The 288,358-nt window shown below is 43.9% G+C and overlaps 1 protein-coding gene across 4 annotated transcripts; it reads right to left on the reverse strand.

The window, feature by feature from the left end:
• Positions 1-8,719: 8,719 nt before the first annotated feature.
• myo6a (myosin VIa) lies at positions 8,720-234,961 on the reverse strand. 4 transcript variants are annotated; one of them, XM_067989190.1, is made up of 35 exons: positions 234,869-234,961; positions 158,485-158,630; positions 140,208-140,277; positions 137,104-137,177; positions 116,574-116,703; positions 115,155-115,260; positions 114,132-114,187; positions 111,959-112,056; positions 111,691-111,855; positions 103,342-103,422; positions 98,278-98,458; positions 96,000-96,144; positions 77,375-77,532; positions 73,071-73,162; positions 69,939-70,011; positions 65,919-66,046; positions 64,710-64,805; positions 62,788-62,958; positions 58,628-58,666; positions 55,877-55,970; positions 53,813-53,943; positions 49,192-49,269; positions 45,724-45,853; positions 41,564-41,654; positions 40,821-40,971; positions 39,242-39,450; positions 31,597-31,675; positions 28,613-28,773; positions 28,465-28,506; positions 28,126-28,155; positions 19,860-19,898; positions 15,911-16,014; positions 12,552-12,683; positions 11,580-11,795; positions 8,720-10,606 (listed from the first exon to the last, which is right to left on the reverse strand). In XM_067989190.1, exons 2-35 carry the CDS (start codon positions 158,599-158,601, stop codon positions 10,407-10,409), a joined length of 3,867 nt encoding a protein of 1,288 aa, XP_067845291.1. In that variant the 5' UTR covers positions 158,602-158,630; positions 234,869-234,961; the 3' UTR covers positions 8,720-10,406. The 4 variants fall into 4 exon arrangements, with proteins under 4 accessions (XP_067845291.1, XP_067845292.1, XP_067845293.1 ...); XM_067989191.1 differs by lacking the exon at positions 234,869-234,961 and adding an exon at positions 234,681-234,695; XM_067989192.1 differs by lacking the exons at positions 28,126-28,155; positions 28,465-28,506.
• Positions 234,962-288,358: the final 53,397 nt, after the last annotated feature.

Raw genomic sequence — 288,358 nt, forward strand, 5'->3', positions numbered from 1 at the left:
TAACTGCTCCATTTAAGCTCGCTGTTTGTTTTTTCTCTCTGTGAAGCGTCTTGGGATGTTTTTCTTCATTAAAGGTGTCATATAAATGCAAGTCTGTTGTGCTAGTCATCCATGATTTTTTGTGGTCCTAATGTAATGTTTTGTATGATTATAGCGAGAAAACTATCTACTTGTGTTGAGAATCATACTTGAAAGAAATAAACATACATACAAAGTCCTGAACCCAATTCATAGTGTGTGGGAAATGCAGACAGACTTGCACATGGCAGTTTGATAGGACCAAGTGAAAAGTGAGCTTTTCCTGAGGTTGAATTGCTGAGAATATCATTCAACCAGTTCAAATTCTGTCGGTAGCTTTGACAGTGGCTCCTGTACATTCTGACTTGGACACTAGTGCCCATGATGGAAAAGTGGACAAGAATTTCATCGTGCAAGGATTGCCTCCATTTGAAGAAGCATTGGGCTCAAACAATGGGCCGGATTTTGCTGCAAAGACTTGAAATGACTTGACTTAACATTTTTTGGTGAGTTTAGTTTGTATCTATCAGGTAAGTACAGGAACTTCAGGGGCGGGAAGCCAGACAGCAAGATGCCATTTTTGGGCAACTTTTGGAGGAGGATTGCATCTGGTACAGCAACTTCTGGATTTCCCTGTTTAACTGCACACATGTGGTCGCCCGTAGTTACTGTCCGATTTGCACATGAATAATGGGTGAGCACTGTTAGCTTCACCGTTACTTTTACAGCAAAATCCAGCCCGTTATTGCCCTTTTGCTCCAGAGGGAGTTTTAACAGCGGCAAAGCACAGCCCAACCCTTAGCCAAAGTTCCCAGTCCTGATGCCTGCTGGAACTCTGTGTGTGGGCAGTGGGTGTGACTAGGATTGGGGATCAGTTGTGGTACCCCACCCCACCTTACCTGGTCAAGTAGCCTGCCAACATTGCACTGTCAAGACTCACACACAAATGCTGGTCACTTGGACTAGGCACTGGCGGACAGGTGTGGGACCATACCTCAACTACGCGTCAATGTATTGAAGACAGGGAGGGAGGAAGAAAATTGGCACAAATAAAGCTTAAAGGAAAATGTTAAAAATATTATTTTCAAAGTGCAACAATGGGAATTGATGCTGTTAATCTGTACTTACATCTGGCACATCTCTCATATGCCCAGCTGAAAACTAACTAATCTCATCAGAAAAAAGGTACGCTGAGTTATATCACGTCTAAACTAACTTTTAATAGTAAGTATTAATGACTGCCAAACAACTTCCCTGGCACTTAAGATTAACTTTTAAAAATGTGGAGTCTCTACTCCCGATTTTAATAGTGTTTGGACTAATTTTTTTAATTAAAAAATTTAAAACTTTTTTTTTACTTTTTCTTTGTCTGCTTTATCTCAGTCTTTTAATCTTACCTTCTCTTTATTTCGCTTTCTCTATCTGATTTTATAGTACATTTACTAATAGTACATTTACTAATCTTATCTGACACTTCCTGGTTCTTACTCTGCCCAGTTTGTGAATGAGATTCACTTCCTGGTTTTCACAGCATGGCTTGAGTGGTGAGAGGAGGAAAGGATCGGTATGTCCCCTCCACCAGAGAAGCCCGGGAACAATCGCTGCACATCTCTGAGCTCTCAATTAAAGCATTGGCAAATGGTTGAAAATTGTATCTGCCCAATGTCCTTGTCATTTTTAAGTGAGGATGCACACTCGATAATCACAATGAGCTGCTTTCAACAAACTTTATGAAGGCTCAGAGAGGTGCAAGTGTATGTTTCATTGTGATGTCTGAGTCAGTTTCAAAGTGTCAGTCATGGCTCAGTGGTAGCATTCTTGCCTCTGAGTTCAGGCCCCAGGACAAGGATGTGTGCTGGGCCTCAACTATTCACTATATTTATTAATAATTTAGATAACACAGGAGAGAGCCGTATATCCAAGATCGCTGATGACACTAAGATTGGTGGCACAGTAAGTAATGTAAACGGAAGCATAAAATTACAAGATTAAGTGAGTGGGCAAAACTGTGCAGATGGATTTCAACGCAGGTAAGTGTGAGGTCATCCATTTTGGACCAAAAAAGAATAGATCTGAGTTTTTTAAATGGCGAAGAGTTAGGAACAGTGGAGGTCCAAAGAGATTTAGGGGTCCATGTACACAGATCACTAAAATGTAGTGATCAGGTACAAAAAATAATCAAAAAGTCTAATGGAAAGTTAGCCTTTATAACTAGAGGGCTAGAATATAAAGGGAAGTTTTGCTACAGCTATACAAAGCCCTGGTTAGACCCCATCTGGAGAAGTGTGTACAGTTCTGAACACCGCACCTTAGAAAGGATATATTGGTCTTGGAAGGACTGCAGCGCAGATTCACCAGAATGTAACCAGGGCTCTAAGGGCTAAATTATGAGGAGATTACATAAACTAGGATTGTAATGCCTGGGTTATAGAAGGTTAAGGGGTGATTTGATTGAGGTTTTTAGGATTTTGAAAGGAAATGATAGGTTAGATGGAGAGAAACTTTTACTGCCAGTGGGGAAGTCTAGAACAGGGAGTCATAACCTTAAATCAGAGCCAGGTCATTCAGGAGAGAAGTTAGGAAACATTTCTTCACACAAAGTGTGGTAGAAGTGTGAAACACTCTCCCACAAAAAGCAGTAGATGTTAGCTCAATTAATAATTTTAAATCTGAGATCGATAGATTTTTGCTAGCCAATGGTATTAAGGGATATGGAGCCAAGGTGGGTAAATGGAGTTTGGTTATAGATCAGCCATGATCTCATTGAACGGCGGAACAGGCTCGAGGGGCTGAATAGTCTACTCCTGTTCCTATTTTCCTATGAGTCAGAATGTTGTGGGTTCAAGTCCCATTCCAGAGACCAAGCACAAAATCCAGACCGACTTTCCTAGTGCAGTACTGAGGGAGTGCTTCACAGTCGGAGATCCCATCTTTCGGATGGAGGCTCCATCTACCCTCTCAGGTGGATGTGAAAGATCCCACAGCACTATTTTAAAGAGTAGGGGAGTTCTCCCTGGTGTCCTGGCCAATCTTTATCCCTTAACCAACATCACTAAACACAGACTATCTGGTCATTATCATATTTCTGTTTGTGAGAGCTTGCAGTATAAATGCAAGTCTTTCTTTCTTTAATACATACGTACTTTATAGGGCCATTGACAGGATAATCTAGATATCCCAGTCACTGCTGTTTCTGTATTAGTCTCTATGGGCTGTATCATTATAATTGCATAAAAAGTGCCCTGATAGCTTGGTGGCTAAATGCGCAACCCAGCATGTTACTGAGCCACACACCAAGATGATTCCGGGTTTGATTCCCAGTCAGAGGTCATTCGGGTCTCATCCAGAGGAGTCGTAGAGGGTATCGCAATTGATCTCAGTGCCCCATGTTAGAAAGGAGAAGACTCAGCCAGGATTACCATTCCTGACTGTTACCAAGTGAGTCCTGCAGGAAGTGCGTATTTGTGGACAACGAAGGAGGACAGGATCGAGTTTGGTGCCAGTGCCATAGAACTGCTTCCTGGCAAGGAGTCACCAGTTTTACATGACAAAAAAATTAGCATAGATTTACCTTGCAATGTAAATTTGTTTAATTTTTACATTACAATAAAACAAATCTATGAACTGCATGCACATCGAAACTACTAAAATACCATCAACATGTGGACATTTTTCGATTTAAGTGAAAATAAAGTATTGTAAAGTTAGTCTGCATTGATCGTACCTTTGGTGTGATGTAGTTTCTTACCTTGCTCTGTCCAATTTTGTTTCAAAATCATTAACCATTCGAAGGGGAGCTCAAATTATTCAGATTATGAATGTGTTATAAAGGCTTAGGTCAAATCAATTTCTTACAGGAAGTGTAAAAAAAAGTTTATTTGCCTGAATCATTTGAGGAGGTTGCTTTGATGAATCATGTTCTGACTCAGGCAGATGTCCAAACTGACGAACCTGCAGCAAATACCTTTTGACACGTTGAGAGTCAGTCTCTCCTAGCCCCCCCCCCCGTGGAATTGCCACACAATCAGCAGTGACATCTGTTGGATGGGATGTTAAAACGAAATCCCGTCTGCCCTCACAAGTGGGCATATAAGATCCCATAGCACTATTTCAAAGAAGAGCAGAGGAGTCCTCCCCGGTGTCCTTGCCAATATTTATCCCTCAACCAACAACTTAAATACAGGTTATCGGATCATTATCACATTGCTGTTTGTGGGACCTTGCTGTGCACAAATTGGCTGCCATGTTTCCTACATTCCAGTGACAAAACATCAAAAGTACTTCCTTGGCTGTAAAGTGCTTTGGGATGTGCTGAGGTCATGAAAGGCACTATATAAGTGCAAGTATTCATTGTTTTAAACTCAAGTCTAAAATGGAAAGCTCAAGAAGAAAAATTCCCTCCAATTTTCTTCCTTTCACTCCTTGCTGCATACAATTTCATGGGTAGGAGCCACCTTCTAGTACATCATCCAAGTGATTATTCTTCATGTGAGCCTAGATAGGGAGTGTTGGTAGACTATTTAACTCTAGAAGGCATCACAGCAGAATCCGATCCTTTCCTCACACTTATTGCAGACATTTCCCAGCAGAATGGTGATCGGGAGTGGGTGATTTTGCTGCTCCCTAACCCTCAGGAATATTAAGGCAAACTGTAATACCCCCCACTACTGCCATTCCACCTGAGATCAGGTACCACAGCAGAGTCAGGGATTGAATCTGGGACTTTTACGGCCTGCATAGATCAGTTTCATATTAGATGGTACATTAGCCCAGTGTGCCATTGGAGTGATCAGAAAGCCTGGCCAACAGAATGGTTAAACAGCATCCTCCCTTCAACTTCATCAAGGTATCTAGAGTCAAATGTCAAGGCAAAGAACATTGTTAAAATTGCAAAGGGTATCTTGGAGCAATCACGAGCCCAGTACTGACCCTTTAACTCGTTCTTCTTTACTGGTACAATACACCAAGTGAGATACTGGTCAGCTCATCAGCTCAAAAGTGTATTTGATGAACCAAGACACTGATCCTTACAGCAAGCCAACTTTTGAAACAAAGGTTATAAGTGATGTAAAAGGAAAAATCTCAGAAAAGTCAAACATACCTGGTTGGTGTTTTTTATTCATCCATGGGATGTGGGCGTTGCTGGCAAGGCCAGCATTTATTGCCCATTCCTAATTGCCTTTGAGAAGGCGGTGTGTGACTTGGAGGGGAACGTGCAGGTGGTGGTGGTTCCAGTTGCCTGCTGCCCTCGTCCTTCTAGGTGGTAGAGGTCACGGGTTTGGGAGGTGCTGTCGAAGAAGCCTTGGCGAGTTGCTGCAGTGCATCCTGGGGCTGGTACACACTGCAGCCAATGTTTAGGGTGGTGGATGGGGGTACCAATCAAGCGGGCTGCTTTGTCCCGGATGGTGTTGAGCTTCTTGAGTGTTGTTGGAGCTGCACTCATCCAGGCAAGTGGAGAGTATTCCACTGCATTCCTGACTTGTGCCTTGTAGATAGTGGAAAGGCTTTGGGGAGTCAGGAAGTGAATCACTCGCTGCAGAATACCCAACCTCTGACCTGCTCTTGTAGCCACAGTGTTTATGTGGCTGGTCCAATAAAGTTTCTGGTCAATGGTGACCCCAGAATGTTGTTGGTGGGGGATTCGGCGATGGTAATACCATTGAATGTCAAGGGGTGGTGGTTAAACTCTCTCTTGTTGGAGATGGTCATTGCCTGGCACGAATGTTACTTGCCACTTATCAGCCCAAGCCTGGATGTTGTCCAGGTCTTGCTGCATGCAGGCACTGACTGCTTCATTATCTGAGGGGTTGCGAATGGAACTGAACACTGTGCAATCATCAGCGAACATCCCCATTTCTGACCTTATGATGGAGGGAAGGTCATTGATGAAGCAGCTAAAGATGGTTGGGCCTTGGACACTGCCCTGAGGAACTCCTGCAGCAATGTCCTGGGGCTGAGATGATTGGCCTCCAACAATCACTACCATCTTCCTTTGTGCTAGGTATGACTCCAGCCACTGGAGAGTTTTCCCCGATTCCCATTGACTTCAATTTTACTAGGGCTCCTTGGTGCCACTCAATCAAATGATACCTTGCTACAATAAAGGTGTCAAAGAGGGAAGTATTTGGGTCTTGCTAGTTGGTGATGCAATAAGCCAGGTATGCAGATGGTGCATTGCGTAGAGGCAAGTCATTCACCAGGTAACTTATGTGCTTTCCAGGAGCTAAATTTAAGGATATTGACAGCAGGACAATTGACTTGATGAAGGGGAGTACAAGAAGACTGCCATGTCTATACATGTGGGTACAAATGATATCAGGGATAGGAAGTCTCTTCTCAAAAGAAGAATTACCACAAAACGATCAGTGAATTTACAGATAATGATCCCAAAGTTGTAACCGGTGGTCTGTGACTGGTCATTAGGAATAGCAGCAACACTGGCTTCACTGACTGGTTGAAGGTTTTGAGTAAAAAGGAAAAACTCATGTTTGTGGCCAACTAGAGGACATTTGCTGGAAAAGATGAGCTGTTCAAGAGGGATAGGGTTTATTTAAACAGGTTGGGGGCTGGGAGGTTGACCCTGAATATAGAAAACACAATTGGGGGTATTTAAACTAAGTGAGACTGGGTCTAATTTATCTAATTGTGAAAATTTCCTATTGGACTGGGGTCCAGGATACAGCTGCTAGCAACACTAAAGTCTTACTTAGTTCTAATCACAGGGAGCAAGTCAATTTTTGAAAGGGACTCCACCCGAGTCATGCAAAAATGTCCTCAAAATGCTTCTATATAAATGAGATATATTAGAGATATAATATGGAGTGGCAGGATCTGCTCCCATGGAGGAGATAAACATGTTTGGTTCTTAATGATGATTCTAAATTTCAGTTGAAATAGTATAGGGGATTCTTAAGGGTTAAGACAAGGCACTTCTACTTATAAAAGAGGGTATAGTTGCAATTGACAGGGAGGATATTGGTCAACAAAAAGTTGTTGAAGCAACTTAGATACGACTGGGTCAACGAATCACAGTCGATCTTTGGCATTTGTTATAGGTCTCCAGGACATGTCCAGCAAGACAGGAAACTCTGAGCAAATTGGAAGGACAGCAGAACATGGTGATGTTGTTGTTAACAGGGATTTGCAAGTATCCATCCATAAAGTGGACTGATGAAGAGCAGCCAAATCTAAAGGGAGATAAGGCAGAAATATTTGTTGTTACCATCAATTATTGCTTCTTCGCTCAACACGTTGGGAAGAAAACTGGAGAGAATAGTCTATTGGATTTAGTCCCTCGCCGTGACACTGGGATGACCGATCTCCATGTGGGGGAATATCTGGGCAATACTGATCACTATCATCAGATTACAGCAGATGTTCAGGAGAGTTAATTTTTCCAAGTATGAGGGAAGATCTGGAGAAGGTAGATGAGGGGATGGGGCTAGATGGAAACAACTGTGCCACATAAGAAAAATGGAGTTAAAAATCTATATTCATGTACGATTAGGAAAGGTCTCATCATGTGGGATTGGCAGTTGGATATTACGCTGGATAGGTAACCAGTTGTCAGCTCAAAGCCAGAGGGTCATTATCAATGAGAATAGACCCGCATCGGGTCAAGTCATGAAGAGTTTCCCGCAGGGCTCCGTATTGTGACCTTTGCTGTTCATCTTCATTAATGATTTGGATGAGGGTGTCAATGGAGCCATTTACAAATAATACAAAAATCTGCAGAGTCGTCAGGAATTTGGATCAACTAAATAATTTCCAGCCCAACTGAAATAAGTTTGGGGAATGGACCAGTGTGTGGCAGATGTCCTTCAATGTGGATAAGTGCAGGGTTGTGCATTTGGGCCTGGGAAATTCCTGGCACCTGTGTGTAATGCAGGGTTATCTTGACAGCCAACAGCAATATCATTTTCACAGCAGACTCCTGATAATTCAACGCCATTTTTGTACTACAGATGTGATTATCCAATAACTGGAATTAAGCAACTTAAATAACACAGCAAAGTGGGACTTCAGTGCTTAAACACTGAATTATCAGATGATGCGAATTAAGCAACTTTGAATGAAGAGGAGATTGTGCATCCAGGTGCAGCAGGTCTCTGTCACCTTCACCCTCAAATTGTTTTACTTGATAGATGGCCCTACGAGAAATGGTTACTGAAAGGGTTTAAAGACAATTTACAAACTTACACTTGAATCCTTTAACAAGCACATGGAGGAGAACGTGCCATTCCCTACCCTCCCCCCCCCCCCCACCCCCACACACCCAGCTTACTGTGTCTCAAGAGCATGATAGCCCTTACCTTGGTGCATATTTGTGACTCAATGTGTACATTAACCCAACTGGTTCACCAATGTCCTTTACAGAAGGAAACCTGCCATTCTTACCTGGTCTGGCCTATATGTGACTCCATTCCCACACCTACGTGATTGACTCTTAACTACCCTCTGAAGTGGCCCAGTTGTTCAGGGCAACTAGGGGTGGACAACAAATGCAGGCCTTGCCAGTGATGCCCACATCCCGAGAATGAATTAGAAAAAACATTTTGTCCAGGTAATTCAACTGAAAAATGTAAAATCTGTGCTGGATATTCAAACCTCTTGATTTCACAAAATTATACAAACAAATCTTTCACCAGGAGGGTTGACACCATCAGTGAAAGACACAAAAATATAAACATGCTCCAAGACATTAGATAAGGAATGTGTTTATTTTCTGCATCTCATCAGTTGAAAAAAAATCAGAGACAATTCAAAATCAAATGGTAAAACTGTGCAGATCGTACATGAGACTTGGTCCAATTGGTTCAAGAAATATCAGGAAAACATCAACAGTTTTAAGGTATGACTTACAGTTCAGGTTGTCAGAGAATACCAATCACTCGCACGTTTGAAATCATAAATAAATAACCAGTCTACTTACAGCAACATCCACACCACAGTCAGTTATTGTGTTAGACTTTGTCAAATCACAACTGTCATACAGTGCAGGATTACACGGGCCAGCTTTATCTGAGGCTGACTCTTCTCACCACTCTGTTCTATTCCATTCTATACAAATCCCATCTGCACAGATACTGTGTTTTTTTAAAAATTCAGCAGTAATGAAAGGATAAAAATTGTACACAAAAAGCCAACAGACAATCTATCTTCCAGACCTGGAAGTTGGTTTTACCCAAATCCCCTCAAAAATGCAATTCGTCACCATTAACCTCGCAAGAAGGAATTTCTGAATATGGCTTTATGGGATGGTAAGGGGAGTGAGATCAGTACGTACTGGCAGATATTAGGAAAAAGTCGTTCCACTGCTAACATGGTGAGAGCACCTGATCAATCCCTAAAGACCATGTCTCCCTCAGGAGAAGCTGGAGAGGATACACGACAACTTGTTAACTAACTACTCTTAACGCAAGGTCTACCAATTGTGTTGAGGAACTGGTTGTTTGAATTAGGACACCTGGTGCAAAGAACCCGCAGTGCCAGTTTTAAGACATTATTTTACTGCAGAAACAGTGTTTATAGGTGGTCCAAATATTCAGTAACACAGGGTGCACAAAAAAAAGACTTCACTACACAAATATATCACAAAAATTAGGAATTAACAAAACAAAGCTCTACAGTTAATGAAATCCATTCTTGTCAAATAGTTCCAAAATGATTATGTTTATTTGAAACTGCAGGGCTTGAAATAAAGAGGTAACTTTCTGCAAGAACCAGATATAGGGACCCACAAGTGCTAAAGTATCTATAAGGATCGCAGGTTATTTAATAGTTCCTGAAAGCTGCAACCTTCAAGTATAAAGTTATAATCCAGCTGTGAAATGCTATTATTGTTTTGTCTTACTGGACTGGGATTTATAAAATGTGTGTTATGGGGGAATAGTAACTACTCACATCGAGGACTTGCCCCGAATGATAATTAAATAACTTCTAACTATTCAATCAAAGGTGACAACTTGTGGATTTTTAAATGACTACAGGATGTGACTACACATTTTCCAACCAACACATTATTTTGAAAGAACTAATAGTATATAAATCAGCTACCATCATTTGCCTAGTCTTGCAAATGTCACTGCAGCATCTGCGATTAAACTACGATCCATCCTAATTGTCTTTTATTTTTGATTGTTTAACCACACAGTTCTAAGGAAAGAGGATTACCATCACTAAATATTATTCCTAATTTTACTCAATTGGTTTTATTCATTACCATTGCATAGCATAGTGCTTATGAGTTCTGGAAGTTAAGAAACATTTATTTCAAGCTCTGGGAGATTTATTTTTCGACAGGGAGGGAAGTATTCTTCCCTTCGTTCCATTTACAAGTATTTTTTCTACACTACTCTCTCTTTAATTAGGACAGAAACTATTACATTCTACTGCAGAAGGTGCTGCAGCATCGCTGTGGCGTAGGTGGGCCTGGCCTGCTTGCTCTCAATTGCATTGCGCAGATACGTGACTCCTCCACAGCGCTCCCAGACCTCTTCAAACTGCCGTGGTAGGATCTCAGCTCCGCGCTTCCGAGTGAGCCCCGTCTCCTCCAGGCTCAGCTCGCACATCTCCATGTCATCCTTACCTAAAATATAAATCAGGAGAAATCAAAAAAATCCACAGGAAGAGGAGGAAGTCTTTCCTTCTACTGCAGAAATATCAGATGCAGGCAGTGAATTCAAAAGGCTCTCGGGGCCTGGTTTGTACATTTATATGACATTAAATCACGACACACAAAAGCCTTTTTACTGGCTAAAAGCACCACCTATTGTGGTACTGGCCACATGGGTCAGGAACCTCCTAGGTTCGATCCCTGGTTATCTGCTCTCAGGTGGGGGTAGGAGAGGGGAGAGGAGAGGTGTTGCAATTGTCCTCAGTGCCCCTGAGCTAGGAGGGGGACATTTTAAAATTCCCATCCCTGGCTGCTTTCCTGTTTGGAAAATTGAACACATGAATTGTGGATGAGATCATCAAGTTAGGATCAGGCTTAGTAACAATGCCCCACAAAAAGTCAAATAGCTCGATGGCCACTCTGCCGAGGCTCACACATGAAGAATGCTCACTTGGGTGTGGTACCGGAAGGCCTGTGGAACTGTATCCCAACATGAGACAGCACCTATAGTGCCTTTAACCTAGTAAAACGTGCCAAGGTGCTTGACAGGAGCGTAATCAGACAAAAATTTACACCGAGCCGCATGAGAGATTAGGTCAGGTCACCAAAAACTTGGTCAAAGAGGTAGGTTTTAAGTAGCATCTTAAAGGAGGAGAGGGGGGTTTAGAGAGAAAGGAAGAAAGGAAGACATGGGGGGTGGGGGGAGGGGGGGGAGGGGGTGAAGGGGAAAATCTACTAACGGAGGGAAAAACAGTCCATGTTAGGCTGCTATATACCTTCAGGTCCTATTTAAATATCCCCTTTATAAATGCGTAAAGTGGATTAGTGTTGAGGTTTTATTGCAAAACCATTAAATACAAGAGCTGGAATACACTACGTTCGTGCATACAGTTCACAGCAAAACACGAGAGAGTTGTTTCATCAGTTCAATCCGCAGTGCACCTACCAGCTACCAATAGTATAGGTGCTTTGTCCGGGTGCAGTTCCATCTGACGTGCAATCCAAGGCCCATCAAAATGGGCATACCACCAGCCTTTCTTCTTGTTCTGGGGCTCCTTGTACTGGTCAGCCGGGCGGATGAATGGGATGCGGAAATAGCGCTGCGTCCGATTCTGAGCAATCTCCTGCTGCCGGGCTTGTAGCTGGGGGGGATTCTGCTGAGCTATTGCAAATCAATAAGAACATTTCATGAACATATGAATCAGATACAGACTTCAGAATCAAACGTGAAGCTGTAACTAAACAATGACTGGAACCGTAAATAATGTTGAATCTTAAGACTTCACAGTCCTCTCAATCCCACAATATTGATCTCATGTTTTTCAAAAAGGCACATTTAACAACCCCCTACTTTTTTTTTAAAATAGTGCACTTAACATAGAAAAAACACCCAAGGGCTTCACAGAGATGTAATCAGAAAAGAAGGGATGCCGATAACTCAAGAGCTTTTGTTTTCTACATGAAAAGTTAAGAAAAAAAGTACTTGCATTTATAAAGCGCCATTTATGACCGTAGGACGTCCCAAAGCGTTTTAGAGCCAATGAAGTTCTTTCAAAGTGTAATCACTGTTCCAAAGTAGGAAACGCAGTAGCCAATTTGCTCAGAGCAAGTTCCCACAAACAGCAATGTGATAATAACCAGATAAACTATTTTTCTTCAATGATGTTGGTTAAGAAATAAATATTGGCCACGACACCGGGGAGAATGCCCCATGATATAGGCCCACAATGGCAGCATTGAGGGGGGATAGGGAAGCAAGCTGAGTGGGGTGCCCAGTATCAATGGAGAGCAGCGAGTCCAGAGGTAAGATGTACAAATCAGCGGTCAATAAGCCACTTGTGTAAATGCAACCCATGTACAGATCAATTCAGGTCTCTTACCACCATCATTTTGGTTTTTCTGGTACTTCTGTTCTTACCATAATCGGTGATGGATTTTGGAACCCGTTGTTCTGCTTCAGCGTTGCGCTTTTTGTTCTTGGACTTCCAGGCATGGTAAACCTTCAGCCGCCGATGGAACTCCTCCCTGCAGGCTGCCAACAGCTCAATATCTGCAGTAACACAACACAATTGAGTACAATCAGGTTCTTCAAGGAAGGACTGGGGACCATTTTTTTCCCCCCGTGAATCCCTCATTCTTCACTGAAACTCCATCAGGAAGATTTTTCTTGTTAAGTTTCCAGAAAGTGAGACAAAGAGAGAGAAAGTTCTTTCACGCATCTCACCTGGCCTGTTTACACAGTAATGTCAACAAAGGCCAGTTTACCGCCCATTCTCTCAGCCAGGAACACCTTGTGGCTAGGATGGATGAGGAAAAAAATACAAAAAGTGCATTAATTAGCAGCAGCTGAGGCATTGCCATGGTTGTGTATACCAACACAGAGTCCCTTCTCCTACCCCCCCACCCCGAAACCTTTGTTCCTTTCCCCTTCTGAAGGCATCAATACATGCTTGAACAATGTTGGCTGCCCTCTGTCACTTTGCCTAAGTGCCCATTTTTTTATCCATGAGCCCAGGCTGTATATGTTGGAAAGCTATTTAACCATGGGGGAATATCTCAGCAGAGCTTCACCATGTCCTCACCTGATAACCATATACATGCACTTTCCAGAAGAGGTCGCTGGAGCGCAGTCAGGAGCGGGACCCTTGGCTGATATTTCTGTTCTATATCCCAAGGCACTGAGATCAATTATAGCACCCCTCTCAGTGCACTTAACTGAGATCAGCTAAGTGCACAGGCCAGATATCAAACCTGGGATCTTCCTGGTCTGTATGAGTCAGCACCACCCTGGGGGTGCAACTACCAACTGAGCCATCAGGGCACTGTATCATAGAATCAACGAATGGTTACAGCACAGGAGGCCATTCAGCCCATCGAGCCCATGCCAGTTCTTTGTAAGAGCAATCCAGTTAGTCCTATTCCCCTGCTCTTTAGACGGCTTAAAATTTTTTATAAATATTGTTTTAATTTATATAGAGACACGAAAAATGTTTAATTACAACAACAATTTGCATTAATATTGGAGCGTCTACTGACAGTGTCAGCCAATGAGTTGGAGGAGAGACGGGATTTACGGCCGGCAGGACTTACAGCCAAACAAGTGCATTTTTCAGCCAACAAAGCAAACAGCAATATTTAGCACCTTTAACGTAGAAAAATCTCCCAAGGCACTTCACAGAGGCGTAATCAGACAAATATGTACGCCAAGACAAAGAAGGAAATATTAGAAGGGCTGACTAAAAGCTTGGTCAAAGAGGTGGGCCTTAAAGGGGGAAAGGGAGATGGAGAAGTGGAAGGGGTTAGGGAAGAAATTCCAGGGGGTAGGGCCTAGACGGCTGAAGGCACGACCACCAATGGTGCAGCAAAGCAAATTGTGGGGGATTCACAAGAGGCCAGGAACCTGACCTCGTGTCTGCGGGTGATGAGGAAGAGGAGGGAGGGCCAAAGACAGATCATTGGGGGACCCGGGAGGTAATGGTGCAGGAGTGGGACAAGAAGCCACTGCAGGAGATGACTGGATAGTTGAGTGTGGAACCAAGTGAGGGCAATCCCACAAAGCTGGAAAATGGAGGAAAAGAGGATGAGGAGAAATAGGATGGATAATACACCTCAGTCACGGTCACAGATGTCATTTGTGACTTTCGTTAGGTCCCATTCAATGCTGTTGCAGGGACAGAAACCTGATTAGAGAGACTGAACTATGGAGTTACGGGGAAGATGGGCACGGATTTGGAAGGCAACATATAGAAGAACTTGAGAGGAAGGGGAGGTTGGAGGAGGCGGCAGGTTGCAAGGACATGGGGTAGAGGGTAGGGTTTTTGAAAAGGTGGGTGATGATGCCAGTTTTGAAAGTGAGGAATAGTACCAGGTTGGGTGGTCAGCATTTTAGGTGGAATAAGCTAAAAAGGAGCAGGAGGTGGGTCTCATGGACAAGATGAGCTTGGAAAGGACATGAGGGGAAATAGGGGAGAAACTGGAGAACAGCATGTTTAGGGCGAGGGGAGCCTGGGTAAAAGTTTGGCTTGTTGGCAAGGGGAAGGAAGGAAGTAGTTTAGACAGTTGAATGGATAGTCTCAACCTTAGTAATAAAGACGTCCCTGAGCTCCTCACACTTGTTATTGGAGGTGAAGGTGGGGGTAACAAGGTAATGGGGTTTAAGGAAATGATTGGCTGCAGAGAAAATAAGCCAGGGTTACCTTTGCTCACCAGGACAATCCAGGAGCAGTGTGTGGTTTTGGCAGAGGAGATTGCGGCCCGATAGCGCCCGATGTGATCCAGCCAGATCTGGTGATAAATGGCTAAACCATGTGTGTGCCGGATGCCCTCAAGTCTGCAAACCTTGCACTTGATGAAGCAAAGATGGGGGCCATACCAGGGGGGATCGACCAGGATGGGAGAGAGACAATGGGAATAGAGGAGCCATGGGGGATAACAAGATTTTAAGAGTCACTGTACCTATAGGTAGGAGAATTTTTATGGAGGGAAAAGTTTATGGAAATCAGTGAATTTGGATGAGAGGGGGCAAGGGGAACTGAGAAGAAGATTGAAATCACTCAGGGTTACTGCCTAGCTGTGCGAAAAATAGGCCTGCTTTTTACTTACGAATCGGAGAACATTCCATTGTGGACAGTAATGGAATCTGGAGTTATGAACAGGGTCATTCTGTCCACAGCTTAGACAGAGGTGTTTCACATGCTGCACTAACCCTTAATGTTTGGCTTTACACAAACTCACTCTAAGTGCCTTCTCTGCTTTGGAGGTTAGTGATCAGCGCACATCAAACTTTCTGGCTTCTGCACATGACTATATCATCAGCCCTCTATCAGACATGCCCATTCCATCACATCAATCAACCACACTCTTCTTTGCCTGCCTTTTGATCCATTACCATCAACTGTTTCAGACTGAAACCACCCCAACCGTGACTCCTGAATAATGTGCCCACAGTATGTAATTTTTCAACGTGGATGACTGAATCAGCATTGAGAATCAGCGCAAGCCCAAGCCTTGCTCCCAGTTACTATATACTGTTGACTAAATGACATTCCATTGCACACTCATACCGCATATGATCTTCTTTATAACACAACTCTATCCATCCATTTATTGCAATCGTGTTTATTAAATAAATAGAAAGACACAATTTTACGGCTTGGTGGAAAATTATTTTCTTATCTAATATACTCTCCAAAGTGAAAACCCATGCGGAGTTTGAATAGGCTCGTGCCATGATTTGAAGCCTATAGGACAATGTTGCCAGACCAAGTGTCTGCTTACCACAGGAGGTGTTGATGACGTCGCGCAGTTCAGCATATTTCCATTTGCCAAGATCATATTTCTTCGTACCAGCAGCAGCCTTGGTAGCCTGGACTTGAGGACTCCTGTTGAAAAGAGATGGGGCAGTAAGACAGCTTGGCAGAGGAGCCAACCTAGCGCCACCAATTGGCATACAATCCACAAACAGTGGGGGAAGAGTTGGATTCAGTTCAAGTGCTGCCTGTGTACACCAAGCAATAATAAAACAAGGAAATGTCTGGAAGAAGAAGTTTGATTCAAACCTGGTAAATGAAAGGGCCAAACACAAAGAAAAGTATTAGAAAAGGGCAGGCAAATTGGATTCGATAAATCCGGCATGGACTTAGCATTGGCACAGGAACGAGAGCCAGCTTTTGTGCCAACTTTTCTACGATTCTAAGATATCGTGTACCAAAAAAAATCCTTCCTTAATTATATTCTTTGGACCCGTGCACTTTTATGAAGTTTAACAAAAAAATGTACACATCGAAGCTGCACATATTTCAGTTTAATCAGCTTCAGGTCATCAGGAAAACCCAACCTCAAGTGGAATTCGGAATCCCTTTAAATTCAAGCTGTCACTCAGATCTCGTGGTGCAGAAATGACGTTATCCACAGAAAAGGTCATGCAATGCGTCAGACTGTTCCATTCTCTTTCAGCTGAAGGGTGAGTGGTGGAATGTGAAACTACAATAGAGAGAAAGGCACTGAACAAAAGATACTTGCTCTCCTTGCCTTTGTGGTAATGATCTAGCAAACATAGGAAATAAGAGAATTTTGCAAGCAAATTTGTTCATGATGATTTAACGATGATATAGATGGTATAAAATGTGGTTATGCAGGTGTCCATTATCTGGAGTATTCTCAATGTTTACAGAAGGAGGTCTAAAAGGAGCTAACCAATTAGGGAAGCCATTGTGTTGCACAGAACAGCATTTGATAGATTTGAAGTTCAAGTTTAGAAAATCCAAAAACTGAAGTTCTGGTGTGTGAATACAGACATGTCCAGTGATCAGATTGTCCTCTCTGCCAGATATTGGACAAATTCTGTCCCTCCCACCCCTCCCCACCCTGTCAACCATCAGCCATCTTGTCCTTCCCAAACAATTCACCAAAGGCCAGACACAATCTCTCCATTTTGGCCCCTTCCCCACATCTAAAAATTTGCAATTGGACACCAAACCCTCCATACAAGACTGCCAGAGATGTAATAGGGAAATTAACATGTAAACCATGAAATCACCATAAAGGAATGAACACAAAATGAAAGACACCAAAGATGATCTGAATTCACCAACTGAAAAGAGGACTGTTTTAAAAAAAAAAATCTGTGCTGCATAGTCTCACATACATAATGGAAGTAAACTTCTGCCTCTTCACGAGAGAAAGACCTGCATTAATGTAGGTTCTCACATTTTTCAGAAATAACTCAAAAGTGTTTCCAAAACTGTGAGTTTCTATGAAGTACAGTAAGATTCCATGAACGGCAGTGAAATCAATGGTCAGTTATTCTGTCTTTGGTGATGTTGTTTGAGGGATGAATGTTGACTAGGACAACTCTTCCACCCACCCACCCACCCACCCCCCCTCCCACCCAACCGCTGCCCTGTTCTTCTTCAAATAGTACCAAGGGATTTGTAACAGACACCTGAACTGGTGGACGGGCTGTGAGTTTACCATCTCATCCATTTAGCAGCACTAATGCTTCCGGTAAACGGGATTTCTCTCTTTTAATGCTAAGCTGTGCTCTGTTTTTCAGGACACTAAACACAAATAAATAGTAAATGGATAGGCTAAAGCTTTATTAAATGTGAAAATGAGTTTAACAAGTAGCACTGACAGTAGAGAGATTCGTTACATCAAAGGTCATCCCATTCTAACCCTATTTTATTGAAGAAAAATCCTAGGGATTTACTTAAATTAGCTGCTCTATCCTCAACCTTTGGAGTTGTAAGGCTCAGACTATCTCAACAATCTGTGCCAATTGAGTCTCTTTCCCCTACCAAGTCAACAGCATTGTAGTAATCCAATTGACAGGTTTACATCATCCATTGCATTACTTCTCAACAATGAGACAGCTGGTGCATTTTTACACCCCGTTTATCTAATGGAACTACTTCTGGGTCCGGTTATGCTAAATTCGCTCCGGTCACACTGTGGGCAGATTTGGCAACAGTGGAATAATTGCACACGTGCAATATTTTCCTATTCTTGTTGTGGACCCTGGATGCCAGGAGAACGGTGAAAGCCGCATTGCCTTTCCTTGATCTAACCTTGAAGCAACAGACAGGAGGCCTTTCATCACAGATAACCACGCTCCATACACCAGGTAAAGTGAAAAGGAAAAAGCACTCCATGCACTTACCGATCAGTAAATATACCTCAGTCCCTCTAAGCACTTATTCTTCCAAACACGATGGCAGCTTTTACATATAATTTTTGTAGTCACTAATGAACAATCAAGACTACGTCACAGATATTGCAACATTTGACACATCCTTAACCCCACGAGCAAAGCTATAAGGGTCACTGTGGAAACCTGAACTGTATAAGGGAAAGGCTTTCTTGTCCCCAATCTTCAATGGCAAGTTTAATCCTTTGAGTAACACAAAACACAAATCCACATTTTCTTCTGTAAATTTCTAGTCATTATGAAGTAAATTAGAAAAGTAGTTAAAATTAAAAACATTGTATCTAAATTTGGTTGAGAAATTATACCCTAGCCCTCCATTAAATCAAGTGAGCAAAGAGTCAACCCAATATCCCTTGAATCCAGACCTACATCTAAACCTTTTTCCAAATACACTTCCTGGTAGTTAACGCTCTAACATCCCATAAACACACAAACACCAAAGTGAGCTGAGTGCCTGGTGAGACAGCGCCTACAGTCATTTTGCTCTTTATGGAGTTCTCATTCCTTTAAGAAAATAAATCTTCGATTGAAGTTTTCTGTTGAACAAGACTAAATGCTCCACCTGAAAGGGAGGTGGAAGCAGATTCAGTGGTAACTTTCAAAAGGGTATTGGATATATACTTGAAAAGGAAAAGGTTTGCAGGGCTATGGGGAAAGAGCTGAGGAGTGAGCCTAATTAAATAGCTCTTTCAAAGAGCCAGCGCAGGCGCGATGCTGCTGAATGGTCGCTTTTTGTACTATAAGATTTTATGAAGTCACTGAATCAAACAGCAGAGACTCATGACTGAAATTCCAGCTCAATGTCAGTACCTGGAGATGGGGCAACCTCAAAAGAAGGGGTCAGCAGCTACAGTGAGAAAGACTAGATCCAGCAACATCTGGATTTTTTAGGAAACTAGGACAGTAACTGGTTGCAGGGTTTTAAAATTACACTGAGAAACATGAATTCTTTAATGGACAAGAACTCAAGCTGCTTTACACAATCTTTGGGAATTAAACTTAAATATTCAGATTCTGTTGTCATAAGCTACAAACGGATTGTTCTATCCCTGTGTCGAGATTATTCGACAGTCTCTCCTAATCCCCACCCCAGGCAAGATCCAAGGCTCAAGATCTTGTCCAAGAGGACAATGGCGATTTACAGTGTTCTGCACAGGATGCTGAATTGGCTGGAAACTTATCTTTAATTTTTTTTTTAAAAAAGCAAGTGCCTCGTAAAACGCTTTTCAGGAAGGAGGACTTTAAAAAGCTAGCCTTCTGTCTATTAATGTCCTTTAAACACAACGTTTAAGTGGTCCGAGAGCACACTGCAGTGTTAGTTACAAGTGACTGTAAGACAGCAGTATAAAGCTGTACAACTAATCAACTGTTCAGTAAAGTTACATCTGCATTTTCCACAAAAGGCCCCAGCCCAAGAAATATATTTACCCCAATAATGTGAACAAACCTACAGTATGTGATTCTTAGACGGGCTGTTGATATTTCAATGCACATTTTAAGCAGCAATTTGTTACCTACCTAGCCAGATAATCTGACATTTCTTTGGCCATTTCTTCCCTGTAACATAAACAAGACTATGCATCAGTAATCAGTAAATGATTCAGAGTGTATTAATATATTTCTGGAAAAGTACTCAAAGGTTTGACATTACCAGAAGGCAGGAAGCCAAAAATGCATCTAGCTCTTCGATAAAGTTTAGTAATACACAAAGGCAAAAGACGATAATTCACTCATACAGATGGCTCACTGAAAACTCCTGTGCACGCATGCTGGGAATCGAGAAAGTGGCAACCCCAACATATCGGCAGAAAAGTCGATACTTGAAAGCAGAAGGGAAGCTGCGAGCAGAAGACCCAATATTTTCGCAGCATCTAAACGAGGTGTAGCAGTGGTATAACAAATGGTATCCCTTCTGTGGAGCAGCTGTCTCATGTACAAATGGCACACAACTACTCTTCGACGCTCAGGCCAGTGTCAGCTTTTGTCTTGTGTACTGCCCTTACCTTAAATTCTAAAAACCTAGCTGTAAATCTGGAAGGAATGCAAAAAAGTAATGTCACGGGGAACAAAGGTTAGTCTGCACGAGAGCTGGAGTGAGTTTCACATTGACATGTCTGTTTTTTTTTAAAAAATGTTTCAATTAACCAAATCAGTGCCATTTCTGTCTGTCCCCATTACAGCCCTTTTATATAAAGGGGAAATCCCAGTCTAAAAAACTGCAAACTTTTTAAACTAAAGGGACTGTATGTCTTTAGAACTGCATTTTCATAATGAATGCTGAAAATTTGAAACTCTGTTAAAATACCACTTAACCCTCTGAGTGACACAGCAAGTATACTAATCAGTAGCAACCCTTCCTGATTCCAATGTGTATATGACTTGGATGCAACCAATTCAGTCTCCACAGTCTGTGTTTGCAGGTGGTTGGAAACACCCTTTAGAGCAAGTTTTCAGCCAATGAGAACACCTTTTTTTAAAAAAAACAGCAGCTTGCATTTATATAGCATCTTTAACATAGTAAAATATCCCAAGGCACTTCACAGGAGCATCAAACAAAATTTGACACCAAGCCACATTGGACAGGTAACCAAAAGCTTGGTCAAAGAGGTAGGTTTTGAGGAATGTCTTAAAAGGAGGAGAGATAGAGGTAGAGAGACGGAGAGGTTTAGGGAGGGAATTCCAGAGCTTAGGGCCTAGGCAGCTGAAGGCATGGCCGCCAATGGTAGAACGATTAAAATTAGGGATGCACAAGAGGCAAGAATTGGAGGAGCGCAGAGATCTCGGAGGGTTGTAGGCCTGGAGGAGGTCAAAGAGATAGGAAGGGGCGAGGCCATTGAGGGATTTGAAAATAAGGATGAGAATTTTAAAATCGAGGCGTTGCTGGACCAGGAGCCAGGATAGGTCAGCGAGCACAGGGGTGGTGGGTGAACGGGACTTGGTGCTAGTTAGGATACAGGCAGCAGAGTTTTGGATGAGCTCAAGTTTAAGGAGGGTGGAAGATGGGAGGCCGGCCAGGAGAACAATGAAACAGTCAAGTCCAGAGGTAACAAAGGCATGGATGAGGGTTTCAGCAGATTTTTTTTTAATTCATTCATGGGATGTGGGCATCGCTGGCAAGGCCAGCATTTATTGCCCATCCCTAATTGCCCTTGAGAAGGTGGTGGTGAGCCGCCTTCTTGAACCGTTGCAGTCCGTGTGGTGAAGGTTCTCCCACAGTGCTGTTAGGGAGTTCCAGGATTTTGACCCAGCGACGATGAAGGAACGGCAATATATTTTCAAGTCGGGATGGTGTGTGACTTGGAGGGGGACGTGCAGGTGGTGTTGTTCCCATGTACCTGCTGCTCTTGTCTTTCTAGGTGGTATAGGTCGCGGGTTTGGGAGGTGCTGTCGAAGAAGCCTTGGCGAGTTGCTGCAGTGCATCCTGTGGATGGTACACACTGCAGCCACTGTGCACCGGTGGTGAAGGGAGTGAATGTTTAGGGTGGTGGATGGGGTGCCAATCAAGCGGGCTGCTTTGTCCTGGATGGTGTCGAGCTTCTTGAGTGTTGTTGGAGCTGCACTCATCCAGGCAAGTGGAGAGTATTCCATCACACACCTGACTTGTGCCTTGTAGATGATGGAAAGGCTTTGGGGAGTCAGGTGGTGAGTCACTCGCTGCAGAATACCCAACCTCTGACCTGCTCTCGTAGCCACAGTATTTATATGGCTGGTCCAGTTAAGTTTCTGGTCAATGGTGACCCCCAGGATGTTGATGGTGGGGGATTCGGCGATGGTAATGCCATTGAATGTCAAGGGGAGGTGGTTAGACTCTCTCTTGTTGGAGATGGTCATTGCCTGGCACTTATCTGTCACGAATGTTACTTGCCACTTATCAGCCCAAGCCTGGATGTTGTCCAGATCTTGCTGCATGCGGGCTCGGACTGCTTCATTATCTGAGGGGTTGCGAATGGAACTGAACACTGTGCAATCATCAGCGAACATCCCCATTTCTGACCTTATGATGGAGGGAAGGTCATTGATGAAGCAGCTGAAGATGGTTGGGCCTTGGATACTGCATTGAGGAACTCCTGCAGCAATGTCCTGGGGCTGAGATGATTGGCCTCCAACAACCACTACCATCTTCCTTTGTGCTAGGTATGACTCCAGCCACTGGAGAGTTTTCCCCGATTCCCATTGACTTCAATTTTACTAGGGCTCCTTGGTGCCACACTCGGTCAAATGCTGTCTTGATGTCCAGGGCAGTCACTCTCACCTCAGGAATTCAGCTCTTTTGTCCATGTTTGGACCAAGGCTGTAATGAGGTCTGGAGCAGAGTGGTCCTGGCGGAACCCAAACTGAACATCGGTGAGCAGGTTATTGGTGAATAAGTGCCGCTTGATAGCACTGTCGACGACACCTTCCATCACTTTGCTGATGATTGAGAGTAGACTGATGGGACGGTAATTGGCCGGATTGGATTTGTCCTGCTTTTTGTGGACAGGACATACCTGGGCAATTTTCCACATTGGCGGGTAGATGCCAGTGTTGTAGCTGTACTGGAACAGCTTGGCTAGAGGCGCAGCTAGTTCTGGAGCACAAGTCTTCAGCACTACAGCCGAGATGTTGTCGGGGCGTTGATGAGCTGAGGCAGGGGCGGAGACGGGCGATGTTACAGAGGTGGAAGTAGACGGTCTTGGTGATGGAGCAGATATGTGGCCGGAAGCTTATCTCAGGGTCAAATAGGACACCAAGGTTGTGAACGGTCTGGTTCAGCCTCAGACAGTGGCCAGGCAGAGGGATGGAGTCGGTGACTAGGGAACGGAGTTTGTGGCAGAGACCGAAGATAATGGATTTGATTTTCCCAATATTTAGTTGGAGGAAATTTCTGCTCATCCGGTACTAGATGTCGGACAAGCAGTGTGACAGTGGAGGCGTCGAGAGAGGTGGTGATGAGATAGAGTTGGGTGTCGTCAGGAGACATGTGGAACATGACTTTGCGTTTTCAGATGATGTCGTCGAGGGGCTACATGTAGATGAGAAATAGGAGGGGGCCAAGGGTAGATCCTTGGAGGACTCGAGGTAATTGTGCTGGAGCTGGCAGATTCTCTGGCTACGACTGAACAGATAAAAATGGAACCAGGCGAGCGCAGTCCCATCCAGCTGGACGACGGAGGAGAGGTGTTGGAGGAAGATGATGTGGTCAACCGCATCAAAGGATGCAGACAACAGCAGCACCAACTTACATTTATATAGCACCTTTAACGTAGTAAGACATCCCAAGGTGCTTCACAAGAGCGTTATCAAACAAAATTTGACACCGAGCCACATAAGGAGGTATTAGGACAGGCGACCAAAAGCTTGATCAAAGAGCTAGGTTTTAAGGAGTGTCTTAAAAGGAGGAGAGAGACGTAAAGATGTTTAGGGAGGAAATTCCTGAGTTTAGGGCCTAGGCAGCTGAATGCACAACCACCAATGGTGGAGAGATTAAAATCGGGAAAGCGCAAGAAGCAAGAATTGGAGGAACGCAGAGATCTCGGAGGGTTGTAGGGCTGGAGGAGGTTACAGAGATAGGATGGGACAAGGCCATGGAGGGATTTGAAAATAAGGATGAGAATTTTAAAATCAAGGCGTTCCTGGACCGGGAGCCAATGTACAAGCCAATGTACCGGGTGCAAGCACAGGGGTTGGGAGAATGGGACTTGGTGAGAGTTAGGGCAGCAGAGTTTTGAATGAGCTCAAGTTTATGAAGGGTGGAAAATGGGAGGCCAGCCAGGACAGCATTGGAATAGTCCAGTCTAGAGGTAACAAAAGGCACAGATGAGGGTTTCAGCAGATGAGCTGAGGCAAGGGCAGAGATGGGCGATGTTACGGAGGTAGAAGTAGGTGGTCTTGATGATGGAGCAGATATATCAGGGCCAAACAGGACGCCAAGGATGCAAATGGTCTGGTTCAGACTGGTCGAGAAAGATGAGGAGGGGTAATTTACCACGGTCACAGCCACATAGGATGTCATTTGTGACTTTGATAAGGGCCGTTTCTGGACTGCGGAAATCTGATTGGAGTTTGGGAGACAGAGGAAAGAAGGTAACAAGTTAAAACAGAATTTCTGTTAGGCAAAAAAGAGTTCACGAAATATAGAATACATTAAATAGAAATAAATACAATTCAAGGTTTAAAAAAGACATTAGGAAAGAAAAAAGAACTGGAAGCAGAAAAAGGACAGCAGGGAAGGTGAGGTGAAGGGTTTAAATTGTTTTATTTTTTAGTATTTATTTTGCAAGTTTACAAATGGTATTAGAGTAAAAAAGGTACTCTTGACATGTGGAAAGTTTTATTGTAATATTAGTGCTTCAGTGTCTGAGTGAAAACTTACAGAACAGTTGGCCAAAGGGGATCGGTGTCCAGCAGTATAATACCAGAGATTGCACTTAGAATCCAAACCCCTCATGCAGTTCCATAAATTGGCAAAAGAATGCCACGCGAGGATCCCTGTGTGTTGAATATTTCCACTGCAAAATTCTTTTGCCCAGATTATGTTTTATTACCTTTCACAGTCTGCAGGTAATAATATTTAAATTTGGAGTGCTATTCATTGATTTGAGTAGCGAATGGTTCATGTTACTCATCGCTCCTTTCAGCAAGCCAGGAATGTATTGACACTTATATAGGTCCTTACTGTTGATCAATATCATGTCTTACAGGTGTTGAGCCCACACTTCATTTAATGAGGCAATGTTCCTTTAGTTATCCTATGTACTGATATTTTATAATTATGACTAGTCAATCTCCTGTGCTGTTGCACGTGGGGAAGATAAGACCAAGTGTAATCTTTAGGTGAAATTGGTTAGTGAGCAGGGGGATAATTTGACCAGGGTGCACAGACGTAATTCAATGCCCATTTTTAAAGTTATACATTCTATCCTTATTTTGATATTTCTATTATAAATTCTTATGCCCACATTTATAATCAAAAATTGCCTCTGTAAACAAGTCACCTGGTCTGTAATTACACCCTCCTGCCAGTGGTGGTGCTGTAGCACCCTAATGTGTGGTTGCAATTATGTATGGGCAGTTTCCATTATAAATGTGGACATAGGAATTTACAATGGAAAAAGTTGACAGACAATATTTTTAATATAAGACAAACAACTAGTATTTTTTAAGCAGATGACACAACAGCTTCACATGTGGTTTCAAGTTCAATTTTAACTCTGGGTTGGTCAAAGGGTGCAAATTGGGCTCTTTCTTCACAAAATCACATGTTCATGAATAACTATCCACAAGGTACTGCAGAGGTGTATCTAAGAGTCAAGACCTGGCGGGGGGGGTGGGGGGGAAAAAAGAGATCTGGGACAATTCCAGGATTTGGGGAGGGGGGGGTGGGGGGAAGAGGAGCAATGTAACCCATGCCAAAGATATTTCAGGCAACACATTCCCTCCACTGGCTGCACCTATGCAACACAGCATGAAGGAGGTGATATCAGGATAGAAATAAACTGTGATCTAAAATAACGTGATCCAGTTTCCAGGGTGGCTGGAGATAAAATAAGGCTTCTACATTGAGAAGGTAATGTGGAATCTGTAGTGTTCAATGTTATCATCCTACCTCACTTAGACCAAATTTAATTGATAACAGTTCAAAGTATATTTTAATTCATGACCTTTTCAATGGTCTTCCTGATCATCAAGTGAAGGGTATCAGTGTTTGGGAAAGGAAAACTTTCCATTTCAGATACTCAGTGTCAACATCAAGCAGACCTAAGGTCAGATATCACTAGGTTTCTGAGGGAAGGGTGTAAATTGCAGAGGTGCTGGCCATAATCTTCCAATCCTCCTTAGATAAGGGGGTGGTGCCAGAGGACTGGAGAATATTACACCCTTGTTCAAGGGTGTAAGGATAAATCCGTCTACTACAGGCTAGTCAGTTTAACCTCGGTGATGGGGAAGCTTTTAGAAACGATAATCCGGGACAAAATTAAGTCACTTGGACAAGTGTGGATTAATGAAGGAAAGACAGCACAGATTTGTTAAAGGCAAATCGTGTTTAACTAACTTGATTGAGTTTTTTGATGAGAGCAATGCCGTTGATGTGGTGTATATGGACTTTCAAAAGGCGTTTGATAAAGTGCCACATAATAAGCTTGTCAGCAAAATTGAAGTCCATGGAATAAAAGGGGCAGTGGCAGCATGGATAGAAATTGGCTAAGTGACAGGAAACAGTGAGGAGTGGTGAATAGTTGTTTTTCGGACCAGAGAAAGGTATACAGTGGTGTTCCCCGGGGATCGGTGCTGGGACCACTGCTTTTCTTGATATATATTAATGACTTGAACTTGAGTGTACAGGGCACAATTTCAAAATTTGCAGATGACACAAAACTTGGAAGTGTAGTGAACAGTGGGAATGATAGTAATAGACTTCAAGAGGACATAGACAGGCTGGGGGAACAGGTGGACACATGGCAGATGAAATTTAACGCAGAGAAGTGCGAAGTGATACATTTTAGCAGGAAGAATGAGGAGGGGCAATATAAACTAAATGGTACAATTCTAAATGGGGTGCAGGAACAGAGAGATCTGGGGGTATATATTCACAAATCTTTGACGGTGGCAGGACAGGTTGAGAAAGTGGTTAAAAAAGCTTACGGGATTCTGGGCTTTATAACTAGAGGCATAGAGCACAAAAGCAAGGAAGTTATGTTGAACCTCTTATAAAACACTGGTGCAGCCACAACTGGAGTATTGTGCCCAATTCTGGGCATTGCACTTTAGGGAGGATGTGAAGGCCTTAGAGAGGGTGCAGGAAAGATTTACTAGAATTGTTCCAGAGATGAGGGACTTCAGTTACATGGATAGACTGGAGAAGCTGGGGTTGTTCTCCTTAAAGCAGAGAAGGTTAAGAGGAGATTTGATAGAGGTATTCAAAAAGATGACTGGTTTAGATAAAGTAAATAAAGAGAAATTGTTCCCATTGGTGGAAGGGTCGAGAACCAGAGGACACAGATTTAAGGTGATTGACAAAAGAACCAAAGGCGACATGAGGAAAAACTTTTTTACGCAGTGAGTAGTTATGATCTGGAACGCACTGCCTGAAAGGGTGGTGGAAGCAGATTAAAAAAGGAATTAGATAAATACTTGAAGGGAAAAAATTTGCAGGGCTACGGGGAAGGATCGGGGGGAATGAGGCTAACTGGGCTGCTGTTACAAAGAGCCAGCATGGGCTCAATGGGCCGAATGGCTTCTTTCTCTGCTGTAACCTTTCTACGACTCTGTTACAGGTTGATGCAGAGTAAAGTTTCCTTCATTCTGCCCCAATAATATACCTCAGCCCAACCCTTATCAGAGCACCGCCTACTGCAGCCAGTGAGATATGTCTCCACTTCTCACACCAGCCACCTCTCAGACTGACAATTTAGTATCAGATAGCACAATGTGACCAAGAAGTACGTACACTCACTGGGATCTGGATTGAAACCACCCAAACTCACAAGCCAGTGGGCAGGCAAACCACCAGTTTGAGCTGGGGACCCGATAATTATAAACCACTGCCATTCCCACTGATACAGCAAGCAAATAGGAACAACTCTCACAGACAAGCAAGGATCAATGAAAAAGTGTTGAACCAGAACAGTCAGATTAAGAATGTTGAAGTGTAGTCTTAACTTTGTGTGCTTTTTTTTTTAAAAAAAGGAAAAGAGGAGAAACAAATGTACCATCACTATTAACATAGTCATTAACAACAACAACATCCCCGTCACCAATACCCAATAGTGCAAATAAAACAAATGAAATAACAGAAAACTCATACATTGTCATTTTGGATTCTGGTCCACCAGATCTGGAAATAGAACACACTTTAGTTAGATTCTGCTAGGAACATAAACCTCACACTTTCCCACAGACAGCTCGGGGTAACGTATTTTATTGGACTTCTATTGATTTTATTTTCTTGGATTAAAAATAATCTCTGAACTCATGCAAAAATCATGATGATTAGAAAGTCTCATCATAAAATCATCTTAATTTGTCTAATTTTTTGTATGGGAACCCGTGTGCGGGAATTCTGCAATTAATGTAGTATAATTAATATGCAGAGAGGGTGATTTAATAAGTATGCAAGATAGAAATGCAGGTTACATATCCATACTTAGCAGCCACTGCAACTGGGCGGATGTGTTTAACTTCAACACTGTGAAAGAGAAGAAATTTATTATTAAGCTTCCAGCATGAACAGCAAGAGGAATTGGGGGACAAAACAATAGGAGAGGGGATTTTAAAGCATTTTAAGACCCCACCTCTTAATTCCTGTGTCCATTGGAGATTCGTCACTGATGAGCTCGGACTCACTTCGTGCAATCCTCATGGCAAGCTCCCGATCACGTCGCTCTTGTTCAAGCAGTACCTGCTTACGGGCATCCTCCTCACGCGCTGTGGCGAGCTCAGCCTCCATTTCAGCCTGGCAACCACAAAGGTGTTCATTGGACCATTTAAACTGAGGTGACTATTTGGTTAGCTCTTGATAATGGGGAAGTTATTCATCTCCATTACAGATGAGCAAATGACAAAGAAAATAAGCACTATCTCCTGAACATGTAAAAAGATAATTAATTTGAAGCTTTTATTATTGATCATTTCCACAAAGGTAGATTGCCAGACCAGCATCCTTAAACGTCTCACTCCTCATTTCTAACTGACAAAGGATTAACTTCAGATGTCAGAGTTGTTCCTTAAACATTAGAACCAAGGTTACAAGAAAGTCTCATTGAAGTTGGAGCTTTAAGGTGGGGGGGTGGAAGAAAGTGAAGAAAACCATTCGAGCATAAGCATGCATTGTGAGGAGCTGCTACAATCAGCCCCAATTATTTAGTCACGTCTGAATGTCATTATCAGTCAGATTTTTGAAACTTCTGAAGTTCAATTAGTTCAACAAACTATTGGTAGTGTAACGAAAATAAAAGTCTGAATATGGCTGGTCCGATGGCTCGGTGGGTAAATGTACTGTGTGGTGTGGTTCTGAGCCATATAGACCAGGAAGAGACCAAGTTCAAACCCTGGTCTGCGTTGACCTCAGATGAAGTGGTGGTAAGATGCTGCAACATCCCTGAGCCAACATAGGATAGACTTAAAACTCTTTTGTTTGATACTAGCCAATTGTTTTTACAGGAGTTATTGTGATTTGAAAAGTGCAAGCCAGAGGGACCAGGACAATAAAAGGAGGTGAACAGATTTGCTTTTTGTGTTATCACCTTCAAGGTCTCTTCAAAAAGACGAACAGTGATCGAGGTCATTCCCTTTCCCCAAGTCATTCCTTGTGAGGAACCACTTGCTGTAATAACGCCTTAAGGATGGTCTGCAGAGGGCAGCCTTTAATAAGCATTAGGCCAAAGGCCCTTAAACTGACAAGCTTTGCAATATGCAATTATTCGACTATGGTTGGTTTGGTTATTCAGACTCAGTGGTACCCCAAACCCCACCGATAAACATATCAAAGGCCTAAATGGTGTTTCTACGAGTTAAAAGTAGGAATGAAGCCAAAATCCTGAAATGGGAATATAAGATAAGCAACATAGTTATATAAAAAAATACATGGTTTTACACCATTGGGTTAGTTGGAGACAAACGACGAGAAATAGCAGCTTGCACTTTTAACTCATAGAATAACATCCCAAAGCACCTCACAGAGGCAGAATCAAAAAAATGGATGTCAAGCTAAAGAAGGTATTAGGAAGGATGATCAAAAGCTTCATGCGGATAGGTTTTTAAGGAGGGACTTAAAAGGATGAAAGGGACGTGGGGAGGTGGGGGGGTTTGGGGATAAAATTCCTGGGTGTGGGGCCTAGGCAGTTGGAGGCATGGCTGCCAACGGTAGGGCAAAAGGAGGGGGATGCACAAGAAGCCAGAAAAAGAGGAAAGGTGTGTTCGGGTGGGAGGGCTTGTCGGACTGGAGGAGGTTACAGAGATAGGGATGGGCAAGGCCATGGAAGGATTAAAATGCAAGGATGAGAATTTTAAACTTGAGGCACAGGGAGCCAATGTAGGTCAGTGAGGACAGAGGTGAAAGGCAAGCAAGACTTGGCACGGCATCGGATATGGACAGCAGAGTTTTGGATGAGTTGAAGATTACAGAGGGTGAAGGATGGGAGACCGGCAAGGAGAGCACTGAAATAGTCGAGTCTGGATGTGACAAAAGCATGGATGAAAGTTTCAGCAGCAGATAGGCTGAGGCAGGGGTGGAGGTGGGTGATGTTACGAAGGGGAAATATGCAGAGGAGGCTAAAGTCTGGGTCGAGCTTGATATGGTCCAGCCAGATCTGGTGATGGATGTCTAAGCCAGTTGAGCACCAGATATGCTTAAGTCTGTGGCCCTTGGACTTGAGGGAGCGAAAATTGATGCCATACTAGAGGAAATTACTGAGATGGGAGTGTGTGAAAGTTTTGCTGGGGACAAGGACAACAAAAGCAGAGGTGAGGAAGTGGTTGAGAAAATCGACGACTGCAGAAGTATTGCGGGGAAAGCGTGCCAAAGGCTAGGCAGGTGTGCATTTAAAAGTGCTGCTAATAAGCAATGTGAAAGATGGCTTTTATCTTAGTTTATTCAGGCTAATGCTGCTGTCTTCCTACTCCTCCACCAGCCATTCCTTTTGATCCCTTGCCAAAGCTGCTCTCAATTTCTGTGAATCCTCCTTACTTGCCCCTCTCCTAAAGAGAAAACTGACCTTTGAGGCTCACTTTTCTCCTCCAATTCTGATCTGCATCTTAACACAATTTACCTGCCTTAGCTCCATATCCATTGATACCCTTATCCAAGAAAAATCTATCGATCTTTGGCTTGAAAATTCAATTGTCCCAGGATCCACAGACTTTTGGGGGAAAGAGAGTTTCAGATTTCCATTACCCTTTGTGTGAAAAAGTGCTCCCTGATTTCACTCCTAAATAGCCTAGCTCTAATTTGAAGATTATGTCCCCTTGTTCTCAATACCCCCACCAAAGGAAATAGTTTCTCTGTATCCAGCTTATCAAATCCTTTTAACATTTTAAACACCTCGATCAGATCATCCCTCAAATCTTCTGCCCTCAATAGATTCTGTCTAGTTGTGTGCAAGGTGAACTTTGCTAACCGTCTGACGATGTCTACAAGGAAATGTTTAAACCAGTGTTTGTTTCTGTTGAGTCTCCAGATTACCTAAGTCAAGTCTTTCTGATGCCCTTCCTGACAATATTACAGGCTAAAAAACAGCGATCTGACGAGAATCACTTTTCACATCTTGAAAAATCAAACCTGCAGACGACGCTCCTCTTCCTCCCGTTTCTTCCTCTCCTCCTCCTCCAGTTTCCTCTTTATCTCCATATCAGCTTTCCTAGTAAAAACAGAACAGAAAGACGTTTCTGTAAGTTATAGTCAAAGGTCTCAGTGCAACAGGAGGAGAGAATGTGAAATCAGCAAGAGAAACATCATGCAGGTACTACCAGGAAAGTGCTGCTGGAATCAGTTGTAACTGGCAAACTTTCTGCAAGCGCCTCACAAGTCACAATCAGTTGCAAATCTTTTTCTTGCATATTCATAATTTAAAAAGGAATGTACATCAAATATCCATTAGACGTGTCAAATATCCACTGAATATATTAATATTCAACATGTGATCAAATGGTCACACCCCCTTCTGATGATGTAATCAGGTCACTTGGGGCACACTGTGCTCTGTATGTGAAGATGAATTTTTTAAAATCAAAACCATCATTGCTTTATAACGACAAGAAAGTTTTCCTTCAACTTTACACACAGAGCAAAATATTCTCCTTAATTACTTATGGCGTTCAGTGGTAACTCAACATATAATGTTTACTGAATGTGTCTCAGGCGTCCAGATGAAAGGGAGGGAACGCACCCAATGCTTCACCTCTTCTGTAAGTCTCAGACTTTGACAGTGTTCAGGCTAATGATGGGTCAGATTACAGTGCTGAAAGATGGAACACAATTCTACCATGATGACCCAATATAGGCCACAGGCACTCCTAGATCAGGTCAAATGCAGAACAGAGCTCCAAAAAAAGCTTTACAGCCTACTGCACTAGGATGAATTTTCCATTTCCCACAAGAACCATCCAAATTGCCCTAGTGAGAATAACAACTTTTTTTTTTGACAAAATATCCTCAGTTTTGTGCTGTGGGTTCACACCACTAGAATTGGTTTGAAACTACACCAAATTCATTTAAAACAATCACTTTCATTCCACGAGCATAGGCTGGATTCATACCCAAGTTCCAAATATGAAGAGCACTCACAGCAGCACCAAGTCATGAATATTGCTCTACCTAATAGTTGTAATAATTAGCCACTAATAGTTTTAATTTTGCAGTCTGTGAGGATAGCCATTTCAGAAACAGAAGATTCAACACTGCAACTAGTTGATGTAATAGAACTTGTGCACAATCAATACGATATTGAGTGTGAACACATTTCATAATGGAGATCTGAGAGATACATTAAAAAAATAGGGTTTTTCAAGAAAGATGTATCTAGATAAATATACAATATGAACACATTGGAATATGTTAGCCAGAAAGTTACTGAGGCTGATGCAACTGAAAGGCAAAAGGCTTTAAGGCAAGTCCTTTCAACTATACTGATTCTTGATGGATCTCCCGAGAGAAAATCACAAGTTAGAAAAGTGTTATATCTGAGATACAGGAATCTCAGACACACACACCTCTATCACACAGATACAAATACACATACATATCGCTCCCACCTATCCAGATACAAACACACACTCAGAGCAACTGGAGAGGAACTTGGAAAGGGAGGGGGAAGATCCAGCTGTCGTGGTCCATTTCAGCACCAATGACATAAGGACGAACAAGGAGGAGGTCCTGCTAAAGGAATATCAGAAGCTAGGGACTAAATTAAAAAGCAGGACCCCATGGTGGTAATCTCAGGATTACTACCCGAGCCATGTGCTAATTGGCTTAGGGATAGACAGATCAGAAAGGTGAATGTGTGGCTGAAAGACTGGTGTGGGAAGGAGGGGTTCCATTTCATGGGACACTGGCACCAGTACTGGGACAGGAAGGAGCTGTACCATTGGAACGGGCTCCACCTGAACCGGAATGGGACCAGAGTCCTTGCGGAAAGGATAAATAGGGCGGTGGATAAGGCTTTAAACTAGCAAGATGGGGGGAGGGATCTGTAACAAAAGCTTAAAGATAAAATAACAGGAGATGAGAGTAGAGGTCAGACCAGGGTAAGGAATAAAGATAACAGAAATGGTCAAGGAACAAATACAGTTATAAAACACAAGTATAAAAAGATGGTTAAAAATAAAGTAAAAGGTACAACTATTAAAGATGAATTAAACTGCCTGTACAGCAATGTAGGCAGTGTTCAAAATAAAACAGGGGAACTAGAGGCAATAATTCGTCGTGAGGAACCAGATATAGTAGGAATAACTGAAACATGGCTACATAAAGAACAGGACTGAAAACTAAATATTGCAGGTTATAACAATCAGAAAGGACAAGGAAGGAAGAAGGGGAGTGGAGTAGCTGTACTAATTAGAGATAACATAATGGCAGTAGAAAAAAGGGACGGAACTAACAGAAGGATAGAAACAGAATCTATAAGGGATTGATCATGCTAATATGGGTATACTACAGACCACCCAATAGTGGAAAGGAAGTGGAGGAAGAAATATGAAGGCAAATACGTAAAATGAGTAATGGACATAGAATAATAATCATGGGAGATTTTAACTATCCCCAAATAAACTGCAAGGAATCTTACAACACCAGGTTATAGTCCAACAGTTTTATTTGAAAATCACAAGCTTTCGGAGCTTTCCTCCTTCGTCACTCACCTGACGAAGGAGGTAAGCTCCGAAAGCTTGTGATTTTCAAATAAAACTGTTGGACTATAGCCTGGTGTTGTAAGATTCCTTACATTTGTCCACCCCAGTCCATCACCGGCATCTCCACATCATGCCAAATAAACTGGCAAGAGGAGGTAGGTAAAAGGGTATAGAAATTGAGTTTTTAGAATGTGTGCAGGATTCTTTTCTTACCCAGTATATAAGAAACCAGAGAGAGGAAGCACTGCTGGATCTAGTAATGGGAAATGAACCAGAACAGATAAGAGAAGCGTAAGGGAACATCTAGGCACTAGCGATCACAACATAATAAGGTTTAAAATAAAGATTAAGATTGAGTAGGACATAAGTAAAACAAAGACCAAAGTAATAAATTGGAAAAAGGCTGATTTTCAGAGGATGACAATGGAACTAGGGAAAATAAACTGGTTTACTGATAAACAAAGAGATAAAACAGCAGTGAGAAACATTTAAAATGGTGATCAAGAGAATCCAGGAGAAATGTACTCCACTAAAAAGCAAGAGCAAACTAGCCAGTAATGATACAACATGGATGAAGAAAGAAATAAGGGCAAAATTGAAACTAAAGAAAAAGGCATATACTAAGTATATAGACAACAAAGGAATACGAAGAGGTTAGGAAAGAAGTTTTAAAAAAATTAGGAAAGCAAAGAGAAATTACAAAATTATCAAGGAATATAAAAAGAAATAGTAAAATATTCTATTGACGCAAATAACAAAAGAAAAATCAGGATGGGGTAAGGCCACTAAGGGATACATATGATAAACTCACTGGTAGTAACAACAGAAATATTAAATAATCACTTGGCTTCAGTTTTAACCAGGGAGATTAACATGGTAGGCACGACATTAGAAGAGGAGATCAAAAAACATAGACATTTAAGATAGAAAGGGGGGAGATAATTGATAAACCAATCAATCTTAGAGAGCATAAAACCCCTGGTCTGGTTGCATATTAAAAGAAGTTAGGGAAGAGATAGCAGAGGTACTATTACATGTATATAAAAATTCATTAGAAAAGGGAATAGTGGCAGACAGCTAACATGATTCCTATACTTAAAAAGGGAGGTAGAACCAGTCCAGGGAACTATAGCTTAATGTTGCTGGTAGGAAAGATAATGGAATCCTTACTTAAAGATGTAATAGATAAACATCTAGAAACCGAAAATATAATCAAGAATAGTCAGCACGGATTTCAAAAGGGAAGGCCATGCTTGACCAACCTTATTGAATTCATTGAAGAAGTAGCAGAAAGCGTAGACAAGGATAATGCAATAGACATAATATATTTGGATTTTCAAACGGTCTTCAATAAGATACCACATAGCAGACTCATGACTACGGTTAGAGCACGTGGAGTCAGGGGACAAGTAGCAGAATGGATAGCTGGCTACAAAACTGAAAGCAGAGAGTGGGGGTTAAAGGTAGTTACTCAGACTGGCAAAAGGTGAGAAGTGGTGTTCCACAAGGATCGGTGCTGGGAACACTGTTGCTCACAATTTATATAAATGATTTGAACTCGGGACTCAAGCACAATTTCAAAATATGCAGACGACACCAAATTGGGGGTATAGTTAATACAGAGTAGGACTGTGACAAAATACAGGAAGACATTAATAAACTTGCAAAATGGGTGTATAATTGGCAAATGAATTTCAATATAGATAAGTGTGAGGTATTACATTTTGATAGGAAGAATAAGGGGGCCATGTACTGCTTCAATAATAAGAGTCTAAATGGGGTAGAGTAGAGGTCTCTCGGGGTACAGATACACAAATCACTAAAAGTAGCGACGCACGTTAATAAGGCCATGTAAAAGCACGCCAAGCACTGGGGTTAATTTCTAGAGGAATAGAATTGAAAAGCAGAGAAGTTATATAGAGGCACTGGAGAAAGTGTAAACATGATTTACTAGGATGATACCAGAACTGAGAGGTTGTACCTATCAGGAAAGATTGAGCAGACTGGGGCCCTTTTCTTTAGAAAAAACTGAGGAATGACATGATTATTAAAGCATCTTATAGGGTAGACGTGGAGAAGATGTTTCCACCTGCAGGGGACACCAGAACTAGGGACCATAAATAGAAGATCATCACTAATGAATCCAGTAGGGAGTTCAGGAGAAACTTCTTTACCCAGAGAGTGATCAGAATGTGGAACTTGCTACCACAAAAGAGTAGTTGAGGTGACTAGCATAGATGCAATTAAGGGGAAGCTAGATAAACACATAAGGGAGAAAGGAATATAAAAATATTCTATGGAGATCTTCAGGGAGGAGTTTGTTCGGGTACAGAGTAGACACATCCCTACAAAGCTAGAGCTCCCTGGATGACTAAAGATATAGAGACTAAAATGAAATTAAAAAAAGAGGCTTATAACAAATGTAAGGTTCATAATACAGTAGAGAACCTGGCTGAATACAGGGGGAAAAAAAGTGGGGTAAACAGAGTATGAGAACAAATTAGCAGCTAACATAAAGGGGAACTCAAAGTATTTTATAAACATATAAATAGTAAAAGGGTAGTCAATGAAAGAGTGGGACTGATTAGGGATAAAAAGGAGATCTTGTGGGGGCAGAGGTACAAAATGAATACTTCGCATCCACCTTCACTAGAGAAGAGGATGCTGCCACTGTAGCAGTAAAGGAAGAGGTAGTAGTGATATTGGATAGGATAAGAATAGATGAAGAGGTACTTAAAAGATTGGCAGTACTCAAAGTAGAAAAGTCACCTGGTCCAGATGGGATACATCCTAGGTTACTGAAGGATGAAAGGGTGAACATTGCAGAGGCTCTGGCCACAATCTTACAAACCTCCTTAGATATGGGGATGGTGCCAGAGGACTGGAGGATTGCAAATGTTACACCTCTGTTCAAAAAAGGGGGAGAAGGATAAACCCAGCAAATACAGGCCAGTCAGCCTAACATCGGTGGTGAGGAAACTTTTAGAATCAATAATCCAGGACAGAATTAGCAGTCACTTGGACAAGTGTGGATTGATTAGGGAAAGCCAGCACAGATTTGTTAAAGGCAAATCGTGCTTAACTAACTTGAGTTTTTTGATGAGGTAACAGAGAGGGGCGATGAGGGCAATGCAGTTGATGTAGTGTATATGGACTTTCAAAAGGCGTTTGATAAAGTGCCACATAATAGGCTTGTCATCAAGATTGAAGCCCATGGAATAAAAGGGGCAGTAGCAGCATGGATACAGAATTGGCTAAGGGACAGGAAACAGAGTAGTGGTGAACGGTTGTTTTTCGGACTGAAGGGAGGTGTACAGTGGTGTTTAATGGCAATTGATGCTAGCTCAATTGCTAATTTTAAATCCGAGATAGATAGCTTTTTGCCAACCAAAGGTATTAAGGGATATGGGCCAAAGGCAGGTATATGGAGTTAGATCACAGATCAGCCATGATCTTATCAAATGGTGGAGTGGGCTTGAGGGGCTGAATGGCCTACTCCTGTTCCTATGTGTTCTCCAGGGGTCGGTACTAGGACCGCTGCTTTTCTTGATATATATTAATGACTTGGACTTGGGTTTTTACAGGCACAATTTCCAAATTTGCAGATGACACAAAACTTGGAAGTGTAGTGAACAGTGAGGAGGATAGTGATAGACTTCAAGAAGGTATAGACAGGCTGGCGGCATGGGCGGACACACGGCAGATGAAATTTAATGCAGAAAAATGCAAAATTATACATTTCGGTCGGAAGGAGGAGAGGCAATATAAATTAGAGGGCACAATTCTAAAAGGGGTACAGGAACAGAGAGATCTGGGGGTTTCTGTACACAAATCGTTGAAGGTGGTAGGGTAGGTTGAGAAAGCAGTTAAAAAAGCATATGGGATCGTGGGCTTTATAAATAGAGGCATAGAGTAATAAAAGACTGGTTCGGCCACAACTGGAGTATTGTGTCCTGTTCTGGGCAATGTACTTTAGGAAAGACGTGAAAGCCTTAGAGAGGGTGCAGAAGAGATTTACTAGAATGATTCCAGGGATGAGGGACTTCAGTTACGTGGATAGACTGAAGAAGCTGGGGTTGTTCTCCTTGGAACAGAGAATGTTGAGAGGAGATTGGATAGAGGTATTCAAAATCATGGGAGGTCTAGGTAGAGTAGATAAAGAGAAAGGGTCAAGAACCAGAGGACATAAATTTAAGGTGATTGGCAAAAGAACCAATGGTGACATGAGGAAAATCTTTTTTACACAGTGAGCGGTTAGGATCTGGAATGCACTGCCCAAGGGGATGGTGGAGGCAGATTGAATCGTGGCTTTCAAAAGGGAACTGGATAAGTACTTGAAAGGAAAAAATTTGCAGCGCTACGGGGATAGGGCAGGGTAGTGCGACAAGCTGGATTGCTCTTGCATAGAGCCGGCACAGACTCGATGGGCCAAGTGGCCTCCTTCCATGCTGTAACCTTTCTATGATTCTATGAAAAGATACAGACAGATACAAATACATAAACATACACACAACTGTACAGATAGATAGAAATACACATACATAAACACCTGTACAGATACAAATACAGATACATATACATCCCCCAATACAGATGTAAATACATATACACACTCATAGATAAACATACGCACACACACACAGATAGAAATACACACACTATACCGATACAAATACACTCCTAAGCACACCTGTACTTATACAAATACACACACCTGTATTAATATAAATACTTACACACCTGTGATACAATACACTCTCTGACACACACCTGTACTGATACAAATACATACCCCTCTTACACACACCTTCATTGATACTAACACACCTGTACTGATACAAATACATAACATCTTACACACACCTGTACTGATACAAATACACTCCTAAGCACACCTGTACGTATACAAATACACACAGCTGTATTAATATAAATACTTACACACACCTGTGATACAATACACACCCTCTGACACACACCTGTACTGATACAAATACATACCCACTTACACACCTCTACTGATACAAATCCACACCCGTTACTGATACAAATACACACCCCCTTTCACACACACTTACAGCCGTCGTTCTTCCTCCTCTTGCTTCCGCCGCTGTTTCTCTTCCTCCCGCCGCTTCTGTTCTCGTTCCATTTCCTGTTGGATGGACCGCAGTCGCTCAGCTTCCTCTTCCTCTTGTTTCTTCTTCTGGAGTGCGCTGAGAAGCTGTTCTGAGCGTTTCACCAGAGCAACATATTCCTTATCAATCTGATCTCTGGTCATTAAGATGCTCTAAGGAAAGCAAAGAGAAAGGGAAGATTGTCACAGGTTAATTGCTTTTACGACTCAGTTAACATTTAGTATAGGTAATCTTGCAGTGCAAGTTGCTGACTCTGAATTCGGTGGTCACAAGGCCTGATTGTAGGACTTTGTAAGGAAAGGGTTAATTCTTTATATTAACTTTAGTTTTTCAAATGTGTGTTTCAGTAATGTTCAGTTCGTCTGTGGGAATTAGAAGCTACCAGATAGACAGCTGATAAAAAAATTCAGTTACAAGCTCCCTTTGTCCTGGCCCCATAGGTCTCTCTGCTGTCCCGCTAGGACATCATCACATTTTCCAGTTCGGACGAAAGGTCATTGACCTGAAACGTTAACTCTGTTTCTTTCTCCACAGATGCTGCCCGACTGGCCGAGTATTTCCAGCATTTTCTGTTTTTATATCACATCTTTGTAAGGCAAGTGATAACATCCCCTGTCGGGGAGCCTTTGATCATTAATCTTTCTGTAACTGTCTCCAGTTGAATAGGAGTTATTCTTGTTAAAACTGATGGAGAACAGGTAATTGAATGTGGATTAGGTAATGTAGAAACACGTGGATCCAGTTGTAAAAAAATATATAAAAAGGGGGTGTTAGGAAAGAAATCCCAGAATTCGTTAAGGTTTGGACAACCGACAACCTCGAGCTTGACTTGATTTGATTTTCTGCTATTTTCAGGAAATCTATTTGCTGGAGCTCCACAGATCCAGAAGCATTCCATCCTGGAAGTGTCTGGGGAAAGTTTTCCAGCTGGCTCTACTGGAAATATGGTGCCAGCCAAAGCATAGTGGTTGTGGAGTGGACTGTGGGCCAAACAATCCATCCTCCTACATGGAAATTGTTTGGTGGCAAGTGGCTGGAATAGAAAATAAAGCAAGGGTGGGATTGTGATGCACTCCCATTATCCAATAGCCTTCTAATGGTCACTGTCCAGGCTCATGGAGAGATCACTTAGGCAAGGTAATAATGATGATATGAAGGAGTTCCTAAGTGAGACATCAAGGGAGTCTCAAATATGTTTGTTGCCCCACAGTAGCCGGATGGGTGGGTGGGTGAAGAGGAGTGGCAAAATCACCCAGCAACACTGCCCTTTTGATAGATTCACACTATGCACAGCCATCTTGATCAGATGACATTCCTCCCAAGGCCTCATCCCGAGTATTGTACATTCTCCATCCAATGGCATGGTACAAAATGGCATTGTTCCTTTTACCAAGCAATGCCATTCTCCCCCTTCAGTATAATTATAAGGAAAAATGATCACACTGTCACAAACACCAGAGCACCAGAAGAAAATCAGAACTTTTACAAAAGTTTGCTCAAGCCCATTTATTCAATGGCATACCTTGATTTTGGTCACAAGTGCATCAATTGATGAATCCAGATCCTGGACCTGTTTACTCATCTCAGCCTTTCCCTCTTTCAGGGCCTTCACAACCTCAGTCATTCTATTCACTCGCTGCTTCAGTGATTTCACCTTCACCAGACCATCAATACTGTAGGGGGGTGGGGGGAGAAACACAATTACAATCAGCAAAAAAATTCCCAATGTTAAGGGAACATGTACACAAGCTAAAAAATCAATGGAGTTAAAAAAAACTTCAGAATGAACACTACAACACAACTAAACAGGACTCAGCAGCAACAGTAATGAGCGTGACAAGCCATTTATGTAGTTAGTTTCATCTTTGCTGGGAAAAATAAATCTTTTGTACAATGATTATGTCTCCAACAGGACCACTATCTAGTCTGAAATAACAATATCTACTGGATATGCCCCACTATCTTCCAATAGTTGTGTTGCCAATTGGAGGCCTGGGATGCAACAGCAAGGCAGCAGCGTGCTATTTTATGTCTGCCACTTTAAGACAGCTGTGCTTAACTGCATAGCTGGCAGGCTTCTTTCTTTTGATTCTTCCCAAAGATACACCATTAAAAACTGCTGAAGCGCTACTGATGGACTTGAAGTTACTGGAAAAGTTTTACAAACAATTCCAGCACAGTCTACAGCTATCTGCAAACCAGTTCAACTAACCACTGCATTACCAAGGCTACTTAAAAAAATGAAGGAATTTCTGCACCACTTACCGTGGTTTATGTTTTCTTTTGCACAACCACATGCGGACAGTCTTCTGTATCTTAATACAAGCAACAGCTCGGTACTTCATCTTGTTCTTCACTGCAGGAAATAAATTTGTAAACAATTTTTACGGTATTGTATGTATACAGACTGCTTTCAGACCCATCTTTGTTCTTTTATTTAATAGGGATGAGCAGGGAATCCCAACAGAGTCAATTAAAATCTACTATAACTTGAATTTGACCCAATTCTAATCAGTTTAGGCCTGCAAATTGATAATTCCTCAAAAACAATCACGACACTGAGGGCTGGATAGTACAGTGAATTAGACACCATCCTTTAATGTCTGAATTGGGAAATATAGTAAACAACAGTAACAAGATGATAGTAACAGACATCAGAAGGACAGACAGGCTGGTGAAATGGGCAGACGAAATTTAGCACAGAAGTGTGAAATGACATATTTTGGTAGGAAGAATGAGAGGCAATATAAACTAAATAGTACAATTTTAAAGGGGGTGCAGGAACAGAGAGACCTGGGGGTGTATGTACACAATCTTTGAAGGTGGCAGGACAAGTTGAGAAGGCTGTTTAAAAAGTATATGGGTTCCTGGGCTTTATTAATAGAAGTGTAGAGTACAAAAGCAAGCAAGTTATGCTAAACTTACAAACACTGGTTAGGCCTCAGCTGGAATAGTGTGTTCAATTCTGGGCATTACACTTTAGGAAGGATGTCATGGCCTTGGAGAGGGTGCAGAAGAGATTTACTAGAATGGTACCACAAATGGGGGACTTCAGTTATGTGGAGAGATTGGTTGTTCTCCTTAGAGCAGACAAGGTTAAGAGGAGATTTGATAGAGGTGTTCAAAATCATAGAAAATTTACAGCACAGGAGGAGGTCATTTGGCCCATTGTGTCCGCGCCAGCTGAGAAACGAGCCACCCAGCCTAATCCCACTTTCCCGCATTTGGTCCATAGCCCTGCAGGTCACGGCTCTTCAGGTGCACATCCAAATATTTTTTTAAATGAGTGAGGATTTCTGCCTCTACCACCCTCTGAGGCAGCGAGTTCCAGACCCCCGCTGCCCTCTGGATGAAAAAGTTTTTCCTCATTTCTGCTTGAATCCTTCTACCAATCACTTTAAATCTATGCCCCCTGGTTATTGACCCCTCTGCTGAGGGAAATAGGTCCTTCCTATCCACTCTATTTAGGCCCCTCATAATTTAGTACACCTCAATCAAATCACCCCTCAGCCTCCTCTGTTCCAAGGAAAACAACCCCAGCCTATCCAATCTTTCCTCATAGCTAAAATTCTCGAGTCCTGGCTACATCCTCCTAAATCTTCTCTGCACCCTCTCTAGTGCAATTACATCCTTCCTGTAATGTGGTAACCAGAACTATGCGCAGTACTCAAGCTGTGGCCTAACTAGTTTTATACAGTTCCAGCATAACGTCCCTGCTTTTATATTCTATGCCTTGGCTAATAAAGGAAAACATTCCATATGCCTTCTTAACCACCTTATCTACCTGTCCTGTTACCTTCAGGGATCTGTGGACATGCACTCCAAGGTTCCTCACTTCCTCTACACCTCTCAGTATCCTCTCATATATTCCATTGCCTTGTTTGCTCTCCCCAAATGCATTACCTCACACTTCTCCGGACTGAACTCAGTTTGCCACTTTTCTGCCCATCTGACCAGTCCATTGATATCTCCCTGCAGTCTACAGCTTTCCTCCTCACTATCAACCACACGGCCTATCTTTGTGTCATCTGCAAATTTCTTAACCATGCCCCCTACGTTTAAGTCCAAATTGTTAATGTATACCACAAAAAGCAAAGGACCTAGTATCGAGCCCTGCGGCACCCCACTGGAAACAGCCTTCCAGTCGCAAAAATGCCCGACCATTACCCTTTGCTTCCTGCCACTGAGCTAATTTTGGATCCAATTTGCCACATTCCCTTGGGCCTTTACTTTTTTGATCAGTCTGCCACGTGACCTTGTCAAAAGCCCGAAGGATTTTGATAGAGTAAATAAGGAGAAACTGTTTTCAGTGGCAGAAGGGTCTGTAACCAGAGGACACAGATTTAATGTAACTGGCAAAAGAACCAGAGGCGACACGAGGAATTTTTTTTTTTTGTAATGATCAGAAATGCACTGCCTGAAAGGGTGGTGGAAGCAGATTTAATAATAACTTTCAAAAGAGAATTGGATAAATTCTTGAAAGGAAAAATTTAACAGGGCTAAAGGGAAAGAGCAGGGGAATGGGACAAATTGGACAGCTCTTTCAAAGAGCTGCACAAGCACGATGGGCCAAATGGCCTCCTTCTTTCTGTAACAAAGTTTGATGCTAATTAGAATCCAGCGCAGACTGCAATGATTCCACGTGAAATGAGTTTGGGAAGTCTCAAACCAGTTCCCTAGATTCTCCCAGCACAGAATTTCCCCTAGTTGGGCATTAATTGGCTGTCTCACTCAGACAGTTCACACGATGGCCAGTGTAGCAAATTGGAAATAGCACATTGATGCAGTAGGGAAGCTGCTAGTCCAAGGTTAGAAACAAGGGAGCTTTACTTGGCACCTAAACATGCTATGCCCCAAGTTAGGGATGCTTGACAGTATATGCTTAAAATGGGAATGTTCCATTACCAAACAGTAATATTCCTTCACCTCAATCAGCCAAAAATCGCTGGGAGCTTAAAAACAAACCTGCAATACACTGGGCCGGATTTTACTGTAAAAATAATGGTGAGGCTTACAGCATTTAACGTTATTCATGTGTAAATTGGACAGCAACTTCCAGCAACCGCACATGTTCTGTTAAACACGGAAATCTGGAAGTTGCTGTACCAGATGTGAGCCTCCTCTGTAAGCTCTATGAAAATGGCATCTCGCTGGCTGGCTCTACATTCAAATGAATGGAACAGCGCGAAGTTCCTGCACTGACGTCATAGATACGGACGAATCTCGCCAGAAAAATTTAGGGCTTGTTCATTCTGATGTACGTACCCTTTTAAAGGCATGGTAAGTCTTAAATGACTGCCAAACAACCTCTCTGCCACTGAAAATTAACTTTAACAAGTGTGGAGTCTTGTTCCTTCAGATTTTAATTGTTGTTGGACATCTAAAAAAAATTTAAATACTTTTTAAAAAACTTTTTCTTTGTCTCTTTTATCTCTGTCTCTTAATTCAACCTTTCTTACTCTCTCTTTATTTTGCTTTCTGTACCTGATTTGACATTGAATTCACTATTCTAACTTACACTTCCTGGTGGTCTCTGCACAGCATATTAACGATGCTTCAATCTACTTGGTTATGGGGATACACAGTTACTTGCCCTGTAGCTTTTTGGCTGTCTAATTTACAGGAAGTTGCCATGCAAAAGCTCATAGAAAGTCTATGGGAAAGTACAAGTCTAACGAACGGCAGGCGCCATTTGTTGGCTGCTCACAGCAAAATCCAGCCCTATGTTATGCAGGAAGAGAGCGCAAAGTTGCAGAGGTTGAGAAATTAGTAAGAATTTCTAAAAAGGCACAAGTCAGGAGTGTGATGGTATACTCTTTATTTGCCTGGATGGGTGCAGCTGGAACAACACTATCCAGGACTAAAGAGTCCGCTTGATCGGCAGCCCATCCACTACCTTAAAACATCCACTCCCTACACCACCGGCTCACCATTGCTGCAGTGTGTACTATCCACGGAACGCACTGCAGGAATTCACCAGGGCCTCTCCACCACCTTGAAGGATAAGGGCAGCAGGTGCATGGGAACATCACTACCTCCAAGTCACACACCATCCCGACTTGGAAATATATCACCATTCCCTCGTCACTGGGTCAAAATCCTGGAACCCCCCTACCTAACAGGACTATGGGAGAACCTTAACACAGACTGCAGCGGTTCAAGAAGGCGGCTCACCACCATCTTCTCAGGGGCAACTAGGGATGGGCAATAAATGCCAGCCTTGTCAGCGCCACCTATACCCCCAGAATGAATAATAAAGAAAAGTGCAAGTGATGACGTTATACCCATTCAGATCAATTCCATGGATTATCGCCCATGATGCAGCATATAAATAAACACATTTTAAACATATTGCAAACACGGTGTGGAGCAATATTAGTATAAAGAATAGGATTCACAAAGACCACGACCGCCAGTGTACTTACGTTTAATGACAGACAGTGCACACCACTGAACCTTCTTCCATCGGCTGCAAATGAGCCAATGATTCACGCGTTTGATCAACACCGCCAGATGCTCCGGGTCGGACTTCATAATCTGATCGAACTCTGCAAACTGAGCAGCAAACAATTCAGCTAAACCGGTCACAATGGCTGCAGGGTAGTACTGGGGTTTTGATGATGGGTCACACCCAATACATCAAGCTATCTTTCAGATGCTGATTGACCTGCTATGCAGTGCAGTGCCACTATGTACTCTTTTTGCTACAGCCTCCATTGCACCAAACTAAACATAATGCAGATCACTGCAATGAAACAAACTTTTAAGCAAAATAGTAAAAACAAATGAAGATTCAGAGATAATGTACTCTTCCTGATCGCAACCTTTCTACAAAGAAAAAATAAATGGCAAAATATCCAAAAAATGCTTCTTGATATTAAACCATGAGCAAAATGAAAAGCAAAATAATTGATGGAACACCAATTATCTAATGCACAACAATTAACTCAAAACCCAAACACTAAAAACAGTCTCAATTAATCACTAACATTGTTAACCAGCTTTCATCTAATTTAACAATGTAAAATTGATAGCCAGCACCCACACAATCCCACACAAGCACAATATGGACTCCCACAGCAAAATAAAAACCAGATACCACACCAATTTGTATTCAGTCATAGAAAAAAAAAAGTTCATACCTAACTGGCCTGTCAGATAGAAGCACTGTGTAAAGTTTAAATCCCTACTCACAAGTAAGTGTAGCCAGGCCAGCATGGGGCTCATGACTGTCTGGGTGCACAAAGCACTGGTTGCAAAAGAACAAGTTCAGTTTCTATGGATGTCAGCAAACTTGGCAAATAAGTGCTACTAATAACATGTCTGCATCTAATTCAGCAGCTACAATATCATGCAGTTCCCAGGGCTTGACAGTTAACATTTTAAGGCCTTGAAATTACAACATGGAATACTGACTTGCAAACACTTCACATAGTTATATGAAATAGTTTCCTGCACTATATCAACGGGGACATTAACCCAAATAACAGTCAGTTAACCTATTTAAAATTGATACGTTATTGGCTTTGTTAAAATAACACACGGCAGAATTTCATACACTTGCTAGTATCTCGTGGTGTAATTTCATGGTGTTTTTCCCAGGGAAAATGACAAGCCAATGAATTATGAGCTTCCATTGGCTCATTAGCTCTTATAAATCATATTTTCTCATAGTAGCTTTAACAATCAAACAACAAACAATCTGGACTTGTTAAAGGACATTCAGCAGTCATGGACATTCATCCACCGACCTTCGGGTAAGCGTACTCCAAGGCGGCCTTCGAGACACACGACAACGCAAAATCGTCGAGCAGAAATTGATAGCCAAGTTCCGCACCCATGAGGACGGCCTCAACCGGGATCTTGGGTTCATGTCACGCTACACGTTACCCCACCAGCGAACAAATGTTATCTGTTTTTAATATAATGGGTCATTTGCTGGCTCTCTCTGCCTTCCGGATGTTTCTGCCTCTCTCTGTTTTTTTTTTCTCTGTTTTTTTTCCCTGTTTGTTTTTTTGTTGAATGTGTATTCGGAGGTTCTGCAGGTAACACCTCTCTGTCTGAACACGGTGATTGCCTTGGCAACGGGCAGTTGCAGGGGCAGTCTGTAAACACCATGTATTATTGTTCAATATGTATAAATGCGTAGGCTTCAAGGAGATCTTGAAACATTTGCCTGAGGAAGGAGAAAATCTCCGAAAGCTTGTGAATTTAAAATAAAATTGCTGGACTATAACTTGGTGTTGTAAAATTGTTTACAATTGTTAAAGGACAGATGGGGGAGAATCTATTCCCATATCTACTATTAAAGCACAGATATAGGGTGGGGGGGTGAAGCAATCTATTCCCTCATCTGCTGTTAAAGCACATATAGGGGGAATCTATTCCCATATCTACCGTTAAAGCACAGATGGCAGGAATCTATTCCCTTATCTGCTGCTAAACTAAAGATTGGGGGGGGGGGGGGGGGGGGGGGGAGTCGAAATCTATTCCCTTGTCTACTGTTTAAATCACAAATGGGGGAGAGTCCATTATCTTATCTACTGTTAACTTACAGAAGGGGGGAATCTATTCCCTTATCTGCTGCTAAAGCACAGATGGGGGGAAATCTATTCCCTTATCTACTGTTAAATTACAGAAGGGGGAGAATCTATTCCTGTTTCTACTGTTCAGTTACAAATGGGGGGGTGGGGAATCTATTCCTTTATCTACTGTTAAATTATAGATGGGGAGAATGTTTTACCTTATCTGCTGTTAAAGCATAGATGGGGGGGAATCTATTCCCTTATCTGTTGTTGAAGTACAGATGGGGGAGGGGAATTTATTCCCTTATCTATTGTTCAATTACAGTTGGAGGAGATCTATTTCTGTTATCTACTGTTAAAGTACAGACAGAGTGGAGGAATCTATTCCCTTATCTACTGTTAAATTACAGATGGGGGAGGGGAATCTATTCCCTTATCGACTGTTAAATTACAGATTGTGAGAATGTTTTCCTTTATCTGCTGTTAAAGCACAAATGGGTGGGAATCTATTCCCTTATCTACTGTTAAATTAGAGATGGGTGGGATCTATTCCCTTATCCACTGTTAAATTATAGATGGGGGGAAATCTATTCCCTTATGTACTGTTAAATTACAGACAGGGGGAGGGGAATCTATTCCCTTATCTACTGATAAATTAAAGATTGAGGGGATCTATTCCTTTATCTACTGTTAATTTACAGATGGGGGATCCATTCCCTTACCTACTGTTATATTAGAGATGGGAGGGATCTATTCCCTTATCTACTGTTAAGGCACAAATGGGGGGTAATCTATTCTCTTATCTACTGTTAAATTACAGATTGGGGGGGAATCTATTCTCTTAAGTACTGTTGAAGTACACATGAGTATATATTCCCTTATCCACTGTTAAATTATAGATGGGGGGTAATCTATTCTCTTACCTGCTGATAAGTGCAGTTGGGCGGAATCTATCCTCTGATAAAGAATAGATGGGAGGATTCTATTCCCTCATCTACTGTTAAAGTAGAGATAGGGGAGAATCTATTCCCTTTTCTGCTGTTAAAGGACCGATTTGGGGGTGGGGGGTGGGGGGTGGGGGGGGTAAAAAAAAAGTGTATCGATAATGGAAGGCAGGATAATTGGCCCCTATAATTCCTCTCTGCTATGCTGTAGTTTTGCGAGGAGAACGGCACTTCCAGGGTTTCAGCTCCCCTGGTCAACTAACCCTGATCCAAGTTAACCGGTTGGATCAAACAGCAACTAATGCTGGATTATATCCCACGGCCTTTAATTACAAAGTAAGCCTTCTAATTCTATGTTATGAAGCAGGAAATAGATTCTGAAAGCTAACAGTTCAGAAAGTTTTTGTTAAGATGGTTTAATTACCTTGCCAGGCCTGAAAAAGACTTTGGTAAGACCAAACTTGTAATCATTCTCATTGAGACCCAAGGCTTTGAACAATGCCTGGAAAAAATAAGAAAAATGAATTAAAGGGCATGTAACTTGTTAAACAATGTTTAAGTTGCTAAACAACAATAGCTCCTTGGTGTCACCTGTTATTTCCCAATTTAGGCCCTCTACTCTTTCAACTTTGGTGATGTCCTTCACCTCTCACCTTGGTTTCTCAAACAAAAAATGTAGCTATTATATAAAAGCCCAGTTTGTGTGAAATATATTTACATTAATATCTAATTTTAATTATCACTGACTTTTGAAAAAAACAAATTTGTATTTATCTACAGCATTTCACATCCTCAAGAAATCCCAAAGCACCTCATAGATAACGAGTCACTTTTGAAGTGTAGTCATCATTGTTATGTAGGCAATTGCGACAGCCAATTTGCGCACAGCAAAGTCCAACAAACAATGAAACAAAAAATTAATCGTTTTTCTAAAAAAAAAATTGATGTTAGTCGAGGGATAAATGTTGGCCAAGACACTGGGAGAACTCCCCTGCTCTTCAAATAGTGCCACAGGATCTTTTACATCCACCTAAACTGGCAGACAGGGCCTCAGTTTAACATCTCTTCCAAAAGAAGGCACCATTGACAGTGCAACACTCCCTCAGCATTGAAGTGTCAGCCTGGATTTTATACTCAAGCCTCTGGAGTGGGGCTTGAAGCCACTGCCTTCTGTCTCAGAGGCAAGAGTGCTACCACTGAGCCAAGCTGGCAGGTGCTAATCACCTTACCAGCAACATCCTGAACAAACATAAAATTCAATGTATATCAGCATGTAAGCCCCATGAGCTGATTGGTAACATCATTTCAGTTTGACTTTTTTGTGCAAAAAGTAGAGAATTTCTCTACAAAGTCCTGCCAGTAAAGAAAGTAAAACCATCCAAACAGAATACTGGTAACCCCAAGTAAATCTGTCAAATTCATCTGGCAATCATTAATCCCTGCTGGGACTGATCATCCACATAGCAGTTTTCACATCAGCAAGCTGCCTAAGACCTAAACAATTGGGCTAATTATATGTACACTGGAGAGGATAATGGGCCAGATCTGGCTGGAAGAATATCAGCGTGTTAACGACGCACACCGTTATTAACGTGCAAATCAGCCAGCCAGTTCAGAGGATTAAAAGATACACCATGAGTTGTGAATCTCCAGAACTTGGTCAATTTACACTGCTCTGTCATTTGCTTTGCACAAACGGCATCTCTCCCTTAGTCTCCCCGTTTTTTTTTTAAGAACTTGCTGGATTTGCACATTGATTGCCCATTAAACTCACCGCTGAAAGTTAGGGATGGACCCTAACAGCAAAAGTACCTTTTAACGACATGATAATTGTTAATGCAATGCCAATCAACCTCTCTGGATCAGAAAGGGAACAATTTAAACTGTTCAATCTCATTCCTGCATGTAGTAAATTCTTAGAGATTTTAAAAATGGCAAATTCTTCATTTTAAAATGTTTTCTTACTTTTCCTTTCTGCCTCTATTTTCTCGCTCTTCATCCAACTTTTCTTTCCCTCTCTGTTTCTCTTTCTGTACTTGATTTGACTAATTCACCATCCTTCTCCATTGATCCTGTTTCTTTCTCAATCTTTAAATCTCACTGGTTATGGAGATACACTGTTGGTCCCGCCATTCTCTGAGGTCCCAAATGCCCCGTTGCCCTGGTTATCAACTTGCACTTCCAGCAAGTTACAGCTCAGATCAGGATCAAACTTCTAGCCTTCCTAATCTGTTAAATCGGCTATTTAAAATTTCGGAAGGATAGGAAAAAAGGTAAAGGTGGTGGGGCAGCTCTGTTAATAAAGAATGAAATTGGTATAATAGTGAGAAATGATCTTGGCTCTGAAGATCAAGATGTCGAATCAATTTGGGTGGAGGTAAGAAATAGCAAGGGAAAGAAATCACTGGTGGGAGTAGTATATAGGCCCCCTAGCAGTAGCTGCACTATAGGGCAAAATATAAATCAGGAAATAAGGGGGGCTTGTAAAAAAGGTAATGCAATAATCATGGGCGATTTTAACTTTCATATAGATTGGACAAATCAAATTGGCAAAAATAGCCCTGAGGAGGAGTTCATAGAGTGTATTAGGGACTGTTTCTTAGACCAATATGTCAGGGAACCAACCAAGGATCAGGCCATTTTGGATCTGGTAATGGGTAACAAAACTTCGTAAAGGATCCCCTGGGAAGCAGTGATCATAACATGATGGAATTTCACATCCAATTTGAGAACGAGGATCTTTGGTCTGAAATTACTGTATTAAACTTAAATAAGGGCAAAATTGGCTAAAGTGGACTGGATAAACAGATTAGATGGTATGATGGTGGATAAGCAGTGGCAAACATTTAAAAAGATATTTTATGACTCGTAACAAAAATATATCCCTGTGAGGAGGAAAGACGCCACAAAAAGGGTGAACCAACCATGGCTAACCAAGGAAGTCAAGAATGGTATCAGGTTAAAAGAAAAAGCATACAACATGGCAAAGATTACTGGTAAGACCGAAGATTGGGAAAACTTTAAAAACCAGCAAAGGGTGACTAAAAGAATAATAAAGAGGGAGAAAATAAATCAGTAAACTAGCAGGAAATATAAAAACTGACCGTAGAAGCTTCTACAAGTACATAAAAAGGAAGAGGGTAGCGAAAGTAAACATTGGTCCCTTAGAGGATGAGACTGGGGAAATAATAATGGAAAACAAGGAAATGGCAGAGGAATTAAACAGATATTTTATATCTGTCTTCACAGTAGAAGACACTAATAACATACCAATAATAGTAGAAAATCAAGGGACAAAGGGGAGGGAGGAACTAAAAACAATCACTATCACTAGAGAAAAAGTACTAGGTAAACTAATGGGTCGAAAGGCTGACAAGTCCCCTGGACCTGATGGCTTGCATCCGAGGATCTTAAAGGAAGTGGCTACAGAGATAGTGAATGCATTGGCTGTAATCTTCCAGAATTCACTAGATTCTGGAAAGGTCCCAGCGGATTAGAAAACCACAAATGTAACACCCCTATTCAAGAAGGGAGTGAGACAGAAAGCAGGTAACTATAGACCAGTTAGCCTAACATCTGTCATTGGGAAAATGCTAGAATCCATTATTAAAGAAGTAATAGCAGGACATTTGGAGACTCATAATACAATCAAGGAGAGTCAACATGGTTTTATAAAAGGGAAATCATGTCTGACAAATTTAGTAGAGTTCTTTGAGGAAGTAACGGGCAGGGTGGATAAAGGGGAACCAATGGATGCAGTATATTTGGATTTCCAAAAGGCATTCGATAAGGTGCCACATAAAACATTACTGCACAAGATAAGAGCTCATGGTGTTGGGGGTAATATACTGACATGGATAGAAGATTGGCTAACTAACAGAAAACAGAGTCGGGATAAAAGGGTCTTTTTCAAAATGGTAATCTGTAACTAGTGGGGTGCCGCAGGGATCAGTGCTGGGGCCTCAACTATTTACAATATATATCAATGACTTGGATGAAGGAACAGAGTGTCTTGTGGCCAAATTTGCTGATGATACAAAGATAGGTGGAAAAGCAAGTTGCGATGAGGACACAAAGTGTCTGCAAAGGGATATTGACAGGTTAAGCGAATGGGCAAAAATTTGGCAGATGCAATATAATGTGGGAAAATGTGAAGTTAACCACTTTGGGAGGAAAAATAAAAAAGCAAAATATTATTTGAATGGAGAAAGACTACAAAATGCTGCGGTACAGAGGGATCTGGGTGTCCTCGTACATGAAACGCAAAAAGTCAACATACAGGTGCAGCAGGTAATCCGGAAGGCAAACGGAATATTGGCCTTTATTTCTAGGGGGATGGAGTATAAAAGCAGGGAAGTCATGCTACAACTGTACAGGGTGCTGGTGAGACCACACCTGGAGTACTGCGTACAGTTCTGGTGTCCTTATTTAAGGAAGGACATACTTGCATTGGGGGCAGTTCAGAGAAGGTTCACTAGGTTGATTCCGGGTATGGAAGGGTTGTCTTATGAGGAAAGATTGAACAGGTTGGAGTTTAGAAGAATGAGAGGAGATCTTATTGAAACATACAAGATTCTGAGGGGACTCGATAGGGTAGATGCTGAGAGGATGTTACCCCTCATGGGGGAATCTAAAACTAGGAGGCATAATTTCAGAATAAGGGATCACCCATTTAAGACGGAAATGAGGAGGAATTTCTTCTCCCAGAGGGTCATGAATCTTTGGAATTCTTTACCCCAAAAAGCTGTGGAGGCTGGGTCATTGAATACATTCAAGGCCAAGTTAGAAAAATTTTTGATCAGCAAGGGAGTCAAAGGATATGGGGAAAGGGCAGGAAAGTGGAGTTGAGGTAAAAATCAGATCAGCCACAATCTCATCAAATGGCGGAGCAGGCTCGAGGGGCCGAATGGCCCACTCCTGCTCCTATCTCTTATGGTCTTATGGTAAGGCTCACGCCATTGAATGCGATTCCCCCGCTGAGCCATCCAGCAGGATACACTGTATGGAACTTCGAGAGAATTTAAGATCTTTAGTCTAGTCGGTACCTTGCAGAAGAGTCTCGGGTCCAACCGGCAGAGCTTTGCGGGCATGTAGTTCTTGTACATGTTGTAAAGTTCGTGGAAGGGAGCTCGTGATGGAAATCCGCCCTGCATGAGGTCCAGCACAGACACCATACCTGCACGACAATAAAGAGACCATTGAAAGCAGCACAGTCCACATAAATAACCTTTCAATCAGTATGGGAAACAAAATAAATCCACCTTAACGCAAGAACTAAACCGTGCTTATTTTATCTTGCAATTCTGAATGTCATGTGAATTGAAATCTTTTTGACTAGGAATGAATTCAACAGCTACAGTAAATTCCATAAGTGACAAAACTGCATTATGAAACAAAGCCATAAAGAAACAGATTATTTTGGACAGTTTGATTTTTTTTTTGCCTCTCCCAGGAGATTATATGACTGCCGGGGAAAGGAAGTGTTTAGTCACGATGCTCTGGCCATCATGATTGTGGGCAGCTGGCTTGGTGGACCAGCTGGTCTTTTCCTGCCCATCAACTTTGTATGTGCATAAGTGCAGAAACTGCAATTCACGGCTGTAAACTACACCTTCTAAAAACAAATACTATGCTGGTAGGGTAAGAGAGTAGTGGAAACAAAATCAAAGCTGTCCTGAGACTTGCTGTACCTGTTGGTTTCCCAATACTAGCAGATTGTGTGTAACGCTGAGAACCACCAGCAACAAACCACAACAGTTTTCAATCTCAAATTCTGATCTGGCACCCATCATTTATTGTGAGATAAGTTTAAATTAAAAGAATGGTAATTTCTTCTTGAATAGTAGCCACAGGTGCAGGCGATCAGAAAACATTTGACAGCACATCTTAATTCCTACAGCACTCTTCACATGGATGATGACATCTCAAAGCACTTTGCATTAGATAAGGAAAAGGAACAGTAGATGTTTAGGAGGAAGGAAAAAATGGAGAAGGTTGGGGGGTGGGGGGGGGGGGGGACCAGGAGAGAACCAAATGCACGGGTGAAGAGAAGAGTTCTGCTAAGGTTTTGAAAGCAGGGGAAAGGGGGCAAGATGGAGGAAATTAGACAGGGAGCTCCAGAGAACAGGAGTGTAGTAGTGGAACAAACAACCAATGGTGGAGCTGGGGAATAAGAGTACCCTTGTGTTAGAGGAGCAGAGGGTGCGTGTAGGGATGTAAAGCCAAAGAAGATCACTAAGGTAGGGCAGGATGAGGGCATGAATTTTGTAATCAATTCGCTGGGGCAAAATCGGAGCTTGTAGAGGATGGGGTGATGGGAGGGCGGGACAAGGGCACGGACGGAGGCATTTTGGATGAGCTGGAGGCAGGGAGGCCAGCTGGGAGAGTGATAGAAAATTCGAGCCTCAAGGTGATAAAGGAGCAGACTAGGGTTTTGGTGGCGAAAGCAAGCAATGCTGTAGAAGAAAGCAGTCTTCGTAATGGAGCGGACGTGCAGGGAGGAAGTTGATCTCTGGGTCAAGCTCCATGTCAAGTTTCTGCACCTCCTGGCTTTGGTGGTGAGATTGGTGGAGTCAAAGGCAGAGGCAAGTAGGTGCCGGTGGAAGCCAAAAATGTTGGATTCAGTTTTGTCAACATTAGGTTGAAGAAAATTATGGCTCATAGAGGTCTTAATGTTCGACAGACAGCTGGAGAGTGTAGTTTCACGCTTTGGATTGACGGAGGAGGAAAAGCGGTAAATCCGAGTGTCGTTAGGATACATCAGGAAGCTGATCTGATGCTCCTGGATTATGTAACTGAGGAATTGCCTGTAAATTATGAAGAGCAGGAGCAAGGATGGAACCTGGAGTATACCGGAGGTAACTATGCAGGCAAGAAAGAGGTTCCAGTGATTAGGAGGTGGGATGAGAGAGGATGGAGGGAGCATATGGTAGACTTCGTGGATAAGAGGAACATACTAAGAGCTGAGGAAGAGATAGGGCAGAGCTGGCAGAGAACATAATGTGCAAGGGCTTGGTTGGGTAGAGGGCAGGAGGAAAAGTTAAGTGAAATATATTGATGACACAAAACAGACATGTTGAGTATACTTAAAATTAAAAACAATACCTCACCTGAACACTGAAGCTGCGACAGAATTTGTGCCCCTTCAAACTGATGACTTGTCATTTTGAGATTGGGTTTGATGCATCGAATAAAGCTGGATCCCTGATGAAAAATATGCAGTGGGTGATGCACATCATTTGTGCTAATTCGCATCAAGTTTCGCTCTAGTGAAAGTAATTCTTCACCAAAATTCTTCCCTTTATAATTTCAGTCAACAGTTCAATGATAAATTTATATTTTAATTTGTGGCCAAAATTGAAGCACAGTTCCCATACCAAGGAGCAGCATCACTCCCACTGAGCTGATGCCATAGCATGTTTGTCCTTAACCAGCGTGTCACCGAGTGTTAGGTGCACACAATGAGCTTTTAATATCAACTGGACCATGCGAGGGAGATGTTTAATCAAAGATGAGTGCTTCCCAACAGGGAGACAGAGAAAAACAAAGTGAGAGTCACCCTGTGCTGCTGTCACGGACCTTCTCTTTGTCACTTACAGAACAGAGCAGATGGTCATCATGGTCATCCTCTTGACCGGGGAGGAGTGCATAGGTGCCCACAATTAAATAATTCAATGCACTTTTCATGTATTTTTAATTCTCTGTCTGTAGATGACATATTCTGGATGGGTTGCATTCTAGGTGGCTGAGGGGAAGGTGAAAATTGCAGAGGCTCTGGCCAAAATCTTCCAATCCTCACTCGATATGGGAATGGTGCCAGAGGACTGGAGGATTACCAATGTTACACCCTTATTCAAAAAAGGGTAGAGGGATAAACCCAGCAACTACAGGCCAGTCAGTACAGCGTCGGAGGTGGGGAAACTTTTAGAGATATTAATCCGGGACAAAAGTATGGGTTAATAAATGAAAGCCAGCAGAGATTTGCTAAAGGCAAACCGTGTTTGACCAACTTGATTGAGTTCTTTGATGAAGTAAAGGAAAGGGTTGATGAGGGTATTGCGGTTGATGTGTATATGGACTTTCAAAAGGTGTTTGATAAGGTATCACATAATAGACTGGTTAGCAACATTGAAGCCTATGGAATTAAAGGGACAGTGGCAGCGGGGATATGAAATTGGCTAAGGGATAGAAAGCAGAGTGGTGGTGAATGGTTGCTTTTCAGACTGGAGGGAAGTATACAGTGGTGTACCCCAGGGATTGGTACTAGGACCACTGCTCTTTTTGATATGTTACTGTATATTAATAACTTGAACTTGGGTATAATTTCAAAGTTTGCAGATGACACGAAACTCAGAAGTGTGGTAAACAATGAGGAGAATAGTATTAGACTTCAGAAGGTCATAGTCAGATTGGTGAAATGGACTGACATACAGCAGATGAAATTTAATGCAGAGAAGTGTGAAGTGATATATTTTGGTAGGAAAAATGAGGAGAGGCAATATAAACAAAACGGTACAATTTTAAAGGGGGTGCAAGAACAGAGACACCTGGGGGTCTAAGTACATAAATCTTTGAAGGTGGCAGGACAAGTTGAGAAGGCTGTTAAAAAAAGCATACGGAATCCTTGGCTTTATAAATAGAGGCGGAGTACAAAACCAAGGAAGTTTTTTTGTTGAAAAACTGGTTATAAAACACTGGTTAGGCCTCAGCTGGAGTATTGTGTCCAATTCTGGACATCACACATTAGGAAGGATGTCAAGGCTTTAGAGAGGGTGCAGAAGAGATTTAGTAGAATGGTACCATGGATGAGGGACTTCATTTATGTGGAGAAACTGGGGCTGTTCTCCTCAGAGCAGAGTAGGATAAGAGGAGATTTGATAGAGGTCTTCAAAAATCATGAAGGGTTTTGATAGAGTAAATAAGGAGAAACTGTTTCCAGTGGTAGAAGGGTCGGTAACCACAGGACACAGATTTAAGATCTTCAGCAAAAGAATCAGACGACATGAGGAAAAAAAAATTACGCAGCGAGTTGTTACGATCTGGAATGCACTGCCTGAAAAGGTGGTGGAAGCAGATTCAATAACAACTTTCAAAAGGGATTTGGATAAATACTTGAAGGGAAAAAAACTGCAGGGCTATGGGAAAGAGCAGAGGTGGGGGACTAAATGGATAGCTCTTCCAAAGAGTGGGCACAGGCATGATGGGCTGAATGGCCTCCTTCTGTGCTGTATTACTCTATGATTCTATGATTAATTTTCTTAGTCTTGGGTATTTTCCACAGGTGTAAGCCATGGGTCAGTAGTGGCACTCTCTCCTCTGAGTCAGAAGGTTGTGGATTTAAGACCCACACTGGAGACCTGAATGCATAACTAGGTTGACACTGTGGTGCAGTGCTGAGGGAATGCTGCACTCTCAGAGGTGCCATCTTTTGGATCAGATGTTAACCCAAGGCCACGTCTGCCCTCACAGGTGGACATAAAAGATCCCAGGGCACTATTCATAGAAGAGCAGAGGAGTTCTCCCCGGTGTCCCTCAACCAACATCACTAAAACAGACTGTCTGGTCATTGTCACGTTGCTGTTTGTTGGACCTTGCTGTGCACAAATTGGCTGTTCTGTTTCCTACATTACAATAGTGACTACACTTCTAAAAAGTACTCAATTAGCTGCAAAAGCGCTTTGGGATGTCCTGGGATCATGAAAGGCACTATATAAATGTAAATTCTTTCTTTCTTTACCTCTAGAAATTTACAATAAAGTACTGCTCTCTCCCCTCAATCCAGAGACAAAATGCCCTGTACACAAATTGTGAAATATAATCCCGACTTTATGTAACAGCCTAACATGGCGATTAGTACTCACTGTGCTGCGTAATTTTTCAAGCAACAGATTCAGCTGAGTCTGCAGGGAAAAACAAGGAAAACAACAAACTTAATGATCTGCATTCAGCGGCTAAACACCGACAAGTGCATCTGTGAGACCTCTATTTCAAATGATAACTGGGCTTAGCACGCTATTTGTTGTGCAAAACATTGAATTCAGAGCACCGCGTAATGCAATAAATTGTGTTTTCACATCATACAACGAGCTGTGAACGTCAGTGAGAAAAACCTCTTACGCAAAATTATAAGAGCAGCTTAAAAGCGCATTGGGATGCAGAATTTTTTTTAAAATTAGGATGTGCGTTGACATGGTGGAGGTGGAGCATGCAGCCGAACAATTTCCGTATCATGAAGCAGCACTGATGAACGAAATGACTCCAAACAGAAACCATGCATGGCACAGCCCGACCTTAACCCTTTCCACACCCAGCACACAAAGTTGGTTGGTGTTGATAAGTTTGCCAAAACAATGGGTCCAGATATTTACCCCCTCCTCCCACACCACGGAAAAAAAAAAACAGGAAATGGTAAGGACCAAACCTAACTGGAGATGGTCCCTCTGGTGGTCCAGTGGCTAACTACACGGCACCGTGTTGTAATGAGCCATGCAGAGCAATAAACCCCCACACTCAATCCTATTGGCCATGCTGAGCAATGGGAGCACAACAATCACCTCAATTTCCCTGGACTTGTGGGAGGAGGCAGAACATCATTCAGATTTTCCCGCTCAGTGCCCGGTGACTCCTGTTGGAAGGGTGCACGTATGGAGAATGAGTGAAGACAGCATTGGTCTCAAGTATGATGATCCCAACAGATCATCAACAGTCACTATCCACGATAACACATGAAAAATGGCCACCTGAACAAGGTGCCAAATAACTGCCGGGGCTTGAGGAACCCTACCCCGATTCTGGTCACTGACATGGGGACAGGAGGGGGTAAGGATTGAAAATTTGAAGGGAACATTTAAAGTTCATGGAGATATCTGAACCATTCCCAGTTCAGTATCATTGGTTACTCCATTTTAATACAATAGTTATTTGTAATAGTGTTTACTGTCCCAGGTGATGGTGCTTCACTGCAGTGAATTTAAATGTAACAGCATATACCTGGAAAATGAAAACTTCAGCATTTGCTCGAGAAGGTTAATAAATCAATATATCAATCATTGAGTGTCAATGGCATGCTTTCATTTGTGAGAATGCTCGCCACCCTTCTTCAATACAAGTTGAAAGTTCCCAGTTGGGACAAGACTGGGGGACCAGGCTAGTTAATGAAATGAAATGGAATTATAAAAAAAATGCCAATACACCCTGCTGTATTCAATAGGTTATAGAGGACATAAAGGTGTACTGAACTGGATTTGCATTCAACAGGACGATTCCATTACAGATGGTGCAACAAGCAAGACTGTGATTAGCTGACTATTTTGCAAACATCAGGGTATTTTAGAAGTGTGCCATCGCGATTGAATGTGTGTATATTTAGCAGTGATTGATGACAGCGTCATATATGTATTAAAAAATAGTATCCATAAGGGATGCTTGAGCTATTCATGATGTTAGAATGGATACACAAGGTTTATAATGGCTACAGTCAGATGTATGGTAACTGAACCAATGGTTATTACAAATAGCTGCCTATGTAGACTGGTGAAGCTTTGTTCTAGAATCAGTCTTGTGCTGCAAAGAGTTAAAATGCCATTTTAAGTGACCAGCCAAGAGGAGTGAAGTCAGTGTTCTAACAGGTGCATTATTGGTGTGCGGTTGCTTGAGTAAAGATTTACCTGCCATCCCTGGCTGTTGTTTACTTTTTCTTTCCCAACCTCCCTACAGTTTTCTCTACTCATCCTGAACTGGAACATCTCAGATCCAGCCAGCTGCCTGAGGAAAAGGAGCAGGAAACAGATGGAAAAGACAAGGTCTGAAAGTCAGCTTTACTATAACTAGAAGAGTGATTAGGAGAATGCATCAGAAACCGTAGTGATGGGCAACAGGAAGCACTACATGAGGATTATAAATGTCACCTTCGCGCTTTTAACATCAATTCATGTATTTTCTCTTCCCTTGAACCTGAAATGTTCAAGTTAAGGATAATTAACTTGAGAATTTAAGAAAAAAAATGCAGAAAACCATCTTTACATTAAAGTTATTGTAAATCGAGATTTTAAATTGTTCAAAACCCAACTAGTTAGGCTTTTTTCTGGTCCGACATTTGCTGCTGTTATATTGTGATGTATAATCCGATGCATATCTGGAACAGATTTACATACAATTGGTTTGTAATGACCAAGTCACTGGCAAAAAAACATACAATTCTGATATTTTCAACACTGAAATTCAGACTATGGAAGGACCAGAAGTATGCTTTTGAAAGATGTTTTATAAACTTCTATTGAAAAAGGTAAGGAGAGTAGAAATATTGGCAAGAAACATGTTTTAAGAGCAGAAAGTTACTTAGACCTAGAAATATGATAGACAGACAAGGCCTGGCAAGACACGACTTAGGACTCTCAAGACTCAGCGTGGTTTGGAATGCTAAGTACAAGGAAAAAAACTCAACTGACCTCATGGCTGTGTAAAATGAAGAGTAGCCATCTTCAGCTCAAGTGATAACATATTTCATATTAACTAGCACAGCACCAGATAGATAATTTACAGCGCGTCTTAATAAAGAAAAGTACGTAGTCCTGAGACCCTAAACAAAAGCGAGACATACTGAAAAGTGGCTACTGCACACCAGTTAAACTTCAGCTGAATGAAATTCTTTCATCTAACAGAAGTGCGGAATTTGCCTTGACCTCCCACCAAACACAGCCAATTTCATTGGTCAGATTCCAGGAGACCGATGCCTGAAGAAGGACCAGCATAAAAGTGGCTTACACCAATGATCGTCAGAGATCACATTAATAAGCTAAATATTGGGTTTTTGCCTGAAATAGAAAGAGCTGCAACAGGTGATGAGTTCTAACTTTCCATGTTTTTTTCCTTACAGGTGTCAGTCTGGGCTGAGTGTAGCACTTTCACCTGTGAGTCAGAAGATTGTGGGTTCAAGTCCCATTCCAGAGACTTGAGCACATAATCTAGACTGGCATTTCTGTGCAGTGCTGACGGGGTGCTGCACTGTCGGAGTTGTCATCTTTCGGATGAGACCTTAAACAGAGGCTCTATCTGCCCTCTCAGGTAAGTGTAAAAGACCCCACAGCACTATTCAAAAAAGAATATGGGGGTTCTCCCAATGTCCTGGCCAACATTTAACCTTCAATCAATACCTAAAACAGATGATCTGATCATTTATTTAATTGATTATGGGAGCTTGCTGTGCACAATATGGGCTGCGTGTTTCCTACATTACAATGGTGACTACACTTCAAAAGTACTTCATAAATCGCTTTGGGACGTTCTGAGGTTGTGAAAGGCACTATATAAATGTAAGTCTTTCTTTCTTCACACCAAAATCCATTTAAAAGCAATGTGCAAACACTGCCCAATAACCTATTAGCACTTCTACCTTGCTAAATAAAAACACTTTAAACCGTTTGCCCCACAAATGCTGTGACCATGGCTTTCAGTGCAATTTGTAGGCACCCCACTAGTCCCAAAGGTGGGAATTTAGAAGTCCTCTCCATTACAGATCAAGAAGGGTTTGTCATGGTTACAGCCTACATCTTTCTCTAGCTAATTTTAAAACACATTTCACAGTTTTCCTTTAATATATGCTCTTCACATCAATGCATAATAATGTTAATATTTCATCATTATTAAGCACAGTGCACATTACCAGTCCCTACAGTCATGTGGGGAGCTCTCACTCAGGGAATTTTCAAATGGGTGTAAACAGTGTGTTGCAGCAGCAGCGATGTGATGTTAAGATATATCCATAAAAAGTAAAAGTTACTGCAGCATGTTACAGGTTGAAGGAAAATGATCCAGGATATTAACTGTAATACAACCTTTTTAGCAAAATCAGGATGCATTATATAAAATGTCACATTTCCGCTCAACCGACCTTTTCAATAACTATGGGAAAAAACTAGCTCTCAATGCTTTTTAAATCTCGTGAGAAGAGTGAAGATTTCTGGTTCATGATTTACTAATAGAATAAGATCTTACAACACAGGAGTTTTCCAAATAAATCTACCTTGAACTTATTCCCGACACTGATGAAGCTCAGTTTTCCCGCTTTCTGCTTCATATCCTTAGTGTTGTTGGTTCCTTCAAAAAGTTTCCGCACGAATGGATCCTTCGATTCCGACACCAGCGATTCCAAGGACATGTGTAAGGCATCATTATTCTTTTCCACAAACTTAGTCTGCCAGGGAGAAAGTCACACTGAGCACTTCCAGGTACTTAAGTGAAACCTAGTGAAGCCCATCACAACCACAAGAACAAGGAGTAGGGAATTCAATCTACAGCCATTAAACTAGAAACTTTTATTTCCTTAAATATCTAAAGATAAATGATGTGCTTCACACTTTAAGGTGATTCATGAAGACATTAAAATTTCTATTAAATGAGAAAAAGATCATTGCACTGCAGTATAAAAAGAGATTCTACACAGTAACCAACAGTAAGGAAAATCTGTTGAAATACTGTTGAACAGTAGCTGGCCAAGAACTGAAAGTCCAGGGTCTTGAGAGTATCAGCTGCAGCTTAAGCAAGAGTTGGTAGCACTCTTGAACCTACAACCTTCTGACTCGGAGGCAAGTCCCACTCCAGAAACTTGCCAAGGCTTCTTCGCCAGCACCTCCCAAACCCACGATCTCTACCACCTAGGACAAGATGTGGAGATGCCGGTGATGGACTGGGGTTGACAATTGTAAACAATTTTACAACACCAAGTTATAGTCCAGCAATTTTATTTTAAATTCACAAGCTTTCGGAGATTTTCTCCTTCCTCAGGCAAATGTTTCAAGATCTCCTTGAAGCCTACGCATTTATACATATTGAACAATACATGGTGTTTACAGACTGCCCCTGCAACTGCCCGTTGCCAAGGCAATCACCGTGTTCAGACAGAGAGGTGTTACCTGCAGAACCCCCGAATACACATTCAACAAAAAAACAAACAGGGAAAAAAAAGAGAAAAAAAAAACAGAGAGAGGCAGAAACATCCGGAAGGCAGAGAGAGCCAGCAAATGACCCATTATATTAAAAACAGATAACATTTGTTCGCTGGTCCCATGTGCCTGCTGCCCTTGTCCTAGGTAGCGAACATTTGTTCGCTACCTAGGACAAGGGCAGCAGGCACATGGGAACAATACCACCTGCACGTTCCCCTCCAAGTCACACACCATCCTGACTGGAAATATATCGTCGTTCCTTCATCGTTGCTGGATCAAAATCCTGGAACTCCCTACCTAACAGCACTGTGGAAGAACCTTCACCACATGGACTGCAGCGGTTCAAGGCAGCGGCTCACCACCACCTTCTCAAGAGCAATTAGGGATTGGCAATAAATGCAGGTCTTGCCAGCGACGCCCACATCCCATGAACGAATAAAAACAAAACTTGAGCACATAATATAGGCTGACACTTCTGCGCAGTACTCAGCGCTGCACTGTCGGAGGTGATGTCTTTCAGATGATTCGTTAAACCGAGGCCCCGTCTGCCCTCTCAGGTGGGCATGAAAGGTCCCAAGGCACTATTTCGAAGAGCAGAGGAGTTCTCATAAGAACATAAGAAATAGGAGCAGGAGTAGGCCTGCTCCGCCATTTAATAAGATTATGGCTGATCTTAGACCTCCACTCCACTTTCCCGTCCGATCCCCATATCCCTTGATTCTCCGGATTCCTGGCTGATATATATCCCTCAACGAACACCTAAAAACAGGTCATCTGGTCATTATCTCAGTGGTTTGCGAGACCTTGCTGTGCGCCATTTGGCTGCCATGTTTCCTATATTACAACAGTGACTACACTTCCAAAGTATTTAATTGGCTGTAAAACGCTTTGGGATGTCCCAAAAGGCACAATATAAATGCAGGACTTCCTTTTTTTCTTTTTCTTGTTTGGTTCTAAAGGATTATATAAAATCCATTTAATGCTAAAATATGAAGCTTACTGTTTCATAGCAGACTGCTCCAGCAAAGTGCCTGATGATAAACCCTTCGTCATCACGGATGTTCCTGTGGACAGTCAGTTTGGACTTTCTAGGAATCTGGACAATGGAAAGATGGCGTTCTGGTTTACAAGCATTACAACAGCAGTGTTTTAATATTTTCCATTCCTGAAATGGTTTTAAAAGCCAGGTCTGGCATAACAAGCACCAAAGGACCTCATTCATGACTCTAGTTTTTTACAAATCTTGTTTACCATCCTCATTCCTCCACTGCAAAATACTATGAAACCAATTATTTTTATCCACACCACATGATCAACACATACTAATCTAAAAATGACAAATTATTTCCCAAAATGAAGGTCAGTGTAAAATTCCTAATCAGAGTTACATCATCTAAACAATTGGTTCCCATTAAAGATGCTCACCTTCACTGTTACTGAACAGCATGTGCGATCTTTCCATTCCCACTACAGTTATCTGTTATAGTTTGTTATATGTTATAGTCTGTAAAAATTATGTTATATTTTCTGGTTGGTTGTGCCGATTGAGCAATTGTGAAACTCAACCAATATCTGCGTGAAACATCAACTTTTTCCCTGCAGTTCATATATTAACAGAAAACAAGCTGTAATTCAAATTTTTATGCAAGTTCCTACATGGCTGAAGTAGATAACTAGTCAGGGCTCATATCCAATATTTGGATAGATTTAATGAGAATATGCTTTCCCTAAATGAATACTGTAATAATTACATTAGATTCAATTTAACCACGTATATATTTATTTTTCCCCGTTTGATTTCCTCCCACTGTCTCTTGAACACCTGGGAACGAGCTGCCCTCTAGTGCCTTGACTAAATGGATAATCTTTTGTGGGGGTTGGTACAATGTGGGCTACACACTGCATGGGGGCCATTGTAGCCAAGCCCACTCCTGTCCTCACCCAACATCCACACATGCTCTTTGCAGTAGACGTGACTGAACAGTGATCAGGAGCAGGGGTACTGGATGATTTTTCCTCTAAATAATCTGAGCTAAACTCTTCTGCCCCCAGCTGAGACCAGTTAACTCATCACAGACCAAAAAAAAACAATCTGTGTCCTCCATAGTCTGTGCGACTCAGTACTATACAATGTGATGCACTCAACCAATGGGGAAGGCCCTACTTTGTAAATGGCTCTAGTCCTACTGCTGAGCAGACAGTAACTCACAGTTAGTCGGAAGTGATCCTTATGCTTCTGGTGTATCACAGCAGTAAAATGTTGGTCACTGGTTTGAGGTAGACGGTTTTCTTCATCCAGAATATCCAGGATACCCACTAATTTAACTTCAATTAAATCTGTTTATTGGCAGAATAAAAATAAATTTGCATGCACATTAAACACCAGTTTACAGTCATATTCATGGTATTGATAGCAGTGGTTCATGAATTTTGTATTTCTGATGTTGCAAGCCTCAGCCTTCTGCGTGCTTGGCAACAGTACTCGCGCACTTTCATATCTTTGGTTATTAGAATGAGCAGCAGGCAGCACAAGACAAGTGCTCCAAGTTCTGGCCCGGCCCTCAGGTAAGTGGTTAAACTAGGGATCGCAGGGGTCGGGGAGGGATTGGGAGAACTGGAGGTCAGGGCCGGGAAAGAGTTCGATTGGGGGGCCTGGAAGTCGGAGATCGGGGATCTCGGGACCGGGAGCAACAGCAATCAGGATGGTGATTGTGATAAGTACTTATCATGTTTTTAAAAATTTATGCGATGCTTCTGGTTGGTTTTCCCTGATCAGGGCAAACTGATGCTGCAGCGGGACCTGAAGCAGGCATTAGGCCCCTTATTTACATATGTAAAGGACCCATGTTTTCCTGACCCAATATGGCGGACGGTGCACTTCCAGTTAGAAGTGAGCGCGCGCGCTTCCTGTCCGCCAATATGGGGCCTTAGGAGAACGCGTAGCACCTGAAAAACGGGCATTAGGCAGCCCAATTTAAACCCCCACGCCCCCGCCATGTGTGGTATAAACAAAATACACATCAAGATAACATAAAATTACGGAAAACCAGCCACTTCAGAGAAATATATACTGGTTGTGTCTCAACTGTAGTGCTCATGAATTATCATATCCTAGGAATTACTCCTGGGAAATAAACAGCTGCTCCTCTATGTCAAGTATTCAAACATGCTATTTTCAGAAACCAAAATTGCCACCTCCTGATTAATTCCTAGTTGATTGGTCAGCAACTGATATCAAGGGTTGCTGCCATATAAAACTAGTATTTTACTCACAATGCACATTATGTGTATTTAGACAGCAGATTAATGACCTCATTCTAGTGTTCATCTAAAATGGTCACCTGAGCACCTTTTTTAAAATTAATTCTCAGGATGTGGGTGTCGCTGGCAAGGCTGACATTTATTGCACATCCTTAAATGCTCTAAGGTGGTGGACCTACTTTATGAACCGCTGACAGCAATTTGATACAACTCTGTGGCTCGGTAGGCCACTTTGGAGGACAGTTAACTGGAGTCAAATAGGCCAGACCAGGTAAAAATGGCAGGTTTCATTTCCTATAGGACATCAACCAGTTGGGTTTTTACAACAATCCGACAGCTTCTTGGTCACTTTTATTGATAGATTTTTTTTTATATATATATATATATAAAAACTGATGGTAAATGCTCAAACTTCCATGATAGGATTTCAACTCACTGTCTCTGGATTATTAGTCCAGGTCTCTGGATTACTAATCCAGTAACATAACCACTGCACTACCATATCCATTATTTGTTCAAAGTACTAAAAATGATCACGCAGGGTAAAGCTTCAGTGCCTACAATTCTCCTATTACTGAATATTAAACTTCCTAAACAAAGTGTGTATGCAATGACCCACTCTGCACATGCACCATCCTTAAGTTACTCCCATTGACCTTTGGGATCAAAGGTCTGCATTACACATGGTACAGTCACCCGAACGATTTCCCTTGAGTGCATTTATCCACATATCCACTGATACTCAACTTACATAGAGGCAGAAACCACACCTGAACTAACCTGCATAAACACCCAACAAGGACCCCAACACAGTGACACTGATAAATATCTTGGCAATACAACAGAGCAGAAAATGATGCTGTTATTAGGTTTTCAACCTTTTTTTTTAAAACTTTGGAATCGCTATGGATTAAAAACATTAAGTCAAGGACCCCATTCTTTCAATTACCTTGCATCAGCACCACTAGAAAAGCTTTTTTACCCAAAATAAAAAGTTCTCAAGGAACATTTTTTGACACTGAGAACTTGAATTGGAACTTGACTTTTTTGTTATACTGCATTCAATAAATATGTACCAATGGTTCCTATGGTTTAAACTCCAAATACTTTTACACCTTACAAAGAAAGGAAAAGTTGCAATGCAAAAATATGATCTACGCCCTATATAAGGAATGACAGCATTGTTGGGAAGTGAAAACAACCAGAAGCCATTGTCATTTCAATGACATTTTCACAATGAATTTCAATATAGGTAAGTGTGGTAGGAAGAATAAGGAAGTCACATACTGCTTGGAAAATAAGAGTCCAAATGGGGTACAGATGCATGGATCACTAAAAGTAGCGACACAGATTACTACAGCCATAAAAAAAGCAAACAAAATTATGGGGCTCATTGCTAAAGGGATAGAATTGAAAAGCAGGGAAGTTACGTTAAACTTGTACAGAACCTTGTTTAGACCACACTTGGAGTACTATGCACAGTTCTAGTCTCCATATTATGAAAAGGATATAGAAGTACTGGAGAAGGTGAAAAAAAAAAGATTTACGAGGATGATATCAGAGCTGAGAGGTTATACCTATCAGGAAAGATTGAACAGGCTGGAGCTCTTTTCTCTAGAAAAGAGATGACTGAGAGGTGACCTGATAGAGGTCTTTAAGATTATGAAAGGGTTTGATAGGGTAGATGTAGAGAAGATGTTTCCACTTGCGGGGGAGACTAGGGGCCATAAATATAAGATAGTCACTAATAAATCCAAAAGGGAAACAGGAGAAACTTCTTTAAGAACGTAAGAAATATGAGCACGAGTAGGCCATACGGTCCCTCGAGCCTGCTCCACCATTCAATCAGATCATGGCTGATCTTCGACCTCAACTCCACTTTCCCGCCCGATCCCCATATACCTTGATTCCCCTACAGTCCAAAAATCTATCCATCTCAGCCTTGAATATATTCAATGACAGTACCCAGAGTGTGATTAGAATGTGGAACTCATTACCACAAGGAGTAGTTAAGGAAAATAGCATAGATGCACTTAAGGGGAAGCTAGATAAACACATGAGGGAGAAAGGAATAAAGGATATGTTGATGGGGTTAGAGGGCAGGTGGGAGGAGCCTCATATGGAGCATAAACACCGAATGGCCTGTTTCTGTGCTGTACATTCTATGTAATCGCAGTGGTAAATTTTTATGCTATTTTGTGTATTTTGCAAATGAGGAATGCTTTCCCAAACACTTTCACATGAAGATGTCCCAACTGCAAACACCTACTGCACATCAAATCTTAAACTTGCGTTTCAGTTTTCCTTCCCACCTCCCTTCTTTAAAAATTAATCACAAGAGTCAAGAACAGTTGTGTATTTTTTCCTCCCCACAAAGCATCAAACTTTCTTGCATGAATTTTAGATCTTACAAGTTCCTACTGAAAAATGCACAGAATAAGTTTGGGAATCGAGAGATACTGAGCAATAATGGTGGCTTTACCTGTTGTTAACAAGTTTTATTTTCTTCAAGCAAAAGCAGTCAAGAGGGAATTGTTTGAATACATGAGAAACTTCATGAATTTTGAAAAACACTTGACCCCCTGTGCCACCTATAACAGTGACTAAAAAAACAGGCTGTCCTACATAATTACCAAGTCTATATCAAAGTGAATGATTTGGGGACATAGTCAAACCTCATAGTAACGAAGATATCTTGCTGTGCGCAATTTAGTTGCTGCATTTCCTACATTACAACAGTGACTACACTTCACATGTACCTCATTGACTGTAAAGCACATTGGGACATCCTGAGGTCATGAAAGGCGCTTTATAAATGCAAGTCTTTCTTTTCATAATGAAAATCAGGTTCTTATTTTCTTCTAGATCTCTTTGTAATTACAACAATGTCACCATTACATCCAAAATGTACATCAGAAAAAAATCTTAACAAAATTAGTATCTTTGTGCAGGTTCCTTAGGTACATACCTATGCAGTCCTGATTGTCAACATAGTGCACTTCATTCACACCAAGCCCTTCTTTCTGATATAGCTCTTGTTCCTAAAGGTGCAGAGGACAAGGCAGTATTAGTATATTAATCATTTGAAAATACCATTGATTGGAACTTTCAAAACACTTTCAATGAATCTGCATAAATGGTGTCCTTTATAATACAAACACTAAATGTTGTTAATAGTACAGAATGCAATGCACCATTTTTTGTTGATATTTTCTAATTTAGCTACCTCAAATTTCTCAGGAAACATTATCGTTTCACTGCTACCTTCATTAATCAGGGACACACTTTTACTTAGTTTTAGAAAAAAAGTCATAAAATCCAAGGAATCTGTGAACTTTGGCTACTTAGATCAGAATTTATAAAACTATATCTTCCAGCAATTCCACAAGAATTCCATAAGGCACAGACACAAGCGAAACTACAACTGACAAGCAAGGATCCCCCACTATGCATCCACATGGTATTTCCACTCACACCTAATAACAGTCAACTGTACTACAGAGTCAATCTTTGGGAGAGGGTCATTCTTTAAAGACAGGGAGCAGTTTGAAACTAATTCTACATGCACATGGAGCAATTCATTTTGAAAAATTGTGAACGACATCCCCCAACTTCACTTACTGAATTCTTTTTTTTTTAAAAACTTCCCACACCAGACATCCTTAATGCCTAAATGAGTGTGTTGATTTAACATCAATTTGTGATAGATTACTAGTAGATATGCTGACAGTCACTGGGTTGAGACTGGCCAAATTCATTTCACATAGAACCTTAACAACAAAGTTGAAAAGTTTTTCATCCACAGCATTGCTACACGGGCGCCAGAGATGAAAGGACAGGGTGGTAATCCATTGCATCTTCCAGCCCCAAAAATAAGATACTTCTAAATAAATTACAAGAACCTTTACTAATATGTTTGAAAACCAAAACTGTGTTCCCGTGAAAGGGAAGGTCACATTCTCAGATCGTTATGTGCCTTGGGCTTTTGGTGAGCTGGAATAAATCTGAATTAAGTTTTTAAAATAATGAAAGGCGTAATTTTCATTCCTCCATCGCTGTTAATCACCAACAGATTAGAATAACCCATTGATCAAAAAAGTAACAGTAATGGTCAATTCTCAAGTTCACACTGAAAAGGCTCGCTGCTACACGATCCGAAAACTATAAACCATACATCTGCCAGTACTGTGCAGAGTGTCAAAGGACTGCTGGTGCGAACAGAACTGACAGCAGCTCACATCAATTTAATGCCATGACCTGTCTGAGTAGATTTACTTTGTATGTCTACAAACAGGTCATTAGGACTGTTGCCAACTGTTTATTTCTTTGTCTAAATCACACGACAGTCTACATGACATGAGCAACTGGCACATACAAGGCAAGATAAACACTGGACATTTGTCTCTCGAGAAACATTTTCCACAGAACTTGCTCAAACTGGTCAAACAGATATAAAAAATGAAGTTATACCCTGCCTTCATGAACTTTGATAAATTACAACAGTAAACGTGCTGAACTGAATTTTCAAAAAAATCTAATTTATTGCTAAAAAGAGATTTATATACTTGTATTAAAATTCTTATATTTGTGTGCACTTTTTACCATTATAAATTCCTATGTCCACATTTATAATGGGATTTGCCTATGTAAACATCATCCTGTAATTGTACAATTTGACCACTGAGTGGCATTTCCCCATGAATCACTCAAAATGTTTTCTGAAGAGTTTTGACATGACATTTCTAATGTCCAAAATAAGGATTTAAACAAAATAAATAAAATCAAAAAATTGAGGGAGGAAATGGGAATGGAGCCACAGAGCCATATTTTCCCTACAGCCCCCACCCCAAATGCAACCTGCAGTATTAATGGTATTTTTCTCTGCCACACCATGCCATGCTACCCTACACTTCCCCTCCCCCCAGAAGGATAAAATAAAAAGGCAAAGAAGCACAAGGAAAAAGAGCGGTGAAGAGTTAGGAAGAGAAGAGCAAAAGAGAAAGAGGGACAGCGGCAGGAGAAAGGGAAAAACAAATAACATGAAGGCAGCAAAGACAGGTAACCATATTCTGATTTGCCACCTACAATGCCATGGGAGATCAACTAGCAATACATTAAAAGACTTGCATATAGCACACACAGCCCGTAACACTTACCCCATCGTACTTCGCTTCTAAAGCAGCATAGCCTCTGACTCACTGAGCAATGTCATGGGAGATCTGCTGGTATCATCTTTTACCAATAAAATATTTTAGCAGTAATACCACAGATATCTAGCCCACAGATACTGCTATGCTAGCAGTTAGCTAAACATGTGTTCCTATATGAGTGAATTTGCTTCAGTTACTGCAAAATAGCTCCATAAGCAGATTTTATACTGGGATCGCACCTTATGAGGAGTGTCAAACCATACACAGCCACGAGTCCTAGCAATCCAGCTCATCCAGTTTATGCTTATATTTCTTACTTGTTCTTATTTCTTGGAATTTTAAGAGCCTAGAGTTTTGGCACAACCTAGGCTGACACTTCAGTGCAGTACTGAGAGTCAAACAGCCTGTTTCCTGTTGTAATTTATATGCAATTCTACGCATCAGATATGTAAAATTAATGGGAATATGGATTTCAACTTGAAACTTGATGCTGCATGATAAACATCTGCACAGCCCCACAACAGCAGAAGCTTGGACATCCTTGCCTTATGTGACTTAATGGGTAGTGATGAACTGCGATAGTTACTACTTGCAGAAGCAAGAGCAACAAGCAGCAATTTTCCAATTTCTGTGCTTCTAGTAATGATAAAATGAGAGCTGCCATGTTTCAGATTTTCTTCCCTCTTCCACCATTACCAGGGTAGGGAGCTACCTCAGGGAACAGGAGGGCTAGCTTCAATGGGAGTGGATAATCAGAATCACAGATTCACCATTCTCCTTCGGGTGGCAATGCTGTTACCACCATCTCGACCACAGTATTCTGCTTAGATTCATGGACTCCACGATTCATGCCATTGAATTTTCTTGCAATTGATCTCCTGTGCAACAGGACTTCAAGCTATTCACACTGACGGTAACCGGTAGCCACTCCCTAAAAGTACATGTCTTACCTCTTTTAGGATTCTTTCATTGAAAAACTGCTGAAGCTTCTCATTGCAGTAGTTAATGCAGAACTGTTCAAAGCTATTGTGCTCAAAATATTCTGTGAAATACAAACTAGAAAAGGTCAGCAACACCAGCACAGCCTGTAGACTCATTTGTAATTACTAAAGCTCTTGTTGACAATCTTATGAGGCTGGAGCTATACTGCAATTTTTGTGAACTAAAACTGGTGCAAGATAGCCTCTTAAGTGGGAGTCTTCAGTTGCATAGCTTTAGTTTACTGGGTAGTCTTTTGAGAGATACTGCCCCGTTTACACAGAAGCTTGCATCGATGTGAATGTGTCAGTATAAGTGACTTTAGGCTACTCCAGCCTGAAAATAGTAATAAGTCCACCGTGTCAACGACAAAAGACTTGGCAAACTAAGCAGAAACTCTACTTTAATCAATTGCATAAGGACGGTAAATCCACCAGTTCCTACCATAACTGATGGATTTAACTTCCTCAGTTGGTTAAAGTACATTTCCATGAAAAAAATGTTCACAAAGCTAACTTTCTGAATTTTATGTAAATAGAATCTCTGCCTGTCATTCTCTCCAACTCCTCAACAGAAATTACTTCTCTGTTCAACTGCAACTCTCTGTCTTTCCCTCCACACATGGTCTCTATTCCCTCTGCTCAACTTTGTGTCTGCTCTCTTCCTCTCCAACATGGTGTCTCTCCCTTTGCCCCCAGAAATTTTCTCTTCCTTTCCAACATAAGCTCAATCTTCCACCTCAGTGCAATCCCGCCCCTCTCCGGACACAAACGGAATGTTTGTCACTCTCCCTCTGTCCTGCCAAAGGGTTTCTATCCCTCTCCCCAAATTCAGATGTTAAATGTACTCTATATCATCTGGATTAACGAAAGGATGTCTCGTTAAATTATGAGTTCCCTATAATTATTATTTACCATCACCGTGCTTTTATTTTTATCACTACTATTAGGCTGTAATTCCTATTATTATTATAATTTATTGGTGGAGGGGGGGGGCGCACGGGGAGGGGGGGGCGCACGGGGAGGGGGAGGGGGGGGCGCACGGGGAGGGGGGAGGGGGGGGCGCACGGGGAGGGGGAGGGGGGGGCGCACGGGGAGGGGGAGGGGGGGGCGCACGGGGAGGGGGAGGGGGGGGCGCACGGGGAGGGGGAGCGCACGGGGAGGGGGAGGGGGAGCGCACGGGGAGGGGGAGGGGGAGCGCACGGGGAGGGGGAGGGGGGGCGCACGGGGAGGGGGAGGGGGGGCGCACGGGGAGGGGGAGGGGGGGGGCGCACGGGGAGGGGGGAGGGGGGGCGCACGGGGAGGGGGGAGGGGGGGCGCACGGGGAGGGGGAGGGGGGGGCGCACGGGGAGGGGGAGGGGGGGGCGCACGGGGAGGGGGAGGGGGGGGCGCACGGGGAGGGGGAGGGGGGGGCGCACGGGGAGGGGGAGGGGGGGGCGCACGGGGAGGGGGAGGGGGGGGCGCACGGGGAGGGGGAGGGGGGGGCGCACGGGGAGGGGGAGGGGGAGGGGGGGGCGCACGGGGAGGGGGAGGGGGGGGCGCACGGGGAGGGGGAGGGGGGGCGCACGGGGAGAGGGAGGGGGGGGCGCACGGGGAGGGGGAGCGCACGGGGAGGGGGAGCGCACGGGGAGGGGGAGCGCACGGGGAGGGGGAGCGCACGGGGAGGGGGAGCGCACGGGGAGGGGGAGCGCACGGGGAGGGGGAGCGCACGGGGAGGGGGAGCGCACGGGGAGGGGGAGCGCACGGGGAGGGGGAGCGCACGGGGAGGGGGAGCGCACGGGGAGGGGGAGCGCGGGCGCACGGGGAGGGGGAGCGCGGGCGCACGGGGAGGGGGAGGGGGGGCGCACGGGGAGGGGGAGGGGGGGCGCACGGGGAGGGGGAGGGGGGGCGCACGGGGAGGGGGAGGGGGGGCGCACGGGGAGGGGGAGGGGGGGCGCACGGGGAGGGGGGGGGCCGCACGGGGAGGGGGGGGGCCGCACGGGGAGGGGGGGGGCCGCACGGGGAGGGGGGGGGGCCGCACGGGGAGGGGGGGGGGCCGCACGGGGAGGGGGGGGGGCCGCACGGGGAGGGGGGGGGCCGCACGGGGAGGGGGGGGGCCGCACGGGGAGGGGGGGGGCGCACGGGGAGGGGGGGGGCGCACGGGGAGGGGGGGGCGCACGGGGAGGGGGGGGCGCACGGGGAGGGGGGGGCGCACGGGGAGGGGGGGCGCACGGGGAGGGGGGGGCGCACGGGGAGGGGGGGCGCGCACGGGGAGGGGGGGGCGCACGGGGAGGGGGGGGCGCACGGGGAGGAGGGGGAGGGGGGGGCGCACGAGGAGGAGGGGGAGAGGGGGGCGCACGAGGAGGAGGGGGAGAGGGGGGCGCACGAGGAGGAGGGGGAGAGGGGGGCGCACGAGGAGGAGGGGGAGAGGGGGGCGCACGAGGAGGAGGGGGAGAGGGGGGCGCACGAGGAGGAGGGGGAGAGGGGGGCGCACGAGGAGGAGGGGGGAGAAGGGGGCGCACGAGGAGGAGGGGGAGAAGGGGGCGCACGAGGAGGAGGGGGGAGAGGGGGGCGCACGAGGAGGAGGGGGGAGAGGGGGGCGCACGAGGAGGAGGGGGGAGAGAGGGGCGCACGAGGAGGAGGGGGGAGAGGGGGGCGCACGAGGAGGAGGGGGGAGAGGGGGGCGCACGAGGAGGAGGGGGGAGAGGGGGGCGCACGAGGAGGAGGGGGGAGAGGGGGGCGCACGAGGAGGAGGGGGGAGAGGGGGGCGCACGAGGAGGAGGGGGGAGAGGGGGGCGCACGAGGAGGAGGGGGGAGAGGGGGGCGCACGAGGAGGAGGGGGGAGAGGGGGGCGCACGAGGAGGAGGGGGGAGAGGGGGGCGCACGAGGAGGAGGGGGGAGAGGGGGGCGCACGAGGAGGAGGGGGGAGAGGGGGGCGCACGAGGAGGAGGGGGGAGAAGGGGGCGCACGAGGAGGAGGGGGGAGAAGGGGGCGCACGAGGAGGAGGGGGAGAAGGGGGCGCACGAGGAGGAGGGGGGAGAAGGGGGCGCACGAGGAGGAGGGGGGAGAAGGGGGCGCACGAGGAGGAGGGGGGAGAAGGGGGCGCACGAGGAGGAGGGGGGAGAAGGGGGCGCACGAGGAGGAGGGGGGAGAAGGGGGCGCACGAGGAGGAGGGGGGAGAAGGGGGCGCACGAGGAGGAGGGGGGAGAAGGGGGCGCACGAGGAGGAGGGGGGAGAAGGGGAGAGCGTGTGCGCGGGGGAGGAGCGAAGGCGGGGGGAGAGCGCGCAGGGAGAAGGGGCGCGCGACAGAGAGAGGAGCAAGCGAGCGATAGAATGAGAGAGAGAGAAAGAGAGAGAGAATTCCAAATGGACAAAGAGCGAGAGCAAGAGTCTCACACATAGAAAGCGAAACCGACTGAGCATAGGACAGAAAGATACACAGATCTCGTTGAGGAGAGGGAAGTAATAGTTGAATCGGAAAAGAATCGGAGATACCATTTTAAATAGGTGATTGGGGAAAGATAGAGACCCTATTAGGGGTGATGGAAAGTCTGTGTCGATGCTTCAGCAAGCAGGTGAGAGAAACATGGGTGAACTCAGAGCTGTGCATCAAGACGCAGACTGATCCAGGAGGGGAGGTGTCACAAAGCGATACTAAAATGTCGTGACTTTTTAATCTGTGAGCAATGCTATGGATCATTAGCCTTTGCTGAATCCCACTATCTGAGGCAGTGGTAATTCAGAACTTTTCAAACTGCATGGATCCGATTTTTCTGTCTAATGATTAAGTCCTTTGAAATCCCTGTTTTGATCACACTGCTCAATGACAGACAATGTTTTCACTTTTGCACATTTTGTCATGAATTTTTTGAAAGCAGCTTTATTACTTTACATGGTTATTTTTTGCTGCTCAATACATTCAAAAAGCTCACAATCAGGACAGAAACTCTAAGGGCTTTATCTTGACAAATCCCTGAGGACTGAAAACAAATTCCTCAAACACTGGCGTTTTTCAGATATTCATCTGATTTGTGATAGAGTCTACTCTTCATTCAAAATCATTTAATTCAAACTATCTGATGATTCAATTTTTTTAAGCACTAAATTCCCATTTTGCTGTGTTATTTATGCTGCTTTAGTCAAATTAATGGTTAATTTAAAATTCACTGTGTGTAAAAAAATTACTATTAGTAGACTATACTACCATCAGATCTACTGTATTTCAGTAAAAGTACAGAATGAAAGCTAATAAAAATAACATTTCAAATGTTAAAAGGCATCAAAGAACAGAAACTCACCAAACCCAGCAATGTCCAGAACCCCAATGAAGAAATTGGAGGTCTCAAAGGGGAAGCATTGATTGACCCGCTTCACAACGTGGTCAAACAGACGGCTATAAACAGCCTTGGCCAAAGCTTCCCGAGCGTTGTTTGCCTGCTCCACCTTTAAGGGTACCCTGAAAAATACCACAGCGGGTTTTAATTGAGGGCAATCAGCTTTTATTCAGGAATTACAGTCAGAGAGTGATGAAAGCTTCATCTTGCCAATACGTTTTGTGTCTTTATAAATGTAAGAATGTTGAGTTGCTCCTGCCTTTTTCATTGGTCCAAATGATGTTAAGTGCTTAAGAGGCACCAATTGCATCTCAGAACCCCTAAGAAAGTAAATCACCATGTCATACCAGCTCTGCCGATTTCGTTTTGCTGTTGCTGAGCATACTGATGGTCAAATCCAGAGCTTGCAGTTCAATTCTAAAACCATCTATCCCCCCTCCAGCCCCAAATCTTCAACATCACCCCTCCCTCCCCAGCCTGAACCTGCTCTACAGCCTTACAAACCAACGGCCTCTTACACCCAATACAATTCTGAAGCCAAACTCACCGCCCATGAGCAACGTCACAGGAGATCGACTAATCAGGGGAAAAATGACACAGAATGGAATATATTATTTTACACTTATAAACAATTGCTCAAGTCCATAAATCTGTAAAAAATGAGCATACATGCAGTTCATCCAGGATTTGTGGCAATGGTTGTACTTGGCATAGGATTTAAAGTGGTATTTCAAACTGACATTGTTCTCTCACGAATTGCAATGGTAAGCCAAAGTAACTCCACCTAAAATTAGAATTCTTTTCTTTACAGTAGCATTTTAATTGGTAACAGAACAAGATACTGAATCCTCTCATCAACGCACCTGTTCAGTTTATCACAGCGTGAGTAATGGTAAGTACTGTCACTGTCCACGACCAATAAAATAAATTGGTCTTCTTTTGACCAGAAACTGACTGTGTCCAATATTGAAAGCACGAGTCTCCAAGTCAGTTACAAAGGATGATGACTAACATAAACATGGTTTTGTTTTCCACTGTTCAACCCTGTGGAAGTTTTAATATTTCATTTAAACAATGAGCACTAATGACACTGCACAATTTGAAGCCGTCATGGAGCCAAATTATCACCAACAGAAATAAGCCCAGGGGTCATTCACCATCCACTGGGGTTCTTCAATAGAGCCTCTTGCACTCTCAAGCTCAGTAACGCCTCCAAGTCAGTGCACATCATCAGCACTAACTGATTACAAAAACAAAAATAGACCATTCATGTTAATTATGATTTTTTCTAACTGTGATTTTTAAAAGGAAGTTTTGCCGTTGAGTAACCTTCTTCAAAACTCTCAAGGACAATTTAATATAATCACTGATCTGCTATCCTGCATTTAGAATGTTGCTTTATCTTATTGCACTAATTCAACAAAAGGAAAAAATGAAATGCAGTTAACAACATTGCTGTCATGTATTTATACGGTTTTATATCACTCATGAGGGGACAGAATTGGGGGGGGGAAAAAAAGAGAATAATCTTTAAAGTAAGATGATTGCATGTTTGAGCAGTCTCAGGAAACATGCCATCATTGATCTAAAATTTTCAATTATTTTTATTTTTATCTGCTTTGAATTTTGTGAAAATCAGTGCAGTTCATTTGATTGATACAAATGGAAGCATGAAACTAAACATGAAACACAATTCCCAGGCACTTTTTAAATCTAATCATCGTAATTAAGATAAAACAGCATTTGATCCTCTGATATTCTGATCTGCTTTATTGGAAGAAGGGTTCAGTAAGTATGCTATAATATTTATGTGGGAGTTGCTGGTCATTTAAGTAAGAACTTAAGATCAAGAGATATGCATTTTCTTCAATCTAGAGGCATAGAATACAAAAGCAAGGAGCTGATTTTGAACTTGCATGAGTTAGGCCATGGTTGGATTATTGAACACACTCCAACCATGGCCTAACTAAGGTTTTGGGCACCCCCTTATAGAAAGATAAAGAGCAATGGAAAAGTTGCAGCACAGATTCAGTGGGAAAGCTGATAAGTTAGGGCTCATTTCGCGAGAGCTGGGAAGGTTAGTGGGCGACCTGATAGAAGTCTTCAAGATTCTCATGGGATTTACTAGGATGGATAGTTTCCACTGGTCAACCAGATAGTAATGGGTGGGCACAAATTTAAGATTAATCACCAAAATAATGAAAGGGGATGCTTGAATCTTTTTTCTTTTTACACAGAGGGAGGTAAGAATGTGTAGCCCAAACATTCTTTTAGAAGAGAATTAGATAGTAGTTTGAAATAGATATGAGGAGAGAGCAGGAAAGTGGGATTAGAGTGGGTGAGGCATTAAAGGGTATAGGAAGTGAGGAGAATGCTGTTAGAATGCTGTTAGAATGGGTGAGATATTAAAGGGTATGGGGAATGCGCAGGAGAGTGGGATTAGATGGGCTGAAATACTGATGGGTATGGGGAATGAGGACAAGAGTGGGAGTAGACTTGCCCAAGTGGAGAAAAGCACTGACGCACTTGGTGGGACAAATTGCTCGTTTCTGCACCGTAACACTCTGAATTCTATTTAAGTGAACTTTCCAAGGTCAGTTTAAACGGATGCATTGCACATTATTCATCATTCTATCCAACTGAAGAAAGGCCATTCATCCAGTTCACCACAGGACCTGGAAGCTGTGGAGTGGGTCACTTGTGAATGGATGGCCAGAACAATTCATTCTCAGCACATGCAATGCCAAGCAACTAGTGTCTTATAAACACACCAAAACACCGGAAGGGAAAACACTCACTGCACAAGCCGGCAACTTGTATTATAGGTCTACTATTTTCCAGGAAAAGAACCACCCAGCATCTAACCTATTATTAACCTTTTAGGTGTCAGCCTTGGCTCAGTGGTAGCACTCTCACAAGAACATAACAAATAGGAGCAGGAGCAGGCCATAAGGCCCCTCGAGCCTGCTCTTCCATTCAATCAGATCATGGCTGATCTTCGACCTCAACTCCACTTTCCTGCCCGATCCCCATATCCCTTGATTCCCCTAGAGTCCAAAAATCTATCTATCTCAGCCTGGAATATACTCAACGATTGAGCATCTACAGCACACTGGGGTGGAGAATTCCAAAGATTCACAACCCTGAGTGAAGGAATTCCTCATCTCAGTCTTAAACCACCAACCCCGTTTCCTGCAACTATGCTCCCTCGTTCTAGACTCTCCAGCCAGGGGAAACAACCTCTCAGCATCTACCCCGTCAAGCCCCCTCAGCAACTTATATGTTTCAATGAGATCACCTCTCATTCTTCTAAACTCCAGAGAGTATAGACCTATTCCACTCAGTCTCTCTTCATAGGACAATCCTCTTATCCCAGGAATTAATCAAGTGAATCTTCGTTGCACCGCCTCTAAGTCAAGTATATCGGGGGGAAAATTGGATAGGACCCGTTTTTGGGTGGGGGTAGCACGATCCGCTATTACCCCGCGTCCAATGCCCCCTGCACAGGCAGGACGAGACTTTCGTCACGCCTGAGGATTCACCTGCAATCTGCGTTGGAAATCAGCACCGAAAAGGCAGTGGGAGGCAGCAGGGGATGAAGTCAATGTCAGGTGCACAGCATCATGAACATGGATACAATGCAGGAAGAAGTTCAATGCTTTGACATGAGTGGGCAAGGTGAGTGAGGTCAACTGTCAAGTGGCGTCTCCTACCAACTGCACCACGCACTACACCCCCCATCCCCTACTTACCAACAAACTCTTTCCCATCAGTACTCAACTCTTCCAACCAGATGCTTCCTCTCACCCTTACACATTACCACTGTTTCAAGCCGCCCACCCACAACACACAGGACACGCACACTGGCAACTATTCAACCATGACAGGCACGTCACCCATACTCACGTCCTGCTTTCTTGCAGGAGAAGGTGGCTCATATCAAGAGGCAGCAAGTGGCAGTGGCATTTAGCCCCTCGAGCCTGTTCCACCATTCAATGAGATCATGGTGGACATGCGACCTAACTCCATATACCCGACTTAGCCCCATATCCCTTAATACCCTTGGTTCACAGAAATCTATCAATCTCAGATTTAACTTTCACAAGTGAGCTAGCATCAACTGCCATCCGCAGAAGAGTGTTCCAAACGTCTCTCACCCTTTGCGTGTAGAAGCATTTTCTAACTTCACTCCTGCACGTCCTGGCTCTAAATGTTAGCCTATGTCCCCGCGTCCTTGTATTCAAGTCCAAGAGCGCTCCAAAAACAGTTACAAATGTCTCAGCAGCCAGAAGCAATAATCCAGCCACTAACTTGTAAATCCTGCATGGTCCCTTTAAATAGCATTGGTGGGAGTCCTCCAGGTACTTTACGACACGTTCAGATTAAGACTGTATGTTGAGTTGAGCGTTAAGTCCCAAAATGTGGTCTATTACTTTAAATCAGCGTTGCACACTGATTGAAGCCATTTTCTCCCTACTTTTCATGATCTCAGCGGTTGTTATCTGTGCCTGCGCTAACTCCTATACCAAGATGGCGTCTGGCACACGTCACACAGGAAACATGTGTGCGCATCCAAGACGCCATCTTGGATGTCGGAGGCGCGTGCAGCGCCGAAACAACGGGCGCTACACGGCCCAATTTAGCGCCCATCCTTCCTTACTAAGACGACTAAAACTGTATGCAGTACTCCAGGTGAGGTCTCACCAAAGCCCTGTACAATTGTAGTAAGACTTCCTTACACTTGTACTCCAACCCCCTTGCAATAAAGGCCAACATGCCACTTGCTTTCCTAATTGCCTGCTGTACCTGCATACTAACATTGTGTTCCTTGTACGAGGACACCCAGATCTCTCTGGACACCAACATTTAATAGTTTCTCACCATTTAAAAAATATTCTGTTTTTCTATTCTTTCTTCCAAAGTGAATAACCTCAAATTTACCCACATTATACTCCATCTGCCACCCTCTTGCCCACTCATTTAACCTGTCCTTTGCAGACTCTGTGTCCTCCTCAAGCTTACTTTCCCACCTACTTTTGTATCGTCAGCAAACTCGGATATGTTACACTTAGTCCCTTCATCTAATTTATTGATGTAGATTGTAAATAGCTGAGGCCCAAGCACCAATCCTTGCAGCACCACACTAGTTACAGCCTGCCAACCTGAGAATAACCCGTTTATCCCTACTCTCTGTTTTCTGTCCGTTAACCAATCCTCTATCCATACTAATACATTACCCCACCCCATGAGCCTTTACCTTGTGTAACAACCTTTTATGTGGCACCTTATCGAATGCCTTTTGAAAATCCAAATATACTACCATCCCCTTTACCAACCCTGCTAGAAATCCCCAAAGATCTGTAATAATTTTGTCAAACACGATTTCCCTTTCATAAAACTATGTTGACTCTGCCTAATCATATTATGATGGTCTAGGTGCCCTGTTGCCACTTCCTTAATAATGGATTCCAGCATTTTCCCGACGACTGATGTCAGGCTAACTGGCCTATAGTTCCCTCTTTTTTCTCTTCCTCCTTTCTTGAATAGCTGGGTCACATTTGCAACCTTCCAATCCACTGGAACCGTTCTACAATCTAGGGAATTTTGGAAGATCATAACCACTGCATCCACCATCTCTGCAGGCACCTCTTTTAGAACCCCAAGATGTAGGCCATCAGGTCATGGGGATCAACTTTTAGTCCCATTAGTTTCTCAAGTGCTTTTACTCTGCTAATATTAATTACTTTAAGTTCCTCACTCTCATTAGCCCCTTGGTTCCCCACTATCTCTGGTATGCTTTTTGTGTCTTCTACTGTGAAGACAGATACAAAATATTTGTTTAACACATCTGCCATTTCCTGATTCCCCATTATAATTTCTCCTGTCTCAGCCTCTAAGGGACCAATGTTTACTTTTGCTACTCGTTTCCTTTTTACATACTTGTAGAAGCTCTTACAATCCGTTTTTATATTTCTTGCTAGTTTACTTTCATATTCTATTTTCACCCTTTAACATTTTTTTGGTCATCCTTTGCTGGTTTCTAAAACTCTCCCAATCCTCAGGCTTACTACTCTCCTTGACAACATTATAGGCCTCTTCGTTTAATCTAATACTATCCTTAACTTCTTTAGTTAGCCACAGATGGATCACTTTTCCCATAGAGTTTTTATTTCTCAATGGAATGTGCATTTGTTGAGAATATTGAAATATTTCTTTAAATGTTTGCCATTGGTTATCAACTATCATACCCTTTAATCTAATTTCCCAATTTACCTTAGCAAACTCACCCCTCATACATATGTAATTTATGATTAAGACTCTAATTTCTGACTTAAGCACGTCACTCTCAAACTCAATGTGAAATTCTATCATATTATAATCACTCTTCCCCAGAGGATCCTTTACTGTGAGATTACTAATTAACCCTGTCTCATTACACAATATAAGATCTAAAATAGCCTGTTCCCTGGATGGTTCCATGACGTATTGTTCTCGGAAACCGTCTCAAATGCATTCCATGAACTCGTCCTCCAGACTATCTTTGCCAATTTGATTTACCCAGTCTATATGAAGATTGAAGTTCCCCACGAATACTGCATTACCTTTGCTGATGCACTATTATTGGTAAACTCTGTCCCTTCCTGACACACTCTGCTTATCTTTACCCAAATCACTACGCTGCTCTGTTGTCTTGACTTTTCTCTTTAGATTTATAAATTTCCCCTCACCTGACCCCTCCCCCCACCTTTTTGTTGAAGTTTAAAGCCCTATCGACAACCCTAGTTATTCAATTCGCCAGCATGTTGGTCCCAGCCCGGTTTAAGTGGAGCCCGTCCCAACGGAACAGCTCCCTCTTTCCCCAGTACTGGTGCCAGTGCCCCATGAATCGATACTCCTGTCTCCCACACCACTCTTTGAGCCAAACATTTAACACTCTGATCTGTTTATCCCTATGCCAATTTGCACGTGGCTCAGGTAGTAATACAGAGATTACCACCCTAGTGGTTCTGCTTATTAATTTAGACCCTAGCTCCTCAAACTGCCTCAACAGAACCTCATTTCTAGTTCTACCTATGTCTTGGTGCCTGCATGGACCACAACAACTGGATCCTCCCCCTCGTGCTCCAAGTTCTTTTCCAGCCATGAGGAGATATCCTCAACCCTGGCACCAGGTAGGCAACACAGCCTTCGGGACACACGGTCACAGCTGCAGAGAAAAGTATCCATCCCCCTGACTATACTACCCCTAACACTACCACGTTCCTTTTCACTCCCCCCACTTGAATGCCACCTGTACCAAGGTGCTATGGTCAGTTTGCCCATCCTCCCTGCAGTCTTTGTTCTCATCCATACAGATAGCAAGTACCTCGCACTGGTTGGACAAGGTCAAAGGCTGAGGTTCCTCCATCACTAAATCCTAGGTCCCCATACCTGTCTGACTCGCAGTCACATCCTCCTGTCCCTGATCACTGAATGTATCTAAACTCCTACCTAACCTAAGGGGTGTGATTGCCTCCTGGATCAAAGTGTCCAGATAACTCTCCCCCTCCCAGATACATCGCAATGTTTGCAGCTCGGACTCCAGCTCAACAACTCTGAGCTGAAATTCCTTGAGCTGCAGACACTTACCGCAGACGTGGTTGCTCGGGATCTCACTGGTCTCCACAAACTCCCGCATGCTGCAGTTACGACACACCACCTGCACTGCCATCTCTACCTAACCTTTTTTTTTTAAAATTAATTAGTTGACTCACCCGAGTCAGAAGATTGTAGGTTCAAGCCCCACTCTGGAGACTTCAGTGCGGTACTGAGCGACCACTGCACTGGAATGCACTGCTTGAAAGGGTGGTGGAAGCAGATTCAATAGTAACTTCCAAAAGGGAATTGGATACATACTTGAAAAGGAAAAATTTGCAGTGCTATGGGAAAAGAGCAGGGGAGTAGGACTAATTGGATAGCTCTAATTGGACAGCCAGCACAGCTGGGCTGAATGGCATCCTTCTGTGCTATACAATTCTATGACAGCTCTACTCAAAGAAAATCAAGCGGACCGTAAAAAAAGAGAAGCAATAAAAGATTAGATAAACTAAACGGGGTATGGAAATAGATTGGAAAGTAACGAAGGGAAATGGTAAAATATTTTATAAACAAAAAGCAAAAGAAAAGCCGATTAGAGATGACAGGAAATTTCATGGAGGGTGAATTAATAGCAGAGATAATAAATGAGCACTTGGCCTCAGTTATCACAGAAGAGTGGGATAGTGGCTAGAGAAGGAAGCAATGGAGCAATTAGATAGTTTCTTATCTGTAGTTAGCCTAACATGAAAAAAGTTGGTAGAACTCAATGTGGAAAAGGCACCAAGTCCTGATGACATGCATCCTGGAATGATGAAGGAAGTCAAAGAGAAATAGCAGAGACTATTCCCTCAGTCTTTCAAATATTCTTAGATGTGAAGTTGTGTCAGAGGACTGGAGGGTTGCCAATATAATACCTGTTCAAAAAGGGAGAAAGGAAAACCTTGGGCCAGTGAGCTTAACATCAGTTTCTAGAGGCCATGAGATCAAATTAATAGTCATTTACAAAGATATAGGCCAATTAAGAACATCCAGCACAGATTTCTATCAGGAAAGGCACATCTCGCAAGTTTAATAGAGCTCTTTGAGGAAATAATGGAGTGTATTGATAAAAGAAATGCAGTGGATTTTGTGTACATAAATTCAAAAGGAGTTTGAGAAAATTAAGTTGCACAGGATTAAAGTGAATGCAGCAGCACAGATAGGAAGTTGGCTCAAAAACAGAAAATAGTGAAGTGGTTAATGTGTGTTGTTTTCAGATTGGAGAGGTATAAATGGCATTGTCCCCCATGGATCAGTGTTAAGGCCATTGCTTCTCTCTGGATTCAGGTGTAAGGAGCACAATATCAAAATTTGCAGACAACACAAGAATAAGGAGCATGATTGACTGTGAAGAGGAGTGTAAATGACTTCAGGAGGATAGACAGGTTAGCAGATTGGGCAGTTGGATGTACAGATTAAATATAATGTGGAGAAAGGTGAGATGCCACATTTTGGGAGGAAGAATAAGGAGAGAAAATATACACTAAATGGTAACACTTTAAAAGGGAGTACAGGAGCAGATACAAATGGGTATTCATATACACAAATCTTGATGAAGTTGTGGGGGGACAAAAGGCTTAGGGGATCTTAAATTTTAATAAATAAAGGCATTGAGTATAAAAGTGAAGAGATAGTGTTAAACCTCTACAAATCATTGGTCAGGCCGACAGTTAGAATATTGTATCCAGTTTGGGTACTCTACTTGGAAGAATGTCAAGGGCATGAAGAGAGTACAGAAAAGATCACTAAGGTGAGAGGCTTTAGTTATGAGGAGAGATTGAAAAAATTCGAACTCTCCTTCAGAAAAGAGGTTAAGAAAAGATCTAATAGAGGTGTTTGAAATTATCAGAAGTTTTGGTCAAGTAAAATTGGGGAAAATTATTTCCACTATTCAGTGAGTCAATAATCAGAGGGCATAAATTTAAGATCAACACCAAAAACAAGGAAAGGTTATGACATGAAATGCCCTACCAGAAACACAATCCGTAACAGCTTTTAAAAGGGAAGTGGATAAATATTTGAAAAAGAAAAATTAAAAAGGGTATGGGGAAAGGACAGGGGAATGGGAACTTATGGTTAGCTCTTCCAGATAGCTGGCAGAGGCATGATGGGCCAAGTGGCCTCCTTCTGAATCGCAAAGTTCTAAAAGTTCAATGATCAACTTGCTATGCATTTCCAGAATTTTTTATTTGATTTTCAACATGCAGTTCTTTTTAACTCTGCTGATTTGACACCAATTTTGAAAGTCTGATTGACTTAAAAGACTTAATAGACTTAATTGATGGAACTGCATTTTTGTAGCACATTTAAACAGAACTGGATAATTAGGCCTCATTGTGGTAATGGAAACGGAATAAAAGCCACGATAAGCAAGCAAATTAGATTATGATGCAAAGAGCTACTAAAGAATAAGGCATTTTTACACTGGTACTTGTTTAGCTTGGATTGTGGAAACCAGCGCCTGTATGGCAGCTTCCTGTGTTTCCACTGCTCCAGCCAGCTTTCTTATCCCAGTGGCAGATGTATAGACTTGCTTTCCACGCTAAGCCGCTGGCCCCTGTGCAAGCCGCTATAAAGGATGGAAAAGAAGAACATGTTAAATGGAAAAAAATACCTGTGTGTTACGCCTGGGAGTAAACATCGTGTGACATGTCTAAAATTTCAAATTTACTTTGTATATTGGAGGTGGTCTCTCACGACCAGTGGCATTGACAAAACCAATCGGCTAACGGTGTCCTTACGGGGAGAGTGTGCACCCACATCGGGCTGCATAGTAATTTGTTTTTTTGTAAACTTGAGCATGGCGATAGGTTCGCTGCGTGACACCCAGCTGACCAAAAACAACGGCAACTGAGACCGTACTGGTTTCAGCAATGGGTTACTAATAATTTAATGCCCTTTTATACATTGTGGATTGAATTGTTTCCTCTCAAGCTTAAATTATGCTGCAGGGTCCATCTAGCATCAACTCTACAACTATACATCCGCAGTAATTTCACACATGCCAGTTCCTCCAAAAGGCATTGGGCCAGATTTTGCCGTGAGCGACAAACAGCCCATAGACCTTCTAAGAGCTTTTGCACGGCAAGTTACTCTAACTTAGAGATCCATTCAGCGTGGCACCCTCTACAGGGCATCTGGGACCTGTGTAAACAGGGCAAGCAACTGTGTGTCTCCTTAACCAATCAGGTTGAAGAATCATTAATGAGCAGCAGAGGCTGAACCAGGAAGTGTAAGTTAGAATAGTGAATTCAATGTCAAATCAGGTACAGAAAGAGAAATAAAGAGAGGGTAAGAAAGACTGGATTAAGAGACAGAAATAAGACACAAAGAAAAAGCAAGAAAAACATTTTTTTTTAAATCTAACAATTAAAAGCTGAGGAATGAGACTCTACACTTGTAAAAGTTAATTTTCAGTGCCAGATAGGTTGTTTGGCAGCAATCAAAGCTTACCACGCCGTTAAAAGGGTACTTACAATGGAATGGACAAGCCCTAATTTTTCTGGTGAGTTTAGTCGGTATCTATGTCAGTGCAGGAACTTCACGCTGTTCAATTCATTTGAATGGGGAGCCAGACGGCAAGATGCCATTTTCATGCAGCTTACAGTGGGGCGACGCATCTTGAACAGGAACTTCCTGATTTCCACATTTAACAGCGCATATGCGCTTGCTGGAAGCTGCTGTGCGATTTGCACATAAATAATAGTGAGCGCTGTTAGCCTCACCATTATTTTGACAGCAAAATCCAATCCATTAAGTTGCAGGCAACCCTGTGAGGAGAGGAGCACGAGCCTACACAATTACTAGATTAGTTGGATTATATTGGGACACCAGAACTACTCCAAACTACCAAATCTGCAGCAGCTCACTGGACTGTATCACTTGATTTTTGAGATAAGGAGTAATTCCAACACAGTCTTAATGGGCCAGGGCCAGTGGTTAAATATACTCTGCAGTGCGACACTGAACCACACAAGCTAGGCAGGTCCCGAGTTTCATTTCTGATAGGTACAAAGTTAACTAGTGTCAACCAGAATAACTGAGCTCACCCATCATCCCCGCCACCCCACCTCCGGTCTAGACACGAAAGAAGAAAAAACAGCATCGGTTTCCCTCCTGATTGCTATAGAGTACACATGGACATTGGGTGGATATGATCAGGTTCAACTGTGAAGTCTCCCACAATAACAATCTTTCAACACTCATCATCTAATCTCATATGGAGCATGGCCAGGCGTACCAATGGGTTGCTGGCATCTTTGGAACAATACCCTAGCATGTATAACTTCTTTCGGGGAAGGAGAGGACAGAAAGAGAAAAACTGGTCCCAACATAGACAACGTGCATCCCATTAATCTGGGAAGATTTTAACTCAGGTTCTAGAGGCAAAAAGCCAACTGCTCGACTATTAGAGCTAGGCCGTTCAGGGGTGATGTCAAGAAGCACTTCTTCTCACGAAGAGTAGTGGATACCTGGAACGCTCCCCGCAGAAAGCTGTAAGGCTCGGTCAATAGAAAATTTCAAAATTTGATAGATTGATAGATTTTTGTTAGGTAAGGGTATTAAGGGTTTAAGAACCAAGGTGGGTAAATGGAGTTGAGACAGATCAGCCATGATCTAATTGAATGGCGGAACAGGTTCAGGGGGCTGAATGGCCTACTCCTGTTCCTATGACCCAATCAACTAGTCTCTCTGGCACACAGAAGAATACTGCAAGATTTTTTGAACTATGTTATTCATAGGATAGAAGCTGCAAAAGTGATGGGGGTGGGTAGTAGTTGGGGTGAGAACGAATGAGGTTGGGAGGTGATCAGCGGGGACAGTACCCAACAGCTGCACAGATGGTCTCAATCTTTGAGGTGTTAGAGGTGAAAGGCGGCGGATCCTCAGAGGAAAGTTATGGATTGTTATTAACCTCTAGGATAATCCTGCAGTAATTGGAGGATTGGTCAGTGGAGAAGAAAGTGCAGTAATGCTTGACATGATCCAGCCAAATCTGGCAGTAGACAAGACCAGTCATGCGCCAGCAAGACTGCAACACTCAGACTTAAGACTTGGTGAGAACAACAGCATCAAAGACAGAGGTGAAAGAACTGTTGAGCAGGTCAAGAGCAGCAGCAGGGTCAGGATTCATGATGGGTTGAAGGGTCGGAGGAGGGAGAGTTGGGAGTTAGGAGTTATTATTAGGTGAATTGTTGAGGGAACTAGGGGCCAGTTGTTTCCATCAGCATAGGGTAAAGCTGCTGAGCAGGAAGCTATGGATGGCAATGGAGATGAGGAAGTGGTAGGAGATGGCCAGGAGTACAAATTACCAATCATGATGTTCAAAAAACTACAAATTAGAAATGGGCAGTCAGCAGCAGTTTCCACTAACAAAAAGAAATGGCAAAGTAATTAAATTGCTCCAAATAATTTTTGAAAATCATTTTGGCCACCATTTTGGGTTCTCCACAAAACTCAGCACTTACTACTGCAAATATAGCTTGTAACATATTTGCATATTTTCTGTGTTTGAAATGCCTGCAATAAATGTTTTCCCATCAGAGGCCTGTGCCTACAAGAGAAGCCAGAGTCTTGAGTCCACAGAGGTTCTCAGACCCACTGTTGGCTGAAGAGACTCAAGTTAGTAGGATACAGCTCCCAGGCTGCCTACAACGTCTGGAAATGTTTATGTTGGACAACAAGTTAGAGTGCGTGCCAGAACTTACTGTTTAGAATCACTGCCCTTTCTCCATTCTGGTGCATCAACCATTTTTAGGACAGTGAAAGTAGCTGAATGTATAAAACATCAAAGAAAAGTGAAGCATGAACTAATTTTTTTCCTAGAGATAACATTCCAGGAAAAAAAACATGTAGGAAACTACTCAAAAGTTTCTTTACAGCAGTTTCCACTTGCGACAAGTGAAACTTTAAATAATGCCAAATTTCTAAGTGGAATCTTTATGTTTTGTAAGATATTTTAAATGGATTGCCTTTTATCTGTTCATACAGAGAATTGAAAACAACTGTTGTTCACATAAACAGATAGAAACTTATGGAAGGACTTCTTCATTATTCAAATTTCGAGAGAGATTCTGAATAGAAGGCCTGAACGTTTGGTTTACCAAAAGCTTCCACAATAAATATGTAAGTGCTGCATCATAATATTTGCTAAAAGGCCTGGCTTTATATAAAGCAAAGCTGAAATAAAAATGGGCATTTTCTATATTGCTTGACCTTTATTATAAAAGACAGAACCTAAACTGATGGGCAGTGAAGAATTGCTCCCTCATAATACAGGCAGCGGTTTATTTATCTACCTCCGGTGAGTAAAGAAAATTATTTATTTTCCAGCAACTAATCAGAAAGCACCTACTTCAGTGTCTCTGGGGAGATCTCTTAAAAACTTTTTCAAATTCTGTCACCAGGATGTGCATTATTCCCCCACTCTCACATTCATCACCATCTTGGAACATAATACCCTCTGACTCATTCTGAGAAACACAGAGACATGCGCTAGCATTGTATAAGTCTACAGAAATTCTTTTGCTCATGAAAATTATAAACCTTCAAACTAACTTTGAAATTGGAGGGCTCTGATGATTAAGGAAAAGTTATGTTCATAAATTCTCATCCGTGTGTTCAAATCTCTCCACGGCCTCGCCCCTCTCTATCTCCGTGATCTCCTCCAGCCCTACAACCCTCCAAGAACTCTGTGCTCCTCCAATTCTGGCCTCTTGCACATCCCCGATTTCCATCATCCCGCTATTGGCAACAGTGCCTTCAGCTGTTTACCCCCTGAAGCTTTCCGCCTCTCTCTCCTCCTTTAAGTCGCTCCTTAAAACCCTACCTCTTTGACCAAGCTTTTGGTCACCTGTCCTAATCTCATTATATGGCTTGTTGTCAAATTTTGTCCGATAACGTTTCTGTGAAGCACCATAGAACATTTAACAATGTTAAAGGCACTATATAAATGCAAGCTGTTGTTATTATTTCCAAAATAGAACCAATAAAACGTTTATAGGTATATTCTAAATGTCTGAATTCATGTGACTATATAATCCGTTAAACCATTTTTTTTAAATCAGGACTGTAGGCCATGATTTTATAGACTGTGATGATGCGGTCTTAAGCACAGAGGTTTGGTGTAGCTCTATTTATAAACAGGACATAAAGACTCTTCCTTTAACACTAACAAGCTACACAAATGACTAAAAATAATCCTCAAAATCTACCAGTAATAAGAGATGAGGATAATGGGGAGACCAATTACACTCGGCAAATAAACAGAAAGTCCATATAAAGTATGAAAGATACAACTTTGCACTATTCACAAAAAACTTTCAAAAACTACAATTTACAATGTAAAAATATTCCTAAAATCCTGTCCTCTCATAGAATCATAGAAAGGTTACAGCACGGAAGGATGTCATTCGGCCCATCGAGTACATGCTGGCTCTAGGCAAGAGCAATCCAGCTAGTCCCACTCCCCCGCCCTATCCCCGTAGCCCTGCAATTTTTTTCCTTCCAGGTGCTTATCCCGTTCCCTTTTGAAGGCCATGATTGAAACTGCCTCCACCACCCCCTCGGGCAGTGCATTCCAGATCCTAACCACTCGCTGCGTAAAAAAGTTTTTCCTCATGTCACCTTTGGTTCTTTTGCCAATTACCTTAAATCTATGTCCTCTGGTCCTTGACCCTTCCGCCAAAGGGAACAGTTTCTCTCTATCAACTCTGTCGAGACCCTTCATGATTTTGTACACCTCTATCAAATCTCTTCGCAGCCGTCTCTGTTCCAAGGAGAACAACCCGAGCTTCTCCAGTCTATCCATGTAACCAAAGTCCCTCATCCCTGGAATCAGTTTGGTAAACCTCTTCTGCACCCTTTCTAAGGCCTTCACATCTTTCCTAAAGTGCGGTGCCCAGAACTGGACACAATACTCCAGTTGTGGCCAAACTAGTGTTTTATATAGGTTTATCACGACTTCCATACTTTTGTACTCTATGCCTCTATTTATAAAGCCCAGGATCCCGGATGCTTTTTTAACCACTTTCTCAACATGCCCAGCCACCTTCAACGATTTGTGCACATATACCCCCAGATCTCTGTTCCTGTACCCCTTTTAGAGTTATGCCCTCTAGTTGATACTGCCTCTCCTCATTCTTCCGACTGAAATATATCACTTTGCATATTTCTGCGTTAAATTTCATTTGCCAAGTTCCGCCCATGCCACCAGCCTATCTATATCCTCTTGAAGTCTATCGCTATCCTCCTCACTGTTTACTACCCTTCCAAGTTTTGTGTCATCTGCAAATTTTGAAATTGTGCCCTGTACACCCAAGTTCAAGTCATTGATATATATCAAGAAAAGCAGTGGTCCCAGCACTGACCCCTGGGGAACATCACTACACACCTCCCTCCAGTCTGAAAAACAACCGTTCACCACTACTCTCAGTTTCTTGTCCCTTAGCCAATTCTGTATCCATGTTGCTACTGCCCCCTTTATTCCATGGGCCACAATCTTGATGATAAGCCTGCCGTGTTGCACTTTATCAAACACCTTTTGAAAGTCCATATACACATCAATTGCATTTCCCTCAGCTACTCTCTCTGTTACCTCATCAAAAAACTCTCAGGTTAATTAAACACAATTTGCCTTTAACAAATCCGTGCTGGCTTTCCCTAATCAATCCACACTCGTCCAAGTGACTGCTAATTCTGTACCGGATTATCATTTCTAAAAGTTTCCCCACCACTGAGGTTAAACTGACTGGCCTATAGTTGCTGGGTTTATCCTTACACCCTTTTTTGCACAAGGGTATAACATTTGCAATTCTCCAGTCCTCTGGCACCACCCCCGTATCTACGGATGTTTGGAAGATCCGCAATTTCCAGCCTTACTTCCCTCAGCAACCTAGGATGCATCCCATCCAGACCGGGTGACTTATCTACTTGAAGTACAGCTAGCCTTTCTCGTACCTCTTCATCATCAATTTTTAGCCCATCCAGTATCTCAACAATATCTTCCTTTACTCTGGCAGCATCTGCTTCCTTGGTAAAGACATATGCAAAGTACTCATTTAGTACCTCAGTCATCCCCTCTGCCTCTATGAGTAGATCTCCTTTATGGTCCCTAATCGGCCCCACCCCTCCTCTAACTACCCGTTTACTGTTTACATGCCTGTAGAAGACTTTTGGATTCCCTTTTATGTTGGCTGCCATTCTATTCTCAATCTCTCTCTTTGCCACTCTTATTTCCTTTTTCACTTCCCCTTTGAACTTTCTATATTCCGCCTGGTTCTCACTTGTGTTATTAACCTGACATCTGTCATATGCCCCTTTTTTCCATTTCATCTTACTCACTATCTCTTTTGTTATCTAGGGAGCTCTGGCTTTAGTTGCCCTACCTTTCTGCCTCGTGGGAATGTGCCTAAACTGTACCCAAACCATCTCCTCCTTAACTGTTCAATTACAGTTTTGCCTGCCAATCAAAACTGTAATACCTCCCTTTGACATTTTTCTCATACGTAAGAACTGCCAGACGAGAAAAGACCAAGGTCCATCTAGTTCGCCTTCTACCATCCTGGTAGTAGCATGATACAATGATAATGGAGTTGTTGATTAATCATAGCAATCAATCTCCATCAATTAGTCTATAACAGGCCCAGAAATGACATGAGGAAAACCCCAGTGGTAGAAAGCTTTGGGAACCATTAGGTCCAAAGTCATCTTTTTCCTTCCAAACATGCTACACTTACCACACGTCATGTATCAAATTACATGCTGATTTGTTAGAAATTGACTGATGCATTAAATGCACACAATCCAGTTCTTCACTTGGTATAGAGCTGTTTCATTAAAATGACTAACCGGTGCTGTAAACAGTCGGTGCATCCAGCAACAAATGGCAAGACCCAACCTCTCCAAATTTCATACCACACTCACTCATTTTAACTGAATTTTCCAGAAGTCCCAGAGTATTGGAAGAATAATAGAGCCTTTTCCAATTACCAGTACATTTCTAATTACTACAATGAGAATTCATGGAATATTTAATCTCTTTCATAAAGGCCTTAATATAGTTTACATATGCAACAAGAAGTTAGATATTCATTTCAAAGCCATTTTATTTTGGATTATGACTTCTGAAAAGTTAGATAACTTCAGTACGTTAGCGCTTTACGTGCCATACTTAAACACAGTGCAACAAACGGATTGCTTTGAAAGAGATGGACTTGTATCTAGAATGGTAATTAGGTCTGGGTTTTATAATAAAGCCTGTCCACATATAATCATAACTTAAAACCACAGTGAATTTCAGCTTTTTTCAGGTTTCTATTTTCTACATTGTTATGCCTTTAGAAAGCGCAACACAGATATCTAGTGGCAGTAAAAGAGTACTGTTTTACATTTTCTCACATTGCATTCATGGATGTCTAACGCCTCAATGCCCAGCCAATAGAGAAGATAACTGATGGCACACAAACATGTTCTACTATTTTCCTAATATTTCAGTAACTAACAACTCAACACTAAAGACGTTTAAAAAGCCCATCTGCTCAGAGGCAGAATTGTAACCCAGTGAAAACAGAAAGAGCTCCAGTCATTGTTAATGACTTTTGCAAAGTAGTAAAGATTTTTTTTTGTTATTTTCAAATATGTTAAACAATTTTAAATGCTTAATTTTTTTTTTAAATCAGGAAAGTCAACTGTAAAATAACTTCTGTTAAAATTATTGTTAAATAACTTGCAATTCAGATGTGAGAGGTTTATAATAATGCTGTCTGTGACATCAAGCAGCACTTGGGACTTCTGGTTACTTTAGATGAGAAGTCCAAGGTGTTGGGCTGAAATCTGAGAAGTACTCAGGATGCTCACAGATGCACAATGTCACAGCCATCATTATAACAATCCCAAGACATGGTTAAACATTTGTCACATCCTTAAAGTCACCACAGATGCCAGATTGTGTAGTACAGAGGAGTTTGCCTACTTGATAACTGTGCCTTTGGCACCTCCAGCAGTCGTCAGCATTACTCTAGTGGTCAAACTAACACACAAGTCATCGCCATCCAGCCCTAGCAGTTCAGCACAGTGGTCCAGCGACTGACTCGATTTGTTCTTCAGGACACATCCACCTAAACAGTTGATAATATAATTACTGAGACTGCTCTGAGGTTGAAAAATACAGATTACTAACTACACACAAATGTGAACTTTTCTAATTATCCTTTGATATTCATGATAAATTCACATAACTTCACATGAAGTTATTTTACCTAAAAACTAGTCTGTACAAGCATACAAGTCAAGTAGTTAAAAATCATAAAGGAGTTATACAGCTGTAGAGAGAATGGAACAACACCCAAGAAACATTTCTTGAATTTGCACTATATTACACATTAGAATTATGTGAAGTGTGTTGCAGGCTGAGTATGATAAATTACTCATACTAGATTGTAGATTGCTTGAGGAAAGAAAGAACAGATTTGCATTTATATAGCGTCTTGCGTGTCCTCAGGACATCCTATATCACTTCACAGCCAATCAAGTACCTTTGAAGTGTACTCACTATTGTAATGTGATCAAATAATCAGTTTTTCATGGTGTTGGTTGAGGGATACATATTGGCCAGAACACAGAGAGCACCGCAGAACTTCATCGAATAGTATCATGGTATATTTTATGCCCAGCTGAGCAGGTGGATGGGGCCTCTGTTTATAGAGTCATAGAGTTATACAGCACGGATAGAAGCCCTTCGGCCCATCGTGTCCGCGCCGGCCATCAGCCCTGTCTACTCTAATCCCATATTCCAGCATTTGGTCCGTAGCCTTGTATGCTATGGCATTTCAAGTGCTCATCCAAATGCTTCTTGAATGTTGTGAGGGTTCCTGCCTCCACAACCCTTTCAGGCAGTGAGTTCCAGACTCCAACCACCCTCTGGGTGAAAAAGTTCTTTCTCAAATCCCCTCTAAACCTCCCGCCTTTTACCTTGAATCTATGTCCCCTTGTTATAGTACCCTCAACGAAGGGAAAAAGCTCCTTAGTATCCATCCTATCTGTGCCCCTCATAATTTTGTACACCTCAATCATGTCCCCCCTCAGCCTCCTCTGCTCCAAGGAAAACAAACCCAATCTTCCCAGTCTCTCTTCATAGCTGAAGCGCTCCAGCCCTGGTAACATCCTGGTGAATCTCCTCTGCACCCTCTCCAAAGCGATCACATCCTTCCTGTAGTGTGGCGACCAGAACTGCACACAGTACTCCAGCTGTGGCCTAACGTCTCATCCAAAACTCTCTCAGTACTGCAATGAAGTATCACCCTAGATTATATGCTCAAGTCTCTGGAGTGGGGTTTGAATCCACAATCTACTGACAGAGGCGAGAGTGCTGCCATTGAGTCACAGCATTAGTCCAAACTATAAAATAAATTAATGAGTAAATTATTGTTGCTATAGCTATGCGTGGGACACCAGACGCATGAGAACAGTATCAGTTGTTCATTCCCAACAGGTGCCATGTATTCATTTTGAATTGCCAGGTATCAATCACTATCAATTCTCTAATACTATTTGTCCTTCACCAATTTTCATCGTAGCCTCCCATTTGCCCCAATCCTCTCTATAAATAGAAGTTCTAATTTGTTTTCTTCTCTACACCAGTGATTTTCAAACAGAAATCTGAGGGGTTTCTCAAAAGGCCCATGACCTCCCAACGTGAAATCAGTACTTCTGGCTAGTCCACCCTAAATTCCAATAGATCGCCATTCCAAACTCAGTGTTTCTGCTGTCAGCACGAAACAGATGTTTTCCGCACTGAAAAGAACCATCTACTTTTGGGTGACCGACGCTGTCTTTTGGAGATTTTAAAATGAAGAGCGGCGGGGTGGGCGGGAAATCAACTGTCTGAATCTGTTCGGTTATTGAAATGTCAGCCCTCAACCCCTTCCCCATGAAAATCGAGCAATAATAATTTAAAATTAAAACCTGAAACAAAAAAAATTTGTGCAAATAAGGGCAGGTGTGGTTTATACAAACTGCCTCTTCAAATCAGGCTAACAGGACCATGGGTTGCAAAGCTTGCCATTCAGTAGCTTGTTTTTCAATAAACTACTGGGCCCAGACATGCATCCCCATATCTGAACAATTTATTCCCTGACTGTGGCAACTTGTAACTAGTTAAATAACATACCCAACAGACTGCACAGCACTGGATTTCAGAATACCAGGAGCACGCATTGCATCCATACTGTAGAGATAACGAGTTTCTATACCTGAGGTGCTCCCAGCTTCTTCGAAGTCAACATTTCCAAGGTGTAGAACACCCGCAACTACACGGAACAAATCAAACTTCTCCGTGTCACCCAGTCCTATTTTCTTCATAGCTATACACATGCGGTTAAAATCGCCATGGTCATCCAGCAAAGGGTCCTTCAGACAGCCTTCTTTAAGGCACTGGAAGGAGACAATGAAAAGAACCCAACAGATCAACTGATATCAAACCGTACCAAGGTCATGCTAGAGAAAAGAAACATGCACGGTCAGTAGAAAACATAAAAGCTAAAATTATAATATACATGCAAAACTAGCACATCAACATCTCGTGCACACCACGAATTAAAAAGAAATCTGTCTGAACTGGCTTTATTTTTTAAAAGCTAGATTCGCTGACCATTAGTTGTAGTATTCCTCATTCTTCAATGTTATCTTCCATGTACAATTGGCAATCCTACTTTGGATTCCTGTCCCTTCAAAATATTAATCCCACACACTACCAGTTCCCCTTCCTGTGCTTTAGCATATTAACCGAGTACAGTCCAGGTTCAGCTCTTTTTGACAAAGCAGGTTTGATTGTACAATCGAGTGAGGCAATCCAGAATGAATCTTTGACCTTTCTGCAAGGCATGAAAGAATTTCTTACTAAACTGCCCTTGTCCACCTATCATCAGATCTGTAAAGGCCACAAGTAACCTGGACATTAAGTATACAATTGGTTTAAGAGCTCATCTCTATGAGAACAGAGGGAGCGGCAGCTGGGTTGATATCACGTTTTCAGTGGCAACAGATTATAGATCTGTTTTGGTGAGATGACCCAAAACCAATGACAGGTAGTAAAAACAGAACAAGATGGCAAGAAACCACAAAAATAAATGGAAGTGCAAGAAATCAAAATACGTTTCCTTGTAATAAAACATGGCTCAGCATCGTTCTTCACACTTGTAGATGTTTCATATGCACTGATCAAAGTCAACAAATGATCATTTATCTTCCTTGATCCCTCCCCTGTCTTTTACACTCCATCCTCTCCCAACGTCTCTCTGCTGCTGCCCACCTTAATGGCACTGCTCCCCCGTGATTTGACTCCATAATGACACTACATCTGCCCCAATGATTTCTCCACCTGTGCTTGCACAAACACCTGCAGAGAATCCAGAGTTCCATCCTTTGTCCCCTTCAAAACATCAAAATGTGTGAAATCAGGCCTCATGTCCACGGCCAACAGCCACTGCCGCACCCCCCCCCCCAATCTCTTTCCCCCATCCCCCCCCGATCTGCTTCTCACATCGATTCCGAAGTAGTAGTTACACTCTCAAACTGCCTGTCCAACATCGAGACCCGGATAAGCCCAAAGTTTCTTCAGCTTAACATCACCAATTCCCTACAGCTCCCATCAGCCCTAATTGTATAATTCCCCAGCTGCCTTCTCAAGCGAAGTTCCAAACCTTAACTCCCTGTTCAATCCCGAGTTGAGCTTCCTTTCCCTACAACCAATCTGTTATTAAGACTGCTTTCTTTCACTCCAGAGCAACAGCCACCTTCACCCTTACCTCCCCTTCTTGAGACATACTTATGTACAAGGAGTGCTACACAAATGTAAGTTTATTTCTCGGTTATGAAATACCAAAAGTATTCCAAATGAAATATCACAACTGCACCTCTCTCCATCGGGCAGCTGTTTTGAGACAAAGAGAAGCAATATGGGTATCATTGAATTTGAGAAGTGTGTGCAAGAAAATAGTTGCAGCTGTGGTGCGATTTGACACAGGACATGTGCTTCGTGTAAATTCTCTAACATTTACTGTGACGTACAATCTAAATCCACATGCTTCACTTCCATATTCTAATTACAAAAAAATATGTACTACACAATTACGATAATGTGGATTTCAGGGCACATCCCATCGGGAACAAGTCTTTTCATGACAAAAAAAACCTCTCTGAGCTGTGCAGCTGGAAAAGCAAACAGTGGCACAATACTATTAACAGTCCTACAAATCAACGTCTTAACAGCAGTGGGACTACAAGCAACTACATTTTTAAAATAGAATTTACTGCAGCCATTGTTTAGTGCACCACAAGCAGGTTATCTTACCCCTGCTTCCATCTCCAACACAATACAACACCAAAGTAAGAACTAACTCCACCACTAAACAAGGAAATAAAAGGGAAGCACTGCAATAAATTTGTGCCATGGCAAGTACAGAATTCTACCCTTCACCGTGTTGGCATAAACCATACACAAACAAACATAACAACTTTAATGCAAATACTAGTGCATGCAACTACAACTGATCACACCACACAGGAGTGATGTAAACATCTGTAAGCATAATTACTGACAGACAGTTACATCGTACAAACTTCATATACACGAGAAAAAAAACTGATCACCTCTTCCTCCTGATATTAAATAAAAGGGGAAAGAAAAAAGATAATTTTTTTTTAATAAATGTCCGTTTAAAATTGATTCATAATATTTGCACATGAATTTACTGCTGTGGATTAAATCACGCAGGCTGCTGTCAACTCCAAGAAACTGTTTATTTCATGGAAATGGTGTCAGACGGGATAACAGATGGGATGGAGGAAAAAACAATGATGTCAAATAAACCAGCCTGTAAATCACACATGGATTCAGCTCCCATCTAAAATTAAAACCAACATTCAGCATTTTTGTGAGGTATAAACACCACACATTATGAAGTCAGAAAAGTTTGGAATATGGATTGTAAACTAATGCTAAGATCTCAAAATCAATAGTAATCACAAAGAAATATGGCCTCCCAAAAATTGGTCTTAAAGTGAGCAAAATTGATACAGGGCAACATTGTAAAGTTATTTACTTGAACTGATGACTGAAGTAATGAAGTTAACAGGCAATAGAAATTACAAACGGCATTTTAACACGAAAATGATTCTGTGCAACCAAAATCAAGCTGGTGGAAAAGAAGCGGAATTTTTCCGTGTTATAATTGGTCAACTGCATTTTACACTTTGATTGGTGAGGTGGAGGTATTGAGTAACGGAGCTACAGGAGTCCATTCAACATCAACTGGATATGAAAAATAACTATTGAGGATCCTTAAACCATCACAAGAAGTAGTGCTGAGGCCCAACATGAGAACATCAACATCAGTGAGTAAATTATTCAAGAGTTGCAAGGAAAGTTGTTGGGGTTGTTGCTGTCTGGAATAGCTGCAGGTAATAGATCAAGAGGCACATACCATCACCCAACAGTCTATACATGCCTACACTCTTGTACAATGCTACATTCATCAAAATGTCAGAAAATACATCAGATGTTCCGTAGTACTAATGGGTTTCTCAAAAACATAAGATACAACTGACAGTTGCTACAAAAACTGGAGACAAAAGTTGTACTCAAATTAAAAACTGCAGTCTTTTTGTTTTACAGGAAGGTTTATAAATATCACAACACTACAGACATTCTTACATTGTAGGTTAATTGCAAATACAGACCACTGGGTGTAACCTTTCCCCATTCCTCCCCAGATAAAACCACCTTCAATTCTTTTTGGAGGTAGACACATAATAAAGCAACAACTGCCTTTCATTTAGCCAAACACTGCTGAATCCCATCAGCAGATCTGAAGTGTTGTCAACTGCTCACATATTTCCAATGTTCTACTTCCACATATGGGCCCCAATATTAGCAGGGAGGCGGGATGGCAAGGTGGGCGCGATTGAGCACATGGCAAACCCGCATGAACCAAACTTACAGTTTCCGACGCGATCGCACGTTGATTGTGGTTAACGTCCTCTCTCAGTTTCGTGCCCAGCAGCTAGCCTGATTGACAGGCTGGCAGCCATCAGGAGCTGCAATGCGACGGGGTGGGGCAAGAAAGAGAGAGAGAGCGCGAGACGTCATCCGGCACTGGAAGATCGGGGCGAGGGAGATCAGGGCGGGGAGAGGGGAAGATCAGGAGGGTGAAGAGGGGGACATTGGAGCGGGAGACATCGGACATTGGAGCACATTTCAAAGGTCGGTGCATTTAGTGTTTTCACTTCATTGCACTTTTTGAATTTAATTTATTTAGTTTCTTTTTCCCTGATCTGGCCCTTCACATCTGGTTCCCAGGCATGAATCAGAAACGGTGGGCAAGCCGGCCAGATAAGTTAAAAATCTTTCTAATCCCTTCATCTGTCACAGGTAAAGTGCCTTAAGTACCCCAACGAGGTACATTGGGCTCTTTAACCGTCATCCCACTGGCTTTAATTGTCAGCGGGACTTCCGTTTTTGGGTCACCAGTGCGCACACAGGTGGGTCCCTGGGAAACTCGGAAGCCGGCGCTTTGGAGCCAGCTTCTGAACCCGAACAGGATTTGCGCGATTTTTGGAGCCCCCCCGCACCCGCATTTGCCTCCTAAAATCACCCCCATGGTGTCCCTTTGGTCATACAGCTAAGACACTGCAATCTCCCAAAGACTAGTTCAATGTTCCTCATCCGGCAGTCTTGCTTCAGTGGTGTGGGAAGGTAACCCTTTCCTCTCTCCCAGACACCCATGTCAAGCCTGATGAAATGCAACTAGAGGGAAATCCCTTTAGTGAGAACTTCAGTAAGGCTGGGATTTGATCTCTCGTCTCCTATTTCAAAAGCCAACAGTCCTATTATCACGGTAACCAACCTCCTCCACCTGTAGTGCATCCCTTTTTAAAGGGCCAATTAGAAACATTTTTGGAGTAGGCCATTCAGCCTCTCGAGCCTGTTCCACCACTCAATTAGATCATGGCTGATCTATATCTCAACTCCATTTATCTGCCTTGGTTCCATTTCCCTTAACACCCTTACCTAACAAAAATCTATCAATCTCAGTTTTGAAATTTGTAGACCAATTGAGCTCAATACTTTGCATTTTTGCTTTATTCCAAAAAATGCAACAAAATTTTACTTGTAATTTGGTATCCTGACACTTATCAATTGCTTAACAATTTAATAAAACTTTCAGATAATTCACCATGCTTAACCAGCATGCAGCATACACTGTGGAAGCTCTTGTTGGAGCAGGCACAGGTTCGGCAACATGTAGGTACTTTACCTCTGGGCTCTTGCGATTCTGTAGAATCCGTTTGTCCGATTCCTTGTTGGCAAAGTACCTGGTGCACCCTCGATTCAGATACTACAACGAAGAGATGAATTTAGCACAAGAGAGGAGTTTTATCACAGCAAATGAGCAGCAAAACAAAACATATTCATCAACTGTAATACTCACGAGGAGGAGAGGGAGAGGAAGGCCAAATTTATAACAGTTGAACTGTCGAACCACCATTAGCCTAACCTTTCGTAGTACCCTGTCTCATTTAGAAAAATATATAATAATTTATTCACTAATAAAGCCCTCTGCCATCCTGCATTCACCTCATATAGCTTCATTTTTGATCAGTTTAGATTTCATTGCAAAGATGTTAACATCTTCCTGCAGTGCCTGCCGATTCAACAATCCACAGAGGCCCTGGTTAAAGGAGTCTGAGCTGAGATTCCTGGGCTGTAAAATAGTGAATTATCTACTGGATCACATTCACAGATATTCCAAATGTGTCTCTAGGCTGGCACTATTTTTTTTCCTTTCTAATTCAAAAACCCTTCAAACTCGAGTCCGATTTTTCCTATAGGTGCTGCAGAAGGGAGCACGAATGTACCTACTGGATCTGTAAAAAATATGATAAGAGTAAGGATTAATTCTTTCAAATGTTGCTTGTAAATCCAAGTCACTTTGCGACCACTGATCAAAAACTTAGATGAGCTTTCACAGAATCATAGAATGTTACAACAGAGAAACAATCTTTCCAGCCATGAAATCCACGTCAGTGTTTTTCTCCACATGTGCCACAGAGCCCAATCCCATACTCCCGCTCACTCGCCATACTCTAATATTCTTTTTAAAGCATATATCTAACTCCTATTTAAAATAATGCTGCTCCAACAATGGTCTGTGGCAGAGAATTCCGCCCTCTATGTGAAGATTTTTTTTTTTCCTCTAACCTCCTCTTCAATTCTTTTTTGCGATCCTCTTAAATTTGTGTCCCTTCCCTCCACCCCTTTCAGATGTGGAAGTTCCTCACAAGTAGTTTCGGTTGAAAGGCCATCCTTACTTACATTCCAACCTCATCAATTCAAGTCAATTTTCAAGTACAGAAGGCAGAGCATCCTATCAGTGCAAGTGTTACAAGTTAAACAAATGGAGACAATATTTCAACATCTGGAGAATTGTACCGAGGCGAGCTCCTCTTAAACCTGATGTGTGCCAAAAACACCAAGAAAAACCTTTCCTATCCTGACCAAAAAATGAAACCACAACTTTTGCAGAAAGGTTTCTATAGTGACTTTCATCAGGTGAAGCCTGAAAAGCTGCTCTAGCCGTAGATTTAATGTGTTTTTTCAAATCTGTTCTTCTTATGATGGATTATAAGAATCTGAATTTAGTCAGGTTCAGTGCAGGCTGCAATAAGCAAATATACACCCTATAAAAACGCTTTCATAAAACGTGTATGTCAATGGATACCTTAATGTAGAAAGACCTCAAAAAATATACTTCAATACACATTTAAATATACAATGGCCTCAAACTATTTACTTGAATACATCTAATTATACAATCGCTTTAAAATATATATTTGAATGTAACACTTAAATATACAGTGGCCTCAAAGTATATGTTTGTGAATGTAGTTTCTTGAAACCCCAATAAAAAGGGCTGTTGAAGAAAAATGCTTATAACCAGGTGTCATCTCAAAGCAAAGCTATCCGCCCTTAGGGGGAGTGTCAGCATCAGTTTCCCTGTTAAATCTAAAGAAATATTAGATTATATACATCTTATATACACATAACACCCATTATAAATAATGGACTGTCCAATCACATATACAGATTAGAGTTTCTTTGCACACTGAAGATTCTCTGCAACTCCCAATTATCTTCTGACGACTTGCATTTCAGTCTGTTATCTCAGCTTTATCTGCAGGTGAACAAGATCCAAAATAAAAGACCCAAAGATCCAGAAGTAATCGTGCTTTAGCATCAAAGAAATATTGCAGAATTATACACATAGGTAGCACCCTTCCTCTTAACTGCACAAGATGAAGAGTGGCTATATGGAAAAGAATTAAGCAGCTTATTCAATTAAGAGGAAGATTATGCACATGTAAATACGTAACCCAATGAATACTGAAAAGGCACATCTGCAATACAGATAACAAAATAAATCCATATTTAGAAAATGAAAGTTGCCTTGTCACTTCAGGTCTTAGAGGGTGTCTCAAAGTACAATTGGAAACTTAGCAATTGACTATGTGGCCGGACAGAGCCAGGGCCCCAGTGGCCGGACTGAGCCAGGGCCCCAGTGGCCGGACTGAGCCAGGGCCCCAGTGGCCGGACTGAGCCAGGGCCCCAGTGGCCGGACTGAGCCAGGGCCCCAGTGGCCGGACTGAGCCAGGGCCCCAGTGGCCGGACTGAGCCAGGGCCCCAGTGGCCGGACTGAGCCAGGGCCCCAGTGGCCGGACTGAGCCAGGGCCCCAGTGGCCGGACTGAGCCAGGGCCCCAGTGGCCGGACTGAGCCAGGGCCCCAGTGGCCGGACTGAGCCAGGGCCCCAGTGGCCGGACTGAGCCAGGGCCCCAGTGGCCGGACTGAGCCAGGGCCCCAGTGGCCGGACTGAGCCAGGGCCCCAGTGGCCGGACTGAGCCAGGGCCCCAGTGGCCGGACTGAGCCAGGGCCCCAGTGGCCGGACTGAGCCAGGGCCCCAGTGGCCGGACTGAGCCAGGGCCCCAGTGGCCGGACTGAGCCAGGGCCCCAGTGGCCGGACTGAGCCAGGGCCCCAGTGGCCGGACTGAGCCAGGGCCCCAGTGGCCGGACTGAGCCAGGGCCCCAGTGGCCGGACTGAGCCAGGGCCCCAGTGGCCGGACTGAGCCAGGGCCCCAGTGGCCGGACTGAGCCAGGGCCCCAGTGGCCGGACTGAGCCAGGGCCCCAGTGGCCGGACTGAGCCAGGGCCCCAGTGGCCGGACTGAGCCAGGGCCCCAGTGGCCGGACTGAGCCAGGGCCCCAGTGGCCGGACTGAGCCAGGGCCCCAGTGGCCGGACTGAGCCAGGGCCCCAGTGGCCGGACTGAGCCAGGGCCCCAGTGGCCGGACTGAGCCAGGGCCCCAGTGGCCGGACTGAGCCAGGGCCCCAGTGGCCGGACTGAGCCAGGGCCCCAGTGGCCGGACTGAGCCAGGGCCCCAGTGGCCGGACTGAGCCAGGGCCCCAGTGGCCGGACTGAGCCAGGGCCCCAGTGGCCGGACTGAGCCAGGGCCCCAGTGGCCGGACTGAGCCAGGGCCCCAGTGGCCGGACTGAGCCAGGGCCCCAGTGGCCGGACTGAGCCAGGGCCCCAGTGGCCGGACTGAGCCAGGGCCCCAGTGGCCGGACTGAGCCAGGGCCCCAGTGGCCGGACTGAGCCAGGGCCCCAGTGGCCGGACTGAGCCAGGGCCCCAGTGGCCGGACTGAGCCAGGGCCCCAGTGGCCGGACTGAGCCAGGGCCCCAGTGGCCGGACTGAGCCAGGGCCCCAGTGGCCGGACTGAGCCAGGGCCCCAGTGGCCGGACTGAGCCAGGGCCCCAGTGGCCGGACTGAGCCAGGGCCCCAGTGGCCGGACTGAGCCAGGGCCCCAGTGGCCGGACTGAGCCAGGGCCCCAGTGGCCGGACTGAGCCAGGGCCCCAGTGGCCGGACTGAGCCAGGGCCCCAGTGGCCGGACTGAGCCAGGGCCCCAGTGGCCGGACTGAGCCAGGGCCCCAGTGGCCGGACTGAGCCAGGGCCCCAGTGGCCGGACTGAGCCAGGGCCCCAGTGGCCGGACTGAGCCAGGGCCCCAGTGGCCGGACTGAGCCAGGGCCCCAGTGGCCGGACTGAGCCAGGGCCCCAGTGGCCGGACTGAGCCAGGGCCCCAGTGGCCGGACTGAGCCAGGGCCCCAGTGGCCGGACTGAGCCAGGGCCCCAGTGGCCGGACTGAGCCAGGGCCCCAGTGGCCGGACTGAGCCAGGGCCCCAGTGGCCGGACTGAGCCAGGGCCCCAGTGGCCGGACTGAGCCAGGGCCCCAGTGGCCGGACTGAGCCAGGGCCCCAGTGGCCGGACTGAGCCAGGGCCCCAGTGGCCGGACTGAGCCAGGGCCCCAGTGGCCGGACTGAGCCAGGGCCCCAGTGGCCGGACTGAGCCAGGGCCCCAGTGGCCGGACTGAGCCAGGGCCCCAGTGGCCGGACTGAGCCAGGGCCCCAGTGGCCGGACTGAGCCAGGGCCCCAGTGGCCGGACTGAGCCAGGGCCCCAGTGGCCGGACTGAGCCAGGGCCCCAGTGGCCGGACTGAGCCAGGGCCCCAGTGGCCGGACTGAGCCAGGGCCCCAGTGGCCGGACTGAGCCAGGGCCCCAGTGGCCGGACTGAGCCAGGGCCCCAGTGGCCGGACTGAGCCAGGGCCCCAGTGGCCGGACTGAGCCAGGGCCCCAGTGGCCGGACTGAGCCAGGGCCCCAGTGGCCGGACTGAGCCAGGGCCCCAGTGGCCGGACTGAGCCAGGGCCCCAGTGGCCGGACTGAGCCAGGGCCCCAGTGGCCGGACTGAGCCAGGGCCCCAGTGGCCGGACTGAGCCAGGGCCCCAGTGGCCGGACTGAGCCAGGGCCCCAGTGGCCGGACTGAGCCAGGGCCCCAGTGGCCGGACTGAGCCAGGGCCCCAGTGGCCGGACTGAGCCAGGGCCCCAGTGGCCGGACTGAGCCAGGGCCCCAGTGGCCGGACTGAGCCAGGGCCCCAGTGGCCGGACTGAGCCAGGGCCCCAGTGGCCGGACTGAGCCAGGGCCCCAGTGGCCGGACTGAGCCAGGGCCCCAGTGGCCGGACTGAGCCAGGGCCCCAGTGGCCGGACTGAGCCAGGGCCCCAGTGGCCGGACTGAGCCAGGGCCCCAGTGGCCGGACTGAGCCAGGGCCCCAGTGGCCGGACTGAGCCAGGGCCCCAGTGGCCGGACTGAGCCAGGGCCCCAGTGGCCGGACTGAGCCAGGGCCCCAGTGGCCGGACTGAGCCAGGGCCCCAGTGGCCGGACTGAGCCAGGGCCCCAGTGGCCGGACTGAGCCAGGGCCCCAGTGGCCGGACTGAGCCAGGGCCCCAGTGGCCGGACTGAGCCAGGGCCCCAGTGGCCGGACTGAGCCAGGGCCCCAGTGGCCGGACTGAGCCAGGGCCCCAGTGGCCGGACTGAGCCAGGGCCCCAGTGGCCGGACTGAGCCAGGGCCCCAATTGTGAACCCAACATAAAAACACACTTCCAACTTGGTCAGCAATCAACTACATCAAAATTTTCCAGAGTTCCATCTGGTTTGCTAGCATCTCCACTGTACATTATTGCCAACAGGATCATCTAGTTCTCTTATTTTACTACAGAATATCCTTCATTAACATTCTGCAAATAGTAATTGCTATAAATAACAAACATTTCGAAAGAGACATGATTTTCAGTGCTCAAAGGGTTACAAACATCCACTGCATAAACAAGGTGTGCGTCTACTGCTACCTGCATTATTCAGCTACAGTTACAGAGACCGTCTGAGAAAAGGCCCAGGCCTAACCTGACTTGTTGCAGATGTGAGCTCAACAAGCAGCAAAGCAGGTTAGGCCTTGGAAGCCAAGCTTGTAGCGATACCTACTGCTGGGTCTGTGGCTGTAGGTAGTATCTGCAAGAATTAGGCAAATAGAATTCACTTTGATCTCTGTAGTCTACACGGTGAGTGGTTGCCACACTATTCTGAGGAGATACCGATGAAGACAAACTGTGGATGTGTTGATTGCCACCGAGCACCACTTAAGAACGCACAGAGATTTTGGCCTTGAGCAAGAAACGGCAGCACCTTCCTTGTTAAAGGAGATAGAACCAGTGATACTCTGAACCAAAGTGTTTACTTGTTGAATGACTGCACTTATTCCATTTGTAGGGACAGCTGAGCGCAGGACTGACACAGCCATCTGTTTACCCCTCAGCCTGCTGAGCAAAGCCGGAATTCCACAAACATGAAAAGCAGAAGCACAAAAATGTCGGAAATCCAAAACCAAAACAGAAAATACCTGGGAATATGCAGCAGGGTGATCGGCATTTTCAGGAGAAAGTTAACATTTTAGGTGGAACCTTCTGTCTTTTCCAGCATTTTCTGTTTTTAATTTTATAAGTTCCTTAAAGTTTGGAATATAAATATAGCCAGCTTTTACCCACTGTAACAGTTTTAGCCAGGTGACAAACCTTTAGTGGATACAACATTCTAGCCTCTAATGGGTGGAATTAAAAGCTTAGGACAGAATTCTTACTTTTGAGAAATAAAGTTAACTCTTCAGAAATGAACCAAATATCCTCTGCAGTGCAATGCAGTGTAAAACACACAACAGTTTGTTTTATCGCCATATTTTCACCGCAGGATATCAAATTGAGGCTCCTGCTCATTTCAGAGAGCACAGAACAGCTACAGTGTTGAGAGAACAACCAGCATGTGAGAAGCAAACGACCAAACTATTCCCTAGTTACTATCATGGGGAGTTGATCAGCTCAGAGTCCATTATGATTAAAAATGCTGCGCCATAAGGGCTCTGGTTTGCTGAACCCTCCCCAACACTGCCCTCTAGTGGTAGTATTTCTATTCGCAGTTTTTTTTTAAAGGAAATCACACATTGGTTCACAGTATAACAGTTCACCCATCACCAAAACAATGATTCTTTTATGTGTGGTGGGGGGGCGGGGGGGCAGGGGGGCATGGAATTTTGTTCACTTCATTTTTCTTTTAACCTTCGACAGTGACAATTATAGATCACGTATAACCTGAGCAACCCAAGCACCATGTCTTACCGTTACCATAGCGATTATTAGAGCAGCAAAGACATTCATGAAACCCCTAGTCACGATGTCTTGTCACAGTCTATCTTACAGAATTGGAACACTTCAAAGGCTGAGATGCCCTGACCACAATACACTACAAGACTGAGGCAAGGATACAAAGAATTATCGACAAGAGCCCTATACTGTCAAACGTTTTATCCAATCAAACTTCCAAAATATTTGGAGATCTCCCAATAATTCTAGTTAGAAAGGACAACATAATTGCAGTGGAAATACTTTCAGTGTAAAATATTTATCTCCTGCATGCCTTGCCCCCTTAAAAACACTAAGAATGCTATACAAAATAATGCTCCCCTGAAGCCCACCTCAGGTCTGGCCACTAGCCATAACTGTGTATCCCAAAGTTAGTTATTGGGATAATTACAAAGGCATCAAATTCTGTCTGATTACGCTCCTATGAAGTGCCTTAGGACATTTTACTACGTTGAAGGTGCTATATAAATGCAAGTTGCTGTTAGTCAGTGTACATGCCAATGGGAGGCTTTTTATGTTAACTTTAAGAGTACACCTGTTGAATTTTATGCTTTCAGCTAAGAGTAAAGCAGGGACAAACTTGAATCAATAAATGACTCCTGGTCAGCGCTACACAGATTAATTACCTGGCAGCCAGTGGACATTATCTCCAAGAACTTTAAAATGCCAAATAATGAGGCTCCAAAGGGACAACTCTTCAGAAGATTATAGATTTGAGCATCTGACCCCCACTCCCACTAAATTATAAGCCAAAGAGCCAGGTAAAACTAAGTATTTTACAGTGAGAGCATTTCCCCAGCAGTATCTTCTCCTTTAAGGGGCCTTTGAGGTGTCAATCGCATTCATATATTCAACACTGGGTGTAGCCCCGACATTTAAGGGTATTGATCTGCAGCCTTCTCAGACGAGTATTCCATGTTCCATAAATAGCAGTGTAACCATTCAGCTATGCATACAGATGGCAACCTTGATTTACTGGAATTAAATTAATGCTATGAAGAATGACGAATCTCAAATAAAATACAAAAAACCACCCAAGGCTCAGATGTAAATCCCCAAGCAACTCCCCCCTGCAAATTCTTGTCATGATACCATTTTTGTTTTGGCAGTGGGAGGGCATGTCGTACAATAATGGAATTGACCAATTATCTGTAGAATATACTGATCGTTTCCCACTTCTGAATCTTCCCCCCAAACGGAACACAAAGATCTTAAATCAAGTTGCCACCCACTCCTTTTTTTTCCAGCCTCTGAAATCTATATTCGCAGCAACACCCCACAATTAATCAAACCAGAGACAGCGCTGAGTACTAAAGATAACATTCAAGGGCTCGTTGTACTTCAGTACCAAGAAAAAGAGAGAGGGGGAGACACGAGCAGCCGTGAACCCAGTATCGGCATGTCTGAAATCATCTGCCGTTAGAAAGGTGAAGGAGCAGACTCCCCACAGCAACCCATTTTAAAAATATATATATGAGAAAAGATAAGTAAAAGCACGGAATCTGACTTGAGGTCCTATGGCATAGAACTCACCCGGAAGTTATCAGGGGAGGTCAAGTGAAACTTTTGCCTAATTTCTTCAGGAGCACCTGCGCACAGCCTATAAAAGATGTGGTAATTTCTTTCTTCTTTGCTCTGCGTACAGATTCGGGATTTTTCCAACAGGTAATGAGATACAAAACCTCCAACGACAGCATTCTACATGGGGGAAGGGAAAAACACAGGGAGACATTCTGGGAACTGACATTCAGTGTTAAAATTGGAAACATTTTTTTTTAAAAGAACCTTTTATTTAAATTACCTTCTCGTTGAAATGGATCTCTACAAACTTTCCAAATCGACTACTATTATTATTTCGTACAGTTTTGGCATTTCCAAAGGCCTCAAGTAAGGGATTAGCTGTTTTGGAAATAAATGATTAAAATAAGTCTTCTCCAGTCTGTACAGTAATAACATGAGGGATGGGTAAAAAGGCCATTAGACAACAAGCCTGTCCATAGGATTATAGCAGTTTACAGCACAGAAGGAAGCCATTTATCCCATCATCTATGTGCTGGTTCTTTGCTAGATCAATCAAAACTAATCCCACTGCCCTGCTTTCTCTCCATAGTCCGGGATCTTCTCTACTTCAGTTGTTTATCTACCACCCCCACCTTTTGCTGGATCTCAACTACATCTGCCTGTCTTCTCACCATACCCTTCCAATGTCTTCTATCTCCAGAAACACATCTATTTGCCTTTTGAACTGATCTCTACCTTTCAAATCAGTGTCCCTCCCAATACATTCCGCAACTCAACTAACTTTAGTATTAAAAAAAAGTTTTGTTGATTTCCCTTCTTACTCCTAATTTCCAAAACTTGTATCCATGATATTTGAATCACTAACATTTGTTGTTATTTAGGGGATAAAAAGTTGATCATAAGCAAGATTTGATCACAAGAGATTGCCCTAATTTACATAAAAAGGTGTCCCTCAGTGTCAGCATACACTATAAGTATTGTACTGGGTGACTGAGGTGCTCCAGTCTACCACAAAACCACTGAGCTTCCACTTAAAACACTACAGAAATACATTTCAAATTTTCAGACAAGTGAGTATCCCAGGGTTGGCTTAGAGGAATGAAGATAACCACGGCTCCTATTCCCGAATGTTAACCAGTGCACCCTGCTGGGAAGTGTTTGTGTGTGGACACCGGATGAGGAGCAGGTCAGTCTTTCCATGATGTTCCATACAGCTGAAGAGCAGGGGAGGTCTCCCTGGTGTCCTGACCAATATTTATCCCTCAACCAACACCACTAAAACACAGATTACCTGGTCATTATCATATTGCTGTTTGTGGGGCCTTGCTGTGTGCAAATTGGCTGCCACGTTTCCTACATTACAACAATGACTACATTTCAAAAGTATTTCATTGGCTATAAAGCTTTGGATCAGCCTGAGGTTGTGAAAGGAGCTTATATAAATGCAAGTCTTTCTTTCAAAGTGGAACTAGAAGTTTGTGAATCATGATTCTCCACACCTTCCTGATCACCCCCTGGGTGTCAGGAGGATCCTCCCCAAAAGAGAAGGCCGGAGACAGTCAAACTGTACCAGTCCTACACATCTGTCTACAGCCAGTGGGAAAAGTGGCCTGAACATCCTCTCGTTTACAGAACTGTGCATGGCATGGGGGCGGGGAGGGGCAAGAGAGATCAGAATAACTTCAAAAACGGGGTGGGTGGAGAGATCATCAATATTCACCCGTCACAAAAAGGTAGTTTTGGACCATTATTGGTTTTAACCTATGTTCTAATAGAAATTTGGTGCAAATGACTAAAGGTTCTACCTAACTTTAGTGTAACAAATACAATGTGTGGTTACCTTGCATTACTCTTCAGGGAATGCAAGGGTTCTGCTGTTTCTGTGAAATGTTTTTCCACTAGTATAAATGTGAACTGAAAGTTGATTTGATCAACATGTTACCCTATTATCGATTAACTTTTGAAAGTTTCGTTGATCCCTCTCTCATGGCATTAGTCAGAGATTTTAAAAAATCTTCCTGTAACTGTTTTTGACTCTCTCCCTACTGGTTTGGACCTTCCTCGTTTCTCTCAGTCTGTAAGTTTTTCACTCTTTTTCTATTAACCATCTGGCACTTTTCTCAATGTGGTGTCTGTATCTCTCTTTGTCTCCAACTATTTTCCCACTCTTTCGCCACACCTTTTTCTTGAAGGCTCTCCTTTCCTATATGTTTCCCAGAATCTCTATGGTCCTCACACAAATTCCCATAATGATTGAGCATGTTGCCCCACAGACAGGTGCCAATGCAAAAAATGTATCTATGTGCATATAAAATTCATACTGCTCACGGCAACAGTAGGTATTTAATCCCCTGTCCAGTCTCACTACAATTTCCTTTTCGTTAAAAGTCAAGTGCAGGGTTTTTTTTGTCAACAGCATGTGCACAATTTAACATTTCCTACAAACTGCGTACCTTCTACAATCCTTTCATCGATGTCTTGACCCGTTCCATATGATTCAGTCAAGTACCTAGAAAATGGAAGGGAAATAAAATAAATCGCCGCTTCCCTCGTGATAGCTGGAGAATGTCACAGATGGAAAAAGGGAATAAATAGCTTCTGTAAGCATTCAGCAAAACCCCAGAGATTCTGCAACACAACACACAGAACAAGACTGTAATAAACTATTAATGGCAATGGGATGTGGTAACAAGAGAGCCGGGGCGGTGGGGAGGGGGGGCGGGCGGTGGGGAGGGGGGGCGGGCGGTGGGGAGGGGGGGCGGGCGGTGGGGAGGGGGGGCGGGCGGTGGGGAGGGGGGGCGGGCGGTGGGGAGGAGGGGCGGGCGGTGGGGAGGAGGGGCGGGCGGTGGGGAGGAGGGGCGGGCGGTGGGGAGGAGGGGCGGGCGGTGGGGAGGAGGGGCGGGCGGTGGGGAGGAGGGGCGGGCGGTGGGGAGGAGGGGCGGGCGGTGGGGAGGAGGGGCGGGCGGTGGGGAGGAGGGGCGGGCGGTGGGGAGGAGGGGCGGGCGGTGGGGAGGAGGGGCGGGCGGTGGGGAGGAGGGGCGGGCGGTGGGGAGGAGGGGCGGGCGGTGGGGAGGAGGGGCGGGCGGTGGGGAGGAGGGGCGGGCGGTGGGGAGGAGGGGCGGGCGGTGGGGAGGAGGGGCGGGCGGTGGGGAGGAGGGGCGGGCGGTGGGGAGGAGGGGCGGGCGGTGGGGAGGAGGGGCGGGCGGTGGGGAGGAGGGGCGGGCGGTGGGGAAAAGAGGGAGAGGAGGAGGGGCGGGGGGGGGTGGTGGTGAGGGGGGGGCGGGAGAGGAAGGAAGCGAGGGAGGGGGATGAGGGGGGGCGGGAGAGGAAGGAAGCGAGGGAGGGAACGGGAGGGGCAGGGAGAGAGAGAGGGGGAAGGCAAGAGCGAGAAGGGGAAGGTGGGCGAGAGCAAAAGCAAGAGCGAGAGCAAGATAGAGAAAGCATTCAGTCAAGTCTGCCATAAGATTTGTACTTACCGAAGAACAAACTTAGTATTTTCCGTTTTGCCAGCACCTGATTCTCCTGACACAATGATGGACTGGCTTAATTTATGCACCTTCATATCACGGTACGCTTTATCAGCTAAGGGTTGGGATTAAAAATACGTAAAAGTAGTTTAGACAAATCGGAGACCACATAAGATCTAACTTTTAATCTGTTGAACACCTCTAAGATAATTCGTCACAAAGGATACATTTTCCTTAGTGCAAAACTATAACACACTTATAAATTATTTCCATTAGTGAAGAACTACAAATAAAACAATTCTGAGAATTGTGCAAGATTTACTGGAAGAAAAATTAGCTCTTTCAAGAAATATATTTTTCAGAATCATTTTACTGGCCAGCCCTGAAACAATCAATCATTTATGGGCAATATATACAGTCCAGTAATGCAACTTGATCCCTTTCAACTGCAGCAAAGAACCTCAGTTCTGTAAAACCAAGTAATCTTTTGGCGAGTTGATGAATCCTTCAGTAAAATATTGAGAATTCTTCTGGTTCATGGACATCATTTGGACGAATTCCCAGAATTAAAACTTAATAGATCTAATGGCACATTCACACCATAAGATTCGCATTTGTGCAAAGACAAAACCACTCTAACCCTGCAGTTGTAGTGTAAACGCACCCAAGAGTTTGTCTACCCCACAAGACTATTCTAGAGTGAAAATTCTACACTTACAAACTCTAAGACCTTGCACAGATGTGCATTAAAACACTATAGGATTATCCTGGTCAGTTCATCATTTAAGTTATAAACCTACTGCCATAACAAAAGTTATTCCAATATAGTTATCAATCACTAATATTCTAGTATCTCCCACCTCAGAGCAATACTGTGAAACTGCACAGTGTTAATTTAACTGTGTTTGGGCAGATAGTATATAATTTGTCAATTGATGCACTATGAATATTTAAGTCATTATTTTTAAAGGGGGTGACATGTTATGAAGGTAATACAACATTAAGGGGGCATGCTGGTGCCACACACTGGAGTTCCAACCCAAGATTCCTACGTTATGAGCCCCTGGCCTCAGCTGTCAGGGGAAGGGACTGAATGGAGGGAACAAGTTCCTCCTCAAAGGGAGAAAAGGAAAACCAGGGGGAATGGTAATTCCCAAACCACCTTTCAAGGACAAGAGATGGACAGTAAGTAGAGGCTTCCTGTTCCTTTACCCACACCCAGAATATGGTTTGAGGGGGCAGGACGGAGCAAACACATAAAATATTTTAAAGTGTGTTTTTAAATTATGCAACACTGCACAGTTCTTCAAAAATCTTCAACGATGTTGCACCAAAATTATGAAAAGGAAACTACCTCAATGTGGAGCACAAGCCCTGGGTTTCGATACAATGTCAATGTGTGACCAGGGAATACACAAAATTACTCACCAATAGCATAGACATGTGGTGGCAAAGTACCCAAGGACCTCCCTTTGTACTTTTGAATGGACTCTGACGAGTACAGTTTGGGGATGTCATAGTACGGGTTCACTGCTATCAGGATGTTGGCTACATAAGTCTGTGGAGGAAAAGTAGGATAAGGAACATGAACTATGCTGAAAATTCCCTCAAGCTCGGTCATTGGCTTCCAGAACTCAATGAATCCAACTAGTCTTCCTTACTTAAAATGGAAGTTAAAATTCCTACAAGAACACAATTTTATAACATTTGAAACAGATTCAAAGTTCCAAAAAAAAGCAATGCTGTTTAGTAACTTGGCTATATTTGAATACTAAAAACAAATTCTGCTTTGAAAAAAAGATGTGGAGATGCCGGTGATGGACTGGGGTTGACAATTGTGAACAATTTTACAACACCAAGTTATAGTCCAGCAATTTTATTTTAAATTCACAAGCTTTCGGAGATTTTCTCCTTCCTCAGGCAAACATTTGCCTGAGGAAGGAGAAAATCTCCGAAAGCTTGTGAATTTAAAATAAAATTGCTGGACTATAACTTGGTGTTGTAAAATTGTTTACAATTGAAAAAAAGAGAAACATCTGCTACTTGAATCATAATCTCTCAATACTGCAACAGGAGATATCTGCAAGCTTACCGGAGTCTTTCAACCTCCACCACCACAACCCCCCCCCACACCCCACCCCCACCGCCATTGTTAGCATGTATACAACTAGTTAAAGATACCCAGGGAGCAGACATTAAGTATAGATCTCCCCCTCATATGACAGAATAAATAAGGAGTGCTGCCCTCACTCGTTCACAATGTCGCTGGAGTGAAACTTCAAGACGTCACTCAAAAAAGGCATTCAACACAAAATGTCTCCTCCCAGACTGTATCTAATCAACAGATCCCAAGTATGAAATATTTAAGAGGCAACAGAAAATCACCAATGAAATACAAAACAAAAACCTGCCTTTATAGCACTTAGGATTGTAAAACAGTTCAGTAGAGTACACCTCACCTTTAACTCACTATTGTGTACATTCATTGTTAAAAGGCAGGGCCAAATCTTCCCGGAAAAACAACGGCGGATTAATGACGCGCGCCATTATCAATGTGCAAATCGGCCGGCAAGTTCAGGAGATGGAGAGACATGCTGTGAGTTACGAATCTCCAGAACTTGCTGGTCAATTTACGCCACTCCGCCGTCTGCTTCGCACAAACAGCATCTCTCCCTTATCCTCCCCGTTATTTTTAAGAACTTGCTGGATTTGCAAGTTACATTAATTGCCCATTAAACTCACTGCAGAAAGTTAGGGCCCATAATTAACAGCACAAGTACTCCTAATGACGTGATAATTGTTAATGCAATGCCAATCAATCTCTCCATCCTAGAAAGGAACAATTTAAACTATCGAGTCTCATTCCTGCATGTAGTAAATTGTTGTTAGAGATTTAATAAATGTTAAACTTTTAATTTTTTTTTCTTACTTTTCCTTTGTCTTTTTTTTCCCCTCGCTCTCTTAATCCAATCTTTCTTTCCCTCTATTTTCTTTCTATACCCGATTTGATTCTAATTTACCCTCCTTTTCCGTTGTTCTTCTGTTTCTTTCTCAATCCTTAAATCTCATTGGTTAAGATGATAAATTGCTGGTCCTGTCGTTCACTAAGGTCCCAGATGCCCCTATTGCCCTCGCACTTCTAGCAAGTTACGGCGCAAATTGTATTCAAGCTGAAGGGTGTAGGAAGAAGTCTAACCAACTATGTATGCCATAAGATGCACCACCAAATTTAATCCACCTGCTGAGTGTGAGGATGAAATCTCAGATTTTAATGCTGCAATTTATAGTGAGCTGCTAGAGAGCAGAGCATTCAGATCACAACCTTACCTACATTAGTTCCAGTGCAGGAAAACAAAGTAAAGTGAAAATGTTAGACAAGAAATTTACTGACGGACAGACAGACACACGAAGTGAACAGGAACACCCACACGCGCACGCACGCTTCAGGACTACTTTCCGGCCATGTTATGGTTTGTCTGGTAAATCAGACCAAGACATTGCAACATCTGTGTGAAGTGAAAATTTGAGTTTTTTGAGCACATCCCCAGCCTAATGAAGCTATTCATTATTTCTAAGCTGGGGATTGAAGCTATCACCATTAATATTCAGCTACATCTCCCTCTCCCAAACTAAGTACGGGTCATCTAGAAACTACAACAGAAAGAGAGAGAGTGAGAAAGAAAGAATTGCGATCCAAAGAGTCAGCTCACGTATATCGTGGGGAATGTGTTGACATGTTTTTGCAGAGCCCCACTGCTTTTGCAGCGTGATTATATGACACAACCAACAACTTGCATTTATATAGCATCTTTAACATACAAAAACACCCCATGGTGCTTCTCAGACACAATCAGAGGGAAGAACTTTAAATGCAATACATCAATCCCTGCTGAGGTCTTAGGGGCATGTAGAACTCCTCCGTGCATACTGAGTGGCACATTCCACAACAGCCAGAACATACTTTAAGAGCTGCGCATGTGGTTTTGAAGTCAAAATTTGACATTATAAACTCAACTATTATATCTTCCCCATTAGGTGAGGAAAGGCCACACAGGTCAGTGAACACAAAACAGTGAATGCAATTTCCTCCAGTTAAACATTGGGAAGATCGAAGCCATTTTCTTTGGCCCTCACCACAAACTCCACATCCTTGCCACTGATTCAACTCCCTCCTCACACTGAACCCGATTAGTCATCGGCATCCTATTTGACCCCAAATTGAGCTTTTAATCCCACATCTTCATCATAAAGACTTCCATCTCCGTAACATTGCCCACCTCTGCCCCTGCCTCAGTGGAAGCACTCAGTCAGAAAGTTGTGGGTTCAAGTCCCTTTCCAGATACTTGAGCACATAATCCAGGCTAACACTCCAGTGCAGTACTGAGGGAGTACCTTCGGATGACGTTAAACAGTGGCCCTGTCTGCCTTCTCAGGTGGGCATACAAGATCCCACAAAACTATTGCGAAGAAGAGCAGGGGAGTTCTCCCCAGTGTCCTGGCCAATATTTATCCCTTAACCAATATCACAAACAGATTATCTGGTCATTGTCACATTGCTGTTTGTGGGACCTTGCTGTGCGCAAATTGGCTGCCGTGTTTCCTACATTACAACAGCAACTACACTTCAAAAGTACTTCATTGACTGTAAAGCGCTTTGGGATGTCCTGAGGTCGTGAAAGGTATAATATAAAAGCAAGTCTTTTTTCATCCATGCCTTTGTCACTTCCAGATCCTGAAAGTGCACAGTGTTATCTTTTGGTTTTCAACACCTTTTATAAAACCCATGATTACTCTTCCCCCTTGGCTGTTATATGGTCCCAATCTGTGTCTGGTAAATAAGACAATTCCCATGCTCTCCTAGCCAGCCTCCCATCTTCTATCCTCCACCCTCCATAAACTTCAGCTCATCCAAAACACTGCAGCCTGGATTCTATCCCACACCAAGTTTCACTCAGGTATCACCCGTGGTCCCAGAAATGCCTCATGTTTAAACCCCTTCCTTGCCCTGCGGCTCCCCATCTCTGTAACCCCTTCCAGCCCAACACCACCATCCCAAAGCCTCCTCTTGTCTAACTCAGGCCTTTTGTGCATCCCTCCCCCTCTTCATCCTACAGTTGTTGGCAGTATGTTCAGCGGTGTAGGCCCCACAGTTGAATTCCCTGCCTAAGCCCCTCTGTTTCCCCATCTCCTTTAAGGCCCTCCTTAAAACCCACCTCTGCAGCAAAGTTTTGAGTGACCTCTCCTAATATCTCCTCCTTTGGCTCAGAGTCCATTTATTTCTGATTACCCCACTGGGACGCTTTCCTATGTTAAAGGCACAGTATAAATGCAAGTTGTTGTTTTACTGGTCTGTACAGACAGCCTGAGTGGCTTGGCATGCTGGCAATGGCCAAAAAACATTAGGTGCTCTTTAGATACACAGTATTCACCACACATACAAAGCAGTCAAAGTTGGACCTGAGGACCAGTGGGGCCTACAAATCAAAAGGACGTTATACCTCATTAAACAGGTCCTGGGATACTGATGCTAAAAAGTGAGCTTTGTGCGCAATTCTCCCAATTTATTAGATGGCATGGCTCTCCCTTTAGGCCCGCTGGAAAAACTGAGGCCCGTTCTTCAGCTCATGAGCAGAGTGTCCCACTATCATTACATGTTACTGTAGAAGTGCAATGGCTTCTGCCTACACCTGCATCATACAAATTACACCATGGCACAGAGCCAGGTCAGCATGTTTAGAAGACAAGAGAAGCCAGCGCAACAACTTGTGCCATCTGCTCACGGCACACTAAAAGCAGGACTCGGTGACAAACCATTAGCTACAGCATTAGGGGAGAATGCATCTATTATCTGGGTACCTAAATCAGAAATGGACTGAAAAACTCAGAATAAACTGGGACTCTAGGACATCACTCCTGGTAAACTTGCAGCGCTCACAGTGACAGTGGTGTACAGATCCTGACTCCCAAAATGTCAGTCAATTATTATTTTAAAGAATATACACAACAACACAAAGCTGCCTCAGCTCTGTATTTCAGCAACTTGATGTCCTTCGTGACAACGACTATGTCTGAAGAGGACATGACAGAAACAGACAAAGATTTTCTCGGGTCAAGTGTTGTGACTTCACAAAATACAGCTTTTTTCCCCCAAGGATGCAATTAAAGTTATCTCTTTAAACCAGCACTAAAAGTGTCTCCGGCAGGCTTTGTACGTAAGTAGGAGATTGACGCTCAGCATTTTGCAGCAACCGCACTGCCCCTTCCTTTAAATGAAAGCATAGAACCGTTTTTAGAAAGTCACACTTAATCTAAAAATTCACATTAAACATTTTAGTGCTGAAACCCTGCTACAAGTAACAAACGATTTGAAGCGCTATTTTAAAACGAGTCATGAACGCTAACCATCTGCTATCTAACGATAGAGAATTTCATTTGATATTACTTATTTGTGAACAGTGATGTACCGATCTATCCAATTGCAGTTAGTAACTTTAGCTTGTTTCTTAATTTAAAAAGGACATTTTATAATTCCATACATTTTCAAAAAGAAATGCTCTCAAATGGTCACGCCCAGTTAAATGGCCTAGTCTGAGTGCTGCTCAGCGATATCTGTAGACTGGTATGGGCATTATACAAAAGATCTGTGTGATTAAATAGAGCCTCCAACGATGGAGGATTGAAGAAAAACATATGGGAGGTTAAATTGGATTAGACCATAAACCAGGCGTGGGTACCGCGATCAACTCGCGCCCGGTGATTCCTGCGCAGACAGGACGAGACATTCGTCCGGCCTCAGTACTTACTTGAAAGCAGCATTGCAAATCAGTGTTGATACGAGGATTCAAGGACATTTGAACTTTTCATCAGCAGGGGGAGCCCCAATCTCAAAGGCAGAATATCTCACTGACAGCCTGCCAAAATCCCTGAAAGATAGCTGGTACCTGTAATTTGCTAAAAACAGTCTGATGTCTGCACGGAGTCTGAACAGAGATCAGACATTGCACATGTAATACACAGATGCAGGTCCCATCCGTATGTTTACAAACAGTTGAGTGATATTAAAACACTGAATTCAAGTTGCGCACAACTAAAACCCACATCCTCCAATCTGCATGCCAGGCCTCACCAATCTGCTGGTGCCAGTTGATACCAGACCTGCAAGAGTGTGTGCACCAAGGTTCTCTGCTGATGCACTAGAGGCCTTGGTGCAAGAGGTGGACAGAAGGAAGGGCGGGCACCCCACATCCCGTGGCGAGGGGAGGGGGGTGGGCGGCAAGAGGCCCTCCAGACATATGCTTAAAAGGCAGTGGGAGGCAGTAGAGGACGCAGTCAATGCCAGGCGCTTAGCACCACGAACATGGATGCAGTGCAGGAAGAAGTTCAATGCTTTGACACGAGTAGTCAAGGTGAGCGAAGTCAACTGTCAAGTGGCGTCTCCTACCAACTGCACCAATAGCCACATCCACTGCTTCACACACCACATACTACATCACCCACATGGCAACAAGCTCTTTCCATCAGTACTCAACTCTTCCAATCAGATGCTTCCTCTCACCCTCACATATTACCACTGTTTCAAGCCGCATATCCACAACTCACAGACCACACACACCGGCAAACCACGACAGACATCACCCAGACACACGTCCCACTTTCTTGCAGGAGAAGGTGGTGCATATCAGGAGGCAGCAAGTGGCGGTGGCATTTAGCCCCTCGAGCCTGTTCCACCATTCAATGAGATCATGGTGGACCTGTGACCTATCTCCATATACCCGCTTTAGCCCCATATCCCTTAATGCCCTTGATTCACGGAAATCTATCAATCTCAGATTTAAAATTCACAAGTGAGCTAGCATCAACTGCCACCTGCAGAAGAGCGTTCCAAACTTCTCCCACCCTTTGCATGTAGAAGCGTTTCCTAACTTCACTCCTGCATGTCCAGGCTTTAAATGTTGGGCTATGTCCCTGAGTCCTAGTATTCAAGTACAGGAAACCTCCATAGACAAATGCACAAAAACAAACCTACAAATGTATCAGTAGTCAGAAGCAATAATCCAGAAACTAACCTGTAAATCCTGCATGGTCCCTTTAAATAACGCTGGTGGGGGGGGGGGGGTCCTCCATGCCCTCTAAGACATGTTCAGATGGTCTTGGTTAAGACTGTGCGTTGAGTGGAGCGTTAGACACCATCTTGGAACTTATCACTTTAAATCAGCGTTGCACACTGATTGTATCCATTTTCTCCCTACTTTGCACGCTGCCAGCGTTCACTCTCTGCGCATGCGCTAATACCTTGAGTGAGATGGCGTCCGGTGCACGTCACGCTAAAAATGTGTGCATCCAAGACGCCATCTTGGCACTTCGGGAAGCCGCATAGTGCCGGAACAACGGACGCTAGATGGCCCAATTTCTAGCCCACAGAGGCAAACGGGACATAATAAAAGAGTTGTGCTTCCAGTTCGAGCTGTAGTGTCCCCAAATCCCATTAGGGAGGGCCCTTTCCACAAAGCTCGAGCATTTCCTCTGCTCTCCAGCTGTCACTTGTTGGTGTAGATGGCAAGGGACAGCTATGTAATTTCAAGAGGTCTAATTAAGCACAATTAAGCAACATGATAGCAGGACAAGGAACTTAATGAAGTCTTCCAGGCAAGGGTTTTATTAAAAGGGAAGAAGCCACTGTTTGTGTTTGAAATAATGAAGAGGTGGATTATAGGGGGAATAGGCCTGTTAGCAATCCAGTAATTATAAAATTGCAGCTGAATGTTATGCACAAATGCATGCCTGCCATCCACATTTGACATAAAGCACACAGCGCTTTGGAGACCCGATCTGCATGTTAGCATTTGTGGACGAAATTCAGTACAGAAAGCAGTGCTCCTAGCTCTAGTGCCTGAACTTACGGGAGTTCCCTTGCCCTCTATATCAGGAAGAGTCAACCAGAGAGCAGAGAAAATACCAGGGCTTTGTGGGAAATGCCTCTTCAAATGGGATTTGCAGGCCTCTCTGCTCTCCACAACGTTCATACCCCAGCACTGATGTTATTTGAAGTAATACTTCCGCTATATTAGTGTTGTCGATTCTCCCCTCCCCCGCCCCGGATTATCCAGGAGCTCCCCGAATCGACGACTGATCTCCCCCAGGGGGGCTGCTGGCAACTATGAGAGAGAAGTACTTTGACTGCGCGGTTCATACCTGCTTTCCTCTGTAGCCCTGAGCCTCTTGTGCATCCCCAATTTCCAATGCCCCACCATTGGCGGCCATGCAGTCAGCTGCCTAGGCCCTAAGCTCTAGAATTCCTCCCGAAACCTCCCCGCCTCGCTCTTCTCCTTTAAGACACTCCTTAAAACCTACCTCTTCGACCAAGCTTTTGATTACTTGTTCTAATATCTCCATATGTGGCTCAGTGTCAAATTTTCTCCTGTGAAGGGTCTTGGGACGTTTTACTACATTAAAAGGCACGATATAAATACAAGTTGTTGATGAACAAATAGCGATTGCTCTCTGCAGGTTTCACATGCTTCTATCATGGCGTTAATCAAGTCTCCCCCGTCCCATCCTGCCGTGGTAGGGGAGCCGCAGACCTAGCGCGTGCATCATGGTGGCTCACTCACGTGACGAGGAAACACGTTCCAGCATCACATCGCCTGATGAAGCCAAGGAGCGTGCGGGAAGGCTATGTACTCGAGGAGGTGTCAATGCACGAGAACAAGTTTGTGAAGCTTTTACAAAAAGCAACATATTCATATGGAGACACAGTGTGCCATATTTGATGCAGAAGAATAGTGCCAGGTTGAATGAGGGGTAGAAGGGTACCAGCTTGTACTGGGATGCATGGGGGAAGAGAAGGGTGCCAGGTTAAATTGAGGGACAAGAGAGAAAAAAGGTTTGGGGGGGGGGAAAAAGAGTGGCCGAGGGGAGAAGCTGGAGAGGGACCATTATTTGAATTCATTCTCGGGATCTGGGCGTCGCTGGCAAGGCCGACATTTATCGCCCATCCCAATAAGGTGGTGGTGGGCCTTCTTTTTGAGCCGCTGTGCGTATGGCAGTTTTGTTTTTTTGCATTTTTTAAAATGTATTAGTTGGTAAAAGTGTTTAAAATTAACCGGCATGCACCAATTTCAAAGTAAAAATTCCTACATTTTCCAGGGAAGCCTGCCCCAAAAATGTACAATCAGTAGTGTATTGGCAGGGGGGGTGGAGAAAGGAATGGGTGCCACATTTGGAAAGAGTACACACATTTCCAAATTTGCTTTTAGCACTGACTAGGTAAGATACGCCTTCAGTCCTCATTTTTTTTTTTAAATATTTTTTTTTAAATGAACAAATCCTGTGTCTCCAGTTGATAAATTACTCGCTGCTACGAAGAACAATTAATTCCCAGTGGCAGAGAGAGTAATAGTCAATAAAATTCAGCACAAGTTCCTTTTGGGGTGAAAGAAATGGAATGTCCATGTAAATTTAAAAGTACTGGAAAATACAGCAAATAAAGGAGCAAAATTCAAAATTTTCTGACCCACTGACCCCCTCCCCCTAGAAAAGATTTTTTGTCCTTTCAACATTTGGATTTCCCCTTCAGGCGTTCATGTGCTTATGTTTTTTTTCCCCAATAGAAGTTGTCCATGTAACATTCAAGTTACATTTTTCATGTAATTACTCTAAAAGAGGTTAATAGGGTTAAATTAGGATATACTAGCCTTGGAGGAGGTGCAACGCAGATTCACCAGAATGATAGCAGGGCTAAAAGAGTTAAATTGTGAGATCAGGTTGCACAGACTAGGCTTGTATTTCCTTGAGTATAGAAGATTAAGGGGTGATCTAGTTGAGGTATGTAAGATGATTGAAGGAGTTGCTAGGGTAGATAGAGAGAAACTATTTCCTCTGGTGGGGGAGTCCAGAACAAGGGTGCATAATCTTAAAATTAGAGCTAGGCCATTCAGGGGTGATGTCAGAAAACACTTCTTCACACGACAGGTAGTGGAAATCAGGAAATCACTCCCCCAAAAGGCTGATGAGGCCAGGTTAACCGAAAATTTCAAAACTGAGATTGACAGATTTTTGTTAGAATCATAGAAAGGTTACAGCACGGAAGGAGGCCATTTGGCCCATCAAGTCCGCACCGGCTCGATGCAAGAGCAATACAGCTAAGTCCCATTCCCCTGCCCTATCCCCATAGCCCTGCAAATTCTTTCCTTTCAAGTACTTATCCAGTTCGCTTTTGAAGGCCATGATTGAATCTGCCTCCACCACCTCCTCCGTCAGTGCATTCCAGATCCTAACCACTTGCTGTGTAAAAAAGTTTTCCCTTATGTCACCATTGGTTCTTTTGCCAATCACCTTAAATCTATGTCCTCTGGTTCTTGACCCTTCCGCCAATGGGAACAGTTTCTCTCTATCTCGACCTTTCATGATTTTGAATACCTCTATCAAATCCCCTCGCAGCCGTCTCTGTTCCAAGGAGAACAACCCGAGCTTCTCCGGTCTCTCCATGTAACTAAAGTCCCTCATCCCTGGAATCATTCTAGTAAATCTCTTCTGCACGATCTCCAAGGCCTTCACATCTTTCCTAAAGTGCGGTGCCCAGAACTGGACACAAAACTCCAGTTGTGGCCGAACCAGTGTTCTGTAAAGGTTCATCATGCCTTCCATACTTTTGTACTCTATGCCTCTATTTATAAAGCCCAGGATCCCGGATGCTTTTTTAACCACTTTCTCAACATGCCTGCCACCTTCAACGATTTGTGCACATATACCTCCAGATCGTTATGTTCCTGTACCCCTTTTAGAGTTGTGCCCTCTAGTTTATATTGCCTCTCCTCATTCTTCCTACCAAAATGTATCACTTCACATTTTTCTGCATTAAGTTTCATCTGCCACGTGTCCGCCCATGCCACCAGCCTGTCTATATCCTCTTGAAGTCTATCACTATCCTCCTCACTGTTTAGTACCCTTCCAAGTTTTGAGTCATTTACAAATTTTGAAATTGTGTCCTATACACCCAAGTCCAAGCCATTAATATATATCAAGAAAAGTAGTGGTCCCAGCACCAACCCCTGGGGAACACCACTGTACACCTCCCTCCAGTCCGAAAAACAGCCGGTCACCACTACTCTCTGTTTCCTATCACTTCGCCAATTCTGTATCCATGCTGCTACTGCCCCCTTTATTCCATGGGCCGCAATCTTGATAAGCCTACCATGTGGCACTTTATCAAACGCCTTTTGAAAGTCCATATACACCACATCAACTGCATTGCCCTCATCTACCCTCTCTGTTACCTCATCAAAAAACTCAATCAAGTTAGTTAAACACAATTTGCCTTTAACAAATCCATGCTGGCTTTCTCTAATCAATCCACGCTCGTCCAAATGACTTAATTCTGTCCCAGATTATCGTTTCTAAAAGTTTCCCCACCACTGACTGGGCTATAGTTGCTGGGTTTATCCTTACAATCTTTTTAGAATAAGGGTGTAACATTTGCAATTCTCTAGTCCTCTGCCACCACCCCCGTATCGAAGGATGTTTGGAAGATTATGGCCAGTACCTCCGCAATTTCCACCCTTACTTCCCTCAGCAACCTAGGATGCATCCCATCCAGACCGGGTGACTTATCTACTTGAAGTACAGCTAGCCTTTCTGGTACCTCTTCTTTATCAATTTTTAGCCCATCCAGTATCTCAACTATATCTTCCTTTACAGAGATTCTGGCAGTATCATCTTCTTTGGTAAAGCCAGATGCAAAGTACTCATTTAGTACCTCAACCATCCCCTCTGCTTCCGTGAGTAGATCTTCTTTATGCTCGTCTGAGGGCAGAGTCCCTCCGACACTATGTGGGAAGTCATGGAGACTACAGGTGTCCCTGGTGACCATGTGTGCAGGAAGTGTGTCCAGCTGCAGCTACTGGCTAACCGCATTTTGGAGCTGGAGCTGCGGGTGGATTCACTGTGGAGCATCCGCGATGCTGAGACTATCGTGGATAGCACGTTCAATGGGTTGGTCACACCGCAGGTAAAGATTAAGCAAGCTGAAAGGAAACTAGTGACCGCCAGGCAGAGTAAAAGGACTAGAGCAGGAGTCCCCTGGGGCCATCTCCCTCTCAAACAGATATACCGCTTTGGATACTGTTGGGGGAGATGGCTTATCAAGGGAAAGCAGCAAGAGCCAAGTTCGTGGCACCACGGGTGGTTCTGATGCACAGGAGGGGAGGAATAAGAGTGGCAGGGCTATAGTGATAGGGGATTCAATTGTAAGGGGAACAGACAGGTGTTTCTGCGGCCGCAAACGTGACTCCTGGATGGTATGTTGCCTCCCTAGTGCTAGAGTCAAGGATGTCACGGAGCGGCTGCAGAGCATTCTGGAGGGGGAGGGTGAACAGCCATTAGTTGTGGTCCATATCGGTACCAACGATATAGGTTAAAAAAAGGGATGAGGTCCTGCAAGGTGAATTTAAGGAGTTAGGAGATAAATTAAAAAGCAGGACCTCAAAGGTAGTGATCTCAGGATTACTACCAGTGCCACGTGCTAGTGAGTATAGGAACAGGAGAATAAACCAGATGAATGCGTAGCTGCAGAAATGGTGTGGGAGGGAGAGATTTAGCTTCCTGGGACATTGGGACCGGTTCTGGGGAAGGTGGGACCTGTCCAAGCGGGATGGGTTACACCCGAACAGGACCGGGACCGATGTCCTTGCGGGGGTGTTTGCTAGTGCTGTTGGGGAAGGTTTAAACTAGAATGGCAGGGGGATGGGAACCTGAGCAGGGAGACAGAGAAGGGGGAAACAAGGATAGAAACAAAAGACAGAAAGGGAAGAAGCAATAATGGAAGGCAGAGAAAACAAGAGCAAAAAACAAATAGGGCCATAGTGCAAAATAAAACTAAGATGACGAGCAATCTTAAAAAGACAAGTCTAAAGGCATTGTGTATTAATGAGCGGAGCATTCGCATTAAGCTAGATGAACAGCGCAGATAGATATTAATGGTTATGATATAGTTGCAATTACGGAGACATGGCTGCAGGGTGACCAAGGATGGGAACTGAACATCCAGGGATATTCAATATTTAGGAAGGACAGGCAAAAAGGGAAAGGAGGTGGGGTAGCGCTGTTAGTAAAGGAGGAAATCAATGCAATAGTGAGGAAGGATATTGGCTCGGAAAATCACAATGTGGAATCTGTATGGGTGGAGCTAAGAAACACCAAGGGGCAGAAAACGTTGCAGGGGCTTGTCTATAGGCCCCCAATCAGTAGTGGAGATGTAGGGGAGGGCATTAAACAGGAAATTAGAGACGCATGCAAGAAGGGTACAACTATAATCATGGGTGACTTTAATCTACATAGAGATTGGTCAAACCAAATTAGCAATAATATTGTGGGGGAAGAATTCCTGGAGTGTGTACGTGATTGTTTTCTAGACCAATATGTTGAGGAACCAACTAGAGAACAGGCGATCCTAGACTGGGTATTGTGCAATGAGAAAGGATTAATTAACAATCTTGTTGTGCAGGGTCCCTTAGGGAAGAGTGACCATAACATGATAGAATTCCTCATTAAGATGGAGAGTGAAGTAGTTGAATCCGAAACTAGGGTCCTGAATCTAAATAAAGGAAATTACAAAAGTATGAGGTGCGAGGTGGCTATGATAGATTGGGGAACTTTACTAAAAGGGATGACGGTGGATAGGCAATGGCTAATATTTAAAGAACGTGTGCAGGAATTACAACAATTATTCATTCTTGTCTGGCGCAAAAATAAAACAGGAAAGGTGGCTCAACCGTGGCTTACAAAAGAAATGAGGAACAGTATTAGATCCAAAGAGCAGACATAAAATTGCCAGAAAAAGCGGCAAGCCTGAGGATTGGGAGTTCAGAATTCAGCAAAGGAGGACAGAGAGATTGATTAAGAGGGGAAAAATAGAGTATGAGAGTAAACTAGCAGGGAACATAAAAACTGACTGTAAAAGCTTCTATAAATATGTCAAGAGAAAAATATTAGTGAAGACAAATGTAGGTCCCTTACAGTCAGAAATGGGGGAAATTATAATGGGGAACAAAGAAATGGCAGAACAATTAAACACATACTTGGGTTCTGTCTTCACAAAGGAGGCCACAAATAACCTGCCAGAAATGTTAGGGAACCAAGGATCCAGTGAGAGGGAGGAACTGAAGGAAACCAGTACTAGTAAAAAAAAAGTGCTAGGGAAATTAATGGGGTTAAAGGCTGACAAATCCCCAGGGCCTGATAATCTACATCCCAGAGTGCCAAAGGAAGTGGCCCTGGAAATAGTGGATGCATTGGTGATCATCTTCCAAAATTCTATAGACTCTGGAACAGTTCCTACAGATTGGAGGGTGGCAAATGTAACCCCACTATTTAAAAAAAGAGGGAAGAAAAAAAAAACAGGGAATTACAGACCAGTTAGTCTAACATCAGTAGTGGGGAAAATGCTAGAGTCTATTATAAAAGATGTGATAACAGAACACTTGGAGGGCATTAACAGGATTGGACAAAGTCAGCATGGGTTTATGAAAGGGAAATCATGCTTAACAAATCTACTGGAGTTTTTTGAGGATGTAACTAGTGGAATAGATAGGGGAGAACCAGTGGATGTGGTGTATTTGGATTTTCAGAAGGCTTTTGATAAGGTCCCACACAAGAGGTTAGTGTGCAAAATTAAAGCACAAGGGATTGGGGGGAGTATACTGGCATGGATTGAGAATTGGTTGACAGGCAGGAAAGAGAGAGTAGGAATAAACGGGTCTTTTTCTGGGTGGCAGGCAGTGACTAGTGGGGTACCGCAGGGATCAGTGCTTAGGCCCCAGCTATTCACAATATATATCAATGATTTGGATGAGGGAACTAAATGCAACATTTCCAAGTTTGCAGACGACACAAAGCTGGGGTGGAATGTGAGCTATGAGGAGGATGCAAAGAGGCTCCAATGTGATTTAGACAAGTTGGGTGAGTGGGAAAGAACATGACAGAAAGGCAGATTATCTGAATGGTGACAGATCGGGAAAAGGGGAGGTGCAACGAGACCTGGATGTCCTTGTACACCTACACCAGTCACTGAAAGCGAGCATTTAGGTGCAGAAAGCAGTCAGGAAGGCGAATGGCATGTTGGCCTTCATTGCAAGAGGATTTGAGTACAGGAGCAAGGATGTCTTACTGCAGTTATACAGGGCCTTGGTGAGACCACATCTGGAGTATTGTGTGCAGTTTTGGTCTCCTTATCTGTGGAAGGATGTCCTTACCATGGAGGGAGTGCAACAAAGGTTTACCAGACTGATTCCTGGGATGGCAGGACTGACGTATGAGGAGAGATTGGGTCGACTAGGCCTATATTCACTCAAGTTTAGAAGAATGAGAGGTGATCTCATCGAAACATATAAAATTCTAACAGGACTAGACAGACTAGATGCAGGGAGGATGTTCCTGATGGCTGGGGAGTCCAGAACCAGGAGTCACAGTCTCAGAATACGGGGTAAGCCGTTTAGAACCGAGATGAGGAGAAATTTCTTCACTCAGAGGGTGGTGAACCCGTGGCATTCTCTACCACAGAAGGCAGTGGAGGCCAAGTCATTAGATGTATTCAAGAAGGAGATAGATATATTTCTTAATGCTAAAGGGATATGGGGAAAAAGCGGGAACAGGGTACTGAGTTAGGCAATCAGCCATGATCATTTTGAATGGCGGAGCAGGCCCGAAGGGCCTACTCTTGCTCCTATTTTCTACGTTTCTATTTCCTATGTTTCTACCCGTTTACATGCCTGTAGAAGACTTTTGGATTCCCTTTTATGTTGGCCACCAGTCTATTCTCATGCTCTCTCTTTACCCCTCTTATCTCCTTTTTCACTTCCCCTCTGAACTTTCTGTATTCTGCCTGGTTCTCACTTGTGTGGTCAACCTGACATCTGTCATACGCCCCTTTTTTCTGTTTCATCTTACTCACCATCTCTTGTGTCATCCAGGGAGCTCTGGCTTTAGCTGCCCTACCTTTCTGCCTCATGGGAATGTGCCTGGACTACACCAGAACCATCTCCTCTTTAAAGGACGCACACCGTTCAATTACAGTTTTGCCTGCCAATCTTTGATTCCAATTTACCCGGGCAGATCTGTTTTCATCCCATTGAAAATGGCCCTCCTCCAATTGAGTATTTTTACTTTGGAGTGGTCAGTGTCCTTTTCCATAGTTATTCTAAACCTTATGATACTATGATCACTGCTCCCTAAATGCTCCCCCACTGACACTTGCTCCACTTGGCCCGTCTCATTTCCGAGAACCAAATCCAGCAATGCCTCCTTCCTCGTTGGGCCGGAAACATGCTGGTCAAGAAAGTTATCCTGAACACACTTCAAAAATTCCCCCCTTCTTTGCCCCTTATATTATTATTGTTATCCCAGTCTATATTAGGATAATTGAAGTCTCCCATTATCTCTACTCTATGGCTTTTGCACCTCTCTGTAATTTCCCTGCAAATTTGATCCTCTATATCTTTCCCAAAAGTTGGTGGCCTATAGAATAGCCCCAGTAGTGTAATGGCACCCCTTTTATTTCTTAATTCTAACCAAATAGATTCTGTCCTTGACCCCTCCAGGACATCCTCTCTCTCCAGCACTGCAATATTCTCCTTAATCAATACTGGCACCCACCTCCTTTCTTTCCTTCTCTATCTTTCCTGAACACCTTGCATCCAGGAATATTTAGTACCCAATCCTGCCCTTTTTCGAACCAGGTCTGTTATCACCACAACATCATATTCCCGTGTGGCTATTTGAGCCTGCAGCTCACCAACCTTGTTTACCACGCTTCGTGCATTTACACATATGCACTGTAAACCAATCTTAGACTTTCTTGTACTCTCTTAGTCTGATCCCACCTAATACCGTACTATTACTTGCTCTAGTGCTATCTTTCTCTCCCGATCCTTTGTGCCCCTTGTTTCTCCTTTCCTATGCTACATCCTGGTGCCTAGCCCCCTGCCAAAATAGTTTAACCCCCAACCCCCCCCAAACCCACAGCACTAGCGAGCCTCCCTGCGAGGACATTGGTCCCAGCTCCGTTGAGGTGCAACCCATCCAGCCTGTATAGGTCCACCTTCCCCTGAACTGGTCCCAATGCCCCAGAAATCTAAAGCCCTCTCTCCTGCCACACATTGCCCTATCCTCCTATTTCTATGCTCACTAGCGCGTGGCACCGGGAGTAATCCAGAGATTACTACCTTTGAGGTCCTGCTTCCTAGTCTCTTTCCTAACTCCTTAAAATCTGCCTGCAGGACCTCATCCCTCTTTCTACCTATGTCGTTGGTACTGCTATGGACCATGACCTCTGGCTGTTCACCCTCCCTCTCCCTCAGAATGGATACGTTGGACTATAACTTGGTGTTGTAAAATTGTTTACAATTGTCAACCCCAGTCCATCACCGGCATCTCCACATCAGAATGTTAGGCAAGGGTATTAAAGGTTACAGAACCAAGGTGGGTAGATGGAGTTAAGCTACAGATCTGCCATGATCTAACTGAAAGGCAGAACATGCTTGAGGGGCTGAATGTCCTACTCCTGTTCCTATTCGTTTCCACGATGATAGGGTCTCTCTCGAGCCGTCAACTTTTTGAAGCAGATTCAGATTTTTGAAAGCTGGTCAGCTTTTGCTCATTTTGCTTGTACACACATGATGCTTTACCCACTGGTATACAAATGATCACAGGATAATAGAAACACATCAAATCACTATGGGTGGTGAGAGGGGGGTGTGGAAAGAAATCAATTTTTTGTTGGCCTTAACCGAACTCAATTTTGCAATATGTGGCAAGTATCAGCCTTCTGAGGATGGCAACTGCATTTTAATACTAGAATCAGAAGGTGATTACAATTTTCCTTTTAAATATATTTCAACCGTATAGACCCAGTGGCTCTGCACTTTGATATGTTGGGCTACAAGTACAGCACAGTATTGCTGTCAAACCACAAGAATAAAACCACTAGCTGAAACCAACTAGTCCACACTGCATTCATAACACTCCCCACCCCTATGCAAAATTAAAAATAAACACCATGCACAGATACTGCCACGACGCAACACTCCCTGGTAACACCCATAGCAAGTCAGCAACCATCCTAACAGCGGCTCGAAGATATTACCCTGGGACACAATGGATTTTAAAATGCCAACATTTCTTCAGAGACTAAAGAAAAATCCCACTAGTGACTTCTGTCACACAGCTTCAAACAGTTTCTCTCTCACCAGGCAGGAGACCATACTAGCCCTTCCTTAGGTATCCAGCATTATACAACTTGCTCTCTATTGATACTAGCACTTTACAGTCAAGTCTACAATTTCTAGCACAAAGTCACCTTGGTCTCTTCACAGGTCCCAATTTACAAGATATGACATTCATAACATTGCACAAACTGCAAAACTGCTGCTGCCTCCATCCCCCCTCCCCCATGCACATCATTAGTTGTTGCCAGACATCACTGTGGTTTTGTCCCGGACAACACTATCGCTTACCCTTGGAACGGCCAGTTAGTGGGGGTATCAGCCCCTGCTAGTCATTCTTGCTGTAAAGCCTCTCAAGATAGTAGCAATCCACCGCAATGGCCTCTCCGCTGTACTTCCGGCCTCCTTCATACTATGAGCCTATTTTCATCTGATGTCACGGCCTTAAAGATCTCCCCATCGATTCTTCCACAAATCCCTGGTAACTTCACACTTCCATTCATGTCTCTTCAATCAGCTACCAAACCTGCATAGTTTAGCAGCTTTCTTTCATGCATCGACTCTAACCTTGCCTTACATGGAATGGTTAATTCCACCAAGTACATGCTGGTTGACCACAGTGCCACATCCTGCCTCACACTAGTGTCAATTATCTACCCTTGTTTCCAATTTTTCTCACCAATCAATAGTCCATTGATCTTCAACTGCTACTAAGGTCAGGCTGCAGCGAAACCACAGTAAACATCAATAGCTGGGCCTGGACTACCCATGACCTACAACAAGTTGTATTTGTACAGCACCTTTAACACAGTAAAATGTCCCAAGGAGCATTATCAAACAAAATTTGACACCAAGCCACATAAGGAGATATTAGGACAGGTGAACAAAAGCTTGGTCAAAGAGGTAGGTTTTAAGGAGCATCTTAGAGAGAGTGGTTGAGAGATGGAGAGGTTTAGGGAGGGAATTCCAGAACTTGGGGCCTTGGCAGCTGAAGGCACAGCCGCCAATGGTAGAGCAATGAAAATTGGGGATGTAAGAGGCCAGAATTGGAGGAGCACAGAGATATCGGAGAGTTGTAGGAGGTTACAGAGATGGGGAGGGACGAGGCCATGGAGGGATTTGAAAGCAAGGATGAGAATTTAAAAAAAAAACACGAGATGTTGCCTGACTGGGAGCCAATGTCGGTCAACCAGCATAGGGGTGATGGGTGAACGGGACTTTGTGCAAGTTAGGATAGGGGCAGCAGAGTTTTGGATGAGCTCAAGTTTACAGAAGGTGCAAGGTGGGAGGCCAGCCAGGAGAACATTGGAATAGTCAAGTCTTGAGGTAACAATGGCATAGATTAGATATAAATGGTGTGTTTATAGAACATTTAAGCACTGTGCATGCAGCGTTAGGACTCAAAGTGATCCATCTGCCGGAATGGCAAACACAACTGGGTCACTTGGACAGAGACCTTTCTCATCTCACTTTCCTCAAGAAGCAGTTTCCACGATGCAATAACCCACTTTTTAATTTAAAGATTTGCTGAAGGATTCATGATATCACTGCAATGCAGTATTTGGCAGAGTGAACTAAAGTTTTGCCAAACATATTGTCATGAAGACAGTCCATTCTAATTGCCTTTCTAAACTGAAGCTTCAGGTCCATGTGTTTAAGTCTCTCCCCGTTAATTCTCTGCAGTCTGCAACTGTATTGAGCATTTGTTCATGTGGTCATTTTCGAAGATGAAAATTAAATCTTCCAGTCTATTACGTCAGATGAAAACAACTATGGAATCTGCACCATAATTATTGGTCAGATTACACTGGTCCTGAAACCATTGCACAAAAAGGCAGGAATTCCATGCTTTAACCCAGGTGAAGAAATGTTCCAGAAAAAGCACATAAAACAGAAATAAATGGCAATTCCCAAAACATACAGCTCGAAAACTCCAACAGCAGCCAGAAATATATCCTTCTGGGTGAAAGTTCAATCAGGAGCAGGCGAAGAGAGAATGAACAAATGCAGAGGTACATCTGGCTGGGGTGGAGAGGTCTAAGCTGGCCTACTACTTGCCCTCTTGGCCCAACAGAAAAAAAATGGTCATCTGTCCCAAATGACTACAGGAGCACAAAGGTATTGAAGACTGGGCTCCAGAGCAATGGGCTGAACAGTGTAATAAAACTCCTAACAGAAACACAACTTAAGATGGAAAAAAAATACCCAAACAGGCAACAAACCATGAGCTCATTGTTAAAGTTTCTACTATTTATTCTCTTTCATTTGACTTATTTATTGGTGGTAAAGCAAAAGCAAAAGTTGCACTTGTACAGTCAAGCAACCATGGTCAACATATGAGGTAGACAGAGTATAAAACTAAAGGAAATGGCTTATACAAATGCACACAAAGGGTAGTAGAAATATGTAATTCTCTTCCCCTAAAGGGCTGTGGATGCTGGGACAATTGGAGCTTTTAAGACTGAGATTGATAAATTTTTTGTTAGGTGAACGTTTCAAGGGATATGGAGCAAAGGCAGGAAAATGGAGTTGAGGTGCAGATCAATCATGATCTAACTGAATGGCAGAGCATGCTCAAAGGGCTGAATGGCCTACTCCTGTTCCTAATGTTCCAATGGAAGTGTCTGCAATCAGGTCTGTGCGTCATATTAGGGTAGCATCATGACATCTTCTTGTGTAGTACATTGCTGGATGCATAACACATTAGGAACTTTTTGGAGTTCGGATCAGCTCACATTACTCACATATATTTTGTCTTTGCTATAGCGCACTCGGACATTGTTCAGGAGTGTAGCTTCATTTAAATACATAAGGCCACCTGGAAGAAAATGCAGAAAGAAACTGATTAGTTCAAGTAAGGGAATGCCGCATAGCAGATGTCAGCTGCGCTTCTTAGCTAATGTATATCAATAACTGGAATCCAATGCTTGAGCAATTGTCTCAAAGGATCCGATATCTGCATCACAGGTTCCTGCACACAAACAAAGAAAGCCTTCAAGCACATCCAACAAGATGGATTCTGCCAGGCGTTCTTTCCAAAAGAAAAGGACAAAAACAACTCTATGCGAATTAGAATATTAATTCTCACCACCACAATGTGTGCTGGCAACATTGCAAATTTGGCTCACGCTATCAATTACGCATATTGCATAAATACATCGTCATTTCAATTTGGATATATTCTTTTGAGTTGTGAAAAAAATCTCCAAATTCCAGTTTTTCATATTCACAGTTATACGCTGGTACTAAGGCAACTTGCCACGTGGCATCAGACATTCTTCCATTTTTGAGGTGACTAAGTAAGTCTCTGAAAGAGCTGATGAATGATGTTACTGATTTGGTTTGGGAAAACTTATCCATAAGGTTATAATTGCAAAAGAATTTGGTTCTGAGCTCTGCTTCAAGGAAACAGATGCAAAAGGATTCTCTCTGAATAAATACAGCAGGAGAAAAAATGGTCAGTGGAAATTCATGCTTGATTATAATATCATTGGCAAGCAAAACTTAGAAGATGTACATGCTGAAGACAAACATAATGAAACAGTCTCCGTTAATGTGTTAGAATACTGAATATGTTGGAAATAAACAGAAACTGTGATCCTTAATCCCTCGGTGTTTGTCACCTCACCGACATGGGCAATACCTGTCAGCATCTACACAGTGCTTAAAAAAATCCTAACAATTAAGTGCAACCACCTAATTTGTATATTATACTTAGCTCAACAAACTTGCTTTTGTATACTGGGTGGTGTAAAAGGGGAGCTCGAGCAGACTGTAACTAGGTCAAATGTGACTTGGTGAAATTGTACCGAGCTCCAAAACACAGCAATAACCCAAGTTGAGCAAGCAAAGCTCAACTGTCTTTGCACTTCTGCACCAAGAGAATACTGTCAGGGAGACAGTTTCACGGGTAGAAATTATGTTCAAAAGGTTCACTGCTGGTAATCACTGCAGACAATTATGGATTGATGCGACCACAGCAACTCACATCCCTGGCATCATCTTCCCAGTGCATCATCACCTCTTGTGGTACTGCTCTGATTGTACTCGTGAGGACTAACAGCATCATATCATCTCTCTGATGCGATAGAGAGATAGAGAGAGATTCCGCAGCACCTCCCAAACCCACAACCTCCATCACCTAGAAGGACAAGAGCAGCAGGTGCATGGGAACCATCACTTCCAAAATCCCATCCAAGTCACACACCATCCTGCCTCAGACATATATCGCTGTTTCTTCATTGTCACTGAGTTGAAATCCTGGAACTCCCTACTTGACAGCATTGTGGGAGTACCTTCATCATATGGACTGCAGCGGTTCAAGAAGGCAGCCCAGCACTTCGAGGGCAACTTGGGATAGGCAATAAATGCTGACCTTGCTAATGACACCCATATCCCAAGAATTAATTTTTTTTCAAAATTAAAACAAGTGCTATAGGAGACTGAAGCTACTGATGGTGACCAACAGGGTGAATTTTTCCCAAGGAGTCTCAGCCCTCCATCAGGTCTTCTGGTTATCCTTGAATGTTTAACGACCCAATATTTTAAATAGTTGGCTATTCAAATGCAAACATTTTGAAACTCTAAAACGAACTCAGCAACTTAAGCTGCTTACAGCAAATGGAAATGCAGCATTACAGACCCCACTTTTTAGAGAACAACAGTCTCTCTTCACATCCCAAAGTGCACCAATTACAATGGAAATCTGCTGCGAGCATTAAGTGCAAATCTGATTGATTTAACTTTAACAGGAATGGTCACATCAGTACGAATTAAGTCAAGAGCAAGCTGAAGCCTGCTAAACGTTGGTTACATTAGGAATTAGGTTTGTATATCAATGGATTTGATTGTGCAGATGCGAGAGGGTAGAAACATCACTCATCTTTCCCGATACCATTACTTCACAGAAATAATAGAGCGTGCACCACAAGGCACTCTGGTAGCCAATTTCTAAAAATAAATATTCGACTTTCACTCTATGATGCACTTTCTTTTTTTTTAAATGTAAAGTAAAAGATTTGTTGTGTTGCGTGCTCTAAGCCTGCACGCATTGACATGGGTAACTCTCAATACGCACGATCTTTATTAATGGGCTGTGTGCATTGTGCCAAAGATTAATATGAGGCACCATTTGATACTTCATTTTAATCTTCCTGAGCTAGATGTCTGTTGCAATCCTTCATTTCTTTCTCCGAAGTAAAATATCAAGTTAGTGAGATTTAAACAAACAAGGCTGCTTGTTGAAAACCAGGTTTTATGTGTCCTGTATAACAGTGTAATTTCACACTGTTCTATATAATGGCAGGACAGAGTTTTACACCTTCTATTCGCTATATGCTAAGATCCTGATCCCAGCAATGTCAGTGATTCCCTATAGGAAGGACAGGAAAACCAAGTCGGAGTCACTGAAGTGTTAACCTCAGATTGCAAGCAAGTTTGATCAACTCCTGGAATTGGAGCATGGGGAATAATTTACAATTCTTTGCAATAAGAGGCTGAATATGGAATTTCATTTTCAGGAGAAATTCCTTAAGCTGTTAATTACAGAACGATTAATTAGGGATCAATCTCTACTCATCACAAAATGCCTGAGTGTGTGCTTTAGAAAACCTAGCTAAACAGACAGGTGGGATTGCTTCCGTACTATTATAAATGTGAAGGTCACAAAGTGTTGTGTAATTGCAAAATGGTTTACTAAACATTTTGCACTGGGTTAAGAGTTCAAGCTGTTCAAAGTCAGCATGAATCCTGAAACTCAGAGGGATACAGAAGTGCTCAGAGACACACTTCAGGCTGTTAGCAAACTGCATGTGTTAACCATGTCCCAGAGCTCACATGTCCTACTTACAGTTATCTTCCACATCCTTTTTACAATCATCTTCTGCAGGAAAAACTTGGTTGATGGGTGCTAGAAAAGTCTGGAAAAAATTTCAGTATGTTAATGAAATGCTGGGCAGGTGCAGTTACTTTAAGCAAACAGAACTAATATTAGCCATAAACATTATGGTATTAATCGTTCCAAAAGGAATAACTGGAAAGGTTATGACCAATTCCATAGGTGCCTCCTTCCCTCAGTTAATTGACCCCATATTGCTATTCATGGATTTTTAATCTTCACAGCTGAAATTCTAGATAGGGTTGCCAGCCCTGCAGAAGTGCCCTGGAGTCTTCAGGAGTTAAAGGTTAATCTCTTGGACACTACTGCGAACAATCCAGGAGAAAAATCATATGGGCATTTAAAAAGAAGCGTTTTTTTTTTAATTTTCTTTGAACACTTTTGTTTATTAGTTATAAAAATATTGGCGATGGGGAAAAAAAAGTTTGTTTGACTGACAATCAAGAATCATCCAATCGGGTAATGAAGAGTCTTTTTTTCCCCCCAATTGGCATGGGAAGAGTGTGCCGCGAGGATGGACGTGTCAGAGGACCAATGATGGGAGCGGGGGCAGGCCGGTTGGAGACGGGAGGACATGTAATGAAACCTCCAGGAAGATGTCCAACCAGAGTTGGCAACCCTAATTCTGGACCACAATATTTTTTTGTTTCTAACAGAAATATACCAAGCTTTAGGCTTTACTGCCTGTCCAAATGCAATTCTAACACCTATATTGGAAGTAAATCTGAAGCAAATTGTCAAAAAAATGTACAAAGTACGCTTTGATAACTCACTTAACTAAATCAACAATCAAATATTAAGTCCTGCAATCACAAAATTAGAAGTCGCAATTCACAACAAAAGGAAAAGACACATAAATAAAGCTTTTACATACCGCAAACACTATGTTAAACTTATGAGTCTGAAGAATGAAATTAAGGGGGGGAAATCTTTCATGTAGCCCTTCATATATTGCATCAAAAATGCATACTAAGCTACCAACAGAGGACTTCCAAAAACTGTATAGACAGTAAAATAAAAATGTATAAAGTTTCTGTTCACTCCAGTGGAGATTCTGCTTAAGTACTACAAAATTAGATAGGGACTATATATGAGGCAGGAAGTGCAACAAATTATGTAGTTTTGCTTGTACAACTGCTGCATCAGTCCAGAGTAATACATGTTAGAAGCTCCATCCCAATAGTTCAGTTTCTAACTACATCGCCCAGTGGGTAACTAAGCCATTCAAACCAGGAAGATCTCTGGTTCGATCTCCTATTCGTATCAAGTTAGCTGATCTCGCCCTTTGAGCTGCTGGATCAGATATCGAAGATCACTGTCATTGATCAAGGGGCTTAATAAGAGAAATTCCCTCAATGATTAAATGTGGGAAGTGGGGTGACAACCACATTAGGAAAACGTACTCCAGAAAATATGGAGTGCACACAGAGGTACCAAAAACACAATACTAGGGCCTGGGAATACCAGCTAGGCCAGGGAGTGCTGCTGTTGGGACAAAACAACTTACAAGAACACTGGGAAAGCCAATAACCCACTGCAGTCAAAAGTGCCAATATGATTAATGAAGTTGGGATGCTGTCGTGACAGGATATTTGCCCTACCTCAAGCAGTTGACCATCTGCATTAGGCATGATGTGGAGATGCCAGTGATGGACTGGGGTGGACAAATGGAAGGAATCGTACAACACCAGGTTATAGTCCAACAGTTTTATTTGAAAATCACAAGCTTTCGGAGATTACCTCCTTCGTCACTCACCTGACGAAGGAGGTAAGCTCCGAAAGCTTGTGATTTTCAAATAAAACTGTTGGACTATAACCTGGTGTTGTACGATTCCTTACATCTGCATTAGGTACAGTCGGGAGGGCGGCATGGGCAAAGTCAAGGAGGTTCGTCGATGGAAGAAACTAACATGGTTTGACAGCCATAGCATGAACAGAAACAACAAGCTGTAAGATTATTGCACAGCTTTCAGCTACTGTCCTTGGGTAAACTTGGTTATATTTGGCTCTTCCTTTCGCTGGACGAAGAATAACATTGCAACTTCAGTGCATGAACTGTCCTTTCCGGTTCTTAGTGTACAGGACCATATGAAAAAGTGGAGGAGATGCTAGATTTGGGAATGATACATTTTCCTTCAAAGGGCCCCTGGATGTTCCTCGTGCAACCAATTAGTGCCACTCCCCTGCTCCTTCTTATAGCCCTGCAAATTTTTCCTTTTTAAGTAGAGATCCAATTCCCTTTTGAAAGTTAGTATTATAGTATGATACAGCATAGAAGGCAGCCATTCAGCCCATTGTGCCTGTGCCGACTCTTTGGTAAAGCTATTGAAGTTACTATTGAATCTGCATCCACCACCCTTTCAGGCAATGCATTTGAGATCATAACTCGCTGAGTAAAAAAAAAATTCTCCCCCTTGGCTTTTGCCAATTATCTTAAATCTGTGTCCTCTGGTTACAGACCCTCCTACCAGCAGGAACAGTTTCTCTCGATCTACTCTATCAAAACCCCTCAATTTTGAAGACAGCTCTATTAAATCTCCCATTAATCTTTGATCTAAAGAGAACAATCCCAGCTTCTCTAGTCTCTCCAAATAACTTAATTCTCTCATCCCTGGTACCATTCTGATAAAGCTTCTCTGCACTCTCTCCAAGGCCTTGACATTTTCTCTAAAGAATGGTGCCCAGAATTGGACACAATAGTCCAGCTGAGGTCTAACCAGTGATTTATAACTGTAACTTAACTTCCTTGCTTTTGTACTCTATGCCTCTATTTATAAAGCCAAGGATTCCATATGCTTTTTTAAACAGCTTGATCAACTTGTCCTGCTACCTTCAAAGGTTTGTGTATGTGAACCCCCAGGTCTCTGTTCCTGCATACCCTTCAAAATTTGACCATTTCGTTTATATCGCCTCTCCTCATTTTTCCATCCAAAATGCATAACTACACACTTCTCTGCATTAAATTTCATCTGCCGTGATTCCTAACCTGACCAAAGGATACTGGCAAGTCTCTAAGTGCCAAAGTACAACTGCATTCCGTGCACATATTTGGTTGCAATAGGTTTGCAGGGATACCCATCAGGCGGAAAAATAAGTCAGCCACATTTTGGTGGCTGGTGGACTCTGTTCTGCTGGGGACCAGGGATTACACACATGGGTGGCCACAGACAACACTACCATTTTAGTCAGACGTAGGATAACCATTTCAGCCACATATCACAGTGATTACAATTGAAAAGTACTTGATTGACCATGAAGCACTTTGGGACATCTTGGGGACATAAAAGGCGCAATATAAATTAGAGTTCTTTCTTTACTTAGGGACTAATAAAGAACATGTAATCATGTGGGATTTACAGAGACTCCAAATGTGTTTATGTGGTATGTGTTTCAGTTCAGACAAGAATCCTGAGGTATGCTCAAATTCAACTTGCAAAAGTGCAAGATTTCTAGGTTGGAGTGTCACTTTAGAGACAGATAACATTGTTACCATCCACCAGAACAGAACAGCAAGATTAAAATACAAACGCTTTATCAGTTTGCAAAGCGTTGTGGTGTACATGAGCCCCCCTAATGAACTTGGCAGGGAGAAAAGAGGGGGAGAAGAAAAAGAATGAGTGATGTTCTGAAGTTTAAATTGCTCATTTCATTTAAGGAACAGACCGTGCCACGGTTCAAAACATCAAACTCGGTGTTTCCTTTGATCTAATTGGTAGTATTACGCCTTTAAAAGAAAAGCTGGTTTCAATTTTCACTTCCTGATTGAGATACAAACTCAAGGAAGATTTGAGATGAATGAAACTGGCTGAGCCTAAATTTCACATGGAGAAACCATTGCGAACACTCTTCACAACACAATCTTCAAGTTGTAGTTTTTCATGAAATATTTGCCTACTATGGAATTAGAATTTTTAAAAAAACCATATTGTCATTTACAAAGTATCTTTAGGCACCAAAATGCTGTTGAAAGTCAAACAGATGACACTTTCCAAGGATACACTGCTGATAGGCAAAGGAATGGATCTTCTAGAGTAACGATATGAGTGATATCTCTGAAGAAAACAAAAATAAAGTTCAAATGGTTTGGTAGAGTAACTATCCATGAATGTTGTTGAAAGATGCTGTTCTCTAGCGAAGGTTAAGATCTTCTTTTAAAATCTAAGTAAATGACCAATTAACTCTATTCAGATTACAGTTCATCCAGCTGCTGAGGATTAAGTGGGTTCTTGCAGAATATTTCTGGGTTTTCGTGATGTCATGATGTGCGTATTCTGGCAGGATTACTTCAAAATAGATTGCATGGCTTGACAAAAGATTCAGCATTACTAATGAGAGTCTAGGAAGCAGTAACATTCAAGGTGTTTTGTTCAAATGTTTGTCTGACTGGATTTTACATTCCTATGTGGATTCTGATCACTGCTGTTTTGGCACTGGCAGTTTACGAATGAATAAAACTCTAACTGTGACCCATGTATTGCATCTGACTTTGTTGATAAGTTTATAAGTCTTGCTTGCAGTGGAAATGTGAATTTCTATCATTATTTTATGTGATTTTTAGATAATCAGGATAAATCCAAATTAAAAATCGGCTTCAGCCAATGGTGTTTGCTGGGAGATTCATGTGAGGATCCTTTTGTTTTGTGGCTAAGTTAGTCTGTTGGTGACCAATAGCTAGCTGCATGAAGCTGGACCTCATTATAGTCATAGAGTTATACAGCACGGATAGAGGCCCTTCGGCCCATCGTGTCCGCGCCGGCCATCAAGCCCTGTCTACTCTAATCCCATATTCCAGCATTTGGTCCGTAGCCTTGTATGCTATGGCATTTCAAGTGCTCATCCAAATGCTTCTTGAATGTTGTGAGGGTTCCTGCCTCCACAACCCTCTCAGGCAGTGAGTTCCAGACTCCAACCACCCTCTGGGTGAAAAAGTTCTCTCTCAAATCCCCTCTAAACCTCCCGCCTTTTACCTTGAATCTATGCCCCCTTGTTATAGAACCCTCAACGAAGGGAAAAAGCTCCTTATCTATACCCCTCATAATTATCACACAGAGTGGGAAATTTCTATGCTGAATGGGTTCTTTGTTCCAATCCAGGCCAGACTACATAAAATACACACCAACTCTGTGTCCATTGCTGCTCCATGTGCATTTCTCTTGGTGATATTTGTCTCAAGATGTAATATTCTCTTATAAGGTGAGCCAGTCTAACTGGGAAGGTGTGAACCGTATCAAGACAAGACATGGTTCGCATCCCATTAACCTAATGTTTACTGCACTTGCTCACAGCTTGTTAAGAATAATCTTCAAAAGGAGTGCTTTTACATCAAAGGAATATAACCCAGTGATCCTCTCGTGGTCTTCAGTTATCTGACGTAAACAACCAGATTGTTACCAAGAATTTTCTGTAAGGAGCTGCTAGCAGTTTGGAATCACTCTTTATATTGTTTTAAGCAGTTAAACCAGTTAATATATTGGGTAAATTTGGTTATTGATTTTTTTTTTAGGATCTTGTTTTGTTTTTCGCTTCAATATATTCTTTTACTTGTAAATAAATGAGAAGAAGGCGTTTAGCCTGTAGACAGATGCGAGATGATGCAAAACTCTGCTGAGCATCCAATGTATTTGTCATTAAGCGATTTAGCATAATTCTGGGTTAATTCTTATGTCCAGGCTATGCTAACTGATACCCAGCACAAATCTCAGTTTGTTAAAAACTCATTTGGTTTATGGAAACTGCAGTCCAGCCACGAATACAAGAAAGGTGATAGGGAATAGTTTGAACTGTTACGCCACAGAAATGTACCAAACAACTTGCTTATAAAACAGTGTGCTGTCAACAGCACTAAAAACAACCGCGGCTAGATCTGTAGAAAGAAAAACAAGTGCTGTGTGAGAGGAAACAGTGTGTTGCTGAGTGATATGAGCAATCCCCAAGAGGTAGCAGATTGTTTAACGTATATGATCAGTGAAGTCATCTGTGAATTGTCTTGGTTCTCCTTGGACAGTAAACAACTTGTATTCCATTGCAGTACCTTTTCTATATGTAAAATGTCTGCTTTTTAAAAAAAAAAATTTCAAGGTTTCATTTTCTACATATTTTCCAGCAAATAGCTGAACAAACCTGGCAACTTACAACAATGCACTGAAAACCACACTTACAAGCCACCTCAGGCAGTCAGCTAAATATCCATAGTGAGGCTCTCCAGAAGTGTCTGTACATGTGAGAGTAAATCATACTGTTGCTACTCTCTTTGGAACCAAGAAAGCTGTGTAGAACTGGGCTCAATGCTGAGAAGTTTATAATCCACAGATATAAAGCAACAGCCATCAACTCAAAGCAGATCTTCTCCCCCTCAATCAGGTAGAATGGAAAGTTAATTTTTACACCATTTGTGTTGTAATGTTGCTTGTGATTTTTTATTATATATATATTTCATGGCGATATCACATCAATTAATGAAACCTTTTCCTTTCAAAATATAATTCAAATTAATTCTCAATGTATAAACATTCTTAAACTACGTCCACACAACAATAAGCTCATTTGTACCCATGTTGCCTGCACCTGCACTGGAACAAAACCCCCAAGGGATATAATTCATCCTTAACATCATCCTTTTATGTGTTGACCTAATCAAATTTACTTAATTCTTTATCTGATTCATTTTAGCACATAGTATAAACAGAAAACATTAAGAGGAGCTTTTGTTGCACAGCCCTTAACTCACTGGACAACCAAGAACTTGCATTTATATAGTGCCTTTCACGTTTTCAGGACACCCCAAAATGCTTTCAGCCAATGAGTCACTGTTCTTGTGTTGGCAAATGCAGCAGCCAATTTTCACACAGCAAGATCCCACAAATAGCAATGAGATGAATGACCAGTCAATCTGTTTTTGATGAGCGTGGTAAATAAGGTTGGTGAGCTGCAGGCACAAGTAGCCACAAGGCATTTTGATATAGTGGCAATAACGGAGTGCTGTCTCAAACAAGGGGAGGAATGGGCACTCAATATTCCTGACTACAATGTATTCAGGAAAGATAGGGAAGGATAAAGGAGGGGGGTGTGACAGTATTGATCAAAGATAATGTTACGGCACTAGAAAGGGATGATGTACTCGAGGGTTCAAAGACAGAATCTATTTGGTTAGAATTAAGGAATAGAAGAGCTATTACGCTACTGGATGTATACTATAGGCCACCAAATAGTGGGAAGGAGATAGAGGAGCAAATTTACTGGCAAATTGCAGAAAGATGCAAGAAATTTAGAGTAATGATAATGGGGGACTTCAATCATCCTAATATAGATTGGGAAAATAACAGTGAAAAGGACAAAGATGGGGAGGAATTCCTGAAATGATCAATATGTTTCCAGCCCAATAAGAAAGGAAGCAGTACTGGGTCTAGTTCTGGGAAATGAAGTGGGGAAAGTTTCAGTGGGAGGGCATTTGGGAAAGAGTGCCCACAATATCATTAGGTTTAGAGTAGTTATGGAAAAGGACAGGCAGAAATCAGATGTGAAAATACTCAACTGGAGGAGGGCTAATTTCAGTGAGTTGAAAAGTGATCTGGCCCAGGTGAATTGGATCAAGAATTGGCAGGTAAAACAGTAAATGAGTAATGGGAGGTCTTCAAAGAGGAGATAGTTTGGGTACAGACGAGACACATTCCCACGAGGGGGAAAAGGAAGAGCATCCAAAGCCAGAACTCCCTGGATGACTAAAGATAGGGATTAAAATGAAACAGAAAAAGGAGGCTTATGATAAATGTCAGGTTCAAAATTCAGTTGAGAACCAAGCTGAATACAAAAACTACGGGGGAGAACTGAAAAAGGAACTAAGAGGGGCAAAGAGTGTATGAGAATAGTTTAGCGAGTAATGTGAAAGGAAACCCAAAAGTCTTTTTTAAACATATAAATAGTAAACGGGTAGTCAAAAGAAGAGTGGGGCCAATTAGGGATCAAAAAAGGGATCTTCTTGTGGAGGCAGAGGGCATGACTGAGGTACTAAATGAATACTTTGTATCTGTCTTCACTAAAGAGGAAGCTGCCAATATCACAGTAAAGGAGGAGGTAGTAGAGAAATTGGATTGGATAAAAATAAAGAGGTACTTAAAAGATTGGCAGTACTCAAAGTAGAAATGTCACCTGATCCAGAAGGGATGCATCCCAGGTTACTGAAAGAAGTACGGGTGTCAAAGACACAAGTCTTTGACAGTGGCAGGACAAGTTGAGAAGGCTGTTAAAAAAGCATATGGGATCCTTGGCTTTATAAACAGAGGCAGAGTGTGCAAAAGCAAAGAAGTTACACTAAACCTTTATAAATCACTGGTTAGGCCTCAGCTAGACTATTGTGTTCAATTCTGGGCACCACACTTTAGGAAGGATGTCAAGGCCTTAGAGAGGGTGCAGAGGAGATTTACTAGAATGGTACCAGGGATGAAAGACTTCAGTTATGTGGAGAGGCTGGGGTTGTTCTTCGAGCAGAGAAGGTTAAGAAGAGATTTTATTGAGGTGTTCAAAATCATGAATGGTTTTGATAAAGTAAAGAAATGGTTTCCAGTGGCAGAAGGGTCGGTAACCAGAGGACACAGATTTAAGGTAATTGGAAAAAGAACCAGAGGCAACATGAAGAAACATTTTTTTTTTTAAAAACATAGCAAGTTGTTATGATCTGGAATGCACTGCCTGAAAAGGTGGTCATGATGTGGAGATGCCGGTGATGGACTGGGGTTGACAATTGTAAACAATTTTACAACACCAAGTTATAGTCCAACAAATTTATTTTAAATTCCACAAGCTTTCGGAGGCTTCCTCCTTCCTCAGGTGAACGGTGTGGAAATGAAATTTTCGAATCCTTCGCATTTGAAAATCACAGAACAATGCCTGGTGATTACTGCCCGTTGCCAAGGCAATCACAGTGAGCCGACAGAAAGGTGTCACCTAAAAGGCCACCGAATATACAAACCCCCCCAAAAAAAGGAGAGAGAGAGAGAGAGAGAGAGAAAAGGAAGACAGTCAATGACCCGTTATATTAAAAACAGATAACATTTGTTCGCTGGTGGGGTTACGTGTCGTGTGACATGAACCCAAGATCCCGGTTGAGGCCATCCTCATGGGTGCGGAACTTGGCTATCAATTTCTGCTCGACGATTTTGCGTTGTCGTGTGTCTCGAAGGCCGCCTTGGAGAACGCTTACCTGAAGGTCGGTGGCTGAATGTCCATGACTGCTGAAGTGTTCCCCGACAGGGAGAGAACCCTCCTGTTTGGCAATTGTTGCGCGGTGTCTGTTCATCCGTTGTCACAGCGTCTGCATGGTCTCGCCAATGTACCATGCTCTGGGGTATCCTTTCCTGCAACGTATGAGGTAGACAACGTTGGCCGAGTCACAGGAGTATGAACCGTGTACCTGGTGGGTGGTGTCCTCTCGTGTGATGGTGGTATCTGTGTCGATGATCTGGCATGTCTTGCAGAGGTTACCGTGGCAGGGTTGTGTGGTGTTGTGGACGCTGTTCTCCTGAAAGCTGGGTAATTTGCTGCGAACGATGGTTTGTTTGAGGTTGGGTGGCTGTTTAAAGGCGAGTAGTGGAGGTGTGGGGATGGCCATAGCGAGGTGTTTGTCATCATTGATGACATGTTGAAGGCTGCGGAGAACATGGCGTAGTTTCTCCGCTCCGGGGAAGTACTGGACGACGAAGGGTACTCTGTTGGTTGCGTCCCGTGTTAGTCTTCTGAGGAGGTCTACGCGATTTTTCGCTGTGGCCCGTCGGAACTGTCGATCGATGAGTCGAGCATCATATCCCGTTCTTACTAGGGCGTCTTTCAGCGTCTGTAGGTGTCCATCGCGTTCCTCCTCGTCTGAGCAGACCCTGTGTATTCGCAGGGCCTGTCCATAGGGGATGGCCTCTTTGACGTGGTTAGGGTGGAAGCTGGAAAAGTGGAGCATCGTGAGGTTGTCTGTGGGCTTGCGGTAGAGTGAGGTGCTGAGGTGCCCGTCTTTGATGGAGATTCGTGTGTCCAAGAAAGAAACTGATTGAGGAGTAGTCCATGGTGAGCTTGATGGTGGGATGGAACTTGTTGATGTTATCGTGTAGTCTCTTTAGTGATTCCTCACCGTGGGTCCATAGAAAGAAAATGTCGTCGATGTATCTGGTGTATAGTGTTGGTTGGAGGTCCTGTGCAGTGAAGAAGTCCTGCTCGAACTTGTGCATGAAAATGTTGGCGTATTGGGGTGCGAATTTGGTCCCCATGGCTGTTCCGTGTGTTTGGGTAAAGAACTGGTTATTGAAGGTGAAGACATTGTGATCCAGGATGAAGCGGATGAGTTGTAGGATGGCGTCTGGAGATTGGCTGTTGTTGGTGTTGAGTATTGATGCTGTCGCAGCGATGCAGTCATCGTGGGGGATACTGGTGTAGAGTGCCGAGACGTCCATCGTGGTGAGAAGTGTTCCTGGTTCAACAGGTCCGTGGGTACTGAGTTTTTGTAGAAAGTCTGTAGTGTCGCCTCTCTGGATACATCGAGGGCATCCTGAAACCCATCGTGCAGGGAACCCCCAGCTTCTGTCGCGACACTACAGACTTTCTACAAAAACTCAGTACCCACGGACCTGTTGAACCAGGAACACTTCTCACCACGATGGACGTCTCGGCACTCTACACCAGTATCCCCCACGATGACTGCATCGCTGCGACAGCATCAATACTCAACACCAACAACAGCCAATCTCCAGACGCCATCCTACAACTCATCCGCTTCATCCTGGATCACAATGTCTTCACCTTCGATAACCAGTTCTTTACCCAAACACACGGAACAGCCATGGGGACCAAATTCGCACCCCAATACGCCAACATTTTCATGCACAAGTTCGAGCAGGACTTCTTCACTGCACAGGACCTCCAACCAACACTATACACCAGATACATCGACGACATTTTCTTTCTATGGACCCACGGTGAGGAATCACTAAAGAGACTACCCGATAACATCAACAAGTTCCATCCCACCATCAAGCTCACCATGGACTACTCCTCAATCAGTTTCTTTCTTGGACACACGAATCTCCATCAAAGACGGGCACCTCAGCACCTCACTCTACCGCAAGCCCACAGACAACCTCACAATGCTCCACTTTTCCAGCTTCCACCCGAACCACGTCAAAGAGGCCATCCCCTATGGACAGGCCCTGCGAATACACAGGGTCTGCTCAGACGAGGAGGAACGCGATGGACACCTACAGACGCTGAAAGACGCCCTAGTAAGAATGGGATATGGTGCTCGACTCATCGATCGACAGTTCAGACGGGCCACAGCGAAAAATCGCGTAGACCTCCTCAGGAGACTAACACGGGACGCAACCAACAGAGTACCCTTCGTCGTCCAGTACTTCCCCGGAGCGGAGAAACTATGCCATGTTCTCCGCAGCCTTCAACATGTCATCAATGATGACGAACACCTTGCTATGGCTATCCCCACACCTCCACTACTCGCCTTTAAACAGCCACCCAACCTCAAACAAACCATCGTTCGCAGCAAATTACCTAGCTTTCAGGAGAACAGCATCCACAACACCACAACCCTGCCACGGTAACCTCTGCAAGACATGCCAGATCATCGACACAGATACCACCATCACACGAGAGGACACCACCCACCAGGTGCACGGTTCATACTCCTGTGACTCGGCCAACGTTGTCTCCCTCATACGTTGCAGGAAAGGATGCCCCAGAACACGGTACATTGGCGAGACCATGCAGACGCTGCGACAACGGATGAACGGACACCGCGCAACAATCGCCAAACAGGAGGGTTCTCTCCCTGTCGGGGAACACTTCGGCAGTCATGGACATTCAGCCACCGACCTTCGGGTAAGCGTTCTCCAAGGCGGCCTTCGAGACACACGACAACGCAAAATCGTCGAGCAGAAATTGATAGCCAAGTTCCGCACCCATGAGGACGGCCTCAACCGGGATCTTGGGTTCATGTCACACTACACGTAACCCCACCAGCGAACAAATGTTATCTGTTTTTAATATAACGGGTCATTGACTGTCTTCCTTCTCTCTCTCTTTTTTTTGGGGGGTTTGTATATTCGGTGGCCTTTTAGGTGACACCTTTCTGTCTGCTCACTGCGATTGCCTTGGCAACGGGCAGTAATCACCAGGCATTGTTCTGTGATTTTCAAATGCGAAGGATTCGAAAATTTCATTTCCACACCGTTCACCTGAGGAAGGAGGAAGCCTCCGAAAGCTTGTGGAATTTAAAATAAATTTGTTGGACTATAACTTGGTGTTGAAAAGGTGGTGGAAGCAGATTGAATAATAACTTTCAAAAGGGAATTGGATAAGTACTTCATAGTAGGTACAGCACAGGAGGAACCATTCGGCCCATCGTGCCTGCTCTTTGAAAGAGCTATCCAATTAGTCCCACTCCCCTGTTCTTTCCCCATAGCCTGTAATTTTTTTCCGTTCAAGTATTTATCCAAGACCTTTTTGAAAGTTAAGATTGAATCTGTTTCCACCACCCTTTCAGACAGTGCATTCCAGATCGTATCAACTTGCGGCATAAAAGTTAGCTGTAAGGGAACTCACACACACTTTCTGCTCAGAGGACAGAAAGGGGTTGTTCACTTTAATCTTTTAGACAACAACCATTGAAGCTGCATCAGTAGAAGTTATTTGCTGCCTGTACAGTTATTTATTTCATGGCTACCTTAGTCAGCCAGAATGTGACAATCTACCACAGGTATATTTTGTCAATCTTTGATCACATGACAATCATCCATCTAGAAAGACGATGGTGTAAGCGTCAAAGGAATTGGGTTACTCTGACATGCTGCAACATCATGAGTGGCTAAAGAGTCCAATTCTCGAGTGCCAGTCCTCGCCACAAATGGTGTAGGCGTAAATCAGTGTCAGATGAAGAAGTGCAGTATTAACACGTGAAGCCTGATGCGCTTTCCTCTTTGCCGTCTTCTCTTTCCTCTCTTCAGCCTCTTGGGCTCCCTGATGCAGCTCAGTCCTCCAGTGTAACCTGTTGCTAGCCATATCTACTCAGCTTGTGATATCGACGTTAAGTCCCTCTTGCAAACATCTTCAAACCAGAACCTAGGTCGACCCAGTGGCCTTGAAGCAGCTGTAAGTTCTTTATACAAAAGATCCTTTGGAATACGCCCATCTTCCATCCAATATAGATTACCAGGCCACCAGAGATGTCTGCGTTTGAGAAAAGTTATCAGACTTGACAACTTAGCTTCCTTAAATACTTTAGTGTGAGGCACTTTGTCTTTCACTTAATATTTAGAATACGGCGTAAACTGCGGGTGTGGAAAGTTTAGCCTTCTCCCATGCCTGCTGTAGGTGATCCAGTTTTCACTGCCTTACAACAGCGTGCTCAAAACACACGTTTGGAAGACCCATATATTGGTGTTCAATATTAGTTTCCTATTATTCCACACACGCTTAGTCAATTGGCCGAATGGGGTTGCTGCCTTTCCGATGCAAGAGTTTCTCTCGTCATCTGGAGATAAGTTATCCGATACAGTTGATCTTAGGCAGCAGAACTTGTGTACAACTTCTAGCATGGTGTCAGCTATTAAAACTGCTGGTACAGCCAACACACCCTGTGCCATGACGAATCTTCTGCAGACTGATGGTTAGTCCAAATTCATCATAAGCTAGCGAAAAGCTATTACAAAAAAGTTGTTTCAAGTTCCACTTCACTGTTTGAAATGAGCACTGCATCATGGGTGAAAAGAAGTTATATCAATAGATGTTTAATCTGACTTTTTGCACTTAGGCATGCAAAATTTAAGAGTTTCCATTTGATCTTGTATGGAGCAATACAGGTTCGGGACTAGATTTGAAAGCATAACAAAGCAGCAGAAAGAATACACCGAAGAGTGCTGGTGACAAAACACATTACTATTTGACACCATTACGGATTTCAAAGCTGTCAGTTTGATTACTGGATTGGAGCTGTTGTACCATCATTGGAAGAATCGGATCAGACTGAGGGGGACTGTAGGCAACCAACTCACTCAGCAATTGGAAAAGGCCTTTTCTGCTGAGCAGATCAAAAGTCTTTGTAAGATCTATAAAAGGCAGTGTAAAGAAGCTATCCCTGCTCCTGACACTTTTCTTGTAGTTTCCTCAGTGCAAAGACCAAGTTGATAGTTGATCTTCCGGCACGGAAGCTGTACTGTATCGCTGGATAAAAACGTTCAGTGAGTACTTGCAACCTTTTAAGAATGACTCGTGCAAATGCCTTGTCAGCAACTCTAGGAAGAGAAATTCTTCTATAGTTGTTGCAATCATTCCAATCTCCTTCATTTTTGTACATCGAAAGGATATAGGCATCCCTCATATCTTGTGGTACCCCTCCTTCCCTTCAACAAGCAAGACGTTGTGCAGATGTTTAAACACAACCTGTCCCCCTTGTTTCCGTACATCAGCTGGAATACCATCTTTTCCTGTAGCCTTTCCTGATGGTAGGAGGGTGATTGCCTTTTCAAGCTCATTTATAGAATAGCACCATATCAAGCTCCTTCATGGTCTGAAGCCTGGAGATCATGTTTAATGATGCTTTGGAAAAGAGTAGTTTAATGATGCTTTGGAAAAAGAGTAGTTTCATGTGACTAAAGTGCATGCTAGTATTCTACTCAGCATTGCATCTGCTTGTCTCCATTGCGAGATTTGAATGCTGCAATCTTCTTGAAAAAAAGGGCCTACTGGTTTCTTTCTTCCATCACACGTACCTCTCAGGTCTCCATTTTGAAAAGAATTTTGTTTCTTCTCACACAGATCTAGTCAATATGATTGAGCACTGTTCCAAGCTGTTGATTGCAATTTGCTTTCAGCCACTCAGATTAATACATGTCTCAGGAGAGGGATTCATTCTGTGGTGAAGCTACACTGTGCATTTTGCTTCAATAACTAGAGCCATTTCATCAGAGCATGCTGTAAACCAAACTTTATCTCGTACAGTCTTTTTACAATAAGTTAAGATTACAGCGGTATGTATAGGAGTGTATTCCTCAATGTAGCAACATTCAGGGAAGGTGGAATCGATAACATAACCTCTTAGAGATTAGCAGCAAATTGGAAACACCTTCTTTGGTCCTTGATATTAATATGTGGGCAACAACTTTGTTTGGTACGATGGAATTTCCTTAGTGAAAGCCTTATTTTGCAACATGGTCTGTGTCGCAATCTGCACTGTTAAAACCACGAGTATGAAGAACATCCTGTAGGTGCTTTCTACGGATGATAATTAAATCTAGTTGGTGCTGGTGTGCGGGTCTGAGGTGTCTCCATGAAACCTTCTGGCGGTGAGTATTGGAAATAAGTTTTAATAATGAACAGTCGTCGGTGGGTGCAGAGCTCCCGTAGTCCTTGCCCACTTTCATTTTCCCCACTCCATGGTTACCAATGCAAAGCGGCCACACCACCTGATCTGAGCTGACTCTAACGTTGAAGTCTTCTAGCAGATAGTGTCGCTCACCCGGTGGTAGCTCACTGATGACCCTGTCAAGTTGCAGGTGGAACAAGTCCTTATCTTCAGAGGAGGAGCGGCATATATACCAATGATGATAGCAAAGCCCCCAATAGTAGATAGTCTCAAAGATAGAATACATTCTGATATTGCAGCAGGATAATCAACCATTGATAGTAATACATTTTTAACTGCAGAACCCACCCTATATTCACAGTGGTCCCATTGGCTTTTACTATGAGAAAAGAAGGTGCAATACATTTCACTTCAAGAGCCTGAATCAACTAGTGTGGTCTCAGAGGTCGCGGCTATATCGATGAAAGGTTTTGCCAGCTCTCCACCAATGTTTCCACTCTTTCTAGGGTCTCTAACAAACTTTAGACCATTTGACATACCAATGACGATTGGCCTCACATTCCAAAAATCAAGTTTTACGATGGTTGTTTTCAATTGCAGATGGGAGCGAGGAATTTTTAGCCCACCTTTTCCAAGGCCATCCCCAAATTGGGGCAAATAGTTCATCCCTAAACAGGGCTCTTTAGCACCCCTGGTGGGTTGACTAGGTCTCCACTGTTCCTGCTTTCCTCCCCAGACTGATTTGGGGGTTGTGCACCTTGTCTCCATTCAATACACCCAACTGGGAATTTATTGCATGGGCACAACTCACCATCTTCCACTTTGTGGCCCAGTACATTAGTGTACCAACATTTTCTGCCACTATTTCCACTTCATAAGTGCCTTTATTTCAAAGAAAGAGCAAACTTGGATCTACAGTTCCTTTCATGATCTCAGGATGTTCCAAAGCGCTTTACAGCCAAAGAAGTACTTTTGAAGTGTAGTTACTGTTTCAACGTAGGAAAGGCGGCAGCCAATTTGCACACAGCAAAGTCCCACAAACAGCAACATGATAATGACCAGGTAATCATTTTTTCTTTTAGTCATGTTGGTTGAGGGATAAGTATTGGCCAGGGATAAGAAATAGTGCCATGGCCACACAGCAGGGCAAACGTTTAACGTCTCATCAAAAAATAGCACCTCCTACAGTGCAGCTGTCCCTCAGTACTACACTAAAGTGTCAGCCGAGATTATGGACTCCAGTCTCTGGAGTAGGGCTTGAACCCACAACCTTCGGACTCAGAGGCAAGAGTGCTATTACTGAGCCAAGGCTGACAATCTTATTTCAGTTGTTCTTGTGTTTACCACCTTCTCACAGGCTGCATCATTGCGCAACAAACCATAGAAAATAAGTGAAATCAGCGGCATGGATTAATGCATTAGTGGGAGTTGGGAATTCTGACTGTATAATTCAATAGCTGCTAGCACCTCTTCACAGAACAACTCTCTTCTGTTCAGGACGACCTTTTCCCATCTCCATACACAATTGAGTCAACATTCACATTATCATAACATTTTCAGCACTGTGGAATCTGAATGAAAATGATAACAAAACATTTAGCAGTTCTTTTTAAGACATATTATACATAGGAAATGTGAACATTTTGAAAGGGTTAGAGGAAGTTCATTGTTAAGAAGGATAGCCTGTCATGCCTGAGCGCTCAACTCTCCAACAAATGAACCAATTAGTGGTCACTGACAGCATGATTCGCCTGTGGCCAACAGATATATGGAGCCCTTCTCCACAACAGTGACAGGCACAAAATCATTCTTACTGGAAGGTACCTGGGATTACGAGATCACTTGAGAGCTGATTTGAGAGGTGAGTTCTATTACATGGCTAGCAGTTGAACTACAGTCTGAACACAAAATGGCAGGGGTGTTCTTCGGTACAATTTCCACAGGATAATAAAGTCTTTGTGATTTCTTTTTTTAAACATGACAAATACAATGAATTCTCAAAAATTAAAACCTAATGGCATTCAAAGGCACTTCAATATTCCTCCTGTTTGACTAGGACACCTTTAAAGCTACATCTAACAAAGTGATGGTTACATTAGAGAAATTTGTTTTCACTCTATGACAGCGTACAATCAGCCACTTCCATTATCTAGAAGTATGGGGGTGTTTTACGAGGTACCAGAAAGAGTCGGGCTGATTGGTTGGGGTAACAATAAATGAAAGGTTCTTATAAAAATCTAAAATCTTCTAAATGTTGTTGTAAAAGTGTAATTTGTAGACATTAATTTCACATGATCAACATAATTAATTAATCGGTCTACTACCGTGATTAACAGGATCCTTCAACCCTCTGAGTTTCACAAAGACGAGGCTTAATGCGTTCCAAGTTACTGAGTCTTTTTCTAAGAAACTTCATTTATGTAGGAGTGAGGTGCAATTAACATTTTCAAGTTAGTCCCCTTGGCATAAAGCTTATGGCTGCTTCCAGTACTTGAACCGTTGATGAAACATGACATTTTGACAAGTGCCACTTCATTGCCCTCCTCTAAAAAGATCAGTAACTCAGGTGAGAGAGGCAGAACTTGCACCTCACCAGTCCCTGACACTCAAGGTGCTGCATGCTACACATGCAACAATACTCACCGTACACTATTAGATCCCGCACGTACAAATTAATATGAACATGCATTTACATATTGCCTTTCACATCCTCAGGATATCCCAAGACACTGCACAGCCAATGAATTTTTTTTTAAATGCAGTCACTGTTATGTAGGCAAATTACTCCAACCATTTGAATAAAACGCAGGATTGCTTTTTTTAAATTCATCACAAACAGTCCAAAGACAGCTAATGTAAAGGACAAATCAGTACAATCCTCACCTTGCTTTTTTGATTCAAAGGTTCAATCGTTAATGAGTCAGCACCAATGTCAACAATAGAACCCAACTGGAACCCATCCAGTGGGTGTGGAGCCCACACAGACTTCCCATCCTCCATGGTCGTTTTTACAAACTATCCACAATTCCCTAGTTGAAAAAGAGAGAACAAAACTGAGTTTCAAATGAACCATTTGAAGCAACATCTCAACACTTTTTATAAACACCTGACATACAACTCGAACATCACAGTAGCGATTTAAAAGCTACGGTGTCTATCAAAAGTTTACACTTTGCAGTTCTGTAGCACATCTCACAGGCACAGCGGTGCCAGAGAGCTCTTTGTAGGTGAGCAGGAAGAAGAGAGAGAACAGGGCCTAAGAGGGGAGGAAAGCATAAATCGAAGAGAAGTGCCTTCAGAAGGCTTTTGAAAGGTAAGTGACAGAGTGAAGATGCAATGATGAAGGGAGTTCCAGAGAGTGGAGCACAGTGGCTGAAGCCGTGACCATAGATGATGGAACAGAGAATGAGGAGCAGGGTGATAGTGGACAAATGAAAGGTACTCAAGGATGGAAGAGATTATGGAGTGAGGGAGATAGGGAGGGACAAAGCCATGTAATGATTTGAAGGGGAGGCTGAGAATCTTTACGTCTATTTTCTGTTTAAACTTCACTTTTTTCATCAAAATCATATCAATAAGCAGCCATGGATAAGCAATTATATAACAAAATGTCTTATGCAGCCTGAAAAAATCTAGTCAGCAGCAAGTAGTTACTTTTATATCATGAAAAACATCACATAAATAACTTTAAAAATTATACACAGGAAATTTTTGAAATACTGAGGAATATGGCTGCAACAAAATATACGTTTGAAGTATCATCACTGTTGTAATGTGGGAAAGCACGGCAGCCAATTTGCGCACAGCAAGGTCCCACACATAGCAACAAGATAAATGGCCAGAAAATCTGTCTTTCCTTTAAAAAAAAGTGACGCTAGTTGAGGGATAACTTGATCAGGAAACAGAACTCTCCTGCTGCTCTTCAAATAGTGCAACAGAATCCTTTACATCCACCTGAGGGGGCAGACAGGGCCTTGATTTAACGTCTCATCCAAAAGACGGCACCTCTAACAACGCAGCACTCCCAACACTGCACTGAAATGACAAAGCTGTTATTAACGGAAAAGAACCAATGGGAGTCAAGAGCTAATTCCCGAGCTAGCCCTGATCCTGAGCACAACCTTTTCCCCAATAAAAAAAAATTACCTGCTACCACTCCCTCTCCAACCCAACTCACAGTAGCAAAGATATAAAAATATTCCCACCCAGCCTAGCTGCAGCTCGAAAGTTATTTAAAAATATTCCCGGCCCACTCCCTGCACCCTTATAATTAATTCAATAATACTCGCTCCTTTTGTCTCATTAATAAATTTTGATCAACCATATTCTATTTACATATTATAAAATAAATTTTAATGTAATCCTTTGCAATTAAATCTCCAGTTCAATAAATTTTGAAGCAACCATATTTTATTTCTTCCTTTCACTTAATTCATGAATTTATGACAATCCTCTTGCAATAAATAGCTATTTTTATTTAGTTAATAAACTTCTGTAGATATACTGCAAGAAATGCCCAAGCCCATTACCATCAAATCAGCACTATTTTTAATTAGTCTAAGTTTTTCTCAACAAACCCATTCCATTGGGATAAGTTAATGACTCTTATTGTCTCAACCTGATGTCATAGACAAGGAAAATCATCTTGACATAATGGGTTGGGGACTTGACTGGATGGACCTCTATTGTCTTAGGTTTAAGTGATACGCAAGAGGCATCATTTCACAAACACTCTCATCTAGATTTAATACGCAGCTCTTCGTGCTACTGCACAGAGAACTTAACTCCTTGAGAACAAAATTTAACTTAATCATTTTAATATAAATTGTACCAAGGTCGTTCAGTGCAGTGTTGGGAGTGCTGCGTTGTTAGAGGTGCCGTCTTTTGGATGGCACGATAGTCAGAAATCCGCAAATGTGACAATTAAGTCGTTAAGGTAGGCTTTGCAGCAGATTAGCAATAGTATCTAATAAAAAAGAGCCTGCATCATTTCTCGTATTTAGGAAAACATTACACAAGGAAAACATTTCATAAGAACACAAGGATTATTTTTTTTTTTTTGGAAGAGCAAAAATTATTAGATCCAAACACAATTATTCCTTTTCCTAGATCAATGCGGCCCCCTCATTATATCCATCAATCCCTTCACTCTTCAGAAAAGCACCCACTTGAGTCTCGATTCATTTATATGGTCTTCTTCAATGGCTAACTCATTTCACAATTATATTGCCCTTCCTGTGAAATAGTTCAGCTGGGCTTCCACTCATACTCCCAACTTCCAAATTTTTAGCTGTGTCCACTTTGGAATAGCGAACAATTTGCCAAGATCAATTTCATCAATTCCCTTCATCATCTTGAATGCACATCTTCCTTAACCTTTCCTTATCGCCTGAATCATTGGGCCAGATTTTGCTCTGAAAATAACGGCGAGACAAACAGCGCTCACCATTATTTCAGTGCAAATGGCAGTGCAACTTCCAGCGACCGCACATGCGCAGTTAAATGCGGAAATTCGGAAGTTAATCTACCAGATGCCCTGCTCCTCGATAAGCTGCGCGGGAGGACCATCTCGCTGTCTGACTCACCATTCAGAGGAATGGAATGGAATGGCACGAAGTTCCTGCACTGTCATAGATACGGGCTAAACGCGCCAGAAAAAGTTAGGCTTGTCCATACCAGTATAAATGCCCTTTTAATGGCGTGGTAAGTCTTAATTACTGCCAAACTGCCTCCCTAACACTGAAAATTAACTTTTACAAGTGTGGAGTCTCCTTTAGATTTTAATTGTTTTTGGATATTGTTTTTTTTTAAGAAACATTTCTTTTTACTTTCTCTTATTTCTGTCTCTTAATTCAATATTTCTTACGCCCTCTATTTTGCTTTCTGTACCTGATTTGACATTGAATTCACTATTCTAACTTACATTTCCTAGTTCTGACTGTGTGGCTTATTAACCTGCTTCAATCTGATCGCTTAACTAGTTTAACCAAATAGACAGTTGCTTGTCCTGTTCACACAGGCCCCAGATGCCTGAGAGGGGGCACCGCACTGGATTGAGAGGAACTTGCCGTGCAAAAGCCCATGAAAAAAAAAAAATCTATGGGCAAGTACATGTCTACCGAATGGCAGGCATCGTTCATTTGCCACTCAAGAGCAAAATCTATCCCAATACTGTTCCTCACCTCCGCACCCACTCAAGGCGATAATCATCTTTCTACCATTAATGCATCACAGTAACATGTTTTGTAAGGTACTTCACCGGGTTTGGAAGCCAAGATACAACTACTGATACAATGATACCAGCACATCTGGCATTGCAGTGAATTTTCTTAGCTTCCCAAAAATTAACAAAAAATTTATCATGACAAATTTTAAGCAACAGTGCAAAGTTATCAGTTTCCAACAGTGGGAGGGCTGTTTATAAAACAGAATATTCTAGTACAGCAATAGGGCAGCAGAGTTTCTAAAGCAGGCTATTCCAGTTCAGCAATGGGGCAGTAAAGCTTATAAAGCAGGATATTCAAGTACAGCGATGGAACAGTATAGTTTATAACAGGCTATTCCAGGCGAGCCAAGTTTAGAACGCAGATCGCTCCACTATCTCAGCTTACACGAAAACTTTGCTACTTACGTGACAATGCTGCTTCATATGAACAGCACCAATTCTACATGAATTGCCAATGAAATTTTCCACCACTTTCTGTTCTAAATTATAAAATGGAGAGGAGTCTGAACTAACCGGTTGTACTTTTACTGAAATATGAAGCCACAAAATATTAATCATTTTTGTTCTTTAACAGGAAACAAAACAAAAAAGCACACATTGAATTTGAACTAATATGTTCTTATACTGATACAAACTAATTTAGTTCTCAAGGGTTTCGCTTCGAGTGCATACCAGAAAGGACTTCAGTGGAGAGCAAGCTACAACAAGTACACATACCTCTAGCTCAATTCAAATTACCTACCTTGTACTCAAACAAGTATACAATACAAAGGAATAACACTAATCAACTTTTATCAAATGACCTGAATCAGCCTGACTTATTTTGTAATATTACGTCTGCACCAACCCAAACCTTCCCCCCAGCAGCAGAAATGCCAGCACACCATCCCACATTCCCAGCACTTCTTGGGAACTGAAGTTAAGGTCTTAAGTTGTTGAAATCAACAATAAGGCTAGAGGACTGCAAAATATCAAGTCGAAATCTACGGTGCTTTTACTCGAGCTTATGTTGAGCTTCATTAGAACATTGTAGAAGACCAAAGACAGAGATCAAAGTGCAAGTGGGGTGGGACAGTGCACACATAGTAAAAAGGAGCCAGTTGGGGCCATAAAACTAGAATCTTTTCAAGTGGCAGAGGGTGTTGGGAGAGTCACGAAAGTCGGTGGGTAAGGACTGAACAAGCAAGGATACAAGAGGAAATAAGTTTGGTAGGATAGGAACAGGCTGATACAATTCATCTACCAGGACAGTCCACTTGTGGATCTTGGGGAGGAGGTAGAAGTGGGCTTTACGGGTTTGGGGAACTACGAGGCTGTAGGCAGTGTGTGAAGAAGAGATGAGAAGAAGAGATGAGGTCAGTAATGGTCTGGGAAGTGATGGCTTGGTGTTCAGTAGTGGGATCGTGCTCTAGTGGGAGGTAGGAGCTGTCAGAGAGCTGACATTCAGCCTTGATAAGGTAGGAGGTCCTTCTGCGATACAACAGCACCCTATCCACCTCTACCCCCCTCCCCCCTCCCCCCTCCTTTTCAATAGGTTTGATAATGATACTGGGAATGCACCTGAGAGAACAGAGCACTGCAAATTCAGAGGGAGATAGAATAGAGTGAGGGAAGTGGAGAAACCAACATGGCCAATATCATGTCGGCAGTTCTCAATAAAAAGATAGAGAGCGAGTAGAAGGCAAGAGGGAAGGGTCCAAGTGGATTGGGGAAGCTGAAGCCAGGAGAAAGAGTCAGGTATGCGGGGGTGGGGGTGGGGGGGGGGGGGGGGGGGGGGAGGGGAAGACTCATGGCCAAAAAGGTAGGCATGGGGGTGGAGAGGGGGCTTTTAAATTTGTAGAGAAAAAAATTGTTATACTGTGACGTGTTCACTTCAAAGCAAAATGTAACAAATGGATAAAACCATTAGCAGTCAAGAGCTTTTTAATGAAGTATGTAACCATTTTATTAAATATATACACCTGTATTTTCCTTCAGCAGTCAGTTCTAAATACAGCATTCAACATTTCACTAATGTGAAACTCATGATAAAACTGTGGACATACAAAGTGACTGGTTGTTCATCATTTACATCTTTTTTTTTAAGTGCACACCATATATAGGATAGCTACAGAGGCATTCACTGAGCCTGCCCTTTCAAATGGGAATGTTCTAATTATCATGGAGAAGATTAATTGGGTTTTCACCCAAATTTCTACAGTGGATGTGTCAGTCTTCGTTCTTCAACTATCAACATCACAAGATTATCCAGCAGTGGCAAGTTCATTCAAATTATATTCATCGTATTACTTCAGCGTAGAGAATTCACACACTTGGGATAATAAAGAAAAGAATGAAACAATGTGCATTTATATAGCCTCTTTCACAACCTCAGGACATCCCACAGCGCTTCACAGCCAATGAAGTACTTTTGAAGTGTAGTCACTGTTGTAGTGTAGGAAATGCGGCAGCCAATTTGCACACAGCAAGGTCCCACAACAGCAATGTGATACTGATCAGATAATCTGGTTTTTAGTGATGTTGGTTGAGGGATAAATGTTGGCCAGGACACTGGGGAGAACTCCCCTGCTCTTCAAATAGTGCCACGGGATCTTTTTTGTTCACCTGAGGGGGCAGGGGACCTCGGTTTAACATTTCTTTCAACAGTGCAGCACTCCCTCAGTATTGCACTGAAGCATCAGCCTGGAACACGTGCTCAGGTTTCTGGAGTGGGACTTGAACCCACAACCTTCTAACTTAGAGGCGAGAGTGCTACTATAGAGCCACAGCTGACAACAACTAATGGGCTTACTGTGCTACAGTTGACTTTTCGGCACTGGACTGAAGATTCCTGTGCTTTACCCCATCATGTACTGTTTGTACTTTTCAACTTGCAGTGGTTTGTTTTGTAATTTCCTGGTGGGTTTCACTCTCTCCTAATCAGAATAGATTACCATTCAGATCTTACCCCGAAGTCTGAACAGTTGCAGTTACTACAGCTTTTGGACAAATTTTAATTTGCATCTTTTAAAAAGGCCATGATGTGGAGATGCCGGTGATGGACTGGGGTTGACAATTGTAAAGAATCTTACAACACCAGGTTATAGTCCAACAATTTTTATTTTCAAATAAAATTGTTGGACTATAACCTGGTGTTGGAAGATTCTTTACAATATTTTAAAAAGAACTGATCATGCAACTGAACCAAAAGAGACTTTGTTTCCTTTTCATTAAGTTCTGAACAGAGTGAACTAAAGTTCGGGAGCTCACGTTCATTTCAAAGCACCTTAAGTGCTGACATGCCCACTGTTAATACTGCTAGCAGAAAGGTTAGTAGTTCTGCTACATATTAGGTTACAGTGTTGAACAAAGCAAAACTCCTTACGTGGTTCGTGGACTTAATGCAAAAGTTCATTTCTTATCCTTCGATAATTTTTTTTCTTTTCAATGTAAAACTCGCTTAGATTAGCCTTATACTCATCACAAATAAAGCCCTAAAAATACAACTGCATTAAACAAGTCAGTCATGCTTTATTTACAGTGGCAAAGAGGAGTCAAATGAGCATATTTGGCTCCTGTTTGTCACTATAATCTACATGATTGCAACGAAAGGCCAGCGTTAATGATGCCCATACTTTTGGTATGTTTCCAACCGTTACCAGCAGAAACGGTGGCTTGGCTACGCTTGCCCCGCCACTATAAACACGAGCCTAAAAAATATTGTTGCTGGATTGATCAGCAACAGAGCAAAACTCTGGAAAGAAGCTTCATTGATTCATGGACTTGATATGATTGAGAGCAAATTTACAAAAATATTTCAGTCTTCAACAAGGTTTTACCAAGTACAATAAATACAGGTTCAATCGCAATGCAGAAAAGAACTGCAAACAGCCACTAATCAGATGTAGCAAGATTATATTTTGTTTTTAAAATTAACCTGAATTGGACCAATCACATGCAAGAAACAAGCTAGAAATCATTCAAAAAAGTTCTGATTACATCAGCTTGGCTCAATTGGTAGCACACTTGCCTCTAAATCAAAAGGCTGTGGATTCAAACGCCATTCCCAGATTTGAGCATATAATCTGAGGGCATGGCAGCATAGTGGTTATATTACTGGACTAGTAATCCAGAGGCCCAAACTAATAATCCAAAGAACGAGAGTTCAAATCCCACCATGGCAGTTTGAAAATTTGACTTCAGTTTGAAGGAAGCTGGAAGTAAAAATGACCCTGAAGCTGTAGGATTAAAAACCCAACTGGTTCACTAATGCCCTTTAGGTTTGGTCTGGACTATATGTGACTCTATTCCCACACCAACATGGTTGACTATTAACTGCCCTCCGAAAGTGGTCTGGCAAACTCAGTTGTATCAAACCTAGAAGGATAAGGGCAGCAGGCGCATGGGGACACCATCACCTCCAAGTCACACACCACCCTGACTTGGACATATATCGCTGTTCCTTAATCGTCACTGGGTCAAAATTCTGGAACTCCCTACCTAACAGCATTGTGGCAGTACCTTCAGTACATGGACTGCAGCAGTTCAGGAAGAAGGCCCACCACCACCTTCTCAAGAGCAACTAGGGATGGACAATAAATGCTGGCCTTGCTAGTAATGCCCATATTCCAAGAGTTAATTTTTAAAAATCTACGGTGGCAATCTAGTATAATAAGAGGGTGCTACATTGCTGCAGGTGCCGTCCTTCAGATGAGATATGAAATCTCAGCATCATCTGCCTGTTCTGGTGGTTCAAGTGGATGTTAAAAATCCCAATGCACTATTTGAAGAGCAGGGAGTTCTCCTGGTGACATTCCTCCCTCAATCAATCGTTAAAAACAAATTAAGGGGTCATTGGTCTCAATGTTGCTTGTGGGTTCTTACTATGTGCAAAATGGTTTGCTTTTCGTACATTTTTTAAAAATCAGCCAAATGTTTGAAGTGCAGAAACATATGACCGTCTTTAAGAGCGTCCAAACCAACCTGCGGAGAACTCCACACAAAGTGTCTCTGTTTGCCCAATAGGTAGTGCACACTATCCTCATGGGGCGTACCTCACTAACCTAAGGCTCAACGACCCCAAGTGCGCAAAGAGATACTACTGAAGTTCAACCAGCTAAAATTGTGCCACTTAATAGCACAGAGCACTGATACGCTTCCCGCTACTTCCCCAGGCAGGGCCACCCTACCCATTAGGGCATCAGCCTGCAGGCTTATCTGCTGCCAAGTGAGAACAATCCCAGCTGCCACTGACAGGTGTACCTGTCCATATATTCCATTAGTGAGTCACGCTGGCTGATCAGTCATCAACCATTGTTGTGTACCATTGAATACTCTAGTACCACGGTTCAAGCATGGGGTTGCCAAGTCAGCTACAGAACGGGTTTTGATCATGCCTCCATAACAGTCACTGCATTCGAAAGTAATCGTGTGAAGCACTTTGGGATCTTTGAGAGAGACCCAGGATAAGCCGATATCTACACGCAAGTCTTTCTTTCCATTGTCATGCTGTTCTTCTCATGGCATAAAACTGTGTCGTGAGCAAACTAAAAGGCAGCACAAGGAAAAACGAACTAGTTACTTGACTTTCTGAAATTCATGTATTTGCCTTTATAAACAAGATAAAAAGGTATTTCAAACTCAGTTACAGAGAAGTGAACTGGTGCACTCCCCATTCGTGATCAAGGTCCAGGAAAATAGTTCTGTGACACAAGGTCCACAGAGCCACACGCAATTTACTGCTCTTCTTCGGGATAGTTTTGTTTAACAATTTCAGGATTTGGAGTTGATAAAGGCCTGTGGTTAGGTTTCTGGTCAAACCACTCAGTGTTGAGGAAAACTGCTTGAAGTCCCCACTAGTTGCTGAAGCAGTTAGTCAATTGGATGTTGTTCGATATCAACCCTGGCTCAGTAGTCGCACTCTAGCCTCTGAGCCAGAAGATCGTGGGTTCAAGCCACGCTCCTTGAGTATATAATCCAGGCTGATGCTTCGGTGCAGTACTGAGGGAGTGCTGCACTGTCGGAGGTGCTGTCTTTTGGATGAGACCTTAAACCGAGGCTCCGTCTGCCCTCTGAGGTGGACATAAAAGACCCTCTGGCACTATTTTGGAAGAGGAGCAGGGGAGATTTCCCCAGTGTCCTGGCCAATACTTATCTCTCAACCAACATTACTAAAACAGATTATCTGGTCATTATCACATTGCTGTTTGTGGGATCTTGCTGTGTGCAAATTAGCTGCCGCGTTTCCTACATTACAACAGTGACTATACATCAAAAGTACTTCTTTGGCTGTAAAGCACTTTGACATCCTGAGGTTGTCAAAGGCGCTACATAAATGGAAGTCTTTCTTTCTTTGCAGGAAGATAACAGATTGATACCAATCTTAAAAAGGAAGGAACAGCTGATCTTGAGTGCTGTGCCATTAGAGAAACATCCAAACATCAAGAACCATGCCCTGTGTCTGCTTTCTACATTTGGTTCCACTATATGCTTCTATTTACCATTTAAAATCAAAGTACAGATCTGTTCTGACAGTCACCCACAGACTGGTTAGATTCCAAGTAAACAGAGAGAAACTAAGCACATCCAGTATTAATGCCTGAGCAGGCTTAATATAAGCATACTTACTACCTACAAAACTTTGTGCTCTTTACACAATTTCTGTTTCTGGCTCTTGAACTTTGAAAGATTGGTCTCACTTGATTGATATAGGAGGCTCTCAAAGAGCTACCAATTAGTCCCACTTCCCTGCTCTTTCCCACTGTCCTGCAATGTCTTCCTTTTCAAGTATTTATCCAATTCCCTTTTGAAAGTTATTATTGAATCTGCTTCCACCACCCTTTCAGGCAGTGCATTTCAGATCATAACAAAGCACTGTGTAAAAAATTCAACACCTCCCACCCCCTCCTCTGGCTATTTTGCCAATTATTTTAAATATGAAACCCTCTGGTTATTGGCCCTCCTGCCAGTGGAAACAGCTTCTCTTAAATCAACTTTATCAAAATCCCTTGCGGTCAAAAAAAAAACCTGGTCTATTAAGAATGGTTGAATCAGTTAAATAGTAGTTCCGAGCTCAAGGGGCATAATGATCTGACATTAGTAACACAGGAAGCACCAAAGCCAAACTGCTTGGAAACAATACTGCACTGCATTACCATTGAGTACACAACACTAACAACACAGTGCAAACAGAAATGAATGGCTGTTGGATTCCACCCAGACATTTTACTTGGGTCAGCACACAAGGATTAGGGGTCAGTCTCTTCAAAAATGCTCATACAATTTTTTCCCCCCATCACAGCACAGGCATAGCTAGTTGTAAAAAGAAACTAGGGTATTTGTTCCTAAAAATGAGTAATTGTTGACAAATGTCAAGGCTGAAACACCTTGAAACATAACCGGAAACACAGTGGAGCCTCAGTTATCTGACCTATGCAACAGGAATGCTCTCCCTTCCCTGATGAAAAGACAGTGCACCTTTAAACATTTCCACATAAATAAAATGAAGGGAAATATCCTTTAAAGGGATACCATCATTCTATAAAGAACAAAAAATGGCCAACACCATTTGTGCTGAAATCATCACTGCGTCACAAAAACATACGGAACAAGAATGCCACGTAGTTGTTTGGATTCCTTTCCCTCCCTGGTGACCGAGATGGTGCACCTTCAAAAGGGTCCAACTCTCAAAGCTTAACCTGACTTTCTTTTTTCTGATCCTGACTGACTACCTGTACAACTCCAACAGTTTCTTTTATTATTTCAGAATTTTAGCCCTCAGGCTTTTTTTGTTGCTCTCTCCCTCACAGAATAACTGTTCAGGATTTATCATGCCTTCAAAGTTACACCACAAATTTTATGTATTGGTATGGTTCCTTTAAAGCACTATTCAAGTGCAGGCTTTGATAATCAAGATTTTTATTAAAAGAAAACAGAAATAGGAATTTTTAATGCAGATTAGAATCTCAGGAGTGGATTATACTAGCAAACAAACTTAATTATATAGGTGAAACATTTTCAATATACATTTTAGTGTATTATATAATCAGCATTACAGACCTTTAATACAAACATCCACCTCAACAGCACGTTGTTATTGATCTTACAATTTATGACGGTTGGTAATATTACAATGATGAGATAATCAAAGGTTTCAGATGACACTCCTAAATCACAAGATTGAAACTAGAGAGTTGTAAACAATTTTACAACACCAAGTTATAGTCCAGCAATTTTATTTTAAATTCACAAGCTTTCGGAGATTTTCTCCTTCCTCAGGCAAATGTTTTCATTTGCCTGAGGAATGAGAAAATTTGCCTGAGGAAGGAGAAAATCTCCGAAAGCTTGTGAATTTAAAATAAAATTGCTGGACTATAACTTGGTGTTGTAAAATTGTTTACAATTGTCAACCCCAGTCCATCACCGGCATCTCCACATCGAAACTAGAGAGGTTCACGACCTCCAAAACCTTGAGAGGGTGTTACCAGCCATGAATGTGCTTGTAGCCATCGGTCGCCAAGCTCACTGGCCAGAGCTGTACTCTTCACTTAGCCGAGGATTTATGTCCTGTGACAGACAGAGGATTTACAAGAGGATCTCTCTAAACCAGAGTTTGTACCGTCAGCTGGCAAGAATTGCACTGAAAACACTCCTTTATTTATTGTACTAGAAATATAATACACTTGCCCCGATTTAAACACTCCATCTTGTTCCAAGATTAATGTAAAAATCGAAAGATCCAATCAATCATACGATGTCATGGCAAATGAAGATACTGTAAATTAGCTGAATACATTTGTACATGAATTACAAAAAAAACTACATTAAACAACGTAAACTGATTCAAAGTGAGCACAAGGCACAGCTCACTTCAGGCAATGTCACTCAAAATGCTCCACTACACTGGGTAGATTCAGATCTCTGTTACTGTACTGGTCATGTTAATGATAGTTTACTCAATTACACCATTACCATGGTGAAGGGAGGGACACACCAGGGCACAATCCAATGCTGTAATTTTTGGTGGCCCAACATTTCCTTGATCAAAGTGAGCTGGAGGGGAGGGGAGGGGGCAAAGGTCTGAAATCAAGAAGCAACCAATCAGGGAAAAGGTTCAATCAAAAAGTAAAATGTTGAAAAGAGAAACTAGAAAATTAAAACAGAATAATACCAATTAAAAATAAGGATAACAATAAAACAAGCCACACAGCAGGGGCCTGGGAAAATTACCAGGGAAGATGTCATTTGTTTGATGATACCAGTCTGGTCCAGTTAGCATCAGCGCTTTTCCAGCTGAGCTGACATTTAGTTTACAGAAGCAGAACCAGATTCAATTATCATGGGGCCAATTTGTTAAAAGGAACAAGGGCTCACTTACCAAGTGCAGTATATTTTTTGCAAACGCACGAAAGGTCAGGTAAGCGCAACTGTTACCGAGATATCAACTTAAGACACAAAATGGCAGAATGTGGCCAACCAGTTTGACAGCGCTAAAGTTTTATTTTTTTAAACAAAAAACAAGTCCCTAGCAGATTAAAGGAATGAAGGAATCACAGAGATATAGAAAAGAAAAATGGCGGATTCCCACTGAGTTTCTTTTAGATACGAGTGCCAGTAATCAATAACACAAGACTTGTGCATCAAGATGCTACATTCACAAGTAGTAGAAATACCACATTCACAATGAACCTATGCGCATTCCACTTACACAACACAAACTGGGGATTTTTTTTGACTTGGATCACCTGATCAGGAGGTTAGTGATCAGTTGTCATTTGTGCATTGAGGTTTGCCACATTGCTGAGTATTGGAACCACAGAGGTCATTCCAATTAAACCCTTATCACAGATTGTTATCTGAAGAATCTGCAATTTCATCAACCAAAAATGTACTGTAGAAAGCAAAGCTTCAGTACTGACGAAACTTATAATCACTGGAGGGAGCTATCCTTCAGAGAAGCCAGTGGATTCTCCTATAAAATAGAACATTCTTCAGTAGGTTAAGGAGGGGGCTCCAGGCCTCCCTTCAGCCCTTCCCTCCCCCCAAGTTTCCTTTCTTCCTTCACCTCATACCAAGAAGGGTTTACAAAAAATCATAGAATCTTACAGCACAGGAGATGGCCATTCGGCCAACTGTGCCTGCTCTTTGAAAGAGCTATCTAATGAGTCCCACTCCCCTGCTCTTTCTCTATAGCCCTACAATTTTTTTTCGTTCTCAAGCATATATCCAATTCCCTTTTGAAAGTTACACTCCTGTGAAGCACCTTGGGACATTTTAGTACATTAAAAGGCATTATGGAAAAGCAAGTTGTTGTTGTATTGAATCTGCTTCCACCATCCTTCTAGGCAGTACATTCCAGATCATCATAACTCACTGCTTAAAAAAAATTCTCATCTCCCCTCTGGTTCTTTTGCTGCCTAGTCCCAAAGTACATAGGTGGCAATCCACAGCTTGACCCAACTCACCCAATTTTCTTTCTGTGTGAGAAAATAGCTGTCTGCAACTCCACCTCCCACCAAGGACCTAATCAGTAGGAACACAGGAACAGGAGTTGGCCATTCAGTCCATCAAGTCTGTTCCTCCATTTAATTAGATCATGGCTGATCTGTATCTTAACTCCATTTACCAGCCGTGGTTCCGTAACCATAAATACCCTTGCCTAACAAAAGTTAAGTTGTAATACAGTCGGATTGAAAATTCAATTCCGCACACAGCAAGTCTTCCAATCTCACCAGTTCCATCACGGGAAAGAATGGAGCAATGATTGGGTATGTGTCTAGAGAGGGAGAATCAGGAGAGCCATCCTGGGTTACTCCCATACACCACTCAGTGGTAGATGCTTGGGAACAGGCCACTTTTCCTGTCCTTTCAGCCAGAGATAGTGCTTTGCATGGGAGAAAACTGCTTTAATAAATTAATCCTATGTTCCAACAATGCCTCAGCATTAAAGTAGTGCTCGAGGAAATGCAATGTTTTTGAAGGACGAGTATGGGATTATGTACAGTGACCTCTGTCAGTTGTAATACAGTCCTTTAGAAACCCATCCACCTCAATAAGATGATTTGGAGGTCGGTCAGAGGACTGGCGTTAAGAGTGCTGTCCAGCTTAGGAAGAACATTCACATTGCTTCAAACTTAAATCTTCACCAAGCCAGATGGTTGACCATAAGTTGTATCCCTCTGCGGAGCACAGCAGAACTCCGCACCATTAGAAAAGCAAACTGGACACATGCCACCTCCTCCACCACTCCAGTACAAAAATACTTACAGCCAAGGTACATGAGAGAGATTTTAAAATTATCCCAAATATGAAGGAAAATAGTCAGTGGAAATGATTAGTTCATTATTGAGGTCTACAATAAGATATGTGGGTAGAGCGGTCATGGGAGGCAAGATAAAGAAAGCTTAAATGCATTTTGGCATTTCAAAAGTAAATATTGATCACTACTGTATCGAGTCTATCTCTCTGATGGCCTCAAGCAGCAAAGGGTTGCACGTTTCTTCAAATATTAAACTCCCTAGTGCAACCTCCCCACGTTAAACTGTAAGTTATACATTTAGGACCATTTTGCTACATATAACAAAGCTTCCCCCCGACTTCTCTGTAACTGAAACTTTGCCAGACTAATGAAACTATTTGATTACAATTGACTGAATAGATATGTCCCCACAATGTTAATTTTCTAAGTGCCAAATCCAAGAAAGTCATCCATTAAATTTGCGTATAATCTGAACTATTAACAGCAGGTTCATGGGAACACCATCACCTCCAAGTTCCCTTCCAAGTCACACATCATCCCGACTTAGACATATAATCGCCATTCCTTCATCATCGCGGAGTCAAAATCCTGGAACTCCCTACCTAACAGCATTGTGGGGCCACCACAAATCACATGGACTGCATCGGTTCAAGAAGGTAGCCCAAGACCACCTTCTCTGGGCAACTAGGGATGGGCAACAAATGCTGGCCTTGCCAGTGATGCCCACATCCCGAAAGTGAATATATTTTTAAAAATGAGTCAGAAAACTAGTTCTCCTCTTCTCCACTCTGGTTCTTTTGCCAATTAGATCTGTGTCCTCTGGTTACCAACCCTCCTGCCAGTGGAAACAGTTCCTCCCTATCTACTCTATCAAAACCCCTCATAACTTTGAACACCTTATAGAAAATGAGTCGTTCCTACTTGACTGCTAACCAGTGGAAACCCACAAACCTGAACTCTCGAAGAAAGTTGAAATCAGCCAAGAACCTATTTCCACTATATTGCTGCACTCGCACAGATTTGACCCCCGTGTACCACTTGTGAGTCTGAACAAATAAAGTGCTTGGCCCTATGCACCATAAAACAGAACCCTTAAACAAAAACAGAACATTTTGGAAACACACAGGCTATTTCTCTGAAAGGATAAGGCTCACTTTTCGGGTAGAACCATCCATCACCATCGATCGGGTAGTACAGTGCCCAAAATCTTAAACTTTGCCCTTCAACTACTGACTGGTCAACTTTGTTTCTAACACTTGGCTTTTATCCCAGATTTGCAGCATTCACCGCATTTCTTTATACTTTGAGACCTTGCTTTATTATTTAAATTCTTTTAAAGCTAAAAATATACCATTTACCGAATAAACTGGGTGCAGCAGTGTGTTAGTACATCATCTGTTCATTTCTGGAACCTGGATTAAGATGCAATGGAGATGAAACATATTAAAGTTTCATTTTCTCTCTCTGAAGGCTGAATTTCCACATACATTTGGCTCAAACCCATTCCCAGTGATCGTAAGGTCTCCAGCATTAACCTGCTGCTAAATCTGAAAGCATCACTCAGAAAATCTTCAACGGGAATCATTCAGGAAGTAAATGATGTTGAGTCAGGAGAACACCTGTGTTCCAGCTGTAATGCTTCCTGGTTACTGGGTGCAAAGTGGAAAAATGTTCCACACCCTCTTTCTCCCCTGGATAACCATAATGCAATTACTGATTGGCCTGAAATCTGAACAATCATCCTGATACACCACTGAAATGTCTTCTCTTCAGTCTTGCTTTGACAGGATCATTGTTGTACTGAGTATCTTGGCTAATATGCCTTCCTGAGCTTTCACCAAGTTACCACTGTGGACATCACAGTGAGAAGCGTGAGGGGCACAAGAATTTGAGACTCTCCACAACACAAGTAGTCGTATTAGTAGTTCCAAGGCACAAGGAATTCAGCATTATTTTTAAATCACACCCATCTGAGATAAAGAGATCGAAGCCAAGCCAGCGCGTTCAATTGATTCTACACGCTGAGTCGTTAGTTGCTCAGAGTTGGTGCTAAATTTCCAGAAATGTTTCCCAAACACCTAAAGCTGAAGCCTTCAGCTCAGGACAGAAGAACCATTTTAATTTACCTGTACTATTTTAGAAAGTAGGCCTCAATTATGTTGGCCTAAATTTAAAAAGGTTTGGGCTGCAGAGCCAGAGGTTTATTTACAATGAACTACTCTACTGGTCAGCCATAAACCAGTCCTCCCCTTCCCATCAGCCTTCACCAACAGCTCAGCATTGCCAAGGATAAAATGGAGAATGCTTAGTACAAAAATAATTGCACAAGCATAATTCCATTATATAAAAGTGTAAAACAGATCTAGCTCACATTGCATACCATTTTGGAGGGCCTGAGCAAGTGTGAGTGTGAGAGAGCATGAGCAAGAGTGCAAGTGAGCATGCAAGAGAGGGAGTGCACAATAGATCTATTTGTATAGGGAAGAATTATAAATGTGGATTTATGATTTTTGGTTATATTCATTAATAATTCCCATGCATATATTAATTTTAGCACATTTCCCCCCCCCCCCCACTGTTCTAAGTTACTTTGAGCAGTTAACAACAGGTTTTTTTTATTCCAATATTTCATTGACTGGAGCTATAGAACACACATACTAAATGCTATGCAAAAAATGGTACAGATGCTCCCAACTGAGTCATGTGTGTTGCATGACAGTACATCACAGAAAGCCAGCAAACACTTGTTTTGGTGACCCACTTTTTTGCACTTATCAATCCATGCATTTACTAATTCCAAAGGCTGGCAAAGGTAACTTTTGGTGAGAGGAGAACCCAGGTTTCAATTAAGCCCAGACTGACAGGATCTAGATCACTTCTCAACTACAAGGATGATATGCGAAATGAGTTTGGGCAGGCTCAATCTAAATCCTAGTGGGTAAAGAACTACAGCAAAACACTGCTCACAATTCAGCACAAATTGGCAGTCTCACTTGTTTGCACTATAAGAAAGGTTTGTGTGGGAAGTGGGGAAAAAAAAAAATCACACGTGTAGTATGGCATGCCTTTATTTAAAGATTAGAATTATGGAACATTAATGTTAGAGTCGAATGCAATTTACTCTGCATTTGACCATGTTATATTTGATTTTGGGGTGCTTGATGGAGACACTGCATAACAAAAAAAAAGGGGGGGGGGGGCAAATCTAGTCCCCTGTACCGAAGCCCCTTATCTTGATAGCTACAAAAAAAAAACAAACAAACAAAAAAGATTGAATACAAACAACAATTTGCATTTATATAGCGCCTTTAACATAGTAAAACAGCATTATAGAATCATAGAAGTTACAACATGGAAACAGGCCCTTCGGCCCAACATGTCCATGTCGCCCAGTTTATACCACTAAGCTAGTCCCAATTGCCTGCACTTGGCCCATATCCCTCTATACCCATCTTACCCATTATCAAACACCAAGCCACATAGAGACCAAAAGCTTGGCCAAAGAGGTAGGTTTTAAAGGAGTGTCTTAAAGGAGGAGAGAGGGGTAGAGGCGCAGAGAGGTTTAGGGAGAGAATTCCAGAGTTTCGGGCCTACGCAGCTAAAGGCACGGCCGCTAATGGTGGAGCGATTAAAATCGGGGGTGCGTAAAAGGCAAGAATTGGAGGAGCGCAGAGATCTCGGAGGGTTGTAGGGCTGGAAGAGATTACAGAGATAGGGAGGGGCGAGGCCCTGGAGGGATTTGAAATCAAGGATGAAAATTATTAATTCAAGGCCTTGCCAGACCAGGAGCCAATGTAAGTCAATGAGCACAGGGATGTTGGGTGAACGGGGCTTGGTGCAAGTTAGGATATGAGCAGCAGAGTTTTGGATGAGCTCAAATTTATGGACGGTGGAAGATGGGAGGCCGGCCAGGACCAAAGACAATGGCTTCAGTCTTCAAAATGTTTAGGTGGAGGAAGTTGCAGTTCATCCAAGATTGGAGCTCAGTCAGGCAGTCTGACAGCACAGAGGCAGTGGAGGGGTTGAGCTGGGAGTGAATGTGAAAGCTAATCCCATGTTTGCAGATGACGTTGCCAAGAGGCAGCAGGTAGATAAGGAAGAGGCGGTGGCCAAGGATAGATCCTTGGTGGACGCCAGAGGCAATGGTGCATGGGCTGGGGCGGGAAGAGAAACCGTTGATTGAGATGGTCTGTCAACACAGGTAGATAAGTGGAACCAAACGAGGTAGTCCCACCAAGCCGGTCAATGGAGGGGAGGCATTTGGAGAAGGATAGGTGTGTGATCAACCATATCAAAGGCTGCTGAGAGGTCACGGTGGAACGAGTGGGATAATGCATCACAGACTCAGTTACACAATGTCATTCATGACTTTGATTGGGGCTGCTTCAGCACTTAATATGTTTCATCCATGCAGTCATACAAGAAACATTTTAAATAATGAAAATAAAATGCAAATTATTTACTACTTATTTACTCAAAAAGCAACGTAAAAGGGAACTCAAAGCTACAAAAGCAAAAGAGGATTGTCTTACTTTTCTATATTTTGGTAAAAACTTTGCACTATTTGAAAAAGAAAGTGAAAAATCCACAAACAAAAGCAAAGCTTGTATGCTTGGTCCTGACACATAGGCTGAAACCTTGCCAGATATACCCCGAGCAATCAGTTAGTCTCTGTCGCTCCATCACCAGACTCATCGAAAGATTGTTCAACCCCAGCCTTTGAGAACTCTGACCTTTAAGTGCCAAAATGTTCTCAATCTTTACGTTATTACAAAGTTATTTTTTTATATCCTGCAGAATCCACAATATTTAAATAGAGTATAGCATTGTGACTTCATATTTACAACATTAGCAGTCAGTGATTCCTGTATCTGACACTTTACTGATCAATTATCTTCTCATTCTAAACTGTAAGGTATCAGGCCTCTCCAGCATAGAAATTGTAGATGCTCACCATTGTGTTTTACTGAAATTCTAGTGACAGAAATTAGTATTCATCAGCATACAGTTTTAACATCCTGTAGCAACTTGGCTTATATTCTGGGTTTTTTTGACAAGGGACATAGGGTAGAAAAAGGGCTGCACTCATCCAGGTGAGATACTGCTTTGGGAGAAAGAAAAAGTTTCCATTTGGCATTCTCAATGCCAGCATTAAGTATTCTCAGGGCAGTGCATCATAAGAGTGAAGCTCCCTCTGCTCTGCTAATCATCTTTATGAAATGGAAGAACTTTTATTTATGTAGCACCTTATCAAGTCCTCAAAGACATCCCAAAGCTCTTTGCATCTAATGAATTATGTCTGAAGTGCAGTCACTGTTGTTACGTAATCAAACACAGCAGCCATTTTGCACACAGCAGGATCCCGTAAATGAGATAAATTACCAGTTTTGGTTGTGTTGGTGGAGGGAAAAATGTTGGTCAGGACATTGGGAGAACTCCCTGCCACAGACTCTTTTACGTACACCTAAGCAGGCAGACATGGCCTCAGTTTAACCTCTAATCTGAAAGACAGAACCTCCGATAACACAGCACTCAGTAATGCACTTGAGTATCAGCTGAGATTCTGTCTAGAGTGTTGGAGGCAAGAGTGTTACCAACTGAGCCAAGCTGACACTTGGACCAAGACCACATTCTACTGCACCCATCTGGCTTTTCCATTCTCTCTGTACAATGATATTGCAAATTTGGTGCTGATTATGTGCAGTTAAAATAATGAAGAAATGAGCACTGTTCCCTTACAATGATATTTTAAATGAATTAAAAAGGTAGAACAGTGCTCCCTCCAACTGGTGCCGCTGCCCTCTTCAGTCATTCGGTTCAGGTAAAGCAAGAGATGCAACAGTGGTACAATTGTGTCTGCCTCAGTACCACGTACAATCTTGAAAATTGGGAGAAGCAACAAACAACTGCAGCTGTTCACAATGGACAGGTCAAAAGCAGGAGGCCTGGCACTGCTATTTTGTTTTTGAATTTAAACATGACTTAGAATGGTTACATAAAAAAAATTCTACATTTTTGTTTAAAAGTTTGCTTTCAAAGTAGCCAGCAACAGAATGACTATTAGCAACAGCCAAGAGTACAACTCCTTAATACAACTGCAAGGCTTGGCACATTTCATTGTGTGTTTTGGATTAAAAGTTAACCATATATGAGCGTTGCATGATAAAAAGCTCTCTTATTTCAAGGCGGTGCAGGATACATAATGACTAATGAAACTGGCATTATAAAATTATTAATGTAGTAAAATATCAGACAGAAATGTTATTAATTTTAGAAAAATGATTGATAAATAAATATAACCACAGGAATCTGGTCTTTTTACACAAGTGTCTCGTATAACAGGAATTTACAGAAACTATGAAGATGTGGCCAGTAGCAACTAATTTCACGTGCCTATCCTGTACATAATACAACAGTTAGGTTAAGTATAGATGAAAAACATCCTCCCAGCTCTGCTGATTAACCCAAGAGATCAGTGGTTTTCAAACTTTTCCATGTGGGGATCATCTGCAAATATTAATATACACCCAGAGATGCCTGCAATTATTGACAACTCCAGGAATCCCGCGTCCTATCTTCCAAAAGATACCGTCAGCTACTTCAATTTGTACTTATTGCAAGGCTCCCATAGGCAAGCCCACATTTCCAATGAAATGAAACTTGACTTTGTACATGCAGAATCTGGGCTACAGGGGAAAACAATCTACCCTTTTCTCACTGGGTAACACCGGATATTGTATGGATTGACCACCGTAGATCCGTGTTATCTCAAATAGACAGAAAAACATGGCACTGATAGATTATGTAGCTCAGACTAAAAGTTCGAATTATTAAAAGAAATAAATTTACACTGAAGCAAGTTAAGTCAGCAGAGTAAAATAGTGATGCAATTTTTAACTTGACTAGTGCATTAAACATTTTCGAAACAAGTACCCAAGTCTCAGCGCTTCTCCAGTAACTTTTGAACAGAAGTCCATGATGAAAAGCTCTACGAGAAATGAATCTTCACAGAGCCGATGTTAGCCTCCAACCCATACAGTGCTGCAGCACAATAGGAAAAGCTCAAAAATCTGGAACACCATCCTGGTCATACATCTCTCTTTACTTTGATGTTCAAGCTAACAAAATGAATAAAAGGGGACTCTTCACAAATAAAACTGTCCTGTTTCAAATTACTTCCCGTAGCGACAAACTCAAGACAAAAGGAGACTTGCAGATGTAAACAACTTCAACAAACAAAACCGAGCCAAACAAGTTTTCACTCAATTAGATTCAGATCCCAGTTATTTAGTATTTGCCTCGACTTGCACGCTAATCAAGATAAAAAGACAAAGGAAATAGCAGAATATAGGCTACAAATTGTTTAATAAAAAGGAAATGTGTACAGAAGCAAGTTAAACACATTTGTGCCTGGTCCTTGCTACTATTTCATAAGAAAATAGACAGCATAGAAAGTTTTAGAACTTTAAACCAGACAGATCTCATTGTCACAATAACACGCCAGAGGATGAATTCTAGTATATTTCACTTTTCAGTATAGATATATTTTTCCAATTCGCACGTCCTTCCATTTTGAATTTTTCAAAATAAACTTAAGCCATACCAAGACAAAAACAGGATCACACCAAACTGTACTGGGTTCTACAGGCATTTGCAAACAATCTGGAATCTAGAGGGTTAAGCGTTGTTGGATAGGAATGACAAGCCCACTCCTGAATTGGAGTGAAGTTAAAGGCTTCAATTAGATCCCACACACATACGTTCAATGTCTAGCTCTATAAGAGAGAAAGAACGGTAGAACAGGATAGCATTCATTAGATTAGTTCTATATATAATGATGTGATTTAAAACTGCATTTTATATTATCCACAAAATGGTAACTGACGGGGAAGTGACAAATGAGTAAAGATTTGACATCACTTTAATACATTCTTAAAGGCAATGAAAATGTACTGAAGTGTTCACACTTACACAAACTGTGTGATGAGAGATGCACGATTAACCAATAAACATCTCAATTATTTCATACCCGCGTGGAATTTTGAAGATCAGAAACAGAATTTGGACCAGAAAAACATGGCGCTAACATCAAATTGTAAAAATATGAATAGAAACTCTGAGAAATGTATTTTTTCGGATATAAAACTGTTATTTTTATAGGAACATGTGTTGAATTAACCCTCCTCCCCCCAAGACTACGAGACACTGCAATAAAGAACACAGAGACTCCTGGCTCACTAAGAGTTCCTTTCCAAAAACTGACCCCGATTTGGCTTTATTCATCGTGGGAAAATGGTCCCGTCCTATTTGAAAATTTGATCTCTCACATAATGAGGGTTAAGAAATCATTATCCTTCTCAGTACATTAAAGAAAGAAAGGCTCCTCTACTGAGATTCAGCAACATATGTTGGCATGTACAGGAAAACCACAAAAATCATTATAGTATCCTCAAGGGCACCAAAAAGGAAGTGGCTTCTCTGAGTGCTACAGAACACCTGCTCCACCAGACCATTCGCAAAAATACAGCAACAAAGGGAGACCACACAGGCCCGTGTATCAAAGAGAAAATGTTTATGAACTAAAATCCATGCAGTTTACGTCCATAGTACACACAACCAAAGAAACCCAAAAGGGACACAAGCAACCAGAGCAACAAACCACTGCAGAAATAATTATAATGCCATAAATACCTGTTGAAATCATCACTCTGACAAACATTTTCTTTTCTCTTAACAAAATACTACCAATTCAGATTTCCACCCGCTAGTTACGGTTTCCAATCCTCCAGGATTGTCTGGGAGTCTCCAGGAAATGAAGATTAATCTCTGGCTGTTTGATTGGGCGGGGCAATTGGATGCATAAGGTATTGTAGGAACATAGGAACAGGAGTAGGCCATTCAGCCCCTCGTGCCTGCTCCGCCATTTGATAAGATCATGGCTGATCTGTGATCTAGCTCCATATACCTGCCTTTGGCCCATATCCCTTAATACCTTTGGTTGCCAAAAAGCTATCCATCTCACATTTAAATTTAGCAATTGAGCTAGTGCTGAAACCTCCAGGAATATTTCCAACCAGAGTTGGCGACCCTACCACTAGTACCCAATTCTCCCAAGACCACTTCAATGAGAAGGAACAATTGATAAAATAAAACCTCCCATTGTGGCACAATTAGTTTGCGCTTGTACCCACTGCCATTTTGGAAATGGAGATTTACTGGATCCCACAGTAGCTGGTAGGAAAGAATAAATTCATAGAACGAAACAAACAGAAACAAGTAAATAAATGTACGCAAGCTGTCAGCAGAGGTTGCAATGCAAAGTGTACAGCTGCAAGAAAGTTTGTAACTTCTTCCAAATAATCCCACATTTTTGAATCAAAGCTTCAGCAAAACAATTTCAAGGCATAATGGAACAATAACCCCCCTGTCTGATTACAGAAATAAACCCTAACCTTTCAAAGAAATATAAAATAAATTTCACCATGTCAGCTTCACTGAAATATACTAACAATGTCACTCAGTCTCACCAGTGCACTAACAATGTCACTCAGTGGAACTGTAATATACTAAATGGGGTTCAGTCTTACTTTAATACTCTAACAAGGACACTCAGTCTCACTTTTGGACAAACACTATCAGTCTTACTTGAATATACTAAATGTCTCCTGTTTTATCACAAAACACATCTATGAAACTTCATATAAATAGTGGGTCTTTTGATTCACAATATCCACAAATTCACTGTCGTCTTCTAGTTCCAGTCCTTTGTACAACTGCATATGAAATGACAGGTCACTCATTTCAAATAGATTCCCTTTCTAAAAGTTTCTATTAAATAATACACTGTAGTCTGAGTATTGTAAGGCTTAAGGAAAATATATCAAACTTACAAAAAACAAGTGCTTAAGATGCAGCAGAGCAAAACCTTCCTTGGTTACATAATAAACACCAGCTAAGCTGATAGTTGAGTTTCAATGCAAAGAATTCATAACATTTTAAACCGGTATTGGAAGCAAAGGCAGAACCAATTGTGAATTTTGTTAGATCGATGAGTGAGGAGAAGATTATTATGTCATATTCACCAAACAGGCTTTAACAGTGATCCAGCAGTCACACACAATTCATCCACTCCACTAACGAGTGTAGTATAATTCGCTGCGCCAAACCAATTCTCTTAAAAACTAGAATGGAGGAACTCTCGCTTTAGGTTAGCTGGTTAAGATTAGACGTAACCGAACTATGGCGATCAGAAAGATGGCAGGTTCAATCCCTAGCCTGTGCTGAGTTGACTGACCTCAGCTGGTGTTAAAATCAGCCACAATGCCCAGAGGTTTAGGGAACAGAAGATCAGCCAGGGGCCCACTTTTCACCATTATCCAGTGACCCCTCTAAGACATGTGTATGTGGGCACCATCCGGTTGGCTGTGACATCCACTGTTTGGATTCTCATGTGAAGAATGGCTACTTGGGCAAGGTATCAAGGGCAAGTGATTCTTGTGGAACTATACCCCAAGCTAGGAGTCAATGGGAAAAGCGGGTTGGGGTTTGGGGGGGGGGGGTGGGAAAGAGGAGGGAGGAGAGAGGAGGGAGGAGGGAGGAGAGGAAAGGAGAAAATTGGAGGGAAAACATTCAACAAGGGTGGCAAGTAACAGTGAAATAGATCTTCTCCCCAACCCCATGCCATCCTTTCAAACATACAACGACCATTATAATTTCTTGAATTCATTATCTGAAGCATGCAGGTACAATCCACATTTTGGGACAAAATGCTGATATTGGGCCTAAATCTCAAAAACCTTCATTGTTTAATAGAAATTATTTTATTTTTGTTTGTTATTGTTAATTGCTGGGATTCCTGCATTTTATTTTTAGAAACCAATAACCCATCATTAAAATAAGTGACTGGAATTTTGTTTCCACAATTCTACTGAACATAATAGGTTTTCTTTGTATTATTCATTCTTAGGATATGGCCAGCATTCATTGCCCATCCCTAGTTGCCCTTAAGCTGGTGGTGGTCGGCCACCTTCTTGATCTGCTGCAGTCCGTGTGGTGAAGGTACTCCCATAGTGCTGTTAAGTAGGGAGTTCCAGGATTTCGACCTAGCGACAATGAAGGAACTGTGATATACGTCCAAGTCAGGATGGTGTGTGACTTAAAGGGGAACTTGGAGATGATGGGGTTCCCATGCATCTGCTGCTCGTGTCCTTCTAGGTGGTGGACCTCACGTCTTTGGGAGATGCTGCAGTGCATTCTGTACACGTTGCAGCCACAGTGCGCCAGTGGTGGAGAGAATGGAATTTTAAGATGGTGGATGGGGTGCTGATGAAGTGGACTGCTTAGTCCTGGTTGGTGTCAAGCTTAGAGTGTTATTGCAGTTGCACCCATCCAGGTATGAGAGTTTTCCCCCTGATCAGTTTTACAAGGGCTCCTCGGTGCCACACTCGATCGAATAGAGTCTTGATATGCCACAGGCAACAACGAAAATATCCATACCAATGTATCTGATACATTTTAAATTTAAGACAACTTAACCATGAAGGAGAGCCTTGGATCACAGATGTGCAGTTCTCACTCTGTCAGCAGCACTCATGAACATAAGTAAATGGCAACAACAATCCACTTTTGGGGCTGCTCTGCCAAGATCCAAGGGTTTAAAAGGCTTGGGGCTCTTCATCAAATACAATGTTCTTTTTGCAGTTTGAGCTTTGGAAAGTTTACCACTCATGCACTTAGTTTTATAAGTGAAATGTCCATTTCTATCCAGAAGCACAGTAGGGAAAGAGGCAGGAGATTTGTAAAGTACAGATGGTCATTACGAGGGAGTCAGTGAACTCGGCAAGTTCTGGTAGATAGGAATCAGGCTATTATGATGGCCATATTCAAAATGTGGAGCAGACATGCATAATAATTGAATTAATTATCAGGATTGTCTATCATAATAACAGCAGCAAACGAGGATTCAAAAAGGGAAAGAACCTACCTGACCATCCTCCTTGACTTCTTCCCGTCCACCTCCCTCCCCCACCCCCCAAGGATATGGCACACCAAGTAGACTGTGGAAAGCCTTACAATGCAGAGTACCTGGACTTCCAAAAAGCATTTGACTAAGTTTTGTACAAAAGGCTACTATTTAATCTTGGAATTGATAAGAAATTGGCTGACGAATAGCAAGCAGCGAGTACTTGTAAGATTAGTCATATTGTGGCAGGGTGTAGGGAGAAGAGTGTTCAGGAGGGTGTCCCAGGACTCAGCATTGGGACAATCCACTGTTGCTAATTTACATTAGAATTTGGATTCAGAAACTCAACAACTTGGTCAGATTTGCAAACCATCCCAAACTATATGGGGCAGTCGAATATGAGAAAACATATCTAGAGAGAGTTTGACAAAATATATAAGTAGGCAAATCCATGGCAGATGGCATTTAAAAAGGGGCAAGTGTAAAGTACTGCATATGCAAAGAAAAATGGTGGACATAAGTGCTCCATAAATGGTTTGAAATAGCAAAGAATGAAGTTGAAAGACATCTGGTGCTTTTAGCAATCAAGTCCAATCACTGCAGAGCAACAAAATAAATAGAAGCTTCAACCATATAGAACCACACAGTACAGGAGGCCATTCAGCCCATCGTGCCTGTGCCAGCTCTATGAAAGAGCTATCCAATTAATCTCACTCCCCTGCTCTTTCCCCAGAGCTCTGCAATTTTTTCCTTTTCAAGTATTTATCCAATTCCCTTTTGAAAGTTACTATTGAATCTGCTTCCACCACCCTTTCAGGCAGTGCATTCCAGATCATAACAACTAGTTGCATCAAAAAATCTCATCTCCCCTCTGGTTCTTCTGCCAATTATCTTAAATGTGTGTCCTCTTGTTACCGACCCTCCTGCCAGTGTAAACAGTTTTTCCCTATCTACTATCAAAACTCCCCATAATTTTGAGCACCTCTATTAAATCGCCCCTTAACCTTCTCTGCTCTAAGGAAAATACCAGCTGCTCTAGTCTCGCCACATAACTGAAGTCCTTTATACCTGGTACCACATAGCCAAAAAAAAAGTACAATACAGAGGAAGTCATGCTCAAACTACACAGTGTACTGATCAGACCACACCTTGAGCACTGTGTCCATTTCTGATGATGAGACACTCGTGAAATATTCAAGCCTTGGAACCGTACAGAGGAAAACCATGCAACTGATCCCTAGCATCAGAGGACTGGGTTATGAGGCAAGAGTGGAGAAACTGAGGCTTTTCAACATTAAACAAGGCAACTGAGAGTTGGAACAACATTACAAACTAAGCTGTGACTCTAGGACAACAGGTCACTGGTTCACACTTGTGAAAGATGAGTTTAGTACTGATGTCAGTAATCGAGCTTCTGGATAGGGTAGAGGAGCCAAAAATCCTGGAATCATTTAAGAGACTGTTCAGTGTCATGATGGGGAGAACTATAGCATCTTTATAGATGAATTAGCTAAAATGAGTTGAATCACCTTCTTTATTTGTATTTAGCTTATGGTCTTGGTAATGCTGTGCAGTAACAAAATTGAGAGAAATCAGACTGAAGGTAAACAATTAATTGTGTTCCTTATTTGTCTATTCTTCATTTACATCACAATATCACCAAAAGAATGGAGATAGGATATCCCATATCTGATTTACAGGCTTCCTTTGATGTCCAATGCTGACAGCAGATCTTCTTCCAATTATATCTAAAGGAGGTGCATGGTGATTACTTTATCAGTGTAACTTCAGCCATAGCTTGGGGTTTGACCTTAGTGAGCAGTTCTTAGCCTACTGATTGGCAACACGGCAAAACTATATTCTGTAACCTAAAACTATATTCTGTGACTTATTTAGCAACAAGTTGCTTAGAAATAGGTTTACCGCAGATTTGTCCACTACAAGTGATAATAGTTGCCTAGAACTAGATAGTTGTTGACCTAAGGTGTAATATTCAAGGTCTCTACATATATTGCTACTAGTGGAATCTGCGTTCAACTGGAGGGATAACGACAGTCGATAAAATAGTGCCACGTTAATCTCTCCAGAATGATCATGATCTTAAACAAAAAAAAAGTTAGATCAAGTCTAATTGTGCCTTTATACTGGAGAGTAGTACCAGTTCGAATCAATGAATGCCTTATTTATACTACCTGGCTCCCTCCAGATCCCCTGCTCAGTGGTTAAAATTTAAATCTTTTAGAGGGCACAGGCAGGAGCATCTGCACAACTCTAAACTACTTTAAATCAACTCCACATACAGCTTGGAAAACTTTTTAAAACCAGGTTTGACATGGCACTGGAGTCACACACCATACGGTGTTAAGTATGTACTCTCTCTGGAGTAAGATCAGGCCCTAACTCGTTATACTGGAACTATAGCATTGTTAAAAGCACCCCAAGAATAGAGTGACCGTTGTTTTCAGAGTGAGGAACATGATGATTCTAGTTCAAACTATATTGTTTGTGCTCATTGAGATGAGGGTCGATGAGATGAGGGTCGATGAGATGTTGGCTAATGGAATGCTTTTACCATCTTGGGAGGAGAACCTTTGTTCAACTCTTCAAATCATAGAATGGCTACAGCACTGAAGGAGGCCATTCGGCCTATCAAGCCCGTGCCAGCTCTTTGTAAGAGCAATGCAGTTACTTCCATTCTCCCGGTCTTTCCCTGTAGTCCTCCAAATTTTTTCCCTTCAAGTGTTTATCTAATTCCTTTTTGAAAGCCACGATTGAATCTGCTTCCACCAACCTTTCAGGCAGCGCATTCCAGATCATAGCTACTCGCTGCGTAAAAAATATTTTCCTCATGTCACCTTTGGTTCTTTTGCCAATCACCTTAAACCAGTGTCCTCTGGTTCTCAACCCTTCCGCTAATGGGAACAGTTTCTCTTTATCTACTTTATCTAAATCCTTCATGATTTTGAACACGTCTCTCAAATCTCCTCTCAACCTTCTCTGCTCTAAGGAGAACAACCCCAGCTTCTCCAGTCTATCCACATAACTGAAGTCCCTCTTCCCTGGAACCATTCTAGTAAATCTTTGCTGCACCCTCTCCAAGGCCTTCATATCCTTCCTAAAGTGCGGTGCCCAGAATTGGACACAATAGTACAGCTGTGGCCGAACCAGCGTTTTATAAAAGGTTCAAAGTAACTTCCTTGCTTTTGTACTCTATGCCTCGATTTATAAAGCCCAGGATCCCATATGCTTTTTTAACTGCTTGCTCAACCTGTCCTGCCACCTCCAAAGGTTTGTGCACAAATACCCCCAGGTCGCTCTGTTCCTGCACCCCCTTTAGAATTGTATCATTTAGTTTATATTGCCTCTCCTCATTCTTCCTGCCGAAATGTATCACTTCGCACTTCTCTCCGTTAAATTTCATCTGCCGTGTGTCCACCCCACTCCACCAGCCTGTCTATGTCCTCGTGAAGTCTATTACTATCCTCCTCACTGTTAACTACATTTCCAAGTTGTGTCATCTGCAAATTTTGAAATTGTGCCCTGTATGTCCAAGTCCACGCTATTACATTTCAAAAAAAGCAGTGGTCCTCGTATCGACCCCTGCGTAACACCACTGTATACCTTCCTCCAGTCCGAAAAACAACCGTTCACCACTACTCTCTGTTAAGAACATAAGAAATAGGAGCAGGAGTAGGCCAATCGGCCCCTCGAGCCTGCTCCACCATTCAATAAGATCATGGCTGATCTGATCCTAACCTCAAATCTAAATTCATGTCCAATTTCTTGCCCGCTCCCTGTAACCCCTAATTCCCTTTACTTCTAGGAAACTGTCTATTTCTGTTTTAAATTTATTTAATGATGTGGCTTCCACAGCTTCCTGGGGCAGCAAATTCCACAGACCTACCACCCTCTGAGTGAAGAAGTTTCTCCTCATCTCAGTTTTGAAAGAGCAGCCCCTTATTCTAAGATTATGCCCCCCAGTTCTAGTTTCACCCATCCTTGGGAACATCCTTACCGCATCCACCCGATCAAGCCCCTTCACAATCTTATATGTTTCAATAAGATCGCCTCTCATTCTTCTGAACTCCAATGAGTAGAGTCCCAATCTACTCAACCTCTCCTCATATGTCCGCCCCCTCATCCCCGGGATTAACCGAGTGAACCTTCTTTGTACTGCCTCAAGAGCAAGTGTGTCTTTTCTTAAGTGTGGACACCAAAATTGTATGCAGTATTCCAGGTGCTGTCTCACCAATACCTTATATAACTGCAGCAATACCTCCGTTTTTATATTCTATCCCCCTAGCAATAAAAGCCAACATTCCGTTGGCCTTCTTGATCACCTGCTGCACCTGCATACTAACTTTTTGATTTTCTTGCACTAGGACCCCCAGATCCCTTTGTACTGCAGTACTTTCCAGTTTCTCGCCATTAAGATAATAACTTGCTCTCTGATTTTTCCTGCCAAAGTGCATAACCTCACATTTTCCAATATTGTATTGCATCTGCCAAATCTCCGCCCACTCACCCAGCCTGTCTATATCCCCTTGTAGGTTTTTTATGTCCTCCTCACTCTCCACTTTCCCTCCCATCTTTGTATCATCTGCAAACTTTGATATGTTACACTCGGTCCCCTCCTCCAAATCGTTAATATAGATTGTAAAGAGTTGGGGACCCAGCACCGACCCCTGCGGAACACCACTGGCCACTGGTTGCCAGTCCGAGAATGAACCATTTATCCCAACTCTCTGCTTTCTGTTAGATAACCAATCCTCCACCCATGCCAGAATATTACCCCCAATCCAGTGATTCTTTATCTTGAGCAATAATCTTTTATGTGGCACCTTGTCGAATGCCTTCTGGAAGTCTAAATACACTACGTCCACTGGTTCCCCTTTATCCACCCTGTACGTTATGTCCTCAAAGAACTCAAGCAAATTTGTCAGACATGGCTTCCCCTTCGTAAAGCCATGCTGACTTTGTCCTATTAAATTATGTTTATCCAAATGTTCCGCTACTTTCTCCTTAATAATAGACTCCAAAATTTTACCCACCACAGATGTTAAGCTAACTGGTCTATAATTTCCAGCCTTCTGCCTACTACCCTTTTTAAATAAGGGTGTTACATTGGCAGTTTTCCAATCTGCCGGGACCTTTGCCGAGTCCAGAGAATTTTGGAAAATTACCAAAGCATCCACAATCCCCACTGCCACTTCCCTCAAGACCCTAGGATGTAAGCCATCAGGTCCAGCGGATTTATCCACCTTGAGTCCCATTAATATACTGAGTACCAATTCCTTAGTGATTTTAATCGTATTTAGCTCCTTCCCCCCCCCCCACCCCAGAGCCCCCTGTTTGTCCAGTGTTGGGATATTCTTAGTGTCCTCTACCGTAAAGACTGAAACAAAATATTTGTTCAGCATTTTTGCCATCTCCATGTTTCCCACCATTAATTTCCTGGTCTCATCCTCTAAGGGACCTATGTTTGCCTTAGCCACCCTTTTTCTTTTTATTTCACTATAGAAACTCTTGCTATCTGTTTTTATATTTTTTGCTAATTTATTTTCATAATCTATCTTCCCTTTCTTAATCAATCCTTTCGTTACTTTTTGCTGTCTTTTGAAGACTTCCCAATCTTCTATCCTCCCACTAAGTTTGGCTACCATATATGTTCTTGTTTTTAGTCGGATACCATCCTTAATTTCTTTACTTAGCCACGGATGGCTGTCATTTCTTTTACACCCTTTTTTCCTCAGTGGAATATTTTTTTTTTGAAAGTTGTAAAATAACTCCTTGAATGAACACCACTGCTCATGTACCGTCTTACCCTTTAATCTATTTTCCCAGTCCACTTTAATCAATTCCGCTCTCATACCATCATAGTCTCCTTTATTCAAGCTCAGTACGCTTGTTTGAGAACCAACCTTCTCACCCTCTAATTGGATATGGAATGTAACCATGTTATGGTCACTCATTGCAAGGGGATCCTTAACTAGGACATTGTTAATTAATCCTGGCTCATTACACAGGACCAGGTCCAAGGTTGCTTGCCCCCTTGTAGGATCAGTTACATACTGCTCAAGGAATCCATCCCTAATACACTCAATAAACTCTTCCTCAAGGCTGCCCTGCCCAATTTGATTTGTCCAGTTAATATGATAGTTAAAATCCCCCATAATTATAGCTGTTCCCTTATTACATGCCCCGACTATTTCCTGATTAATACTTCTTCCAGCAGAGTTGCAACTATTAGGAGGCCTATATACTACGCCCACTAGTGGTTTTTTCCCCTTATTATTCCTTATCTCTACCTCCTCTTTCACTGTGACTGTGGCAGCATCTTTTTTCTTGGTAAAAACAGATGCATAGCACTCATTTAGTACCTCAGCCATGCCCTCTGCCTCCATGCATAGATCTCCTTTTTGGTCCCTAATCAGCCCACCCCTCCTCTTACTACCCGTTTACTATTTAATGTGGACGATTCTTCGGCCAACAGTGACAATTGAACACCACCACTCCAATGATGAAACAATTCTTGGGCTCATGAGTCAGAGCACAGAAGTCAGCTTAAAATTCAGCACACAATGGCCAAAACAGATAGGTTAAGAAATAGGAAAGTGCAGTAAGGAATGAGGTGGTGGCGATGGCGGTGTTAAGCACATTGGAATAATGTTGGGTAACTTTCCACATATTTAGTGCATTCTACCTGATCAGGTTATCAACAAAGAGGAAATGGTTTTATGTTCCATCAGAGTAATCTCTTGTTCCTCATATACAAAAATTATATGTATAAGTGGGGAAAAATTTTTTTTTAAAACTTAGTCAGAACATTCGATAAAAAGTCCAAACCAGGAAAAGACTGCCAGAAACTTATGTATACTTATTTTCATTCCTAACACTGTTTCACCCTATACATAAGAGTTACTTTCACCAGACTTCTACGGATAGGCAAACAATTCCCACCATCAACTACACTCTAGTATAAAGTGGACAGTCACCGCAATCCCAACAGTACCAGAGATCCACGTTATTGTGGATCCCACAAGCTGCCACTTATCTTTTAGCATTAAAATTTGGTTGAGTAGAAGCACTACAAACCAAGAAAGTGTGGCACACAGTTTTCAGGCCATCGATTAAGCACTGCTGTCCCCTCTGTGGCTATACTGTGAGCAGCACCTTGAGTAATTGATGAGTATTTATTATAAATACGTCTTAGGATACATTATATTGACAGGCAGAATAAATTTGCATATAGTCCTCACGACTCATTTCAACACCCCAAGGCATTAGCAGTGTTACCTCCGGAAGTCAGAAGGTTATGGGTTAAGTTCCATTCCAGACACTTCAACACAAAATCTAGGCTGAGGGAATGCTGTTCTGTCAGAAATGAAACATTAAATCGAGGGCCCGTCTGCCCTCGCAGATGGATGTAAAAACACCCATGGCACTATTTTGAAGAGGAGCAAGATAGTTCTCCTGGTGTCCTGGCCAATATTTATCCCTCAACTAACATCATTAAAAAACAGATTATCTGGTCATTATCAATGCTGTTTGTTGGTCCTTGATGTGAGCAAAATGGCTGCCGCATTTCCTACATCACAACAGTGACTACATTTCAAAAATACTTCTTCGGCTGTAATTAATCCCATTTAAAGTTCGAGAATAGGTTGAGATCATTTCGACCCAAGACCTCTAATCATTCGCTTTACTAGATAAAACCGCGCTGCTTTGGGACGTCCGGAGGTCGGGACAGACGTCATCTAAATCCAAGTTTATTCTTCCTTGCTTTCTTTTATTAACAAAAACAATCTAACTGCACTCATGCAAAACAGCAAGATGTGAGTATGAAATGGGAGGGCAGACTAGTGCTAGTCCAAACTGAGGCATGTCACAACAGGCTTTTTTCTTTTAAAAGCACTCTGATTCCATACTCTCATTTGCATGTGCAACTTCTGTTAGATTCATTAATGAGTCATGGACTGTGAAAGCACAGAATCTAGCAGGCCGTTCAGTCCATCAGGTCTGCAAGTGGTTTTTGTCCCGAGCCACCTATCCCACTCTCCTGTTAGTTTTCTCCACCCAGGTTTTTTGTCAAGCAACTATTTATATCTAATTCCATCTTATAAGAATTTAGCGACGCTAGTCCAATAATGGTTTGTGGCAGAGAATTCCACATTCCAACCACCCTCTGTGTAAATAATTTTTTTTCTAACCTCCCCTTTAATTCCTTGTGATTATCTTAAGTTTATATCCCCTTGTTACCATCTCACCTGCCAGTGGAAACAATCTTTCACTATTTATCATAATCGTTCATATTCTTGAAGACCTCCATCAGGTCACTCCTTCACCTTCTCAGATCCAATGAAAAATCCTCAACTTCTTAAGCTTCTCATCTCTGGTAACATCCCAATGAATCTATGCTGCACTTTTTCCATTGTTTTTATATCCTTCAAGAACAACAACTTGCATTTATAAAGCACCTTTAATGTAGTAAAATGTCGTAAGGTGCTTCACAGGAGAATTATCCATCAAAATTTGACATCAAGCCATAGAAAGAGGTATTAGGACAGGTGACCAAAAGCTTGGTCAAAGAGGTAGGTTTTGAGGAGCATCTGAAAGGAGGAGAGAGAGATAGCGAGGCGGAGAAGTTTACGGAAGGAATGCCAGACATTATGGGCCTAGGCAGCTAACAGCACAGCCATTAATGGTGTGGTGAAGGAAATTGGGGATACACAAGAGGCCAGAGTTGGAGGAATGCAGAGTTCTCAGAAGATTGTAGGGCTGGAGGAGGTTACAGAGACAGTGGTGGGCAAGGCCATGGAGTGATTTGAAAACAAGGATGAGAATTTTAAATTCAAGGTATTGCTGGACCGGGAGCCAATGTAGATGAGCGAGCAAAAGCAAAATACAGCAGATGCTGACAATCTGAAATAGAGAGAGAAAATGCTGGAAATACTCAGCAAGTCAGGCAGCATCTGTGGAGTAAGAAACAGAGTTATCGTTTCAGGTCGATGACCTTTCGTCAGAACTGGAAGACGTTGAAGATTTAATAGTTTTTATGCAAGTACAGAGCCAGGCAAAAGGTAGGGGGGAGGGGTGGGGAGCAGAGGAAAGAACAAAAGGGAGAGTCTGCGATAGGGTGGAGGGCAAAGGTAGCCTGGAAGATGAGTTCATAGAGTGCTTTCGGGACAGTTTCTTTGAGCAGCACATTCTAGAGCCAACCAGAAAGCAGGCTATTCTAGATCTGGTAACGTGTAATGACCTCATTGTAAAGGAGACGCTAGGTAGCAGAGATCACAATATGATTGAATTTCACATTCAGTTTGACAGAGAGGAGCAAGTCTAAGAATAGTGTTTTAAACTTAAATAAGGGTAATTATGAGGGCATGAAGACAGAGCTGGCTAAAGTGAACAGGGAACTTAGGTTAAGGAATGTCAGTAGAGATGCAGTGGCAGACATTTAATGAGATATTTCATAACACTCAGCAAAGATACATTCCAGTGAGAAAGAAAGACTCTAGGGGAAGGACGTACCATCCGTGGCTAACTAAGGAAGTTAAAAATAGTATCAAATTGAAAGAGAAAGTATACAATTCCGCGAAGATTAGTGGCAGGTCAGAAGATTGGACACAATATTAAAAAAAAAAGCGAAGAATGACTCAAAGATTAATAAGGAGGGGGAAATTAGAGCACGAGATACAGCTAGCTGGAAATATAAAAAGATAGTAAGAGTTTCTACAGGTATTTAAAAAAGGAAAAGAGTAAGTAAAGTGAGCGTTGGTCCTTGCGAGAGTGAGTTTAGGGAATTAATAATGGAGAATAAGGAAACGGCGGATGAATTGAACAGATATTTTGCGTCCGTCTTCACTGTAGAGGATACAAATAACATGCCAGAAATAAATGTGAATCAAGAGGTGAAGGGGAGGAAGGAACTTAAAAAACATTTACAATCATCAGGGAAAGGGTTCTGAAAAAAATTAGAACTAAAAGCTGACAAGTCCCCAGGTCCTGACGGACTTCATCCTAGGGTCTTAAAAGAAGTGGCTGCAGAGATAGTAGATTAATTTTCCAAAATTCCCTAGATTCTGGAAGGGTCCCAACAGATTGGAAAATAACGAATGTTAGTCCTCTATTCAAGAAAGGAGGGAGACAGAAAGCAAGAAACTACAGGCAATTGGTTTAACATCTGTCATAGAGAAAATGCTAGAATCAATTATTAAAGGAGGTTATAGCAGGGCACTTAGAAAGTCTCAATGCAATCAGGCAGAGTCAACACTGCTTTATGAAAGGGAAATAGTGTTTGACTAATTTATTAGAGTGCTTTGAGGAAGTAACAAGCAACGTGGATAAAAGGGGATCCTGTGGATGTGGAGTACTTGGATTTCCAGAAGGTGCCACATCAGAGGCTGCTACACAAAATAAGAGCTCATGATGTAGGGGGTAACATATTAGCATGAATAAAGGATTGGTTAGCTAACAGGAAACAGAAAGTAGGCATAAATGGGTCATTTTCAGGTTGGCAAGATGTAACGAGTGGAGTGTCACAGGGATCGGTGCTTGGGCCTCAAATATTTACAATCTATATCAATGACTTGGATGAAGGGACCGAATGTATGGTTGCTAAATTTGCTGATAACACAAAGGCAGGTAGGAAAGTAAGTTGCGAAGAGGACAGAAGGAGCCTGCAAAGGGATATGGATAGGTTAAGTGAGTGGGCAAAAATTTGGCAGAAGGAGTATTATGCGGGAAAATGCGAACTTGTCCACTTTGGCATGAGGAATAGAAAAGCAGTATATTATTTAAATGGAGAGGGATTGCAGAACTCTGAGGTACAGAGGGATCTGGATGTCCTAGTACATGAATCACAAAAAGTTAGTATGCAGGTACAGCAAGTGATTGGAAAGGCAAATGGAATGTTGTCATTTATTGCAAGGGGAATGGAAAATAAAAGTAGAGATGTTTTACTACAGTTGTACAGGGCATTGGTGGGACCACATCTAGAATACTGTGTGCAGTTTTGCTCTCCTTATTTAAGGACATAATTGCTTTGGAGGAGGTTCAGAGAAGGTTCACTCGACTGATTCCTGGGATGAGGGGGTTATTTTATGAGGAAAGGTTAGACAAGTTGGGCCTGTATACACTGGAGTTTAGAAGAATGGGAGGTGATCTTATTGAAACATATAAAGATCCTGAGGGGACTAGAAGGGGTAGATGTTGAGAGGATGTTTCCCCTTGTGGGAGAGACTAGAATCAGGGGCCACAGTTTAAAAATAAGGGATCTCCCATTTAAGACAGAGAGGAAGAGAATTTTTTTCTCCCAAAGCCTGTGAATCTCCCATCCCCGGAGAGCGGTGGATGCAGGGTCATTGAATATTTTTAAAGCTGAGTTAGACAGATTCCTGATTAACAAGGGAGTCAAAGGTTATAGTAGGTAGACGGGAAAGTAGGATTGAGGTCGCAATCAGATCAGCCATGATCTTATCAAATGGCAGAGCAGGCTCGAGGGGCCGAATGGCCTACTCCTGCTCTTAATTCATATGTTCATATGAGTGATTAAATGACAAAAGGGATGATGGTGCAAGGCAAGGTGGGTGGTAATGGGACAAGTAAAGAAACCAAAGATGGGTCTAGAGGAGCTGTAAATGGCAACAGCAGAGCCGTTACCAGCACCTGCTGTCCGAAAAAATGGGAGCAGTGGTTATGACCTGACGTTATTGAAATCAATGTTCAGTCCAGAAGGTTGTAAAGTGCCTAATCAAAAACTGAGGTGCTGTTCCTTGAGCTTCCATTGAGCTTCTTTGGAACAGTGTAGGAGGCCAAGATCAGAGTGGGAGTGGGACGGAGAATTAAAATGGCAAGCGATCGGAAGGTCAGGGTCACGCTTGCAGACTGAATGGAGGTGTTCAGCAAAGTGATCATAAAGATGTATTCAACACATCTTCCCCTCCCAGCATCCTGAAGGGACCATTCCCTCTGCAACACCCTGGTCCACTCTTCCATCACCCCCAACACCTGCTCTCCTTCCACGACTCATCTCCTGTGCTCAGACAGGAAGGTAACACCTGTCCTTTCACCTCTTCCCTTCCCACCATCCAGGGCCCAGACACTCCCTTCCAGGTGAAACAGCGATTTCCTTCCACTGCTTTCAATTTAATATACTGGTTTCGCTGCACACGATGTGGTCGCCTGTACAATGGGGAGACCAAACGCAGATTGGGTGATCGCTTTGCTGAACACCTCCATTTAGTCTGCAAGCGTGACCCTGACCTTCCGGTCGCTTGCCATTTTAATTCTCTGTCCCGCTCCCACTCTGACCTCGGCCTCCTACGCTGTTCCAACGAAGCTCAACGGAAGCTTGAGGAACAGCACCTCATCTTTCGATTAGGCACTTTACAATCTTCCAGGCTCAACATTGATTTCAGTAACTTCAGATCATGGCCACTGCTCCCATTTTGTCGGACATGGTTCGTGGTAATGGTTCTGCTGTTGCCATTTACAGTCCCTCTAGACCCACGTTTTGTTTCTTTACTTGTCCCATCATTCATTCCATCATTTAATCGCTCCTGCTCTCCACCATATCAAAGACCTTGTCTTTTGCATTTTCCTCACCACCCTGCGCCCCCCCCCACCCCCCACCAACTTTTGTCTGACTCTGAACTTGCCTAAGTGTTAAATCTTTAACATCTTCCAGTTCAGACGAAAGGTCATCGACCTGAAACGTTAACTGTTTCTTTCTCCACTGTTGCTGTCTGACTTGCTAAGTATTTCCAGCATTTTCTATAGAAAGTGATTATAGGGCTGACAGCTGAATGGGACTTGGTGCGAGTTAGGATATGGGCAGCAGAGTTTTAAATGAGCTGTAGTTTACGGAAGGTGTAAGATGGGAAGCCGGTCTGGATACCATTGATGCCCAAACTGTACAATATACTCCAAGTGTGACCTTAGGCCTTGCACAATCTCAACATTACCTCATTGCTTTTGCATTTATGCCTCTGGATACTGAACCAAAGATTGCATTTGCCTTGTTTTATGGCCTTACGCATTTTGCATTGCCACCTTTAATGACCTGTGTACCTGCACATGAAGGTCCCTCTACTCCTTTACTCCATTTAAAATGTACTTCCTTCTATTTTTACTTCCAAAAAGGTATTCCTTTACGTTTCCCTTTGAACTGTATAATGAAACATAACTCCCAAAGTGAATAGGTGTGGGACTCTCAAGTGATATTTCCCTCCTTAATCAATGGGCATTGAGGCCAACTGTAGACCTGGTTGACATCAATTATCTCAGCACAGACCAGGATTTAAATCTGGGACTTTCCTGATCTTTATGACTCACGAGGTACTTATTCTACAGTGGACAGACTTAACTAAATCACATCACACCACTTCATATGGCATTATTTTGCACTGTAACATTTCTAATGGTGCAATCTGAATTCAAACCAACTAATAAACAGTATCAAAGTAAGAGGCTTATTCTTTATCACTTAAACTTGGATAAGATTGCGCCAATTATTTCTAAACAAAGAGACAGTCTTTTCAAACTTCAAAATCAAAACAACATTTTTAACCATTTCCTATGCCATCAAAAAGCCATTCATTTCACCCAAAGAATGTTTTGCCAAGGTTTCAGCAGACATGTCAGCCGTCTCCTCTCAATGCCAACAGTCCGCATTAGAACCCAGTCGGCTTGTTCACACAACTCATCAGAAGTCAGCACCACCAGGTCCGATCCAAAGAGTCCCTACTCCATCACTCACCACTTAGCTATAATGTGGGAGTGCAACAACAACTTGCATTTATATAGCACCTTTAACGTGGTAAAATGTCTCAAGGTGCCTCACAGGAGCGTTACCAAACAAAATTTGACACCAAGCCACATAAGATGTTAGGACAGGCAACCAAAAGCTTCGTCAAAGAGGTAGGTTTTATGAAGACTGTAAAGCAGAAAAGAAAGGCAGAGGGGTTTGGGGAGGGAATTCCAGAGCTTAGGGCCTAGGCAGCTGACAGCAAGGCCAGCATTGGTGGAGCAATTAAAATCGGGGATGCACAAGAGGCCAGAACTGGAGGAGCGCAGAGATCTGGGAGGTTTGTTGGGCTAGAGGAGATTACAGAGATGGAGGAGGGGCGAGGCCAGGGAGGGCACCACCATGTGGCACCCGTGCTCATTATTAGTGGAGCAGCGCACTCAAGTCATTGGTGGAGCCAGGTCATCATTGGTGCAGTCACAAGTCAGTCATCCAACACAAGCTATGAGTAATTTCCAGCTTAAATTTGACTACAAGTTTTGATCTCGGACTGGTTTCGATCGCCGGAGGGAGTCGGAGGAATTTTCCAGAGTATGTTTTCCCTTATTGGCCCTGGGTTTTTCTGATTTTTTGCCTCTCCCAGGAAATTACATGGCTGCAGCGGGGTAGGAAGTGTCTAGGCTGGATGGTCCAGCCATCATGTGTAAGGCAGGCTTGATGGACCAGCTGATCTTTTCCTGACCATCTTTTTTATATGTTCGTACGTAGAGAAAAGCATGTGGGACTATTCAATGTACTACAACAGGGAGCACCTTGTCTTCCGTTTTCCAGGATATGAGTCAGGGTGTCAAGCTGTATCACTCAATCACTAGTGGCTTTTTACCATAACAGTTTGCTTGCATAACGACAGTGACGAACACTTCCAAAGCACTTTACACCTAGCAGATTACTTTTTAATGTCCCAAGGACATGATTAAGATGCTTTATAGATGCGACTTCTTAACAAGTGGCACACTGATAATTGAACACTGATCAAGAGCTGATGAATTTTGACTAACATTTTTCCAAATTTACATTAACATAGGAATTTAGGAACAGGAGTAGGCCATTCAGCCCCTCGAGCCTGTACCACTATTCAATTAGATCATGGCTGATCTTAACTCCATCTACCCGCCTTGGTTCCATAACCTTTAATACCCTTGCCTAACAAAAAATCTCAGATTCAATTTTGAAATTTTCAATTGACCTAGCCTCAACAGCTTTTTTTTGTGGGGGGTGCGGTGGTGGTCACCCTTTGTGTGAAGAAGTGCTTTCTGACATCACCCCTGAATGGCCTAGCTCTAATTTTAAGGTTATGCCCCCTTGTTCTGGACTCCCCCACCAGAGGAAATAGCCCCCATCTACCCAATCAATTCCTTTGATCATCTTAAACACCTCAATTAGATCACCTCAATCTTCTATATTCAAGGGAATACGAGCCTCGTCTGTGCAACCGGTCCTCATAATTTAACCCTTTTAGCCCTGGTATCTGGTAGATCTGCACTGCACACCCTCCAAGGCCAATATATCCTTCCTGAGGTGCCTTGCCCAGAACTGAATGCAGTACTCCAGATGAGGTCTAACCATAGTTCTGTACAATTGTAATGTAACTTCCACCGCTTTGTATTCCAGCCCTCTTGAGATTAAGGCTAACATTCCATTAGCCTTTTTATTTTTTGCACCTATTCACCAGCTTTGTGATTTCTGTACTTGGAACCCTAAATCTCTCCACTCATCCACAGTTCCTAGCTTCTCACCATTTAGAAAATACCCTGATCTTAGGTCCAAAGTGGATGACCTCATACTTTCCTACACTGAACTCCATCTGCCACAGTTTTGTCCACTCAATTAATCTATCAGTGTCCCTTTGCAACTTTCTGCTCCCATCTACATTATTTACTATGCCACCTAACTTAGTGTCATCAGCAAACTTAGATTATATGGTTCTCTATTCCTTCATCCAAGTCATTTATGAACATAATGAAAAGCTGAGACCCCAGTACAAATCCCTGTGGGACACCACTACTCAAATCCTGCCAATTTGAGTACATAGTCATTATCCCTATTCTCTGTCTCCTTGTTTCCTCCTCAAAAAATTCAACTAAGTTCATTAGACATGACTTGCCCTTTATAAATCCATGCTGGCTCTCTCTGATCAGCTCACATTTGTCCAATTGAACAGGTTGATGGAGTCACGGTACATCCCCAATTGAAAACTAATAAATATTGTATTCTGCTGCAACTACTGCTGGAGCAGGTAGTTCTGCTCACTGACCTCATAAACCCTCATGTGGAAACAGATCTGATAACAAAAAGGTACAACAAATTCATTTAATTACTTCAGCACTGAAAAGTATCAGTATTTCTGCACCAAAATAAAAACATAACTAGATTCCAATTTATTTAACGAATTTAGAAATCCTGGTGATTCTGTATAGCTCTCCTATGGCCCCTGCACAGTTGGGTTAGGGAAGGGCTATTGCTGTCTGTGGAGGGCAGCAGACGGGATTATATAATAGCGAAGTGGGGGGGGGGGGGGTGGATAAATATTCAGGAGTTCTGCTTGATAAACTTTAGGGATCAGGAAGTATTTATGCAGAACTTTCACTAGATCTCAAATGGGTGGGGACTAGTGGTGTACATTTTTACATCGTGTAACTGTAGAGTTTACAATATACAAACATTTTGATTGCGCGTGGGCTGCAGAAGGAAATGACTCCCTGAGCCAGCTGACCTTTCCCTACTTTTGTCCCATTCCTCCCATAAGGTTTGGCCACAACTGGAGTCTTGTGTCCAATTCTGGGCACCGCACTTTAGGAAGGATGTGAAGGCCTTAAGAGAGGGTGCAGAAAACATTTACCAGAATAGTTCCAGGGACGAGGGACTTCAGTTACATGGATAGACTGGAGAAACTGGTGTTGTGCTCCTTAGAGCAGAGACGGTTAAGAGGAGATTTGATAGAAGCGTTCAAAATCATGAAGGGTTTAGATAAAGTAAATAAAGAGAATCTGTTCCCGTTAGCGGAAGGATCGAGAACCTGAGGACACAGATTTAAGGTGATTGGCATAAGAACCAAAGGCGACATGAGGAAAATATTTTTTACACAGCAAGTAGTTATGATCTGGAATGCACTGCCTGAAACAATGGCAAATGCAGATTCTTTCATGGCTTTCAAAAAGGAATTGGATAAATACTTGAAGGGAAAAAATTTGCCAGACTACAAGGAAAGAGCATGGGAATGGGACTAATTGGATTGCTCTTACAAAGAGCCGGCACAGGCTTGATGGGCCGAATAGCCTCCTTCTGTGCTGTAACCATTCTATGATAAACACCATTCCCCAGTGAGAGGGGTGTCATGTAGCCAGATCGATACAAAGCTACAATCCAAAACTCTGCTGCTCATATCCTAACTCGCACCAAGTCCCATTCTCCCATCGCCCGTGCTCACTGACCTACATTGGCTCCCGTTCCGGGACGCCTCGATTTTAAAATTCTCATCCTTCATTTCAAATCCCTCTATAGCTTTACCCCTCCTTATCTCTATAGCCTCCTCCAGCCCTACAATCTTCCAAGATCCCTGCGCTCCTCCAATTCTTGCCTCTTGCACATCCCCGATTTTAATTGCTCCACCATTGGCGGCCGTGCCTTCAGCTGCCTAGGCACTAAGCTCTAGAATTCCCTCCCTAAACCTCTTCACCCCTCTACCTCTCTCTCCTCCTTTAAGATGCTCCTTAAAATCTATCTCTTTGACCAAGCTTTTGGTCACCTGTCCTAATACCTCCCTATGTGGTTCAATGTCAAATTTTGTTTGATAACGCTCCTGTGATGCGTTTTAAGATGTTAAAGGCGCTATATAAATGAAAGTTGTTGTTGCTGTGGCTGGTTGCTGGGAGATGCACACCAGCATTCGGGTGCTCACTTCTCCAACTTTCTCTTCTTGCTTGTGCAGACAGTCCTGCCCTCACAGAAGCAAATCAAGATAGAGAATCGAGGCCATGAACCCATGTTCTATGAATCTGGTAAACACAACAACCTGTAGCAGTATGCCACCTACCAATATATACCCTGTACTATTTACAATGCTGAATTCTTTTGATAGCTGCAATGTGACATTTCCTAAGAATATTCTTTTCAAATTTAATAAAAAAGGGACCACATGATGTAACACAGCATTCACAGAGCACCTTTCATGACCTCAGGACATCCCAAAGTGCTTTACAGCCAATTAAGTATTTTTGAAGTGTAGTCACTGTTATAATGTAGGAAATATAGTTCTTTCCCTCCGAGACCCAGCTGCAGGAAGACCATCACCTCCAAACCCCCCTCAAAAGTCCTACACCATCCTGAATTGGCCGTATACCACCATTACTTCATTGTCATTGGGTCAGTATCCTGAAATTCCCTATCTAATCCATCAATGGTGCACCACCAGGACTGCAGGAGTTCAAGGCATCAAACTTTTCAGGGCAACTAGGGATGGGCAATAAATGCATCGCCCACATTCACAGCATAAATTATTAAAAAGGGGGAACCATCCAGTACTGCAAAGAGTTTATGACCTACACCGGATTCCAATTCATTAAATACACTGCAATAGTACCAGTCCTTAAAATAGTCACAGTTTGAAATGTAAATTCTGGAACAAAAGAGAGCATCTTCATTCAAAGGTATAGATCCTGATTACCCAGCTGTCAACTATACTACATGAAGTCTTAACCTGTCAAAATATTTAACCAGCTGACAACCACAGCAATGGCTTTACCAGTTAAAAAAAAACTAACCACAAATCATGATACCTACTAACCAATTTAAAATAAAACCCTCACTCATTCAGCACACAAGACAAATCTTTCCCAATTTCAAAATGATACCAAAATCACAAATTAAATTCATACTGCACAACAGCCATTACATGCTGCAGCTGCTGAACTTACCTGACCAAATAGCTCAAGAACAAATCAGACTGTGGCCTCATTTATTGAACGTAGTCTGACAATTATAATATACAGCCGTTTACTGTTGCAAATATACAAGTATAATACAGATCAAAGTTTTGCTGAGGGGATACAGATGGACCATGCACATAACCCTCCACTTCTTCCAATGGCACATTCGGCAAACGGCATTTCAATCTCCAGTCTTTATACGCACAACAGAAGATTTTTAAACAGTAACGGTAAACACAGGAATCTACGTAAGACGATTATGAAAATGCAGAGTCACGTGTAATGAATCCCACTTGATGGAATTTGTAACATAAAAACGGTACTATTATTGCACATTCCATAACAGATAGCTAAAAATTCTAGGATCTGCTATACGAGTTGTTAACACTATGGGATGGATAAACAGCACCAGAAATTTAACCTCGATGTCACAGCAACCTTGAAGTGGGTTCTCATCTAGCAAAGGCAACTTTTAAACCAGCAGCTGGAATAGCCGAATTTTGACTGCAGTCGCATTCTGCCCAAACTTCTCTGCCCTATTTGGTTCAGTAAACAAATGCATACACTATCAGGACACTGAAGGTGTACTCGTGAATGTCACACTGACAGTAATCAATGATGCTTCCACTTCAACATCCAGTAACAGCAGCTTTAAATGAGACTCTACTGCAATGTTTGGCCAAACAAGAGGCCCCGACCCACAACATTCAATACTAATCCTGACACGTGGCCTCAATCGAGCACATTAATCTTTTATTAATAAAGTAGCTTTAAATATTAATTACATGCTGCATGATCTGAACAGTAATGCACTCCGGCTCTGCAACCATATGCCACTACTGGTGATCATGTTACCGATCAGCGGATAATGTCCACTCTTCCTGAACATTTTTCTTTTTTTTTTAAAAAAAAAGTAAAAAAGCAAGATTATCTATTTTACTGTGCAAAACAGAATTACCATGAATGCAGCTTAAACTTATACAGGACTGCGACTGTTGAAGTAGGGTAAAAAAGATCTCACTCCAATTCCTAATAAGTTCATAACAGCCTGAAATAAGCACAAAAGCTGTTTTTTCGATGCAAACCATGAAAGTTATTTTTTTGGCAAATTTTTGCAAACTATATATTTACTGTTGATCAAGGTGAGGGATGGTAGAATCAGATGCGGTACCAAACCGTACAGGTTCGGAAGGTGCAGAGTTTGATCTCTGTATCCGTAGGTACTGGGGGCACAATTACTTCAGCATCCCTAGGCCAGGAACCACTGGTTCACTCACTCACTGAGTGAGCGAGTGCGCGCGAAAGAGAGCGAGACAGTAAGACAGTGAGATATATAACTGCTAGCATACACCATATCTGGATCATTATCCAGACTCCCACTGGATCAGGTGAAAAATTGTGGGGGAGTGAGGAAGTGAGGAGAACCAGATATTTTGTTCACCTACTCACTAAAACCTCAGGAGGGTCAAAAACGATAACTTTAAAAATATTTAGCACTTTGATTAAATAACACCTGAGCATATGTAAAAACTATCTAGCCGATTCCACAACTGGAGTTTCAGTAGTTAAAGCTAGGTCTCATTAACATGCAGTGATGTCACATCCTGCATACCAGTGACATTCCTATTTAAACTCTCAATGCACACATCCATCTGAGTAACACAAACATATATGTCTGATATCCCTCCAAGGCTGAAACTCTGCTCTGCACAATTAACCATCTGCCCTGATTTTGGTCCAGAGACAAAATTTACCATCTTGGTAATAAGAAATCTCGAATTCTAAAGAAAGACAGACTTGCGTTTACATGACACTTGTCACGTCCTCAGGATGTCCCAAAGCGCTTTACGGCCTAAGACGTACTTTTGAAATGTAGTCACTGTTTAAATGTAGGAAATGTAGGAAATGCCACAGCCAATTTGCACACAGCAAGGTCCCACAAACAGCAATGTGATAATGACCAGATAATCTGGTTTTAGTGATGTTGGTTGAGGGATAAATATTGGCCAGGATACCGGGGAGAACTCCCCTGCTCTTCTTCAAAACCCATGGGGGAAGACGGGGCCTCGGTTTAACATCTTATCCGAAAGATGGCACCTCCGACAATGCAGCACTCCCTCAGTACTGCACTGGAGTGTCAGCCTAGATTTTGTGTTCAAATCTCTGGAGTGGGACTTGAACCACAACTCTCTCTCAACTCCAACCAGCTGCACTCTCTCTCTCTCTTTTTCCCTCATCCCTCACCTCCAATACATTTTTTCTTGCTTCTCTTCAGCTCCAAATACACCATTCTGCACCATCTTCCTCCTCACAGAAATAAAGATTCATTGCAGTGTCTCCTGCTCTTGTTCTTTCACAAAATTGTACAGTCTCTCTGTTCCCTCAATTTTCCCTTCCTCCTACAATCTGTATGAACTTGAAATCAGAGCATGGCTTCAACTTTATGAAATTCTATTTCTCATATTACCTCCTCTTCTACTAAGCCTTCACCTAGGTTTCTTTGTAACGAAATGAAACAATTCACTATCGGCTCTAACACACAGCGCAACTTAGTGGGAGCTCTCAAGATTGAAATGTGTTTGAATACTCCTGTCAAGACAGAATACCAATACCATTACACCTTTACACAATCGATGATGTAGAACTACAGAAAGTTGAAGAATCCAATATGAAGATGACGACAGTGAAGAGAATGGGCTGATCACTCGCTCTTCAAATCATTCACTTCATTTGTTGCACTCACTAATATGGTTGCCATGGATCTAGAATGAGAATGATTAATACAGGAAGTTTACACCGTAAATCAAGGAGATAAGAAGGTCACAGATGCTGCAAATTCAGTGGAAGTGTCTAAACAGAATTGAGAAACACATTAGTCTTCAAGAATACAAGGGAAAAAGCTACGCTTTTGCCAATTTTGTCATAAAGCTCGACTTCTGAAACAGTACACAAGCAGATGCCAGGGAATTATGTTGACGTATAGCATGCTAACTAAGGAACAAAAACAAAAGCATAAGTACGGCGTTAAATGAGAAGTCTGAAGTTGGCAATCTTCCGATGCATATGAACACAGAATGGAGAAACAGAAATTAAATGCAATGGCTGTTCTTCAGCAACTGAAATGTTCCATTGCACCAGTGCAGAGGGAGGTTGCTGTACCTCACAGTCTACACACTTACTCCAGCCTCATGCCCCCAATGCCACCCCCCCACCAAAGTCAGATCGTGCAGAAACCCACCGGGAGGCCATTCACAGTGTCACTCACTGTGCCTGGCACAAATTACCTTGCATCAGTGAGAGGTTGACGAAAAATGGATAACCTTATATCCCAATAGCATCACGAAAACATTTAAAATATTCATCTCAAATACAGTTCCACACCTCATCCCCTAGCACAACACAGTTATTCAAATCATTGTGTTGAATAGGGGCTTTGTGGCATTTCAGATCAGCCATGATCTTATTGAATGGCGGAGCAGGCTCGAGGAGCCGATTGGCCTACTCCTGCTCCTATTTCTTATGTTCTTAAATCGTAGTACCTGACCACATTAGAATAAACATTAAGTACATGAGCTATACAGGGTACTTGGAACATGTTAGAACAAATGGGCATAACTTAGTGGCAAATCATGAAATCTCATCATAAAACTGTCCAAAAGGAGTCAGGTACTATTAAGGATGTGGCACACATTTTATGAAGATGTTCAGAAACTGAATAGACTTTTATTAATGCCTCAAAAGGCACACATGATAAATAACACGTACACATACATCTGTGTATAAGAGGTCATTCTGCTGTATTATGAAGCACACTGTCATGAAACAAGTGTTTAAAAATATCCGGAGTTGGGACCCATTTTTTTTAAACAAGAAGATTTTGGCAGTCATAAAAGAATATGGTGATTTGTTCTGCATTAAAGGAAGCCAGTGCTGTTAGTGGAAATACTTTAAAAGCAAAGTACTTCCGCACCCCCCTTTAAAAGCTGCCTGCAAGGAGAAATGTTCGAGGTCAGCACCACAGCCCTCACGAAACAGGAGGCCTCACTTTGTGCTCTGGTGTAAATAAGCACAGGTTTTATTCAGCTGCTATCAGCCAGCGGCTGGTTTTCGAGTACAGAAATTGCCCATCACCTCCTTTCTGGATACACTACTGAGCAGGCATTGATTTCCTAACCCAGTACTTGCAAAATACAGGCCTACTAGTGCAGTGTTAGGGAATCACCTGCTGCTCCAGAAAGGAAGTGGATGCATCTCCCTTTGGTGGTGGGGCTGGGGGGGGGGGGGGGGGGGGGGCGGGGGGTTAGGCAGGGTGTTGTGACAGTGGGCTCAAATCTCCCTCCCCAAAAGGTAGTTTCAAAGCCAAAGGGAAATAGATCACTTTATTTTGAAAGTATTCTCACCTGTAGTAGACTTTTAGACTAATTGAGACATTGATTACTATGATTAGTCAGCAACTTCATTATCATTGTAACATGCGACTACCAATATTGTTGGAAGGCGAACTAGATATTCCTTGGTCTTTTATCGTTTAGCAATTCTCATCTTCCTAGGCAGTAACACTCTCTAAGTCCTAAGCGGTACCAAGTGGGGCTGCTGAATGACTCCTTGGACTGCAAAACTACTGAGTGATACAAGTACATTTTCTGCCAGCAGTTTTACCTGCACCTTCAGCAGGAGCCCTAAAAAGACAACCAACATGCCCACGAATCAACAAGTGACAGCTTCACTTTTGGAGAGGCCCAGAAAGTACCCAGGTGCCTTCATCTACCTCAAACACCCTGAGTATTTATATCTTGCAGATGGCAAATCCACAATGGGATCGACACATCTTTTCAACTGCAAGTCTAGACCTACTATAGATTGAGGCTGAAGAAGCCATATCTAGAATCTCCTGCTAATCAGCTTTAATGCTGCTCAAATCCTTCACCTTGTTTATCATGCAAACATCAACACATTTTAAACAGGCTTAATGCCCGACTGATTTCAATTCAAACTGCAACAGTTCTTTATCTTCCTCTCTTCCAGGTCCCCAGAGGTGCACACTAATCTCCAAAGTATATGCCCATGAAAGACCTGCCGACAGCACAGATACGATTGGGAATTTGATGTGTGAGGGATAGCAGGCATGAACCTGCACCCTACCAACTCCAAGTTATTCAATGGAAAGATTAACAGAATTGGGAGAACTGTAAAATCCGACGTACAAGTCACAGTGATGTTTTACTGCTCAGCAGACTAAGAATTTGCTTGCATTTGATAAGATTAATTTAACTGAGTAGTCACAGATGTGATGTACATGAGATATTTGGGTAAAACCAGCTGCACACTAGAAGTCACTGCTAGCATCAGACTACAGCCACATTACCAAATGGAAATGTAGCCCTTTGATCGTTATTTATTCGACATCTCTAAACCAGCCCCCTGTACAATAACTGCAGTAATATCCAACACAACACCCACTGAAATAAAGAAGATATGGTCACTAATCCCAGCAGGCAGGAAGTCTGCAAGTGTAGAAATGGGTCCATGATGATCTCGAGCTTCCTGAAGCACAAGTCGGTTCGGGATACAGCAACACCTAACTCCTGTATACGGTCCATCCAGTTTACTGCTAAGAAAGATTGTGGGGAAAGGACCTGCTCCCTTTTAGAAGGGCAACCAGAAGAAATATCACATCTCTCTCACAGAGCAAGCATCTTTTCAAAACATCACAATCTCCTCCAAAATCCCCTAATCTATAGTTTTGAGTCCCCAGTTTCTTCATGTTGATAATATAAACGAATCGCCATAATTAGGGGCACCCTCAGAACATTGAAAAGGTCCAACCCAAATTTTGACAGGGAGAAGGCAAGTACAACAGAAATGATAACTGCAGGAGGACCATAGATCCCAAATCAAACAAAAAACCAGTTTCAGGGAAAAACTGTCTTGAATTTTTAAATTTAAAACAAAATATGTTGGAAACAGGTCAGTGAGTATCTGTAATGAGAAAAGACCGGTTATGGCTTTTCAGGTGTGTCTTCAGTTCTGATGACACCTGTCTTTTCTCTTTCCTTGCCAAACCTGCAACCCATATGTATCTGTATGGTTAAGTTTATTCATAATGACTGCTGGGATTAATGTGATCGGGTTAGTGGTATTGTAACTCAAATCATGGTCCATTGGTCCAGTATGGCCAAGGGTTTGACAGCATGCTCACAGTTAAGTCACCTGTTAAGCGGACTACTAAGACAACTTACATTCACTTTAGGTGCTCTTATATTCCGTGAGTTTCTCAAAGGTGTTCACAGTCATCAATCTTATTGAGTTCCGACAGTTTTACATTTGGTTTACAATCAGCATGGATCTTATGCAGCTGGCAACAATGGCACAGGTCTCGCGCAATATAAAAATGTCTTTAGTGGGCCTGAGAGCAGGGGGTCCGTACAGCTGCCGTTACGTTAGCCTTAGAGGGGTGTGTGACCTGCCAGTTCTCAAGCCACCACTGGCAACCCCAGTTTGAACTTACCTGATTTGTTAAGTCGTATTTTTTTTTAAATACTAGTTTTGACAAATCCAGCAAATTTACATTGGGGCTGCTGTCAGCTGTCCAGTCCTACATGTCAGGAACTGGCAGTGCAAGCACCTCTCAGACCAACATAAAAAGGGCTTTTGTGGTTTAAAAAAAAATCAGTGTACCCTGGGCATCCTTGTTGTGGTGGTGGGTGGGTGGGTGCAGTAGTGAAAGACTTGCTGCTTGTGGAGCCACACAGCTCAGGGAGAAGATTGCGGGTTCAATCTCAGCTCCGTGCCCAATTAACGGATTTCAGCTCGAACAGTAAGAGGGCAGGGGAACACTCAGCACCTGTGGGCTGGGGAGCTGAAACAAAAATCATCCAGGGTTCCCACACCCCATAACTTTCGAAGAACTACTCCCACTGAAGGTACACATCTGGCAGGTAGAGGCAATACTCAGATTGTTACTCTTCATTATTGAATAGCCTATCAATTTTGATGCTCACTTGACTAACAGCCAGTTGGGTGAAGTACCAGAGGGGGCCAGCACCCATAGAACCATAACCCAGCAAAGGGGCAGCAGTGCAGAGCAGAGCAGAATATTGGAGAGAAAACAATAACAGTGTAACACACTAAAGCCTGGGTTTGGCTGGCCATTCATGGCCCAGTGCCTTGAGTTTCAAAAGCCACAGCCTCCGTCCTACAACTTTTACCTGCAGTCACCCACAGAAAGGTTTTCTCCACTGAAGCAGGCAGGTGTGGTAATGTGGAGATGCCGGTGATGGACTGGGGTGGACAAATGTAAAAAGAGTCTTACAACACCAGGTTATAGTCCAACAGCTTTATTTGAAATCACAAGCTTTCGGAGCTTTCCTCCTTAGTCAGGTAAGTGTAGGATGCCATAAAGGTACAGCATATATAGTCAGAGAACAATGCCTGGTGATTACAGATAATCTTTCCAACTGCCCGTTATCAAAGGACTTGAATGGTGTTCAGACAGGGAAACATTACATACAAGACGAGCGAATACACAAACGGTCACAACACAAAAGAGAGAGAGAGAGAGAGAGCCGAAAGGCAGAGAAAGAGATAGAATGACCAGTTGTCTACCTCATACGTTGCAGGAAAGGATGCCCCGGAGCATGGTACATTGGTGAGACCATGCAGACACTGCAACAACGGATGAACGGACACCGCGCAACAATCGCCAGACAGGAGGGTTCCCTCCCAGTCGGGGAGCACTTCAGCAGTCAAGGACATTCAGCCTCCGATCTTCGGGTAAGCGTTCTCCAAGGCGGCCTTCGAGACACACGACAACACAAAATCGTCGAGCAGAAATTGATAGCCAAGTTCCGCACCCATGAGGACGGCCTCAACCGGGATCTTGGGTTCATGTCACGCTACATGTAAACCCACCAGCGAAAAAAGAGTTATCTGTTTTTAATACAACTGGTCATTCTATCTCTTTCTCTGCCTTTCGGGTGTGCTTCTCTCTCTGTCTTTGTGTTGTGACCGATTGTGTATTCGGTAGTCTTGTATGTAATGTTTCCCTGTCTGAACACCATTCAAGTCCTTTGATTGCCTTGACAACGGGCAGTTGGAAAGATTATCTTTAATCACCGGACATTGTTCTCTGACTATATATGCTGTACTTCTATGGAATCCCACACTCACCTCAGGAAGCCTCCGAAAGCTTGTGATTTCAAATAAAACTGTTGGACTATAACCTGGTGCTGTAAGACTCCTTGCAGGTGTGGTAATGACAGATGGAGACTTAGAGTCCCCCCATGGAGCGATGGATCCTTCTCCACTACAGCAGTCTGTAGCCCTTTCAATAGAAGGCAGAATGATGCAATGTCAGACCTGGACCTTGATATATTTTATACAATGGCAGTGGGACCCTGTGCAGTGTGATATCAACTTATAGAAACACTTCTGACCATTAACTGTTCCACACTGCTGTCATTCTCCACAGTTACACTTCTAAAAACATGAATTTTTAAAAATAGCAATAGGTAAAGAATCTTGTTGCAAGTTACCCCATTGAAATTGTGAATCCAAAAAGGTTCAGAGATCAGGACACATTGGAGTACAGATGACAGGCAGGCAGGAAATTACAAGGCTTTAATTCTAAACTGAGTGCGGTCATAAACCACAACAGTTAAGCTCAAAGAACCAGCCTTAAAATTCTGTGCTGAGTTGGCTGATCTCCGCCACAATGACAGGGAGGAAATCAGCAAGGGGTCCCAGTCCTGATTTCAAACAACAATGCTCCTGCTGGAAAGTATACATGTTGGGCTTCAGCTGAGAATTGGACCGGGCTCGACAGTCGCTACCCTGCACCACCCACCACCAACCCCCCCACCCCACAGTAGAACAACCTTCCGACACACTCAGTCTTAGTTCGCATACGAGGAACAGTCACATGGCCAAAGTAGTTGAGTACTACACAATGCCTATGGAAATAGACCTACCATCAATCATTGCTAACAGGGAGAGGAGGGGTGGCTGGAAACACAGTTAATCCCACCCAGGTTTTTAAAAAAAACAGGGAATTGTACCCTTCTCTACTAAACAGACTTTGCTTAAAGTTGATACGAAGTGGAATGGGCAGCAGTCAGACTAGAATCCACAACAGAGACTCCCGTTTCCACAGCTGAAGGAGCATTGAATGGAGACAGGAAAAGTAGAATTTCTTTAAGCACTAAAGGAAACAAAGAAATATATAATTACCAAGATCAAATGAATTTCATAAGGGTTACCACAGACAAGATGAAGGGTTCATTGCGTGGCAGCTAACCAGACTTTGTCTTCATGGGCCATACATGTGGTTCCCAAGGTGGCATGGTATGTACATGTAAATTTTACAGCCATGTTCCCATTAATCTGCAACTATCTCATAGGGCTGATATCAACAGATCTTGAGTGTTCTGATTTAGGATTTATCCACCAAATGAGGCGACAGCATTTAAGATCAGCCCTTTCCAAACCCACAAAATTTAAATAGGACAAGGCAGCAAATGAGACATAAAATCAGAGATGCCTGGGCTCCGAGGTAAGATCACCAACTCTGGTTGGACATATTCCTGGATGTGTCATCACATACCTCCTGCCTCCAACCACCCCACCCTCGAACTCCCGCCACTGGTCGCTCGATATGTCCATCCTTATGGTGCACCAACTTCCCATGCTAACTGGAAAGTGAACAAACTCTTCATTGCCCAATTGGATGTTTCTTGACTGTCAAACAGCCTTCATTCCCATGTCCAATATTTTTATGACTAGTAAACTAAAGTGTTCAAAGAAAATTTTTTAAAACAATTTTTTATTGCCCCAATAATTTTTCTCCTGGGTTGCTAACAGCATTGTCCTGGAGGTTAGACTTCAATTCCTGGAGACTCCAGGGAAATCCTGGAGGGTTGGCAACCTTACGTCAAGGGTTGATTGCCTGGTCTTCCAGGATTGCATTTGGCCCACATGGCACAGTTTTAAATACCATGATGCAGATGGAAAAAACACACAAAATAAAATACATTCAATGACCTTGCAGAAAACACTACTACTCACCAGGCATAGTTCCTAAACAATTTGCATTTAACAGTATTGCAGAATAATGTAATTCTAGGGCAGTGCAGTAGGTACAATAAAAATAAGATACACAGATTGAAAGCAGTTCCTGAACTGATAATTAAGCACTTCCTCGAGCAAAGGTTAATGTGGCTTGAGGGTGGGGTACAGGCCAGGTTTTACTTTAACATCCTTCTCTCTTCTAAAAACTCTTATCAAGTGATAACACAAATTACAGGATGCGTGTGTAGCACTCACTCAGGATCACACTGTTAACTTGGAGTTAACCGGTTACTGTACACTTAAATCTCACTGGGTGCCATTGCACAGAGATGAATGGGTATCCCTGAAACAGAAAAGAATCACTGGCCTGTAACAACAACTGCAACTTACATTTATATAGCACATTTAACATAGTAAAACGTCCCAAGTTGCTTCACAAGAGAGTTATCAGACAACATTTGACACCGAGCCACATAATGAGATATTAGGACAGGTGACCAAAAGCTTGGTCAAAGAGGTAGGTTTTAAGGACAGTCTTAAAGGAGGAAGAGGTAGAAAGGCAAAGGGGTTCAGGGAGAGAATTCCAGAGCTTAGGGCCTAGACAGCTGGAGGCATGGCCGCCAATGGTGGGGCAAAAGAAATTGGGGGGGGGGGGGGGGGGGGGAGAGCACAATTTTAAAACAAAAAAAGTCTGTAGTCGTACATTTATAAATTCTTTAATGGACTGTGCACAATGAAGTCTTAAAAGGTTTAAACTACAGGAAACAAGTCTTAAGGTGCACATGACATTTGCTCACACAGGTGATCTTCGCAATCAAAATTCAAGACTCGACTCAAAGTACAGAAAAAAAACGACTAAACCCTGAGAAGGTTAAATATTCACAAGCTGATAATTGGCAAACTCAACTTATTTCAGCTCTTTTACAGTTAACAACAATCAAATATTCCAAAGATAATTACTGGACCCAACGTCCAATCAGAAACTTACATGCAGCAGGGTTAAAGGTCTGCAGTTTACCAATTACCACCAAAATATTTCACACGTGAATAGATTGTGTGGCACTTACCCAAAGCAACTAATGCTTCACAATGATGTGCTTGTTTTGTGTTAGTGGTCAATCTTTATAGCTTTTACAAAATAATTATAGTTTTAACATGAAACAAGAACAAGAAGTCAAAAGCAGCAGCACCTCCTCCAAAGACTGAAGCACAATTCCCTATCGAAACAGTTCATTAAAAGCTGGAAAGGAACCAGCTGCTCCAGTTTGCCATCGCCCATTCTTTTCTATTAATTAGTCGGTATCCTGACTTAATGTGCCAACAGGGTTAGTGGTCTTGGACTGTTAGTTCAAGGAGTGACTCCTTATTACATGCAATGGTTGAAGCCAATACAGTGTACCTGGGTATACATACCATGTGCATGCTTCAGATTTTATGGACAATTTCATTTGCATGCTTTTTGAAAAACATCTCACTTTTTAACGTTCAAAAATGAATTCCAAACTCGCCCGGCATGTTTATCCAGTGAGTAGCTGAGTCACACACACACAAGGAAGATCCCAGATGTAATCCCCAAATCTCAGCAAAGGGAACTGCACTGCAATTGGCCTCAATGCCCTGGGCTAGAGAGGCAAACAGCCAGTGTTCCGGCTCTTAATTACTATCCAGCGAACCCTGTCGAAAATGCGCGTACACGATGCGGGAGAGGACAGGATCGGCCTTGGCCGTGATTCTCTCTCTCGCCCTCCCCGAGCCCCAAGCCCCAACCCTGCCCCCCCCCTTCTACTTCAAGAGTTGAACAGCTCATCAATACTCACTGTCGAGGTCCATACATAAACAACTGTGATATGGGCAAGGTTCCAGAAAAATTATGAGTGTCGATGGAACCCTACCCCAACAAGGACTCAAACCCCTCAGGAGAGGTGGGATTGGGGGGGCGGGGGGGAAGCAGTGCCAAGAAAATTCTAATTGGAAAGGAAGAGGTTGGGGGGAAAAAAATTACACCTTTAAGGGAAAATCAGGAAAATCCCAGAAGTGCAAACAGCATAGCATTTTCCTTCTAAACAGAAAGTTGCAGATTGAGTTCCAGGAATGTAAGTCCTTCTTATCCCCCCACAGGGACTTCAATCCATTTTAGTTGCGTCACAAGGTGAAGCAATAAAAGCAACTTAGGTGTTTCATCATATATCAGAATAATCTCCATTCCCAGTGTGGGAGGGAGGTGAATTGAGGAGTGGTGTTTGACACCCTTATGCTCAAGGTATAAGCAATACTAACCAAGGCCTGAGAAACCACTGCCCTCAAATTACAGAACTAACTTCAATTAATCTTTAACAAACCTGGATTTTTTTCTGCAAATTTCATGTTGATAATTTATCTTTAGTCCTTAACTGTAATTAATATCTGCATAATATGTACACTTTTATGGAAGATCTGTAATTCTAACTGCATATACATTACTACATCCTGTATAATACTATGCATCAAAAATATGGCCTATAATACCACACACACACACCCCCATGAAGGTGTGGACTCCTTGCTATAGCAGTCACCCTCCAGTAACTCACCAAAGTGGCCATTATTCATGCAGTGACGGTGATTGTTGACAGGCTATTTACCAAATGCAGGAATCCTGGCTGATTCTCACTGACCCAGGTATGCAAATTGGAACACCTCTACCATGACCCTGGACAGGCTCAGTTAACAGTATAGATGGGGGAAATCGGACCTTTGATCTTCCTGGTCTGTGTGGCACAGTTACTGGTCAGATAAACTCTGAATCAGAGGAGCCAAATTCATTCTGTTTAAGGTTAAAGAACTGTGACTTTAACAAAAGATATTTAAGGTAACATTTAAAATGGGTTACTGAATGCTTGAACCCCTATTTCTTGAGCAACAACTTTAAATTGAGTTAATCTGTCACACACCAATTTTCTAATAGAATTAAATTCTCTTCCTCACAAGCCACACTGTCTAATTACAGGTAGAAGCCCTTTTGGTTTTGCAAGCCACTTAACAAGTACAGCAGGAGTCAAGCAAGTCACTTATTAACTCAAGTTCACTGGATTTAGACTGGTTACACATGGAGCCTGATCTATACACACTATGCAAAGTAGTTCACTTTATGGCCAGGAAAAGTAAACACATGAATATTATACAATCTATTATGATCGTTATCATTTGTCTTCTTCCTAGAGGGCAGGGGGAAAGAAACAACTTCCTTCTATGAAGGCCTCCTGTAAAGAGACAGAGCAGAGAGAAAGAAAGGGACTCCGCGGAATACATAGCCTCCTGAACATAAACATGACATTTGTTTTAAGGAATGTGCTTGGTAATGAAACATTGCACTAAATTGAAATTAAGTCAGTAATTGAAAAATAATGTCATGGAAACAGCTAGATCTATAACCTGCTCATTAACAAGCTTATACATTTGTCATCCTTAACTCGCTCTACTTTAACAGGAGAGAAAATAAATTAAGCAGGCTCTCAGCTGAAGTAACAACGAAATAAATTAAACAGCACCATTCCTTTAATAATTTACAAAGATGCAGTCATTTACATCCCAGCAGCTCAGTCGCTAGAGTTGGTTTCATTAGAGTTGGTATAATAGGAAGAAGGTGACAAGCCTGGAATGGATACTGCTATCAGAACCAACATGGACACTGATAGCCGGCATTCAGGATACAAGATAACTTGCACTAACTGGACTTCAAACCAATAGCTAATGGTGTCTTTCAGGAAAAAGAAAACCCACTTCTCAAGCAACATTCCTTGCAGTGTCTACAATGTTCAGCATTGCTTTGACTAAAATACACTGATGGGTTCATACATTGCAGCTGTCCCATGGGTACAGATACTGTTTGTCAGTTATAAATCTCTTACATGCTTTGGATTGTAAATGAGCCATACAATGAAAACTAATAACTTCAGGATTTGAATGCATCGATCCCTTGTAACAAACACAGCATCATGCATGCACAATGATTCTGTTCTGTCCTTCTCGTCTTCTTGCATTTGTCATGTGGTTTCAAATCATGGCTAAAGCTCTGCACAACCATCAAGGCCAATGTGAGAAAGAGAACTTGCATCTGTATAGCACCTTTCATGGCCTCAGAAAATGTGGCAGCTAATTTGCGCACAGCAAGGTCCACAAACAGCAATGAAATAACGACCAGATAATCTGCTTTAGTGATGTTGGTTGAGGGATAAATATTAGGCAAGCCACTGGGGAGACCTCTCTTGCTTTTCTTCGAAATAGTGCCATGGGATCTTTTACGTCCACCTGAGGGGCCAGATGGGACGTCAGTTTAACAGCTCATCCAAAAGATTGCACCTCCGACAGTGCAGCACTCCCTCATTGCTGCACTGAAGTGTCAGCCTAAATTATACGCTCAAGTCTCTGGAGTGGGACTTGAACCCACAACCTTCTGACTCAGAGGCGAGAGTGCTACCACTGAGCCAAGACTGATGATGATATTTATTTTTACTGATAACTTCACAGTAAGTTTGCATTCCACTCCCCTGAAAGTCTCATACTTCATATACATCTAGTCGACGGTGGCTTTTAGGGGCAAGCAGCTAGAAAGGTTGATCGATGCCCTGATGATCAAGTAGGGAGTCACGTTTAATCTCTGGTGTAGGGTGTTGGCAGGATTGAATGTGCCAGCAATGACTTTGTCCTTGAAGGCTGATGGAGGCTCACTCCTCAGCCCTGGTCTTCAGAGTCTGGATTCTGAAATCTGAAATCTGAATTCTTACCCTTTCTATGTTGAGATTACACTAAGAAGATAGAATGAGCATAGACAACACAATAAACATAAACAATCGACATTTCATGATTTCTAAAAAAAAGTATTCACAGTTTTGCTACAAATGATCATATGAAATCTTCCCCAATATGTTTACCACGTAGCTAATACATTGCAACCAAGGAAACCTCACCTTCGGATCATTATCCAGTCAATCTGCTCAAAACAAACTACACGTGCAATGCTCTCCGTAGTAGACATTCATCATTTAACCTCACATAAAAAATGACAACAGTGGCAAAGCTCAAGTAGTGCACCCACGAAATCATAAAGAAAAAAAGAACTTATATAGAGGAGAGATTGAGTAGAATGGGCCTATACTCTCTGGAGTTTAGAAGAATGAGAGGTGATCTCATTGAAACATATAAGATTCTGAGGGGGTTTGACAGGGTAGATGATGAGAGGATGCTTCCCCTGGCTGGAGAGTCTAGAACTAGGGGGCATTTAGGACTGAGATGAGGAGGAATTTCTTCAGTCAGAAGGTTCTGAATCTTTGGAATTCTCTACCCCAGAGGGCTGTGGCTGCTGAGTCGTTGAGTATCTTCAAGGCTGAGATAAACAGATTTGTGGACTCTAGAGGAACCATGGGATATGGGGGTCGGGCAGGAAAGTGGAGTTGAGGTCGAAGATCAGCCACGATCTTAGTAAATGACAGAGCAGGCTCAAGGGGCCGTACAGCCTATTCCTATTTCTTATGTTCTTTCATGATCTCAGGACGTCCCAAAGCGCTTTACAGCCAATGAATTACTTCTGAAGTGTAGCCACACTTATAATGTAAGAAACTCAGCAGCCATTTTGAATCACAAATAGCAATATGATAACGACCAGATAATCTGTTTTAGTGATGTTGGTTGAGGGATAAACAATGGCCAGGACACCAGGGAGAACTCCCCTGCTCTTCTTCAAAATAGTACCATGGGATCTTTTACATCCACAAGGGGGCAGGCGGGGCCTCGGTTTTTAACGTCTCATCCGAAGGGCCTCCGACAGTACTGTACTAAAGTGTCAGCCTAGATCTTGCGCTCAAGTCTCTGGAGTGGGACTTGAACCCACAACCTTCTGACTCAGAGTGTAGCAAAGTGCTACCACTAAGCCAAGGCTGACACTGTGTCCCAATAAAGCTGGCACCTGCAAGGAAAGGAGTAGAGGAAAAGGAGAGAAAATTGGCAAAACATTACCACTCGTAGTAGTTAGTAGTAGTAGCAGCAGGACACACAATTCATATGAAATTCAGTGGAAATGGTTAAATTTCCACTGGTAATACAGTGCAACTCTTGCATTGGTTGCAACAAAAGCCAGGTATGGCCAGAAGTTAATTTCTCAAACTCATATTTTACAATTGTAAACAATTTTACAACACCAAGTTATAGTCCAGCAATTTTATTTTAAATTGGAATTTAAAATAAAATTGCTGGACTATAACTTGGTGTTGTAAAATTGTTTACAATTGTCAACCCCAGTCCATCACCGGCATCTCCACATCATATTTTACAGGAAGAACACACACACCTTCCCTTCGGTGTAGAGGTTTCTGGCAAGTCGATCGATACAGTGAACTTCTGACTAGATTTAAACGCATTAGTGTATGAATCCGACAGATTGTTTAAAATCTCCTGGCCGCAAGCTCGGAAGCAGCCCGCAGTACAACTTCTGAGAAACTACTTTCAATTCAGTGCATCCCAACTCAAATCGAGTGCCCTCATACAGGGTCTACAATAGGAATGGACAATTGGAACATGGAATACGGTCACTCGAGAATGCTTACTCAATAACCAGATAGATTTTATAGTCACCAACATACAGTTTTATTTTTCGCATAAATACATACATTCATTGTGCTCAGTTAATTCCTACATTATTTTCTTTTGTGGATAAAGTCTCACGTTTGAACCAAAAATAACCTGTTGTCACAATTAAATATTTAGCCACACCCTGCCTTTTAGCATCTGAGTCACGTTTCCAAATCAGGCATTCAGAACAATATCAGACATACCATGCCACACCCTTTTATACAGTCTCTACCATCACCTGACACAATTGCCTTACTTTTGATAAAGCTTTTGGGGAGGAAAAAATGCCACTCCTTACTTAATTTGCATCTTTTGAATGCAAAAAGCTCAAAGTGCCTCCCTATGAGACTTTAAGAAAATCCTGTAATGCAGCACCCATGCTGCCAATATTCACTCTCTTGTTGCACAGACCATATAAAATTAAAATTAAAAGAACCACACCTTTCTAAAACATTCTGATCAAAGCAAGCATTTTGGATACATGGTCCTCAAAGTATGGACAATCCTTGAAATTTGTATTCAGGAGTCATTGCAACATTTTTAAATTTAAAGAGCAGATTCTCCCTTGCTCTCAGGTTGAGGGAGGAGGAATCGCATCATGAACATCTTCGGAACTGACAACTGCGCTCCACCATAAACCAAAAATGTGTTATCGAAAGTCAAGACAGGTTGTATCAGTCGCTCCACTGTCAACTAGTGGTGTGATTAGAAAGCTAAAGAAACATCAAGTGTGGCACCCCGGCAGCACCTGAAGACCTCTTTTTACCTTCAGTCCAGGGCTCAGGAGTTAACACCAAACCAACCTACAGGTATCACTCTCACACATTTCTACTACCATCTGATTCTCCAGACAACGCACGTCATAGCACATACAGTAGGCTTAACCAGAAATGTGACACTGAATTGTGTGCGTCAGGTCCTGATGCTATTGTATGACACAAGCACGCTAACACACTGAACTAGCTCGGTACCTTTGGCAAACCATCAGACGTTAGTGATCCCGAGACAGATCACAAGTAGGCCTCCATTGCCATCGGTTGTATGGCGGTCAGGTTATTCATGCCAACCACAGCAAGTCAGCCAGTGGTCTGTATTCAATGGTACACCAATAAAAGGTACAAGTGCCTTGACATGTAAACTGTATACAATGATGGGAAGCCAGCATCCTAATATCTACACTCCCTTGATAAAGTTCAAATCAGGTATAGCAAGGCATATACAGTTTACTTTTGCTACATGGAAAGAACAGCTGCTAAAATGGCAGATTTTAAATTCAATTCCGTTCTTCTAAAATGGTAATTCATAAAATGACCCTCAAATTGTCAATCTTGATGGGAGCACATTAAGTTTTCAACAACTTCAGTCATCTGAAAAATTGCAAAACTGTATATTCTGTATCATTCTGGTAACATTCAGGTGAATAACATTGACAGTGGATTGTTCACGTATGAATGTGTTATATGAATGATGAGAATATGTTCATTTATCCAACTCTTCTGAAAATAATTAATTAATCAAGTTCCACAATGTAAAAGTATTGTACAGATGAAGGAAAATGGGCAACACAAGTACTCCATGAATGGTGCAACAATAGCTACGGGTAAAGTTCAGAGATCATGGGGTTTTAGTATACAAAGTGTGCTGTCCAATCACTGTGAAGCAAAGCAAAAAGAATACAGAACGATGTAGCCAAAACAGTGCTCTCATCAGACCACACCTTGGAGTACTGTATCCAGTACATATAATCTTTACGATCACAATATTTGAGGGAACCAACACTTTCCCTAGGAGTGTGCGATGCAAGTGACCTTAGAGCATTTACTGACAATGGTTGTTAAAAGGCGGTCTACAGTCTAGACACCGGAACAGTCTTTAGACTAGGCGGAAAGTAAAAACTGCAAATGCTCAATGCCTGAAACAGCAAATGCCCCACAAGCTGGTGAGTATCAAAGAAAGAGATGAGTTAATGCTTCACCTGTGATCCTGCATCAGTGCACAGTGCTGACAAGTCACACTACAAAAAACCAAACCCTTCGTTCTCTCTCAAATACATTTCCAGCACTTTCTATTTTTAGAATTGCTTTTAAATTTGATGTACATGTCATATCAACTCTTTTTATGCCCTCTAAATATAGGAGGAAAGTATACACAGATGCACAGAAACGGCAACGATAATTTTTTTTAAAAAAACTAATGCTAATTTTTGGGATACACTGGGGAAAAAAAATCACATGAAATCACCTGCAAACAAATACTTGCCTTTCTGAGTTAAAAAATAACGTAATATTCCCAATCACAAAGTTTTGGTTTAAACAACAATTTGCATTTATATAGCACCTTTAAAGTAGAAAAATGCCCCAAAGTGCTTCACAGAGGTGAAGTCAAAAAATGAATGTCAAGCCAAAGGCGGAGATACTAGGAAGTTTGGTCAAAGAAATTGGTTTTAAGGAGAGTCTTAGAGGAAGAGAGATGTGGAGGGGTTTCAGGAGGGAATTCCAGAGCGTGGGGCCTAGGCAGCTGAAGGAATGGCTGCCAATGGTGAAGCAAAGGGTAGGGGGATACACAAGAGGTCAGAGAGCTTAGAGGAGGGTTGGAGGAGATTACAAAGATAGGACAGGGTGAAGCCATGAAGTGATTCATGCACGAGGATAACAATTTTATATTTGAAGCGTTGGGGGACCAGGAGTCCATGTAAATCAGCGAGGACAGGGTTGATGGGTGAGCGGGCCTGCATAGAGTTTTGTAGTTTACAGAGGGTGCAAAACGTGAGACTGGCCAGGAAAGCAATGAAATAGTCGGGTCTGGCGGTGACGAAGTCACAGATGAGGGTTTCAGCAGCAGAGGGACTGAGATTGGAGTGGAGGTGGGCAATGTTATGGAGATGGAATTAGGCAGTCTTTGTAATGGAAAGGATATGACGTCAAGGTTGCAAACAGTCTGGTTCAGCCCCAGACAGTGGCCAGGGAGTGGGGTGGAGTGGAATCGGTGACGGGGAATGGAGTTCGTGATGGAGGCTGAAGATAATGGCTTCGGTCTTTCCAACATTTAGCTGGAGAAAATTGTGGTGCATCCAAGATTGGAATTCAGACAAGCAGCCTGATTCTTCAGAGACAATTGAGGGGGTGACAGGTGGCGGAGAGATAGACTGGGTATCATCAGCGTACACATATGGGCTGAACCTATGTCTTGAGGATGGTGACCTCCAATGGGCAGCACGCAGACAATGGAGAGAAGGGGCCAAGGATACATGCACAGAAAATGTTGTCTGTGACTTTGGCGAAGTTGTATGGGCGGAACCTTATTGGAGAGATTCAAATAGGGATTTGCGGGGGAGATGGGCATGGAGCTTGGAGACAGGGTGAGAGTTTGCAAGGACAGAGGAGTCAAGGGCGGGTTTTTTGAGGAGCAGGGTGAGGACCGTGGTTTTGAAAGGGAGGAGGATAATACCAGAGAAGAGGTTTACACTTTATATTTACAATGTCAGCTAGCATGGATACCAGGAAGGGAAGTTGGGTGGTTAACAGTTTAGTTGGAACGGAGTCAAGGGAGTGGGAGGTGGATCTCATGGACAAGATGAGCTCAGAGAAAGCATGAGGGAAGTTGAGAGAGAAACAATTCAGCAAAACAACTTTGGAAAGAATAGATGTGCAATACTTCATGTAAATATCATACAAGGGTTTTAACAAACCAGTTGACATGCACAGTTAGCTATAATCTCAGCACCGTCTCCACCATGGAACATTGCTTGGCCACCTGCACTCTACACTAACGCTGCCATCTGACAAGAGCCACCCTGCTCTTATGTTGGGACAGAGGTTATGTTTTATCATCTTCAATTACAATCAGCTTGAAGACAACATACATTTTTAAGGTTAAACCCAAATTTTGGTTGGGTAGCGATCAAGTTGGACCTGAAAAATCAGAAAGCACAAGAACATAAGAAATAGGAGCAGGAGTAGGCCATAAGGCCCCTCGAGCCTGCTCCACCATTCAATAAGATCATGGCTGATCCGCAACTTCAACTCCACTTTCCCACCCAATCCCCATATCCCTCGATTCCCTAGTGTCCGAATATCCATCAATCTCAGGCTTGAATGTACTCAACGACTGAGCATCCACAGCCCTCTGGAGTAGAGAATGCCAAAGATTCACAACCCTCAGTGAAGAATTTTTTCCTCATCTCAGTCCTACATGGCCGCTCCCTTATCTTGAGACTATGACCCCCTAATTCTAGACTCTCCAGCCCAGGGAAGCAGCCTCTCAGCATCTACCCTGTCAAGCCCTCTAAGGATTTTACACGTTTCAATGAGATCATCTCTCATTCTTCTAAACTCCATAGAATATAGACCCATTCTACTCAATCTCTCCTCATAGGACATCCATCTCAACCCAGGAATCAATCTAGTGAACCTTCATTGCACCCCCTCTATATCTATACTCTAAAGCATATCTATAAACTCACATTGTGCTGTTGATTTTTCTCCCTTGTTTCAAGATTTGAATTTTTTTTTAAAAAAGGCAATTCCAATGTCAGAATTCAAAAACAGTTTTAATGTTTGATTATGACTGGTAACAGGGACTCTCAAACCATAATTAGTTCATAGTGGTGCTTCAGCACTTAATCCTAATATCTCTGCACAATTATTTCAATTCTGCACACATCACTAGTTTTAAAAAAAATAGAAATTTATTTCTTTGGAAAAGTTTTTTTTTAAAAGATGTCCTGCCACCAATAACAGCACACATGCTTTTTCCTCAACTCCCTGCTTGGCTCAGTGGTAGCACTCACACCCGAGGTAGAAGGCAGTGGGTTCAAGCCCCACTCCAGAACTTCAGTACATAATCGAGGTTGATACTTCAGTGCAATATTGAGGGAGTGCTGCACTGTCAAAAGTGCCAACTTACAACAACAACTTGCATTTATTAGCGCCTTTAATGTAGTAAAACATCCTAAGGCACTTCACAGGAGCATTACTGAACAAAATTTGACACCGAGCCACATAAGGAGATATTAGGACAGGTGACCCAAAGCTTGGTCAAAGAGGTAAGTTTTAAGGAGCGTCTTACAGATGTCAAACCATGTCCGCCTGTTCATGCGGACGTAAAAAAAAGAGCATGAAGTTATGGACTCCTGGACAACATTCATCCCTCAACCACCACCACCAATACAGATTAACTGGTCATCCCATTGCCATTTGTGGCACCGTGCTGTAAGCAAATTGACTACCACATCTGCCAACAAAACAACAGTATCTACACATAATATATTCATTTGCCTTCAAGAGCTTTGGGACATACTACGGTCATGAAATGCACTATATAATTACAAGCTTTTATTCTGTTACATTCCCCAATCTCTTCTCCTCCTCCCACACTAGTGCAGGACATATACTTCCTACAATAGAGAAGGCATTGGGGCAGCCTGCTCCCACGACACCAAACACCAGTTAGAGTTGACCACTAGGAGAAATGTCACCATGGCCTAGATGTGGAGATGCCGGTGATGGACTGGGGTGGTCAAATGTAAGGAATCTTACAACACCAGGTTATAGTCCAACAGTTTTATTTGAAAATCACAAGCTTTCGGAGCTTACCTCCTTCGTCAGGTGAGTGAGTCACTCACCTGACGAAGGAGGTAAGCTCCGAAAGCTTGTGATTTTCAAATAAAACTGTTGGACTATAACCTGGTGTTGTAAGATTCCTTACATCATGGCCTAGTAAAAGACCAATTCCCCCTGTATCAACAGGGCAATGCTCAGCCTCTGCTCAGCACCTTCCCCCTCCCCACAGCACAGCTGAGATTGGGAACACAACAGAGTGGGGGACTTGAACTAGCAACCCCTGCTTCAAGAAACACCACACCTTTAAAATCTACATTAAGGAACTAGCCATAGTCACATTAAAAGAAAAGAAAGACTTGTATTTATAAAGCACCTTTCACGATCTGAGAAAGTCCCAAAGCACTTTACAGCCAATGAACTACATTTGGTAAGTGTATTCACTGTTGTAATGCAGGGAAATGCGGCAGACAATTTGCACATAGCAAGGTCCCACAAACAGCAATGAGATAATGACCAGATAATCTGTTTTTAGTGGTGCTGGTCGAGGGATAAATATTGGCCAGGTCAGCAGGCAGAGCTCCACTGTTCCTCTTTGAAATAGTGCCATGCGATATTTTACGCCCACCTGAGAGGGCACTTCCGACAGTGCAGCACTCCCTCAGTACTGCACCGGAATGTCAGCCCAGATCTTGTGCTCAAGTCTCCGGAGTGGAACTTGAACCCACAACCTTCCAACTCAGAGGTCGAGAGTGCTACCACTGAGCCACAGCTGACATTACAAAGAGCCAGAACGTACACGATGGCCGAAGGGCCTCCTTCTGTGCTATACCATACTAATGATACTATGACAGAGAATACCATTTGCAGGCTTCACTAGTTTCCCCTTACACACATAAAGCCAGCTCACAAACCATTCAGTACATCACAGAAACAATTCAGTGTGGCACATGGCATAACGCTCCCATCATCATATAGCAGTGTATCCTCTAACCCACCTTAAGCAACAGGACCGTCAGTATTTAAAAAACTAAAGCCACATTTGATAACAAAGGAAGATTCCCCTGAGCCACCGAAGAAAGTGGGCAACCTGCTCCCATGATGTTTGGCACTTGAGCTGACTGATAGAAACAACGCAAAAACTTTGCTGAATGATTTTCTGCCTTTTTCTTCTCACCCCCTCCCAAGCAGCCTGACCAGGTCAAGCAACTCTCTGTGGAAGGAGTTGTGTGCGCAATCCCCATACAGTACTTCAAATTATTTCAAGTATGGCACCACTCCTGACAAATTGCACATTCTGTATTTCATAAGACGAGCTGTGGTCTTGCTGGGGACAAAAAAAAAAATCTTTTAAAACAGATCACAACTCCAACAAGCAAATGAAAAGCAGATACTTGCGAGGAGCACTTTTATTTTAAAGCAACGCGAGAAATGTTCCAAACGGGATCTTAGGAGCCAGAATGAAACATGTCTACACTGTGTACAACACATATGCCCCAATATTCCGATGACAAGATATAGGCTCAGCTTAATGGGGAATCAGAAGAAACACAAGCTACATAAACATTTCTTAGTACTGTTCCCAAATTCATACATCAGGAGAACGCACCAAGTTATATAGGAAGCATCCTGTGAGGACTTTTTTTTAAAGCATCCTTTGTTTCCATCGTAGGGGCTTTGTAACATGAAACCACTAACCAAAGTTCAACAGAGGAAGCATTTCTCATCCAAGTTACGGACGGCGTGTATGGGAACTATTAATGTGATTGGGACTCACCATATTCTGGTCTCTGGAGATTGCATAATGTTCATTAAAATGTGTTGCAGTCATCCCCTTTTACTGACCATCACAACAAAGCATGCTAAAGTCATTGGCACATTACTAGGTAAGGGATGAGGCTTAGCATTTTATTGCATGGCCATGGCCATATTTTTTCTAAATCTGTCCCAAGGTTAAAAATACAGTACACAACATGAATCAACTGTAAACAAATGCTAGTTTGCTTTACAAAACAGAGCCACCAGCAAAGCAAATTATCAAAGCAATGGGCAGGCATTTTAAGGAAAGAATCTTGAAATTATTAGTCAGATCATTCATTGCACTTAAAATTCTGTCTTCCTGAGGACATTGTCTGTAGCAAATCTTCCTGGCACACTTGCACTTTTAGACCAAATACACTATTGACGCATCCTGGGTTAAAGAGCAAAACTCAACCATTACTGGTTTGAAAAGCGAAGAACAGGTCCCAAGTTGCACTGGACATCATAATTCAATGATTTCTGAGATACATTCCACATCAATGACTTTCCACTGCCTGTTGAACAAAATGTAGGTACCACAGGAAGAACAATAATTTAATGCAAAATCTCCACCCTCCTTTCCCACAAGGGGATGACAGTCTTAAAAAGAAAGAATCTACGACAGAGTAAATAGTTTGGATTAAAAAGATCTCACCAAACGCACTCAATATCCCCTCCTAAGTGAATGGTATCAGAAAATTTCTTATTTGAATCAAATCATCTCCAAATATTTCAGTCTGAGCACTAACATAGCGTGGCTTTAGGTGAACACAATAAACTGCTGCAGACATTGATTAAAAACTTAATGCTGACTTTGTTTATTGCAGTAAAACTGCCTTCACGACACAACTCCCCTTCGGTATGGAAGCTCAAATGAAAAGGCAATTGAGGAGTGATATTCCTTAGTTTCCTGCCATCGCAGTGCCCAATCAGATTCCGGCTTTCTATATCACATCCCGTGTTTATCAAATGCTGCACTTCGTATTATGACTCTAGCTTTAGACCCATTTAGACACAAATTTTTCCATGTGACTCTATCCTTCCACAGGCCAACCCCACAGGTGCAGCACTGTCCCACGATACATCCTTAGCTCCACAGATAACACTTACGACCCTAAGCTGAGGCACCTCACTCCACATTTTAAACCAGCAATATAAACAGTACAAACTGGCGGACATTAAACAGTCATGATTAAAATTTCTGCCATCCACAGATTAGTCACTAGGTTTTATCCGCTCCATTCGTGATATCACACCGCACAGTCAGAAAGGTCCCTGTGGACCAAAAGCAAAAAAAATATTTTGAGTGTAAACAGGAATCTAATTCACTCAGGACACCCTTCAAATTCCTTGACCTTTGATCCCTAGAGACTGTTACATGAATACAGCAAATAACCAACTCAACAACAACTTGCATTTGTATAGCATCCTTAATGTAGAAAAACCCCACTATATGGGGCTTGGGGGGGGGGGGGGGGGGGGGGGGGGGAAGGGCGGGGGTAGGGAACAAACAAATAAAACAGACGACGGAACAGACGCTGAGCCATGGTGCAAGAAGATTTTTAAAGCGGTAGAGGCGACAGGGTTTAAGGACAAATAATGAAATCAAGAGGTTTTTTTTATATTATTTGTTCATGGGATGTGGGCGTCGCTGGCGAGGCCGGCATTTATTGCCCATCCCTAATTGCCCTTGAGAAGGTGGTGGTGAGCCGCATTCTTGAACCGCTGCAGTCCGTGTGGTGATGGTTCTCCCACAGTGCTGTTAGGAAGGGAGTTCCAGGATTTTGGAATAGCACTGGAAGCCTACAGTTTCCTTCCCAACAGGTTATCAGAATCCGACAGAGCAGAGATAACACTGTCTAGCTTGGTCGGGATCACTTCTTGGCCAAGTTTTTTTTTGATGAATTTTGTACTCAAGGTGATGGAAGGTTACTACTGGAAAATGAAACATTTTCCCCATTTTAAACCTCTGGGTGTCAGCATCATGCACTCCCAACTCAGGTTAGATGCACAGTAAAGCTCCCTGCTATTCTTTAACAATTATGTGTTTTAATCCCCTACCTCTGAAGAGCATAATGGATTACCTCTGGGAGATGTCGCCACTTCCTAGTCCAGCCAATCTTGTGGTCTTGCTAAAATGACCAATTAAATGGCAATTAGTGCTGTGCATCCACACCCAGTGGGAACAGGGTTGAATGCTCAAACATATCCCACGCAGAAAACCTCTTCTATATTGCTCTCTAAGTCAGGTTCTGGAAGCCTGCTGTTCCATAAGCCAACTTCCCACATTTATGCTATTAAATTTGGTTTCCAAGGGACCGACAAGTCTGCCACCAATCAACTGAATGCAGGTTTAACGGCAAAAACACTAGGAGATGGCTCCCAGATGCTAGGCTCCTGGAATAAGACATTAAAAAAACTTCTTTTACAACCACCAGAGACAGCTTTCATCTCAAAATCTGCATTTGAACCCAGGTCACCCAGGTAAAAGAACAGTGTACTAATCCACTGCTGTGCCCTATCCCTGTTCCAGTTTTTTTTAAACTGCTTGCTGTCTTTTTGCATTTTACAAAAAAAGGAGATAAAGAACAAAATATATCAGTCATGATGTAGTGCACAGAGCACAAAATCCTCACCCACTCACCTCAGTGGTCCCCTGTCTGGGACTCGGGTATGTAATAAGGCTCACTTTTATCGTCTCTTACACTATCCTTTGAATAGAGCGTTTCTTGAAATGCATTTCGTTTCCTGAAACAGAATTCAGGGGGTGCTCCTCATTGTATGCCCAGACACAGTATACATTAAACAACCAATGGTGGCAAATTCATTACAAAATGGCTGACTTAAAGATAAATCCCATTCCATCCTGTTTATTTATCAAGTTATACAGGGAGGGGAGGCTGTGGCATTTCTACACACAGTGCAGTGATTATAAAGCATAACTACAGAGTGAAAAAAGTTATATTTCTATTTCATCATATTCTTGAACCAGCCAAGATATCGTTTTTATTAAACTTCTGATTATTCCCAAAGTATTTGCATGCTTAGATACATGTAGGATTTTGTAAAAGTTCACATTACAGTCACGGTTACAATATTTAGGCTTGTTCAAGAATACAACAAAATAAGTGATTTTTTCACTCCTGTAGTTATGGTTTATAATCGCTACACTATGTAGGAATAACACAGCCACCCCTCCTTGTACAACTTGATAGATAGACAGCACAGGATGGTGTGATTTATCTTTCAATCAGCTCTTTGCAATGAATTTGCCACCATTGGTTGTCTAATGTTTTCTGTAGCAGAACATACAATGAGGAGCATCCCCTGAATTCTGTTGCTGAGATCACATTAGATACAGTCAACAGGGAAACTATTTTACAGTGCATCCACACGGCCAATTTAGCATTATGCAAAGCTGCTTTGGCTTTGTTTCCACGCTATACTTGTGAAGCATAAATCAGGAGTGAGGGCCCAACTGACTCTGAAGCAAAGTGGAGCAAGACTACCTTCCTCTTCACTCCTGTGTCAGGTCAGTGATTATGGATTGAGGCTGCATTTACACTATATCTGCAGGGTCAGCATGTAGCATTTGCACCGTTACTCCAGTTTTAGTGTGTCAGCCATGGCTCAGTTGGTAGCACTCACATGATTCAGAATGTTGTGAGCTCAAGTCCCCCTCCAGAGACTTGAGCACATGATCCAGGCTGACACTTCAGTGCAGGACTGAGGGAGTGCTGCACTGTCTGAGGTATTAAACTGAGGCCCCATCTGCCCTCTCAGGTGGGCATAAAAGATCCCACGGCACGAATCGAAGAGCAAGGGAGATCTCCCCAGTGTCCTGGCCAACATTTACTCCTCAACCAACATCACTAGAGCAGATTATCTGCTCATTTATTTTATTGCTGTTTGTGGGACCTTGCTGTGCACAAATTGGCTGCCCCATTCCTAGATTACAACAGTGACTACACCTTAAAAGTACTTCATTGGCTGCAAAGCACTTTGGAACATCCTGAAGTCATGTAAGGCATGATATAAATGCAAGTCTTTCTTTCTTGAATGCATCCTTAGATGCAAAAAGGTTAATTGAAACAATTTATCCAGTTAGCTGAGAACACACTGTTGCCACTAAACTTATTTAATACTTTATGTAGTACACAGGCTTCAGCTATGTTCCTAGTTCGTGCTACTGAACAGTCTTCAGAGAATACCCAGCCTACAGATGCTGACAAAAGGAGGCAGAAAACATCACAAGCTGGGTAATATAGTTCTTGTGTAATGCTCTTTGTTCATCATTTCAAATGCTCCCACTATGACTATGCTTCATTCTCCTGTTACAAAACTCAAAATACAACTCAAGTTTGGAAGAACAAAATCAATCAATCAATCACTATTGCCAATGGTTATTTTTCACGGTTAAAGTGGATTCAGTGCAAAACTTTCACAGGCCCCATTTTCCTTCAGTTCCAATGACCAACACTCAATGGGTAATCATGTCTGTACTTCTGTGGCTCAAAAGCTTAATGGCATGTGCACAACCCCACTCCAGAAACAAATTTGAAAATTATCCTATTCATTTTACAATGAATCCTTCAACATGTTTTATACTGGAAGAGGGGAACCTTCCACGGTGTTAACTATGGCAAAGCATCAGCTTTCAGTCCCTTATTGCCAGTGGCAAACAGACTGCAACATCCATTATAGAACATAACTCCAGTTTTCTTATTTTCACTAAATCCATTGTTGAGTCTTTTCTGAGGGCTGGGCATATTTTTAAAATGCATCTGTTTTGCAGATGTAAACAACCTGAATCTCACCTACATAGTATTTACAGATGTTAGAAAAACTGTAGTAAGTTTATCACACATACATATCAAAGAGGCAGTCATTCCGTGATGTTTCTCCTTTCATCTTCCCCCTCCTTTATTCCATTCAACCTTTCTCAAGATATTAATAAATCATCCATTCTTTTAGGGACACCACTGTATGGTTCAATGGTACTGTGAAAGAAGGCTTGAAAAATAACCTTTGTGAGAGAGTTTTCCAGTTCAAACAAAGCATGCATAAATGAACAGATCTGATATTATCTTCTTTCAATTTCAGCACCGATATTCATTTTCAACTGAGAGCACTGCACTGCATGTCCTCCTGCAGATTCCATTTCCCACTTTAATTGAGTGCAAAGGTGTCCACCTGACACTTCGCACCTGCTCAGAGACATCCTTAGTAAATGGAAGTACAGTGTTAAGGAACTGGAAAGGATCTACCAATTGTGCTTTATATAGTACACAGTGCAATGGCTTCAGCTCTATTCTTGGGTGGTACTAATGAACTGTCTTCAGAGCATATCCATCTTACTGATACTGAACAAAATGTATCAGCGCATGTCCAAATTTGGTACAAGAGATACTTTAACACGAAACAGTCTATTGCCTTAACTCCTACAAGATGAAGGCATAAGTTGTGTATAAAGATGCCTCTGGGAAAGTAAAGGCAATTTACTATATTACTGTACTTAATCTTAAATCAAAGTAAAAAGAAAACCACAACTGTTGGAAGCTAGAAATATGCAACTTGGGCCAATCAGTACCAGAAAGAGTCAGGTAGGTTAACAATTCTGGTGCGATTACATCACCTTTCTCTTTCAGATGATTATCAATATGCTGACTATTTCTGTTCATAGAATCTAAGACAAGTCCATTCACAGCAACTGCTGCTTCAATTAAAATGTGCTTTTTAAAAAACAACTGACCACAAATCAGAATTTCCTGAGTCCTGAAAAAAATTTAGCTCCCCTTGGAATAAGAAAGCAAAATATCATACACACACACCAAATCCTTCACAATGAATTGATTCTAGCATTGTTAACCAAGTATGGAAAAATCCCACACAGAGCAAGAACTAAAAAAAATACTTCATCAGTATAATAAATTCTTCTTAAAAGCTCTTTGCAGCGATTAATATTAGACGACAAGAAAATATTAGCAAATCATGCAGAATTACAAGAGTAGCTCAATCATGCATTCCCAGTCTTATATTAAAAGGACTGAGGCATTTTTGTCTCTTTCCGGACGGTACAAACTGTCTTTCAAGCCAATGTCAGTAATCCAGGCAGAACAGAAGTCTCTACAGAATTTCTACATTGATCAAAACACATTCTTTGTTTGTAACTCTGCTTTGACAAGATGACAGAGTGTTTAACGCGAGTGTAGAAAAACGTTCAACTTTCACTTGGTATTTTAATCCACTGCCACTCACTTTTTAATGTAAACGCCACCATTCAGAACGCTTTGCAAGAGACTGCCCTAAACCAGCTGTAGATATAAACAGGAGTAGGTCCACCCGTACAAATTAATGAAAAGAGAGCCTCTTTAAAGGATTTTAAGGCGAAATCATTCTAAATGATATCTAAATTATACTGCCCAGGTGAAATCGCCAGACGACCGAGGGACCGCTGACAGCTTTCAACTGGGACGGGTCAGCCACCAAGCCACAGATACTACAACACACCGGGCAAATAACCGCACAATATTCACACCCTGGCATCTGCGGGCGGGCGGAGAGACTCCAGCTTCCTGCACAAACCAGGATACAATCTGCAACGGCCTGTGGGAGACACACCACAAAAAACAATCGCCCGGACAGCTGGTTATAGGAAGAGGGGGGGGGGGGGGGGAGGAGGAGGAGAGGCAGAATCCACAATCAGTGCAGTCACGGACGCAGCTTCCTCTTCAGTCGGGAGGGGGAATCCGCGAAAAATTATTTCACCAGCGAAGTTAAACATAAACATTAAAGGGAACTTGGAACTGGCCAGGCAGCAGACCCCGGCTCCACTCAGGGACTCCTGGAAACACTAACATTTTGATACATTTTGTTACACTGAAGCCCGGGCCCCACCTGAGCTGTGGATCCGACAACCTTGGGGCGGCAGGCGCGTCCGTTCCTCTCTCTCTCTCCCCCCCCCCCGCTACCATGGAGACCGGGGGCCCCCGCCGCTCTCACCCCCTCCCCTCTCATTCACTGGACAGTTTCCGACTTGCTGTCAAATGTTGCCCGAGCTGACCGCTCGCTCTCCCGACTCTTACCGTGCGCTGTACAGCGGCGCCCCTCTCTGCCGCTCCCCGGGCCAGTGTCGCGAGTCTGTCCAGTGGCCGCGCGCTCGCTCGCTCGCGATCCCAGCGCCCTGGAGACTGGGGACGGCGTGACGTCACCGCGACAAGGCAGGAGAGGAGGTGAACACCGCCAGTGGGAGCATTATATCCTGGAACATCGTCACTGGGAACAGAACATTACATTTTGTGATACTGTTACTGAAAGAAAGAAAGACTTGCATTTATATAGCGGCTTTCACAACCTCAAGATATCCCAAAGCACTTTACCACCAATGAAGAATTTTTGAAGTATAGTCATTATTGCCAATTTGTGCACAGCAAAGTTCCACAAACAGCAATGAGAATAATGACCAGATAATCTGTTTTATTGATGTTGATTGAAGTACAAATATTGGCCAGGGCACCAAGGAGAGCTCCTCTGTTCTTCTTCGAAATAGTGCCATAGGATCCTTTACGTCCACCTAAGACCTCCTTTCAACATCTCATCCGAAAGATGGCACTTCCAACAGTGCAGCACTTCCTCAGTACTGCACTGGAGTGTCAGCCAAAATTATGTGGTCAAATCTCTGGAGGGGGACTTGAACCCTTCTGACTCAGAGATGAGAGTATCACCACTGAGCTATGGCTAACAGCAATGAATCACATTCTGTGACACTGGGAGCAATGCATCGCATTCTGTAACACTGTCGCTGGGAGTGGTGCATTACATGTTATGACACTGGGAGCAATGCATTACTGCATGCCACAAGACCTGGACAACATCCAGGCTTGGGCTGATAAGTGGCAAGTTACATTCGCGCCAGACAAGTGCCAGGCAATGACCATCTCCAACAAAAGGGAGTCTAACCACCTCCCGTTGACATTCAACGGCATTACCATCGCCGAATCCCCGACCATCAACATCCTGGGGGTCACCATTGACCAGAAACTTATCTGGACCAGCCACATAAATACTGTGGCTACAAGAGCAGGTCAGAGGCTGGGTATTCTGTTGCAAGTGACTCACCTCCTGACTCCCCAAAGCCTTTCCACCATCGACAAGGCACAAGTCAGGAGTGTGATGGAATACTCTCCACTTGCCTGAATGAGGGCAGCTCCAACAACACTCTAGAAGCTCGACACGATCAAGGACAAAGCAGCCCTCTTGATTGGCACCCCATCCACCAACCTAAATATTCACTCCCTCCACCACTGGCACACCATGGCTGCAGTGTATACCATCTACAGGATGCACTGCAGCAACTCGCCAAGGCTTCGTCGACAGCACCTCCCAAACCTGCGACCTCTACCACCTAGAAGAACAAGGGCAGCAGGCACATGGGAACAACATCACCTGTACATTCCCCTCCAAGTCACACACCATCCCGACTTGGAAATATATCGCCGTTCCTTTGTTGTCGCTGGGTCAAAATCCTGGAACTCCATACGAAACAGCACTGTGGGAGAACCTTCAGCACATGGACTGCAGCGGTTCAAGAAGGCGGCTCACCACCACCTTCCCAAGGGCAATTAGGGTTGGGCAATAAATGCTGGCCTTGCCAGCAACGCCCACATCCCATGAATGAATTAAAAAAAACATAAGTGCCAGGCATTGACCGTATCCAACAAGAGAGAGCCAAACCACATCCCCTTGACATACAATGGTGTTACCATTGCCGTGTCCCCCATCCTCAACATCTTGGGGGTCACCATTGACTAGAAACACAACTGGGCCAGCCATGTTTATGCAGTGGCTACTAGAGCAGGTCAGAGGCTGAGTATTCAGCAGCGACTGGCTCACCTCCAGATTCCCCAAAGCCTCTCCAACACCTACAAGGCATAAGTCAGTCGTGTGATGGAATAACACTTGCCTGGATTTGTGCAGCTGCAACAACACCCGAGAAGCTCAACTCAATCCAGGACAAAGCAGTCCACTTGATTGGCACCCTATCCATCAGCTTAAATATCCATTCCCCCCACCACCAGCTGTAGTGTGCACTATCTGCAGCACCTCCCAGACCCACGACCTCCACCACTTAGTAGGACAAGGTCACCAGGTGCATGGGTACACCACCACCTCCAAGTTCCCCTCCAAGTCACACACCATCCTGCCTTAGACATATATTGCTGTTTCTTCATTGTTGCTGGGTCAAAATCCTGGATCGCCCTACCTAACAACATTGTCGGAGTGCCTTCACTATTAGAACTGCAATGGTTCAAGAAGAACGCTCATCGTCACCTTCTCATGGGCAAGTAGGGATGGGCAATAAGTGCTGGCTTTGCCAGCGATGTCCATATCCCGAAAGTTAAAACAAAATATATAACATTCCATAAAATAGAAGCAGTGCATTGCATTTTGTAACACTTACACTAAGAACAATGCTTTACATTCTGTAATATTTTCCCTGGGAGCAGTACATTACATTCTGAAACACTGGGAGCAATGCATCACATTCTGTGACCCCGCCACTGGGAGCAGTGCATTACATGCTATAACACTGGGAAAAATGCAAATACATGCTGTAATACTATCACTGAGAGCAATGCCTTATATTCTGTAACACTGTTGCTGGGAGTGGTGCATTACATTCTATAATGTTGGAAGCAATGATGGTAACACTGGGAGTATTGCATTGCATTCTGTAACACAGTCACTGGGAACAGTAATTATATTCTGTAACTATGGGAGCAATGCATTACATTCTGTAACACAGCCACTGGGAGCAATGTATTACATTCTGTGACACCTTCACTGGGAACAGTGCATTACATTCTGTAACACTGCCACTGGAAGCAGTGCTTTACATTTTGGAACACTGCCACTAAGAGCAGTGACATTACATTCTGTGACACCATCACTGAGAACAGAGCATTACTTTCTGTAACACTTGGAGTAATGCATTCTGTAACATTAGGGACAGTGCAGTTCCATCTTTAATGCTCGTAACACTCCACTGCCTGGAGTGCCCCAAGGATCTATCCTTGGCCCTTCCTCTTCCTCATCGACATGCTGCTCCATAGCAATATTACCTGAAGACATGGGGTCAGCTTCCACATGTACGCTGATGACATCCAGTGTCCACCACCTCTCTCAACCCTTCCACTGCCTCTGAGCAATCAGACTGCTTCTCTGAACTCCAATCTTGGATGAGTCACAATTTCCTCCAGCTAAACATTGGGAAAACCAAAGCCACCATCCTCTGCCCCCACCACAAACTCCGTTCCCTACCCATCAATTCCATTCCCCTCTCCAGCTACTGTCTCAGGCTGAACCAGACTGTTTGCAACCTTGACATCCTTTTCAACCCTGAGCTGAGTTTCCAACCCCATATCCTCTTCATCACAAAAGTCACCTATTCCACCACCATAGTATCACCAGTCTCTGCCCCTTGCCTCAACCCATCAGCTGCTGAAATCCTCACCCATGCTTATGTCACCTGCTAACAATTCCAGTGCTCTCCTGGCTGGCCTCCCACCCACCACCCTCTGTTCTCTGTAAACTTCAGCTCAACCAAAACTGTATTGCCCGTGTCCTATCCCGCACCAAGTCCCACTCACCTATCGCCCTTGCCTTTGTTAACCTTCATTGGCTCCCAGTCCTTTAATATCTCCAATTTAAAATTTTCATCCTTGTGTTTAAATCTTTTCATGGCCACATCCCTTCCTATCTCTGTAACCTCCTTCAACCCTACAGTCCTCATCTGAGCTCTCCACCCCTCTGACTCTGGTATCTTGTGTATCCCCTCCTCCCTTTGCCCCACTATTGGCAGTTGTGCCTTTAGCTGACTAGGCCCTATGCTCTGGAATTCCCTCCCTAAACTTCTCTGCCTCACCACCTCTCTCTCCTCCTTTAAGACACTTCTTAAAACCTACCTCTTTGACAAGCTTTTGGTCACCTGTCCTAATGTCTCGTTCTTTGACTCGGTGTCAGTTTAAGTCTGATAACGCTCCTGTAAAGCGCCTTGGGACATTTTACTACATGAAAGGTGCTATATCAATGCAAGTTGTTGTTGTATGCCATGTAGTATGGTATTGAGTCTTATAGATCAGAAAGGTTTCAGGCTTGGTGTGCACCGAATCAGCTGATCTCAATGGTAGTGGAAATGCTATAACTGGTCTCAGCGTCCCAGTGTTAAGAGGGGGGAAAATGTGCAGCATTCCTGCTTCTGATTGCATGTACTCTCTGTTGCACGAGTGTGCTGTTTGTGGAGTGGGAACCAGAACTGAGCATCGTACTCCCAAGTATGGTTCTGATTGCTTTCCAGTGCATATGTGGATACTGGATGAGGACATAATGGCCTTAGCTGTGATGGTCCCCATAGTTAAATACATCACTGATGATCACTGTCCGGCTTCTCCCATTATGAAGAGCGATTTAGGCAAGGTATATATTGAACAGTACCACAGTGTAGCTTGCGCATCCCCGATTTCCTTCACTCCACTTTTGGAGGCCATGCCTTCAGCTACCTAGGCCCTAAATTCCCTCCCTAAACCTCTCTGCCTCTCTAGCTCTCTCTTCTCCTTTAAGTCGCTCCTTAAAACCTTCCCCATTGGCCAAGCTTTTGGTCACCTGTCCTAATATCTCTTTATGTGGCTTGGTGTCAAATTTTGTCTGATATCACTCCTGTGAAGCACCTTGGGGAGTTTTACAACGTTAAAAATGCTATATAAATGTGAGTTGTTGTTGTTGTTGTTGTTGTTGTTGATGATGATGATGATGATGATGATGATGATGTGATCACTACTTCAAGAAAGGGAAGGGGAGAAAATTGAACGGTGGAATGAGTTTGTAATTTTCCTCCCACATGTCACATTAGCCTTTTAAAAATTTTGCTTTCAAAGATTTGTTTAAAATATTTCACGTTCTCTGTCCCCAGCAAATCAACATTCTTGTCAGAAAGCATGCGCTTCTTAGTGTCTGCTGTAATTTGCCACTTGTTCCCGGTTTTCCCACAAGTACAGGCTATGGCGCTGACGCCCATTCCTTAGAATTTTTGAAGAGTGTGTATCCTCCGACTACTCCCCCCTCTCAGTGAGATTCAGCGCCAGTGGCCATAAGATCAAATAGGCAGACAAGCTACTCCCAGGGCTCCGCAACGTCAGTCTAAACCTGCTCCCTGGGAACCACACAGGAGCATCTCAGGAGTGACTCGGGATGTGACGTTAAACCAAGGCTCCGTCTGCCCTCTCAGGTAGATGTAAAAGATCCCATTGCAATATTCAAAGAAGAACAGTGGTGTTGCTCCCAGTGTCCTGGGTAATATTTATCCCTCAACCAACACCTGAAACAGATTATGTGGTCATTTATTTCATTGTTGTTTGTGGGACCTTGCTGTGCATAAATTGGCTGCCGAGTTTCCTACATTACAACAGTGACTACACTTCAAAAGCACTTCATTGGCTGTAAAGCGCTTTGGGATGTCCTGAGGTCATGAAAGGTGCTGTGTACATGCAAGTTCTTTCTTTTGTTTCTCTTTTGACTCTTTTTCCCCCTCTGCGGGGAGATGTTTAGTCTCCCCTTTGTGCACCCCAACAGTCGTGGAGCTAAGATTGAGCAGAGTTTGGAGCGGGTAATCGAATCTGTGTCTCACCATTCACTGCTGCCATTTGCTGGTGCATATCATTATACTATCATTTGCATTTTAGTTCAGTTCTGCATGTGAAAAATTGCAGGTATAGTTTGTACATGGGCACAAGGGAAGTTAAGTTTAACAACTGACAAGTGCCTTTAGTTTAGACAGGCCGCCCGGTATTTATTAGTGATGCCCTCCTTTATGTGCTTGAAGCCTAAAGAAGAAAAGGACATAAGAGGAGTTAGAAACTTCGTGCTTGATAAGAAAGGAGCTTCGGGAGAGGACGTCGGAGAGATAGGAAACTTGTCATTGTCAATCTCTAGAGTAAAATAATGTGGTGAAGCAATTAAAAAAAGAAATACAAGTAGAATGTTGGGATATACAGCCAGAACAGTGGAGTGCAAGTGAAGGCTTTACAAAGCACTGATCGGAACCATATACGGAGTAACTGTGCTCAGTTCTGGCCCCACCACAACAAATGCACAAATGCGATGGAGAGGACGCAGGGAAAAGCAAGCAAACTGATCCCATGTGTAAAGGGGATGAGTTCCAAGAACAGATGAGAGAAGCTTGGACTTTGCAGTCCAGAGAATATATGGTTACAGGGATGGACTGGCTCCCCGTGAAAGGCCACGGGATTCTCATGGAAAAACGGTGAGTGGGGGGCACTGATAATACAATGCTGAGGAACCATTTACAGGGGCACTTGAAACTCTTGATTTTCCATTTGACCAGTCTGTCCCTGGATGTTTAAGAGGGGATGTCTAAATATTAAATGTTAGAGACAAAGTAAACCCAATTTATTATTACCAGGGAAGTAGAGCCAGAGGATATAAATGTAAAATGGTGAAAAGTAAACATAAAACTCATATTACTTAAGAAATGTTATATATGCCCAGTGGAGACAAGATACTGAGGAGGTACAAACCGTTGCTGGATGCTATAATAGGAGGGGCAGGGTCCTCTATGGAAGGCCTTTGTTGGGTCAAAGGCTTTTTCTTAACCTTGAATTTTCTTATGTTCTTAATGGCATCACCTATACATTTACATGTATATTCATTCATATTCAGTGGTAAAGGAAAATTAGGCCTAGGTATTTAGCAGCTATAAAGTTAGTGGGTTTATTAACATATAATACAATAACTGCTGTCATATTGAGGATTAGTAAAAGGATATGTTAAGATATATTGCCACTATTATTGAACACTGATAATAAGGAAGTTACTAAAACAAACAAATGGATTATATTAGCAAAACTGGAGCAATTTTCTTTTTCAAGTCCTTTGCCATTTTGAAGAAAGTTAGGAAGAAATGTAATATAGGCTAAACTGCATGAGGTAACAGCGAGGAAAGAACCAGCAAATGTCCACCTGGGCTTCATGCATTTTTTAAACTGTGTAGAAATCTAAGCCTATTCATAGCAATTCTTTTGGTGTTATTCTATCTAGGCAGGAAAGACGATACAACAGGCAATTTTAATTAGGAGGTCATTTGATAGCTGCATACTTTGTACTACAATGCTTTCTAAACAAAATTATAACATCAGTCTGAAGTGACCTGCCAAGGTGTCTGCAGGATAGACTGCACTGCTGGTAAAGCATAAAAAGAATTGTTCACTTCTTTTAAAACCCCTTTTTATTTGTAAATAAAATGTAATTAGTCTGTAGCAGCTGCACTTTTAACCCTGGCTTATTTCTCCTCCCTCCTCAGCCCTTGGGCACTAAGGCCGAGAGTAATAGCCCAACTGCAATTCCCATCTGAGATCCGCTTTACCTGGCACAGACCAGGATTTTGAGCTTGGGACAATCGTATCTGTACTGACCAGCTACACAGCACCTCTAAGCATTGCAGTCAGTAACCAGGAAACTGGTGACAAGCTTTAGGCACAGCACACGCTAGGTAAAAGCCAATGTGTGTTAGGCAAGGGTAACAAGGGATATGGAGCTAAGGTGGGTAAATGGAGTTGAGGTACAGATCAGCCATGATCTAATGGAATGGCGGAGCAGGCTCGAGGGGCTGAATGGCCTACTCCTATTCCTATGCTCCTGTGTTTCTATATCTCAGATTATGTGGCTCACACACAGCAATAAATCTAGATGCTAAATGGGATTAATAGTATGCTCATCATAATAGAGGAGTTGATATTTGAGATCGGCTCCAACTGCATTGGTAATAGAAGAGGTGGTAATTACTTATGTAACATCTGAGTAAGAACAGCAGCTATATAAATGACATTAGCTGACATTTGTAGAGTCCAAGTATCAATTTAGCCTTTACACTGGATACACTATAGGGCCAATTTCTTTTGACTTTGTGCTTCTGGCAGGTAGCCTTACCCACTGGCAGCACACGTCAGAAATTCAGGGTGATGCTGTGCACAATTTCAAGACCATTAGTTTGGGCACGCACAATGGCCTGAATTCCCGAAGGGCTAGGCTCTCTACCGGTACATGGGAAAATGACCCAACATAACCTTCAGCTTCACCATATTAAGGATTATCACCTGCTTACGTGGCCCCGAGCGCAAAGAAAAGAACAGGTATTTTCTTTTGAGATGAAGTGAAGCATTTTGTATTCACTACCTCAGCACATAAAAAATCCAGTCATATGGTTTGTATTCTGTAAAAAGTGTCCCCACGTTGCTGTCTAGTGCTGCACTATATTGTGCCACCTTTGCACTGCTTCGTGGTATGTTATATCAGTGCATACATTTGCCACTGCACTGTAGTGTCAGCCAATCGTGTCAGACACGTAAATCAGATACAGTGGACTTTACATGGCTGGGGAGATTGATGGAGGGCAGCAAGCAGAGGGCATACATGGCTTCAAGCAGAGGGCAAACATGGCTTCAAGCACAGGGCAAACATGGCTTCAAGCACAGGGCAAACATGGCTTCAAGCACAGGGCAAACATGGCTTCAAGCATAGGGCAAACATGGCTTCAAGCACAGGGCAAACATGGCTTCAAGCACAGGGCAAACATGGCAGCAAGCAGAGGGCAAACATGGCAGCAAGCACAGGGCAAACATGGCTTCAAGCACAGGGCAAACATGGCTTCAAGCACAGGGCAAACATGGCTTCAAGCACAGGGCAAACATGGCAGCAAGCAGAGGGCAAACATGGCAGCAAGCACAGGGCAAACATGGCTTCAAGCACAGGACAAACATGGCTTCAAGCACAGGGCAAACATGGCTTCAAGCACAGGGCAAATATGACTTCAAGCACAGGGCAAACATGGCAGCAAGCACAGGACAAACATGGCTTCAAGCACAGGACAAACATGGCTTCAAGCACAGGGCAAACATGGCAGCAAGCACAGGACAAACATGGCTTCAAGCACAGGACAAACATGGCAGCAAGCAGAGGGCAAACATGGCAGCAAGCACAGGGCAAACATGGCTTCAAGCACAGGGCAAACTTGGCTTCAAGCACAGGGCAAACATGGCTTCAAGCACAGGGCAAACATGGCTTCAAGCACAGGACAAACATGGCTTCAAGCACAGAGAACGAGCCCCAGGAAGGACTTTTTTTTTGTTAAGATAAAAAGAATGCTGGAGATCTGAAATAAAAGCTGGAAATAAACAGCAGGTCTGTCAACTTCTGTAAAGACAAAAATACATTCATGTTTCAGGAGTAGGCCCTTCATCAGGACTGAAATATAACAGATAAGTGAGACTCTGAATAAGATGAAGAGGTAGAAATCTCGCGGGTGAAATTCATCTCGGGCAGTCATGCTAAATGGGCAATAGCAAATTGGCCGCTCATTTTAACGGTTCACCGCCAAGGCTGCTGATTTACTGTCATCAGTTTTGCGCTGCTGTCCGAGACACATTTCATCGCCAAAGTCAGTTATGCCGACAACTGTCACAAAAACACATTTAACGGATTTAATAACTTATGAATAGTTTTTTTTTACAGTTGTGAAGAGGTGAAAAAGCCCTTAGGAACAGGAGTAGGCCTGATGCTTTGATGCTGTACAAAGATTATTTTTGTTAAGCAATGAAGAGGCACTAGCAAAATAAAAGGAAAGTAGAACAGTTCCAAAATTAGGAAAATTAAGTATAATGCAGTTGGGAGAAACAAACCATGAAAACAAACAGTGAGTGTGACAGCTGAGGTATGACAACAACAGCAACAATAACAATTATATTTCTACAATAATAAACATTTATATAGCGCCTTGTCCCAAGGCACTTCACAGGAGTATTATGAAACAAAATATGACACTGAGCCACATAAGGTGGTATTAGGACAGATGACCAAAAGCTTGGTCAAAGAGGTAGGTTTTAAGGAGGAGAGAGAGGTAGAGAGGCGGAGAGGTTTAGGGAGAGAATTCCAGAGCTTAGGGCCTAGGCAGCTGAAGGCACGGCCGCCAATGGTGGAGCGATTAAAATCGGGGATGCGCAAAGGGCCAGAATTTGAGGACCACAGAGATCTCAGAGGGTTGTAGGGCTGGAGGAAGTTACAGAGGTAGGGAGGGGCGAGGCCATGGAGAGATTTGAAAACAAGGATGAGAATTTTAAAGTTGAGCTGTTCCTGGACTGGAAGCCAATGTAGGTCAGCGAGCACAGGGGTGATGGGAGAACGGGACTTGGTACGAGTTATGATTTGACATTACTAAAGACAGTGTGCAGCCAAACGGCAACAAAATACCAATGTGAAATATGAGGTACTGCTTCTAAAGTTTGAGTTGGGTCTAGTTAGAGGAGTCCAGAAAGCCACAGACAGAAAAGTTGGAATGGGAATGGGAGGGCAAGTTGTAATGGTGAGCCACAAGGAACTCAGAATCACACACCTGGTTAAAACTGTGTTGCCTGGTGGAGCGATCACCCAATCTGAGTTGTGATGTGGAGATGCCGGTGATGGACTGGGGTTGACAATTGTAAACAATTTTACAACACCAAGTTATAGTCCAGCAATTTTATTTTAAATTCACAAGCTTTCGGAGGCTTCCTCCTTCGTCAGGTAAATGTTCAGGAGCTCCTTGAAGTCTACGCATTTATACATCACAGAACAATACATGGTGTTTACAGACTGCCCCTGCAACTGCCCGTTGCCAAGGCAATCACCGTGTTCAGACAGAGAGGTGTCACCTGCAGAACCCCCGAATACACATTCAACAAAAAAACAAACAGGAAAAAAAAACAGAGAGAGGCAGAAACATCCGGAAGGCAGAGAAAGCCAGCAAATGACCCATTATATTAAAAACAGATAACATTTGTTCACTGGTGGGGTAACGTGTAGCGTGACATGAACCCAAGATCCCGGTTGAGGCCGTCCTCATGGGTGCGGAACTTGGCTATCAATTTCTGCTCGACGATTTTGCGTTGTCGTGTGTCTCGAAGGCCGCCTTGGAGTACGCTTACCCGAAGGTCGGTGGATGAATGTCCATGACTGCTGAAGTGTTCCCCGACTGGGAGGTTATAAATAATTCTTTATAACCAACAATCTGAGTTGGTTATAAAGAAAACAACAGCAGCAGCAGCAAATGCAGTAAACTAGACTGGAAGGAGTACAGGTGGATTCCCGTCTCACATGGAAGAAGTACAGGTGGATTCCCGTCTCACACGGAAGAAGTACAGGTGGATTCCCGTCTCACACGGAAGAAGTACAGGTGGATTCCCGTCTCACATGGAAGAAGTACAGGTGGATTCCCGTCTCACATGGAAGAAGTACAGGTGGATTCCCGTCTCACACGGAAGAAGTACAGGTGGATTCCCGTCTCACATGGAAGAAGTACAGGTGGATTCCCGTCTCACATGGAAGTAGTACAGGTGGATTCCCGTCTCACATGGAAGTAGTACAGGTGGATTCCCGTCTCACACGGAAGAAGTACAGGTGGATTCCCGTCTCACACGGAAGAAGTACAGGTGGATTCCCGTCTCACATGGAAGAAGTACAGGTGGATTCCCGTCTCACATGGAAGTAGTACAGGTGGATTCCCGTCTCACACGGAAGTAGTACAGGTGGATTCCCGTCTCACATGGACGATGTACAGGTGGATTCCCGTCTCACATGGAAGTAGTACAGGTGGATTCCCGTCTCACACGGAAGTAGTACAGGTGGATTCCCGTCTCACATGGACGATGGACAGGTGGATTCCCGTCTCACATGGAAGAAGTACAGGTGGATTCCCGTCTCACATGGAAGAAGTACAGGTGGATTCCCGTCTCACATGGAAGAAGTACAGGTGGATTCCCGTCTCACATGGAAGAAGTACAGGTGGATTCCCGTCTCACATGGAAGTAGTACAGGTGGATTCCCGTCTCACATGGAAGTAGTACAGGTGGATTCCCGTCTCACATGGAAGTAGTACAGGTGGATTCCCGTCTCACATGGAAGTAGTACAGGTGGATTCCCGTCTCACACGGAAGTAGTACAGGTGGATACCCGTCTCACATGGAAGTAGTACAGGTGGATACCCGTCTCACATGGAAGTAGTACAGGTGGATTCCCGTCTCACATGGAAGTAGTACAGGTGGATTCCCGTCTCACATGGAAGTAGTACAGGTGGATTCCCGTCTCACACGGAAGTAGTACAGGTGGATACCCGTCTCACATGGAAGTAGTACAGGTGGATTCCCGTCTCACACGGAAGTAGTACAGGTGGATACCCGTCTCACATGGAAGTAGTACAGGTGGATACCCGTCTCACATGGACGATGTACAGGTGGATTCCCATCTCACATGAAGGAAGTACAGGTGGATTCCTGCCTCACATTGAGACGGTACAGGTGGATTCCCGTCTCACATGGAAGTAGTACAGGTGGATTCCTGCCTCGGGTTGAGACAGTACAGGTGGATTGTTGTCTCACGTGGAGGAGGAACAGGTCGATTGCTGTCTCACAGGGAAGAAGTACGGGTGGATACCTGTCTCATACGGTGGAGGTACTTTCTGTACCTAAAATCTTTCTCAATGACCTCATGTACTTCCTCCATGTGAGACAGTAATCCACCTGTACTTCCTCCATGTGTGATAGGAATCCACCTGTACTTCCTCCATGTGTGATAGGAATCCACCTGTACTTCCTCCATGTGTGATAGGAATCCACCTGTACTTCCTCCATGTGAGACAGTAATCCACCTGTACTTCCTCCATGTGTGATAGGAATCCACCTGTACTTCCTCCATGTGTGATAGGAATCCACCTGTACTTCCTCCATGTGTGATAGGAATCCACCTGCACCTCCTCCATGTGTGATAGGAATCCACCTGTACTTCCTCCATGTGTGATAGGAATCCACCTGTACCTCCTCCATGTGTGATAGGAATCCACCTGTACCTCCTCCATGTGTGATAGGAATCCACCTGTACCTCCTCCATGTGTGATAGGAATCCACCTGTACCTCCTCCATGTGTGATAGGAATCCACCTGTACCTCCTCCATGTGTGATAGGAATCCACCTGTACTTCCTCCATGTGTGATAGGAATCCACCTGTACTTCCTCCATGTGTGATAGGAATCCACCTGTACTTCCTCCGTGTGTGATAGGAATCCACCTGTACTTCCTCCATGTGTGATAGGAATCCACCTGTACTTCCTCCATGTGTGATAGGAATCCACCTGTACCTCCTCCATGTGTGATAGGAATCCACCTGTACCTCCTCCATGTGTGATAGGAATCCACCTGTACTTCCTCCATGTGTGATAGGAATCCACCTGTACCTCCTACATGTGTGATAGGAATCCACCTGTACTTCCTCCATGTGTGATAGGAATCCACCTGTACCTCCTACATGTGTGATAGGAATCCACCTGTACTTCCTCCACGTGTGATAGGAATCCACCTGTACCTCCTCCATGTGAGATAGGAATCCACCTGCACCTCCTCCATGTGTGATAGGAATCCACCTGTACCTCCTCCATGTGTGATAGGAATCCACCTGTACCTCCTCCATGTGTGATAGGATTCCACCTGTACCTCCTCCATGTGTGATAGGAATCCACCTGTACTTCCGCCATGTGTGATAGGAATCCACCTGTACCTCCTCCATGTGTGATAGGAATCCACCTGCACCTCCTCCATGTGTGATAGGAATCCACCTGTACTTCCTCCATGTGTGATAGGAATCCACCTGTACCTCCTCCATGTGTGATAGGAATCCACCTGCACCTCCTCCATGTGTGATAGGAATCCACCTGTACTTCCTCCATGTGTGATAGGAATCCACCTGTACCTCCTCCATGTGTGATAGGAATCCACCTGTACCTCCTCCATGTGTGATAGGAATCCACCTGCACCTCCTCCATGTGTGATAGGAATCCACCTGCACCTCCTCCATGTGTGATAGGAATCCACCTGCACCTCCTCCATGTGTGATAGGAATCCACCTGCACCTCCTCCATGTGTGATAGGAATCCACCTGTACCTCCTCCATGTGTGATAGGAATCCACCTGTACCTCCTCTATGTGTGATAGGAATCCACCTGTACCTCCTCTATGTGTGATAGGAATCCACCTGTACCTCCTACATGTGTGATAGGAATCTACCTGTACCTCCTCCATGTGTGATAGGAATCCACCTGTACCTCCTCCATGTGTGATAGGAATCCACCTGTACCTCCTCCATGTGTGATAGGAATCCACCTGTACCTCCTCCATGTGTGATAGGAATCCACCTGTACCTCCTCCATGTGTGATAGGAATCCACCTGTACTTCCTCCATGTGTGATAGGAATCCACCTGCACCTCCTCCATGTGTGATAGGAATCCACCTGTACCTCCTCCATGTGTGATAGGAATCCACCTGTACCTCCTCCATGTGTGATAGGAATCCACCTGTACCTCCTCCATGTGTGATAGGAATCCACCTGTACTTCCTCCATGTGTGATAGGAATCCACCTGTACCTCCTCTATGTGTGATAGGAATCCACCTGTACTTCCTCCATGTGTGATAGGAATCCACCTGTACTTCCTCCATGTGTGATAGGAATCCACCTGCACCTCCTCCATGTGTGATAGGAATCCACCTGTACTTCCTCCATGTGTGATAGGAATCCACCTGTACCTCCTCCATGTGTGATAGGAATCCACCTGTACTTCCTCCATGTGTGATAGGAATCCACCTGTACTTCCTCCATGTGTGATAGGAATCCACCTGTACCTCCTCTATGTGTGATAGGAATCCACCTGTACCTCCTCCATGTGTGATAGGAATCCACCTGTACCTCCTCCATGTGTGATAGGAATCCACCTGTACCTCCTCCATGTGTGCTAGGAATCCACCTGTACCACCTCCATGTGAGATAGGAATCCACCTGTAGCTCCTCCATGTGTGATAGGAATCCACCTGTACCTCCTCCATGTTTGTTAGGAATCCACCTGTACCTCCTCCATGTGTGATAGGAATCCACCTGTACCTCCTCCATGTGTGATAGGAATCCACCTGCACCTCCTCCATGTGTGTTAGGAATCCACCTGTACCACCTCCATGTGTGATAGGAATCCACCTGTACCTCCTCCAGGTGAGACAGTAATCCACCTGTACCTCCTCCATGTGTGATAGGAATCCACCTGTACTTCCTCCATGTGAGATAGGAATCCACCTGTACTTCCTCAATGTGTGATAGGAATCCACCTGTACCTCCTCCATGTGTGATAGGAATCCACCTGTACTTCCTCCATGTGTGATAGGAATCCACCTGTACCACCTCCATGTGTGCTAGGAATCCACCTGTACATCCTCCATGTGTGTTAGGAATCCACCTGTACCTCCTCCATGTGTGTTAGGAATCCACCTGTACCTCCTCCAGGTGAGACAGTAATCCACCTGTACTTCCTCCATGTGTGATAGGAATCCACCTGTACCACCTCCATGTGTGATAGGAATCCACCTGTACCTCCTCCATGTGTGTTAGGAATCCACCTGTACCTCCTCCAGGTGAGACAGTAATCCACCTGTACTTCCTCCATGTGTGATAGGAATCCACCTGTACAACCTCCATGTGTGATAGGAATCCACCTGTACCTCCTCCATGTGTGATAGGAATCCACCTGTACTTCCTCCATGTGTGATAGGAATCCACCTGTACTTCCTCCATGTGTGATAGGAATCCACCTGCACCTCCTCCATGTGTGATAGGAATCCACCTGTACTTCCTCCATGTGTGATAGGAATCCACCTGTACTTCCTCCATGTGTGATAGGAATCCACCTGTACTTCCTCCATATGTGATAGGAATCCACCTGCACCTCATCCATGTGTGATAGGAATCCACCTGCACCTCCTCCATGTGTGATAGGAATCCACCTGTACTTCCTCCATGTGTGATAGGAATCCACCTGTACTTCCTCCATGTGTGATAGGAATCCACCTGCACCTCCTCCATGTGTGATAGGAATCCACCTGTACTTCCTCCATATGTGATAGGAATCCACCTGTACTTCCTCCATGTGTGATAGGAATCCACTTGCACCTCCTCCATGTGTGATAGGAATCCACCTGTACTTCCTCCATGTGTGATAGGAATCCACCTGCACCTCCTCCATGTGTGATAGGAATCCACCTGTACTTCCTCCATGTGAGATAGGAATCCACCTGTACCTCCTCCATGTGTGATAGGAATCCACCTGTACTTCCTCCATGTGTGATAGGAATCCACCTGCACCTCCTCCATGTGTGATAGGAATCCACCTGTACCTCCTCCATGTGTGATAGGAATCCACCTGTACCACCTCCATGTGTGCTAGGAATCCATCTGTACATCCTCCATGTGTGTTAGGAATCCACCTGTACCTCCTCCATGTGTATTAGGAATCCACCTGTACCTCCACCAGGTGAGACAGTAATCCACCTGTACTTCCTCCATGTGTGATAGGAATCCACCTGTACCACCTCCATGTGTGCTAGGAATCCACCTGTACCTCCTCCATGTGTGTTAGGAATCCACCTGTACCTCCTCCAGGTGAGACAGTAATCCACCTGTACTTCCTCCATGTGTGATAGGAATCCACCTGTACAACCTCCATGTGTGATAGGAATCCACCTGTACCTCCTCCATGTGTGATAGGAATCCACCTGTACTTCCTCCATGTGTGATAGGAATCCACCTGTACTTCCTCCATGTGTGATAGGAATCCACCTGCACCTCCTCCATGTGTGATAGGAATCCACCTGTACTTCCTCCATGTGTGATAGGAATCCACCTGTACTTCCTCCATGTGTGATAGGAATCCACCTGTACTTCCTCCATATGTGATAGGAATCCACCTGCACCTCATCCATGTGTGATAGGAATCCACCTGCACCTCCTCCATGTGTGATAGGAATCCACCTGTACTTCCTCCATGTGTGATAGGAATCCACCTGTACTTCCTCCATGTGTGATAGGAATCCACCTGCACCTCCTCCATGTGTGATAAGAATCCACCTGTACTTCCTCCATATGTGATAGGAATCCACCTGTACTTCCTCCATGTGTGATAGGAATCCACTTGCACCTCCTCCATGTGTGATAGGAATCCACCTGCACCTCCTCCATGTGTGATAGGAATCCACCTGTACTTCCTCCATGTGAGATAGGAATCCACCTGTACCTCCTCCATGTGTGATAGGAATCCACCTGTACTTCCTCCATGTGTGATAGGAATCCACCTGCACCTCCTCCATGTGTGATAGGAATCCACCTGTACCTCCTCCATGTGTGATAGGAATCCACCTGCACCTCCTCCATGTGTGATAGGAATCCACCTGCACCTGCTCCATGTGTGATAGGAATCCACCTGTACTTCCTCCATGTGTGATAGGAATCCACCTGTACTTCCTCCATGTGTGATAGGAATCCACCTGCACCTCCTCCATGTGTGATAGGAATCCACCTGTACCTCCTCCAGGTGTGATAGGAATCCACCTGTACTTCCTCCATGTGTGATAGGAATCCACCTGTACTTCCTCCATGTGTGATAGGAATCCACCTGTACCACCTCCATGTGTGATAGGAATCCACCTGTACCTCCTCCAGGTGTGATAGGAATCCACCTGCACTTCCTCCATGTGTGATAGGAATCCAACTGTACCTCCTCCATGTGTGATAGGAATCCACCTGTACTTCCTCCATGTGTGATAGGAATCCACCTGCACCTCCTCCATGTGTGATAGGAATCCACCTGTACTTCCTCCATATGTGATAGGAATCCACCTGTACTTCCTCCATGTGTGATAGGAATCCACCTGTACTTCCTCCATGTGTGATAGGAATCCACCTGTACCACCTCCATGTGTGATAGGAATCCACCTCTACCTCCTCCATGTGTGATAGGAATCCACCTGCACTTCCTCCATATGTGATAGGAATCCACCTGTACCTCCTCCATGTGTGATAGGAATCCACCTGTACTTCCTCCATGTGTGATAGGAATCCACCTGCACCTCCTCCATGTGTGATAGGAATCCACCTGCACTTCCTCCATGTGTGATAGGAATCCACCTGCACCTCCTCCATGTGTGATAGGAATCCACCTGTACTTCCTCCATGTGTGATAGGAATCCACCTGTACTTCCTCCATGTGAGATAGGAATCCACCTGCACTTCCTCCATGTGTGATAGGAATCCACCTGTACTTCCTCCATGTGTGATAGGAATCCACCTGTACTTCCTCCATGTGTGATAGGAATCCACCTGCACCTCCTCCAGGTGTGATAGGAATCCACCTGCACTTCCTCCATGTGTGATAGGAATCCACCTGCACCTCCTCCATGTGTGATAGGAATCCACCTGTACTTCCTCCATGTGTGATAGGAATCCACCTGTACTTCCTCCATGTGTGATAGGAATCCACCTGCACTTCCTGCATGTGTGATAGGAATCCACCTGTACTTCCTCCATGTGTGATAGGAATCCACCTGCACTTCCTCCATGTGTGATAGGAATCCACCTGTACTTCCTCCATGTGTGATAGGAATCCACCTGTACCACCTCCATGTGTGATAGGAATCCACCTGTACTTCCTCCATGTGTGATAGGAATCCACCTGCACTTCCTCCATGTGTGATAGGAATCCACCTGCACCTCCTCCATGTGTGATAGGAATCCACCTGTACCACCTCCATGTGTGATAGGAATCCACCTGTACCTCCTCCATGTGTGATAGGAATCCACCTGCACTTCCTCCATGTGTGATAGGAATCCACCTGCACCTCCTCCATGTGTGATAGGAATCCACCTGTACCTCCTCCATGTGTGATAGGAATCCACCTGTACTTCCTCCATGTGTGATAGGAATCCACCTGTACCTCCTCCGTGTGTGATAGGAATCCACCTGCACCTCCTCCATGTGTGATAGGAATCCACCTGTACCACCTCCATGTGTGATAGGAATCCACCTGTACTTCCTCCATGTTTGATAGGAATCCACCTGTACTTCCTCCATGTTTGATAGGAATCCACCTGTACCTCCTCCATGTGTGATAGGAATCCACCTGTACTTCCTCCATGTTTGATAGGAATCCACCTGTACTTCCTCCATGTGTGATAGGAATCCACCTGTACCACCTCCATGTGTGATAGGAATCCACCTGTACTTCCTCCATGTTTGATAGGAATCCACCTGTACTTCCTCCATGTGTGATAGGAATCCACCTGTACCACCTCCATGTGTGATAGGAATCCACCTGTACTTCCTCCATGTGTGATAGGAATCCACCTGTACTTCCTCCATGTTTGATAGGAATCCAACTGTACTTCCTCCATGTGTGATAGGAATCCACCTGTACCTCCTCCATGTGTGATAGGAATCCACCTGTACTTCCTCCATGTTTGATAGGAATCCAACTGTACTTCCTCCATGTGTGATAGGAATCCACCTGTACTTCATCCATGTTTGATAGGAATCCAACTGTACCTCCTCCATGTGTGATAGGAATCCACCTGTACTTCCTCCATGTTTGATAGGAATCCAACTGTACTTCCTCCATGTTTGATAGGAATCCAACTGTACTTCCTCCATGTGTGATAGGAATCCACCTGTACTTCCTCCATGTTTGATAGGAATCCACCTGCACCTCCTCCATATGTGATAGGAATCCACCTGTACCTCATCCACGTGAGATAGGAATCCACCTGTACTTCCTCCATGTGTGATAGGAATCCACCTGCACCTCCTCCATGTGTGATAGGAATCCACCTGTACTTCCTCCATGTGTGATAGGAATCCACCTGTCCCACCTCCATGTGTGATAGGAATCCACCTGTACCTCCTCCATGTGTGATAGGAATCCACCTGCACCACCTCCATGTGTGATAGGAATCCACCTGTACCTCCTCCATGTGTGATAGGAATCCACCTGCACCTCCTCCATGTGTGATAGGAATCCACCTGTACTTCCTCCATGTGTGATAGGAATCCACCTGTACCTCCTCCATGTGTGATAGGAATCCACCTGTACTTCCTCCATGTGTGATAGGAATCCACCTGTACCTCCTCCATGTGTGATAGGAATCCAACTGCACCTCCTCCATGTGTGATAGGAATCCACCTGCACCACCTCCATGTGAGATAGGAATCCACCTGTACCTCCTCCATGTGTGATAGGAATCCACCTGCACCACCTCCATGTGTGATAGGAATCCACCTGTACTTCCTCCATGTGTGATAGGAATCCACCTGTACTTCCTCCATGTGTGATAGGAATCCACCTGTACCTCCTCCATGTGTGATAGGAATCCACCTGCACCTGCTCCAGGTGTGATAGGAATCCACCTGTACCTCCTCCATGTGTGATAGGAATCCACCTGTACCTCCTCCATGTGTGATAGGAATCCACCTGTACTTCCTCCATGTGTGATAGGAATCCACCTGCACTTCCTCCATGTGTGATAGGAATCCACCTGCACCACCTCCATGTGTGATAGGAATCCACCTGTACCTCCTCCATGTGTGATAGGAATCCACCTGCACCTCCTCCATGTGTGATAGGAATCCACCTGTACTTCCTCCATGTGTGATAGGAATCCACCTGTACTTCCTCCATGTGTGATAGGAATCCACCTGCACCTCCTCCAGATGTGATAGGAATCCACCTGCACCTCCTCCATGTGAGACAGTAATCCACCTGCACCACCTCCATGTGTGATAGGAATCCACCTGTACTTCCTCCATGTGTGATAGGAATCCACCTGTACTTCCTCCATGTGTGATAGGAATCCACCTGTACTTCCTCCATGTGTGATAGGAATCCACCTGTACCACCTCCATGTGTGATAGGAATCCACCTGCACCTCCTCCATATGTGATAGGAATCCACCTGCACCTCCTCCATATGTGATAGGAATCCACCTGCATCTCCTCCATGTGTGATAGGAATCCACCTGCACCTCCTCCATATGTGATAGGAATCCACCAGTACCTCCTCCATGTGTGATAGGAATCCACCTGTACTTCCTCCATGTGAGACAGGAATCCACCTGTACTTCCTCCATGTGTGATAGGAATCCACCTGCACCTCCTCCATGTGTGATAGGAATCCACCTGTACCTCCTCCATGTGTGATAGGAATCCACCTGTACCTCCTCCATGTGTGATAGGAATCCACCTGTACCTCCTCCATGTGTGATAGGAATCCACCTGTACTTCCTCCATGTGTGATAGGAATCCACCTGCACCTCCTCCATGTGTGATAGGAATCCACCTGTACTTCCTCCATGTGTGATAGGAATCCACCTGTACCTCCTCCATGTGTGATAGGAATCCACCTGTACCTCCTCCATGTGTGATAGGAATCCACCGGTACCTCCTCCATGTGTGATAGGAATCCACCTGTACCTCCTCCATGTGTGATAGGAATCCACCTGCACCTCCACCATGTGGGCTAGGAATCCACCTGTACCTCCTCCATGTGTGATAGGAATCCACCTGTACCACCTCCATGTGTGATAGGAATCTACCTGTACTTCCTCCATGTGTGATAGGAATCCACCTGTACCTCCTCCATGTGTGATAGGAATCCACCTGTACTTCCTCTATGTGAGACAGTAATCCACCTGTACCTCCTCTATGTGTGATAGGAATCCACCTGTACCTCCTCCATGTGTGATAGGAATCCACCTGCACCTCCTCCATGTGTGATAGGAATCCACCTGTACCTCCTCTATGTGTGATAGGAATCCACCTGTACCTCCTCCATGTGTGATAGGAATCCACCTGTACTTCCTCCAGGTGAGACAGTAATCCACCTGTACCTCCTCCATGTGCGATAGGAATCCACCTGTACCTCCTCCATGTGTGATAGGAATCCACCTGTACTTCCTCCATATGTGATAGGAATCCACCTGTACCACCTCCATGTGTGATAGGAATCCACCTGTACTTCCTCCATGTGTGATAGGAATCTACCTGTACTTCCTCCATGTGTGATAGGAATCCACCTGCACCTCCTCCATGTGTGATAGGAATCCACCTGTACCTCCTCCATGTGGGCTAGGAATCCACCTGCACTTCCTCCATGTGTGATAGGAATCCACATGTACTTCCTCCATGTGTGATAGGAATCCACCTGTACTTCCTCCATGTGTGCTAGGAATCCACCTGTACCTCCTCCATGTGTGTTAGGAATCCACCTGTACCTCCTCCATGTGTGATAGGAATCCACCTGTACTTCCTCCATGTGTGATAGGAATCCACCTGTACTTCCTCCATATGTGATAGGAATCCACCTGTACCACCTCCATGTGTGATAGGAATCCACCTGTACTTCCTCCATGTGTGATAGGAATCTACCTGTACTTCCTCCATGTGTGATAGGAATCCACCTGCACCTCCTCCATGTGGGCTAGGAATCCACCTGCACCTCCTCCATGTGTGATAGGAATCCACCTGCACCTCCTCCATGTGCGATAGGAATCCACCTGTACTTCCTCCAGGTGAGACAGTAATCCACCGGTACTTCCTCCATGTGTGATAGGAATCCACCTGCACCTCCTCCATGTATGCTAGGAATCCACCTGTACCTCCTCCATGTGCGATAGGAATCCACCTGTACTTCCTCCAGGTGAGACAGTAATCCACCTGTACTTCCTCAATGTGTGATAGGAATCCACCTGTACCTCCTCCATGTGTGATAGGAATCCACCTGTACCTCCTCCATGTGTGATAGGAATCCACCTGTACCACCTCCATGTGTGTTAGGAATCCACCTGTACCTCCTCCATGTGTGTTAGGAATCCACCTGTACCTCCTCCATGTGTGATAGGAATCCACCTGTACCTCCTCCATGTGTGTTAGGAATCCACCTGTACCTCCTCCATGTGTGATAGGAATCCACCTGTACTTCCTCCATGTGTGATAGGAATCCACCTGTAACTCATCCATGTGTGATAGGAATCCACCTGTACCACCTCCATGTGCGATAGGAATCCACCTGTACTTCCTCCATGTGTGATAGGAATCCACCTGCACCTCCTCCATGTGTGATAGGAATCCACCTGTACTTCCTCCATGTGTGATAGGAATCCACCTGTACTTCCTCCATGTGTGATAGGAATCCACCTGTACTTCCTCCATGTGTGATAGGAATCCACCTGTACTTCCTCCATGTGTGATAGGAATCCACCTGCACCTCCTCCATGTGTGATAGGAATCCACCTGTACTTCCTCCATGTGTGATAGGAATCCACCTGTACTTCCTCCATGTGCGATAGGAATCCACCTGTACCTCCTCCATGTGCGATAGGAATCCACCTGTACTTCCTCCATGTGTGATAGGAATCCACCTGTACCTCCTCCATGTGTGATAGGAATCCACCTGTACTTCCTCCATGTGTGATAGGAATCCACCTGTACTTCCTCCATGTGTGATAGGAATCCACCTGTACCTCCTCCAGGTGTGATAGGAATCCACCTGTACCTCCTCCAGGTGTGATAGGAATCCACCTGTACTTCCTCCATGTGTGATAGGAATCCACCTGTACTTCCTCCATGTGTGATAGGAATCCACATGTACCTCCTCCATGTGTGATAGGAATCCACCTGTACTTCCTCCATGTGTGATAGGAATCCACCTGTACCTCCTCCATGTGTGATAGGAATCCACCTGTACTTCCTCCATGTGTGATAGGAATCCACCTGTACTTCCTCCATGTGTGATAGGAATCCACCTGTACTTCCTCCATGTGTGATAGGAATCCACCTGTACCTCCTCCATGTGTGATAGGAATCCACCCGTACCACCTCCATGTGTGATAGGAATCCACCTGTACTTCCTCCATGTGTGATAGGAATCCACCTGTACTTCCTCCATGTGTGATAGGAATCCACCTGCACCTCCTCCATGTGTGATAGGAATCCACCTGCACCTCCTCCATGTGTGATAGGAATCCACCTGTACCACCTCTATGTGTGATAGGAATCCACCTGTACTTCCTCCATGTGTGATAGGTATCCACCTGTACTTCCTCCATGTGTGATAGGAATCCACCTGTACCTCCTCCATATGTGATAGGAATCCACCTGTACCACCTCCATGTGTGATAGGAATCCACCTGTACCTCCTCCATATGTGATAGGAATCCACCTGTACCTCCTCCATATGTGATAGGAATCCACCTGTACCACCTCCATGTGTGATAGGAATCCACCTGCACCTCCTCCATGTGTGATAGGAATCCACCTGTACCTCCTCCATGTGTGATAGGAATCCACCTGTACTTCCTCCATGTGTGATAGGAATCCACCTGTACTTCCTCCATATGTGATAGGAATCCACCTGCACCTCCTCCATGTGTGATAGGAATCCACCTGTACCTCCTCCATGTGTGATAGGAATCCACCTGTACCTCCTCCATGTGTGATAGGAATCCACCTGTACTTCCTCCATGTGTGATAGGAATCCACCTGTACTTCCTCCATGTGTGATATGAATCCACCTGTACTTCCTCCATGTGTGATAGGAATCCACCTGTACCTCCTCCATATGTGATAGGAATCCACCTGTACCACCTCCATGTGTGCTAGGAATCCACCTGTACTTCCTCCATATGTGATAGGAATCCACCTGTACCACCTCCATGTGTGATAGGAATCCACCTGTACTTCCTCCATGTGTGATAGGAATCCACCTGTACCTCCTCCATATGTGATAGGAATCCACCTGTACCACCTCCATGTGTGATAGGAATCCACCTGTACCTCCTCCATGTGTGATAGGAATCCACCTGTACCTCCTCCATGTGTGATAGGAATCCACCTGTACTTCCTCCATGTGTGATAGGAATCCACCTGCACCTCCTCCATGTGTGATAGGAATCCACCTGTACTTCCTCCATGTGAGATAGGAATCCACCTGTACTTCCTCCATGTGTGATAGGAATCCACCTGTACTTCCTCCATGTGTGATAGGAATCCACCTGTACTTCCTCCAGGTGAGACAGTAATCCACCTGTACCTCCTCCATGTGTGATAGGAATCCACCTGTACTTCCTCCATGTGTGATAGGAATCCACCTGTACCTCCTCCATGTGTGATAGGAATCCACCTGTACTTCCTCCATGTGTGATAGGAATCCACCTGTACCTCCTCCATGTGTGATAGGAATCCACCTGTACTTCCTCCATGTGTGATAGGAATCCACCTGTACTTCCTCCATGTGTGATAGGAATCCACCTGTACTTCCTCCATGTGTGATAGGAATCCACCTGTACCTCCTCCATGTGTGATAGGAATCCACCTGTACCACATCCATGTGTGCTAGGAATCCACCTGTACCTCCTCCATGTGTGATAGGAATCCACCTGTACTTCCTCCATGTGTGATAGGAATCCACCTGTACCTCCTCCATGTGTGCTAGGAATCCACCTGTACCACATCCATGTGTGCTAGGAATCCACCTGTACCACCTCCATGTGTGATAGGAATCCACCTGTACTTCCTCCATGTGTGATAGGAATCCACCTGTACCACATCCATGTGTGCTAGGAATCCACCTGTACCACATCCATGTGTGCTAGGAATCCACCTGTACCTCCTCCATGTGTGATAGGAATCCACCTGTACCACCTCCATGTGTGATAGGAATCCACCTGTACTTCCTCCATGTGTGATAGGAATCCACCTGTACTTCCTCCATGTGTGATAGGAATCCACCTGTACTTCCTCCATGTGTGATAGCAATCCACCTGTACTTCCTCCAGGTGAGACAGTAATCCACCTGTACTTCCTCCATGTGTGATAGGAATCCACCTGTACCTCCTCTATGTGTGATAGGAATCCACCTGTACCTCCTCTATGTGTGATAGGAATCCACCTGCACCTCCTCCATGTGTGATAGGAATCCACCTGTACCTCCTCCATGTGTGATAGGAATCCACCTGTACTTCCTCCAGGTGAGACAGTAATCCACCTGTACCTCCTCCATGTGTGATAGGAATCCACCTGTACTTCCTCCAGGTGAGACAGTAATCCACCTGTACCTCCTCCATGTGTGATAGGAATCCACCTGTACTTCCTCCAGGTGAGACAGTAATCCACCTGTACCTCCTCCATGTGTGATAGGAATCCACCTGTACTTCCTCCATGTGTGATAGGAATCCACCTGTCCTTCCTCCAGGTGAGACAGTAATCCACCTGTACTTCCTCCATGTGTGATAGGAATCCACCTGTACTTCCTCCAGGTGAGACAGTAATCCACCTGTACTTCCTCCATGTGTGATAGGAATCCACCTGTACCTCCTCCATGTGTGATAGGAATCCACCTGTACTTCCTCCATGTGTGATAGGAATCCACCTGCACCTCCTCCATGTGTGATAGGAATCCACCTGTACCTCCTCCAGGTGTGATAGGAATCCACCTGTACTTCCTCCATGTGTGATAGGAATCCACCTGTACCTCCTCCATGTGTGATAGGAATCCACCTGTACTTCCTCCATGTGTGATAGGAATCCACCTGTACCTCCTCCATGTGTGATAGGAATCCACCTGTACCTCCTCCATGTGTGATAGGAATCCACCTGTACCTCCTCCAGGTGTGATAGGAATCCACCTGTACCTCCTCCAGGTGTGATAGGAATCCACCTGTACTTCCTCCATGTGTGATAGGAATCCACCTGTACTTCCTCCATGTGTGATAGGAATCCACCTGCACCTCCTCCATGTGTGATAGGAATCCACCTGTACTTCCTCCATGTGTGATAGGAATCCACCTGTACTTCCTCCAGGTGAGACAGTAATCCACCTGTACTTCCTCCATGTGTGATAGGAATCCACCTGTACCTCCTCCATGTGTGATAGGAATCCACCTGCACCTCCTCCATGTGTGATAGGAATCCACCTGTACCTCCTCCATGTGTGATAGGAATCCACCTGTACTTCCTCCATGTGTGATAGGAATCCACCTGTACCACATCCATGTGTGATAGGAATCCACCTGTACTTCCTCCATGTGTGATAGGAATCCACCTGGACTTCCTCCATGTGTGATAGGAATCCACCTGTACTTCCTCCATGTGTGATAGGAATCCACCTGTACCTCCTCCATGTGTGATAGGAATCCACCTGCACCTCCTCCATGTGTGATAGGAATCCACCTGCACCTCCTCCATGTGTGATAGGAATCCACCTGTACTTCCTCCATATGTGATAGGAATCCACCTGTACCTCCTCCATGTGTGATAGGAATCCACCTGTACTTCCTCCATGTGTGATAGGAATCCACCTGTACCTCCTCCATGTGTGATAGGAATCCACCTGTACCTCCTCCATGTGTGATAGGAATCCACCTGTACCTCCTCCATGTGTGATAGGAATCCACCTGTACCTCCTCCATGTGTGATAGGAATCCACCTGTACCTCCTCCATGTGTGATAGGAATCCATCTGTACTTCCTCCATGTGTGATAGGAATCCACCTGTACCTCCTCCATGTGTGATAGGAATCCACCTGTACCTCCTCCATGTGTGATAGGAATCCACCTGTACCACCTCCATGTGTGATAGGAATCCACCTGTACCTCCTCCATGTGTGCTAGGAATCCACCTGTACCTCCTCCATGTGTGATAGGAATCCACCTGTACCTCCTCCATGTGTGATAGGAATCCACCTGTACCACCTCCATGTGTGATAGGAATCCACCTGTACTTCCTCCATGTGTGATAGGAATCCACCTGTACCACCTCCATGTGTGATAGGAATCCACCTGTACTTCCTCCATGTGTGATAGGAATCCACCTGTACTTCCTCCATGTGTGATAGGAATCCACCTGCACCTCCTCCATGTGTGATAGGAATCCACCTGTACTTCCTCCATGTGTGATAGGAATCCACCTGTACCTCCTCCATGTGTGATAGGAATCCACCTGTACTTCCTCCATGTGTGATAGGAATCCACCTGTACTTCCTCCATGTGTGATAGGAATCCACCTGTACTTCCTCCATGTGTGATAGGAATCCACCTGCACCTCCTCCATGTGTGATAGGAATCCACCTGTACCTCCTCCATGTGTGATAGGAATCCACCTGCACCTCCTCCATGTGTGATAGGAATCCACCTGCACCTCCTCCATGTGTGATAGGAATCCACCTGTACCTCCTCCATGTGTGATAGGAATCCACCTGTACCTCCTCCATGTGTGATAGGAATCCACCTGTACCTCCTCCATGTGAGATAGGAATCCACCTGTACCTCCTCCATGTGTGATAGGAATCCACCTGCACCTCCTCCATGTGTGATAGGAATCCACCTGTACCTCCTCCATGTGTGATAGGAATCCACCTGCACCTCCTCCATGTGTGATAGGAATCCACCTGCACCTCCTCCATGTGTGATAGGAATCCACCTGCACCTCCTCCATGTGTGATAGGAATCCACCTGTACTTCCTCCATGTGTGATAGGAATCCACCTGCACCTCCTCCATGTGTGATAGGAATCCACCTGTACTTCCTCCATATGTGATAGGAATCCACCTGTACCTCCTCCATGTGTGATAGGAATCCACCTGTACCTCCTCCATGTGTGATAGGAATCCACCTGTACCTCCTCCATGTGTGATAGGAATCCACCTGTACTTCCTCCATGTGTGATAGGAATCCACCTGTACTTCCTCCATGTGTGATAGGAATCCACCTGCACCTCCTCCATGTGTGATAGGAATCCACCTGTACTTCCTCCATGTGTGATAGGAATCCACCTGTACTTCCTCCATGTGTGATAGGAATCCACCTGTACCACCTCCATGTGTGATAGGAATCCACCTGTACCTCCTCCAGGTGTGATAGGAATCCACCTGTACCTCCTCCAGGTGTGATAGGAATCCACCTGTACTTCCTCCATGTGTGATAGGAATCCACCTGTACTTCCTCCATGTGTGATAGGAATCCACCTGCACCTCCTCCATGTGTGATAGGAATCCACCTGTACTTCCTCCATGTGTGATAGGAATTCACCTGTACTTCCTCCAGGTGAGACAGTAATCCACCTGTACTTCCTCCATGTGTGATAGGAATCCACCTGTACCTCCTCCATGTGTGATAGGAATCCACCTGCACCTCCTCCATGTGTGATAGGAATCCACCTGTACCTCCTCCATGTGTGATAGGAATCCACCTGTACTTCCTCCATGTGTGATAGGAATCCACCTGTACCACATCCATGTGTGATAGGAATCCACCTGTACTTCCTCCATGTGTGATAGGAATCCACCTGTACTTCCTCCATGTGTGATAGGAATCCACCTGTACTTCCTCCATGTGTGATAGGAATCCACCTGTACCTCCTCCATGTGTGATAGGAATCCACCTGCACCTCCTCCATGTGTGATAGGAATCCACCTGCACCTCCTCCATGTGTGATAGGAATCCACCTGTACTTCCTCCATATGTGATAGGAATCCACCTGTACCTCCTCCATGTTTGATAGGAATCCACCTGTACTTCCTCCATGTGTGATAGGAATCCACCTGTACCTCCTCCATGTGTGATAGGAATCCACCTGTACCTCCTCCATGTGTGATAGGAATCCACCTGTACCTCCTCCATGTGGGATAGGAATCCACCTGTACTTCCTCCATGTGTGATAGGAATCCACCTGCACCTCCTCCATGTGTGATAGGAATCCACCTGTACTTCCTCCATGTGTGATAGGAATCCACCTGTACCTCCTCCATGTGTGATAGGAATCCACCTGTACCTCCTCCATGTGTGATAGGAATCCACCTGTACCACCTCCATGTGTGATAGGAATCCACCTGTACCTCCTCCATGTGTGCTAGGAATCCACCTGTACCTCCTCCATGTGTGATAGGAATCCACCTGTACCTCCTCCATGTGTGATAGGAATCCACCTGTACCTCCTCCATGTGTGATACGAATCCACCTGTACCACCTCCATGTGTGATAGGAATCCACCTGTACTTCCTCCATGTGTGATAGGAATCCACCTGTACTTCCTCCATGTGTGATAGGAATCCACCTGTACCTCCTCCATGTGTGATAGGAATCCACCTGTACTTCCTCCATGTGTGATAGGAATCCACCTGTACTTCCTCCATGTGTGATAGGAATCCACCTGTACCTCCTCCATGTGTGATAGGAATCCACCTGTACCTCCTCCATGTGTGATAGGAATCCACCTGCACCTCCTCCATGTGTGATAGGAATCCACCTGTACCTCCTCCATGTGTGATAGGAATCCACCTGCACCTCCTCCATGTGTGATAGGAATCCACCTGCACCTCCTCCATGTGTGATAGGAATCCACCTGCACTTCCTCCATGTGTGATAGGAATCCACCTGCACCTCCTCCATGTGTGATAGGAATCCACCTGCACCTCCTCCATGTGTGATAGGAATCCACCTGTACCTCCTCCATGTGTGATAGGAATCCACCTGTACCTCCTCCATGTGTGATAGGAATCCACCTGTACTTCCTCCATGTGTGATAGGAATCCACCTGTACTTCCTCCATGTGTGATAGGAATCCACCTGTACCTCCTCCATGTGTGATAGGAATCCACCTGTACCTCCTCCATGTGTGATAGGAATCCACCTGCACCTCCTCCATGTGTGATAGGAATCCACCTGTACCTCCTCCATGTGTGATAGGAATCCACCTGCACCTCCTCCATGTGTGATAGGAATCCACCTGTACCTCCTCCATGTGTGATAGGAATCCACCTGCACCTCCTCCATGTGTGATAGGAATCCACCTGTACCTCCTCCATGTGTGATAGGAATCCACCTGTACTTCCTCCATGTGTGATAGGAATCCACCTGTACTTCCTCCATGTGTGATAGGAATCCACCTGTACTTCCTCCATGTGTGATAGGAATCCACCTGTACTTCCTCCATGTGTGATAGGAATCCACCTGCACCTCCTCCATGTGTGATAGGAATCCACCTGCACTTCCTCCATGTGTGATAGGAATCCACCTGTACTTCCTCCATGTGTGATAGGAATCCACCTGTACCTCCTCCATGTGTGATAGGAATCCACCTGTACCTCCTCCATGTGTGATAGGAATCCACCTGTACCTCCTCCATGTGTGATAGGAATCCACCTGTACCTCCTCCATGTGGGATAGGAATCCACCTGTACCTCCTCCATGTGTGATAGGAATCCACCTGTACCACCTCCATGTGTGCTAGGAATCCACCTGCACCTCCTCCATGTATGATAGGAATCCACCTGCACCTCCTCCATGTGTGATAGGAATCCACCTGTACTTCCTCCATGTGTGATAGGAATCCACCTGTACCTCCTCCATGTGAGACAGTAATCCACCTGTACCTCCTCCATGTGTGATAGGAATCCACCTGTACTTCCTCCATGTGTGATAGGAATCCACCTGTCCCACCTCCATGTGTGCTAGGAATCCACCTGCACCTCCTCCATGTGTGATAGGAATCCACCTGCACCTCCTCCATGTGTGATAGGAATCCACCTGCACCTCCTCCATGTGAGATAGGAATCCACCTGCACCTCCTCCATGTGAGATAGGAATCCACCTGTACTTCCTCCATGTGTGATAGGAATCCACCTGTACTTCCTCCATGTGTGATAGGAATCCACCTGTACCTCCTCCATGTGTGATAGGAATCCACCTGTACTTCCTCCATGTGTGATAGGAATCCACCTGTACCACCTCCATGTGAGATAGGAATCCACCTGTACTTCCTCCATGTGTGATAGGAATCCACCTGTACTTCCTCCATGTGAGATAGGAATCCACCTGTACTTCCTCCATGTGTGATAGGAATCCACCTGTACTTCCTCCATGTGTGATAGGAATCCACCTGTACCACCTCCATGTGAGATAGGAATCCACCTGTACTTCCTCCATGTGAGATAGGAATCCACCTGCACCTCCTCCATATGTGATAGGAATCCACCTGCACCTCCTCCATGTGTGATAGGAATCCACCTGCACCTCCTCCATGTGTGATAGGAATCCACCTGTACCACCTCCATGTGAGATAGGAATCCACCTGTACTTCCTCCATGTGAGATAGGAATCCACCTGTACTTCCTCCATGTGTGATAGGAATCCACCTGTACCACCTCCATGTGAGATAGGAATCCACCTGTACTTCCTCCATGTGAGATAGGAATCCACCTGTACTTCCTCCATGTGTGATAGGAATCCACCTGTACTTCCTCCATGTGTGATAGGAATCCACCTGTACCACCTCCATGTGAGATAGGAATCCACCTGTACTTCCTCCATGTGAGATAGGAATCCACCTGCACCTCCTCCATGTGTGATAGGAATCCACCTGTACCACCTCCATGTGAGATAGGAATCCACCTGTACTTCCTCCATGTGTGATAGGAATCCACCTGTACCACCTCCATGTGAGATAGGAATCCACCTGTACTTCCTCCATGTGAGATAGGAATCCACCTGCACCTCCTCCATATGTGATAGGAATCCACCTGCACCTCCTCCATGTGTGATAGGAATCCACCTGCACCTCCTCCATGTGAGATAGGAATCCACCTGCACCTCCTCCATGTGTGATAGGAATCCACCTGCACCTCCTCCATGTGTGATAGGAATCCACCTGTACCTCCTCCATGTGTGATAGGAATCCACCTGTACCTCCTCCATGTGTGATAGGAATCAACCTGCACCTCCTCCATGTGTGATAGGAATCCACCTGTACCTCCTCTATGTGTGATAGGAATCCACCTGTACCTCCTCCATGTGTGATAGGAATCCACCTGCACCTCCTCCATGTGTGATAGGAATCCACCTGTACCTCCTCCATGTGTGATAGGAATCCACCTGCACCTCCTCCATATGTGATAGGAATCCACCTGCACCTCCTCCATGTGTGATAGGAATCCACCTGCACATCCTCCATGTGTGATAGGAATCAACCTGCACCTCCTCCATGTGTGATAGGAATCCACCTGTACTTCCTCCATGTGAGATAGGAATCCACCTGCACCTCCTCCATGTGTGATAGGAATCCACCTGTACCTCCTCCATGTGTGATAGGAATCCACCTGCACCACCTCCATGTGTGATAGGAATCCACCTGTACCTCCTCCATGTGAGATAGGAATCCACCTGTACCTCCTCCATGTGTGATAGGAATCCACCTGCACCTCCTCCATGTGTGATAGGAATCCACCTGTACCTCCTCCATGTGTGATAGGAATCCACCTGCACCTCCTCCATGTGTGATAGGAATCCACCTGTACCTCCTCCATGTGTGATAGGAATCCACCTGCACCTCCTCCATGTGTGATAGGAATCCACCTGTACTTCCTCCATGTGTGATAGGAATCCACCTGCACCTCCTCCATGTGTGATAGGAATCCACCTGTACCTCCTCCATGTGTGCTAGGAATCCACCTGTACCTCCTCCATGTGTGATAGGAATCCACCTGTACTTCCTCCATGTGTGATAGGAATCCACCTGTACTTCCTCCATGTGTGATAGGAATCCACCTGTACTTCCTCCATGTGTGATAGGAATCCACCTGTACTTCCTCCATGTGTGATAGGAATCCACCTGCACCTCCTCCATGTGTGATAGGAATCCACCTGTACTTCCTCCATGTGTGATAGGAATCCACCTGTACTTCCTCCATGTGTGATAGGAATCCACCTGTACCACCTCCATGTGTGATAGGAATCCACCTGTACCTCCTCCAGGTGTGATAGGAATCCACCTGTACCTCCTCCAGGTGTGATAGGAATCCACCTGTACTTCCTCCATGTGAGATAGGAATCCACCTGCACCTCCTCCATATGTGATAGGAATCCACCTGCACCTCCTCCATGTGTGATAGGAATCCACCTGCACCTCCTCCATGTGTGATAGGAATCCACCTGTACCACCTCCATGTGAGATAGGAATCCACCTGTACTTCCTCCATGTGAGATAGGAATCCACCTGTACTTCCTCCATGTGTGATAGGAATCCACCTGTACCACCTCCATGTGAGATAGGAATCCACCTGTACTTCCTCCATGTGAGATAGGAATCCACCTGTACTTCCTCCATGTGTGATAGGAATCCACCTGTACTTCCTCCATGTGTGATAGGAATCCACCTGTACCACCTCCATGTGAGATAGGAATCCACCTGTACTTCCTCCATGTGAGATAGGAATCCACCTGCACCTCCTCCATGTGTGATAGGAATCCACCTGTACCACCTCCATGTGAGATAGGAATCCACCTGTACTTCCTCCATGTGTGATAGGAATCCACCTGTACCACCTCCATGTGAGATAGGAATCCACCTGTACTTCCTCCATGTGAGATAGGAATCCACCTGCACCTCCTCCATATGTGATAGGAATCCACCTGCACCTCCTCCATGTGTGATAGGAATCCACCTGCACCTCCTCCATGTGAGATAGGAATCCACCTGCACCTCCTCCATATGTGATAGGAATCCACCTGTACCTCCTCCATGTGTGATAGGAATCCACCTGCACCTCCTCCATGTGTGATAGGAATCCACCTGCACCTCCTCCATGTGTGATAGGAATCCACCTGTACCTCCTCCATGTGTGATAGGAATCCACCTGTACCTCCTCCATGTGTGATAGGAATCAACCTGCACCTCCTCCATGTGTGATAGGAATCCACCTGTACCTCCTCTATGTGTGATAGGAATCCACCTGTACCTCCTCCATGTGTGATAGGAATCCACCTGCACCTCCTCCATGTGTGATAGGAATCCACCTGTACCTCCTCCATGTGTGATAGGAATCCACCTGCACCTCCTCCATATGTGATAGGAATCCACCTGCACCTCCTCCATGTGTGATAGGAATCCACCTGCACATCCTCCATGTGTGATAGGAATCAACCTGCACCTCCTCCATGTGTGATAGGAATCCACCTGTACTTCCTCCATGTGAGATAGGAATCCACCTGCACCTCCTCCATGTGTGATAGGAATCCACCTGTACCTCCTCCATGTGTGATAGGAATCCACCTGTACCTCCTCCATGTGTGATAGGAATCCACCTGTACCTCCTCCATGTGAGATAGGAATCCACCTGTACCTCCTCCATGTGTGATAGGAATCCACCTGCACCTCCTCCATGTGTGATAGGAATCCACCTGTACCTCCTCCATGTGTGATAGGAATCCACCTGCACCTCCTCCATGTGTGATAGGAATCCACCTGTACCTCCTCCATGTGTGATAGGAATCCACCTGCACCTCCTCCATGTGTGATAGGAATCCACCTGTACTTCCTCCATGTGTGATAGGAATCCACCTGCACCTCCTCCATGTGTGATAGGAATCCACCTGTACCTCCTCCATGTGTGCTAGGAATCCACCTGTACCTCCTCCATGTGTGATAGGAATCCACCTGTACTTCCTCCATGTGTGATAGGAATCCACCTGTACTTCCTCCATGTGTGATAGGAATCCACCTGTACTTCCTCCATGTGTGATAGGAATCCACCTGCACCTCCTCCATGTGTGATAGGAATCCACCTGTACTTCCTCCATGTGTGATAGGAATCCACCTGTACTTCCTCCATGTGTGATAGGAATCCACCTGTACCACCTCCATGTGTGATAGGAATCCACCTGTACCTCCTCCAGGTGTGATAGGAATCCACCTGTACCTCCTCCAGGTGTGATAGGAATCCACCTGTACTTCCTCCATGTGTGATAGGAATCCACCTGTACTTCCTCCATGTGTGATAGGAATCCACCTGTACTTCCTCCATGTGTGATAGGAATCCACCTGCACCTCCTCCATGTGTGATAGGAATCCACCTGTACCTCCTCCATGTGAGATAGGAATCCACCTGCACCTCCTCCATGTGTGATAGGAATCCACCTGTACCACCTCCATGTGAGATAGGAATCCACCTGTACTTCCTCCATGTGAGATAGGAATCCACCTGCACCTCCTCCATGTGTGATAGGAATCCACCTGTACCACCTCCATGTGAGATAGGAATCCACCTGTACTTCCTCCATGTGTGATAGGAATCCACCTGCACCTCCTCCATGTGTGATAGGAATCCACCTGTACCACCTCCATGTGAGATAGGAATCCACCTGTACTTCCTCCATGTGTGATAGGAATCCACCTGTACCTCCTCCATGTGTGATAGGAATCCACCTGCACCTCCTCCATGTGTGATAGGAATCCACCTGTACCACCTCCATGTGAGATAGGAATCCACCTGTACTTCCTCCATGTGAGATAGGAATCCACCTGCACCTCCTCCATATGTGATAGGAATCCACCTGCACCTCCTCCATGTGTGATAGGAATCCACCTGAACCTCCTCCATGTGAGATAGGAATCCACCTGCACCTCCTCCATGTGTGATAGGAATCCACCTGCACCTCCTCCATGTGTGATAGGAATCCACCTGTACCTCCTCCATGTGTGATAGGAATCCACCTGTACCTCCTCCATGTGTGATAGGAATCAACCTGCACCTCCTCCATGTGTGATAGGAATCCACCTGTACCTCCTCTATGTGTGATAGGAATCCACCTGTACCTCCTCCATGTGTGATAGGAATCCACCTGCACCTCCTCCATGTGTGATAGGAATCCACCTGTACCTCCTCCATGTGTGATAGGAATCCACCTGCACCTCCTCCATATGTGATAGGAATCCACCTGCACCTCCTCCATGTGTGATAGGAATCCACCTGCACATCCTCCATGTGTGATAGGAATCAACCTGCACCTCCTCCATGTGTGATAGGAATCCACCTGTACTTCCTCCATGTGAGATAGGAATCCACCTGCACCTCCTCCATGTGTGATAGGAATCCACCTGTACCTCCTCCATGTGTGATAGGAATCCACCTGTACCTCCTCCATGTGTGATAGGAATCCACCTGTACCTCCTCCATGTGAGATAGGAATCCACCTGTACCTCCTCCATGTGTGATAGGAATCCACCTGCACCTCCTCCATGTGTGATAGGAATCCACCTGTACCTCCTCCATGTGTGATAGGAATCCACCTGCACCTCCTCCATGTGTGATAGGAATCCACCTGTACCTCCTCCATGTGTGATAGGAATCCACCTGCACCTCCTCCATGTGTGATAGGAATCCACCTGTACTTCCTCCATGTGTGATAGGAATCCACCTGCACCTCCTCCATGTGTGATAGGAATCCACCTGTACCTCCTCCATGTGTGCTAGGAATCCACCTGTACCTCCTCCATGTGTGATAGGAATCCACCTGTACTTCCTCCATGTGTGATAGGAATCCACCTGTACTTCCTCCATGTGTGATAGGAATCCACCTGTACTTCCTCCATGTGTGATAGGAATCCACCTGCACCTCCTCCATGTGTGATAGGAATCCACCTGTACTTCCTCCATGTGTGATAGGAATCCACCTGTACTTCCTCCATGTGTGATAGGAACCACCTGTACCACCTCCATGTGTGATAGGAATCCACCTGTACCTCCTCCAGGTGTGATAGGAATCCACCTGTACCTCCTCCAGGTGTGATAGGAATCCACCTGTACTTCCTCCATGTGTGATAGGAATCCACCTGTACTTCCTCCATGTGTGATAGGAATCCACCTGCACCTCCTCCATGTGTGATAGGAATCCACCTGTACTTCCTCCATGTGTGATAGGAATTCACCTGTACTTCCTCCAGGTGAGACAGTAATCCACCTGTACTTCCTCCATGTGTGATAGGAATCCACCTGTACCTCCTCCATGTGTGATAGGAATCCACCTGCACCTCCTCCATGTGTGATAGGAATCCACCTGTACCTCCTCCATGTGTGATAGGAATCCACCTGTACTTCCTCCATGTGTGATAGGAATCCACCTGTACCACATCCATGTGTGATAGGAATCCACCTGTACTTCCTCCATGTGTGATAGGAATCCACCTGTACTTCCTCCATGTGTGATAGGAATCCACCTGTACTTCCTCCATGTGTGATAGGAATCCACCTGTACCTCCTCCATGTGTGATAGGAATCCACCTGCACCTCCTCCATGTGTGATAGGAATCCACCTGCACCTCCTCCATGTGTGATAGGAATCCACCTGTACTTCCTCCATATGTGATAGGAATCCACCTGTACCTCCTACATGTGTGATAGGAATCCACCTGTACTTCCTCCATGTGTGATAGGAATCCACCTGTACCTCCTCCATGTGTGATAGGAATCCACCTGTACCTCCTCCATGTGTGATAGGAATCCACCTGTACCTCCTCCATGTGGGATAGGAATCCACCTGTACTTCCTCCATGTGTGATAGGAATCCACCTGTACCTCCTCCATGTGTGATAGGAATCCACCTGTACCTCCTCCATGTGTGATAGGAATCCACCTGTACCACCTCCATGTGTGATAGGAATCCACCTGTACTTCCTCCATGTGTGATAGGAATCCACCTGTACCTCCTCCATGTGTGATAGGAATCCACCTGTACCTCCTCCATGTGTGATAGGAATCCACCTGTACCAACTCCATGTGTGATAGGAATCCACCTGTACCTCCTCCATGTGTGATAGGAATCCACCTGTACCTCCTCCATGTGTGATAGGAATCCACCTGTACCTCCTCCATGTGTGATAGGAATCCACCTGTACCTCCTCCATGTGTGATAGGAATCCACCTGTACCACCTCCATGTGTGATAGGAATCCACCTGTACTTCCTCCATGTGTGATAGGAATCCACCTGTACTTCCTCCATGTGTGATAGGAATCCACCTGTACCTCCTCCATGTGTGATAGGAATCCACCTGTACTTCCTCCATATGTGATAGGAATCCACCTGTACTTCCTCCATGTGTGATAGGAATCCACCTGTACCTCCTCCATGTGTGATAGGAATCCACCTGTACCTCCTCCATGTGTGATAGGAATCCACCTGCACCTCCTCCATGTGTGATAGGAATCCACCTGTACCTCCTCCATGTGTGATAGGAATCCACCTGCACCTCCTCCATGTGTGATAGGAATCCACCTGCACCTCCTCCATGTGTGATAGGAATCCACCTGCACCTCCTCCATGTGTGATAGGAATCCACCTGTACCTCCTCCATGTGTGATAGGAATCCACCTGTACTTCCTCCATGTGTGATAGGAATCCACCTGTACCTCCTCCATGTGTGATAGGAATCCACCTGTACTTCCTCCATGTGTGATAGGAATCCACCTGTACCTCCTCCATGTGTGATAGGAATCCACCTGTACTTCCTCCATGTGTGATAGGAATCCACCTGCACCTCCTCCATGTGTGATAGGAATCCACCTGTACCTCCTCCATGTGTGATAGGAATCCACCTGTACTTCCTCCATGTGTGATAGGAATCCACCTGCACCTCCTCCATGTGTGATAGGAATCCACCTGTACTTCCTCCATGTGTGATAGGAATCCACCTGCACCTCCTCCATGTGTGATAGGAATCCACCTGCACCTCCTCCATGTGTGATAGGAATCCACCTGTACTTCCTCCATGTGTGATAGGAATCCACCTGTACCTCCTCCATGTGTGATAGGAATCCACCTGTACTTCCTCCATGTGTGATAGGAATCCACCTGTACTTCCTCCATGTGTGATAGGAATCCACCTGCACCTCCTCCATGTGTGATAGGAATCCACCTGCACTTCCTCCATGTGTGATAGGAATCCACCTGTACTTCCTCCATGTGTGATAGGAATCCACCTGTACCTCCTCCATGTGTGATAGGAATCCACCTGTACCTCCTCCATGTGTGATAGGAATCCACCTGTACCTCCTCCATGTGTGATAGGAATCCACCTGTACCTCCTCCATGTGGGATAGGAATCCACGTGTACCTCCTCCATGTGTGATAGGAATCCACCTGTACCACCTCCATGTGTGCTAGGAATCCACCTGCACCTCCTCCATGTATGATAGGAATCCACCTGCACCTCCTCCATGTGTGATAGGAATCCACCTGTACTTCCTCCATGTGTGATAGGAATCCACCTGTACCTCCTCCATGTGAGACAGTAATCCACCTGTACCTCCACCATGTGTGATAGGAATCCACCTGTACTTCCTCCATGTGTGATAGGAATCCACCTGTACCACCTCCATGTGTGATAGGAATCCACCTGTACTTCCTCCATGTGTGATAGGAATCCACCTGCACCTCCTCCATGTGTGATAGGAATCCACCTGCACCTCCTCCATGTGTGATAGGAATCCACCTGCACCTCATCCATATGTGATAGGAATCCACCTGTACTTCCTCCATGTGTGATAGGAATCCACCTGCACCTCCTCCATGTGAGATCGGAATCCACCTGCACCTCCTCCATGTGAGATAGGAATCCACCTGTACTTCCTCCATGTGAGATAGGAATCCACCTGTACTTCCTCCATGTGTGATAGGAATCCACCTGTACTTCCTCCATGTGTGATAGGAATCCACCTGTACCACCTCCATGTGAGATAGGAATCCACCTGTACTTCCTCCATGTGAGATAGGAATCCACCTGCACCTCCTCCATGTGTGATAGGAATCCACCTGTACCACCTCCATGTGAGATAGGAATCCACCTGTACTTCCTCCATGTGTGATAGGAATCCACCTGTACCACCTCCATGTGAGATAGGAATCCACCTGTACTTCCTCCATGTGAGATAGGAATCCACCTGCACCTCCTCCATATGTGATAGGAATCCACCTGCACCTCCTCCATGTGTGATAGGAATCCACCTGCACCTCCTCCATGTGTGATAGGAATCCACCTGTACCTCCTCCATGTGTGATAGGAATCCACCTGCACCTCCTCCATGTGAGATAGGAATCCACCTGCACCTCCTCCATGTGAGATAGGAATCCACCTGCACCTCCTCCATGTGTGATAGGAATCCACCTGCACCTCCTCCATGTGTGATAGGAATCCACCTGTACCTCCTCCATGTGTGATAGGAATCCACCTGCACCTCCTCCATGTGTGATAGGAATCCACCTGTACTTCCTCCATGTGTGATAGGAATCCACCTGTACCTCCTCCATGTGTGATAGGAATCCACCTGTACCTCCTCCATGTGTGATAGGAATCCACCTGTACCACCTCCATGTGTGATAGGAATCCACCTGTACCTCCTCCATGTGTGATAGGAATCCACCTGTACTTCCTCCATGTGTGATAGGAATCCACCTGTACCTCCTCCATGTGTGATAGGAATCCACCTGTACTTCCTCCATATGTGATAGGAATCCACCTGTACTTCCTCCATGTGTGATAGGAATCCACCTGTACCTCCTCCATGTGTGATAGGAATCCACCTGTACCTCCTCCATGTGTGATAGGAATCCACCTGCACCTCCTCCATGTGTGATAGGAATCCACCTGTACCTCCTCCATGTGTGATAGGAATCCACCTGCACCTCCTCCATGTGTGATAGGAATCCACCTGCACCTCCTCCATGTGTGATAGGAATCCACCTGCACCTCCTCCATGTGTGATAGGAATCCACCTGTACCTCCTCCATGTGTGATAGGAATCCACCTGTACTTCCTCCATGTGTGATAGGAATCCACCTGTACCTCCTCCATGTGTGATAGGAATCCACCTGTACTTCCTCCATGTGTGATAGGAATCCACCTGTACCTCCTCCATGTGTGATAGGAATCCACCTGTACTTCCTCCATGTGTGATAGGAATCCACCTGCACCTCCTCCATGTGTGATAGGAATCCACCTGTACCTCCTCCATGTGTGATAGGAATCCACCTGTACTTCCTCCATGTGTGATAGGAATCCACCTGCACCTCCTCCATGTGTGATAGGAATCCACCTGTACCTCCTCCATGTGTGATAGGAATCCACCTGTACTTCCTCCATGTGTGATAGGAATCCACCTGTACTTCCTCCATGTGTGATAGGAATCCACCTGCACCTCCTCCATGTGTGATAGGAATCCACCTGCACTTCCTCCATGTGTGATAGGAATCCACCTGTACTTCCTCCATGTGTGATAGGAATCCACCTGTACCTCCTCCATGTGTGATAGGAATCCACCTGTACCTCCTCCATGTGTGATAGGAATCCACCTGTACCTCCTCCATGTGTGATAGGAATCCACCTGTACCTCCTCCATGTGGGATAGGAATCCACGTGTACCTCCTCCATGTGTGATAGGAATCCACCTGTACCACCTCCATGTGTGCTAGGAATCCACCTGCACCTCCTCCATGTATGATAGGAATCCACCTGCACCTCCTCCATGTGTGATAGGAATCCACCTGTACTTCCTCCATGTGTGATAGGAATCCACCTGTACCTCCTCCATGTGAGACAGTAATCCACCTGTACCTCCTCCATGTGTGATAGGAATCCACCTGTACTTCCTCCATGTGTGATAGGAATCCACCTGTACCACCTCCATGTGTGCTAGGAATCCACCTGCACCTCCTCCATGTGTGATAGGAATCCACCTGCACCTCCTCCATGTGTGATAGGAATCCACCTGCACCTCATCCATATGTGATAGGAATCCACCTGTACTTCCTCCATGTGTGATAGGAATCCACCTGCACCTCCTCCATGTGAGATCGGAATCCACCTGCACCTCCTCCATGTGAGATAGGAATCCACCTGTACTTCCTCCATGTGAGATAGGAATCCACCTGTACTTCCTCCATGTGTGATAGGAATCCACCTGTACTTCCTCCATGTGTGATAGGAATCCACCTGTACCACCTCCATGTGAGATAGGAATCCACCTGTACTTCCTCCATGTGAGATAGGAATCCACCTGCACCTCCTCCATGTGTGATAGGAATCCACCTGTACCACCTCCATGTGAGATAGGAATCCACCTGTACTTCCTCCATGTGTGATAGGAATCCACCTGTACCACCTCCATGTGAGATAGGAATCCACCTGTACTTCCTCCATGTGAGATAGGAATCCACCTGCACCTCCTCCATATGTGATAGGAATCCACCTGCACCTCCTCCATGTGTGATAGGAATCCACCTGCACCTCCTCCATGTGTGATAGGAATCCACCTGTACCTCCTCCATGTGTGATAGGAATCCACCTGCACCTCCTCCATGTGAGATAGGAATCCACCTGCACCTCCTCCATGTGAGATAGGAATCCACCTGCACCTCCTCCATGTGTGATAGGAATCCACCTGCACCTCCTCCATGTGTGATAGGAATCCACCTGTACCTCCTCCATGTGTGATAGGAATCCACCTGCACCTCCTCCATGTGTGATAGGAATCCACCTGTACTTCCTCCATGTGTGATAGGAATCCACCTGTACCTCCTCCATGTGTGATAGGAATCCACCTGTACCTCCTCCATGTGTGATAGGAATCCACCTGCACCTCCTCCATGTGTGATAGGAATCCACCTGTACCTCCTCCATGTGTGATAGGAATCCACCTGCACCTCCTCCATGTGTGATAGGAATCCACCTGCACCTCCTCCATGTGTGATAGGAATCCACCTGCACCTCCTCCATGTGTGATAGGAATCCACCTGTACCTCCTCCATGTGTGATAGGAATCCACCTGCACCTCCTCCATGTGTGATAGGAATCCACCTGCACCTCCTCCATGTGTGATAGGAATCCACCTGTACTTCCTCCATGTGTGATAGGAATCCACCTGCACCTCCTCCATGTGTGATAGGAATCCACCTGCACCTCCTCCATGTGTGATAGGAATCCACCTGTACCTCCTCCATGTGTGATAGGAATCCACCTGTACTTCCTCCATGTGTGATAGGAATCCACCTGTACCTCCTCCATGTGTGATAGGAATCCACCTGCACCTCCTCCATGTGCGATAGGAATCCACCTGTACCTCCTCCATGTGTGATAGGAATCCACCTGTACTTCCTCCATGTGTGATAGGAATCCACCTGTACTTCCTCCATGTGAGATAGGAATCCACCTGCACCTCCTCCATGTGTGATAGGAATCCACCTGCACCTCCTCCATGTGAGATAGGAATCCACCTGCACCTCCTCCATGTGTGATAGGAATCCACCTGCACCTCCTCCATGTGTGATAGGAATCCACCTGTACCTCCTCCATGTGTGATAGGATTCCACCTGCACCTCCTCCATGTGAGATAGGAATCCACCTGCACCTCCTCCATGTGTGATAGGAATCCACCTGTACCTCCTCCATGTGTGATAGGAATCCACCTGTACCTCCTCCATGTGAGATAGGAATCCACCTGCACCTCCTCCATGTGTGATAGGAATCCACCTTTACTTCCTCCATGTGAGATAGGAATCCACCTGCACCTCCTCCATGTGTGATAGGAATCCACCTGTACTTCCTCCATGTGTGATTGGAATCCACCTGTACTTCCTCCATGTGAGATAGGAATCCACCTGCACCTCCTCCATGTGTGATAGGATTCCACCTGCACCTCCTCCATATGTGATAGGAATCCACCTGTACCACCTCCATGTGTGATAGGAATCCACCTGCACCTCCTCCATGTGTGATAGGAATCCACCTGTACTTCCTCCATGTGTGATAGGAATCCACCTGTACTTCCTCCATGTGTGATAGGAATCCACCTGTACTTCCTCCATGTGTGATAGGAATCCACCTGTACCTCCTCCATGTGTGATAGGAATCCACCTGTACCTCCTCCATGTGTGATAGGAATCCACCTGCACCTCCTCCATGTGTGATAGGAATCCACCTGTACCACCTCCATGTGTGATAGGAATCCACCTGTACCTCCTCCATGTGTGATAGGAATCCACCTGCACCTTCTCCATGTGTGATAGGAATCCACCTGCACCTCCTCCATGTGTGATAGGAATCCACCTGCACCTCCTCCATATGTGATAGGAATCCACCTGCACCTCCTCCATGTGAGATAGGAATCCACCTGTACCTCCTCCATATGTGATAGGAATCCACCTGCACCTCCTCCATGTGAGATAGGAATCCACCTGCACCTCCTCCATGTGAGATAGGAATCCACCTGTACCTCCTCCATATGTGATAGGAATCCACCTGCACCTCCTCCATATGTGATAGGAATCCACCTGCACCTCCTCCATGTGAGATAGGAATCCACCTGTACCTCCTCCATATGTGATAGGAATCCACCTGCACCTCCTCCATGTGAGATAGGAATCCACCTGCACCTCCTCCATGTGAGATAGGAATCCACCTGTACCTCCTCCATGTGTGATAGGAATCCACCTGTACTTCCTCCATGTGTGATAGGAATCCACCTGCACCTCCTCCATGTGAGATAGGAATCCACCTGTACTTCCTCCATGTGTGATAGGAATCCACCTGTACCTCCTCCATGTGTGATAGGAATCCACCTGTACTTCCTCCATGTGTGATAGGAATCCACCTGTACTTCCTCCATGTGTGATAGGAATCCACCTGTACTTCCTCCATGTGTGATAGGAATCCACCTGCACCTCCTCCATATGTGATAGGAATCCACCTGTACTTCCTCCATGTGTGATAGGAATCCACCTGTACCTCCTCCATATGTGATAGGAATCCACCTGTACCTCCTCCATGTGTGATAGGAATCCACCTGTACTTCCTCCATGTGTGATAGGAATCCACCTGTACTTCCTCCATATGTGATAGGAATCCACCTGTACTTCCTCCATGTGTGATAGGAATCCACCTGTACTTCCTCCATGTGTGATAGGAATCCACCTGCACCTCCTCCATATGTGATAGGAATCCACCTGTACTTCCTCCATGTGTGATAGGAATCCACCTGTACTTCCTCCATGTGTGATAGGAATCCACCTGTACCTCCTCCATATGTGATAGGAATCCACCTGTACTTCCTCCATGTGTGATAGGAATCCACCTGTACCTCCTCCATGTGTGATAGGAATCCACCTGTACCTCCTCCATGTGTGATAGGAATCCACCTGTACATCCTCCATGTGTGATAGGAATCCACCTGTACTTCCTCCATGTGTGATAGGAATCCACCTGTACCTCCTCCATGTGTGATAGGAATCCACCTGTACCACCTCCATGTGTGATAGGAATCCACCTGTACCTCCTCCATGTGAGATAGGAATCCACCTGTACCACCTCCATGTGTGATAGGAATCCACCTGTACCTCCTCCATGTGTGATAGGAATCCACCTGTACCTCCTCCATGTGTGATAGGAATCCACCTGTACCTCCTCCATGTGTGATAGGAATCCACCTGTACCTCCTCCATGTGTGATAGGAATCCACCTGTACTTCCTCCATGTGTGATAGGAATCCACCTGTACTTCCTCCATGTGTGATAGGAATCCACCTGCACCTCCTCCATGTGTGATAGGAATCCACCTGTACTTCCTCCATGTGTGATAGGAATCCACCTGTACTTCCTCCATGTGTGATAGGAATCCACCTGTACCTCCTCCATGTGTGATAGGAATCCACCTGTACCTCCTCCATGTGTGATAGGAATCCACCTGTACATCCTCCATGTGTGATAGGAATCCACCTGTACCTCCTCCATGTGTGATAGGAATCCACCTGTACCTCCTCCATGTGTGATAGGAATCCACCTGTACCTCCTCCATGTGTGATAGGAATCCACCTGTACCTCCTCCATGTGTGATAGGAATCCACCTGCACCTCCTCCATGTGTGATAGGAATCCACCTGTACCTCCTCCATGTGTGATAGGAATCCACCTGCACCTCCTCCATGTGTGATAGGAATCCACCTGTACCTCCTCCATGTGTGATAGGAATCCACCTGTACTTCCTCCATGTGTGATAGGAATCCACCTGTACTTCCTCCATGTGTGATAGGAATCCACCTGTACTTCCTCCATGTGTGATAGGAATCCACCTGTACTTCCTCCATGTGTGATAGGAATCCACCTGCACCTCCTCCATGTGTGATAGGAATCCACCTGCACTTCCTCCATGTGTGATAGGAATCCACCTGTACTTCCTCCATGTGTGATAGGAATCCACCTGTACCTCCTCCATGTGTGATAGGAATCCACCTGTACCTCCTCCATGTGGGATAGGAATCCACCTGTACCTCCTCCATGTGTGATAGGAATCCACCTGTACCACCTCCATGTGTGCTAGGAATCCACCTGCACCTCCTCCATGTATGATAGGAATCCACCTGCACCTCCTCCATGTGTGATAGGAATCCACCTGTACTTCCTCCATGTGTGATAGGAATCCACCTGTACCTCCTCCATGTGAGACAGTAATCCACCTGTACCTCCTCCATGTGTGATAGGAATCCACCTGTACTTCCTCCATGTGTGATAGGAATCCACCTGTACCACCTCCATGTGTGCTAGGAATCCACCTGCACCTCCTCCATGTGTGATAGGAATCCACCTGCACCTCCTCCATGTGTGATAGGAATCCACCTGCACCTCATCCATATGTGATAGGAATCCACCTGCACCTCCTCCATGTGAGATAGGAATCCACCTGCACCTCCTCCATGTGAGATAGGAATCCACCTGTACCTCCTCCATGTGTGATAGGAATCCACCTGCACCTCCTCCATGTGAGATAGGAATCCACCTGCACCTCCTCCATGTGAGATAGGAATCCACCTGTACTTCCTCCATGTGTGATAGGAATCCACCTGTACTTCCTCCATGTGTGATAGGAATCCACCTGTACCTCCTCCATGTGTGATAGGAATCCACCTGTACTTCCTCCATGTGTGATAGGAATCCACCTGTACCACCTCCATGTGAGATAGGAATCCACCTGTACTTCCTCCATGTGTGATAGGAATCCACCTGTACTTCCTCCATGTGAGATAGGAATCCACCTGTACTTCCTCCATGTGTGATAGGAATCCACCTGTACTTCCTCCATGTGTGATAGGAATCCACCTGTACCACCTCCATGTGAGATAGGAATCCACCTGTACTTCCTCCATGTGAGATAGGAATCCACCTGCACCTCCTCCATATGTGATAGGAATCCACCTGCACCTCCTCCATGTGTGATAGGAATCCACCTGCACCTCCTCCATGTGTGATAGGAATCCACCTGTACCACCTCCATGTGAGATAGGAATCCACCTGTACTTCCTCCATGTGAGATAGGAATCCACCTGTACTTCCTCCATGTGTGATAGGAATCCACCTGTACTTCCTCCATGTGAGATAGGAATCCACCTGTACTTCCTCCATGTGTGATAGGAATCCACCTGCACCACCTCCATGTGAGATAGGAATCCACCTGTACTTCCTCCATGTGTGATAGGAATCCACCTGTACTTCCTCCATGTGTGATAGGAATCCACCTGTACTTCCTCCATGTGTGATAGGAATCCACCTGTACCACCTCCATGTGAGATAGGAATCCACCTGTACCACCTCCATGTGAGATAGGAATCCACCTGTACTTCCTCCATGTGTGATAGGAATCCACCTGTACTTCCTCCATGTGTGATAGGAATCCACCTGTACTTCCTCCATGTGAGATAGGAATCCACCTGCACCTCCTCCATATGTGATAGGAATCCACCTGCACCTCCTCCATGAGTGATAGGAATCCACCTGCACCTCCTCCATGTGAGATAGGAATCCACCTGCACCTCCTCCATGTGTGATAGGAATCCACCTGCACCTCCTCCATGTGTGATAGGAATCCACCTGTACCTCCTCCATGTGTGATAGGAATCCACCTGTACCTCCTCCATGTGTGATAGGAATCCACCTGCACCTCCTCCATGTGTGATAGGAATCCACCTGTACCTCCTCTATGTGTGATAGGAATCCACCTGTACCTCCTCCATGTGTGATAGGAATCCACCTGCACCTCCTCCATGTGTGATAGGAATCCACCTGTACTTCCTCCATGTGAGATAGGAATCCACCTGCACCTCCTCCATGTGTGATAGGAATCCACCTGTACCTCCTCCATGTGTGATAGGAATCCACCTGTACCTCCTCCATGTGTGATAGGAATCCACCTGTACCTCCTCCATGTGAGATAGGAATCCACCTGTACCTCCTCCATGTGTGATAGGAATCCACCTGCACCTCCTCCATGTGTGATAGGAATCCACCTGTACCTCCTCCATGTGTGATAGGAATCCACCTGCACCTCCTCCATGTGTGATAGGAATCCACCTGTACCTCCTCCATGTGTGATAGGAATCCACCTGCACCTCCTCCATGTGTGATAGGAATCCACCTGTACTTCCTCCATGTGTGATAGGAATCCACCTGCACCTCCTCCATGTGTGATAGGAATCCACCTGTACCTCCTCCATGTGTGCTAGGAATCCACCTGTACCTCCTCCATGTGTGATAGGAATCCACCTGTACTTCCTCCATGTGTGATAGGAATCCACCTGTACTTCCTCCATGTGTGATAGGAATCCACCTGTACTTCCTCCATGTGTGATAGGAATCCACCTGTACTTCCTCCATGTGTGATAGGAATCCACCTGCACCTCCTCCATGTGTGATAGGAATCCACCTGTACTTCCTCCATGTGTGATAGGAATCCACCTGTACTTCCTCCATGTGTGATAGGAATCCACCTGTACCACCTCCATGTGTGATAGGAATCCACCTGTACCTCCTCCAGGTGTGATAGGAATCCACCTGTACCTCCTCCAGGTGTGATAGGAATCCACCTGTACTTCCTCCATGTGTGATAGGAATCCACCTGTACTTCCTCCATGTGTGATAGGAATCCACCTGCACCTCCTCCATGTGTGATAGGAATCCACCTGTACTTCCTCCATGTGTGATAGGAATTCACCTGTACTTCCTCCAGGTGAGACAGTAATCCACCTGTACTTCCTCCATGTGTGATAGGAATCCACCTGTACCTCCTCCATGTGTGATAGGAATCCACCTGCACCTCCTCCATGTGTGATAGGAATCCACCTGTACCTCCTCCATGTGTGATAGGAATCCACCTGTACTTCCTCCATGTGTGATAGGAATCCACCTGTACCACATCCATGTGTGATAGGAATCCACCTGTACCTCCTCCATGTGTGATAGGAATCCACCTGCACCTCCTCCATGTGTGATAGGAATCCACCTGCACCTCCTCCATGTGTGATAGGAATCCACCTGTACTTCCTCCATATGTGATAGGAATCCACCTGTACCTCCTACATGTGTGATAGGAATCCACCTGTACTTCCTCCATGTGTGATAGGAATCCACCTGTACCTCCTCCATGTGTGATAGGAATCCACCTGTACCTCCTCCATGTGTGATAGGAATCCACCTGTACCTCCTCCATGTGGGATAGGAATCCACCTGTACTTCCTCCATGTTTGATAGGAATCCACCTGTACCTCCTCCATGTGTGATAGGAATCCACCTGTACCTCCTCCATGTGTGATAGGAATCCACCTGTACCACCTCCATGTGTGATAGGAATCCACCTGTACTTCCTCCATGTGTGATAGGAATCCACCTGTACCTCCTCCATGTGTGATAGGAATCCACCTGTACCTCCTCCATGTGTGATAGGAATCCACCTGTACCACCTCCATGTGTGATAGGAATCCACCTGTACCTCCTCCATGTGTGATAGGAATCCACCTGTACCTCCTCCATGTGTGATAGGAATCCACCTGTACCTCCTCCATGTGTGATAGGAATCCACCTGTACCTCCTCCATGTGTGATAGGAATCCACCTGTACCACCTCCATGTGTGATAGGAATCCACCTGTACTTCCTCCATGTGTGATAGGAATCCACCTGTACTTCCTCCATGTGTGATAGGAATCCACCTGTACCTCCTCCATGTGTGATAGGAATCCACCTGTACTTCCTCCATATGTGATAGGAATCCACCTGTACTTCCTCCATGTGTGATAGGAATCCACCTGTACCTCCTCCATGTGTGATAGGAATCCACCTGTACCTCCTCCATGTGTGATAGGAATCCACCTGCACCTCCTCCATGTGTGATAGGAATCCACCTGTACCTCCTCCATGTGTGATAGGAATCCACCTGCACCTCCTCCATGTGTGATAGGAATCCACCTGCACCTCCTCCATGTGTGATAGGAATCCACCTGCACCTCCTCCATGTGTGATAGGAATCCACCTGTACCTCCTCCATGTGTGATAGGAATCCACCTGTACTTCCTCCATGTGTGATAGGAATCCACCTGTACCTCCTCCATGTGTGATAGGAATCCACCTGTACCTCCTCCATGTGTGATAGGAATCCACCTGTACCTCCTCCATGTGTGATAGGAATCCACCTGTACCTCCTCCATGTGTGATAGGAATCCACCTGCACCTCCTCCATGTGTGATAGGAATCCACCTGTACCTCCTCCATGTGTGATAGGAATCCACCTGCACCTCCTCCATGTGTGATAGGAATCCACCTGTACCTCCTCCATGTGTGATAGGAATCCACCTGCACCTCCTCCATGTGTGATAGGAATCCACCTGTACCTCCTCCATGTGTGATAGGAATCCACCTGTACTTCCTCCATGTGTGATAGGAATCCACCTGCACCTCCTCCATGTGTGATAGGAATCCACCTGTACCTCCTCCATGTGTGATAGGAATCCACCTGTACTTCCTCCATGTGTGATAGGAATCCACCTGTACTTCCTCCATGTGTGATAGGAATCCACCTGCACCTCCTCCATGTGTGATAGGAATCCACCTGCACTTCCTCCATGTGTGATAGGAATCCACCTGTACTTCCTCCATGTGTGATAGGAATCCACCTGTACCTCCTCCATGTGTGATAGGAATCCACCTGTACCTCCTCCATGTGTGATAGGAATCCACCTGTACCTCCTCCATGTGTGATAGGAATCCACCTGTACCTCCTCCATGTGGGATAGGAATCCACGTGTAGCTCCTCCATGTGTGATAGGAATCCACCTGTACCACCTCCATGTGTGCTAGGAATCCACCTGCACCTCCTCCATGTATGATAGGAATCCACCTGCACCTCCTCCATGTGTGATAGGAATCCACCTGTACTTCCTCCATGTGTGATAGGAATCCACCTGTACCTCCTCCATGTGAGACAGTAATCCACCTGTACCTCCTCCATGTGTGATAGGAATCCACCTGTACTTCCTCCATGTGTGATAGGAATCCACCTGTACCACCTCCATGTGTGCTAGGAATCCACCTGCACCTCCTCCATGTGTGATAGGAATCCACCTGCACCTCCTCCATGTGTGATAGGAATCCACCTGCACCTCATCCATATGTGATAGGAATCCACCTGTACTTCCTCCATGTGTGATAGGAATCCACCTGCACCTCCTCCATGTGAGATAGGAATCCACCTGCACCTCCTCCATGTGAGATAGGAATCCACCTGTACTTCCTCCATGTGAGATAGGAATCCACCTGTACTTCCTCCATGTGTGATAGGAATCCACCTGTACTTCCTCCATGTGTGATAGGAATCCACCTGTACCACCTCCATGTGAGATAGGAATCCACCTGTACTTCCTCCATGTGAGATAGGAATCCACCTGCACCTCCTCCATGTGTGATAGGAATCCACCTGTACCACCTCCATGTGAGATAGGAATCCACCTGTACTTCCTCCATGTGTGATAGGAATCCACCTGTACCACCTCCATGTGAGATAGGAATCCACCTGTACTTCCTCCATGTGAGATAGGAATCCACCTGCACCTCCTCCATATGTGATAGGAATCCACCTGCACCTCCTCCATGTGTGATAGGAATCCACCTGCACCTCCTCCATGTGTGATAGGAATCCACCTGTACCTCCTCCATGTGTGATAGGAATCCACCTGCACCTCCTCCATGTGTGATAGGAATCCACCTGCACCTCCTCCATGTGAGATAGGAATCCACCTGCACCTCCTCCATGTGAGATAGGAATCCACCTGCACCTCCTCTATGTGTGATACGAATCCACCTGCACCTCCTCCATGTGTGATAGGAATCCACCTGCACCTCCTCCATGTGTGATAGGAATCCACCTGCACCTCCTCCATGTGTGATAGGAATCCACCTGTACTTCCTCCATGTGTGATAGGAATCCACCTGCACCTCCTCCATGTGTGATAGGAATCCACCTGCACCTCCTCCATGTGTGATAGGAATCCACCTGTACCTCCTCCATGTGTGATAGGAATCCACCTGTACTTCCTCCATGTGTGATAGGAATCCACCTGTACCTCCTCCATGTGTGATAGGAATCCACCTGCACCTCCTCCATGTGCGATAGGAATCCACCTGTACCTCCTCCATGTGTGATAGGAATCCACCTGTACTTCCTCCATGTGTGATAGGAATCCACCTGTACTTCCTCCATGTGAGATAGGAATCCACCTGCACCTCCTCCATGTGTGATAGGAATCCACCTGCACCTCCTCCATGTGAGATAGGAATCCACCTGCACCTCCTCCATGTGTGATAGGAATCCACCTGCACCTCCTCCATGTGTGATAGGAATCCACCTGTACCTCCTCCATGTGTGATAGGATTCCACCTGCACCTCCTCCATGTGAGATAGGAATCCACCTGCACCTCCTCCATGTGTGATAGGAATC

Source organism: Heptranchias perlo, chromosome 8 (genome assembly GCF_035084215.1).
Source record: "Heptranchias perlo isolate sHepPer1 chromosome 8, sHepPer1.hap1, whole genome shotgun sequence".
Taxonomy (NCBI): domain Eukaryota; kingdom Metazoa; phylum Chordata; class Chondrichthyes; order Hexanchiformes; family Hexanchidae; genus Heptranchias; species Heptranchias perlo.

Bases quoted from the DNA above. Each gene is read 5' to 3' on its own strand.
- myo6a (XM_067989190.1), bottom strand. From the start codon at position 158,601: ATGGAGGATGGGAAGTCTGTGTGGGCTCCACACCCACTGGATGGGTTC. The intron at 31,676-39,241 runs GTAAGTGTGTGT...TGTTTTTACTAG, and splicing joins GAGGAGGAAGAACGACGGCT to GAAAGCTGATATGGAGATAA. The intron at 28,507-28,612 runs GTGGGGTCTTAA...TCTCTTTCACAG, and splicing joins ATGGACACAGGAATTAAGAG to TGTTGAAGTTAAACACATCC.